Here is a 288,358-nt window from a genome sequence, read left to right on the forward strand (position 1 = left end):
TCTTGTGTAGACGGTGTAACCTGAAAGAGATCAGTGACTGCAAAGTAGTGGTAGGTGAGAGTGTAGCCAAACAGCATAGGATGGTGGTGTGTAGGATGACTCTGGTGGTGAGGAAGATGAAGAGGGCAAAGGCAGAGCAGAAGACAAAATGGTGGAAGCTGAAAAAGGAAGAGTGTTGCAGGACTTTTAGGAAGGAGTTAAGACAGGCTCTGGGTGGTCAGGAGGTGCTTCCAGATGACTGGACAACTACAGCTAATGTGATCAGGGAGACAGGTAGGAGAGTACTTGGTGTGTCATCTGGAAGGAAAGTAGATAAAGAGACTTGGTGGTGGAATGAGGAGGTACAGGAGTGTATACAGAGAAAGAGGTTAGCCAAGAGGAAGTGGGACACTGAGAGGACTGAGGAGAGTAGACAGGAGTACAGGGAGATGCAGCGTAAGGTGAAGGTAGAGGTAGCAAAGGCCAAACAAGAAGCTTATGATGACTTGTATGCTAGGTTGGACAGTAAGGAGGGAGAGACTGATCTATACCGGTTGGCAAGACAGAGAGATAGAGATGGGAAGGACGTGCAGCAGGTTAGGGTGATTAAGGATAGGGATGGACGTCTATTGACAGGTGCCAGTAGTGTGATGGGAAGATGGAAAGAGTACTTTGAAGAGTTGATGAACGTGGAAAATGAGAGGGAACAAAGATTAGAACAGGTGACTGTTGTGGACCAGGATGTAGCAAAGATTAGTCAGGATGAAGTGAGGAGGGCATTGAAGAGGATGAAGAGTGGAAAGGCAGTCGGTCCTGATGATATACCTATAGAGGTATGGAAGTGTCTAGGAGAGGTGGCGGTAGAGTTTCTGACTGGGTTGTTCAACAGGATCTTAGATAATGAGAAGATGCCTGAGGAATGGAGGAGAAGTGTGCTGGTGCCCATTTTTAAGAACAAGGGAGATGTGCAGAGTTGTGGCAACTACAGAGGAATAAAGCTGATGAGCCATACAATGAAGTTATGGGAGAGAGTAGTGGAAGCTAGACTAAGGGCAGAAGTGAACATTTGTGAGCAGCAGTATGGTTTCATGCCAAAAAAGAGTACTACAGATGCAGTATTTGCTTTGAGGATGTTGATAGAGAAGTACAGAGAAGGCCAGAGGGAGCTGCATTGTGTTTTTGTAGATCTGGAGAAAGCTTATGACAGGGTGCCCAGAGAGGAACTGTGGTATTGTATGAGGAAGTCTGGAGTGGCAGAGAAGTATGTTAGAATGGTGCAGGACATGTATGAAGACTGTAAGACAGTGGTGAGGTGTGCTGTAGGTGTGACAGAGGAGTTCAAGGTGGAGGTGGGACTGCATCAGGGATCAGCTCTGAGCCCCTTCTTGTTTGCCATGGTGATGGACAGGCTGACAGACGAGGTTAGACAGGAATCGCCATGGACTATGATGTTTGCAGATGACATTGTGATCTGTAGTGAGAGCAGGGAACAGGTGGAGGAGAAGCTAGAGAGGTGGAGGTTTGTCCTGGAAAGGAGAGGAATGAAGGTTAGCCGCAGTAAGACAGAGTACATGTGTGTGAATGAGAGGGAGCCAAGTGGAATAGTGAGGTTAGAGGGAGAAGAGATCAAGAAGGTGGAGGATTTTAAGTACTTAGGCTCAACAGTCCAGAGCAATGGAGAGTGTGGAAAAGAGGTGAAGAAGCGTGTCCAGGCAGGATGGAACGGGTGGAGGAAAGTGTCAGGTGTGATGTGTGATAGAAGAGTTTCAGCTAAAATGAAGGGAAAGGTGTACAAAACTGTGGTGAGACCAGCGATGTTGTTTGGTCTAGAGACAGTGTCACTGAAGAAAAGACAGGAGACAGAGCTAGAGGTAGCAGAGATGAAGATGCTGAGGTTCTCTCTGGGAGTGACCAGGAAGGATAGGATCAGGAATGAGTACATCAGAGGGACAGCACATGTTAGAGGTTTTGGAGATAAAGTCAGAGAGGCCAGACTGAGATGGTTTGGACATGTCCAGAGGAGAGATAGTGAATATATTGGTAGAAGGATGCTGAGTTTTGAACTGCCAGGCAGGAGGCCTAGAGGAAGACCAAAGAGGAGGTTTATGGATGTAATGAGGGAAGACATGAAGGTAGTTGGTGTGAGAGAAGAGGATTCAAAGGACAGAGCTAGATGGAGGAAATTGATTCGCTGTGGCGACCCCTGAAGGGAAAAGCCGAAAGGAAAAGAAGAAGAAGAAGAACAGAGTAAATACGAGATAACTTAACAGAAGAAGTTAAGAGGCCATGCTATGAAGCTCATGTCATTGACACAACTTTCTAAGTTTCCAAAATTGCTCTTTCATGTTCCTGTATGTACATTTTTGACCCAGCAGATTTGGTCACATTTTCAGTTTACCCATAATAAAATCGTAAAAGAACCAAACTTAATGAATGTTTTTTGTGACAAAGAAGGATCTTTTCCAATGACTATATCAGATAAAAATCAGAGTTGTAGAAATAACTGGAAACTCAAGACAGCCATGACATTATATTCCTTACAAGTGTACTGTATGTAAACTTTTGACCAACACAGTATATACTGTGTGTGTGTGTGTGTGTGTGTGTGTGTGTGTGTGTGTGTGTGTGTGTGTGTGTGTGTGTGTGTGTGTGTGTGTGTGTGTGTGTGTGTGTGTGTGTGTGTGTGTGTGTGTGTGTGTGTGTATATATACTGTACATATATACAGTACAAAAAACAAGGATCTCACACAGAATAAGTGCTAACAAACTAACACCTAAAAAAGGACATGACAACAAACGAAAACACACAATTCACACGTCTTTCGCTGTTGAATTTTACTTATTTGTTCTATGATTGTTACATCTTTACCAGGGAAGAATATTTACGAGGTAGTCTCCATCTGTCTAGGTATCACCACGGTTCTCACCATGACAACGCTCAGCACCATTTCTAGAAAATCCCTTCCTAAGGTTTCCTATGTCACCGCCATGGACCTATTTGTCTCTGTCTGCTTCATATTCACCTTCGCTGCACTCATGGAGTATGGCACTCTGCACTACTTCACCAGCAACAGGCAGAGCAAAAAAGCGAAAGCCAACAACAATGCACAGGTACCAACTTAATAATTTGAAAAAAAGTAACTTTCCTTTAAGCTCTTTTAATGGTGATTGTGACTGACATACCCGTGTGTTGTCCTTTATTTTATGGTAGAAAGCGTCCTGCATGATGGTGAATATTCGACCTGGAACATCACTGCTACAGGTGAACAACATTGTGCCCTATCATGAAGATAGTGACTATTCTTATGAGTGCTTGGATGGAAAAGACTGTACAAGCTTCTTCTGCTGCTTTGATGACTGTCGCTCAGGTGCCTGGCGTGAAAATAGGATGCATGTCCGGGTTTCCAAGATTGATTCTTACTCCCGAATATTTTTCCCCACTGCTTTTGGTCTTTTCAATCTGGTTTATTGGATAGGTTATCTCTACCTGTAACACCAGTAACCTAAAAATAGCTGACTTAAGTGTGATATCTGCAACAATTTCACAAAAGTGAAACTGCTCTTGTAGCAAAAATAGCTACGTAGCATATGGCAAAAAAAAATACAGAAGTCAAAAGAGAATATGTTAATGGCCATTCTTTGTTTATTCAATTCAAGTTTTAAGACTACACACAAAACAATGTCCTCATATCTTGTCCAAGATCTTTTCCCACAACAAATCACCTCTTCAACTACTGGCCAGTACAGGAACATTCACGGTTGCCTCATCTGTTCTCTAATGTAATTTGAGCTGCTTTATCCACGGTTTCATTTTGAGATTGATTGCATTGCTTCCTGGTGACCTCCCTCTGTGGGCTTTCCAGGCACTTCCAACTGGGAGAGGACCCTGGGTCAGATGTACAACTGGCTGCATCTACACTGTATATAGAAGTTTTGCTGGATCTCCAGATCTTGCAGTCAGACCTGAAAATACCCCACTTGGGCTGCTACCGAGATGGATGGGTGGATGGATGGGTAGATGGATGTATGGACAGATGTATGTATGTATGGATGTATGTATGTATGGATGGATGGATGGATGCCTATAGTTGGTAGTGGATTAATTCCTTTTTTATGAGCTAAATACTGGTGGTATTCAAATATTTTTTGTGTCCAGGCAGCTGGTGCCCAGAGTTTGTGCCTGCCCTGTGTTTGGAGAACATCCATAGAGAGAATTCTCAAAGGCATTTTAATGAAAATAATACAGCTGAACACCAAACATACTCATTTCCTCTTGAAAGGGCAGTGGTTTAGTTTGGGTCCTGTTCAACATTGACTACATAAGTACGGTCCAGTGCGCATGTTCCTTTCATTGCACCTATCTCTTCTTTTTGCTTTTTGTTAGCATAAACAAACACACACAAACATTCAAAGCCATTTCAGTGATGTTTTAATCCACCAAATTGTTGCTCAACTCTGATAAAATGACAATATTGGCAGAATACCATCTCTAGATAACTAATGTTAGCATTGTAAAAGTGAAAGTAAAAATTAATTTACAAATGTTGAAATTGGACAACGTTGTGATACACTGTCAATGCATTCAGGGTGCACCCTGGATGCATTACCCGTAGCCAGCTGGGATAGGCTCCAGCAACACTGTGAATGGCAAAGCGGAAAAGTGGCTGAAGACCAGAAGACTCTAATTGATCAGGAAATTGGATGGATAGAATTAGAATCAGGAAATAGTTTAGTGCCAGGTACAGTAAAGTTTACCACACAAGGAACTTGACGGGTGTCGGGTGCATTAAAAGGTGACAAGAAGCAATAAGGAATAAAAATATTTAAAAATATATAAAAAATATAAAAAAACCAAAAATTACAATTTACATTTAAGGTGAGGTATATGGTTGGAATATAAAAGGAACAAGTGCAACGAGTAAACGGATGAAAAGAGCAAATGGATGAAAACTAGACCTCTTTGATTGAACGAATCTTCAGAAGGATTAGAACAGTGGTCAGCAGCAATCCACGGCTCTCTCATCCTTATTCTATGGATCTGTGTGCCTTGAGATTTTTTTTTGCTTGCTACATGGGTAATTTAAGTTCAGCTCTTTTGAAAGAGGCCTTCACCTTAGTGTGTATTTTTATTTTTATTTTAGGAGTTCAACATGTTCAAAATGTGTTCATAACAAAATAAAATCAGATTTTTTTTGTAGCCCTTTATTCTTGTTGCCAGCTAGGCTCCAGCATAACCAATGACCCGCAAGGTGGAAAAGTGGATGAAGACAAGACAAGTGAAGATGAGACCGGTGTCTCATATTATTAACTATTAGTCAGTATAATCCTACCATGGACTGTATTGTTTATAGAGTCCATGGCAACACCCGAGTATTGCCATTAGGCAACACCCGAATATTGCCATTAGTGAGGAGCAGCGTCTCAGATGTTAATAAATTAATTTCTAGTCACTTTCGAACAGTAAGACACCATGAATATTTCTAGTAGTTTCTTAAACACTATTATGCAACTCTGTTAATCACATGTTATGTGATAATAAAGCAATACAACTGATGTGTTGTTTGGGCAATAATGCTTACACAAAATAAATGTGGTTAAATTCAAGCAGGAATTTCAAGTTGCCTGATCAGAACTGTGCATTTCCTTCTTGAACCAGTTTGACATCCACTCATGTTTCATCTTACATTAACAAAATCAAGTTAGCCCCATCCATTCTGTGTACATACAAGGAGGAATACAAATAATATTGTTGACTGATACAAGTAATGATGTACCTGCTATTGTCTTTCCTATAGTAGATGAGAAGGACACAATATAGCACATATCAGTACCAAAGCTAAACGATCCTTCACACCTTACAAAAACCAAATGCCCATAAAAATGATCCAATAAATAAGACTTATCCAGACATATCTCCAAAACTATATTTCCAGCCTTATTGTGTCTAAACAAAGGTTAACCCATTTAAAAAGATACTAGTACAGTACCTTCATCCAGGATATATGGATAATTCTGGATCTAGATTCTGATCCTGAGTCTAGAAAATTCAAACCAAAATGTAACAGAATTTTTCCCTGGCCCATGCTTTCCACTTCATCGCAGTTGCACAAAATGTATAGATAGTAACTCTTTGATTCATCTTGCTGAAAGACAAAACACACCAACCAACAAATCAGCAACAATCGCTACTGAAAATGTCATCTCCATCGTGGAGGTGATAAAAAAGCCATACAGTTCATTATGTGATAAGAATTCTAGTGAAATTCATTTGTTTCTTTTTTCACTTGGTATCTGCTACATTCTTTAAAGGAACTCAAGTGAACCAAATTTTCAGAACCGCTGATTTGGTTCTCTGTGAATCAGGGATGGAATTGTTTGGTTAAAGTTGTAAAACATATGCTACCTGTAAATGTTTTATACAGTTTAATCCAAACATCTGTTTTACTATAATAAGTTTACCGTCCATCACCAGATACAAGTTAAAGATGAATCCATGATGTTACAAGACTGTTTATGGTTGTTCTGGTTCTGTTGTTGTCATGAAAGAGGACATGAAAGTAGTTGGTGTGAGAGAAGAGGCAGCAGAAGACATGGTTAGATGGAGGAAACTGATTCGCTGTGGCAACCCCTGAAGGGAAAAGCCGAAAGAAAAGAAGAAGTTCTGGTTTTGTTGTTATCTTGGCCTCTTTGCTCAGTCAAATGTAAACCCTTTTTAATAAGATATAGTACTCTGCAAAAATCAACCAACCAAATAAAAGAAAAATGCTTAAAATATCTAGGATATCAAGTACTGAAAAATTATTTGGTGTCTCTTCTTCCATAGTTGAATAATTTCATATTGTTGGATTTAAACAGAAATCAAGGGAATTTTCAGATTATCTAGATTAAAAAGGACAAAACTGGCTTTGTGTTAGATGTCTGTTCTTTTACAGGTCAATGTGCATTAGGGCTGACAGCCGAGCATGTGACAGATTAGTTCCATACTAGGTTTTCATTATGTTCAGATGTGGGAATCTACTCTCACATGCTGTAGTGCTCAAAGACAGTGTAAGTGACAATTTATCTACCTTGTTGCAGAAATACAGTAAGTAAGTATCCTCTGACTTTAACGGGTAAATGTGCAATAGATGTTACAAGTGCAGAGCACAACAACGTGGCGGTCATCACAACAACCAAAGTCCATCTGGTTGAATTTAGTCTCGGAACAGGCTAGGGAAGAGGTGTACACAAGTGCAGTCCAAAAATCAAATAGTAAGCATGCATGGTCACATGTTCACTGGATAGCAGGTCGCTAGTGGGACCATTTAAAGGTTGTTTGTAGCTGTGACCAATGCAGTCTGTGAGGGAACTTGTAGGAGATCCAGAGACCTCTGCGTTCAATACGTGTCCTAGGTTGGTGGATGTTTCTGAATTTTCTCTACCAAGTAAATTGTTATTTAAAAAATAGTTAACTGAATAATTGCTAGTTAAGCTTATGGTAATATGTGATTGAACTGAATTCTGAGTCTTTAGCCTGCCAACAGCCTTGAAGAGAAATCTGGGATTGTTCTTATCGGTCTCTATTAATGTCTCACATTAGGCTGCTATAGCAGTGCAGAGGGTCTAGTATGTTGTAAAGCAATCCATCAACAGCAATCGTGTCTCCTCTAATTTGCTTCAGTGCCATTTCCTGTCAAGTCAACATTAAACTGTCCAATGGCCACAAGTTCAGTGGTTAGCTTTGACTTCTGAAACCTAATTGTAGGTTTCAAAATGTTGCCAATGTCAAGCATATAGGACAGAAACCTGATCAATGCAAATATGCTGCGAATTTCTGTTATCACTCATTGCCAGTGGGACTTTAATGGCAGGCAGTAGTCTTGATAGTTTCAACAAGACCCAATTGGACCGAGCTACTGCCGCTCCGTAAATAGAGTACATTTTTATATTTAGCATACTTAAAATTGTTGATTTTCACTGATGGTAGCTTTGAAGTAATAAACAAATGACTACAGTATTTTCTGCACTATAAGGTGCACTGGATTATAAGGTGTATCTTTAATCAATTGTTCATTTTATAATTTATTCCATATATAAAGCGCACCGGATTATAAGGCGCATATAATAATTTTTAAAAAAAACATTTAAAAAAGTAGTGGATGTAGTTGAGCTATACGTCCACTGGCCAGAGCATTCATGACTGTGAGTACCTTTAGTCAGCTGTGAATGGCCCTATTGTTACAGTATTTCAATGAGCCGTTCTGAGCCTCATCAAGGAAACCTGATTACTTGTTCACTTTGCCATCTTAAAAAGAAGTCAATAAGCATATTAAAAAACCTGACATTAAAAACTGGTTAAATTCATTACGAGTCGACCACTCAGTTCCAACAGGGTGGATTATTTCCTGATCTGAAGTTCGAAGCAGGTATTTAAGCTCTGACGTTCGTCTTTGTTTATTAATTAAATATTGTTTCGATCGATCGGTAGTCCAGTCGGAGGTGAGGTGCAGCTATTTGCTGCCTAAACATTTTTTTAACAAGTTTTTAATGTCAGGCTGCTAATTTACTGGAAAATGTGGCACTGCTTTACTCATAGAACTGACTTTAACGTCGGTGTCTCACCGCTGTGAATCTCAAAACGTCGCTGCAGACAGAATACACAAGCCTAAATGCGCCCCTCTGCCGCCCCCCCAGAGCTATCAACTACATTTGCAAATCAATTGCAGCACACCAGGCATCTTTGTCGAGCAGTGACTCTGCTCTTAAAATTTAAAAAAGCCTGGACGTTCAGCTTTTAGGGTCTTTCATTCGCCTTTATGCCAGTTTCTCCGTGTGTTTCCGCAAACTAACAGAATGGACCGTCACTAGAATCCAGATTACAGCACAATGTCATTTTTTAGACCACATAAGTTTAAAGTGGGTTATTTCCGGCGCCACAGTGGTTGGGAAATACTGAGATCAGTCAGTCAGTCAAACTTTATTAATAGAATTGTTGAAAGTTCCTTATGTTTTGCTACTTTATCGTAGCTGGTCACCAGTGGCTCTCAGCTGGTGCTCTGCCATCAAATCAATCAATCAATCAATCAACTTTTATTTATATAGCTTATTCACATCTGAAGACATTTCAAAGCGCTTTACAGATAGAAAGCCAACAATGCCCTCCTGAGACCAACAGGTCAGTGAGAGTCAGTGACACCCCTTGACCGTTGTTGGGGGGCGTAGGCCCGAATACCTTGTGAGGGTGCCCCTGGTGGCGTAGTGAGGCATGACTGATGGCCAGACTGCCAGCTTTTTTTCAGCGAACTTGTTTTTAACCAATACTAATATTAATATTAATCCGTATATACGGTGCATCGGATTATAAAAGCGCACTACGGGATTATGAGAAAATTATTAACTTTTAGGTGTGCCTTATAGTGCGGAAAATACTGTTGTTAAATAGTTCAACAGACTGGACACATTATTTTTAGTATAAAGGTTGTTTAGTTTTGAACTGTGCATGGAGTGGTTGAACTTGTTTCCACTTTGTTTCATGGAATGGCGGATCTGGGCTTGGAAACAGGTTTTGAGCCTTTGTGTGTAGAGTTTACATCTTCACCTTGACATTACATTGGTTCTGTCCAGGAGCTCTCTCACCTTACAAAGAATAGGAAGTTATATAAAATGAATTGATGTAGGTTAAAAAAGGGTGGCACAGTGATGCAGTGGGTAACTCTTTTGCCTCACGGCAAGAAGACTCTAGGTTTTAGTCCTTGAGTTTGTATGTTCTCCAAAGACATGCTTCTTAGATGAATTGTTCACACCAAATTTTCTGTGTGTAAGTAAGTGCATGCTTGGTTGCTTGTCTTTCATGTGGCATACCCCACCATTCCCCTTTAGCCAGCTGCTATTGGCTCATCTACAAGAGAATGGATGGATGGATATTAAAAACAGACAACGCATCAAATATTCCATTCATCCATCCATCCATCCATCCATCCATCATCTACCGCTTATCTGGCGCAGGGTCGCGGGGACAACAGTATCAGCAGGGATGCCCATACTTTCCTCTCCCCAGAAACCTCCTCCAGCTCCTCCGGGGGGACACTGATGCGTTTCCTGGCAAGCGAGAGACATCGTCGCTCTAGCGTGTCCTAGGTTTTCCCCAGGGTCTCTTTCCGGTAGGACATGCCCGGAACACCTCCCCAGGGAGGCATCCAGGAGGCATCCGGAACAGATGCCCGAGCCACCTCAGCTGGCTCTGTTCAAGGCGGAGGAGCAGCGGCTCTACTCCGAGCTTCTCCCTGGTGACTGAGCTCCTCATCCTATCTCTAAAGGTGCGCCCAGCAACTCTACGGAGGAAACTAATTTCAGCCCCTTGTATTTTCGGGATGTTGTCCTTTCGGTCATGACCCAAAGCTCATTACCATACGTGAGAGTAGGAATGTAGATTGACCGGTAAATCGAGAGCTTCGCCTTGCGACTCAGCTCTTTCTTCACCACGACAGACCTATACAGCTACTGCATCACTGCAGAAGCTGCACCGATCCATCTGTCAATCTCACGTTCCATCTTTCCATCACTCGTGAACAAGACCCCAAGATACTTAAACTCCTCTTCTCGGGGTAGGGACTCTCCACCGACCGGGAGAGGGCACACCACCCTTTTCCGGTCGAGAACCATGGCCTCGGATTTAGAGGTGCTGATCCTCATCCCACTCGTGTCACACTCAGCTGCAAACTGTCCCAGTGCATGCTGAAGGTCCAGGTTTGATGAGGCCAACAGGACAACATTGTCTGCACAAAGCAGAGATGAAATCCTTTGGTCCCCAACCCGGACTCCCTCCGGACCCTGGCTGCACCTAGAAATTCTGTCCATAAAGATTATGAACAGAACCGGTGACAGAGGGCAGCCCTGCCAAATTCCAATATGCACCTGGAACAGGTCGGACTTACTGCTGGCAATGCGAACCAAGCTCTGGTTTCGGTCATACTGAGAGACAGCCCTCAGCAAAGGGCCCCGGACCCCATACTCCCGAAGCACTTCCCACAAGATACCATGAGGGACACGATCGAATGCCATCTCAAGATCCACGAAACACATGTGAACTGGTTGGGCAAACTCCCATGAACCCTCGAGCACTCGATGGAGAGTGTAGAGCTGGTCCAGTGTTCCACGACCGGGACGAAAACTGCATTGTTCCTCCTGAATCCGCGGTTCGACTATAGGTCTAATCCTCCTCTCAAGTACTCTGGAATAGACTTTGCCCGGGAGGCTGAGGAGTGTGATCCCCCTATAGTTGGAACACACCCTCCAGCTCCCTTTTTGAAAAGAGGGACCACCGTCCCGTTGAAGACCTCACTGGCAGAGGGTTCTGCCAGACGTTCCCAGCAGACTCTATAGACACGTTTGGGCCTGCCGAGGCTGTTCAGTCCCCTGCTCTGCCAGCAGATCCAACTCACCACCAGGTAGTGATCGGTTGACAGCTCTGCCCCTCTCTTCTCCCGAGTGTCCAGCACATGTGGTCGGAGGTCTGATGATACGACAACAAAGTCGATCATCAACCTCCGGCCTAGGGTGTCCTGGTGCCATGTGCACTTATGTACATCCCTGTGGTCGAACAAGGTGTTTGTTATGGACAAACTGTGACACAGAAGTCCACTAACAGAACACCACTCGTGTTCAGATCGAGGAGGCCGATCATCCCAATCACCCCTTTCAAGGTCTCACTGTCATTGCCCATGTGAGCGTTTCAGTCCAAAAGGAGAAAAATGGCGTTCCCAATTGGAGCACTATTCAGTACTCCTCCCAGGGACTCCAAGAAGGCCGGGTATTCCGCACTGCCATTTGGCCCGTAGGCCGAAACGGCAAGTACCCTCTTGTTCACCGGGGTGGACTCCAATATATGACAGCTGAGCTGTGGGGCCACAAGCAAGCCCACACCATCCCGCCGCCTCTCACCTTGGTCAACACCAGAAAAGTGGAGAGTCCAGCCCCTCTCAAGGGTTTGGGTTCTAGAGTCCAAGCTGTGGGTGGAGGTGAGCCCAACTATATCTAGTCGGTACCTCTTGACATCCCTCACAAGCTCTGGCTCCTTTCCCCCAAGTGAGGTGACATTTCATGTCCCTACAGCTCGACTCTTTGTCTGGGGATTGGGTCGTCGCATACGAGCCCCAACCCCGGACCTGGTTCCAGGGTGGGGCCCCGGTTGCGCCATACAGAGCGACGTCACGGTCCTTGATTTTATACTCATCATAGGGGTTTTTGTGCTGCTCTTCGTCTGGCCCGTCACCCAGGACCTGTTTGCCAAGGGAGACCCTAGCAGGAGCCCCTGACAACATAGCTCCTGGGATCATTCGGGTACTCAAACTCCCCCACCATGACTAGGTGGCAGCTCTCGGAGGAGGCATCAAATATTCAAAAACAAAAAATAAAAAATAGAAAAGACACACTTTAAATTAAAAATGTACATATGATAAAAAAATAACAAATAAAGCAAAAAGAAACAAGTGTTATTCATATATTAAAGCATGACAGAAAAGCATATTAAAATATATATTACCATAGCAGATTAGTGTTCAAAGGAGGACCAGACGCCACTGATGACATTGTCATGATTGTCATCTGTTCAGCTTATTAAATTCAGTTTACGTTGACCCATTATAATACAGATAATTCAGCTACTGTGCTACCATGTGCTATTATAATGAACATTTTCATGTCATTTTACCAGTCTTTTAAACTGGGATTTTTTTTTACAGCTGTTTAAATATCAAGTGTTAAGCCACATTAATTCACACTGTCACACTGTAATTATAAATGACTTGAGTCTTGATGGTTACACAATAAATTGCCTCTTACCAGCTGTGTCTTTTTATAGAATTGAATGCTTTTCTTTCTTCAAGGCACATTATTTAAAGCGACACTAGGTCATCCTTGTGAGAAATATTGCTGACTGTCACATCTTAATCACAGGTCCTTCAGGTCAGTGGATTGGATACCATCCATAATGTCAATATCTGATAGATTGTAAAAGAGGCAATCATTTATCAATTATGTTCTACATTGCATTGAAGTGTAGTTAAAAATCAAGATCACAGAACTACTGCAGACGTTACAGTATAGAAGGCTTGTTAGACTGCACCAAACTGAAAATCTCTTAAATTTGTTTTCATTGCAAATTTAATTCACTACGATTGTTTATGTTTTGTTGGCCAAAAATGTTGCTGTTCCAACATTTTTTTGAATGCATTTGTTTATGTTAGAAATTTAAATTCATCAACATGAAAAATATGACTTGCATCACAAAGACAAATGTCTTCTGTCCATATTTTATGTTCTTATTTTTCAGGTTCACTCCTTGGTGTTTTAATTGTGGATTATAATGTCAGAGATTTTGCAAGTTATTTTTATCACACAGGCATAGGGCCTTCTTTTCCCCAATGTAAACTGCATTTGGCTTTGCTTAAAAACATTGTATTGTGATTATTGTAAAAAAAAATTTTTAAAGTTAATTGACTTTCCTGTTGTCATCATAGCTTTACATTTTTTTCTTTGCACATGCTCACAAACCTCAGAGCCAGTTCTGCATACTGCAGTCAGACAGCATCAAAAGGCATGTTCAATGATGTGAACATGAAAGGACATTGTTCAGTGTACATTTATTAATGATTGGCACAATACTATGTATTACAATCAACTAAAGCCATATGAACATACCATCTGTGTACAGTGTAATTTGTAAATGTTTCTCATATTGTATTGTGATTTCTAACTCAAAATACTATGAGAAAATAAAGCTGGAAGTGCTTGGGAAAAGTCTTAATGGTAGTTTTGCAGTTGAATCCAGAAGCAAACCCTCTCAGACAAAATAAGATCTACAAACTTTGTATTCATGGTCATAAATTGAGTCCACTTTTTCTACAGGAAGAAAGTCACAAGGTACCAGAAAATTCCTCTGCATGACTTTGACACATCCTTTTTCCTTTTGTGATGTCTAATATGTGAACATGTCCCTACAAACAGAATCCTGAATTTGAATTTCTCCAAACACTGGTTTGGAATGTTTGCCTCAGGTAAAGCAGAGAAAATGGTTCCGGGATAAAGTCATACTGTAGCCCATTTCCTGGGATGGTCCAAAATCATTTGACTTAGTGAGAGACCCACCCAATAAAAAGATCGCCTGAGGATAAAGGTACTCAACTTTCATGCAGACACCAGTAAGGGAAGACCACAACAACACAATGATGCTTTTCTTTTAATTTCATGTCAAATTTATTAACTCAAAACTGAGCATTTCTAATACAAAACAAGCTTTTCCTTTATTTATGGATGAACCAGACAAAGATTAAAGATTTGACCAAAAGACGGAATTCAGATTTTGTGAGTTCATTTATATAAATGAATTAAATTTGAATACAACTAAGGTTTAAATGTGTTTCTCACAACACAACTATTGCAAACAAAAGGGGTCATGCATTAAGCTCATGTTTCTCATGTTAGGCTTAATCAGTACTAAAAAGGTTGGTACTGTGGGGAAAAAATGACAGAACTGTATCAGTGATGATTTGTTGCTATGGCTTCAATTTTGCAGGTAAACAATATGTTGGCCGTACCTTTCAAACAAACGCGTAATGTTTGTGGGTCACAAGAACAGTTAACCACTTACTAAAGTAAATATGATAAAAGGAGAAAGCAGGGGTTGTGATGTTGTATCATAGCAAGAGGGTCATTGGTTGAATTCCACCTTGTTCCTTTCTGTGCAGTTTGTATGTTCTTCCCATGTCTGTGTGGGTTTTCTCCAGCTTCCTTCCTTCCTCCAAAGACATGCTTCTCCATGGGTATGAGTTTAAGAATGCATTTTGGTTTCGTCTTTGTGTGGTCCTATGATGAAGTAGTGTCTTCTCCGGGGTGTACCCCGCTTCACAAATAGCTACCTGGCATTGGCTTCAGCATAACCCACAACCTGTTTTGGATAAGCTGCTGAAGTCTGGATGATTACGACCATCTTTTCTTCAACTAGATGAATCAAAAGGGAATCCTTTATGTAGACTCAAAACAGAACGTCACCATGAAAGATGTGCCTTAAAATTGTAATAAGAGGTGAGTCACTGTGTTACGACCCAGCTAGAGGACTGGGGAAATAACTAGTATATAAAAAAGGGGGAACATAAAACATTTATAATTAAATTCTCACTTTCAGTACAAAGGCTTAACTAAGATTGTTCTTTTAATTAACAAAGGAAGGCCAATGGGCGCTATTTAACAAAAACACAAATGCATTAAACTTAGGACTCTTTAAGAGATTCAAAAATGTCAAACTAACAAAATTATACAAAATGGAACACAAAACACAACCAGCTCTTTAACAAGGGTGTACAACAATCCAAAATCCAAACTCAGAATCACAAGGTCACAAATCGTACGGTCACACTTAGAAAAGCTCTCAAAGGCGTGCTGCCTTCAGGGCGACTGTCAGTCGCCCTGCTTGAATGGCATTGCCGAGCTTTTAAGCTGTCTATTCCATATGACAAGGCGGGGTTTGGGCCAATCAAGGGGACTGCACACCAATCAGGAGATGGGCGTGGCCAGGAGTCCGAGACACCACACCTGGCACTGATGACGGAGGGCGGAGCATCCCAGGGCAGGGCCAGCAGCTCAGAGTTTTAGTAGGTACACAACAAATATATTGAATAATAGCACGGGTGCTATGAATCTATCAACAGTAAAAAGGAAAAAAGAAAAAAAGGGGGGGGGCATCTTCAAAAACCTGTTTGATCCTGGCTGCCTTTACAACATAAAAATGTATTACCAACATTTGTGGTTTTGAGGTCTATCTCTTGGCTGTTCTCATGAAAGCCTAGTGCTGACAAACTACAACCTCTTCCTTGTGTCAAAGATATGTCACTACGAAGCACGTTACCTGTGTAATCTATCTGGACTACAAAAAAATTGTACCTCGTATTAACTGGTAAAAGCTGTATAAAAAGCTGGAAGAAATATGAGATGTGTTGATATTGAGTGCGAAGCCAGCTGTCTTTGAAGAAAAATATTTTATGTACACAAATATTCTGGAAAAAAATTTTTTTTTACCAAATGGGTGAAATGAAAGAATAATTCATTTGTGATTGCCTCTTGTTTTTCCTTGCCAGGAGAAACTCAACGGTTTTATAAAAAGGGATTGTAATTGAGGTGCAGTTACAAGGTCTACACGAAACAAAAAATAGGAGGCCACTCACAAGCTATCAAACACGAATAAATCCCTTTCAGTACTAGTGTCACACACTTTATCCATCCTTTGATGCATTAAGTGGATAACAGTTTTTAGTTTGGCCATTGCCTTGTTCCCAACTCAGTGGATGCACTACTATAATACTGCTTTCTTCTGCAGTGATAAACCGTTTTTACATGCTGCACAGTAATGCTGGATCCCCTGTTTTGCACAATTTGCTTCTTGGTACGCATGTTGATCTGTAGTTCTCACCTTTGTTGCATGTATCCATTCTGCCTGGTGTTACTGGCTGAATTCCAAGAAGCACTACAGTATTTCTCAATATCTGGTAATATTTTAATGAGACTTCTGAGACTTCAGTCACGTAATATCACACAATCTCAAAGATTTTGGCCGCAGCTGACAAAAATAGACTTAACTTATTGGAGGTAGACGCTGTCAAAACTGCACACCAAAATATCCAATATGGAACAATATATAAATAGGCTTCTGAATGTTTGTAGTAATGATTGGACACTTGGTCACTAGCTGGATTAAATATGATAGAATCAAAAAGACACATTTACTCTGACTTGTTCACAAAATAAGCACTGCATGACAAAAGAAGTACTGCTCATTTATACAGACAAATTACAAAGGACATGTTTCATAAAATAATCATTTCAATTCATCCAACACATAATATCACTGCAAAGATGAAATGACATTCACAAAACTAAATGCACTCATAGGCTTTCCTTGAATTGGTAGTCAGCCATCTTTTCCATTATTTCAGCTGTAGCACCACCTGCAAGACATATAGTCAAGTTAAAATGCAGTACAACTTGTAGTTTTATGAAGGTCTGTGCTATTATTGTTGCACTGAAGGACATAATTTAATTAACGATAGATTTTTTTATCCATTATTTTTATTTGAATCAGGTTTTTAATTTTAATATGCAATATGCAAGAATTTAATAAATAGGTGTGGAAGAAAAATGAGTATATGTTTTTGACAATACTATAAGGCGCACCTAAAAGCCGAAAATTTTCCCATAAACCCACAGTGCGCCTTATAATCCGATGCGCCTTACATATGGATTAATATTCATATTAAAATGGTGAAAAACAAGATCGCTGAAAAAAAGCCGGCAGTCTGGCCAGCAGTCATGCCGCGTTCCCGCCACCAAGAGGCACCCTCACAAGGCACTATGCCCCCTAACAACGAAGTCCCAGCTCTCACTGAACTGCTGTCAGACGGCAGAGCAGCCTGTGGAGAGCACCAGTGCCTGGCTACGATAACATAGCAAAACATAGTGAATTTTAAACAATTCTATTGATTAAGTTTGACTGACTTATCTCGGTATTTCCCAACCACTGTGGCGCCACAAATAACCAACTTTAAAGTTAATTGGTCTAAAAAATGCCATTGCCGAGTGTCAGTCCTGTATTCTGGAATCTAGTGACGGTCCATTCTATTAGTCTGTGGAAACACATGGAGAAACTGGCATAAAGGTGAATGAAAGACCCTCAAAGTTGAACTTCCAGCCTTTTTTGAAATTTCAAGAGCAGAGTCACTGCTAGACAAAGGTACCTGGTGTGCTGCATTGATTTGCAAATGTATTTGATACCTGAAACAACATGTTAGTTTGTGTGTGTGTGGGGGCACATTTTAGGCTTGTGTATTCTGTGTGGCAGCGACGTGCTGTGAGATTGATGGCGGTGAGACACCGACGTTAAAGTCAGTTCGATGAGTAAAAAAGAGCGTCGCATTCGACAGTAAATTTGCAGCCTGACATCAAAAACTGGTTAAAAAAAAACTGTTTAGGACACACAGCAGCAAATAGCTGTACCTCACCTCCGACTGGACTACTGATCGATCGAAACAATATTTAATTAATAAAAGAAGACGAACGTTGGAGCTTAAATATCCGTTTTGAACTTCAGATCAGGAAATAATCCGCCCTGTTCAAACTGAGTGGTCCATGACTTCTGTTAGGATTTGGTGCTATGGAAATAAAATCAAATTTGACTATGTTTTTAGATAATTTTGAACTACAGTATTTTGTAGTACTTTTATCAGTAAATGTCAATAGTTAAGGAAAAAAACCCATGTGGTATTGACTTCTTTATAAGATGGCAAAGTGATCAAGTGATCAGGTTTCGTCGATGAGGCTCAGAATGGCCTCATTGACATAACAATATTGCGGTTCACAGCTGATTAAAGGTACTCACAGTCATGAATGCTCTACCTAGTGGACAAATAGCGCAACTACAGCCATTAGTTTTTTTTAATCAATTTTTTTATTATATGTGCCTTATAATCCGGTGCACCTTATATATGAAATAAATTATTTAAAAAAACATTAAAGGTGCGCTTTATAATTCGGTGTGCCCTATAGTACAGAAAATGCTGTATATGTACAGTGGTACCTCTACTTACAAAATTAATTGGTTCCGGAAGAAATTAAGCAAGTAGAAAATTTCGTAAGTAGAGACGCGTTTTTCATGCAAATGCCCTAATCCGTTAAAAGCCCCCCAAAATTCCAACATGTTTTATAAAGCATAAAAATGCATCAAAACATGTAACAAATACATGGTACGGTTAGATTATTACACAATAAATGAGAGTTGTACACGTAAAAATGATGGTCATTTACCTTTTAACTGCTGTCGTCATTGTTTTTTGCCCTCTTTGGTTCATGCGCTACCACCTCACGATGCTGAACAACAGAGTGAATTCCAGTACTCCTTTTGAAATTCTCCAACCACCCACGCGATGCCTTAAACTCCTTAAACTTCCTTTTGTTTTAATAACGTGGCGATTGCAGATGCATTACGGCCATAATCTTTGGCGAGATCAACCAAACGCATCCCTTTCTCATGCTTTACTATGATCTCTTGCATTGTTTGTACGGACAAAATAACTTTTCTTCATCTTTTCTTTTCCTCTTTTCTCCGTCACTTTCTTGGGGCCCATAGCGAATACTCAAAAAGTTAATACAGTATATTTGCACAAAACTACCAGAACACCTCACGGGTCGAGGACCGGGTGACGAGGACCCTGCATAAACACCAATCTAGCTCCACACAGAGGTCCCTCTTAGCCAATGGGATGACAGGAAGATACTAGGTAATAGTCAATGGCAGAGCAGCTATGAGAATGTTGCGTTCAGGAACCTGTGGGAGCTGCGAGTATCAGCACATACTGAATTTTTACCTTTCGTGAGTCGAAATTTCTTTCGTAACTAGAGGTAATATTTTCCTGCTGAGAAATTTCATAAGTAGAAAATTTCATAAGTAGAGACATTCGTAAGTAGAGGTACCACTGTATTAGTTATCAACAACAACCAACAATTTCATTATTTTGGGTTTCACTGACTTTTTTGGTTAATTTGCTTCTACAGACACATTAACACAGGACACTTATTTAACGTTCCTCCTGTGAGTGAACTGATATCCATGGAAAACCATGGAAATGGTTTTCCATGGAAATGCACAGGACTGTTCATTAAGGTAGTTCTCAAGAGTATGAACAGCTGACTTACAAGCATTCAGAGATGCGAACAAACATGTGCCGCCATATTTGACTACTGTCCTGCAGTTCCTTTTTCTGCCACAACACCCACCGAGCAGCACTGCTGCGTTCACCCATCTCCAACGGTTGTCTCCCTCTTTTGTTGTTGTCTTTGTCAGCATCTCTGAGCGTTAGGGTTTATACCTTGGATACTTTTGTTTATCACGGATAATAAGTGCTGTTGATGACAGTGGCTGTGGTATGTTGGCAAAAAGCATAACGGACATGATGGTAGTGGTAGCAGTAAAGAAACGCGATCATCTCTGTGATGCTTACCAACAAGAACTCGTCCCTCCTCCACCTCTGCTCTAAAGATAAGCTACACTACTGTACTGCAGCATAGGTATATCTCACCCTAAGTTGTTGTTAAGGTTATAGAAAAACACAGGAATTGTTTTGGAATAGTAAAAAAACTCATTTATTTTTAATTTACCAAAAAGTACATACAGTGGTACCTCTACTTACAAATGTCTCTACTTATGAAATTTTCTACTTATGAAATTTCTCAGCAGGAAAATATTGCCTCTAGTTACGAAAGAAATTTCGACTTACGAAAGGTAAAAATACAGTAGCTGTGGGAGCTGCTGATACTCGCAGCTCCCACAGGTTCCTGAACGCAACATTCTCATAATGCTCTGCCATTGGCTAGTATTTTCCTGTTATCCCATTGGCTAAGAGGGACCTCTGTGTGGAGCTAGATTGGTGTTTATGCAGGGTCCTCGTCATTCTGCCCTCAACCCGTGAGGTTTTCTGATAGTTTTGCCTTACAATAGTAACTTTTTGAGTATTCGCTATGGACCCTAAGAAAGTGACGGAGAAAAGAGAAAAAGACGAAGAAAAGAGGTTTTTTTGTCCGTATAAACAAAGCATGAGATCATAGAAAAGCATGACAAAGGGATACGTTTGGTTGAGCTCGCCAAAGGATATGGTCGTAATACATCTACAATCGCCACGTTATTAAAACAAAAGGAAGTTTAAGGAGTTTAAGGCATTATGTGGGTGGTTGGAGAAGTACAAAAGGAGGTCTGGAATTCACTCTGTTGTTCAGCATGGTGAAGCAGGAGCGCATGAACCAAAGAGGTCAAAACACAATGAGGACAGCAGTTAAAAGGTAAATGACGATCATTTTTATTTTTTTTATTTTTTTTTACGTATGCACAACTCTCTTTTTGTGTAATAATCTAATCATAACATGTATTTGTTTTGATGCATTTTTATGCTTTATAAAACATGTTGGAATTTTTGGGGGCTTGGAACGGATTAGGGCATTTGCATGGAAAACATGTCTCTACTTATGAAATTTTCTACTTACGTAATTTCTTCCGGAACCAATTAATTTTGTAAGTAGAGGTACCACTGTACAGTTTGGTTTTTACACTGCGGCCGTAGATGGCTGTGAATCATTAACATCAGATTCTGACAGTCATATTTGTATTTTCCTATTATAAGGTTATTTCTCATACAAATTATTGTGATTTATTTTCAGTCTGTGTTTTGTTCCAGAGTCCAGAAACAGTCATTCTTATACTCAGAGCTTTTCCAACATGCTGAAAGACGATGCATGCATTGTGAAGAATGCTGCAACTACTATTGCTGTTTCCTTCTGTTTCAACACTTTGAAGTACGAATTGGTGTTTGACAAATGACATGTAAAAAACATTAAATAAAATGTTTTGACCTTTAACAGGCAGCAAAGCATACATATGTAAGGCTTATTGTAAAAATTAATTTACCACTGCAATTTTTTCATAAGATTAATTATATGGTTTAAACAAGTTTGGCGGGCCGGATTACAAAGCCCTAGCGCCATAGTTTGTCCACGCCCAGTCTAGTCAATTGAATTTAGGTTCATTATATTACTCTTAAAACATGGATTTTCTAAAATAACATTTTCCTGTTTGTGGATTGTATATGCGAGGTTTCCTGTCTGTATAACTTTTCTTATTTTATGAAAAGAGAGTGAACTGGGACCAGACCAGAAACTTAATGGAACCACAATTTTTTTCCCTCCCTCCAGACAAAATGAACCAAACCAGAGGTGTGAAAGCACCCTAAGACAAATTCTAACACACACATAATTAGTAGTTCAGTATGTCAGCTTGTAATTTAGTAAACTGAACTGACTGTCTACCTTGTTGGCAGCCTCAAGTGAACTGATGAGGGTGTTCAACTCCTCTCTGTCCATCTCTAGCGTGACAGAGCGCAGGATTCCGTTCTCTCTCACATCCAGACACAGACTGAGCAGAGGAGTATGGAGAGATGAGATCTTATCGCTGGACAGAGCAAGCTAGAAGGACAGGATGGAAACAGCAACTATAAATAACACTCCATGGTGACAAAACGCCCTAAATGTAACAAATTCACTCATGACTCATCCTCTATACTTTCACCAGGTACGGTGAAAATATAGTAGTGTTTGTGTAGATTTCCGTTCATCTATAATTGATTTGCTGTCTCTGCATCATTCTAAACATGGACTTTCAGCATTTTGTTAATCATCTCATTCTTTTTCTATTTCAATTCAAGACAGCGTTACAGACTTCCTAACCTTGCCTGGACTTGTATTTAAGGTTCATACTCAATCTTCATGGATTACCATGATCTGAGGGAATCTATACAAGCATACCAATTAGATATTATGAAGTCTGTATGCTGTTTATTTGAGATTACAGTATTTTCTGCACTATAAGGCGCCCTGGACTACAAAGCACACCTTCAATGAATGGCCTATTTTAAAACTTTTTTCCATATATAAGGGGCACTGGGTTATAAGGCACTCTGGATTATAAAACACATCTGATTATAAGGTGCACCTTCAATGAATAGCATATTTTAAAACTGTTGTCACCAGAATAGGGCGCAAAGCATCATAGGCGCATAGAATAGAAACTACTGTAGTGGCTGTGGTTGCGTTATGCATCCACTAGATTTGGCTGCGCTAAAGGGATTGCATTCAAGACTCTGCAGCCTTTTCTCAAATTTCAAGAGCCAAGTCACTGCCAGCCAAAGGTGCCTGGCATGCTACAATTGATTCGCAAATGTAGGTGACATCTGAAACAGCAGGAAACTGGGGGGAGAGGGGGCGAAGCTTAGACTTCTGTATTCTGTTTGGGCTGCTGACCAATTAGGCAACAGCCCGGGGGCTGAGGTCACAGCTGAGAACTCATCTTCAATGAATGGCCTATTTCAAAACTTTTTTTCATACAGTGTATATAAGGCGCACTGGATTATAAGGTGCACTGTCAGTTTTTGAGAAAATTAAAGGCTTTCGGGTGCACCTTATTGTGTGGAGAATGCTGTACATTGAACATAACATTCAGGTGCAACAATCTTTGGTGCATTCCATTTTTGTTTTTCTAAAATGAGCAGACGTATAAAATGATAATCATTGCATATTTTAGTCCAATACTTTTCACCAAAAGAATAAATGAAGTTACCTTAAGCTGCCAGTCGAGGTCTTGCAGAGCAGCTGAGGAGATGAGGTTAGTTCTTTGTAACAGACCGCAGCGTATCTCCTCTTGTCGGGCTCTAAGCACACTCAGTACAGCCTCAGCATGGTCGCTGCCCAAATCTGACAATCCAACCTGCACCTAACAAACAAAGGAGGAGACCAAAGAACTGGTTTGAATTTAGAGCAACAACTAACTGCTGCTGGCACCTCAGCCAAGCATCCAGCTCTGTTATAACTTTGTGTTACGACCCTTGGCTTGGGGTGGTAAAGGGAACACAACATAAAACCAGATTGAAGATGTTCTACAGCTATTAATTAATACAATGCAGTTTAATTGACAAATAAACGAAACAAGGTGTAAAAACCAAACTAAGACGGACCGATGGGTGCTGCTCAAAACAAAGAAAAAATCTAACACAAGGAGACTCACTATGGAGCTAATACTTTAAGGAATACACAAATGAACAAGGTAGACAAACTCAAACTCCAAACCATTACTCGGTCGATTTACTAAAAGAAAACAAGAATAAATACAAGGGGGATCCAGTTCCCCTAAGCCTAGTGTGTTCTAACATAAATTACCTACTTGTAACCGTAGCATTGTCAAAGTTTAAAAACGTATCCCTGGCCCGTCTCTTCATATAAACCCTAATCAACTAAGTGCCTCAGTAACACACGATTGAAGAAGTCACACAAAACCATGAGGCACGTGGCAAGCTCTGTCTCTAGAGTGGTAGCTGCCACGACTGTCACGCTCGTGGGGCTTTTAAAGCTGAGGCTCTGGCTGCATTCCAATGATTGGTCTCGTCCAGCATCCGTCCACCAATCAGCAGGTGGAACTCTGCAGGAGCGAGAAGCCGAGATCCACGCCCCTTTCAGTTGGAGCCACTCATAAGCTGGGGTGACACACTGCACTTTACATACTTCAAACATGTACAGAGATTTAAACAATGAGGGCACAGCAGGGGCCGTAACACTTTAGTTTAAAGTTCAACACCATCTCCTTCAACATAGGCTTTGTGTTTTATGAACAGATGTTATCCTGATGGATGTCAGGAAACAGTTCAACTCAAGAGCATCTTGACCTAGTGCTACAACATCCCTTTGTGTCTCACCTCCTCATCGGAGCTGTTCTTCTCCACTGCCAAGCGGAACAGGGCTGTCAGGGAGGTCAGCACCTCCTGCCACTCCTCAAGGCTCCAGGTGGCGCTATAGTACCCCCTGGCAGGAGGGTCCCGTCCACAGAGTCCATCCACCACCCTGTGACACAGCTACAAGCCATACAACACAAAGAATTGGCACCTGTTTTTTATTATCATTACTACTCTATGACATTTGCCCAGGGACATTATTCCAAAACAATAGATTTACTGGCAAGGCAAATTATCTTTAGAACCTGTTTGAAATATCCTATAGCTTTAAAGCTGTTTGTCAATTAACTAGCATAATTTTTAAACCTAAGCTGTAATTCGTCATGCCAATATTAATATTTCATATATTTTAATTTGTGTGAAGAAACTCTATGAACCACATCTGTCATGGCTCTCAAAGTAGCATAGATAACTAGACGAAAGACAAACAAGAACCAATGTGTCACAGACTGCAACATCCCGCGACACTCCTGAATTCAAATTTTTCCCTGCCCTTCTTGCATAGGTCAAAGATCAAAGTTAGTGCTCTGACCTACTTTCATAGATCAAAGCACTAGCTCTGATCTATGTTCTTACAATGGCCTTCTCCCCGGTCATTCTATCTTATCCAGTTCCTGAGATAGATAGATAGATAGATAGATAGATAGATAGATAGATAGATAGATAGATAGATAGATAGATAGATAGATAGATAGATAGATAGATAGATAGATAGATAGATAGATAGATAGATAGATAGATAGATAGATAGATAGATAGATCCTAACGGACAGACACACTAACGGACTGACACACACTGTCAATTACAATACATCACCGCTTTGAAGCTGGATGTAATAAATGAAAACAAAACTGACAAATGGAATAGAGTTTCTGCTGCATGATGGTATTTTAAGTCCTCATCTCATTAAGTACTTTTAATTACAACAGAAACAGGCATATCTTCAGTTCACAATATTGGTGTTATATGAGACTTCACAAGGTTCTTGAAATAAATCTATTGAACCCACACATCATTTGGAGGTCGGTTTAAGCATTTCCAAAATGGTCATTTTAAGACCATTTAGGTGTTTAGAGCACGAAGTTATCTGGACAAATCTGTAAACGAAAGCACTGAAGATAAATCATAGAATAAGTACCAGAGGAATCTTATTTTTCTGTGTGTCTCTTTAAAACGTACCAATGTGTGTCATCCTTTTCGATGTCGCCCTACCTCCCTTTTTTTGTCTGCATGTTTTCTCATTGTTTAACCCCATAAATGGGGGTCAATTTTTTATGAAATCAATGCTTGTTGTAGTCTTGCAGCATAATCTTTGCAATCATAATCTAATGTGTGCATGTGACTATCACCAGTCCTCTCTGGGATCTAAATTGCAGCCTTTATTAGAATTTCCTATTGTGAACCAGAGAGGGAAATGCATCACCTCTGTTAGTTAAGGGGGAAGCAAAAGGAGACAGGGAGAAAAAACACAAACAAAGTAGTGGATAGACAGGCAGTGTTGATGGAGTGAAAGAGGTTTGAGCTGTTTAATTATATCTAACAACTGATACCTTAATACCAATTTTCTAAAACACCAGATTAGTGGAGGTCCTGAAAGTATAGATAGGCCACCAGAGGAACAGTGCAGAAGGAAGATAGAGGGCATGATATTGTGATGTCCGAAGAGACTCATCACATTCTGACGGGACCAAACGGTTCTCAATTGGACTCGACAGAAGCTGGTAAGCCCTGAACGAACATGCATGTGTGATTGAATCTAACGCCCAGAGAGGCTACTAGAACCCAGCATGGCCACTCTAGCCGAGTACCCCCCAACCAGCAGCATCCAGGGGCGCCGAGAACCGCGTAGACCCAGAGACCAACAGGAGGCAGCGGCTGCCACCACCAGGGCGCCCAGGACAGGCCCAAGGGGCACAGGGTAAGGAGACCCACCCACTCATGGGTGTCCTCATCACAGTCTCTAATCCATCCATCGTGGCTGTCCTCTCCACTGTCTCTAATCCGTCCATCATTGCTGTCCTCACCACTTTCTTATAATCTTTGCCCTTCATTCTAGCAGAAACTCTTCTGTCCCATCAGACTCTTTCTTCCACCTGTTCCAGTCTGCTAGGATCTGTTTTTTCAACTCCTTACCACACTCACTGTTGCTCTAGACAGGGGTTGGGAACCTTTTTGAATCAGAGAGCCATGAAAGCAAAATATTTGGAAATGTATTTCAATGCGAGCCATACAAGTATCTATCTATCTAGTTTAAGCTTAATTCAACTTTATGGGAGTATAATAAGCCTCTGAATTTATTAGTTTAAGTAATGTTGTTATAATACTCACCGTTAATGTGATTTCTGGTGCTGCATGGATTTGCCGATGGCTTTGTAGTCTGGTTGGTACTTGGTGAGTTTAAGCTTCATGCAAGCATTGAGGCTTTCATCCGTTAAACGTGATCGTAGGTCGGACTTAATGTTTTCAAGATGTGAGAATGACTGCTCACATGCATACCTAGATCCAAAAATGGTCAACACAGCAATGCTCACACGCTGCAGTGTGTGGTATGTGACAGGAAGTGCGTTCCACGTTTTGATTATCAGCTGGTCTTCGGGATGAAGTTTTTTAATTTCTGTCCACATGTTCTTGCTCGCTAACTCTGCTTTCTGTCGTGTGATTTTTTCCAAATCTTCATTCAGTGACTTGAACTTATTCACCCACATGTCTGATGCCTTCAGGTCAGCCACTTCCAATTCAAAATCTCTGACGGAGACACCAGGAATGTAACTCAGGTCGGCTGTGTTCAGAGAACACTCGTTTGGATGGGTGATGAACTTAAAAAGACGAGTGTGCTCATGAAATTCTCCAAAGTGTGCTTTGAATGACTTTAGCAGACTGGATGTGAAGCTAGCTAGCTGGTGGAAATCCAAGTTTTGAGTGGGCTCACTCACTGCGTATTCTATAAATAGTCTCAGTTTTTCAAAATGTAGTAAACGACCTGTTTCAAGATCCATGTTTAAGAGCTCCAGCTTGTTTTCAAAAGCAAACACGGCTTGTTGAAATGATAACACTGTATTTCCAATGCCTTGCATTTTCACGTTGAACTGGTTCAAATGTTCAGTCATATCCACCAGATAGTAAAACTTAAGGAGCCACTCCGTTTCGGCTAGCTCAGGATGCTCAATGCCTTTCATTTCAAGGAAAGTCCGAGTTTCGTTCAGGCAAGCCCCAAAACAGCTAAGAACCTTCCCTCGTGACAGCCAATGCACATTGCTGCGCAAAAACAGACTGTGATAGTTATGTCCAACTTCATCCAGCAGTGTTTTGAACTGGTGTTCATTGAAGGTTTGGGCAGCAATAAAGTTGATCACACGAATGACCAGTGACATTACTTTGCCAAGCTCCCCATCACACATCTGTGCATTAAGTGCCTCCTGGTGTAGAATGCAATGGAAACTTAGGATGGGTCTATTTTCATGTTCATGGAGAAGCGCCACAAATCCTTTGTTTTCCCCCATCATAGAAGGAACACCATCAGAACACACTGAGAGAAGTTTACCTATTGGCAGATTTTTTTTTTGAACAAACTCCATGAAAGACTTGAATAAATCCTCGCCTCTTGCGGACACTTGTATTGGCAGAAGAGCAAGACTTTCTTCGTGCAGTGTGTCACCAGCAGCATATCTTGCAATCACACTAATTTGCGACAAATGGCCTAAGTCTGCTGACTCAACCAAAGCCAGGGAAAAGAACGGTGCTGCATTTATGTCCTTCATTTGCATTTCTTCCACTTGGTTTGCCATCATGATGATACGATCACGAACAGTTCTTGCCGACAGAGGCATGTCTTGTATCCGTTTGATTATCTTGTCTTTGTTCGGAAGATCATCAAAAAGTTCACTGGCTACATCCAGCATGAACATTTTAGCATACTCACCGTCTGTGAATGGTTTTCCGTTTCTCACTATTGCTAAAGATCCAGCAAAGCTAGCGGAATTACAGTCTCCTGGCCGGTTATGTACACGGAGTTGCTGCTGGCTAGCTTCCACTTTGCTGCGTAGCTCTTGGCACGCTTTCTTTCTCCTTTCTCCTGCAGGGTATTTCAATGCAAAGGCATTATGACGCGTGTCAAAGTGCCGCTTTACATTCGACCGTTTCATCGATGCAATTTTGTCATGGCATATTAGACACACGGCAGAACCCGTTCGCTCCACAAAGGCAAATTCTTCGGTCCATTCTTCCTGAAAGGAACGATATTCCAAATGTCTTTTTCTCTTCGACATCTTCTTCGTTGAAGGGCAGACTGATTCAAAAGGGGGCCTTTACCTGTTTACGCAGCAGCGGGCAAAGTAGGCTATTATCATGCAATTATAATAATGGACAATCGCTCCTGCAGCCAACTGAAGCCCTGCACAGGAGGGGAGTAGCTAAAAAAATGTTGTATAGATTAAAACAAGCAAGAATGTTTTATATTTTATCTGCGAGCAAGACGCAATCTTCCTGGCGAGCCACGTGTTCTCGATCCCTGATCGAGACCGACCCAAATTATCTAAGTCCACCTCCTTTCGTTTTTCTCCCTGTAGCTTCACTCTTCCTGCTCCACTCCTCTCATTTATACTCAAAATATTTTGTCTTACTTTAGCTAATCTTACTTCTTCTCTACTCGAACGCGTGTCGCCACCTTTCTAAATCTTCCTCCACCATTAAAAATAAATGATAGATAGATAGATAGATAGATACTTTATTAATCGTGGACTGCGACTCAACCACAATCAGTACCGCTGAATATCTGAACAATGAAACACTTCGCAGAGCTTCCAGCGAGAACTCCAACCCACGTCCACCTGCTGTCTCTACTCCACGTTCGGAAAACTGAACCAGTGTGGCTGGAAGTGAATTCAGAGGTCGGTACTTACTTTTCGGCAGTCTAAAACGGAAAGTCTGCTAAGCAACGCCGCCATCTTTCCCACTGGTCCCGCCCACTGGTCAGCTGATGTGAGTCACGTGGGCGACGTCACTGCGTTCACGTGACCGGAGAAACGCTATAGTCCCCGCTGCTCGGAGGAACGCAATGGGAGAACCGGCCCTTCATGTTATTCGGCGATAGTGAAACTTGATGCTGTGAACAGACCGTGACAGCCGTAACCTGGTCGTTATTATGGAGACTCACACGCAACACTGCTGAACTACTTCAGGTTCCACGCACACGCCTGACCTTGATGGTTACCAGGGAAACACGCCGAATGCAATATTAATATTTAATCATCTTTATTTTATGTCAGCTGTCATTAAACTATTCATATAGTACTGGTCACATAAAGAAAGATGTAAGATTTAAATCCACTCAATGGGCGCTGAGAGGCGTCACTCTTCGAAAAAACAACAAAAGAAGACGGAAGGTCTCGGCTGGGGAGCTGGTCCCTGCGTCAGTCATCCTGCTCTGCGTTCTGCGCGGACGTGTGAACACCTCGTTGTCCAAACGGGGATGTGATCGAACGGAGTTTGCTGAACGGATCGGACAGGTACGTGGATCCGTCACGGCGATGACCGCAGGTTTGCTCATTCATTTTTTGCGATTGAACATCACGGAGAGAGATCCACAGCACACCATGGGCCTGTGTCAGGTGACAGTACTGCACGCTATGTGTGATCGAAGCTTTCACTGTGTATTGATCCGATGGAGGTTTTAAAACATCATCCTTGTAGAATCCGTCAGAAGAAGCTGATGATCATCTGTCACCGTGACGTTGGCTTCAGGTCTCACGTCACGGAGTCAATCTTACATTTATCAATACGATAAGTTGGACAAACAGGTGGGGTTGGCCGAAACGCTGCAGTTCTACAACAGGTTATAAATCCAGTTGAGGGAAAGTGGATTGCATCAAATTCTGTTTTGATGCCATATTAAATGTAAACTGGTGTGTGTTTTAATCCCAGATTAGAGGACATATGATGTGATGTCAAGCATGTGGTTGAAACTGACGGGTGGAGCGGCATTCATCTATATATTGCATATTTATCGACAACAAAGGCAAAAATAAACTTGCAGGAAACCTTAAGTGTAGAGGTTCTGTAGTCATAGTGAGGTAAAGTGTTGTTATTTAGCAATTTTTTTTTAAATATATACAGGAACATTATGTTAATAAATAAAACCTGATATATAGATAGATCTTGAGAACAGATAGCACTGGCTACTTATCTATGATCTAGAAAACCTTGTGTGTTTCCTGCAACTATTCCTCTAAAAGACTTCTTTTGTTGTGCTTTAACACTGTAGGACTATTAATTTTGAAAAGATGCAATAAGTATTGTGGTACAAAGAGAAAACCTCACTACAATTCTACTTGTACAATGCCTCAAAACGAGGCATTGTACAAGTAGAATTGTAGTGAGTATCATATTAATATGCGGCATATTTTAAGGCAGGTCAGAGCATTACAGCAAATGTCAGCTCAAATACTTTTTAACAAACACAGAACACACCTGCATTTGAGTGTACTGAAAAAAAAATTCTACCTTAGATTTTTACATTAGAACATGAAACAAAACAGATCCAAACCTATTACCCAACCAATTTGATTTTTGTTTTTGTCTTCTTAGATTCCTTCTGCATTCTTAGTTATTGTATATATATATATATATATATATATATATATATATATATATATATATATATATACACACACACACACACACTGTACTAACAATACACCGCCTTTTGTTCACATACATGATGCTTAACAAATAAAGATTGGATTGGATTGGAAACATTCACATGGTGGCTGTTAGACTTCAGAGATTGATTGATAAACATATTGACAGCTTTCTCCAAATTCAGATTTTATTGCACTAAAAACCAGCCTATGGATGACGTAATGCTTTAATACTACGATGCAAGTGTCATCTATCCATTTCCCAAAGGTTATGACAATGTCAATATTGATATTTATGAACATCAATATTCAACATCAACATGTGAACATTAGTTTTCAAAGAATCTGTTGTTCTGGATGATGAAGGGATAGGACAGTCCTTTATTAGTCCCACAGTGGGGAAATTCTAAGTATTTACAGTAAATTACAAGTAAGGTACAATTAAAAGCAAGTTGCAGTAATATTTCAGTAAAATCATATTACTAGAAATATGGTGTATTATTTAGAAGCGGTTTCATGACACTGAATAACAAAACTTTGAGCTGGACCTTGGTATAGATGTTTAAGTACAAAAACTGAACTTTGATAATGTAATTACACCCGTGCAAGAAATTTTGCTTTTATAATCTCATAGACATTTCAGAGTATTCCAAATTGATACTGAAATATTCCCTGAGCTGTAAGATATTTTTGAATAGGTAACCTGTGGATTTTAGATGTTAGGGTTTGTGGGGTTAAAAATGCGTCTGGACCTGGTGTGTTTCATATTTCATATTTTTCAAGCTCTTCCAGATCTTTCTTCAAAACAGAGAGCTCACATACTTTGTCTGTGTTGAATGCACATGAAAAAGGTGTTGTGATCTCACAACAGAGAATTACAGTACATGCTGTGTAATGCCAGTGGAAAATTTGCTGTAGATTTGCTGTGGTTTTAAGGACAGATTCTGAAACGTGAACCAAACATCCTCCAATCATATTCCTCATCAATTCTGTACTGCTGAATTCTTTAAATATTTCTTCATTGAAAGATGAAGCAGCGTCCCACTTGGAAAACGAAGCCCCAGACATTCTGCACATATATCTCAGTGGTAAACAGGTAACACAACAACTTAATTTCAGTGTTTAGACCAGTTTATGTTTGTGAATCTTTTTTCCCACACTGAAACAAGTCAAGCTTGTGTGTTTGCTCATACACGAAAGTGGCTTTGAGCAGCAACAACTAAGCAGAAGGCAAGGCCATAAGGGTTCTGCAGAAAGAAGGACTGCCAGTTGTCCCACTGAGTGAATTAGGTATTAAAAAAGCATTGTTGAAGTATGGACATCATTTTGTTGTGTAGTGCTTTATTCTGGACAGACTAGCAACTTCTACTCTACTTTCACTTCCCTATCTCAAGAACAGCAGGAGAGTTTGGACTTCGTCAGGTTCACTTCATTTGTCTGTTACATATACAGTATTCTCAGCAAAATCAGTTTTCAGAAGGAATTTTCAGGTACGACTCCTGTAGGTTCAACTGTACAAATGCAGTGTTCATGTGATGCTGTGCAGAGATAAAGCAGGTTTACTTTCCTTCATGCCAGCAGCATAGCAGTTTAGTTCTCTGCTGCTGTTTGTGTTTATCCTTCTAAATCGTCAGTCTGGATGATGATTCAGGTCCAACATTTAACATAAACAATGTAAACACCACTGCAAACTTTTCAGTTTTTGAAGTTCAAACATACAGATGTAATACACTTTTGCACTACCAAAAAGAGAGAGAATATGTTTGCTACAGTTTATAGTGGTAAACAGCAGGTTGATGTAGAGTGCTTGAATCAGAATAGTTCTACATACATTTGAAAGTTGCTGTGTTTGCATTCATTCAATTTCTTGAAGATGAGATGATCAGAATCAGCTAGTCTTCAGCCGTTTATCCAAACCGGGGTCACAAGATACTACCTATCCCAGCTGACATTTGGAGGAAGGAAGGGTACACCCTGGATAAGTCACTGGTTTATTGCAGTGACGCACATAGATAGACAAACACTACTCTTGTACAGAGCTGCCACAGCTGGCTGCCACAGCTGGTTTTGAAAAAGTTCCCCAACTCCTGTTATTTTTGCTCAAAGCCTTGTATTCCATATGTCCTGTGCTGTTCTCAGAGGAAGTAATTGATAGCTTTTATCAATGTTGAGTAATAATCTCTCTTATGTGCTTAGAATAATCATTAGCCGGTTAGGCATGTCTCAGATCATTATGAAAAGAGTCAATATAGTTGTTGAGGGAGTAGGGACTAGAGAGGCAAACAATCTATGGTTTTAGTTGAATTTCAAATGTTGAGTGGGTGTTCACTACTGTAAATGTAATCCTTGAAGAGTGAAAGTTAACTGGACTTCAGTGTAGGGTTGAGACTGAACAAACCAACATACTGTAAGAGTAGTTCTTGTGTTGATTGTTATGCTTTCAAACAGTATTTCAGCATGACAGCAAGCCTTGAAGATTACATCTTGAGAAACTCTTTGAGACTGGATGAGAGGAGCTGAGGTGATGTGTGACTCATGACAGTTGTGTCTTCCAGTAACACCCTTTGCCTGGCACTGCATGCAAATTGCAAGGTCAAATGCATACATTGGGTCTTGTGTTTTACTCCACTTTGTGTCCTGCGCCATCGTGGTAGTGTCCTGAATGGTTCCCTGTTGGCTCCCTTGTGTCTTCACCTAATTCATCGCGTTGGACATAGGGACCGTGTTGTGTTGTGTTTCCATTGCTTCAGATATGAGTTTAATATTTAGAATTTGGTTCATGTTGTTAACTTTTTGGAGAAGGTCATCATAATGCTCTAAAGATGGGAAGGAACACAGCAACACATTTCTATTAGAATTCAAGACTGATGTAAATTTGATGGTCCTTTAAGCTGACACTACCAGAGAACTGGCCATATTTTATCCTGATTGTCAACCCTCCCAACAGAGTAGAAAACTAGTTTGCTGTTTTGTCTTTGCTGATGTTTAGCACAGATTATCAGGTAGTGTAAGGTATTTACAGATTGAAATCAACTGAACCTGTTTGAAAAGCTTGAACATGTTTCACCATCTTCAGTTATGTTTACTTAAGCTAAAAGTAAGAAATAATTTCTTGATAGATCGCGCTGCAAGGGGGCATTGCCAATGTTCAGCACTGACAATGAGCTAATATAATGTATCACTAAAATACCCACAGGCTTCATTGGAGAGGAGAAAGCTCTTTTCACTCAGACATTCTTATCCATACTGTTACTTTCTCCGTAGTATTAGAATGGCCTTACCATCATGTCTTCAGTGTGTTCAAATATAACACTGGAGCAGAATGCAGAAGTGCCCCAAAGCCACACTGAAAACACTTTCCGAATAGGCAGATCCTAGCTGACAGAAAACAAGACAGAATGATCCAGGTTCAACATGTGGGAAAGTGACAACTATTCGATACAAGACATAAGGCTCTCTCTACCTCACACTGATGTTGTATCATGGATACAACATCAGCTGAGACAGGACCTCATTCTTGTTTGTGGAGTAAAGATGTAGCTCATGTGTTCTCGTAACTTCTGGATTTCTTTTCAACTTATATATAATTCATTATACACAGGTAAAGTCTGCATTTTTTTTGTTTGATAAAAATGTTTTTGTCATAATTTATGGACTTTGGTACTCTTTTACAAGACTGGAATGGATTAAAATGATTTTAGTTATTTTAAATGGTTAAAGGTTGTTTGACTTACGATTCAGTCACAGAACAGATTAAACTTGTACCTCGAGGTTCTTCTGAATGTCCTGTGATGTTTCAGTGGAGAAAGTAGTGCAGTGACTTCAACTTTTGTCAATGTTCAGTGATTATCTCAGTTATGTGTTGAAAGTAATGATTAGAAGGTTAGGCATGTCACAGGACGTTGTGAAAAAATTCATTGCTGTTGTCCAAGGAGGGGTTTTCTCTCTTTAGAGTGAGGACTTTTTTCAGTAACAACTGCTATTCAAAAATTCTCCCTCTCTCCCCAGGGATGACCATGTTGTGATCCTTCACAGCTTGTCTGGGGTCCCTCTGTGTAGATGGAGAGGCTCCACTGGGTGCAGCACCGCTGCCAGCAGCTGCTGGACGGAGACTCGAGGAGAGGCTGGTACTCTGCCCCCGATGGCTTCCCAAACAAAAGCCCGTTTGAGGCTCACAACTCCCCACAGAAAGCCCCTGGGAAGCAGAGAATGGTTTTGGCTCACCACGGTCCTCACCAAGAGGAGTATGAGGCCATCTCCAAAACCTTTAAAGACAATGCGATCCGCACCACCAAGTACAGCTTGTTGACTTTCATCCCCATGAACTTGTTCCAGCAGTTCCACAGGTTGGGTTTCTAATTGATGAAGTAGCACAAAAGAATGAGTATTTTAAAGAAAGTCATTTTAAAGTCATTTGCTTTGTTGACTTTACAGTACACTTTGGTATTTTACTCCTCTCTATGATCTTGATGCATTGACTTACATTCAGACTTGCACACTTTCATTTTTGCTGCAGCTGAGCACATTTTCCAGTACTACTCATCAATGACAGCTTTTCATTAATATTTTGTCACATGACCTGACCACTTGTCCAGGCCGTGCACCTTATAGGGGGTGTATTATAAATGCTTTTTAACATGTTTATTGGCCTTTTTGTAATCTGTCGTCATTACAATGTACAGTATAGGTATGTATCTCATCCTCTATGCTATCAAATATGGTATAGAACAAAATAAATGTGTTTTATGTGGCAAAAAGTGAAATGAGTTTTTCTATACTATTGAAGGTTCTTAGTGACATTCTTTTATGGAAAGAGCTACATAACCACAAGTCAGGCACATATTGACAGTCTGGTTGCACTGAGTTGTGTTTCTACAAGCTCTTGGTATGTTTGGAGTTCCTAAATAGTAATTTTTTTGTTTTGGGTCTTACTTTGCAGGGCTGCCAACCTTTACTTCCTGTTCCTGGCATTACTAAACTGGGTGCCAGTTGTTGGAGCTTTTCAGAAGGAAATTACCATGATACCATTGCTCGTGGTTCTCACTGTTATTGCTGTCAAGGATGCCCTAGAAGACTACAGACGCTACTTGTTTGACAAGAAGGTCAACAACAATACGGTCCAAGTGTTTTGTGGGTGAGTGAACCCGTATTAACTTACGATATCCTGATCCTGCATTTAGGAAAGCCAACATTAGGTACAAATCTCAGGCCACAGGGATTTTGCTGATGAGGTTAGTAATGGATGGTAAGAAACTTGTTTTGTTGCATGAAGTTTTTCGCGGTCGTGGCCTATAGCCGTCTGTGAGAGAAAAGAATCTTAGAGGGTCCTGGAAGTCTGAGATCTCCATGGGTTGTCATATTGCAGGAATGGATCAGTGGGCAGACAACGACACCACCACTTTTCTCTCCAGTTGACCTACAGTGTATCTCTCATTTTTGAGTGCCCTTCACTTTCTGACATGCAGGTCATTACACAGTTACAGGGGTTTTATCGAAATGGGACACCAATCATCACATCATCAGTAGATCATTTACATTAGAAAAACTAATTAACATAAACATGTAAACACTGCCAAACAAATCCAAAAGTTAGGTCACTTCCCTCCACAAAAGTTTGGATGCGGATTTATTTTCTGCTCCAAATCAGACGAGATGTTTTTCAAATGTCCTTTTAAAGCATTAAAGTATTGCCCTACACGACTGTCTGTGGCTGCTAGAATTACTAACTAGTGACAAATCTGAGTTAATTTGTACGACAGAACAAAATAATAATGTATTTTATTGTCCAAATTGCAAGGTTAGGATAAATAAAAGTAAATATGGATCTCTCTGAAGTGTGCAGTAGAACAATCTGGTTACATACTTAACTTACATCTACATTAATCAGATTTTCATATGAATGTTTGATATTTTTCAGGGTTATTGGCAAAGATATAAATGTAAACATAGTATACACTTCTTTTACAAAGATGGAAGACACCTGTTATTTACAATGCCTCTGTTTGCAAAGCAATCTGGGTTTTTCACTGTCCTCTATATCTGCATTCACATCTTAAAACATTGTTTGAAAAGCCATCTGAAGGGCTAAATGACCACTGCAACCCAATCACCTAAAGAAACAGAGAAATGGACATACAGCCAAACCTCAGTTTTCGAACGCTTCTGTTCTCAACCAAATCGGTTTTCGACCAGAAAATCCGAGAATTTTACCTCTCTGAACTTGACCAAAAATTCGGCTCTCGACCAAGCCGAAAGAAGCCGAGCGTACCTGAACGTGACTCACTCGGGAGCCGAGCGAACTCGAATGCCCAGGATGCTTCCTCCGTAGCGCATTCGTGTTCAAAGTTCAACAGATATCTTTTATTAAAATAAACAGTGTCTATTTCTACCCTTTTTTATTTATGGTAAACATTATACAGTGCAGTTTATGGTGTAAACCGAAAGAAGCCGAGCGTACCTGAACGCGACTCACTTGGGAGCCGAGCGAACTGCCCAGCATGCTTCCTCCGTAGCGCATTTGTGTTCAAAGTTCGATAGGATATCTTTTATTAAAATAAATCACAGTCCATTTCTACCCCTTTTCATTTATGGTGAACAGTATACAGTGCAGTTTATTGTGTAAAATAGTTTAAAAAAAACAACTTAGAAAAAGTTGTTTTTTAGACTTGGAACGTATTGAAATTATTTACATTAATTATAATGGGAAAAATAGTTTCGGATTTCGAACAATTTGCTTTTTGAACAGCCTTCTGGAATGGATTATGTTCGAAAACCGAGGGTTGACTGTACTACCCTACACAGGAGCGTGAAAAACGTAGGGAGGAAAAGGGAAACATTTTGTAATATTGCTTTTAAAGTTGAAGTGGTTTCTGACACTTTAACCAAATAATAAAGGAAATATGATTTAGGAGGAGTAAAATTATTTCATCGGGAACTTCATGATACTTTTGTGCATAAATACTGACACTAACAAGCAGAAAGTAATTAATAAACTAATCTCACAGAAACGCACAACTTCATCAGACTGAAAGTCTACAGATTCTTGTGATTTCTAAGGCACTTTTTACTCAAGACTATTACAAAGTATTGATAGAAATGGATAAAATGTTCCAGCAGGTCCATTGAACACAAAGGGTTAACATAATACCTTCTGTCAGGTACTTAATCACATGCACTGTCTCCCCTTTGCATTGAGTTGAGAAGTTGCCCCAAACCTCTCTCAAACTGGGTTAACTTGAGGCGAAGTTCAGGGCTGTGTTTGAGTATTTGAGTATCTGCATCGTTCTGAAAGACTGAAAATGTAAATCAATAACAGCATTATTCTGCTCCTTCGTCCGATAGCGGAGGTAGCTGTAAAACTTGAACCTTGAGTTTGCATACACCACAGGATCCCTTCAGACGAGGACTCATTTTTCCTGCTCCCACCTTGCCTCTTATTTCTATGGCTCTAGTTGACGTAGAGAGGGAGAGTTTCCATTTCACAACGGTAACTTAAAATGTAAGGGATGTATGCAGAGGAAAATTAATAGCTGGAAAACATTTGCTGGTAGGTAAAACCAACCATGAAGAGCTTTGAATGTGCCTTTCGTTTTCATACTAACTGCGAGCTACGGCTGAAGAAGAGGACTGTGGTACCTTCCTCCACATTTGACGAAGACTTGAGGCAACTCCTTCACTTATATAAAGACAACAGCATTCAGACAACAAAGTACTCTGTCCTTTCCTTCCTGCCAAAGAATCTTTTTGAACAACTTCATCGTTTTGCCAATGTCTACTTCATCTTCCTTGCCTCTCTCAATTTTGTCCCTGTGGTGGAGGCCTTCCAGCCAGAGATTTCTGTGATTCCCATCACACTGGTGCTGACATTGACTGCCATAAAGGATATTTGGGAAGACTACCGCAGGTATAAGTCAGATCAGTTGACAAACAGTCGTCTGTGCCATGTTTACAGAAGGTAGGTTAAATCATTTATTTTTAATGTCATTCTGCTACATGTGACAAGTAACACCTGGAATTTAGGTTGGCATATGACCTCAAGCACATGACTAATAGTGTACAGTTGAGTGTGCTCTTGTTTGAGTTTCTCTAGCTTGAAGTGGTCAGTCAGTCATCTTCAGATTACCACCGCTACATCTGCCGCAGCGGGTCACGGGTCAGTCAGTCACTGCGCCTTTTTCAGTGGATTGTCTGCCATGTCTTGTGTTATAATCAAAGAGAAGATGATGTAGTTACAAGTCACATTTTTGAAGGAAACTGGAAAGTTCTTTCCATAGTACATTAATATGTTTTATTTTGTCTTATTTCTCCCCCAAAATGCTTGCTCAGTATATCTGGTTAAATGTTTAAAATCCTGCAAAAATGTCATAGACTAAAACTTTTGAACTCATTTTAATTGAAGTATCCATGTCATCATGCAAATTTTGTTCAGTCGTGGGTACAGGGGTAATAAAGGGTAATAAGCATGTAAAAGTAAACACGAACTTTGAACTTCATGTTTCATCCATCAGGAACTGTATGATAAAACATAAAAACCAAGCAAATAAGCTCAACATTTCAGATAATCAGAACACCAAAAAGAAGCTTGCATGCTATTAATGTCAGGTTCAAACAACAGTTAATATTTGTCATCTAGATAAATTATGTAATTTTACAATAGTTAGAAGAAAGTGCTTCTTCCACCTTTCACTGATCTTGTCACCCTTTTCATCGTCATCATCCTCAAAATTGACAAAGGATAACTGCATGAAGGTATTATGGATACCTTATATTTTAAGGAAATACTGTACAGATATTTCCCTCAAAATATTTTGAGGTAATTAGATAGGCAGTAAGTTATTTTAGAAGACGTTTCTCTGCAGTTACAGCAATTCTGGACTGCTGTATTTCGTCACTGCCTGGAAATGCTGTTGAACTGGACTGTGTAATAATTAACCACTGATTGCATCAATATTTCTGGCAAAGAATCTTAAAGGAACAGTTACTTTAAAAAATAAAATTCTCTCTATTTACCCCTTGCACATGAAGTTCTTGTTTGAGGCTTCAGAGAATAACAATTGTGACCCTCTCCCTTAACTAAAGGTGATGGGAATGTGTTGACAACCGACGAATACAACGAAAAACTAATGCAAAAGACCATACAGCAATGATATGAATGTTTCCAGGAACCGAAGAGTGAGCAAAATTCTCCTGAACATCTGTAGTCCAGTTATTGATAGGGAGCTGCCTGCCGCAGACACAGCAGTTGTTAAATGTATGTTGCATATGTAGCAAGGTTATAATCGGTCTCAATGTCAGCACAGCCACTCAAGTTCATCTTTTAACTACTACTACAATATGCTTCTCATGTTCTATTTGCATTATTTATGATAACATGTAACTGTTGAATCATAAAACACCATCTGGACCAGAATCATCATTTTCCCACCAGTTTCTTCATTCATGTCATAATGTCATACAGGATATCTTTTACACAGCTGCCAGTTACAAACACATTTAGGCAACATGATTTTTGTCAACATCAGCATTTGTGTCAAGACACCATCCATAGTCGTTGTTCACGAAATATCATCCAACCGGTTTTGACATTAGAAAATATTCTCACGACACAAGATTTGGACACATTCAGGGTTCAGGACACACAACAACAGTTAGTTCATTCCATCAATGATAACAAATTTCCCTTTTTCTTCCCTTCATTCTCTTTCAAGGTTTGACACTACTGTATAATTATTTATAAGTTGTTTTTTTAATCATATGGGTATATTTGATGTCTTCAGTAGTCCCTATTAAAGGCTTCATGTCAAGCATTTATCAGCATCTGTCATAGTGAAACGAATATGGTCGCTTTGTGTTTGGGTCCAATTGTCACACCTCACCTGTAGAGATGGAAGACTCTAGGTACCACATATCTAGAATAATTAACTGCAGAGCCTAATTCACTGGTTCTGTATGTGTGTGTAGGTTCTCAGGTGTCCAGGGCATTGCTATCCAAAGCTGTTTAAGTCAATCCACTGGACGTTAAGAAAGTTCTTGAAGACGTTTCGTTTCTCTTCCAAGAGACTTCTTCAGTTCTGTACTGGTTCTGTACTGTTTTTACTACTTCCACTTCTGGCTCTCAACAGGAGCGGACGTCTATCTTCTGTCTCCTGTTGTCCCTATCTCTCTAACTCATACCTACACTGACTCTCACTGATTGTCTGCAAAATGACGAGGGAAAGCGGAAAATTGGAGGAGGATGGGAACAAAAATATGAAGGAAACTCTAGACCAGATGGTCTCTTCTATGAAAGAGTTAAAGAGTGAGTTAAAGAGCAACTTTGATAAGTTAAGGAGTGACTTTGATATAGAGTTGGAAGAAAAGCTAAAACCGGTGCTAGACGCCATGGAAGACAAGAAGGAGAAATGAAAAAAATGCAGAAAGACATACAGGAGATGAAAAAGACCGACGAATTGTTGTCTTAGAACAGGGACAACATGAATGGATGATTTGGAACAAAGCATTCGTATAAATGATGTGATCATCACTGGCATCAAAATCAAGCTGGGAATTACGCACATGCTGTGGCCAGGGGAGATGAAACTCAGCATTGCGCTGACATCGAATGTCCGGAACAACAAGTGAGTTCTCAACTGAGGGATCTGGAGATAACTATAGTGTAATGGTTATTTCTTGGGCCTATTGATAACCATTGGTGGCCGAGCAAAAATGTCTGACTCTCTAGCAGTCCAAAATGAAGTTCCACAAAGGTTTGTAGCAAAAAGTAAACCAAGATTTATTACAAACCAAAATTAATACAAAAGCTCAGAAGATCAAATGTTAAATTCAAATAAGGATTGCACTGATAAAGTTAGATTTTACAAAGGAGGAGCAGTCTAATCTAAAGCTTGAAGGTTATGCATTGAGTGTCAAAGACTGGGTCTTCCTGCACCGGCCACGCCCTCCAGGTAGTATGACTGGATCTTTATGCTCCAGTCCGGCCACTAGATGGTGGTGAATCTGGGATATGGCTCAAACAGAACATATATGAGTTAATGCAAACAAACATTCATTTTGGCTCCTACACATCTGGCCCCTAAATGTTTTAGGCTTAAAACAATTATTCAACAAAATAATGGAGCCAATAAATGATATTACAAAGATTTTTTTTTCGTTTTTCAGTGTTCATCCAAAAGCAGGCAGAGCTTAGTGATAGGCCGCTCTAAGATGCCTGTCTTCGTCTTGAGTCAAACAGATTGTACTAACCCTCTTGAGTCAGGTTTCGTCTCCAGGACTCTTGCCAGAGGCCACGATGATCGTGGGGAGGCAGGCTCAACTATCATCACGATGTCTCCGACCTTGAAGTTCTCTTGAACCTTTTGTCTTTCTTGCATCAGTGCTAAATATTTTTGTGTCCATCTTCTCCAGAACGCATTAGCCAGGTACTGTATTTGTTTCCACCGGCACCTGGTGTAGGAGTCAGCCTGGGAAAATTCACCCGGAGGGAGAACTGGTTGGGAGTTAAGTAGCAGGATGTGGTTTGGGCTCAGAGGTTCTAAATCTGAAGGGTCAGAGGATGTTGTAGTGATTGGGCGGTTGTTAAGGATTGCCTCAACCTCACAGAAAAGTGTCTGAAGACCTTCCATCATCGACTGTTTGTTGGTGTAAAAGATGGTTCAGAGTCCATCTTACCGACCTAATAAGTCTCTCCCACACTCCACCATGGTGAGATGCTCCTGGTGGATTGAAACTCCATCCTATCCCTTTCTCAAGCATGGCATTTTGGATTTTATTGCTGTTGAAAGTAGCCAAAGCTCTTCTCAGCTCTTTTTCGGCACTCACCATCTTATTGCCATTGTCAGACCAGATGTGCTTTACCTGGCCTCGTCTGCACACAAATCTCCTGATAGTCTGGATACAGGAGTCCGTGTCAAGTGAGCAGGCCATTTCGAGATGAACGGCTCTGCAGGACATACATGTAAAGATCACACCGTATCTTTTAACTAGACTTCTCCCTCTTTTTGTTTCCATTGGTCTAAAATAGTCCATGCCAACGTTGGTGAATGGTGGGAGATCTGGCTGTGTTCTTTGTTGTGGTAAATCAGACATCTTTTGCTCTTTCAAGCGCCTGCAGGTCACACATTTTGAAATGATTTTTCTTGCTGCACTATTGGCACTGACGATCCAGTACTTTTTTCTCAACTGAGCAAGGATGTAATTCCTGCCACAGGGCCCATACCCTTCATGGATGTGATGGAGCAACATATTAGAGATATGAGACCGTTCAGGAAGGATGATTGGATACTTCATGGTCTCAGACATGTCTGACCTTGATAGTCGGCCTCCCTCTCTCAACAGTCCATCCTTCAGTACTGGATCTAGCCTGTAGATGGTGCTCTTTCTCAGAACTCTAGGTGGTGTCTTTTCTAGGTTTTGTAACTCACCTGGGAAAGCCTATTTTTGAGTAAAGGCTACCAAAACTTTTTCAGCCCTGTCCAAGTCTTTCAGGGATACATACTGACCACCGAGCGTTGACCTGAAAGCTTGTCGTTTCTGATGATGAGAACGTGTGTTGACACTGGGGCTTGGCTCTTTCCTTTTAGCACACAAAGCAAAAAGGGTGTCTCCAAGCTTTTGGTACCACACAACAGCTTTCACTAACTTGGTCCACTCTGAGAAGGAGAGAAGCATGATAGTCGGATTCGAAACATCTTGGGTTACCACATTGCATACAACAGGATAACCTTTGACCTCTGGGTCATCATGGGGTAGAGACTTCTGAATGATGGTTTCCACTGGCCAGGTGTATTTTGGCTTCCAAAGAAATTCAGGCCTATGGATCCATCTCCTTTTTTCAAGAAATTTACACATACTCAGCCCTCTAGAGGCGTCGTCTGCTGGGTTGTGCTTACTGGCAACGTATCTCCACTGTTGGATATCTGTGTTCTCTCTTATCACAGAAACTCTGTTTGCTACAAAGGTGTGGTACCTGGCACTGTCATTGTGAATGCATTTTACAACTGCCTGGCTATCAGTCCTAAACATAGGTTGCTGCAGTTCTAGCCTCAGCATTTTGTCTACTCTAAGAAACAATACTGAAGCTGCCAGTTCCAGTCTGGGAATGGTCATGTCCTTCAAGGGGGCTGCTCTTGCCTTTCCTAACATGAAAGATACATGTATCTCTCCTCTGTCATTGATCATTCTAAGGTAGCTTACTGCTCCAAACCCTGTCTCGCTGGCATCAGCAAAATGATGAAACTGAAAGGATTGTGGCTTTCCAAAGTTACTGGGTTTGATACAGCGGGCAACACTAAAGTCTGTCAATTTGGGAAAATCTTGAACCTAATTCATCCACTGCCTAGACTGATCTATGGGTATTGGTTCATCCCATCCATGGCCTTGCCTACAGAGCTGTTGTAACAGTTGTTTGGCTGGGAGAGGGACAGGCGCTAGAATGCCAAGTGGATCATACACAGAGCTCACCATTGACAGAATACCTCTCCGTGTGTGTGACCTTTCAGTGACCTTGATGTCAAACCTGAAGGTGTCATCCCCCACACTCCACTGAAGTCCTAGTGCACGGTCAGTGGGAAGTTTGTCTTTGTCCAGATCTAATGATTTGTTCTTGATGATGTTCTTCCCTTGGTCCTCCTCCTTTATGGTAGAAAGCACAGCTCTACTACTACTCACCCACTTGGTGAGTTGGAATCCTCCTTTACTGCACAGCTCCACTAAGTCTGCTCTCCCAGCTGCACTGCTTCCTGTACTGTGGGCAGATAGGTTAGACAATCATCCACATAGAAATTCCCCCGTATGGTGTTGGTTACCTGAGCTCTGATGTGGGAATTGTCGTGAGCAGTCCTTCGCAGGGCAAAATTAGCACAACTCGGGGAGGAGATGGCTCCAAACAAGTGCATCAGCATGCGGTGGTCTACTGGATGCTGCTCAATGTCTCCACCTGACCACCACAAAAAGTGCAGGAAGTCTATATCCGACTTTGAGACTTTCACTTGGTGAAACATGGATTTTATGTCAGCCATTAGTGCAACAGGCTCCAGTCTAAACCTGAGCAAGACCCGTATTAGTGAGTTGGTAAGGTCTGGGCCTTGCAAAAGTTCAGAGTTGAGGGATGTGCCCTGAAACACCGCACCACAGTCAAACACCACCCTTAGTGTGTTCTTTTTGGGGTGATGGACTGCATGGTGTGGGATATACCAGGTTCTTCCATCAGTTCATTTTTCCTCTTCCTGGGGGACCGCCTCAGCATGTCCATTGGCTAAAACATCACTGACAAAGGCAGTGTACTCTCTGTGGAAAGAGACATCTTTCTTTAGTCTTTTCTTGAGGCTCATGAGACATTGCATGGCTATGTGGCGGTTGCTGGGTAGTTGTAAATCATCTTTCCTGAAGGGCAAGTTTAGAGTGTAGTGTCCGTCTACTAGTGTGACTGACTCGGTAGCAGTTTTGAGGAACTTCTTATCCTCCTGTGACATTTCACGCTTTTCTTCGGATGCCTTTTCATTAAAGTCGTGATTGTACTGAGTAATCAACTGCTGTTCTAGGTTTGCTACAGAGATTCTGTTTACTGTGGTAGACCGAGAGACAGTGTCGGTACTAGACTCACCACCTCTTAAGGGACCATTGACTACCCACCCCACTAGGGTCTTCACTGCATAGGGTCCTTCACCCTGACTATTTATGGTTTCCCGGGGTTCAATAACCTTTGCGGCGTTTGCTCCTATCAGTAGCTCAATGTTGCCGTCTATCTCAGGCATGTCAACATTTTGCAGATATGGCCATCTAATGAGATCCTGCTTTGTGAGAATGTGATCAGTAATGACTGGCATCTCTTTTTGCGTAAACACGTCCGGTAACTGCAGAAAACTGTTTCCCTTCATTACAGACACTTCTACTCCTGAGACCACATACGTTGGTACTGACTTCTTCTGGCTCATAGTTTGCAGCTAGATGTTGGTTCTTTTGCCTTTGACGTTTAACTGAGACATGAGGCGTTCTGTACAGAAAGTAGCTGAGCTACCGGGGTCAATAAAAGCATAGACAGGGACGATCTTATCTCCTTTTCTAGCTTTAACTTTCACAGGCACTACTGAGAGGACATTACCGGCCCCAATGTGCCCATATGCTTTGAGGTGCATCTCTGCTGTGTCACTCTTCTCCTTCTGCTCAAACTGCCTTATGTGAAGAACACTGGGATGCTGTTTGGAGCAAACTGTACAGCTGAGTCTGTCTACAGTGTTTGCTGAGGTGACCAGCTTGCTGTAAACAACCAAAACAAATTCCCTTTTCCTTTAGGAAATCTATTTTGTCTTTGTGTCTTTTCTTTCTGAATAGATTACACTGATCCAAAGTGTGCTTGCTGTTGCATAGGCAGCAAAGTTGCTGTGTGTAATTGTTCTCAGGTTGCTGTAGCTGAGTTGGAGTAGTGGTGACACAGGTTGCAAAGTTGCTGCTGCCACTGGATCTGGGCTTGGCTCTAGTGGGGATAATTTATTTTGCTCTGGGAGCTCTATCCTGAATGTCTCCATATACTGGGTCAGAAACTACTGTCACTTGCCTCTCCAGAAATGCTACAAGATCTATGAATTGAGGTCTGATATTTTGCCTCTCCTGCAACTCACACACACTGGCCCTCCATCTTTCTCTGAGCTTATAGGGAAGCTTCATGACGAAGAGTTTCATGTTTGATGACATGTTGATTTCATGAGAGTATCTCATGTCCTCCATTACATTACTGCAAATCCTCAAAAATATTGTAAAGGCTTGTAATGCTTTTGAGTCCTCTGCTTTCACTGAAGGCCATTCTAGTGCTTTCCTCATGTAAGCTGAGCTGATTTTGAACTCATCTCCATACTGCTCCTGCAACAAAGATCTTGCTCTTTCATAACCTTTATCTGGGTTCAACTCCTAACAAGATCTCTGGGGAGGCCAGTAGTATACTGATCAAGGAAGTACAGCCTATCTGCACTACTATCAGTCTTGCGTTCAACTATGTGTTCAAAAGCTCTGATGAATGGCCTAAAGAGCAAAACATCACCATTGAATATTGGGACTTGTCTTTGAGGGAGATTGTGTTGTTTCATTAGAGTGGTTGTCCAATCAGTTTGACGTTGCAGGATGTCCACTAAACCTTCATGACTCAGACTGTTCTGTGATGTCACTACTGGTTGGTCAGAGGCTGATGCTTGAAGTGGAACAGCACTAGGGTTGAGAGGACTGGATGTCTGAGCTGAGCTGGTTCAGCTTTCTACACTCACTCTCTGCATAGGGATAAGTTGAAAGTGAACACCTTCCTTCTGGCAAACATGTGGAGTTTGCAACATTGAAGGGCCTTTGCTAATCCCGTCTTCACTTGGTAGGGTTTCAGCTGGGGGCTTACCTGGTTCTGGCTGCTGATCAGTAATGGACCCAGCTGTTAATTTGATCACCACAGACCCTTGTCTCTCAGCGGCCCTGAGAACTGCCAGCTTGGATGCTGAGGCCGCTAGCTGCATTTCCAGTTCCAAGGCTTCACGTTTCTCCTGCAGTGCTTGTATTTCTTTATTTATGTCACGTTTCTCCTGCAGTGCTTGTATTTCTTTATTCATTTCATGCTGTACTTTCATATGCTGCCACCTTGGTCATGATGGCTGCTCTTTCCGCTTCTGCCAACACCCTTGTGGATGTAACAGAGCTTACTTTGGACTTACGACTAGAAACTTGTGACACGCTGTTTTCAGGGCAAACCTCAGGCTCGGATTCCTCATCACACTTGAGTTCCTCAGCAGCTGTCTCAGGAGCAACTTCCTTCTGAGTTTCAGATTGGGAGGCCCCACGTAGCCACTCATGCACAAAAGAAAGAAAACAGTTAATATCAGCCCATTTGGGTTCGGCCCATTCAAAATCATCCTTAATTGCTTCCTCTTCTGTCAAAACTTAATGATAGGCTTCATGTATAGTTTTAAAGTCATCAAACAGTTGTTTAAACTTAAGAAGATTTTCTTTGACTTCTTGCACACATGTTGCATCCTCCATGAGTTCTACCATTATATTCTTCCTTCTAGTTATATGTGCCAATTTTCCTTGTCTGGAAAGTCTGAGTTTAGTTGCACGTGCAGTACGTTCCCTCTCTTCCATTTCTGTGTTTTTGTATGAGACCATGCTTTCCCCCTCTTCACTGCTCTTTGTTTCATCTGACATACTTGTATTTTAACTGTTACTGTATTGATTATCCAAACAATCCACTCCTATAGTAGACTCTTGATATTTCAACAGATCCACAGTATAATCCACTCCAATAGCATATTTCCTTAATTCCTTTCCAATATCAAAGCATGCTTTTGAAATTCATAGAGGGAGTACATCACCCCAAACATTGCAGCCATGTGCTGATCCATCCATCCAGCTCTTCATATCCAGTCCAGTGTTGGGTCCTTGAGTTCTTTACTTCCTTGTGGAATGGAGTCCTTTCTTTGTTTGTTGAAAGCAGTTCTTCTTTTCTTGATGGCAAAAGTCTTTGACTTGTGTAATGGTTATTTCTTGGGCCTATTGATAACCATTGGTGGCCGAGCAAAAATGTCTGACTCTCTAGCAGTCCAAAATGATCCAAGTTCCACAAAGTTTTGTAGCAAAAAATAAACCAAGATTTATTACAAACTAAAATTAATACAAAAGCCCAGAAGATCAAATGTTAAATTCAAATAAGGATTTTTACTGATCAAGTTAAATTTTACAAAGGAGGAGCAGTCTAATCTAAAGCTTGGAGGTTATGCATTGAGTGTCAAAGACTGTGTCTTCCTGCTCCGGCCATGCCCTCCAGGTAGGATGACTGGACCTTTATGCTCCAGTCCGGCCACTAGATGGTGGTGAATCTGGGATATGGCTCAAACAGAACATATATGAGTTAATGCAAACAAACATTCATTTTGGCTCCTACATATAGATCCGGACCAGATTGAGATATGTTATCCATTACCATCTGGAGGTAGAAGACCACCTGCAGTGCTTATAAAATCCCAGAATCGTAGACACAAAATTGCTCATCTGAAACAAGACTTCAAACTGAAAGGAAAAAAATGTCTTCATTAATGAGAATATCACTAAAAAGAATGCTGATATCGCTAAAAAAGCTCGACAACTGAAGAAGAATGGGCTGATCGACAACACCTAGACAAACAAATGCAGGATCTTCATCAAAACAAAGGGGCTCTCTCCAGACCAGATGAAAACAATGGTGATCAGGACTGCAGAAGAGTTGGTGAAATACAAGCAATAAAGACAAACAAGAGTTGTTACTTCACCAAAGATCAGTATAACAGAGTCACTTCAATAGTGGGAGCTCTACACCAATTTTGGACACAACAAGTATTAAATGGAACAGTTGAAAAAACCAATATTGTCAATGTCAGAAACATGGATTAATGGCAAAAACATCCATCCATCCATTCTCTTCCGCTTATCCGGGGTCGGGTCGCGGGGGCAGCAGCTTAAGCAGGGAAGCCCAGACTTCCCTCTCCCTAGTCACTTCGTCCAGCTCCTCCGGGAGAATCCCAAGGCGTTCCCAGGCCAGCCGGGAGACATAGTCTCTCCAGCGTGTCCTGGGTCGTTCCCGGGGCCTCCTCCCGGTAGGACGTGCCCGGAACACCTCACCATGGAGGCGTCCAGGAGGCATCCTAACCAGATGCCCGAGCCACCTCATCTGGCTCCTCTCGATGCGGAGGAGCAGCGGCTCGACTCTGAGTCCCTCCCAGATGACCGAACTCCTCACCCCATCTCTAAGGGAGAGCGCGGACACCCTGCGGAGGAAATCCATTTCGGCCGCTTGTATCCGGGATCTCGTTCTTTCGGTCACGACCCATAGCTCGTGACCATAGGTGAGGGCAGGAACGTAGATCGACCGGTAAATCGAGAGCTTTGCCTTTCGGCTCAGCTCCTTCTTCACCACGACGGACCGATACAGAGTCCGCATCACTGCAGACGCTGCACCGATCCGCCTGTCGATCTCCCATTCCATTGTACCCTCACTCATGAATGAGACCCCAAGATACTTGAACTCCTCCACTTGGGGCAGGATCTCATCCCCAACCTGGAGAGGGCACTCCACCCTTTTCCGACTGAGAACCATGGTCTCAGATTTGGAGGTGCTGATTCTCATCCCAACCGCTTCACACTCGGCTGCGAACCGTTCCAGTGAGAGTTGGAGATCACGGCTTGATGAAGCCAATAGCACCACGTCGTCTGCAAAAAGCAGAGACGCGATACTGAGGCCACAAAACCGGACACCCTCAACGCCATGGCTGCGCCTAGAAATTCTGTCCATAAAAGTTATGAACAGAATTGGTGACAAAGGGCAGCCTTGGAGGAGTCCAACCCTCACTGGAAACGAATCCGACTTACTGCCGGCAATGCGGACCAAACTCTGACATTGGTCGTACAGGGACCGAACAGCCCTTATCAAGGGGTCCGGTACCCCATACTCCCGAAGCACCCCCCACAGAACCCCCCGAGGAACACGGTCGAACGCCTTCTCCAAGTCCACAAAACACATGTAGACTGGTTGGGCGAACTCCCATGCCCCCTCAAGGACCCTGCGGAGGGTGTAGAGCTGGTCCACTGTTCCACGGCCAGGACGAAAACCACACTGCTCCTCCTGAATCCGAGATTCGACTTCCCGACGGACCCTCCTCTCCAGAACCCTTGAATTGACCTTACCAGGGAGGCTGAGGAGTGTGATGCCCCTGTAGTTGGAGCACACCCTCCTGTCCCCCTTCTTAAAAAGGGGGACCACCACCCCAGTCTGCCAATCCAGAGGCACTGTCCCCGAAGTCCACGCGATGTTGCAGAGGCATGTCAACCAGGACAGCCCCACAACATCCAGAGCCTTTAGGAACTCCGGGCGGATCTCATCCACCCCCGGGGCCCTGCCACCGAGGAGCTTTTTAACTACCTCGGTGACCTCAACCCCAGAGATAGGAGAGCCCGCCTCAGAGAACCCAGACTCTGCTTCCTCATGGGAAGGCTTGTCTGCGGGATTGAGGAGGTCTTCGAAGTATTCTCCCCACCGAGTCACAACGTCCCGAGTTGAGGTCAGCAGTTCCCCATCCCCACTATATACAGTGTGGATGCTGCGCTGCTTCCCCCTCCTGAGACGCCTGATGGTGGACCAGAATTTCTTCGAAGCCATCTTGAAGTCGTCCTCCAAGGCCTCACCGAACTCCTCCCACGCCTGGGTTTTTGCCTCAGCAACCACCAAAGCCGCATTCCGCTTGGCCAGCCGGTACCTATCAGCTGCTTCAGGAGTCCCATAGGGCAAAAAGGTGTGATAGGACTCCTTCTTCAGCTTGACGGCATCCCTTACCGCTGATGTCCACCAACGGGTTCTGGGGTTGCCGCCACGACAGGCACCGACCACCTTACGGCCGCAGCTGGGGTTGGCCGCCTCGTCAATGGAGGCGCGGAACATGGTCCACTCAGACTCAATGTCCCCCGCCTCCCCCGGAACGTGAGTGAAGTTCTGCCGGAGGTGGGAGTTGAAACTCCTTCTGAAAGGGAATTCCGCCAGGTGTTCCCAGCAGACCCTCACAATACGTTTGGTTCTGCCAGGTCGGACCGGCATCTTCCCCCACCATCGGAGCCAACACACCACCAGGTGGTGATCGGTTGACAGCTCCGCCCCTCTCTTCACCCGAGTGTCCAAGACATGTGGCCGCAAGTCCGATGACACGACCACAAAGTCGATCATCGAACTGCGGCCTAGGGTGTCCTGGTGCCAAGTGCACATATCGACACCCTTATGTCTGAACATGGTGTTCGTTATGGACAGTCCATGACAAGCACAGAAGTCCAATAACTGAACACCACTCGGGTTCTGATCGGGGGGGGCGTTCCTCCCAATCACACCCTTCCAGGTCTCACTGTCATTGCCCACGTGAGCATTGAAGTCCCCCAGCAGAACAATCGAGTCCCCAGTAGGAGCGCTCTCCAGCACCCCCTCCAAGGACTCCAAAAAGGGTGGGTACTCTGAACTGCTGTTTGGTGCATACGCACAAACAACAGTCAGGACCCGGCCCCCCACCCGAAGGCGAAGGGAGGCTACCCTCTCGTCCACTGGGGTGAACCCCAATGTATAGGCGCCAAGCCGAGGGGCTATAAGTATACCCACACCTGCTCGGCGTCTCTCACCATGGACAACTCCAGAGAGAGTCCAACCCCTCTGGAGAGGACTGGTATCAGAGCCCAAGCCGTGTGTGGAGGTGAGCCCGACTATATCTAATCGGAACTTCTCAACTTCACACATCAGCTCAGGCTCCTTCCCTGCCAGAGGGGTGACATTCCACGTCCCAAGAGCCAGCTTCTGTAGCCGGGGATCGGATCGCCAAGGTCCCTGCCTTTGGCCACCGCCCAGCTCACAATGCACCCGACCCCTATGGCCCCTCCCACAGGTGGTGAGCCCATGGGAAGAGGGACCCACGTTGTCCTTTTGGGCTGCGCCCGACCGGGCCCCATGGGTGCAGGCCCGGCCACCAGGCGATCACCTTTGAGCCCCACCTCCAGGCCTGGCTCCAGAGGGGAGCCCCGGTGACCCGCATCCGGGCAAGGGAAAACGTGTTTCAATGTTTTTCAGCATCATATGGGGTCTTTGAGCAGTACTTTGTCTGGTCCCTCACCAAGGACCTGTTTGCCATGGGTGACCCTACCAGGGGCAGAAAGCCCCAGACAACTTAGCTCCTAGGATCATTGGGACACACAAACCGCTCCACCACGATAAGGTGACCACTCAAGGAAGGGATGGCAAAAACAAAAAAATGAATTTCTGATAACATGGGATAACAATAAGTTTGAGACCTTAAAGAGCATGTTGATATACTTGTAAAAACACCATCTGCTGAAAGAGGTGAATATGATCATTATATTCTTGCTGAGAACACTGGCAAGGTCAACTTCTTATTTTGACCATCTAAGATGTTAACAAACCTTGCTGTTTCTCGGAAGAATGTAAACATGATTATGCTCTAGGTTAAAAGGCTAATATCTGGAAGTGGATAAGAGTGAACATTTGTCAAAATACAATGAATGAAATGGTTGAAAACATGTAATATCTGAGTTTGTTGATTACATATTCTGATGAGAGAGATGTTTGTTGTTTCCTCAGGACGGGAATTTCAAAAGCCTTATCCGTCAAGCTTCTATCCGTCAGCCCTTTTTTTTTTGGATGTTGTTGATGTTGTAAATGTTGATGAAGGTGTGTAGTCTGTTACATTAACATGTCCGAAAAAACTAAACTAAACTAAACTAAAACTATTACCACATGTTTGTCAGTGGTTCTCTGCTCTCTGCCTTCTGCTTTATCTTTTCACAAATATATTTAACGTTTCACATATTTTATGTCTTTCCATGTTGTCCCATAGCAATCAAAAAGCCTACGTTGAGCAGCGCTGGAAAGACGTGCGAGTTGGAGACTTTGTCCGTCTGTCCTGCAATGAAATCATCCCAGCTGACATGCTGTTGCTGCATTCTTCTGACCCTCATGGGGTTTGTTATATTGAGACCGCTAACCTGGATGGAGAGACCAACCTGAAACAGAGACAGGTGGTTTTAGATCTACCAATGCAGGTAATAATAGTAATAGATAAGTAGATTGCCATGTTCAATATGAAAACAAACCTGAATCTGTTTGCCCTTCTATAGAATTCATGAACATTGGCTTGTGTCTCTCTGTATATGAAGGCTGCATTCAGTGAAGGAGTGCAACCTAATGTCAAGTGGTATTGTCCAATAAACTGTCTTCAATCAAATGTCTTTAACCCATTTTAAACATGTCCAGTTGATTCTGTTTTGCTCTTCATTATTATCCAATACTTTTACCTGGTCAAATATTTGCTTAAACTTTTGTGTTGTTTTGCCTCAAATGAATTTATCCTGAGAAGAGACTGCACCAACAGGGAAAGAGAAATGCTGGATAGAAGTTTGGATAACTCTTCACTGGAAGAGTTGCAAACAGTCAATGTCCATGCTTCATTAAGCAATGCAGTGTCTGATGTCAACGGAAAGTTGCCTACGTGGTATCAGCTTCTAAAACGACCACAGTGGTGCAGGATGTTCCATGTTTTAAGATATTAAATTTAGGACTTCAACAGAATTGCCATGAAGAATGCATCTTCATAACAACTGGGACAAAATGAGCAGTTCTTAATTCTTTCATCGATATGAATGAATTCTTAAAAATAACCGTGTTGTGGTAACTGTGCACTTTTGTATGAATATCTTAAGGTCTCAATTAAATGTGTGTGTGTGTGTGTGTGTGTGTGTGTGTGTGTGTGTGTGTGTGTGTGTGTGTGTGTGTGTGTGTGTGTGTGTGTGTGTGTACTTGTCTTCCAGGGAGGGGATATGACTCTTGAGAGCTTCCATAGTCGTATTGAGTGTGAGAACCCCAACAATGACTTGAACAGGTTCAGAGGGTACATGTGAGTTCCGTTCCATCTAAACACATCAGTCTATGCATAGTTGTGCTACCATAAGGTCACCCCATGGAATCAGTGTCACCGTCTTTGTGTCACACTCGCATATATAGGAGCAAGTTTGGCTAGGAAATTATGATTAACAATTATCAAAATAATAATGAATCTTAGTTTAATGTGATTAATATTAATATAAATTTAATTGACTACACCACTTGGTTAGGCAGTACAGCAAATTTTATTCCAAACAAAACAATGATTAAAAGTTAATAAAATAAATTGTTACATAATAAGCAAGACACCATTATTATTAAAATTCATTTCAATTTTTGAGGCACCTTCCTGGAAACCAGGAACAAAACCAAATACCTTATTTCCCATAAGTTTTTAGGAGTTTTTAGTCTAATTAATCTAAAACACAACATTTAAATTAGTTAATACATAACCTGTTCACTTTAGGCTGTCATTTTTGGACAGTAACAATCAGTAAAACATATGCGACATGCATATATTTCAACACCGCATGTGCTCATGTTATTGTACCGTTTTTGTGATGTGAAAGGATTTTATTAAATATTGTAACTCAAATATCAGATATAATATTAAATATTTGTTAAATATAGTCACAAAAATAATTGTAACGCCTCAAACAATTAGATTATCTTTTTTAATCAACAACTAATTACATATTCAAAAGAATAGACATCTCTCTTTCTGTCTCTCTTTCTCTAAAAAAATGATTTTTTTTAAATATCCTGCAGCTCTACAGTACTTCGTAATGGTGACAGAATTACACTTATTACTGTAATTTTACTGGCCTTTTTTTCTACGAAGATGGCAAGGTTGGGTTTTTTTTCATGTCTCATTTTATTTTTTTTAATGTTGTTGTGGTGTGAAAAAAAAATATTGACACAGCTCAGCTCTTGGCTCCCATAAAACATTGCAGTAACGCCTACTATAACTTACCTCTACTCAGATGTAGTTTGTTATCTTCTGAATAGTCATTCAAAGCTTGACCACTTTGATCATACATGTGAATGTCGGTTGACAGGGAGCATCCTAATGGTGTCCGTGTGGGGCTGCATAACAGGAACCTCCTGCTGAGGAGCTGCACCATCCGCAACACTGAGACTGTAGTGGGCATCGTCGTTTATGCAGGTAAGAGCAGAGATTTTTTTTCTCCAAATGATTTGACTGAAAAATGTTTATTGGAACCTCAGGAGATTTTGTAGAAAGATGGTCGCCAATTACATCTAATCTGATGTAAATCACAATGAAAACATTTCTTTGACCTTTTCATCTTGAACTGCAGATTACTAACTTTAATAATTAATAATCTGTAATTACTAAAAATCCATTACACACAAGGTTCCAGCAGTCATTCAATTTCATGGTACAAATTTAATGGATGATAATGATGGAAAGTGATTCCTTGTGATAGAAGAGTTTCAGCTAAAATGAAAGGAAAGGTGTACAAAACTGTGGTGAGACCAGCGATGTTGTTTGGTCTAGAGACAGTGTCACTGAAGAAAAGACAGGAGACAGAGCTGGAGGTAGCAGAGATGAAGATGCTGAGGTTCTCTCTGGGAGTGACCAGGAAGGATAGGATCAGGAATGAGTACATCAGAGGGACAGCACATGTTAGAGGTTTTGGAGATAAAGTCAGAGAGGCCAGACTGAGATGGTTTGGACATGTCCAGAGGAGAGATAGTGAATATATTGGTAGAAGGATGCTGAGTTTTGAACTGCCAGGCAGGAGGCCTAGAGGAAGACCAAAGAGGAGGTTTATGGATGTAATGAGGGAGGACATGAAGGTAGTTGGTGTGAGAGAAGAGGATTCAAAGGACAGGGCTAGATGGAGGAAATTGATTCGCTGTGGCGACCCCTGAAGGGAAAGGCCGAAAGGAAAAGAAGAAGAAGATAATGATGGAAAGTGAAGCCTCCATAGACTTTAGGTTCAGTCTGTCTGCAAATTTTAGAGGGTTCAAATTGTCAGGGAGGCCCCACCTAATGTGGCTCAAGTCACTCAAAGCTTTTCAGTACTCTTGGTATCAATCTTACAGGGCAGTTGTGATTTTTACAAGCCGGGTTCAGCCTATTAATGCAGACTTTGTAGTGTAAGTTTGAGACAGATCAGCACTTTGGCTTGGCTGAGGGACATGCAAAAAATGTCCATGAAGGCAACCTTCAATTGAGTTCAGTTCAATTCAATTCAATTCAATACAATTTAGTTCAATTAATTACAATTCAGGTCAGCTCAGTTTAATTCAATTCAGTTCATTTCAATATTCCATTCAAATCAATTTTCAATTAAATCCCGTTATATTTGAATCATAACAGAAAGGTATCTCAAAGTACTTTCCAGCTAGAGCAGGACAAAACATGCTGCTATAGAAGCTGACTTGTCCCATATGAGAAAACACTCTGGCAATGGAGGCAAGACAAAACTTCCTTTTAACAGGCTGACACCTTAAGCAGAATCCAAGGCTCATTTTAGGCAGACAAATGTCTTGACCATGCGGGGAGAGAAAGAGAGAGAGAGTCAGAGTCAATCAGTGGCAGAGAGAAAAAGAAATAGACAGAGAAATTACAAAAAAACAAAAACAGATAGAAAGACAGAGACGGACTGAAAGAACAGCCAAGAGCCAAATCAACTGGACTTGTAGAAAGTTCCTTGACAATGTTTCAGAAATGAAGGCGCTTCTTCAGAACTGAAGAATAAGAAACTCCAATGAGACTAGTGAGAGCTGCAGGACAGGAGATAGTAAAACTGCAGATGAAGTAAAACTGTCTCCTGTTGTCGCTATCTCTCTAACTCATACCCACACTGACTCTCACTTATTCTCTGCAAAATGCCGAAAGGAAAAGGAAAATCGGAGGATACTAAAGACCAGACGGTCTCTATGAAAGAATTAAAGAGTGAGTTACAGAGCAACTTTGATAAGTTAAGGAGTGACTTTGATAAGTTAAGGAGTGACTTTGATAAAAAGTTGGAAGAAAAGCTAAAACCGGTGCTAGACGCCTTGGAAGAAATGAACGTCAAAATGAAGAAAGTGCAGAAAGACATGGAGGAAAAAGACCAAAGAACTGTTGTCTTGGGACAGGGACAACAAAGAATGGAGGATTTGGAACAAAGCATTCGTATAAATGATGTGATAATCACTAGAATCCAAATCAAGCCGAGTAATTACAAAAATGCTGTGGATAGCGCTGACATCGAATCTCTGGAGCAACAAGTGAGTTCTCAAGTGAGGGATCTGGAGATAACTATGGATCCGGACCAGATTGAGACTGATGAAATTCAACAATCGTAAACACAAAATTGCTCTTCTGAAACAAGGCTTCAAACTGAAAGGAAAAAATGTCTACATTAATGAGAATATCACTAAAAAGAATGCTGATATCGCTAAAAAAGCTCAACAACTGAAGAAGAATGGTTTGATCGACAACACCTGGACAAACAACTGCAGGATCTTCATCAAAACAAAAGGGCTTTCTCCAGACCAGATGAAAACAGTGGTGATCAGGAGTGTAGAGGAGTTGGTGAATTACGAACAATAAAGACGGACAAGAATTGTTACTACACCAAAGATCTGTACAACAGAGTCACTTCAATATTGGGATCTCTACAATTTTGGAAACATCAAGTATTACATGGAACAGTTGAAAAAAAAAAATCAACATCATCAACGTCAGAAACATGGACTAATGAACAAAATAAAACAAAAAAATTCATGTATCTGTGATAACATGGGATAACATTAACTTGGAGACTTTAAAGAGCATGTTGATATCTTTTGACAATATAATAGCATGTAAAACTGTTAAAGTGTCTGCAACAAACTGGTTAATTATTGTATAAACACTGTTTGCTGAAAGAAGTGAATATTATCATTATATTCTTGTGGAGAACACTGGCAAGGCCAACTTCTTGATTTGACTATCCATGATGTTAACAAACCTTGTGTTCCTAGGAAGAATATAAACATGGTTATACCCAAGGGTAAAAGGCTAATATCTGGAAGTGGATAAGGGTATGAACGTCTGTCAAAATTCAATGTATGAGCTAGTTGTAAACTTTTAATGTCTGAGTTTGCTGATTACACATTCTGATGAGAGAGATATTTGTTGATTCTGGGTGACGGGAATTTCACAAGCCTATTGGCTTTTATCCGTCTGCCCTTTTTTTCCAGATGTTGATGTTGTGAATGTGATGAAGGTGTGAAGTCTGCTATATTAACATGTCCGAAAAAAATAAACAAAATAAATAAGTGCTATGATGCTGTTGATTGGCCTCTCTTTGGTGTTTGAACAAGGAATGACCTCATCACTGTGGTCACTCTGTACAAGTATTTAAATAAGTGGTCCATTTGCTCGTGTCACAAACCACCACCTTATGCAATTGGTGTTATCATTCACATTTAGATTGAAACGTGTTGCATTACTCGTTACATTAACAGGCACATAAAGAGCCATTGTGGTGTTTCATTTCATAGACTTCCGTGTCGAGAAAAATAATATATGTCCTTTGTGTCTGTTCTTAGAACGATTTGTGTGACAAAAGGAGTCAGGTGAGCAGACTGAGTACTGGCCGACCTGATCTGTCTGTATGAAGTGTTTCAATATATCAGTACTGTATTATGTTAGCAGCCGGAGTGGCCCCTTTAAGAAGGTAGTCATGTGATCGAGGCAAGCATCTTGACAAGCACGGCGAGTGATTCACAGACAGATGTGGAGGAGAGAATCCCCTCATTTTAAAAGAAAACATTCGTTCAGAATCAGATTAGAAATAAAACAGAAATAATGTGAGTTCTGTAATCTTTCTGTGTGACCTGGTACCGATTGACATACGCACTTGAACCGGTCCATGACCCGGAGGTTGAGGATCACTGTTCTAGACTGCTGTGGTAATTTTTTTTTAACTTAAACCAAGATGTAAGGAGGAGCGCAAATGCAGAACACATTGAATCCTACTTTTTCCACCTCCCAGCCTGCCTCTGTTTTCATGCATCATTTCTGATGTAATAACATTGGTGTTAGTAGTGGGTCTGTGGATGTAAAGGGTGTCTGTGGTCTTCTCTTCTCTTGCTGTATAACCTAGGTCATGAGACTAAAGCCATGATGAACAACAGTGGGCCAAGGTATAAGCGTAGCCAGCTAGAGAAGCACTTGAACACGGACGTCCTGTGGTGTGTGCTTCTCCTCATCGTCATGTGTCTGACTACCTCTATAGGTGACCGATAACGCACACACTTCTCACAAACAGCTGTGAATATCAATGTCATTCTTAAAAGTTTAGACCGATATTTTCATCAAAACCAACTTGACCATGCAAAGAAAAGGAAAGAGGATAAAGGATAAATCCACGTCCAGCGGAAATCTAAATGTGCTGTCACTGATGTGATGCTCTGGTGTTTCTAAGGTCATGGTCTCTGGCTGAGGAACCTCAAAGACCCTCTCTTTGAGACTGATGGGGAACTGTCTCCTGCCCTAGCTGCTTTCTATGTCTTCTGGACTATGATCATTGTGTTGCAGGTATAGTGTTAACCTGGTCTGACCAGAACCCCCAGCTCAATTGACAATTGGTTACAGATAGGTCACTTTTAATAAGTACCAGAACCAGTTTCAATATAGTAAAACTATTAAATATCTGTATTGATAAAGGAAACTCCTCATATTTATATTTTTAAGTGAATAATATACATGTAGTCCACGTATTTATTAATTTCCAGTCACAATGATCTGGTTCACCATTGTAATGAATCTCACAGCAAGTTAATGACTGACAGACTGAAACAGCTAATGACGAAGAAAACCTGATCAGATTTACTCAGTGGTTTTCTCCTTGATTGTAGTGTTTTCATTTTTTTTATCAGGATGGCATAATTGAGTAACTGGACTTCAGTGTATAATTCAACACATACTACATGTATGTTACATATTAGAAGATCTGCATAAAACATGACATGGAACTGAGTTAGTCATGAAGTGTTATCATTGGTTCATATTCAATTTTCCATTTCAATAAATGCAATGAATTTCATAATGACCACATTCCTACCCAACAGGTGCTGATCCCTATATCTCTGTACGTGTCCATTGAGATTGTGAAACTGGGTCAGATCTACTTCATCCACAACGACTTGTCCCTGTATAACGAGCAGCTGGACTCCAGAATCCAGTGCCGGGCCTTGAACATCACTGAAGACCTGGGTCAGATACAGTTCTTGTTCTCTGATAAGACAGGAACCCTGACAGAAAACAAAATGGTGTTCCGACGCTGTAGCATCTTTGGAATTGAATATCCTCATGACGAAAACGGTAAGAACTCCCAGCTGACTGATTGATGTCATTTTACTTGACTGGAGACATGTTGGGGCATTGAGAAGTCTCCTTCAGATGGACTGTGCTTCTGTGGCATCTAGAATAGTCTCATATGATCAACACGATCTAGCATTGACCCAGTGACCCTCAAAGTCATACAGTGGTGGCAGAGGCTGTCATGTGTAAGCATCCCATCAGTCGTTAGCATTCACATGAATATTCAGTCACTAATGGATCAGCCGCTGGGCTTGTAGACGTGGCTACATTAGCACATGTCCCATATCAAAGGGATTAGATGGTTTCAAAGTCTTATTTGGACATTTTTTTTCTGCACGGACTTGTTTTCTGATCTTAACTGCACTAGTGCCTTTGACATGATGTTGACATTAATCCTGGGGGCAGGAAATGGGGACAGAGAGTCAGGGGAAGACATTCAGGGGGCAGGGGCAAAAAGGAAAATACAGATTACACACAACACACAACTTCACACCACCCTGCAATTTAATACAGTACTGCAGTTTGCATGAAAATTGATAAATATCTTTAAAAAAATATTGTTTTGTGAGCAAAGGATAGTTTAGATTCTGACCTGTTACAGATGTTAGAGTGTGTGTGTGTGTGTGTGTGTGTGTGTGTGTGTGTGTGTGCGTGCGTGCGTGCGTGCGTGCGTGTGTGTGTCAGCTCACAGACTGAAGGTGTATGAGGAGGAGCGGACTGAGGCAACCAGTCACTCTGTGACTCTGAGGTCGGGCTGCAGCCGTAAATCTCTGAGCTGTCGCTCTCTGAGCTGCAACCGCAGCTCAGTGTCACTGAACACACTCACTGCTGAGTCAGAGGAGGAGGAGGGTCGGCTGTCCAGTCACATCCAGCCCAGAACCAGCGCCTTCAGCAGCCGTGTGGTAGGGTGCACACATATATGCACTCACACACGTGCGATATGCTTACCAAATAACCTCAGAGAGTAACCGTCAAACAATTTACAGTAAATTCTGGACTATTAGCTGCTACTTATTTTTGCAGTTTCAACCCTGCAAATTTAACGATGATGCAGCTAATCTATAGCAATTGATCTGGCTGTTGAAGGAGAAAACAGAGCTGCCATAAGGTTGCCATCAATGAATTGATTGTGAGACATTGGAGACAGCAGCGTTGAAATACTACCGTGGTACAGACACTGTTTGGGGAAAAGCAGTAATGAAAAATTTTAAAATGTTTTCTGCATAAATGTCTTACGTTACAACATCTGTACACCTGCAGCTTATAGACAGGTGTGGCCGATATACTGTAAGAACAAAGTTATTTTCCTTTCAAATTTAGTTCGTGCGGCTTCTATTGAGGTGCGCTTAATAGTCTGGAAATCACGGTAAATTGAAAGCTACAAAATCAAATACAGACAGATACTAAAATACACATATTTAAAACTACATACAGTATAGTAATCCCTTGTTACTTATGGTTAATGCGTTCCAGGACCACCTGTGAAAAACAAAATTCTGCGATATATCGACAAACTATTTATTATTTACGGGTATTTAAACGTTTATGAACCCCCCCCATACGGATATTAAACCACCTTATATCCGTATTACCTTTTCCCACACTCTTATATACTGTTTAAAAAAATTTGTATTAAAGAAAAATTGCAGGAGTAGAAACGTAGTACACACACTGATGCTGTCAGCCAATAGCATGCGTGCACGGTATCACGTCACTACCTACCAAACATACGCGATGTAGTGAAGCAGCACATCTTGATTAAACGAGAGATTACTGTATACAATAATTCCGTGACTAACGAAGGATTACTGTATACAGTAATCCCGTGATTAACGAGGGATTACTGTATACAGTAATCCCTTGTTACTCGCAGTTAATGCGTTCCAGGACCACCCTGTGAAAACTAAATACTAAATTCTGCGATATAGCGACAAACTATTCATTTTATTATTCACGGTAATTTAAACGTTTATGAACCCGTCCCATAGGGGAAGGGTTAGGGCCGGCAGTGGCTCAGTGGTAGAGCAGGCTGTAGAGTGGGCCATCCAATGCTCCAAGATTGGCAGTGCGATTCCCGCTTCTTCCCATTGTGTGAGCTAACAGTGGGAAGTGTCAGCTCACCTCCGGACAACTGCCGAATTGCCCTGGAGTGAGGTGCCCTTGAGCAAGGCGCCGCCCCACTTACAAGCTGCTCATTTGGGGTGCATCAAAAAAGGAGCTACCCGCCACTCTACCTCCCAGTGCATGCCTACAGGCCCCCTTGTGTGTGGTTGTGTACTTTTCAAGGGCCTGTACACACAAACAAATATATATATATATATATATATATATATATATATATATATATACACACACTAGCGGGAACCTATGGAAATTCCACGATAAAACAATAATATCAGACTTCATACCAAACATATGAAAACAAATGTGTTGGTATTATAAACCAAGCAAACCCAACGTAGTCAAAAATCAACGTGGTGATGTAACGACTTTGTGTTGGCAAATCATGAATTGCGCTTGGCGGGCATTGCGAAGCCATAGATGAATGTTATCAGGCTAACTGGAGAAAGAAAGCTAACTAATCGTGCGATTGGGAAAGGAGCTAACATTTAAAGGAAAAGGCACCTGTTAAAAGAGCAAGTGGAAGACATTTTAGAGAAGTGATAGTTCTTTTAGCTGTCTAGATGAACAGAACTGTATGTATTTACTTAAAGACTGTGTTTGTCAGATGCCCAGGAGCATTTTTGACACTACATCGATTGCCCCATTCCAAACAGAAACCATAGCTGGACAGACTGTGCTAGCCAGCTAGTTTCAGATAGTTTCACTCAGAAATCGTTGCCGTTTTCTATGTCGTTCCTGCTGTTTGGACTTTCTGCTCAAAAACATGAAAATTGTTGGAACAGTTATGACACTCTAAAATTATGTTAACTGGGAAGTCTATGCTTAGTTAGTGATGGGCAGATGAAGCCCCATGAAGCATTGAACCTTTTCATCCTTATCGGTTCACTGCGGTCCGAAGCTTCATGAGGCTTCATTTGCTCTAGTAGAACATGTACCGGATGCTGAAATATCAGTTGGCATGAGTTTGAAGTGTGCGGCATTTTGCAGCAAGCCTGTGAATAAAAATGTCAGCATTTTAGTGATGGCAGTACACTGTTTTTTGTGTGTGTGTGTGTGTGTGTGTGTGTGTGTGTGTGTGTGTGTGTGTGTGTGTGTGTGTGTGTCTGTGTGTGTGTGTGTGTGTGTGTGTGTGTGTGTGTGTGTGTGTGTGTGTGTGTGTGTGTGCCAGCTCACAGACTGAAGGTGTATGAGGAGGAACGGAAGGCAACCAGTCACTGAAGGCAACCAGCCCATCCAGATTGATATCGGATGTCTCATTTGTAGTCTGAACAGCCCTATACCACATGATATCTGATCTTTGCGGGACGGATTGAAACCACTTTCAGGAGGTAGTTTCGTGTCGGGTATAGACAGATGTGTTTCAGTCTGAACAGCTCCGAACACTCAGATCGGATACGGCGGATTGTGACGTCATATCCCAAATGCGAGAGCAAGGCGCCAGAAAGGAGAGCGTTGCGCATTACAGTGTTGTAAAAAATGGAAGAAGAAGTTGACAGTGTCTGGTGTGTGTGAGATTTTCTCCACCGCAACCAGACAGTGATTCCGCCAATACATTAAAACTTCATGCTAGTCATCGTTGTTGTTGCCGCAGTTGCAATTACATGACGTCAGACATTGCGCACACTGAAAGACGCCTCCGCCCTGACGTTGTTGTTACGCATACCTGTCAGATGGGCCAATAATGCGGCTCAGTCTGAACAGCCAGAATGCATCTGGACACTTGTAAAACAGTCAGTCCTAAAAATCAGATATGGAAGGAAATCTGATATGCCTGCAGTCTGAACGCAGCCTAATATTGAACAACCTAATACCACACTCTTATAGACTTTTGTGTTTCACGGAAGTGCCCTGCCATGTACTGAAGCTTGTTCGCATCTTGAAGTGCGAACAAGCGAGTGATTACTGTGAATTAAATTACAATGAAATGTCACAACACTGCTAGTTCTGCTTTATACATACAATTACAGTATTCCACTGTCCTGATATCCTATGGAGCACCTTTGGGATGCAGTGAAACGATCGTGTGAATGTAACATTATTTTTACATTAGTTTAAGACAGGAAGACAGATGATAGCAAGAGGTAATTTCACATCTTTTCTCCAACGGTTTTGGGAACATCAACGCAACCAACCGTATACTCTTGCTTCTCTGTGTTCAGGCAAAGGAGGTGACACCCGATCCTGAGCTGGTGAAGAAGTTAAGCTGGCTTTGCTCTCCTGTGCTGCCTCCAAGTGACGTCTCCTCTGGGTGTCCATCCAGCCTGGAGCTCACCTACATCACTGACTTCTTCTTTGCTCTGGCTATCTGCAACAGTGTGGTGGTCTCATCGCCGAGCCAACCTCGACATGTGGTGAGGAGATTACAGAGACTCAGACATGGAGCAGAATCACTACAGCGTGGACAAACTTCAGCGAGAAGATGTACCTATGTTAGCATTTAAACAATAGAAAATAATATAGTTAAGAATCAATACTTTAAATGCATGTTTTATGTTAATCCCATATTATATCATTTATTTATTAACAATTTATAAACTTGAATGCAGTCTGAACTCCTTAGTAATTATTAGGTCAAAAAACACTGCAGGAGATGAGGCAAGCTACCTTCGTTAGTGCTCCTAAAACTCCCTTATCCAGCTTTACTTTAATTGTTTACGTTTTATTATATGTCTAGTACTTCTTGTCACTCATATTTAAGACAACTATACAGTATATTTCTCCCCATGAAATCCCACTAAAGTTTCCAAAATGGATCTTTGAAAACATGCTGAAATGAATCTCTTCCCTTTAGGTGCCTCAAACAAAAACACCTCTGAAGCTGATGCTTCAGCGCTTGAGCTTCTCTCCATTCTCAGCCCTCTCCCCTCCTCAAATCAAAGGCAGCCCCCGGAGCTTTGCCATCAGGCTGTTTTCCAGAGGGAAGACTGGCTCCTTTGCAGTATCCCCACCCCCCAACAGCACCACAAACAGTTCAGAGGCATGTCAAGACAGCAACCTGGACACCTCCAGCCTCAAACAGGAACTGGACTTGTCTATCGGAGAAGATGGAGGAGATGCTAGAATGATGAATGATGTCAGTGAGATGGATGATGACATGAAGGACTTAAAGACAAACACTGATGAAACTAGACAAGATATGGAGGACTTAACTGGAGCAGATTGTGAGAATGATGTTGATGATGAACTGCTGTATGAAGCAGAGAGTCCAGATGAGGCGGCGCTGGTTCATGCAGCCCACGCTTATCGCTGCACCCTGAGGGGACGGTCTGGAGAGAGCCTGGTGGTGGATCTTCCAGGAATCGGCTCTCTAGCTGTACAGCTGCTCCACGTACTTCCCTTTGACTCCAACAGGAAGAGGATGTCAGTGGTGGTCCGTCACCCGCTCTCAAGGCAAGTGGTGGTTTACACCAAGGGAGCTGATTCTGTCATCATGGACCTGAGTGAGACACCAAAAGGTAATTAATAGGTGAAACATACTCTAGGGTGCACAACCTGACTGCAGACTTGTGTCTCTTATAACTAAGGTTTTAAACAGCAATCAGAAGATTGTGTGTATGACTTGTCAGTTGGTTCGTGTTCAGAGCAAACTGAGGAGATCTACAGTCACATCAGAGAACAAACCCAAAGGCATTTAGACAGCTATGCCAGAGACGGACTTCGCACTCTCTGCATTGCTAAGAAGGTAACTAGCTTTGTACGTTATCATCACCATGTTCATGTGCATGTTTTATTCGTACTTACCCCTCAGATGGAGATATATACCCCCTATACCAACCACACATGTACATCAATAACTCATTTGGCTCTAGAGGAATAGACAGTGCAAGAAAGAAAACATTAAGTACTTGTCCACCCATAAACCTTTCAACTTACCTTTTATTATGTTCATTACAATTTGATTAATTGGTTTGTAATGTTTGTTGTTTTTTTGACATGATTCCAGTGTTGAAACAGAAAATATCTCAAATAAAATGGGTTGCAGCTGATCCACGGTAATTTTTACATATGCATGGCGTCCCTAAGGAAAAACTACTGATTTAGATGATGCATTGACCTTAACGAAAAATAACAACAGCAACAATAATGGTAATAGTCATATCAATTTAGTTAGGAGCTGTTGTGATACAAGCATAACCTTTGTTAACAGAATGAGCTCAACCTTTTGCAGAAGATGTATTATTATCATTATCACTATTAATAAAACAATATTTTCTTGTTATTATTCTTTATCTTATCATTATTATTATTATTATTATTATTATTATTATTATTACTACTACTACTACTACTACTACTATTATTTTTGTTTATTATTATTATTATTATTATTATTATTATTAATAATAATTATTATAATAATAACAGTAATAATAATAATAATAATAATAACATTGCTGTTGCACTTCTTATGTTGTTGTTGTTGTTGATTGGCCCTGAGTGAGGCGACCCATCAGTGTTAGTGCAGCCCAATAATGTGAGTGGTGGTTGTGGAGCAGGTTCTGGAGGAGGAGGAGTATGAGGTGTGGCTGAAGAGGCAGCTGCTGGCTGAGAGCAGCATTGAGAACAGAGAGGAACTGCTGCTGGACTCGGCGCTGAGGCTGGAGACCAACCTCACTCTCCTGGGTACGACAGCCAGCACATGGACCACTCACACATCAGGTGGGAATGGGGGTTCTCACTAAGTGCTTTGGTTGTTCAGGTACCACAGGGATTTTAGACAGACTGCAGGAGGAGGTCCCAGAAACCATTGAAGCATTGCAGAGGGCTGGGATTAAAGTCTGGGTCCTCACTGGAGACAAGAAGGAGACGGCCATCAACATCGCCTATGCCTGCAAACTGCTGCGTCCCAGTGACGAGCTACTGATGGCTAGCTGTGGGAGTAAGGTCAGTGGTTAATGCGTAGCAGCTTGCTTTTCTAGAACCCAGGCAATTGATAATCATTCTGAAGATGCCAGACACCAAGTTTTAAGTTGCTCACTGGGTGGACTGAAGATCCAGTAGCTAACCCATCAGGCCGGCTATCTTCATGATTTTAACATTTTAAAACATAGCTAAACTATGGGGGTGCAGTAGCGCAGTCCACAGGGACTTGGCTTGGAACCAGAGGGTGATGGACCACAAAGTATGGAGTGCGATCTGCTGCTGCCAGGGCGCTGCTACATGGCTGACCTTCACTGCAACATCTCTCTTCCATAATTACATGCTATGTGTGTGTGCGTGTTCGTGTGTGTGAGCACACTCTGGCCTCTGTGTGTTAAATATATACAGTGAAAAAAGAAGTAGCCCACTGAGGGATCAATAAGGTAACTGTCTTTTTCCTTAATCCATGTAAATACAATATACGTGCAGTTTATACATATAATATAAATAATGGCTGATGTTAGTGAAATGAAATGCAAAGTTGCATTATGATCTATTTATAACACATCAATAAATTGACTGCATTCCCTGACATAATTGCACAACTTGCAAGAGGGGGGGGTGCAGAAAAAAACTTATGGAAAACAAAGAATGTTAAGGTGAAGCTGCACAATGAGGAAGAGTTGAAGTGTATGCAGTGGAGGTTCAGAACAAGTGTAATGTAATTTTTAATGATAACAAAAGCAGTGAATAACGTGCTTTATGAAGTTGTTAGGGTAGCAAACTAAATGACGGTTTTTCATTTCATCAGGATATGTGTGCATCTTTACTCAAGGACCTGAAAGTGAAAGTACAGCGTGTTGAAGACAGTTTGGTTGAGGAGACTGCAGCAGGGCATCACGGGGAATCTTCTTCAGCATTCATTTTAGTCATCAATGGATCCACACTGGACTGGGCCCTTCAGAAGGACCTCAAGAGTGACTTCCTGGAGTTGAGCTGTAAATGCAAGGCAGTCATCTGCTGCAGATCCACTCCCCTGCAGAAGAGCCAAGTAGTTCGGTTGATCCGTGATGAGCTTGGCGTCATGACCCTGGCTGTGGGTAAGAACCCAGAGTTCCTCATGTGTTCATTGTTAGGAAGTAATAAAACCATTTAAAGAGTAAATGATTCAAAGCGCATGATCTGTGGCACAATGTGTGAGTGTGTGTGTGTGTGTGTGTGTGTGTGTGTGTGTGTGTGTGTGTGTGTGTGTGTGTGTGTGTGTGTGTGTGTGTGTGTGTGTGTGTGTGTGTGTGTGTGTGTGTCTTAACATGCAGCGTCCCCTTCCAGAAATATTCACAACATTTTCTGATCGGTGGAGCAAGAAGAAGAGAAAGAGGTTGATTTCTTTCTCATATCTGAGGCATCAGTCTTCAGGCCAGGCCAGGCAGTGACATTTGGCACTAAGATATTAATTATAGGCTGAAGTCATTAGTTTGTGTAAATGTCATTTTTGTTTGACAAATTACGAGTGAGAAATAAAACATCTTCAGATTCCTGAGCGTATAAATAATGCTGTGACCTGTTGTGAAACAAATTATTGTTTGTAGGTCAATAACAAAACTGTACAAACGACGAGCCCTTTTACACGTCAGTAGTCTATGACTTGATTCTTTGTCTTTGCGCCTCTGAATCTGTCTGTGATTTGGTCTGATCTGAGCCAGGGTTCTGACTGAGTGCTTATTGTTTACTCCGTTTTGTTGTTGTTCTTGTGTCTTTTGATTTCCAGCATTTGTGGTACTTTTCTTGATGATACACTCGTCACTTTGTCGTCCCTAAATGAATACTAATTCAGTAGTGGAATTCTGTGGTAACAACCACCAGCTTTTCACCTATAATATCTTAAATTCTTTCTCAGTAGGACCTTTCAGAATAATTAAATTATTTATTCTTTATTAGCATAACCTCACTGAAATTTAATCCATATGTTTAAATAGCCTTTACTAATGAACCGGCACACAGAGTGACAGACATTCGCTGTAAGATCTGGTCAAAGGGAGGCAGGCCATGAATGTTATTCTTGAATTGATTAATATCTGACAATATGTGGAATATAAAACGTTTGGCCTGTTGTTGACCTGACATGGGACTGTTTGCACTGTGGGACTCCAGCAGTAGGGGATACACTGCATCTGTGATGAGAACATTCATTGCTCACTGGACCACTGGCTCTACCTGTAGAGGCAAATAATGACACACCACAAGACACATGCTACAGTAGGGCCGCAACATTAATACTGCTTTGTACTGAGGAGAAAATACAGTCCTTAATTTCCAAAAAACTGAACCTAAAATCTAAACTTGAGCTTCATCATCGGATACATATTAAGGCTAGATGGTGAGCGTATTCGGAAATTGCTTTTGAAGCAGCACCAGAAGATGTTTCTTGGCGCTTTTCTTTTGCACTGCATGAAGCAGGGACTTGTAGCCAGTTACATTTCAATGACAGGCGACAAACATATTTTTAACTGTGTCTCACTTCCATACAGACCATCTAATATTTGGAAATTTCCCTTTTTTTAACTTAATGCTGTTTTCCAAGAGGTGGGCAGTGCACTGAGTATGTCCTATGAAATCCCACATCACCAAACTGTCACACAGTCTGGGGATGTAACTGTAATGCTAATGTTGACTTAAACTCTTTATGAGTAAAACGGGACTGACCTCACCTCCCATCACACCATTTTTTTTAAATCTTATACACTGTTATAATCCCCAAACAGAACATCAAGAATGCACACTATAGTTTTTTGTTAGTCAATCACACGCATGCATGTTAGTGTGTACAGGCACCTATCATTCACACAACTACACACAAGTGGGCCTGTAAGCATGCAATGGGAGGTGGAGTGGCGGGGAGCCCCTTTGTGGCTCGCCCAAATGAGCAGCTTGTGAGGGGGACAGTGCCTTGCTCAAGGGCGCCTCGGCAATACTCCAGAGGTGAGCTGACAGCTCCCACTGTCAGCTCACACTCTGGGTGTTTTTGGGCGGGATCAGGAATCAAACTGCCGATCCTGGAACATTGGACAACCCACTCTGCTGCCCACTGTACCACTGAGCCACTACTGCCCCTTCTACCACTTAGCCACTGCCCCCCTATAAAGTACAACTTAGAAGATGAAGAAGCTCCTTGACTTCACTGTCCTGCTCCATTCAAATCACATCTTATATAATGAATTCAGTCTCTTAACTGTTAGACACAGAAATGTGACTCATGTATTCATATTGATTACGATGTGCGCTCCTGGTAGAAGGGGATGCAGCAGTCGTAGTTGCAACAGTAAGCTTTTGTAGGGCAGCGTGAGGGAGCCACATCTGTAAAATCGTCTGAGATAAAAATAGGATATGTTTAAAATTTTTCCACATCTCAAATCACAGAAGGCATTGATATTTCTCTCTGTTCATTGAGGTGATGGAGCCAACGATGTGAGCATGATCCAGGTGGCTGACGTGGGTATCGGGATATCTGGGCAGGAGGGCATGCAGGTGAATGACTGTACCCAACAACATGACATTTGCTGGTAGAAAGAAGCTTTTTTGTCTTATTATTAAATAACTGGTGTGAGGACCTATAAGGTGCAAATTGAAAAGAGGACATGCTGGGTTCATATCAGGATCAATGTGTATTTGCTTCCAGCAGGAGCACACTGGGGTAGCTTGCTAGGTTTTAGCGCTGACTGCATGTGACTCGGTCTCCAAAGATTTCCCAGGATGCTGATATTTTTTCTTGTGATCCTCAGGCTGTTATGTCCAGTGACTTCGCCATCTCCAGGTTCAAACACCTCAGTAAACTGCTTCTGGTCCATGGACACTGGTGTTACTCTCGCCTTGCAAACATGATCTTCTACTTTATTTACAAGAATGTGGTGAGAGTTTTTTACTGTTCTCACGCAAGGTACAGAGTGTAAGATTGCTAACATGTGTAGTTACAGTTGTGGTTTTGGTGCTCAAATTTGCACAAAACGCCTCCAAATTCTTCGTTCAATTGCTAAACCAGAAACAAGCACTGTTATTAAAAAAAACAACACAAGTAGTAAAGATGGGGGAGAATGTTCACTGCTCTGTCTCTGTATGCAGATGTACGTCAACCTCCTGTTCTGGTATCAGTTTTTCTGTGGTTTCTCTGGAAGTGTCATGATCAACTCGTGGGTGCTGATCCTCTTCAACTTGGTCTTCACTTCCATTCCTCCTCTCATCTACGGCATACTGGACCAAGACATCCCTGCAGAGACGCTGGTGGCGCTGCCAGAACTCTACCAAACCTCCAAGGTGACTGAACTCAAGAAACTGACTGCTGCCTCTATTTGATTTAATAGTTCAATATTGAACACTTAATTACTACATGTGCAAAAAAACATAATTTTTGGCAAACTGCTGTTTTTTTGTTTTTTGTTTTATATTGGGCTTAACCGCACAGGAATAATTATGAAATGAATAATAAATATTATTGCTCTTGAGCGTGTGTGTGTGTGTGTGTGTGTGTGTGTGTGTGTGTGTCCGCCCGAGGCTATCCCCAGCATCACAGCGAACACATAACCAGGTGCACATTAATTACTAATTCAGAACAATTGTCTGTTATTTGGTGAATGAAAGCAGCTTTAGCTCTTCTAAGTGATTGGAGAACTGCGTGTATCCACACACACACATACACACATACCGGTAAAATTCCATGCTTCATCAGTTTGCGTTAAATTATCTCCCATGTTATTCATGATCTGTCATTGTTCATGACGATTTTCGGAAAACACAGTTTTAACTATCACAATACATCGCTGCTTTGGAGTGGGATGTAATTATTGTCAGGTTCAAGCAACCAAAAAACATTGAAAAACTCACACAAAAAGGAAAAGACAACAGTTGTACATTTTACTCACGAGGAGAACAGGTAGAGGAGGGCTCAGGTACAAATCTCCCCCTCGTTCTGAGCATCTCATCTGAAAACCTCTGCTTTTATTTCATTTGGTCAGTCCCTGTTCACAATGTGTCCTAAAGGGTAGGGGACAAAAATATCAGCAATGCACCATGTATGGTATACTGTCACAAGAGTAAAACCCTTCTCTTTATATGGTATTGTCTTATTTTCAGCAGGTCAAGGTTTACATCTTAAACTAGTTGTCAGCTGCTACCTCAGCTGTGATCTTTTTGACCCCTACCTAAACATAACTCAGGGCATAGCAAGACACTCACACACAAAACCTTAATTGGTTCAAAAATGAAAACGAGTAAATATGGGATAACATATATACATTAATCTAACAATTATCTCACCGGCCGGTCTTATCATGTTTACACAATGAGCCATGAGTCTTTGTTCAGCAAAGACTGAGAAAGCAGGTCCACGCTTAGCGCCAAAAAATCAACCGTTATATCATGACAAACTACAGTGCTAAACACAAGAACAATCAGAGTGAAATACATAGCCACGAAGTAATTGAAAGTTAAAAAAGTTCCAGACAATGCCGATCAATCGATCTGTAATGCAGGAGTGTTCGAGTAGCGCAAGTAAACAAATGCACGTGAACTCATGGGGGACGGCAGTGTTGATTAGGCAGCTCAGAGGGGGGAGGAAGATAGGGAAGGTTCAGAGGGTGGAGGGGTGGAGATAGGGAGCTGAGAGCTACACCCCATTAAAACAGACCTTTTGAGAGCTAAAGAGGATTTATCAATATTTAATCAAAGATATTGAGGACCTCGGATCACTTTGGGGCAAGACATTTCAAATACAGTGTAGCTGGACATTTGGCAGCTGAATGAAATCAATTTAAAAAAGCATAATATGGGAACTTTCAATGCTTTCTGTTGAAGTTAACCTAAGTGTGTCTGGCACTGCATGCTGCTACATTTTGCATTAGCATTTATAAATAGTATGTAAAATATGTGCCGAACTACGGCCCCGTCCACACGATGACAGGATTTTTTTTAAAACGCAACTTTTTAAAAACGCATCAAAAACGATTTGCGTCCACACGACAGCGTTTTCAAAAAAATCTCCGTCCACACGTAAACATAGCAGTGCGTTTTTGAAGACGGCTATAAGCATGCCAAACCATGTGGTGGCAGTATTGAGTCAAATGTTATCCAATAGGAATCCTTCGTGTTTTGTTGTCACAACACATGGGCCCATAAATATGATGTCACAGAGGTTTTCGTCGCAGGCAAGACGTCAGTGTTTTTATAAAGTTGCGGACACATTGTCCACACGAGAACGCAGACCCAGCGTTTTTTTAAAAATCCACCTAGGCCAGCTTTTTCAAAAAGTTGCGTTTTCGTTCCGGATATCTGCGTTGGCGTGTGGACGGAAGGCGTAAACGCAACAAAAAAGTTGCGTTTTCAAAAAGTTCCGGCATCGTGTGGACGGGGCCTAAAACTGCTGTTGCAACGCTGACTTGTGCACTAATGATTGAATTGGTTGTGATCTGGTAGACATGATTTTATCCCCACATATGGAAGAAAAAAATGAAGCCATTTAGGATGTCAGTGTCTGACTGCAGTACTGACTGGTGATACTGTGCTGAAAGTTCTAAAGGATAAAACTTGTTTCTCTACAGACACGTCTTCCCTACATGTTCTGGATCACAATCCTGGATGCTTTTTACCAAAGTCTTGTCTGCTTCTTTGTGCCTTACTTTGTAAGTACACTGGATCTAATCATTTTGATTGTCAGCTGTTTTCTGGCTAAAATTCCTAACCAACTCTGCTATCACTGCTGTTTCTCAAGACCATGTGTGACAAGAATATTAAGTTCACATTTCATAGTTATAGAAGCTGCTTAAACAAACCCCATCCCAATAAGTGTTCTGATGTTTGTGTCAGGCTCTGACAGGGTCAGACGTTGGGGAACTGTCGTTTGGTTGTCCGATCAACGCCTCAGCTCTCATCATCATCCTGCTGCACCAAGTTATTGAGAGCCACACTCTGGTCAGAAGAGAACCAACATTTAGATTGTGTACCTCCACTTGTGTTGTGGAGTGTTTAATCCCCTGTGTTGTTTTACAGACGTGGATTCATGTGCTGGTGATGGTTCTCAGTGGAGCGCTGTACTTTGGCTTTGTGCTGCTCTTCAGTTTGTATTGTGTGACTTGTAGCCCCCCCACCAACCCTCTGGGAGTGGAAACCTTACTGATGTCCCAGCCTCTCTTCTACATCATTTGCACTCTGACTACTGTGATGGCTCTGTTACCAAGGTGCATATAAATCTATTATGTGAATTTGCATCAGAGTTGTGTACAGTATTTTCCGCACTACAGGTAGTCATCGACTTACGACCGCGATTGGGCCCGACAGATCGGTCGTAACTCGACTTGGTCGTAAATCGACTCTTTAGTAAAAATTCAATCCAGCAGCGCTGGTTCTTGGCTGGGGGTCGTCCGGATCGTCAGCTGGGGCAGCGTGTGGGTTGGTGGGAGCGGGAGACGATCTTTTCATAATCATTGTGAGCTTTGTCTGAATTGTTCGTTTCTTTTTCTCCTCATACATTTCACGATATGGACGGAAAGCGTCGTTTGCCATCCGTTCAATCCTTGCAAATGTTTCTATGTTCTATGTCCATTTCTTCAAAGTGTGCACGGAGTTTATTTAACAGGGAAAAGCCTTCTGACAAACCTTTGGTGGTGAACATTTTTTCTGTTTCCTCCTCTTATTTCTCTGCTTCTCTTCTCTCTTCTTCTTCCACTCTTTCTTCTTCCAGCGCGATCAGTTCTTCATACAGCGCGATCATTCGTAAGTTCTCCAAGGAGAGGTTTTTTGCCAGTTTCACTATTTTCTCCCGAATCTGATCAAGTTCTTCGTCACTTTCAAATCCAGCAGAAGAGTTCACGTAACGCTTGACAGTTTTTCCATACGCCATTCATACATTTCTCCGTCACAGCCTCCTAAGCAGCCCAGCCCATCAGTAGTGGGCTGGGCTATTGATCTCACAGTGTGACTGAACAGCGTGTGTGCGCCGTGGTGACTGAAGAGAGCGCGGGAGCCTCAGAGCGTGAGTACTGTGGCTGGAGGGAATGCCCGCGTTACCCGGACATTGTGGTCGTAAAGTCGGTCGGTCGTAAGTTGCATAGGTCGTAAGTCGACGACTACCTGTATAAGGCACACTGGACTATAAGGCGCACCCTTAACAGCAGGTATAACAGCCCCACCTACTATCCAATCAGCTCTCTTGGAAAATGGGCTGTCCGTTTTATGAGAACCTGTGGATCTTGGTGCACAGCTTGTGCGAAGAGTGCTCAGGCGCGAGAGAATATTTAGAGATCGCTGTAATCCGTTCAAATTGCCTGAACTGTACGAAAGGTACAGGTTTTGGGGAGAGGGGTTACATTACATCTGTCAGCTGCTGGAGCCTTACATCAGTAATGTAACGCACCGCAACCACGCGCTGACAGTCCCACAGACAGTGTGCATTGCACTGAGGTTCTTTGCCACAGTTAATATATTTCTTAGTGATGTTCGTAATTATTATGATGTCCTTAAATCCCTCGTTGGATGGGTTACAAGCAAGCCACAGATAAAATGCCATTAATCAATTATTTGTTTAAAATCATGGGTTGATTCATTCATTCATAGGTACTTTTATGTATTCTGTTGGTGATGCCGAAAACACAGTATGTAGAGCTATTCATAAAGTCGCGGGGGCTACAATCACATGCCATAACGAAAAATGTCATACACACATACATTTATGGAACACACAAATGTTACTGTAGTCAGATATACAAGTGCAGTCATAGTGGGGAAGTAATATTATAATGGAATAACTTCCGCATTGACACAGTCAGCGATTTTTTGCCAGCGGTCCTTGCGCCGTTTGGCAGCTGCAACTGTGTTGCTTTTTGCCTGGATTATTGATTTGTATTGCTCGTATTTATTATTTATTATTGTTTGCTCCTCTGTTGTGAAATATGCGGCTCGGGCCGGTTTGTTGCGTGTTTGCGATTGGTCGCATGCAGCAACCTCCGCTCTATGGTACCGAAAATCCGGAGGGCGGATGTCTCGGTAAGTGAAGCCGTGATAAGTAAGAGGAAGCCCGGCTAAGTTAATCAAGCTTTATGGTACAGGCCTCTGATCACTTAATCACTTTGCCATCTTAGAAAGAAGTCAACACGCATATAAAAAAAACTGACATTAAAAACTGGTTGAATTCATTACGAGTGCAGTCAGTGCGAACAGAGCGGATTTTTTCCTGATCTGAAGTTCGAAGCAGATATTTAAGCTCCGATGTTCATCTTTGTTTATTAATTAAATATTGTTTCGATCGATCGGTAGTCCAGTCGGAGGTGAGGTGCAGCTGTGTGTCCTAAACAATTTTTTAACTAGTTTTTAATGTCAGGCTGCTAATTTACTGGCAAATATGACGCTGTTTTACTCCTAGAACTGACTTTAACGTCGGTGTCTCACCGCTGTGAATCTCACCGCACATCGCTGCAGACAGAATACACAAGCCTGAATGCACTCAACACCCGCCCAGAGCTATCAACTACATTTGTAAATCAATTGCAGCACACCTGACACCTTTGTCTAGCAGTGACTGCTCTTGAAATTTCAGAAAAGACTGGAAGTTCAGCTTTGAGGGTCTTTCATTCACCTTTATGCCAGTTTCTCCATGTGTTTCCACAGACTAATAGAATGGACCATCACTAGATTCCAGATGACAGCACAATGGCATTTTTAAGACCAATTAATTTTAAAGGGGGTTATTTCCGATGCCAAATAGTAAGGAAATACTGAGATCAGTCAGTCCGTCAGTCAGTCAAACTTTATTAATAGAATTGTTGAAAGTTCCTTGTGTTTTGCTACGTAATCACCGGTGCTCCTACAGTCTGCTCTACCGTCTGAGAGCAGAGGCCTGTACCATAAAGCTTGATGAACCTAGCCAGGCTTCTCTTACTTATCTGGCTTCACTTACCGAGACATCCGCCCTCTGGATTTTCGGTACCATAAAGCCGGCTATCAACTCACCAATTCAATTCAGGCATGTGCACTCTAGATCTGTGCACACTCACATAAAAAGGGCGGAGGTTGCTGCATGGGACCAATCGCAAACATGCAATAAACTGGCCCGAGCCGCATATTTCATAACGGGGGAGCAAACAATAATAAATAATAAATACGAGCAATACAATAATGTATTGCAACACAGTTGCAGCTGCCAAACGGCACAAGAATCGCTGGTACAAAATCGCCGACTGTGTCAATGTGGAATTAGTTCCATTACAATATTACTTCCTCACTATGACTGCACTTCTATATCTGACTACAGTAACATTGGTGTGTTCCATAAATGTATGTGTGTATGACATTTTTCGTTATGGCATGTGATTGTAGCCCCCTCGACTTTATGAATAGCTCTACATAGTGTGTTCCATTGAGGTTTTCGGCATCGCCAACAGAATACATAAAAGTACCTATGAATGAATGAATCAATCCATGATTTTAAACAAACAGCCCATTTTCCAAGAGAGCTGATTGGATAGTAGGTGGGGCTGTTATACCCGCTGAGCTCTGATTGGTCAGTAGGTGGGGCTGTTATACCTGTTGAGCTCTTATCCTGAACTTATCCTACTCCGGAGCAGGTTAGGTGTTCATCATAGGTTACCGCGACAACGTAACCACCTTTATGGTACCGAAAAGCCAGGATTAAACCTGAAGTTATCTTGCTAAGCCGTAATCCAGCTATATGGTACAGGCCTCAGCTCAGTTGGAGCCGGGACTTCGGTGATGCCACTTGACTACCGTTGTTAGGGGGCGTAGGCCCCAGTGCCTTGTGAGGGTGCACCTCTGGTGGCGGAGTGCGGCATGACTGGCGGCCAGACTGCCGGGTTTTTTTCAGCGATCATGTTTTTAACCAATATTAATATGAATATTAATCCACATATAAGACGCACAGGATTATAAGGCGCACTACGGGTTTATAAGAAAATTTTATGCTTTTAGGTGCGCCTTATAGTGCGGAAAATACGGTAATCTGACTGAGAATGATGGGATTTAGCATGAAGAAAATAATAAAACCAAACTTAGAGGAATAGAAGAACAAAAAAAATCAGTATCTACGTACTCCCACATTTATGTATATTTTTTCTGAATACTGATGTTTGGAAAACTGAATTAACATTTGTGGGTCAAATATTTCCAATGAACTCGGGTCACATTTGAATTCTATTTGCAGGAAATGGACATCAGCTTAAAATACTGACTCCCCTCTAATTTAATAAAACAAAAACCGAACATGAGTGAATCAAATCCTTTATATTGTTTTTTCACTCTAAACGACGCTGGCGTAATTTTGCCCCAAACAGGTCAGTATTTAACAGGAAGGAAGTGCCCTAATGCACAGATAAAAGACGAAGGGTTAAAAGAGTTCTGTTCTGAGGGAGCAATGGAACAACCAGCGTCAGTGTAAACCACAACCTACTGTAAGAAAAGGTTTTGTCTGCTAAGATGCAAAATGAAGCCAAGGACAAGTCTTACTCAGTGGACAGAACCGTGTTGTTGTGTGGCAGTCTAACCCCGCTGATGCTGTTTCTCATTACCACCTCGGGTCTAGGTGGTAAAGAGTCTAGGCGACTAGGATTCAACCTGAGAGTGAGTTGGTATTTCTTTTTTGTATAGTCATAAGTCAAATCAATGCCTGAAGGAGTACAGCTACAGGTGGTCGTCTGATTTACAGAGAAAACTTCTTTTCATCATACTGAGGAGGTGCAGATGCTTTTCTCTTTGATAGCTGAGGTTCATAAGAATACTGTTAATCCCAAATGGGAAAATTGTTTTACTTAAACACATGCACATTGCCACACACTTATATTAGGCCTAATACACTCACAATAATGGTCTATACACAAAGGAGAGAATATGAATTAATGACGTAAAGGGCCGCCAGCATGTAGCAGAGCCCTGGGAGCAATGTTTAATGGTGCGGTGCGTTGCTCATGGCAATGCCTAGAGGGCGGAAAGGCACCTGTCCAATCACGAGACTTGAACTAGCCATCTTTCGATCCCTAAGCCTGATCCCTGTGAACAACGGCCCCCTTCGGTTTAAGACTATGCCATCATCCTCCTACTGAGTATGTTCTATCTCCTTATGGAAACAACCTGCAGATAGTATCTAATACTAAGTGGAGATTAGTCAAATAGAGGCAGCATAGTAACAGCTATAGTGCCAGTGGTAATGCTGAGGGGGTTAAGCGGCTCCAATTTATTTTGATTTACAACTTAATTGCCTTCCTTAACTTCTCAGACTTCTTACTTTTCTTGATTTTATTTGTCACATATCCATGATAAGCAAATATCAGTTGATTTAAATACTTCAGCTGATGTTACAGTCACATTTTAGTTATTATGCTAAATATTTAAGGCCAGACTGAAGGGTTCAAAGGTCTGCAGCCGAATAAGACTATACAGCCACAAAGCTTGAACCTCTTTCTCTGTCCCCTCTGTGCCCTGCAGACTGCTGGTTCGAGCTGTGTACAACACCATACGTGTCCCTACTGCCCTGACTTCAGCTCAGACAGGCAACGTTGATTCAGAGAAGTACTGCAGGAGGATGCTCCGCTGGAACCTGAGTCACTCCAGAGCCAGCAGGCTCCCAGTGTGCGCCGACAACCCTGGCCTGGAGCACAGCACAGCCTCGGTCGTGTCGTGACCTTTGACCCATGTGGGACACTGGCACAATTCTAACTCTTTGGGCTCTATACACCACGACAGTGGATGTGAAATAAAAGGAACAAGATTCAGATTACAGTCAATTACAGGCCAAAGTCTGGAACATTTAGAAATGAGCAGGTGCTGGGTTTCCTCCCTGGGGGGTGATCGGCCGGACCTCGACTGCAACCAAAATTGAGACTTGACAGCAACAGGTTCCAATTGCAATTGTCACACCTGAAATCAACTCCAGATATTTACCTAGTTACAGTGGTATGAAAAAGTTTGGGCACCCCTGATAGTTTTCCAGATTTTCCTTTAAAAAGCACTGCTTGTTTGGATCAACAATTCCAGTTAAATGTATCATATAGCAGATGAACACAGTGGTGTTTGAGAAGTGGAATGAAGTTTAGAGGATTTACAAAAAGTGTGCAATAATTATTGAAACAAAACTAGGCAAGTGCATAAATTTGGGCACCCCAAGACAAAAATTACATCAATATATACTAGAGCCTGTTTTTGCAGAAATAACAGCCTAAGTTTTAGATGAAGGTATTTTTGACTATTGGTCTTCACAACACTTCTCCAGTTCAATTGGTTTGATGGTTGCCAGCATGATCAGCCAGCTTTAAATCACACCAAAGATTTTTGACAATATTCAGGTCTGGGAGTGAGATGGCTATTCCAGAACATTGTACTTATTCCTTTGCATGAATGCCTTAGTAGAATTTGAACAGCGTTTACGATCGCTGTCCTGTTGATGTATCCAACCCCGGTGTAACTTCAACTTTGTCTCCGATTCTTAAACATTGTTTGCAATATTTTCTGCTGAAACAGACTGGAATCCATGCAACCTTCAACGTTAAAAGGATTGCCAGTACCTGCACTGGACACAAAGTCCCACAGCATGACGGAACAACCACCAAATTTTACTGTGGGCAGCGACTTTGTTTTGGAACACTGTTTTCTTAATCTACCGCCCCTTGTTATGTCCAAATAATTGTAGTTCAGTCAGTCCAGAGCATCTCATTCCAAAATGAAGCTGGCTTGTCAAAATGTGCTTTAGCATACCTCAAGTGACTCTGTTTGTGGCATGTGCACAGACAGCTTCTTCTGCATAGCTCATCCATAGAGCATCCATTTGTGAAAAGTGTGCTGTTCTCACCATCCGTCGCCTCTACTTATCTGACATTTTTCTTGGCTTGCCACTCCAGGCTCTAACTAGAACTATGCCTGTGGTCTTCCATTTCGTCACTACTTTCCTTGCAGTGGAAACTGACAGTTGAAATCTTTGGGATAGCTTTTTGCATCCTACCTCTAAACCATGATGTTGAACAATCTTTGTTTTCAGGTCATTTGATAGTTGTTTTGAGACTCCAATGTTGCCACTCTTCATAGAAAATACAAAGAGGACAACAATTTAGAATTGGTCACCGTAAATACCCTTTCTCGTGATTGGCTTCATCTTCGTATGTAGGTCAAGGGTTGATGAGCTTACTAAACAAATTTTGTTTTCCAATAATTAGTGTTAGTTATTCAAATCAGTAAAACAACAAGGGTGCCCAAATTTATGTTTCTGCCTGATTTTGTTTCAATAGTCATTGCACACTTTCTCTAAATCCTATAAACTTCATTTCCCTTCTCAAACACCACTGTGTTTGTCTGCTATATGATATATTTAACTGAAATTGTCCATCCAAACAAGCAGTGATTTATAAAGGAAAATCTGGAAAATTATCAGGAGTGCCCAAACTTTTTGTAGCCACTGTAACTGGTCATGAAATAATGAGGGAATAGCCAACACCTGTCCATGAAATAGGGTCTGAGTTGATCGTCTCATGACTTTTGGTTCCCTTAAAAAGTAGGAGGCATATATCTAGAAACTGATGTCATTCATAATCCGATCACCTGATTTGGATATACTGTAAGTACCCTCAAATTAAAGGTAAGAATCTGCTGTCAAAGCACATCTTGTTTGTCCCATTTCAAATTTATTGTGGTTTTGTATAGAGCAAAAAAAGAGAATTGTGTCAATTTCCCAATGTTTATGGACCTGACTGTACATATTATCACAGACAGAGGCATAAGGTGTGGAAGAGAAAAGCTCTTAAAGAACATTTTTGGACAGTAGTGTTTTGGTCACAACAAGCCTTCTCATTCTCATCTGAATGTTCACTCGCCATATGTTTAGGCTCTGCTGCAAGGCTGATTGTTACAGTGTGTTACTTGTCAACAGCAAAGAACTCTTGGAGAGACTAACTTGCTAAAAGCCACGTTTAAACCGGACATGTTCTCTTTACTTAATGAGTCATAATGGTGCGTTTCTGTTGATATCACATTTTTGGGAGAAAAGACTGAAATATGATCATGTGTCATTTTGAAAATCAGGTAATCTTCAGCTTGTTTTATCTGGGTCCTGTATTTAAAAGGTTTCAGTCCCACTTGTGCAGCACCCTCGTGTTAGTATACTCACACGTAACACACTGTATGTGAATACAGTATACTTGCATAGAGTTTGAATCCAAAAGGGTAGTGTTGTCTCAAATGAGATACTACCATGGACACAATATTTATTGTGAATATTCCACCGCATTCAGTAATATCTGTTGCTTTCTCACTGGCTGCAAAATGAATAGTTTAAAATCTCTTCAGGCTCAACCTGTCCTTTAAAGATGCTTTTTTTTTTCTCTCTTTGCCTTTTTATTTAATTTTATTCATTTAGTTTATTTTTTTCGGACATGTTAATATAACAGACTTCTTTTCCTACATCACATTTACAACATCAACAGCTTCTTCTTTCCCTTTTGGCTTTTCCCTTCAGGGCTGCATCCTCTTCTCTCACACCAACTACCTTCATGTCCTCTTTTACTACATCCATAAACCTCCTCTTTCGTCTTCCTCTAGGCCTCCTGCCTGGCAGTTAAAAACTCAGGTTCAAAAGGCAATTCAAAACTTTACATGAATTTTGTAATAATGTGAATTCCGAACATGAGATATCATCAAATGTGCTGCTTAAGTCGATAGAAGGAAAACTGCTGTATGGTTGTAACCAGTGTTGCTGTTCTAAGATCGTAAACTTCTGTAGGAAAAATACAGCATCAGAATGAAATAATGCAGCCTGATGGTCCTTCTGCCATGGATGAGTGTGTTCATGTGTCAGAATATTGGTTTCATCTACTCATTAAGTCCTGGCTGGTGATTTCTCTTGACATGAAGACAACTTTGACATTTCTTATTTTTGACATTGACTGAAATGAATAAACACACAGCTGTTGTTTTTCCATTCTTTTTATAATACTAACACAAAGTCTTTTTTTATTTTGAAAATTTTGGCTTACAGATCATGAGAATTCAAAATCTGGTGTCTTAAAAGATTAGACAATTTCATAGGATCAGTCAATAACAGGATTCATAATACAGGAAAGTCAGACGTCTGAAAAGTGTGTTCATTCATGTACTCGGTACTTGGTAGAATTACTGCATCAATGCAGCATGGTGCATCCTATGGTGCTGATGAGTTGTTCTGGAACCCCAGGTAGCTTTAATAGCAGCCTTCATCTCATCCGTATGGTATGGTCCTGTGTTTCTCTTGAAAATAACAGATTCCCCAAAGCACGGTACCGGTACGTGGGTCAATCAGTACCGAGCCACACAGAATATATATTTTATTTATTATCTGAACAATGTTCTAGTTTTAAAATGACCAGATTGTCTCCTCCACATGTCTATTAATCACTCTTGATGTTTGTCAAGATGCTTGCCTAGATCACATGACTTATTTCTTAAAGAGGCCGCTCCAGCCTCTAACAAAGAATACATTACCGCTAAATTGAAACTTCCAAGCTATGAAAACCAGCAAAAAACAAATGTGTTTGGAAAGTTTCTTTGCTCAGAGTAAAAGAGCCAATGGAGGACTAGGAAGAAGAACCTACAACTTCAAAGAAATAAAGCTACAAAATAGCTGTTTTTATACTGGTCTTATCATATTATTTTATGTATTTATCTGCATCTTAAAAGCCAGTCTGTGGAAAATATTGTCTGACGTTAAACCGGCCTGTTGAGCAAAACAGGCTGGGGACTACTGATCATTAGCACTTGTCAAAGTCACAGCCCGTGGTCCAAATGTAGTCTGCCACATTATTGTTTTGTTGCTCCAGAGAGCTTAAATTTTCAAATTTAAATTGTTTATGATTGAATTAAAATAAGTCTATGCTGTATTGAAGCATGCATTGAGCATAAACTACATCTCCCAGAATGCATGTGATTATGGTACAAGCAATGTGCCACTAGAGTGCAGTAGAGAGGCCCCAAAATGTATTGGAAAGAGAACAGTGATGCCAATGGAAGGCAGTGTCAAGAAAGATGGGAACACAAAGATTCAAGCAGGAAAGCCAATATGTCTTATGTGTTATGAGGTGGTGATGGTCAGCAAAGAACACTATTAATGTTTGCATTTTGACACCAAAACAGAGCTAAGTATGCCAAATTTAGCCTCCAAGAAAAAAACAACTTGTCAAAGAATGAAAAGGCAGACAGCAATCGCAGCAGGGTATGTTCAAAAGATGTAGGGCCAAAAACAATGTCAAGATTAAAGCCGGCGTTATTATGGCTGAAGAAATTGAACTTCCAAATTGTTTTGGAGGTTGTATTTTTGAAGCAGTGAGTGCTGAGGGGGTGTGAGCCAATGTGCCCTGACCAGGTATAGTCTTTAAAAAATGTCAGATTGTCAAGAAACACCATGGCAGACTGAGTTAAGAAACTAGCAGGAAATCAGTCAATACAGCTTACCAGACAGACATACACTTGTTTGACTTTTTCGTGATTTGTCGATCAAAGTACAGACAACACGGATACAGTGCAGCTATCCATTTTTAGTAGAAGTATGAAATCAGACCTCGTAGTCTCTGAAGAGCTCTCAGATAGAAGTTGCCATGTATGGAACCACATGGGAAATTTTTGAAGCAGCAGCAAAGTCTGCAAGTAAAAATGAATTACCTTGGAAACGTTGGTGGGACGAACCATTGTGTGGAAGCAAAGCAGGTTTGGTTGCACTAGTGAAGGAAAAAATGCAAAGAATTAACTGTCAAATACCTCTGAAAACTAATCAATGCAGTATCCATCAAGAAACTCTCAGTGGATGGTATATATAATATATACAGTATATTCATATTTTATTGGGAAATTATATATATATATATATATATATATATATATATATATATATATATATATATATATATATATATATATATATATATATATATATATATAAGCTTCCCAATTATTTTACAAGAATTTCATACTTGTAAGTCATGTAGATCAGGAGCTAATTTGTTGATTGACATGCACTTGATCCCCTGCTGTGACACCATGAGTGACCTGAGCTGAACTTACAAGTTTCAAACATTCAGCCTCCGTAGCAGCCTAAATAGTTCATATCTTAACAAGGATTGGAGACACTTCTAAGTGGTACATGAGTTGATTGACACCTCTAGTTAACTATGAATGTCAAAATTATTTCTTATCATGCCTTATGAACAGTCAGAATTGATTAAGTTGTGACAAAACAAGTTGCTGTTGAAATCATTGCAGTGCCATGCTTTTCGCCATCACTGCAGATGGGCGGGAGCTGTAAGTAGTTTCCTGTTGGGCTTGTGGGCTGACACCTTTCACTTCTGCTCTTCGAACGGTCGCCTCGCCGTCAGTGTCCAGGTTTGATCTGTGTCTTAGGCCAGCTCTGGAGATGAGTCTATGCAGTGACGTGTCTGTGGAAGACGTGAGTGATGAGCTGGAGATTTTAGGGTAAGATTAGTCTTTTTATTAATGAATCAATACTTCTATGACAGACTCTTTTCTGACTTCATTTGTTCATATAGAAAACAGTAGAAGGAGTGACTTTTGACTGTCAACTGACACCAATACCTCCAGTCTAAACAACAAATATGATTAAAAAGTTTATTTTCCAATGGCCGAGGAATGTTTAATTATTTATCAAAAATATTTGAAGAACTTGCACAATTTTTTAAAATCAATTGAGGAAAATAGTATGATTTCAAATGTAATTTACTTCAAATTATATTTTGATTAGACTTATATTTATCTATACGGCATCCCAGAATGTGTAAGGTATATTACATTCTGACCGACAGTGCAATCCAGTGCCTATTTGAATTTTATATAAAGAACATAGTCGTGAAATCATTTTGTCAAAATGACTATAAAGAAGTGATAAATGCAGATATTATATGTAAAATATTGTTTTGTAATACTTTAAACCCAAAATTCTGGAATGCAGCTACACATATTTATTCCAGATGATATATATATATGTGTGTGTGTGTGTGTGTGTGTGTGTGTGTGTGTGTGTGTGTGTGTGTGTGTGTGTGTGTGTGTGTGTGTGTGTGTGTGTGTGTGTGTGTGTGTGTGTGTGTGTGTGTGTGTTGTTTTTTTGGTTCTGGGGAGTTGGCTTTCATTTCATGTCTAAGTTTGTTAAAGTTATACATAATATCACTTAGTGATATGTCTTATTTAATTTCAGGCTACCAGTCTATCCAAATTATGTCTAACACTGCTTTTTTTACAACTATAATACAGTATCATTTCAGAATTGCGAATAGAAGTAGGATATCTATTTTTTTAGAATGTCATGAATTCTGCCAAGAAAGGATAGAGGAATGTTGCCCGACCGTGATAAAGTTTATTTGGGTTCTTTATGAAAGGATTAATATTTTTAACTTATAGTTGACTAATTTAGGGGTTCATTTTAATTCCTTTACATGTAAGTCTAGCAAGACTCCAGAGAAAAGCTTAAATATATGCAGGTTCCAGTTCCAGTCAGAATTGGCTTGAAAACTTTGTATAGTTCTGTTGTCAAAAGAATATTATTGGAATGTAATACGTTTTTTGTTTTTGTATTTTGCATGCCAACTGTAGCTAAAGACTCTATATCCACTGGAAACAAGAGAAGAGTGGGCTTCATTGTGCCATTCCACTAACTAAATACACGGCCATTTGTCACCGCCAAGGCTTATGGATCGTTTCCTATTTCTTGTGGTTAGGTGGTACCACTATGACTTGTCTCGCCATGCTGCAGAGGCCCTTCTCCTGTCCAATGGGACAGATGGAAGCTACCTCCTTAGAAACAGCAATGAAGGACCAGGCTGTTTCGCCCTGTCAGTCAGGTCAGTTTGTGTTGTGACAATAACGTATTATGATGATACACTCTATTAACTGAGCTGTATACCCTACATCATTTACCAAGAATCCATGTAAATCCACATAAAATATGAAAATAATCTGGTGTTTTGTATATATAGAGAATTATTTAGGACTGTTAATATGAATGAATTAATGTACATGATTACATTCATTTTTTCTGCCGCTGTATACGCCGTAGTGGGTCATGGGGAGCTGGAGCCTATCTCAGCTGGCATAGGGGACACTCCGGGCACGACGCCAGTGCTCCGAGGAGCCACACACAAAGACAGACAACCATGCACACACACACTCACTCCTACGAGCAATTTGGGACTGGCCAATCAACCTGAAGCGCATGCTTTTGGAGGTGGGAGGAAGCCGGAGAACCCGGAGAGAGCCCACACAGACACAGGGAGAACATGCAAACTCTGCACAGAGTGGGACTTAAACCCAGAACCGTCGTGTTGTGTGGCGACAGCACTACCCACTGCGCCACCATGCCGCCCTACATAATTACAGTAATATGTAAATTAAGCCCACTTTCTTTTTTTATTTCAATTTAATGTCACAAAAATATGGCCTTTATTTCCTTTGTGCACTCCGTAGTGAAAGATTGAGGCCACCCAAACCAATCACTGACCAGCAAGGCTTAACCTAACCAATCATAATCCACAAATGCAGAAATTACTATCCAATCAGAGACCAAGTACAATGGGCTATAACGCCTGTAGTGCTGAATGGATGAATGAAAGTTTAGCTTAAAATACTTCCAAAAGAGATGTGCATATCATTACTGTGTAGAGCTTGGTTTTTCTAATGAGAAGCACAAGTCAGAAACACACCATGTTCAAGAGGGTAGTACGATCTCATTTTTATCTATGTCAAAAAAAGCAGGAACTACATAATTCATCAGAATCTATTTTTGTATAAAACGCCACACACACACACACACACACACACACACACACACACACACACACGCAGACACACACATGACTTACAGAATGTTAAGGTTGCAGGTCTCCGAGCAGCTATACTGAGAAGGAAACAAGGTACAGTACATTTAGGTTGTGTATGCAGGAGATAGTTATGTTAGTTGTGTTGTAATTCTAATAATGAGGCAAGGAATCAGGTTGTCTGCTTAATTTCAACAGCAGTTACACACATACTGAACCACAAGGAAAACTGCATACACGCCAGTTAACCCCGTACAGAACAGAGATGACCATCTGTCCAGCTGCTGTAGAGAGAATGGGGAAAATCGTCAAGTGATTCAAAAGTGAAACGTGTCCATTCAAAATGAAGGACACCAATGCTGCTCAGGTGATACGTAGCACTTTAGCCACTGCTGAGAAAGAAAAAAAAAGCATTCTGCCAATGGAGATTGGACAGACATTCAAATATTACCAGAGTTTATCACTAGCTATCATTTGTTGATGACAGGTGGTGATTTGATAAGTGGATAATTGGGTACTTTAACTTACCATAGTGGGAAAGCGCTTGTGACATAAAAAATATTGATGGATGGTCAATATTGTTGTCCTAACATAGGCTTAGCTTCTTTTAGCCTACTGAATTACGTGTTGACTGATTGGCTATCTTCTCTCATTTACACAATATCTGAAATTGATTCACTTGACGTCCATTCCTGACTAAATTTTCATTTCTTCTGGCATTTTAAAAGGAACTGCAGCATTTACTATGGATACTTAACATAAGAAATGATGTTATTACTAGACAAAGACAAAGAGCTTTATTTGTCATTATACAGGGATGGTACAATGAAATTGAAAGGCCAGATGGAAATTGGCCTAGAGCCGCTGCACCCTGGGTGCGCCGACACTACGGGCCAACATGACCTAATATTCCTTAGATGCATGTTTTTCCTGATGTTTTTCCTAATGTATGCAAATATGAGAAAAAATTAAAGGTCCCCGGTCTGTCTCTACTTGGATATACTTTGTAGTCACCAGATTGCACTTGGTCCATGTTTTGGTGTTTTTTTATGTATGGATGTCACAAGCCTCAGTAACAACTGAGCACAACTGACACTATCAGCTCACTGAGATTTACTGTATTTTTGGGAACAATTTAAGTGAACAACATTAACTGCAATATTTATCATTTAACACACAGGGCAAAGGACTCTGTCAAACATTTTCATGTGACAAGAAAAGACAACAGCTATGTGTTTGGGTTCAACAAGTTTTCAACTCTTCAGGACTTCATCAACCACTTTGCTAACCAGCCTCTGGTGGGCAGTGACACAGGTATAAAGGATATTACATCTTCACTAACGAGCATAATGTCATCAGCTTAAAAAGGAAAACAACGTATGGTTGGTTTCACAGCAAAGGTGCCTCAGGTTACTTTCATAACACAAACTGTAAAGGCGTTTGTGTTTGCTAGATTATTTCTCTGTTGTAATAATGCTTCTTAGAGATAAATCTTATATAGTAGGAAAGCCTGTTTATTACCCTTTCAAATGGTGCCACACATGTAAGGAACATGAAGATCTAAATTAAGGTCCCCATACAGATTTTCTCTGGCCAGACAATCTAGAACAGACTGCACACAGTCAGTCTTCTCTCTCATAGGGCTGCCAGGAGGCCTACCATGGCTGTCCTTCACCCTCAACTCAGTCTGCACTGGTATCGACAGTCTGTCCTAGAACCTGAACACGGAGAGCAGGGGTGTTAAAGTCAAATACACGGAGGGCCAAAAAAGCAAATTTGCTACAAGCCGATGGCCAGACTGGTTCAATGTTTATCAAAGCATATTGAAATGAACATAGCCTATTGAACCAAGACTTAACACAGTTTATATTATTTAATGATTAAACAAATAAAGCAATATTTTCTTACGGCTTCAAGGGGAAGCCTTTTCAACAGGCAAACAGCAAAAGTAAATGTTCTTTAAAAACAAAATATTAAAAAATATACAAACACAAAAAATTTAAAAAATGTTCTATTGGTGAAATTAAAAAAAATCAAATCAGTTGCATCAGCAGAAGACACAAAGGTGAGCTGACAGCGGGAGGTGTCAGCTCACCTCCCGAGCACTGCCAAGGCGCCTTGGAGCAAGGCACCCTTGAGCAAGGCGCTGTCCCCCCTACAAGCTGGTCATTAGGGCGCACCAAGAAGGAGCTGCCCGCCACTCTACAGCCCACTGCATGCTTACAGGCCCCTTGTGTGGGTGCGTATTACAGTACCAGTACACAACATATACTGTATATGCATGTGTGATTGACTAACAGTACTAACTAGAGTGTGCTATTACTTTCCCTTCAGGGATTATTGCAGTATATAAAATAAAATAAACAAAATGTTTCACTACGTAATGAAACAATTGTCTGATCTCCACTTTGCCGTACTAAACAGGAACTCTCCTGGTGCTGAGGAGTCCTTACCCGTGGCGCGTTGAAGAGCCGTCCATCTATGAGTCAGTACGAGTTCACACGGCCATGCAGACAGGCCGCACAGAGAACGATCTGGTTGCCACTGCACAATCGGTATGACTATAACTGTCCTGAAATTATAATATATGTATGTATGTATGACTATGACTGCACTGAAATTATAGAACTTTGAGGAAAAAATATCAAATATCATATAAAATTCATACTTAAAAGAAAACAAGGTGTTATTATTTTAATTTTATTATTATTTTTGAATAAATGTTCTACAAATGCTACCATTTGAAAAATCCAATCATTGCCTAGTATTACAATATTGGATAATCCAGAATCAGTTTGGGGTTTTTTTTTAGCAGTGGGTACATCTCTGTCCTATGATTAAATCAATATAAAACTTGTATGTTCTCATCTGACACTGGCTGAAAAGCAGGAACAGCCTTGCTAATTTCACAGCCAGTGACCCCAGTTTACAAGTATACAGTGGTATGTTCACAATCTTTGCTTACCACTTCAACACTATGATCCCATGTGTCAATGGTCATAATATTGCATTCAGTGGGTGCATCTGCAGTCGTCTAAAAATAAGAATGTGTACTCGGGGATATAGCTACACTAATTTACACTATTTATTTATTATTATTATTTATTTACACTAATAATATATTTACACTAATGTAGCCGCAAGAAGACACAAGCCAGTGTCTTAATGTGCTGGTCCCAAGACCAAATAAATACAGAGGGTTGTGTCAGGAAGGGCATCTGACATAAAACTTTGCCAAATCAAACATGCATTCAAACCTATGACTTCCATACCGAATCAGTTGAGGCCCGGGTTAACAACAACCGCCATCGGTGGTGTTGATCGACAGGATGCCGGTGGAAATTGGACTACTGTTGGTCGATGAAGGAGGAGAGGAGGAAAGTGTGTCCGTAGGAAGAGAAAGAAGAGGAACTCCAAGAATATAGGACTGAGAGTAGGGACGTTGAATGTTGGAACTATGACAGGAAAAGGTAGAGAGTTGGTTGACATGATGCAGAGAAGGAAGGTAGACATACTGTGTGTCCAGGAGACCAGGTGGAAAGGTAGCAAGGCTAGAAGTTTAGGAGCAGGTTTCAAGTTGTTCTATCATGGTGAAGATAGGAATAGAAATAGAGTAGGAGTTATCTTGAAGGAGTTTGTTAGGAATGTCCTGGAGGTAAAAAGAGTGTCAGATAGAGTGATGAGTCTGAAGCTAGAAATCGAAGGTGTGATGTTCAATGTTGTTAGTGGGTATGCTCCACAGGTAGGATGTCAGCTGGAGGAGAAGGAGAAATTCTGGATGGATTTTGATGAAGTGATGCAGAGCATACCTAGAAGTGAGAAAGTTGTCATTGGTACAAACTTCAATGGATATGTTGGTGCAGGAAACAGAGGTGATGAGGAGGTGATGGGCAGGTTTGGTATCCAGGAGAGGAATGCAGAAGGACAGGTGGTGGTTGACTTTGCAAAAAGTATGAAAATGACTGTAGTGAATACTTTCTTCCAGAAGAGGCAGGAACATAGGGTGACCTATAAGAGTGGAGGTAGGAGCACACAGGTAGACTACACCTTGTGTAGAAGGTGTAACCTGAAGGAGATCAGTGATTGCAAAGTAGTGGTAGGCGAGAGTGTAGCCAAACAGCATAGAATGGTGGTGTGTAGGATGACTCTGGTAGTGAGAAAGATGAAGCGGACAAAAACAGAGCAGGGGACAAAATGGTGGAAGCTGAAAAAGGAAGAGTTTTGCATGACTTTTCGGAGGGGTTAAGACAGGCTCTGGGTGGTCAGGATGTGTTTCCAGATGACTGGACAATTACAGCGAATGGAAGCAGGAAGACAGGTAGGAGAGTACTCATTGTGTCATCTGGAAGGAAAGTACATAAGGAGACTTGGTGGTGGAATGAGGAAGTACAGGAGTGTATACAGAGAAAGAGGTTAGCTAAGAAGAAGTGGGACACTGAGAGAACTGAGGAGAGTAGACAGGCGTACAGGGAGATGCAGCGTAAAGTGAAGGTAGAGGTAGCAAAGGCCAAACAAGGGGCTTATGATGACTTGTATGCTAGGTTGGACAGTAAGGAGGAAGAGACTGATATACAGTATACAGGTTGGCAAGACAGAGAGATAGAGATGGGAAGGACGTGCAGCAGGTTAGGGTGATTAAGGATAGGGATGGAAGTCTATTTGACAGGTGCCAGTAATGTGTTGGGAAGATGGGAAGAATACTTGGAACGTGGAAAATGAGCGAGAACAAAGACTAGAAGAGGTGGCTGTTGTGGACCAGGAAGTACCAAAGATTAGTCAGGATGAAGTGAGGAGGGCATTGGAGAGGATGAAGAGTGGAAAGGTAGTCGGTCCTGATGATATACCTGTAGAGGTTTGGAAGTGTCTAGGACAGGTGGCAGTAGAGTTTCTGACTGGGTTGTTCAACAGGATCTTAGATAGTGAGAAGATGCCTGAGGAATGGAGGAGAAGTGTGCTGGTGCCCATTTTTAAGAACAAGGGAGATGTGCAGAGTTGTGGCAACTACAGAGGATTAAGCTGATGAGCCATACAATGAAGTTATGGGAAAGAGTAGTGGAAGTTAAACTAAGGGCAGAAGTGAACATTTATGAGCAGCAGTATGGTCTTATGCCAAAAAAGAGTACTACAGATGCAGTATTTGCTTTGAGGATGTTGATAGAGAAGTAAAGAGAAGGCCAAACGAAGCTGCATTGTGTTTTTGTAGATCTGGAGAAAGCTTGTGACAGGGTGCCCAGAGAGGAACTGTGGTATTGTATGAAGAAGTCTGGAGTGGCAGAGAAGTATATTAGAGCGGTGCAGGACATGTATAAGGACTCTAAGACAGTCGTGAGGTGTGCTGTAGGTGTGACAGAGGAGTTCAAGGTGGAGGTGGGTCTTTATCAGGGTTCAGCTTTGAGCCCCTGTCGGTGATGGACAGGCTGACAGACGAGGTTAGACAGGAATATCCATGGACTATGATGTTTGCAGATGACATTGTGATCTGCGGTGAGAGCAAGGAATAGGTGAAGAAGTTAGAGAGGTGGGGGTTTGTCTTGGAAAGGAGAGGAATGAAGGTTAGCCGCAGTAAGACAGAGTACATGTGTGTGAATGAGAGGGACCGAAGTGGAAGAGTGAGGTTACAGGGAAAAGAGATCAAGAAGGTGGATGATTTTAAGTGCTTAGAATCAACAGTCCAGAGCAATGGAGACTGTGGAAAAGAGGTGAAGAAGTGTGTACAGGCAGGATGGAACGGTTGGAGAAAAGTTTCAGGTGTGATGTGTGACAGAAGAGTTTCATCTAAATTGAAAGGAAAGGTGTACAAAACTGTGGTGAGACCAGCGATGTTGTTTGGTCTACGGGCAGTGTCACTGAAGAAAAGACAGAAGACAAAGCTGGAGGTAGCAGAGATGAAATTCTGAGGTTCTCTTCGGGAATGACCAAGATGGATAGGATAAGGAATGAGTACATCAGAGGGACAGCATATGTTAGAGGTTTTGGAGATAAAGTCAGAAAGGCCAGATGGAGATGGTTTCAACGTGTCCAGAGGAGAGATAGTGACTATATTGGTAGAAGGATGCTGAGTTTTAAACTGCCAGGCAGGAGGCCTAGAGAAAGACCAAAGAGGTTTATGGATGTGGTGAAAGAGGACATGAAGGTAGTTAGTGTGAATGAAGAAAATGCAGAAGACAGGGCTGTGGTGACCCCTGAATGGAAAAGCCCGAAGATGACTCTGGAATATATTTACCTTTATCAAAATATATATTTTATATTTCCACAAACTGGAAAATAAACACAAATCTCACAAATAAATAAACAAACAAATAAAGAAATAAAATAAAAATAAATAGATAAATCCTGAATAAAATCTAATATACTTGTTACTTGTAACTCTTTATGAATAAGTTAACCTCAGACAGACAGATAGACAGACAGACAGACAGACAGACAGACAGACAGACAGACAGACAGACAGACAGACAGACAGACAGACAGACAGACAGACAGACAGACAGACAGACAGACAGACACCAGGAAAAAACAAAACAGAACATGCCACAAGACATACACTACACTAACAGACACATGTAGCATTAACAGTGCATATACTAAAAAAATAAAAATAAAAATATAAACAGTATAAAATTAAAATATAAACAGTATAAAATAAAATAAAATTAAATACATTTAACCACGTGATGACCTCACCACCACCCTACCCCCCGCTCTCCCTGAGTGAGTCATTGTACCCCCTGATGGCATGGGGCACGAAGGAGGACCTCAGCCTCTCTGTGGAGGTGCTGTGTGACAGCAGTCTGTCGCTGAAGGTGCTCCTCTGCCGGGAGAAGGTGGTGTGCAGGGGGTGGCTGGTGTTGTTCATGATGGCCCTGAATTTAGACATGGTCCTGCTTCCCAGAACTGTCTCCACAGAGTCCAGGCTCAGCCCGACCACTGAGCCCGCTCTGTGGACGAGTCTGTTAAGACGGTCCATATCTCTTTTCCTGGCCCCACCACCCCAACACACAATGGCGTATGACAGCACATTGGAGACTACGGACTGAAAGGGAGTTTAGGACAGATGTTGAAGGAGGCCAGCCTCCTCAGGAAGTACATCCTGCTCTGCCCCTTCTTGTACACACAGTCCGATAAACGATAAAGTGTTTCATTTCAGTATTGATCACACAGTTAAAGAGTTCTGGTAATTCTCATTTCAGGCATTTTCGGGGACTTCTTTACTTAGTTTATTAAGGACAAATTAGCTTAAAACAAGTAAAATACTCTAACTCAAAAGCTGCCTCTAAGAAGAATGTATTAAAAAGAAAAAAAATGTTGATATGACCTCTATTTAGAGAAATCATTTCTTTTCAGCTGGGAACAAAGGAAGGCTATCTGGTGAAACAAGGAGGAATTGTGAAGGTCAGAGCTGGTCCCATTTCTCTAACAAATCAGTTAGGATGGGTTTTTTTCCAGTTGTGACTGCAGTTTAATTTTCCTGTAAAGCTAAATCTACTGTTAGTGGAGTACTTAAGTCTCTCATTTCAAAATGTCAATATTTAAAAACACATCCACTGCAGAACTGGAAGCAGAGGTGGTTCACGCTCAACAGATATGAACTGAAATACTTCAAAGACAAAATGGTAAGTCGCTCCTCAATTTCAATGCTAACTTCCCTTTATTTAATGAAACTGTGAGTGGAAAGCATAGCAGTTGATTAAGAAGCTGAATTTGTTCATCATCTGCTATATTAAAGTCTGTGATGCCTCTTTTGCAGGGCGACGAGCCCATTCGAACTCTGGATCTGAGAAGCTGCTCAGCAGTCCAGTTTGACTACTCCCAGGACAGAGTCAACTGTTTCTGGTAGGTGGAGGTTACATAGTCAGCAGTTTGCACCATAAGGGATTTCAGATGGGTGTAAAAAGAAAAAGTCAGTCATTGATAGGTTCTGACAAAAATACTTTTCTGATCTTTAGATTTTTACTTTTCTAATCTGTATTTTTGACAAATTATGTTTACCACAAATGATACAAAATGTATCTTTTGCTCCTTACAAATTATTAATTTGCTAATTTTTATTTGTGTATCCATTTCTGTAATTTGATGTTCAATTTGGCCATCAATGAGTGTAAAATTAATTTCAAGAGTATATTAGAACATATACTTTAAAGTATTTTCTATTACCGTTTTTAAATGTAGGTACATGAGTTTTTTCTGTTATATAACAAGAATTTTATCATGTTAATTTTCTTGTATTTTTGAAAATGTTGAACTACATCCCAAGGGTGTCTCATACACCACGGTATATAGGGGAGAGCAGGGTAATTAGAGTCCTCTGTTTCTAGTTATTCATAGATAAAATTGGTCATGTGGCATTGTTAATTCATTTTATGTTAACTTTGATAGTGGATGGACTATCAAATAAATTGGAAACATATTGAATATTTTTTTTTTTAAATGGAAATGAAAGTAAATATTTACTTATTCTTGGGGTCAGTTTCAGTTCTGACAGAAAGTCTCATGTGCTCACACTTTTGAGGGCAATTGAGGATGCACCAGCGCCGACGCTAGCATCAGGGGTTGCCTCCGATACTGGGCTTGTGTACTTGTACCCATAAAAGTACGCCAGTACTACTGCATACAGTACCACCTTACCACACATTTATGTCATATCAGTTCAGCGGGTAGCTGGGGGAGGTGTAATGCCAGCAGTGTGTCTATATTATAAGACAACCTACAGTTAGTTAAGCAGAGCTGAACATTGTTCATGCTATTTTTCAGTGTTGAGAGGAGGGGTGAAAAGTAACTCCTTTAACATCAACATATTGCAGAGTTCAATGTGTTTGCTAATGCTAGCAGCAGAAAGCAGCAGCAACCAAAGAAAACCACCTATACTCTTTTGTACCTTGTAATACTGACAGGATTATCATAATAATTCATATTTATGCTTTTATTGGTTTTCTGTTGCTATTTTGCAGAGCTGTGTTGTATAATTGATTTTTCACAGTGAGACAGACAGTAAGGAAAATCTGACGGAAATGGTATTTGTTTTCAAAATCATTTTTGAAACTGTCATGCTATTATGAAGCACTGGTTTGTACAGGTATGTATGCATAAAATGCAAATATGAAAAAAAAATGCACTCTGATAATAACCACATTGCCAAAGTGAACCTAAATATTGCAGCCCTTTGAGATTTTGAAGGTAATCCACCCTTTTGAACAAGCTTTGACAGCAGATGAAACATGTTCTGAATGTTATTCAGCCATTGGTGGCATATCATCACATAATCTCCTGTTGCATACGTAAGTCACCCAAAAAAGAACAGCGAAATGTGGGAACAAGTGGATATCATGTTGAAACTGATCAATCCTTGATAGTGTGAATGAAAACATTCATGATGTAAGTAAGGAATCATGTGTTTACAAGTAAACAAAATATAATCTAAGCAACTACACACAGAAAGTATTAAATTATATTCTGTAGTGAAGAGATATGATTATGAAATGTAGAAATAAATATAAATAACATCACCTATCTAAGGAATAGGCAGTCCAAACTCATTTTATAGTTGCCCATGTACATCCCCATGGCAGGAAACTCTGATATGTGTTGATTTGAATGGGGAAGTGTGAGCAGTAAACAACGGATGGAAATGGTGCACAGAAGGGGAAGTTAACTGAGACAGAGGCAGCTGAACCGAAAGGGCAGCCTGCATGCCACTGTTTTCAACCTATATGTCACAGTATGCAGCCTGACCGTCACAGTATTCAGCCTGTATGTCACAGTATTCAGCCTGTATGTCACTGTATTCAGCCTTTATGTCACTGGATTCAGCAGTATTCAGTGCTTAAAGTCAAAGAGGAGCTGACACCTCCCAGCTCAGCTCACACTTCAAGGTGGCCAGGCGGGAGCGGGAATCAAACTGCCAATCTTGTGTTCATTGGACGACCCGCTCTACCATTGAACCACTGCAATCAAACAATAACAACAGGTTTGCTAGCAGGTTGAGATAGTAACAGACCTGTCCAACACCTTGTTACAAAATAAAACTACAACTGAACCATGGGGACGCTTTATGTATCAAGAGAAATAATATGTACATTTTTTAGAGACAACAACAAACACAAAGAACACCTTCAAATACCTGTAGGTTGTGGCAGTTCAGTTGTGTTTCTGTCCACAGAGGATCAAAATGAAACTCACACCGTTGACTCTCTTTTTTGTCTGACAAGACTCATCAGACATGTTCATGTGTGGGAGCCCTTCCTTCAAACACAGAGCACCATCATTCTGTTAAGGATGCCATTACTTCACAAATATCCCACTTTTTCATAGCAATTAGTTGTAAGCTGATAAATGAATCAGTGTTTCATATTTATTTATATATTTATATTTAACATGTAACTAATTTCAAGTGATAGCATTTGTCACCCATTTCTTGTTGTACAGCTGGTCAACAGTTACCCTTGTGTCTCTTTTACACGGACGGCGTCAGCCTGTCTCGTTTTTCTTTACGCAGCAGCTGTGATATTCTAGCTAGTCACCATAGTGATGCCCCTTAAACATACCATAACTTCATTTACAAAGTGACACATATCACCTCCTCATTGACCATAGCATAATGTTCCATGCTATCTTAATAAAATACTACTACAAACTATTATGTACAGTATGTAATACAATCTAGAACAACTGCTTTTAGTATATGCATGTGGACATTTAAAAAGTTGGGCCTGGTTTTTTCTTCACGCTAATGCACAGCTGAGATGATTCTCTGACCAATCAGTAGTGGACAATGTCTCCACAACTCCATTTGGCTTGCATTGACCAGCTTGGAACCAGGTCAGAGGTGAAGAAAAATGAAATGAAATGAAATGAGCTTTATTAATCCCCCACAGAGGAAATTATTTGTCCACGCTAGCACACATCAGCTGTTGTTAATCACATACAATATAAATGTTGATACAGGCCTGTAATGCACACACACACACACACACACACACACACACACACACACACACACACACACACACACACACACACACACACAAAAGGGGCCTGTGGACAGAAAAAGGAGGGGGGAAGTAGAGTTCCTTCATGGTGCACCTAAATCAGCAACTTGTAAGGAGATGGTGTCTTGTTTAAGGGCACATCGGCAGTGCTCAGGAGGTGAACTGGTACCTCCAATTGCCTGTTCACACTCCAAATGTTTTATTCCACACTGGTTTTAAACTGGCCACCCTCCGGTCCCCAGCTCAAGACTTAGTGGACTGAGTTTCTGACGCCCCAAACAAAACCAGGTACCACCTTAGCGAGGGTGAAATGAAAATGTTTGGTGGAGCTCTCTGCCTCAGTGAAGAATGTTTGCATCATTCCTGGGCATGAAAGGAGTTACAGAATTTAAGTGGCCCATGTTAAAAAAAAAGATGCTATGAGGTTTTTATATGCACACAAATGAGATTAGATAATATACCATGCTTCCTCTCTCACACAATCTCCAATCACCATGTGTCCACAGCCTGGTGTTTCCTGAGAGAACATTTTATCTTTGTGCAAAGACGGGTGTAGAAGCCGATGAGTGGATCAAGATCCTGAGGTGGAAAATGGTAAGTTTGTTGAAACTGATAGCCTGGCAGGAAGTGAGATTATTTTTATTTTTGTTCAGTCTATCACTTCTGAAAGGCCTCCACTTTTCACGTCCGTGTCATCTAGCAAACATTCTTTTTCACCAAACATTATTAATAGTGAATGTCACTGACATTACCTGTGCATGACTTAATAATTTGACAAATGCATATTTTCATTTTAAGACACAGTTAAAAAAAAATCTTTTTTCATGGAGGTGGAGCTTTGGGTCAGGTGTTCAGCCAGTCGACATACACTTGCATCACTGGCAGCTGTTTTGAAGTAACTTCCTTTAAGGAATAACTTCCTTAAAACCGGCCACTGTGAACTGAAATTTGTCCTAGTTCTTAAACTGCACATGCAATAAAAAGAAACAAAGCCTTAGAAATCTGAAAAGGTTATTTTGGTCTGAAAATGTGAGAACAGCTGTAATACAAAAAAATAACCACATATTCACATTTTTAGGCTTAATTGTAATGCAGGCAGTGACCTGAAATAACCAAATCTCCTGTGCTTTTGAGGAGCTAACGTTTCTTCTTTCTAACTGTTTGATGGCAAAGATTTGGGTATTGAACATCTCTCCATCTTTGGTGAGTGATTGAGCCTCTCTCCAGGGTTCCTAATTAATGTGATAAGTGAATGCCTTACCTGTAGAATGTTCCAGTTAGGAGTAAGTTATTCCACAATACTTCTGGTGTTTTGTTACCACATGCCTCAGCGTTTTAGTTGTTTTGCACAATACAACTTCAGATTTATTGTGGGTATATTTCCTCGAATCTCTGAGCAGCACTCATCTTTTTGTTGCTGCGTATTAACTCTTCCTTACACCATCCTGTGACCGCATTACATTTCAAAATGAAAGGTTTTTTTTTTTCAGTGCAGTCAATGTTGTGCTCATTTATCACAATGTAACCTAATTTTTAACAACACTCCTTGTTTCCAGACACAGATAAAAAAGGGTCGATGACTGCTGTTAGTAAAGACTCTGGAGATGGAAAGCATCCTCATAGATGTCAGCTGGATGAACAACAAAGACAGCGGGACTGCTCAAATACGAGAAGGAAACTCAAGACTAAAAAGGGACAGAATTGTCTTACCCTACCATAACACCAGTCACATCAACAATGTCAATAATGTTGCTGTGAAACCTTGAGTCCAAGGCCTTCATGAGGATGTTACTGTATGAACACCCCACACCTTGACAGCAGCACTGTCCATTGCTACACTGTAAAATCATTCAGGAGCGGGTGTATGAATGTGACAGTCTGACCTGTCCCAAACATGAAATCTGATGAAGTGTCCGCCGGATGTGTTGGAACAAATCCAATTTTTAAAAAATCCATTACTGTGCACCAAAGGAAATGTGTGTCAACACTCCAAAGCCCCCCGTGGAGGACTTCTCATCACACTTGATGGGTGGTGGGGGATGTCTTGGGATGAGGGAGACAGAGACGATACTAGAAAGGCATTTCAGCAGTGTGTTCATTTAGTAGGACGATGTTTCATTCCCAGAGGCCCCTCTCAACACTTAAAATTAATTTTAATGACAAAGCAGTTCTTTCCATGTTTGACATGATTTAAGTTATTCGAAAGGCATTGTCAGAGTTCCTGACATCAAAACCAGCAACATATTAGACATCCCTAATTTACAGCAAACATTGTAGTTTGCTGTAAATTAGGATCTAAATAAACCGTACTGTGTTCATAGTAATTAAGGAAAGCATTTGGTTTCCTCATGTGACTGAAACATTTCGCAGGCTTGGATCCTGGAACTGTTTTCTAGTGTTACTGATTGAAAATTAGGATAAAAAGATCAGTAGTTTTTGAAATGTGGTGCAGTGGTGGGGTCAGATTGTTGGCCTTTGTGAGGAATACATAATCTACATTGTGAATGTAACACCCCCCCACCCCCACCCACACAAAACCTTGCAGCACAGGATGAGTTTTGGAAATGCTTGGTGCCAACATGACAGTATCTCCCAGGAACAAAGGACAAGGGATGAGAAACTGGACTTGACCAGAAGACTACAATGTACACATTTATTTTCCATGAACCCTTCACAGCGAAAAAAGCAGGGTGCTGACACATTTATTCACATTTCATGACATCTCATTGGAGATATAAAAGCAACAAAGAGAAGCTAAATTGCACAGGAAAAGATCCCCCAGAACAGAGGGTGTACAGTTTTGATCAATCAGGTTGGTTATAGGTTTTGAGGTGTTATCCAGATGAGTGATCCCTCTGCGTTGTGCTGTCTGGTGGAGCTCATGCCACCTCCACCACCTGCCTTAGCTCCTCTATTAGAGTAGCCAGCTCCTTCTCAAGACTCATGATCAGACCTGAGGAAACACAGTGGACCATCCTGACGTCAGCCATATAGAGACGATACTGTGTTTTCACAGGACAAAGACTCTTAAATATCACAGTATTATTGTATTTTAATATTTACTATCACCCACAAAGCATGGAAACCTGATTTACTGTTTATTTTTTTGAGTAAAATGAGTAAGTGTCCCTTTCGAAAATAAAGCAGTACATCTGTGTGCTTGCGCGCAGGCCGGCCTGTGTGTAATATATCAAGTATATCAAAATGAATTTATCCACTGGGGATTAATAAAGTATCTTAAATCTTTACTTAAAAATCTTAATGTGGAAAAGGGAAGACTATTTAAAACCAAATAGTTGCTTTAGCTGATGCTAGTTTTAATAAATCAAAAATACTGTATACAAAAATTTGGATGTGTGTTATGTGAACATCATTCTGACAAGAACAGATGTCAGACATCCAGAGGCATACCCTATACAGATGCACTTAAAAAAAACAATGGGTCATGGTCTAAAGAGCATTGCCCAAGTGCATTTGTTCCAGCAGTTCATTTTTTTATTCCTCCCGCATTCAAAAAGTCTAACATTGTTGTTTCAACATCTGAACTTATAGTAACCGTCCCAGTTCAGCTCTGCCCATGTGTAGTCCTCCACACTTGTCTGTGAATCACAACATTGCTGATAATATTGATATGGAAAAAGTCTATGGTAAAATTTTGATGCCAATGTTTTCACTTTTACTGCAAATGAATATCGTCTCCAAATATCGCTTGTCAGCCTTCCTAAAAACAAACAGTCGTATTGACCCTGAAAAAAAGGGCCGACCTTCAGTAAAAAACATTAACCTCCCTGAAACTACAGCACACGGCCAACAAAATGACACTAGTGAAGTTTTTGTCATCTCCTTGTGACCAATTTGCTCGTGTTTCCCATTCATCCAACTGGACTGAGGTTTTTCAAGCTCTGGTTTTCAGTGATGAAGGCTCTTACCTGTGTTGGCGCTGCTGCCGGCAATAAAGCTGATGACCAGTGGTAACCGATTGAACTGAACAATCTGTTCAACACAGAGACACATGGGGGGGTGGGCGGGTCAGTAAGAATGGTTCAGCACCAAGTATGCAAACCATCATTTGTAAACTTCCAGTTTCAGCTTAGAAAAAGCTCCTATCAAGGTTCCAACTAATCCACCTCTGCTTCTGATGCTGCTCGTCCAGCTGCTTTTCCTTGATCTGACTGTTCTTTTGTAATGGACTGTTTCCTCTGGTAAAACCTCACAAACTTACATTAGGATTACAGATTGAATCATTAGCTTGTGATTCGGCTGTTTTACTTCTTTGTCCTTTTCTAAATTTTTCAAACTTGGTTTTCTAACTGTTCTGATAAGCGCTCTTTGAATGAATAAATATAGCATTATACAGCAGGATATCAGAGGAATCTATCTATAGTGGGAATGACTGCTGGATCTCTGATTACTGACCTGGTAGGTGTTGTAGTAGCAGATGATGCTCTTGTTTTTGGACAAGCCTAGCTTGCTGCCCTGATCTGTGGCCAGAGCGAATGTGGACAAGAAGCCAGGTCTCAGTGCATGGACAGGTGCATTATCATTGGCCACTGCAGGGTCAGAGAAGCTATGTTAACAACTGTCAAGAACGGCTTGCAACCTGTTTCAGTGTGCTTTAAGAAAGTTACGTGACCAATACAGGAACTTTATGTCAAACTGACACTGACGTGCCAAACTATGTAAGGAAGTGGATCCAGCGTCATCTGTACTGTGTGAGTGGGCGTTTTGTACAGCTGGAGAAAAAAGCGTAACAGACTCAATTTTAAAATGCTAGAAACACTTATGTTTTTGAATAAAAATTTGTAAAACAAAAATCTCGGTCCACAATCTTCCTCATTCACAAGACCCAGCAGGTGTCAGTGTGCAAGGACACAGCATCCATTCACCATCAACACACTATCAATACAGTTTAGCAGCCTGTCGGAGTGCCTCATGATGCCCTATCTACCCATCACTACTAAAAACTCTTGCAAGTAAACATAATGACATTATACTAATCCTACTTAAAATGCGGACAAAAATGATTAAAATTACAATCTGTAAATTAATTCTCTCAACTGATGCTGTTACCATCACTAGTCAGCCTCAGAAATACTATGTTTTAATATGTTTTTTAATAAACTGGGGAAACATCCAAGCACAGGTAGACCAAGACAACCATAGTATGACAGCAAAACAGTACAATATTTTGGAGTAACAACAAACAACAGAAGGATGTTTAAATAGCTGGTTACCTTTAACAACTGGGACACCATCCCTGTCTGTCACCACTATAGCATGAAGACCTTCAACACTGTGGGAGAACAAAGCAGATTCGTACAAATGATGCAAAACCATTCACTGTGTTGTCTGAGCTGTGGATTCACTGTTCTACAAACCTCTGCAGTTGTTTGTACAAGTATTTCTTCAGATCCTGCAGAGAAAATTTTTTTTCAGTCAATTAACAGGATAAAGAAGCTTCTACAAGAATGGCGATGAAAATTTTACTGACAAAAGAGATAGCAATAGGGAAATATACTGAAGTATTTCAGGTGCAGACTAAGTGTCACATCTAACCCAGAGTCCAAAAATGCTGTCACGCTGATAAAAAAAGACGAGTTTGGCATTCATTGAAAACAGTACACAGCATGTGTCTGTATGTATGTATGTATATATAGAAATAGAAAGCCTTTTATTGTCGCTATACATAGTATAATGCTATATATATATATATATATATATATATATATATATACACACACACACACACATATCCCCACTATATATTTAAATAAGCTTGCTTGAAAACCTCACAATGTCACGCTTTTTACCTCCACCCACTACCTGTCAATCATGGCGCCCAACCAATCACGGCACATCTGCCAGAGGGAATCACGTGAACAATATTGCGTAAGGCATCGGGCTGCGAGGTTCTTTGTTGCAATTGCGCCTTTCGTCCACACGACAACGCAGATATCCAGGACAAATACAATGGTCAAAGTGAAGTTTTTTGAAAATGCCGGATATGCATTGTCCTGTGGACGCTGTAACCGGAACTTTTTCTTTCCGGGGGACATCTCTGCGACGAGAACTGCTGTGACATTAGTGTGTGTGACCCATGTCTACATGTACACACAGAATGGACGGAGTTAAAACCGGCTATTTTCTGACGTACAACAGCTCCACGTGGAAGACACATTCAAACACATGCTTGACAGTTGGATATTTGTTCTTCTGTTTCTTTCTTTATGAGTCATAAAGTTTATATATTTATTTATTCATTCATTCATTCACATTCCTCATTCACACCAGTTTTGGACTTCCCATTTAACATAATTTTAGAGTGTCATAACTGTTTCAACAATTTTCATGTTTTTGAGCAGAGAGTCCAAACAGCAGGAACAACACAGAAAACGGCAACAAATTCTAAGTGGAACTAGTTGGCTAGCACGAACAGTCTGTCAAGCTATGGTTTCCATTTGGGATGGGATAATCAATGTAGTATCCAAAATGCTCCTCAGGCATCGGTCTTTACATTTGTTTTCATATGTTTAGCATGAAGTCTGATAGTATTGTTTTATCGTGGAATTCCCACGGGTTCCCACACATACAAGCACTAGCGGAAACCCCACCAGATTATATACATATATATATATACATATATATATATGTGTATATATACATGTATATATATATATATATATATATATATATATATACACACATATACACACACACACACACACACACATATATGTCTGTCTCGTAAGTCTTTTAAATTTTGTCTAGTCAAATTCACAAGACCTACACACAATTTTCAGTTTATAAATACTACTTTAACTCTGAATTATAAATTATATCATGTTTCATGCACTTATATACGTAACTCTCTATCACCTTTAAAATATTGTATAATGTTTTTCTGTTTGCTAGAGCAGGTCAGGCTCTAAACAAAAAATAAACAAACACAGGTCGTACTCACATCAGCCATGGCAGCTAATGTTTTATCTCTTTATCCCCACCTTTCCGTTACTGTGAATAGAAAACAGCTTCCAGTAAATGTCCTCGATCATAAACAGGAACACAGAATGCCACTTTAAGCAAACCTTGGGTGTTGACATCAATAGCATGCTAACATGTTAGCTAATAATAAAAGCAGCTTGCGATACTCAGCTGTTACTCCCTACACAAAATAAAATGTATCTACGTTTATTTACGCAAGCTAAAATTTACCTAGAATTCATGCCAACATCACACAAACGGATGTCTTACATGTCAGATAACGTCGGACAGCTTCACTTCAAACTGAGGAAGAACAACAATCACATGACAAACGTTTTACTTCCGGCTCTTGAAGGCGTGATGACGACAGGCACTACTGCGCAGCGCCTCCGCAGGGCGTTCCTTCTTGATTGTTCGAACGCGTTTTTATGCCACCAGCCGCTGAGTTGAAATTATTCTCAGTTCCGACCAAAATCCATTTAATATTAATAGTGTATATATCAATCATTTATGTCTGTGTATCATTTGGTAATTCAATTGCAACCTCAGAATTGGATATAAAAATAACCAGGAGTGGTCATTTGATTTTTTATATTAAAATACAAGGACCAAAATTGTTTTTGTTCTTGAAAAACAGAAAAAACAAACATCAATTAACAAACACAAAAAAATATAATTTTTATCGGTTTTCTGAAAACTACGGCAGCGTAGAGCTGCCAGACCAAGAAAATAAAAACCGGGACGTATCACGTTATTTCGTGATACGTATCACGTTATTTCGTGATACGTATCACGTTATTTCGTGTTCGTGATACTATCACGAAATAACGTGATACGACTTTTTCTAAGTGGTTTCATTTACTGTCTGCTGGCCATCAGTAAATCATGGCTCCTTTACATGATGCCATTGAATTATATTTCATGCTTGGCTTGAGACATGGTGAGATTTTACAGTTATTGGGCTCCGTGGATGAAATTTATATAAGACGACATTTGAAAAAGATGGGGGTATACCGGAGGAAAAACGAGTCGGACCCTCTTGAGGTAGTGTCGTTCCTCATTGATGAGCTGGAGGGACACAGCCGGCTGCATGGATACAAGCTCCATCATCTCAACATAACATTCATTCATTCATTCATCTTCTAAACCGCTTAATCCGCAAACGCAGGTCGCGGGGTCAAAATAACATCTTATCACGAAATAACGTGATACTATCACGAAATAACGAGATACGTATCACGAAATAACGTGATACGTCCCGGTATTTATTTTCTTGGTCTGGCAGCTCTACGCTTCCGTAAAAAACAGATAAAGTAATGTATGAAATAACACAATAACATCTCCTTGTGTGTCTTCAGAGTAATTTTAGACAAGGCATGGGCAACCTACTGGCCACAGGCCAAGTACAACCAGTTAGGGTTTGTAATCCAGCCCGTAAAACTTGTTTAAACTATACAATTAATTTCATGAAATGCAGTTGTAAAATTACCATAAGCCTTCCGTAAGTATGTTTTGCTTTCTGTTAAAGGCCAAAAATGTTTTTTTAATGGTTTTTACACGTCATTTCCATTAGTACAATAAACTTCCATTTGCTCTTCAACTGGCCCACCTGGCAAGTGGCAGAGAAGTATGTTGGAGCGGTGCAGGACATGTATGAGGACTGTAAGACAGTGGTGAGGTGTGCTGTAGGTGTGACAGAGGACTTCAAGTTGGAGGTGGGACTGCATCAGAGATCAGCTCTGAGCCCCTTCTTGTTCGCTATGGTGATGGACAGGCTGACAGATGAGGTCAGACAGGAATCGCCATGGACTATGATGTTTGCAGATGACATTGTAATCTGCAGTGAGAGCAGGGAACAGGTACAGGAGAAGCTAGAGAGGTGGAGGTTTGTCCTGGAAAGGAGAGAAATGAAGGTTAGCCGCAGTAAGACAAAATACATGTGTGTGAATGAGAGGGACCCAAGTGGAAGAGTGGGGTTACAGGGAGAAGAGATCAAGAAGGTTGATGATTTTAAGTACTTAGGGTCAACAGTCCAGAGCAATGGAGAGTGTGGAAAAGAGGTGAAAAACTGTGTACAGGCAGGATGGAACGGGTGGAGAAAAGTGTCAGGTGTGATGTGTGATAGAAGAGTTTCAGCTAATATGAAAGGAAAGGTGTACAAAACTGTGGTGAGACCAGCAATGTTGTTTGGTCTAGAGACAGTGTCACTGAGGAAAAGACAGGAGGCAGAGTTGCAGGTAGCAGAGATGAAGATGCTGAGGTTCTCTCTAGGAGTGACCAGGAAGGATAGGATCAGGAATGAGTACATCAGAGGGACAGCACATGTTAGAGGTTTTGGAGACAAAGTCAGAGAGGCCAGACTGAGATGGTTTGGACATGTCCAGAGGAGAGATAGTGAATATATTGGTAGAAGGATGCTGAGTTTTGAACTGCCAGGCAGGAGGCCTAGAGGAAGACCAAAGAGGAGGTTTATGGATGTAATGAGGGAGGACATGAAGGTAGTTGGTGTGAGAGAAGAGGATGCAAAGGACAGGGTTAGATGGAGGCAATTGATTCGCTGTGGCGACCCCTGAAGGGAAAAGCCGAAAGGAAAACAAGAAGAAGAATGATAAAAGTGATATCCCTCAGGGTTAGGGTTAATTAACCATGCAAATATGATGATTCATGCAACAGTTAAATTATTTTGCTTGACATTTTAAGTCTAGACAGAGACACTGCATATTTCGTTAGCTGAGACTGAAACAAGGCGCACTCATGGGTTGTCATATGTTTGAGGCCAAGTGTAAATATAGCCAACTATTAATGGAACATACTGTGCTTCACAAGTTCTCTGCCCAGACAACACTGAACAACTTCGTGAAGTGGATGAGGCTTTTTCCACATTTGGCTGAACACTACAAACTCAAACAGGTAAATTTATAGAGGAACAAAGAAGAGAAAATGTTAGTGAATGGCTTGAATGCCATCTGCTCATAATTATCAAAGATTCTTGATATTGTTTTCACAAAGCTGAAAGCAGTCATCATTAGAATCAAAAAAGATATGCACTGTAATATTTATCAGTCTCGGTCACAGAGCGGTGGGCCTGAGGGGGATGTTCGTAAACATGTGGGAAAAGAACATTCACATGTCTAGTAGAAATTATATTTTTCATTAAAAGAATTTTGATTTGGTAATCACATGTCACAAATGAAGTTAACAAGTTGATCTTTTATGAAAATGAAATAAGATCTTTTAATGAATAGTTGTTTACCGTTTAAAGCTAAAGACTAATTTAATCTTGACTCGTACTTTTGTTTAGCATGGGGGATTTCCAGCAACTTCACCAGGACTTCTACCACACCCAATATTACATAGATGACCAGGGTCAACATTTGCCCAACTACAACCTCTATGATTCAACAAGCCCTGTCTGTCATGATGAGTAGGTATCCAGGGTTTCATCAGATAGATATGATTTCTGAATTTCATTTTTTATTGTCTCCTTCAAGTTACAGTAGCATGTGATCATCTACTACGTACTATATGTCAGTAGGATGGTTTTAACGTCTTTCCTTACACCTCTCTGCACCCATCCACCTTTTCACTGTGACTGTCAAAAAGAATTATTGGACATGTTGGAATGCATCATATGAAATGTGCCTGGTTTTGGGATTATCTTTTGCGCCAAATTCCAAGAAAGTTTTGAAACTTTGTGATAGAAAACTATTATCACAGATGGAAAGAAATTGTCTTACCTTGAAAGTACACAGACCTGCATCATTATCACATTAATACAATCCTATTTCAAGGATAATTTCTTTATTCTCCGCAACTGTTTTGTTTTCAGTGGAGCACAGGCTTTCATGCCTGAGTTTTTCGATCCTTCCATGGAGCAGCAGTATGCCGAGCAGTTCTACCAACCTGAAATGCCTTCTGAGACTATGGACGGAATAGGAACGGGGACTCCTGCAGAAGAACCTCCCCTTTTGGAGGGTAAAAAGATTGTTTGTTCCGATTCGACTGGATTATTGACAGATTTATATTTTTGTTATTTCAGAAAACTAGTCCAGACAAAAGCACTGTTCAAATTCCCCAAGCAAAAAGTAGGGGAATGAAACTAGCCACTGAAAACAACCTTTTGGTGTCTTCTTTAAATTCAAGCAAAATACCTCAAACGACCAGACTTCATGTGATGCCAAAAATTTAACAGATTTCTTCTTTTCTCTCTTTTCTTGAATAGAACTTGGCATCAATTTCAATCACATCTGCCAGAAAGCACTGACTGTGTTGAATCCTTTTAAGCCTGCGGATGGAAACATAATGAATGAGACAGATCTGACGGGTCCAATCCTGTTCTGCATTGCACTAGGGGTCGCATTAATGATGGTGGGTAACCAGCATGGTGTTGTCTGTCCCATTCATTGCAGTACAACATAGAGATAATTAAAAGTAATTTCTTGTTTTTATTTCTCATTTATTTAGGCTGGAAAAGCTCATTTTGGTTATGTGTATGGGACCAGTGCTATGTCCTGCACTGGCATGTACATCCTGTTGAGTCTGATGAGTTCCCTGACAGTGTCTTTTGGATGTGTGGTCAGTGTCCTGGGCTACTGCCTTCTGCCTATGGTGGGCATCTCTGCATTAGCCGTCTTCTACTCTCTGCAGTAAGTTTATTCAGTAATTGTGTTTGTGAATTTGTGGTAAAACTCAAATGTTATGTGGGACTTTGCGATTGAAACTTTGACTATATTGTTTTAGAAACTTTTACAAACTTCATTTGAGTTCTAGATGTACAGTTAATGTGTTATTTCATCTGAATTCTATTGTTAATGTCAAGATGGACTTATGATTTACCATTCGTAACATCAAATAATTAATATAGTCTTCATTTTTTTCCAGAGGGGTCCTGGGTACAGTTCTGGCCTCATTAGGGATCTTTTGGTGTAGCTTTTCTGCTTCAAAGATCTTCATCTCCACCCTAGCTATGGAGGGCCAGCAGCTACTGGTGGCTTATCCATGTGCCTTGCTCTATGGAGTTTTTGCTTTGCTCACTGTATTTTAACTGTCCCCTGATTAGACAGTGGGGAATTGTTTTTCAAGAAAACTGATTTACTCTCTTTTGTTTTGCCTCCCTCACAAACTTCAAACATAATCAGTCTACCCATTCAGGTATTGTCTGGTTTAGACTGAATCTGCTGGATGATCGCATTTTACTGGATGTCAGAAATTTAATTCACAGGAGTGTCTAATGGTTCATACACAGAAAGCCAAAATATATTTATAAGTTTATTATAAATTCATGATACTGTATATGGATTCTGTAACCTGTTAAAAATTGTAAAATTACAATTTGGGCTAATCACATTAATTTCTAGACCCAGGGATAAATCCCACTGAGGTCATTGTCAAGTATAAATGATTTCATCAGATCAGCTAAGCGTAAGTATCAACTTTCATAATATTCTCATTCTACTCAATTACGTTATGAACAAGATCTGAAATGCTGTTTAGGATCAAATACATTAGAATGTGAGAAAAAAAATTGGATTCTGGATACACAGATGAAGCTGCAGGAGTTTACTGCCCCGACATCTCAGCCACAATCTGTTGGTATTTTTCACAGATGGAGGGAGCCAAGACACTTCACTCAACTAAAAGTCCTAAATCCACAATATGAAGTACATTGCAAGTAAACAAGTTTACAAACAAAACTCAAAGTGGAAGCAAAGACATTTTTATTGTCATACACTGGAATGAGTGAGTACTGTTTCATGCAGATTAACATTGATTTGCACTGTATTAGCATGTAATAGTATTGTTATAAGGGTAGAATCCTACAACTGATTACAAGATATAACTGCATGGGTAAATACATTTAAAAAAATTACTGAAATACTGAGAGCAATGTTCCAGCTTTGAAGGAAAAGCAACAATAACAGGGTATTTTCTTATTTGATAAAGCAAACCGCAGGAGAAAGATGACACATCTCTGTCTCATCCACACAGCAGAACCCCAGTTAAGGTTCTAGGTCCTGGTTCATGTCAGATGCTAGTTTCAGGTTGTTCTCTGAATTACCAACTGGAAACAAACAAGGAAAAGATTAGGATTGGGTCATTTAAAGAATTACTACGTTAAGATTGTGTCTCACATCATTCTGAATTGTTTAAATTAAATCATAAATAGATTCTACACATTTGTATCTGATTATATGCAAACATTTGCTAGTTTTATTTGTTGACCACTGTATAAAAATATTGTGATTATAATCACTCATTGGCTGCCAACGCTTTGTAGCAATCAATTTCCTTAACCTTCTCCAATGTTCTAGACATTTATTGTTTTTTTTCTGTTCTCGATTAATCCCAAAATGCTTTCCTCAGAGCGACATAATGTTCGCTCACGGGTGAGCTCTATCATACCCAAACAATGTTGCATTGTAAGATACCACGACTTACAGACGTCTTGAAGACCAGACATCGCCCAGCCATCGGCGGTTCGCTCCTGCCAAGGCCTCCTCTGAGTGTGAGCGCCTCGGCAGTGGCTGGGAGCTCACCTCCCAACCACTGCCGAGGCGCCCTTGAGCAAGGTGCCGTCCCCCCCACAAGCTGCTCATTTGGGGCACGATCCCTCACGCGACCCTTCACTCTGCCTCCCCTACCTATAAACACCGTATTGGCCTGATTATAAGACAGTGTTTTTCGCACTGAAATAAGACTGAAAAAGTGGGGGTCGTCTTATATCTGGGGTCTAGACTTTATACCCATTCACAACGCTAGATGGCGCCAGATATCTTTAAAGCAACTGCTGAACTTCATTCCCCAGGCCAAAGCGAACCCCTGTCACGAAGAAGAAAAATAGTGGTAGCACAAAGAAGAAAAACAAAAAATAGCGATAAGAAAGAAAAGAGAAGAATATAAGAGGAGCGATAACAGAAAATGGAAACGTAGCGACAATCTGGAGAAAAGTGGGTCGAACATCGGCCAGGTTAACCGGCAGCTGTGATAGACAGTTTTTGCAAAATTGAATGAGGCAAAGTAACATGCTTTTTCTCTCAACTATATTGTTATCATTTGTTTCAAATGTACTGTAATTATTTTCTGTATAAAAATTAAATTTGGTGTTTAAAAAGTGTTTTTTCAAACTTGAGTCTTGAAAAAGAGGGGGTCGTCTTATAATCAGGGTCGTCTTATATTCGGACCAATACGGTAAGCTCTATACAGATAAAGGTTGATTATCATCATGCCTCCGAAACAGATACAAAAATTGTAGAAAAAGCAAGTGACAATGAGTGCTATCTTGCAAGAAAAATAATCAAAAGTTAATGAAGTAAAAAAGAGATATTTCTGAAATTTGTTTGGAGAAGTCTCTGTCAGCTTGGTGCAGTGTCCAAAGGAGAATACAGTATATGAATTAAAGTCAAAGAAAACTATTGCTTAGCATTTTATTTTACATTTACAGTACAGTATTTTCTGCACTATAAGGCGCACTGGACTATAGGGCGCACCCTTAATAATTTGTTTGTTTTATAATTTATTCTATATACAAAGCGCACCGGATTATAAAGCGCAATAAATATAATGCATTTGATAAACTGCAGCGACTGTAGTTGCACAATCCGTCCACTAGATAGAGCCGCGCTGCTCAGACAGTCATGATTGAATTCATGACTTCCTGACTACCTTTGAATGGCCCCTACTTTTATGTCAATAAGCCATTCTGAGCCTCATCAAGGCAAAGTGATCAAGTGATCACTTTGCAAGTGACACAAACTAAATATAGTTATGTTAGAAGCCTATGGCAAACTTTTTTGAGTTCAAAATCAAATTCAATGAGCATTTTTTTGGGGTTTTTATGTACAATAAAATACAATTTGTTCCATTTTCGATTTGATTGCGTGTCTATTTGGGCCCAAAAAATGCCTTTGAAGAGTGACACAAACTATAAAATTATGTTAGAAGCCTATGGTTCAAAGAGTTCAAAATGAATTTGATCAGCATGTTTGTGGTTTTTATGTGCAATTACATAACATTTTTCCATTTCCGAATTTGACTGTGTGTGTGTATTTTGCCCCAATATGTCAATATAGTAAGTTATATGGAAATAAAAACTCTCTTCATATAGCTGAAGTTGTGCTGAAGATAAACATGGGGGCAGCAGTGGCTCAGCGGTATAGCAGATGTCTTGAAGACGGATCGCCCAGCCATCGGTGGATTGATTCCCGCTCCCGCCATGTCATCCCTTGGAGTGTGAGCTGACAGTGGGAGGTTTCCGCTCACCTCCCAGCCACTGCCAGGCGCCCTTGAGCAAGGCGCCGTCCCCACCACAAGCTGCTCATTTGGGGCGCGACCTCCGAGCGCGACCCGTCACTCTTCCTCCCCTGGACTAACTGCATGATTACAGGCCCCTAGTGTGCTGTGTTTCAGGGGCCTTGTTCACAACACTGTGTGTGATGTGCTAAAAACTAACACAAATGCATGTACTGAGAGTGTAAAGAAAATTTCCCCTCTGGGGATCAATAAAATTTGAATTATTATTATTATACCAAGCATGGGTATGTTAAATCATTTTAATGTGGTAATAGAGACAAATATCAAAAGTACCAAAAAACGGCCAAAATAGGTCAGGGCTGTAAGGGTTAACGTCGGTGTCTCACAGCCGTGTATCTCACAGCACGTCGCTGCAGACAGAATACAAAAGCCTCAATGCGCCCCTCCGCCGCCCCCCCAGAGCTATCAACTACATTTGCAAATCTATGCAGCACAACAGAAACGCAGTGACTCTGCTCTTGAAATTTCAGAAAAGGCTGGACGTTCAGCTTTGAGGGTCTTTCATTCACCTTTATGCCAGTTTCTCCGTGTGTTTCCACACATTAAATTCCAGATGACAGCACAATGGCATTTTTAAGACCAATTAAGTTTAAAGTGGATTATTTCCAGTGCCACTGTAGTTGGAAAATACTGAGGTCAGTCAGTTAGTCATACTTCATTAATAGAGTTGTTAAAAGTTCCTTATGTTTTGCTACGCAATCACCAGTGCTCCCACAGGCTGGTCTGCCGTCTAAGAGCAGGTTCAGTCAGAGTGGGCGTGGGCCCGAGTGCCTTGTGAGGGAGCTCCTCTGGTGGCGGAGTGCGGCATGACTGGCGGCTGGACTGCCGGCTTTTTTTCAGCGATCATGTTTTTAACCAGTATTAATATGAATATTAATCCATATACAAGTTGCACCGGACTATAAGGCCCACTACAGGTTTATAAGAAAATTTTAGGTGTGCCTTATAGTCCGGAAAATACTGTACTTATATTTCTATTAGACCTGTGGTCCTGTTTTACGTTATTGTGTTTACGCACTTTTTGTTTTACTAATTTGCATGGTTCTTGCATTTTTGGCATTGAGGACAGTGATATCCTCTTGGTTGGGCAGTTTTGTCCCTTAAGTATCTACAATGTGTTGTTTGTATTGTCTTGTATGTTTTAAAACGTTAATGCTGATTAAGTGCACCTTGCCCAAGACAAATTTCCCCGTGTGGGATAATAAAGTATATCCTATCTTATTGATTGAAAAGAAAAAGAAAAAAAACAACTATCATATCTTTATTTCTAAAACTTTTTTGAAATGACTGCCAGGCTTTAAGATTTTGATAAAACTAATATATAATTTCACTCTTTTTTTCTTTTTACTTAAAGTTATGTTATTAATAAAAACATTAAATTTAACAGTTTTAGTTCTCATATTGTACTATTGGCAAAACTCAATCCTTGCGTACGGTTCTACCATATATTCTGTTATTATGTTTGGGATACATAAAAGTCATGTTGGGATGCACAATTTTTTCTTGAAGAGCATCCCAGGTATGCACTACTTTCTTGAGGTAAAATGAACTCTGTTCAATGTCAACAAATCTATTATTAGTAGTAGTGAAGAACATCCGGTTTTTACCTTGGCTCCCTCCAGTTCATGAGGAGCTTTCTGAAGTGCATTGTTCAACCCTTCCTCTGTTGTGAATCCAATAAAGCAGAAGCCTTTGTGGAAGCCTGTTTCTTTATCCTGGTGTAACACAAAGAACTTCATTACTGTATGGACTAAACAACCAATCATTGGGTAGCCCAGAAAACAGGTGTTTTCTGTTTACGATCATTTAATCTTTGTAATAGAGTGACAACTTACGAATGGCAGATTACACTTGTTGACTGGTCCAAACTGTCAAAAGTACTCCTTCAGCTCTCCTGAAGACCAAACAGGAAACCTTTTAGACGTTACATTTTGAAGTTCAGTGTAACCCACACTGAGCTCCTCACTCCTACCTGAACACGTGACCCTGGACCCCTGCTTCAATTAGTGCCAATAAACTCCGACTTAACATCTGATGACTGCTTTGTGTTTTCCCCGTTTATGATGATTTACGCTGTGCATAACAACTCTCTTAGATCAAGCAATAAACATTTTAAAAGCTGAGCTGGACCTTTTCGCGTGTGTGAACTGGTGGCCACACCGGGTGACATTTGAGTCTACAAAGCTTTAATTACGAGCACATAACTGTATCATTGTGTAGAAATCATGAGACAAAATGTTAAACTAACTGTTCGCAACAGTCCATGGTATCCTCGAAACGAAAAGCTCCAGCCCTTTTCTCCCTAATGCCGCCATGATTCACCCAACGTCTTCGCCGCTGACCTATAACGGAACTGACGTCAGAAGAGAGGAAACGCTATATGGAAGAATTACAGCTAAACTAATCTTCACGTCAATTGTTTAAACTTACAATACCTTAATTTATTTTCATTAAGTAGATTATGATTTTTCTACGATTATAAAGAAATAACTAATAACAATAATTCTAATAAAAATAACGGGTTGAACTCGAGTTGAAAGGTCGATGACGTCATAGCCAGAATGGCAGCCTCCTTAGCGGAGAGTGGGGAAGATGCCTTCAGAAAAATATTCAAGTTTTACAAAAGAAGAAACCCCCCGCCAGATTTTAGCAATGTCCTCGACTTCTCTAATGGTCTACCGAGTGGAAAGGTGAGAGAAATACAAAGAATAATAATACAAGGAACACGTGGGGAGAATGAATGGTAACGAAATCGGAAATCACATACAAACAACCACAAACACAAGACACCTAGATGATTTTGCCAGTGATGGAAAAATACACAATTTATCAAATGATCATGATCTGTGAGTTTGTTATGCGTACAGCGTCCGACATGTCAGCAGCTTTTATTATTAAAATGATGTAGTTAATGATCAATGCAGTTAGCATCCAGCAGCAATGACTTGACATCTGACACGGCTCTGGATATGATGCTCAGTGTTTTCTTACTCGAACCCCTCCAGCCAAGCTGAGAGCAGAGAAGGAAGCAATGCAGCGAGACGATGACATAGCCGAGCTGACAGAGTCACCGAACCTAAGGCCACTGTGTGTGTCTCCATTCATGGACGCACTTCAAGCATTAAAAACAATTTTATTTGTTGAACAAAGTACGTCAGACGGGTGCATCAGTTAACAACCTTCATGCAGCATGTTTTTGTGAATTATTTTTCTTTTGATATAGACTGTATAAATGGATAAATACAGAGGGTTGTGTCAGAAAGGGCATCCGATGTAGAACTTTTGCCAAATCAAACATGAATGAAATGAAATCTATGACTTGTATATCGGATTGGTCGAAGCCCAGGTTAACAATGACCGCCATCAGTGCTGTTCACCTACAGGGCATCGGTGGAAATTGGAATACTGATCGTCAAAAAAGGAGAGGAGGAAAGAGTGTTCGTAGGAAGAGAGAGAAAAGGATTGCCAAGGGTATAGGACTGAGAGTAGGGACGTTGAATGTTGGAACTATGACAGGAAAAGGTAGGGAGTTGGTTGACATGATGCAGAGGATGGGGGTAGACATACTTGTGTTTCCAGGCGACCAGGTGGAAAGGTAGTACGGTTAGAAGTTTAGGAGCAGAGTTCAAGTTGTTCTATCATGGTGTAGATAGGAAAAGAAATAGAGTAAGAGTTATCTTGAAGGAGGAGTTTGTTAGGAATGTCCTGGAGTTAAAAAGAGCAGGGCTTTGAACCAGAATGTTTTGCCAATCAGTTCGTTCTGAACAGAAATGGAATTACAAATTTTTTCAGTTTTGCGTTCCACCCATAAACTGACGTTCCTGAATTGGTTAGAACAAAAAATAAAGTTCCTGAACCGGTTAATAAAGTTCCTTGTAAATATACATATATAGGTGCCGTATTTTGTGCACCATAAGACGCGCTTAAAAGCCTTAAAATTTCTCAAAAATCAATGCTCCGCCTTTTAACATTAAGTGTCTTATGTGTACACTGAGTTCCAAAATCTGTAAAAATGTGTGATTTTAGTCAGCAATCCGCCAGCTCGGCCATTGTCCGCCGACATAGGACGTATTACGTCACTACGTACGCCGGCAGCAATGGACCAATTAGAGAACATGACGCGAGGCTATGTCCGGCACACCTCCGGTAGGTACCGGTATAGGGTATATCCCGATACTGTACCACAGGTATGCTGTTAACCACGTTTGTTTGGCTAAAGACCCCCGAAAATGACGTCAGCGAAGAGACAAGCTCATGACACAACATGTAAACTCCAGGCTATCAGTTCCGGTTGTTCCGGTTCACGTAAAGAGACTGGGGGGCTTTTTCCATGCTTCGCTATCTCTCTTGATCTGTGACTCCTTGCACGCCCACACCACCGCTTCTGTCAAAAACCACGTCAAGCGGCTGAATTCGGAGCTTGTCTTCATCCTGGAGGATTAACGAAAGAGCTCCAACCGCTGGACATCGGTGTAAACAGAGCCTTTAAAGTTAAGCTGCGTGCGTCGTGGAGCGATGGATGAGAGACGTGAACGCACGTTCACCAGGACTGGAGGCAGGGCCGAGCGAGTTACACCCCCACAATATGTGGTGGATTGTGGATCCTGGACTAACGTGTCTGCTTCGACTTTTGTCCCATGTTTCGCCAAAGCAGGCATCATTACCGGACAGACAACCGGAAAAGCGATAGTGAAATTGCCGAGCTATACAGACCAAAGATGAGGACTTCGAAGGATTTAGCACAGATTTATCAAAAAAGAAAGAAATAATAACATATTTTTAAAAAAATGTCGGTGTATTTTTTTAAATTTAAATACGTAGTACAACACAGTTCAATCACAGTCAGCTTTTTGTTTCCATTAGCTAGCACGTACTGAACAATAATGTGCGCCGTGTGTCCGGTGAAAGTACAGAAATAAACTCCGTTATTTAGACTGCGCCTCTTTATACAATGAGCCAAATGGTGCGCAAAATACGGTAACTTAAGGACTTTTAAATTGGCAACTAAAGCAATTAGTTTATATAATGTAGACTATAATTATAGATATATCCCTACCCTACAGTAAAAACTACCACTGCACTACACCACTGCTTTATAACAGTTATATCACTGTAGTTAAGGCTTATGCCTCCTACTTAGACACTACGTGAAATAAGACAAGAATAATTTCCACCATGTCATTTATTGCTGAACAACAGATCTTCATTGTACTTCTCCCAAAGCTCAGTATTGCTACAAAACACTGGCAGTACGGGAACACACTGCACTGAAAATGACTGCAGCCAGTGAGTTAATGTCTAAATCATACATTTTTAAGATTGCCATACTGCAGTGTTTACCTGTTATGAATAAATTGTGACTGGGAGACTGCCCTTTTCCTAACTGCTGCTGATAGCCGCTACTTCTCTCCGCTCTCATCCCACGTCCAATAAAGGACAGGAAGTGAAACATGAGGTCAAATATTTTTTTCAAGAACGAAAAAAAAACCTGGTATTAACCGGTTTACAATAATTTTCTGTTCCGATTCTATTCCAGAACATTAAAAAATATAAAGTTTTCGGTTTCATTTTCATTCCTGCCAAAATATCAAAAGTTTACGGTTTTCATTTTCTTTCCATGACCCGGTTCAAAGCCCTGAAAAAGAGTGTCAGATAGAGTGATGAGTCTGAAGCTAAAAATCGAAGATGTTCGAAGATGTTCAATGTTGTTAGTGTGTATGCTCCACAGGTAGGATGTGAGCTGTAGGAGAAGGAGAAATTCTGGTTGGACTTTGATGCAGTGATGCAGAGCATACCTAGAAGTGAGAGAGTTGTCATTAGTGCAGACTTCAATGTTAGTGCAAGAAACAGAGGTGATGAGGAGGTGATGGGCAGGTTTGGCATTCAGGAGATGAATGCAGAAGGACAGATGGTGGTTGACTTTGCAAAAAGGATGGAAATGGTTATAATACTTTCTTCCAGAAGATACAGGAACATAGGTTGACCGATGAGAGTGGAGGTAGGGGCACACAGGTAGACTACATCTTTTATATTTGGTGTAATCTGAAGGATATCAGTGATCGCAAAGTAGGGGTAGGCAAGTCCAGCCCAACAGCATAGGATGGTTGTGTGTAGGATGACTCTAGTGGTGAGGAAGATTAAGAGGGCAAAAGCAGAGCAGAGGACAAAATGGTGGAAACCCCTTCTTGTTCGCTATGGTGATAGACAGGCTGACAGACGAGGTTGACAGGAATCTCCATGGACTATGATGTTTATGGATTTTAAATACTTAGTGTCAACAGTGGAAAAGAGGTGAAGAAACGTGTACAAGCAGGATGGAATGGGTGTAGAAAAGTGTCAGGTGTGATACAAGAGTTTCAGCTAAAATGAAAGGAAAGGTGTACTGTGGTGAAACCAGCGATGTTCTTTGGCCTAAAGACAGTGTCACTGAGGAAATGCAGGAGACAGAGTTGCAGGTAGCAGAGATGAAGATGTGGAAGTTCTCTTCGGGAGTGACCAGGATGAATAGGATCAGGAATGAGTACATCAGAGGGATAGCACATGTTAGAGGTTTTGGAGATTAAGTCAGAGAGCCCAGACTGAGATGCAGAGGAGAGATAGTGAATATATTGGTAGAAGGATGCTGAGTTTTAAACTGCCAGGCAGGAGGCCTGGAGGAAGACCAAAGAGGAGGTTTATGGATGTAGTGAAAGAGGACATGAAGGTAGATGGTGTGAGAGAAGAGGATGCAGAAGATAGGGTCAAATGGAGGCAACTGATTTGCTGTGGCGACCCCTGAAGGTAAAAGCCGAAAGGAGAAGAAAATTTTTCTTTTGCTATAGATTAAAGAGATTCCAATGCTGGGCTTGATGGAGAAAACGATGTGCATAGACTGAATATTTATATCAAGGCTTTTAACAGAACTAACTTTCTCTCTCTCTCTCTCTCTCTGTGTGTGTTTGTGTGCCGATAGATGGTTCCAATGAAACTGGACTTTGCTGCAGTTAATGATGCACAGGCTGCGACGGTTGGGCTACAGCCCGTGAGAGACTGGAGAGCCTTTGGGCTGCAGGGCTACCCAGGTACATGAGACGCCGAAAGGACTTTATATGGAGAGAAAAACCTGACGTGACCATAATACAAATAGATGACAAAAGAAATGAACACATTATTGAGTGTCATGGAGATGCTTTTCCATCAGGCCAAAGAATATAATAATGAGCATTTTCAGTGAGTTTTCAGCACAGGCAGTTCATTTCTCCTATTTCTCTAAGTTTTTCTTTTTGGTTGTCATTTCAGTAAACCTTATTTATGTCGCTATAGATTATTTCTATTTCCCTATCACAGAGTTCTAGTGAGGCGATCTCTTTACTAATTGATCAATTGAATGAGTGATTGCTGCTGTTTAGGATTCATCTTCATCTCCAACCCATTCGTGCTGGGCTCCCAAGCGTTTTGGGTCAGACAATGCCTGAAGACCTACCCCCAAAAGCCAAATGTCTGCAACCTGGACATGCACATGTCTCCATATGACACTCAGGACATCTGGGGCAAGAGCGCACATGACCTCAGGTATGCTAGTCATTACAATGACCGACTCCTAAGCTGTGGTTTCATGCTTAAAGCATTTTAGTGAAGCTGGAATAATGGTTATCAGAGAGCATACCTGTGTTAAGCATGCAATTATGCCTGTGATTAGCACGAAGGAAGATCACCCTCCACAAGTGCATATTTTGCAGGATATTGTCTGGATCACCACAGTTGTACTCAAAGGAATGAAAAGTACAGTTCCTCCAACCTATATGCAAAAATCAAACAAAACAAAACACGTGAATCACAGGGATTAATGGACAAATTGTGTTTCACATAAAAAGAGTTTCCAACAGACTCAACAGCTCACAAATAAATGAGCAGATTTTTTTAATGGGAATTGTCATGGACAACAGATGAAGTTTTTTTAACCTGGTCTTTGCTTCAGATGGTATCAACTAAGTAAGCGGCCCTTCAGATGATCTTTGACTGAGGTTTGAATGGTCAAAATTAAGATGTGTCCCATTGTGATCCAATTTCTTTGAATGTGTACTCATAGCACTTCTGAACGGTGCAACAAGCTTTAAACAGATTTTAATACACAAATACTGTAATTTGCACATTACAAAGAAGTTATGAGGCTATATTCAAAGGGAACTCATTACTCGTGAGACTATCAGACTTTTTTACTGTGTATGAATCCTTTTCAAGTTACTAAATTTAGCTTCTTTAACTGTAGCTTCTGTAGCAGACATTAATCTGCTGCTCATTGTGCATTGTGGGTAATTTATCATTACATTTTATCAATAAAGAAGAATGTCTCTAATAAGAAATTTTTTTTTGTTCTACTATGATATTCCTTCAACCTGTCCATGGTAAATGTTAGAACAATTTCATACAAACTGACAGTCTATTGATTTTCAACAGATTGTCTCTGTGAAAATGATAAGAATTTGATCCCTTCACAGGTTACCGTCGTCTGGAAAAAGACGACCCAGCACTCTCCTAGAGCGGCTGCGCTGGGTCACGCTGGGCTACCATTATAACTGGGACACCAAGGCAAGCATCATACCTGACCATGTTACAGAACAATGGAAGCTCACATTGTGTAAGAAGGAGATTCAGACATGTGATCTTCTGAGGATGTGAATCCTCTAACCTAAGATTAAATGCTCTAATGTCAAACTATAAAGTGATCGCACCTCCCTACATTCAGACGTCTCAGCTAAGGGATTACCCGCCACCTGGAAGATAATTGATGGTTGGCTGTGAAGCTCTGGATATATTTTGTGGACTCAGATGCTTCATCAAACTTTCCATTGCAAAAGGGTTGACTAGAAAAAAACAAACACTGAAAGTCAGACTGTTGGTATGACAAATGATCGAATGATGGCTCAGTGGAACCAACAACCCTGGAGTGGGAGAACATTTTACAGGGAGGCCAGCTATAGAGCAGATTTAATAGATAGATATATACTTTATTAATCCCAGAGGAAATTGCACATATCCACTGCTCAGGCATCACATAACGAATAAATACTGGATAAACACCAGGAGAAAAAGAAATACTGACATCACAGGACATACCACAAGACATGCACTACACTAAACAGCCACCTCCCCCCCCGCTCCTGCTGAGAGTCATTGTACCTCCTGATGGCACTGGGCACGAAGGAGGACGTCAGGAGGCGGTGTGTGACAGCAGTCTGCCGCTGAAGGTGCTTCTCTGCTGGGAGAAAGTGGTGTGCAGGGGGTGGCTGGTGTTATTCATGATAGCCTTAACTTTAGACATGGTCCTTGTTGCATGTGTAGGTGCCGTAATGATGAGTCAGACCAGGCTGTGTTTAATTCAATGTATTAGAAGAAGCCGGTTAGGAACAGCAACAACACAAGCATGGCCAAACTTGGCCACAGGGTGGGGCCGTAGCCTAACTAGTACATCCTGTAACATCTCCCTTTAGTAAAGTGTCCATGCAATTCAATACTGCAACTCAACTTCCCCATTGACCAGAACAATTATTACTCATCACCAAAATCCAAAATTCAACAAATCAATGTCATTATTGCAATAGTGCACAGTGAACAACTCGGCAATAGCAAACAAAATATCGACCTTTTTTTTTTTTCCACAAACTTTACTGTCCTAGTGTATGAGTGCGCATAGTCCATCCATGTGTGTGTGTATGTGTGTGTGCGTACGTGTGCGCGTGTGTGTCTCAGTTCTCTTGGCCTAGAGGTAAAGTCTGTCTGGAGGCTTCAGCCTCCCGCTCCGGGAGAAGGCCCAGGCCTGTAACTCACGGCTCGGTGTGTTCCCCGTCTGCGAGGAAGAAGAAAGCAGCGACCTTGGTGCTGACGACCTCTCTAGTGCTCACCCTGCTCGCCGGCTGTTCCGTGGACACGTACATCTGAACTGATGGCTGGTGGGCGACTGCTTCTGCTGGCCGGAGATTGATCCTATTGCGCTGGTACGTTATCCCCTCCACGTCGACCAGATAGGACCGGAGGCCCAGCTGCTGCAGACACACTCCTCTCCTCCATCAGCCCGTCCTGTTTCCTGGAAGCGGCTTCATCCGTATGGGCTGGCCGACATTCAGCTCCAGCAGATCCCTGGCAGACCTGTCATACGTCAGCTTCGCTGCTTGATGTTTCACCCTCAAGCTTGTCTGTAATCCCTGTGATGACCCAAGGCGTCATTAGCTGGTCAGCCATAGGGAGAAGGGTTCGCAGTCTACGTGACATGAGGCGCTGTGCTGGGCTGCTCTGCATGCCCTCAGTGGGCGCATTCCTCCAGTGCAAAATGGCTTTCCAAGGGTCCTCCTTGGCACGGTCTGCACTCCTGCAGAGACTCTTCACAATCTTTACAGCCGACTCCGTCTTGCCATTGGCCTTCGGATGCCTTGGGGAGGACATGACATGCTCGAAACCCCACTCCCTTGAAAATGCTCGGAACTCATCACCGGAAAACTGTCCGGCACCATCGGAAATAGCCCTGTCAGGGACCCCATGACGGGCAAACTGCGCCTTGCACCGGCGAATGGTGGTGTCCACTGACAGGTCAGGGAGACGATCGATCTCCCAGAAGTCCGAGTAGTAGTCGACGATGAGCAGGAAGTCCTGCGCCGCATAACTGTAGAGGTCCATGCTAACCAGCTGCCATGGGCGGGTGGGGAGTGAGTGTGACATCATGGTCTCTTTCTGCTGCTCGTGTGCGTATTCATTGCACACAGAGTACTGCTGCACAGTCTTTGACCTCTGCCTGCATACCTGGCCAGTATAGAGTGTCGCGGGCCCCACGTGGTTGTAGTGGATTCGACGCAGCATTTCAGGACGCATAGCTCTGGGGATGATTATTCGCTGGCTCCTGAAGAGCACTCCATCTTGTACACTTATCTCATCCCTGATGCCCCAGTAGTCCCTAATGGCCACAGGGGTCTCCTCTTTGTGTTCAGGCCATCCCTCCAGCATGACTGACTTGAGCGTCTGGAGACACACATCCTCCTCTGCGTGCTTCCGGATCTGTGCCAGACGTTGACTGCTGACGTTCACCGCTCTGATCTTGTCGGGGTCAGCCTTGAGGCCCTCTGCCGATAGTATGTGGCCATGGAAGCGGACCTCCTTCGCTCTAAATTGCAGCTTTTTAAGGCCCAGCCTCAGCTTCACTTCTCTGCACCGATCCATCAGAACGATGAGGTTTGTGTCATGGTCACGGTTGGCCTCATCCTCCGTGTCCCCACAGCCAACTATGAGGATGTCATCGGCTATGGGCTCAATCCCCTTCAGGCCCGCCAGCAGTTCATGTTACTTTCTTTGGTACAGATCCAGAGCAACCGACACGCCAAATGGGAGCTTCAGCCAACGTCTTCTACCCCATGGTGTCCAGAATGTTGTCATCAGGCTGCTCTACTCATCCAAGCGGCATTGCAGAAACGCATCACGTGCGTCCACCAGGGTGAATATGCGCGCTTTGGGTAGCTTGTACAGGATGTCATCCAAGGTGGGCATAATGTAATGGGACCGTTTCAGAGCTCGGTTGAGAGGCTTCGGGTCGATGCAGAGTCTCAATTTGTCTGGTGTTTTTACTATCACTAGATTGCTGATCCAGTCCGAGGGACGAGTCACTGTAGTTAAGTGCCTTTCCTGTTCATAGCGATCAAGCTGTGCTTTAACGGCTGCCTTGAGGGCCACGGGAACATTCCTGGGAGCACACTGCACGGGCGCCACAGTGCTGTCCAGCTCAAAGTGAACGTCACTGGGCAGGGACTCAACGGGACTGGTGAACACATCGTAGTAAGTGCTGACAAGACGCTCCCTGGTCAGGTCTCCCCCCCTGCAGTGATCCACCTTGTGCAAGTCCTTGGGAATGGTGAAGCATATGAGACCAAGTCTCTCACATGTCTCTCCCGAAAGCAGGGGTCTTTGGTCAGTGTGCACAATTTCAAAGTCCAGCCTGTGCGTCTGGCCCCTAATAACACATTGCGTGCTGTATACACCCAATGATCTCATCCACTCACTGTTGTAGAGTTTCATTCTGGTGAGACTCTTCTGAAGGGGCGTTGTAGGAGCTAGTCTCATCTTGTCTTTGATGCTCATTACATTGCAGGTGGCTCCGGAGTCAAGCAGGCACCTCTTTATTCCTTTTTACAGTGTAAGGTTGACAAACCATTTCTTCCCTTGAGTGTTTACAGACCCCACGCTCTCCGCTGCATACACGTTTCTCTCATCTTGGTCGCTGCCCACTTGTTCCTCAGGCAGTGGGCCGTCCACCGTGTTCAACTGTGGAGAGTTTCGCGAAATGATTAGCAGTGCCACATGAGCGGCATGATTTGCCAAATGCAGGGCATAGGTCTCGCCCCCGTTTGTGCTATGTGCCACAGTACTTGTGCTCACCGGTGTCTCTCATGCCCTGCTGCTGTGCAGATGCGTTGGTGGGCTCGGATGGCCTGCTGGCAGATCTCCGTCCATAGCGCTGTCCTTGTGTGGCATTAATACTGTCCCCCAGCCCGGAGCTGCCCAGCGACATGGCTTTTAAGTTGCTGTCCATGACCTCGGATGCACAGCAGATCCTGATAGCCTCATTCAATTTAAGGTCCCTTTCCCTCAGTAAGCGACGTCTCGCACCCTCATCAGTTATCCCGAGAACAAGTTTGTCCCTTATGAGTTCATCCTTCATAGCTCCATATTCACAAGAGGCAGCGTTTTCTCTCAGCCTTGGTAACAAATGAGTCAATAAGCTCTTCATTCTCTTGTTTAAGTTTTCCAAAAACATATCTCTCGAAAATCACATTCTTCACAGGTGCAAAGTCTGTCTCCAGTGCTTATCTGTATAGCACCGACATCTTTCTGCTGGTCCGCCGTGAGCCCCAGGTTATGTGTGTAGACATGACGGCACTTGTTGCCCATCAGCCTCCTTAGTGCTGCAGCCTGCACCGGCTTGTTTTTCTCACTGAGCCCGTTCGCCAGTAGATAATCTTCAAATTCTGCCCGAAAGCTCACGCAGTTGCTGTGAACGTCCCCCGTCATCTTCATGGGCTCCGGTGCTGGTATGTTGGATGGCATCCTTTCAGCGCAACGCTAATGCTAACAGGCTAACTAAATTTATAATCCTCACCAAAACAAATAAACGTACGCCGTTTTAGCGTCGGACGGTGCCAAGTTAACTTCTTTGGGTTCAGCATAGGCTTCTGACACCATGTTGCATGTGTAGGTGCTGTAATGATGAGTCAGACCAGGCTGTGTTTAATTCAATGTATTAGAAGAAGCCGGTTAGGAACAGCAATAACACAAGCATGGCCAAACTTCAATGTGTATCCCAGAGTCCAGCAAGTACTTCCGTTGGCCACAGGGTGGGGCCGTAGCCTAACTAGTCCATCCTGTAACAGTCCTGCTCTCCAGACTTGTCTCCACAGAGTCCAGGCTCAGACCGACCACTGAGCCCGCTCTGTGGATGAGTCTATTAAGACGGTCCATATCTCTTTTCCTGGCCCCGCCACCCCAACACACAATGGCGTATGACAGCACACAGACTACGGACTGATAGAATATGGGAAGGAGCTTAGGACAGATGTTGAAGGAGGCCAGCCTCCTCAGGAAGTACATCCTGCTCTGCCCCTTCTTGTACACACAGTCTGAGTTGAGTGACCAGCCCAGTCTGCTGTGTAGCTGCAGTCCCAGGTACTTATAGTTTCCTACAACCTCCACCTCACTGCCATCGATGATCACTGGCTGTGAAGAGGGAGGTGCCCGCCGGAAATCCAGCACCATCTCCTTCGTCTTGGAGACGTTGAGCTGGAGCTGGTTCTGTTGGCACCATTCCACGAAGTCAGACACCAATACCCTGTATATCACCCTGTATATCACCAATACCCTGTATATCACCAATACCCCCTCATCACCCTCCCGGATACATGCCACAATCGCAGTGTCATCGGAGTACTTATGTATGTGGCATGTATCTGAGTTGTGCTTGAAGTCAGATGTGTAGAGGGTGAAGAGAATGGGGGAGAGCACGGTCTCCTGTGGGACAAACAGTCCCCCATACGGATGTACTGGGGTCTGTCTGTTAGGTAGTCTGTGATCCAGCTCGCGAGGTAGGGGTCCACAGCCATGGAGGTCAGTTTATCCTGCAGGAGCCGGGGCTGGATGGTGTTGAAGGCGCTCGAAAAGTCAAAGAAGAGCACCTGCTGGAGTATTTGTACTAATGCAAATAACGTATGAAAAACATGATACAGTGTGCCCTCGGGCATTCGCACATCAATGCTCTAGACTTCACCTCAACGCGGTTTATTGGTAGGCAGTCACGTGATACCGTATGCGCATTCTATTGGCTGACGGCATCCAGAAGTGCGCTCTATTCTGAGAGTCTCTGACTGACTGTATGTGAGACACAAAAGTGCTTTAAACAGTTTATAAGAGTGTGGGAAAAGGTAATACAGATAGAAGGTGGTTTAGTATTGGTATTGGGAGGGTTCAGAAACGTATGAAATTACCATAAATAATAAGATAAATTGTTTGTCACTCTATCGCTGACATTGTTAATCGCGTGTGGTTCCTTTAACACATTATCTGCGAGGAACAAGGGTACACTGGTATACAGTAAATGGTCTTGGCCTTGAACAGGCAGCAAAGCATACATATGCAAGATTTTGTAAAAACTGTCTTACAACTGCATTTATTTAATTAAATTATATAGCTCAAACAAATTAGGTGGCCCGGATTACAAACCTGGGCTGTAGTTTTCCCATGCCTGCAATAAGATCTCTAATGGCACAAGCATGCTTACCTACTTAAACAAAGGGAGGTGAGACCCTGGAAAAAACTTTAAAAATGGGGAGAAGGCCTCAAAGAAGAAAAGGAATCCAAAAACAGGGTACGGGTAACTCCAATCGTAATTAACTCAAAATTTTGACAAAACATGACTAAGGTTGACGCTTGTGGAGTTACAAGTGCTGCTCCGCTCCTCTTCAGGCTTTATATTTGTTCATCATCCGAGCCAACTGTCATGGATGCTGCATTCCTGCATCCACACTCAAGCAAAGGCCATCAGCGACACAGATTAGAGACTATGCTTTTACTTTGAAAGACACGAAAGTGTTGATATCTGTTGGTATTTTTTTCTTTTTCGAAGGGATATAAACATGTGAGCAATTGACTAATCACATCAAATAATTTCCTGCCCCAAATAGGACTGTTGTTGATTCCTTCACAGACTTACTCTGCTGACCATCACACGCCGTTCCCAGCTGACCTTCACCAGCTGTCCCTCCATGTAACGGCCGCCTGTGGATTCCGAGGCTTCAGTGCAGAAGCTGGCATCCTCAACTACTACAGACCGGATTCATCTCTGGGAATCCATGTGGATAAATCTGAACTGGATCACAGCCGTCCACTACTGTCATTCAGGTGATAGAGGAATGGAGTGGTACTTCAACATGAAATATTACACCCCTCCCCATGCGCATAGAGTATTTAGTTGGTGTCATATAACCAATTTTGAGTTCTCAAAGCCCCACTTGGAAAGGCTGTGATATTTTCCCCAAATCAAGATGATCCATAAACCTGAGCGGTTTAATGTAGGAACTCTTTTTTTCTACTTAACTGCACCTGCTGGACAAAATTCTAAAATGTGGCAGCTCTCATTATTTGTATGTTTTAAATATGGAATGCACCAGAAAATCAGTCATCCAAAACGGCAATCTCCAACCTTTTTTGCACCACAGATTGATTTCATCCAAGACAACATTTTCACAGACCGGCCTTCATTTGCTCAATAATCGTTAATGACGCCAGGATAGCTGTATTCTACTAATAAATCATCCACAGTGGTTTTATGTAAAATGCAGACATCAATAGACAATACACAACCTTTTTTTCATAGATTGATAATCAACATCTCTGTAAACGAAATAATTGTAAGAAGTAATTAGATTAAAAACTCGATTCAAGTGACTCCACTGATGTTTATTTTGAAATACAGTGACTCACAATCAGTGCATTCAACATAGGGGAAATACTGATAATTTCTCATAAAAAGGCGAATAAGTCAATCAAATAATAATAATTACAATAATGAGAATTAGTGGTTGGGGACCACTAATTTAGGGGGTAATGGGAGACAATGACACCTCAAGTGTGTTCCGGACGTCTGGTTTACTGTGCAGTTTGGTTTTCTTTACGGTCACTGCAGAAAAACCCGCTTCACAAAGACAGGAGGTTGAAAATGGAAGTGGCGTTTTCGATACTTATTGGGCGATATCTGCCTTGACTTTAATCAAGAACACTGGCGCAGTTGTGGGTGCTTAATTTAGACATAACGGCTGGTAACCTGTCATGTGACCGAGGCTTGTAAAGCGGGACAGACGCATGCATTCGTCTGCCTCATTCCGCACAAAAGTCACTTTTCAAAGTAAAACATCTTTTGACGGATAATTAATAAAAAAAACAAAGTCAAACGTTCCGTTTCGCCTAGTACCTAATGCCCACATCCCGGTACTGGGTCGCAACCTGGTGGTTGTGGACCACTGACATAGATGTAACAGAATAGGGTAATTTAAAAAAAAAAAAACATCTTTCAAACAACAAAATAAATAACACTGAAGTAATGTAAGTTATTTATTCTTTCTGTGCGGCCCAATACCAAATAACCCACGCACCGGTACTGGTCCGTGGCCCAGGGATTGGGGATCCCTGATCCAAAACATCTGCTTTTCCTGTCTGTCTGAGTTCAGCTCTAGAGTGACAAACATTACCCTCAGCAGGTTGGATTAGGATGAGGGCTGAATCAAGCTATAAGTGAATGACATTAAAATCATCCCATCAGTGTCTTCAAAACAATAACCAAAGGGGTGATTATTTTAGTACCACTAAACAAGGTTGCGCAGTCTATAGCGCTGAGACTCAGCAATTAAACTGAACAAAACATTTAACTTTCTGTTAAATGTAAATTTCTGAAAACAATTGTAATTTATGGTGATGTATAAACTAGGACACCCCCACCTGTATTTATACTTGCCCAGCTGACTGTCAGACTAAGTTCACCAACAGCCGACTGCAAGGTACTGATAGAACTTTCCAGAAACCGTTAAACATCCACATAGCCCCCCCCCCCCCCAGCAGGCTCTTGCTGCTGTTGATGTCAAAATGACGCCCAAAAAATCAGAGACTGAACACGTTGTGCTATCATGGGTGGTGTGTAAAGGTTAGGGTAGCACTGTTGCCTGAACAATGTTTTTTTTTGTTTGACCTCTCTGTCGTATCTTTTAGTTTTGGACAGTCAGCCATCTTTCTCCTTGGAGGCATCTGTAGACAGGACCCCCCCACAGCTATGTATATGCACAGCGGGGATATGATGGTGATGTCAGGGCAGAGCCGCCTCCTTTACCACGCTGTCCCACGCATCCTTCCAGCACCGCAGGGTCACACGTCTTCAGACATGGACAGCTGCAGCCTGGCCTTGTCTCGACGTGATAGCTCCGTGGTGGAGCCGGTGTCCCAGGACGACTGGGAGGTGTGCTTCAGGTACATCCAGAGCTCCAGAGTGAATGTGACTGTCAGACAGGTGCTGGGACCTGGCCAAACATTTCCACCTTCCTCTCATCAAAGGACTGGTGCTGACCGGTCAGGGGGGTACCGTGACGAAGCAGAAGATGGAGAGATTGGGAAAAGGAAGAGAAGTGGTAGTGACCCTGATTCTGTAGAGACGCAATGAAGCAGACCAGCTGCTGCAACTCTGAGACCAGAGTCCTGCTTTGGAATACAGTTGTATTGCTTATCACATTTTTAAAAAGCCAAAGCTAGAGTTGTGCTCTTCCATTCATCACATTGATCATTCTTAAGGCTCTACTGTAATAACAGGAGAAATAATAAAGAGGCCATTTACTGAAAGAGACCATAGAGGAAGTTTATGTGAGTGAAAGAGGACATGGAGGTGGTTGGTGTGAGAGAAGAAGATGCAGAAGAGAGGGTAAGATGGAGGCAACTGATTCGCTATTGGCGACCCGTGAAGGGAAAGCCGAAAGGAAAAGAAGAAAATGATTTACTGACAGAGGTGCTAATTTAATTTTTATTGTTCAGTGTTTTATTTTGTATTAAGTGTATTTTTTGGACATGTTAATATAACAGACTTCACACCTTCATCACATTTACAACATCAACAACAACATCCGAAAAAATATACTGAAGGGTAGAAACCAATAGGCTAGTGAAACTCCCGTCCCCCAGAATCAACAAACATCTCTTGTTCAGTGTAACAAGTAAGCGAGAGGATGTTTTTTATTTTTGTTGGAAAGACATTAATAGGTGTATTTTTTGTAATATGGGACTTATAAAATAGCTAGTACTATAAAGCAGAGGTCAACAACTGGTCTGTGGGTCAAATGGTACCAGGCCACCCAGAGAATCCAGAATGTACATTGTTTCTGTTTTATTTATTTAATTCAAAAAACTTAATTTTTCTCCAAGGGGCAATTGAAGTTATATAAAGCAGCAGTATTGGTGCAAAAGAAAACATGTTATCAGTGCTCTACGCGCTGGCCGGTCAACCACAAGAGCAGTGACTCTGATCTGATTCTGAACGCTGGAAAATTACCAGATTCTCTCCTCCACATCTATGAATCCAGTGTGAGGTTGTCTGGTCCTAGAAATGTGGCAATTGTAGAGAAATTTTCATATTCGTTTTTGAAAGTGTGACCTCATGTGAAAAAGGTCACAGGGAATCGTTTTTCATACTGATTTGAGCCACCGTCATAATCAATCCTACGTTAGATACCAGTAAATTAAAAGTTGCTCACATTGATATTTCATCACTAGTACATTTCTGCTCTTGGGTTGGTTTGTTAGCAAGATTATACAAAACACAACTGTAGGCACTGATTGATAGATGGACTGTAGGACTGACATTAAACGTTAAGGATCTGGAATTATTCCACATGACTGCTGTTGACATGATTCCATATTAAGTTGAAATCAAGTTGAAAACTGATGTCCACGAAGTCATAAATAATTTATTCATAAAAGGAAAAACCTGTCCAAAGGCATTCACTCTTTTGAAACTGAATCCAAGAATACCACCAGACCACCAGTGTTGATATCTGGTTGCAGTTGGACTTGACACAATCTCCACTCATCAGCTATCCATCCATCATTTGATTAGTACATCACAAATTACTGGACCCGACAAAACAAAACAAAATATGCATAACCAATATCACCAGTGTCAGAAGCTATTTTCTTAATAATTTTTTGGAGATCAGTTTCTGACCTCACAAGATTTTTGGTCCCTTCTAATTTTGTGAAGCCACATTGGAGGCTTGATCTATTAATTTAGGTTCCACCACAGCATCCCAGTTGGGTTCCAGTCCTGACATTAACCCCCTTCTAAACTGACTTTATTCTCTTTTACACTGTAGCTGACTGAACGTAATCCTTCATTGGTTTGGTCTGAAATACTTGGGGCTGGGGACCGGAAGGTCGCCAGTTCAAGGCTCATGTGAACCAAAATCTTTGGAGAGTGAACTGGCAGTGGAGAGGTGCCAGTTCACATCCTGAGCACTACCAAGAAGCCCTTGAGAAGAAACCGTGCCCAGCAGGAACCATGAAAAAGCTGCCCGTCACAATACCTCTCACTAGAGATCTGCATGTTTACAGGCCCCTTGTGTGTGTTTCAGGGCCTGTACATATACACACGTGTGGAATATATATACTGTAGACTGTGAGTGGAAAAAATAATTTCCCTTCTTTTGTCTTGAGTGCTTTACAAACTGTATATCATGAAACTTTTTTTCCTTACAGAAGTTGAATACTGTTGGTATGGATGAGAGAAGGTGTAGTAGAATTTTGAAAAATAAAGGCATGTAGATAAATTACACACATTGCATATATAGCAGAAATTATTACCCATGGGAATACATATATATCATTAAAAGTAAAATATAACAGGTGCAAAACTGCATTATAGGGCGGCAGTGGCTCAGTGGTAAAGCGGGCGGTAGAGCGGGTCGTCCTATGATTTAAGATCGGCGGTTCGATTCCCGCTCCCGCCCCCCAAAGAAATACCCGGAGGTGAGCCGACAGTGGGAGGTGTCAGCTCACCTCCAGAGCACTGCCGAGGCACCCTTGAGCAAGGTGCCGCCCCCTTTACAAATTGCTCATTTGAGGCGCACCAAGAAGGAGCTGCCTGCCACTCTACCTCCCCTGCATGCCTACAGGCCCCCCTCTGTGTGTGTGTGATACAGGAGCCTGTACTCACAAATATACTGTATATGTATGCATGCGTTTGAATCAGTAGCTAGAGTGTGCGTTCTTAATTTCACTTCGGGGATCAAACCAGTGTATAAAATTAAATAAAAATAAAAATCATTGAATTACCTCATTAGGTGTCAGGTTCTTCCATGAAAAGTACTGAAGTAGCAGTTTAATGGTTCTATCTGAAGACATAGACTGAATCCATGCATTACAGTCAATGTAACACAAGTGACTAAATGTTTGTGATGCATGTGCTTATTCTGAATCAAATTATTCTGCTAGATCAGTCAATATTGATTGAAATTAATTTCTGCTATTTCATCACCACTACACTTTTGCTTTCAATCTAATTCAAAAGGCTTCTGCTCGTAAACAGAAGCCCCAGTGGCAGGTCTAGATGCAGAGTGTCCTGTGAGGTAGATGGTAAGAGGAAATTAATGAACTCAGGTTCTCACAGCTCCACTAATCCATTCAACCACCATTCTGGCAACGTCCCGTCCTGCATCCAGGATGAAGGCGTGGCGGAACCCTTGCTCACACAGCCTGAAATCTCCCTGTGGGAGGTCTTGTTTGATGTCATGATAATACTGAATAGGGCACCAGTGGTCTGTTGCACCGTAATAAAATAGAAGCTGAAAATAAAAAGCAAAACATTCAATAATGGTTTGAAGAAATGCATTGTATTATGTTTTGTAATTTATTTGATGAAAGATAAGACTCTTCTCACCTTTTCAAGATTTTTCTGAATGGTTCTGTTGTCTCTTTCTAGAACTTTCCTCATTTCTTGACCCCCCATATACATCGCATTGGCTATGAAAAAAACCCCCGAAAATTACTACGTTTTTTAGACATCCAAGAAAGACTAAATGACACACTAATTTGAAAGTGAAGTGAATTTACATCTAATGATCACATCCATGTCATTGTCTTTTGATTGGTCTATCACACACACTGACATGTGTTTCTAATCCTATAAATGGGTACTGACAAATGGTTATCATTTCACCACTGATTAGTATCTGAAAACAAAATGGAGAGTGAAAATGCATCATAATTGATAACTGTTCAGCTAAAACAGATACTGTTAGGAGTCATTTGTTTCCTAGGTAACATTCCAGTTTAGTCCAATAACATCCAACATGTTTTACTCCCGGCAATGAGCTGAGTTTACAGACTTTTTTTTTTTGCAAGGGTTCCTCAGACCATGCAGTGATGTCACAAAATATCTTGTCTGTCTGTAATGTAGCAATGTCATCACAGAATTTTGTCTATTTTTAATGCAGTGTCAAATGATCACGTAAATCCTGTATTGGTTTTCAGCCTTGTTATTCTGCACGGAGATGTCTTCAGATTTTATTAATCTTGTAGTGATATTATGACTTTACATCACATGTGTCAAACTCAAGGTCCGGGGGGCAAATGTGATTCGCCCCATCATTTTATGTGGTCCGCGAGAGCATAAACAGTCATTGTGTCTAAAAATAAACAGTATTTTCCGCACTATAAGGTGCACCTAAAAGCCTATGATTTTCTCATAAACCATGCGCTTTATAATCCGATGAGCCTTACATATGGATTAATATTAATAATATTAATATTGGTTGAAAAGAAGATTGCTGAAAAAAAGCTGGCAGTGTGGCCCACAGTCATGCCGCTTTGCGCCACCAGGGGGTACCCTCAGAAGCTACTGTGGCCAGAGTACGCCTACCTAACAACGGTTGGCGTGAACACCGGTGACTGGCTATGATAATCTAGCAAAACAGGGAATTTTCAACAATTCTGTTAATTAAGTTTGACTGACTGACTTATCTCAGTATTTCCCAAGTACTGTGGCGCCGGAAACAACCTACTTTAAACTTAATTGATCTAAAAAATGCCATTGTCGAGTGTCAGTGCTGTAGTCTGGTATTTAGTGACAGTCTATTCTATTAGTCTATGGAAACGGAGAAAATGGCATAAAGGTGAATGAAAGACTCTCAAAGCTGAACTTCCAGCCTTTTCTGAAATTTCAAGAGCAGAGTCACTGCTAGACAAAGGTACCTGGTGTGCTGCATTGATTTGCAAATGTAGTTGATACCTGAAACAACACGTTAGTTTGTGTGTGTGTGTGTGTGTGTGTGTGTGTGCGTGGGGGGGGGCATTTTAGGCTTGTGTATTCTCTCTGGCAGCGACGTGCTGTGAGATTCACGGCGGTGAGACACCGACGTTCAAGTCAGTTCTATGAGTAAAACAGAGCGTCACATTTGCCAGTGCGCCCTATACATGAAATAAACTGTAAAATGAAAAATTCATTAAAAGTGCGCCTAATAATTAGTCCAGTGCACCTTATGGTACAGAAAATACTGTAGGTTAAGAGTGTGCTTTGACCAAAAACTACATTTCCCACAATACAGTAATCAAGCCCATTATTGAAGCCCACAAAATGATTTATGTTATAGCAGAGCAATAAGCAAGCATATTTTTTCTGTGTAACAATAATGTTGGTAACTTGAATTCATTATAAATTCAGTTATTTAACATCAAGTAGTTTTTTTACATTACATTATTTCACATTACAATACAGCTCCATTTATTAGTAGTTACATCTGGCCCTTTGAGGACAGACATTATGCTGATGTGGCCCGCAATGAAAATGAATTTGACACCCCTGATCTACATGATGAATCTCAAGTCTTTCCACCTGTATGTTGACAAACATTTTTAAATTGTGAAATTTGTTCCTGGCACAGTCCAGCATCTTGGTAAAACCAAAATCAAGTTCTCTTGGGTGCTATTTTTATACGCTATCAACCTGTTGTGGTAAAGTTAACTGCTGGATATTCCATCAGACTATTTCTTTTTATGTATCATAATTTTTCCAATCTTCTGTTGCCAGGGTTCAAACTTCTTAAAAAAAGAATTCTTATTTTATGTTGAATTTGCACTATTTTCAGTAATGTGTGGGCTTTCAATAGTTTGTAATTCATTCCAGGCAATTTGTGTTTCTATTTGACACAGTGTCCCAACTTCCTTTTAGAAATGGGATTATATACAATGTGGATGTTGAAATGTTTGCAGGCATTGTTTACCTGGAGTGCAAACTCTCTGAAAACAGCTTTTCAATTTTTAATGTAACATTATATTGGCCGTATTGAAGTTCCCTTCTCCTGAAAGCCAACATAAAAATCACAAGATGATGGCTTAACTAACCTGCGACATCTCCACCGAGCAGGTCTAATGTAGGCTGGATTACAGTTTGGTCCAGAGACCGGATGCCACTGAACACACATTTGATCAGGCCAGCTTTGAATCCCTCAGGCAGCAACGAGAGTAGGAACACAGGCAGGTATGCCAAGTACCGCATGTGGCACAGCAGCGGCGTCAGCAGCTTCCCCTGAGGAGTCTGAGCCATACGCTCAATGGTGGGAAACAGCATGATGGCCTTCAACACCTAATAAAACACAAAGGTGACAAATTCTAGTGTGTCTTGACTTAACTGGACATGAATTGTAAATAAGAATAAAAATATGAAGTCTGTTCTAGCCAAAAGTTTTTTAAAAAATTGCTGATTTTTATTCATATGTTCCTCTAAAACTGTGGTTACCAAAATTTTTCCCCAACCCCAAAAATAATACTCACACACACAACCATGCACGCACGCACACTTCCCTCAAAGACAGATATTGTGGGCAACCTTGAGTTCCGGCCTCCTCTTCATCAGTTCCAGGATGATATAGCAACCAATGGAGTGTCCGACCAGGACTAGCATGGTCTCACTGGGGACATGGTTCCTGAGGAAGGCCAGCTTGTGTTCAATCTGCCCATTTAGGCCAAACACGTCACACTGTGCTGATGATGACACATCTGTAGAAAAATAATGTGGGTTAAAAATGACAAGGAAATCACCCAACCTTGGCTGCAGTACCTTTAACACTTGCACTGCTATCTTAAAATCTGGATGAATTTGTTTCATGTCTGTGTTTTATTGCTCATCTCCAATTTAAAAGTTTGTTATAAGTCATACATGTTAATCCACACCTCTGTGAAGTGAAAAATGGAAGACCAAGTGAATAGTTTGAAATGTGATACAGATATAATTTAGATACATTCCATAAACATGAGATTTTCAAGTAAAACTAAGGTCCACAGCGACCCCTAAATGTTTTGCTGTAGAGACTATTAGAATTTAAAACACTCAAATGTGGATGAGAAATAACAAATTTTATAAGCAAATAATTTACACAAATATTTTTAGAAGGAGGAAAAGAATCTGACCACTAGGGTAGAGCCGAGTCCCTGTTTCAGACAAGTACCAGTACGCATAAAGCATTTTTGAAAAGTACAAGCATGGTACGAGTAAATTTCGTCAAAACTCGTGCTTGTGCTGAAAGAAAATCCTCATAACCCGCGGTCCCATACCTTTTTTGCAACAAGGACCGGTTTCACCTAAGACAATATTTTCACAGACCGGCTTTCATTTGCTCGATAATTGTTAATTACGCCAGACAGCTGAAGTCTAATAATAAATCATCCGCAGTGGTTTTATGTAAAATGCAGATATCAAAAGACAATAAACAACCTTTTATTCATAAATTGATAATCAAAATCTCTGTAAACAAAATAATTGTAAGAAATAATTACTAGCGGGAACCCGTGGAAATTCCAAGATAAAACAATAATAAGACTACATACCAAACATATGCAAACAAATGTATTGGTATTATAAACCAAGCACACCCATCAGTTATCCCACAAGCAGACAGCGCATCCCGGTCTGACCCAGAACTGGCGTCAGCATCTTAGGCGAGGAACATGAATGAACGAATAAAATAAATGTATTAACTTTATGACTCATAAAGAAACAGATTAACAAATATCCGACTATTGAGCATGTTTATCAACGAGTCTTCGATGTGGAGCTGTTACACATCAGAAAATAGCTGGTTTTAACTCCGTCCATTCTGTGTATATGTAGAACTGGGTCACACACACTAACGTTACAGCGGTTTTCGTGGCAGAGACGTCCCCCGGATAGAAAAAAATTCGGTTACAGTGGTTACACGACAATGCATATCGGCATTTTCAAAAAACTTAACTGTGGCCGGCGTTTGTGTCCTGGATATCTGCCTCGTTGTGTGGACCAAAGGCATATTCGCAACAAAAAGTCTCACTGGCTGATGCCTTACACCATTCTGTTTGCGTAATTCCTTCAAGGCAGATGCGCCGTGATTGGTTGGGCAGGTAGTGGGTGGAGTTAAAACTTGACATGGTGAGGTTTTCAAATGAGCTTCTTCAAATATATAGGTGGGGAGATATTAAACACTCAAGTGAGTTCAATGTAGGAGAAATATTGATCATTTCCAATAAAAGGGTGAACAAGTCAACCAAATAATAATAATTACAATAATGAGAATTAGTGGCTGGGGACTGCTGATCTAAGGATAACGGGAGACAGTGACACCTGAAGTGTGTTCTGGAGGTCCAGTCTACTTCGCAGTTTGGTTTTCTTTACGGTCATTGCAGAAAATCCCGCTTCACAAAGACAGGAGGTTGGAAATGGAAGCAAGGGTGATATCAGTATAATCTGCTTTACCTTTAATCCAGAACACTGGTGCAGTTGTGGATGCTTAATTTATGGGTAACGGTTGGTAACCTGGCATGTGACTGAGACCTGTCAAGCTGGGCAGACGCATGCATTTGTCTGTGCATTATTCCACACAGATGCTACTTTTCAAAGTAAAACATCTTTAGATGCATACTTCGCATAGTCTTCCCATACGTCCATATGGGGGACTGCTTGTCTTCTATGGTGACCAGCAGCACGGGGGCGCCACAGGGGACCGTTCTATCCCCCATTCTCTTCACCCTCTACACATCAGACTTCAAGCACAACTCGGATACATGCCACATACAGAAGTACTCCGATGACACCGCGATAGTGGCATGTATCCGGGAGGGTGATGAGGGGGGGTACAGGGCATTGGTGGCTGACTTCGTGGAGTGGTGCCAACAGAACCAGCTCCAGCTCAACGTCTCCAAGACAAAGGAGATGGTGCTGGATTTCCGGCGGGCACCTCCCTCTCCACAGCCGGTGATCATCAATGGCAGTGAGGTGGAGGTGGTAGAAAACTATAAGTACCTGGGACTGCAGCTAGACAGCAGACTGGACTGGTCACTCAACTCCAACTGTGTGTACAAGAAGGGGCAAAGCAGGATGTACTTCCTAAGGAGGCTGGCCTCTTTCAACATCTGTCCTAAGCTCCTTTTCATGTTCTATCAGTCCGTAGTCTCCAGTGTGCTGTCATACGCCATTGTGTGTTGGGGTGGGGGGGCCAGGAAAAGAGATATGGACCGTCTGAACAGACTCATCCGCAGAGCGGGCTCAGTGGTCGGGCTGAGCCTGGACTCTGTGGATATGCTTCTGGAGAGCAGGACCATGTCTAAAATTAAGGCCATCATGAACAACACCAGGCACCCCCTACACACCACCTTCTCCCAGCAGAGAAGCACCTTCAGCGGCAGACTGCTGTCACACAGCGCCTCCACAGAGAGGCTGAGGTCCTCCTTCGTGCCCCGTGCCATCAGGGGGTACAATGACTCTCTCAGGAGGAGCGGGGGGGAGGTGGCGAGGTCAGCACGGGGTTGAAAATAGATTTAATTTAATTTAATTTAAATTTAATTTTATACTGTTGTATATATATAATTTATTTATTTATTTTTTATACTGTTTTATATTTTAATTCAATTTTATACTGTTTAGATTTTATTTTATACTGTTTATATTTTAATACTGTAATATTTTAATTTTTTTACTGTTTATATTTTAGTTATAGTTTAGTATATAAGTCCTGTTAATGCTGCATGTGCCTGTCTGTTAGTGTAATGTATGTCTTGTGGTATGTCCTGTGATGTCAGTGTTTCCTTTCTCCTGGTGTTTATCCAGTATTATTTGTTAAGTAATGCCTGAGCAGTGGATATATGCAATTTCCTCCGGGATTAATAAAGTATCTATCTATCTATCTATCTATCTATCTACTTAGTAGTTCATAATTTCCAATTGCATGTGATATATTCATTAATGCACTTCATGTTCTGAGTTCATAAGAAGCTTTTTCTGTAAATAGTTCTTACTTTTGTGATCAAAAACATTGTAATTTAAAGGTTCATGAACCCTTCCCATACTGATATCAAACTACCTCCTATCTGTTTTACCATTTCCCACACTCTTATCGACTGTTAAAAGTCCCTTTGTCTCACAAAAGTCCGAGACTGATGGAACAGAGCGCACTCCCGAATGCCGTCAGCCAATACATTGCACGTACGGTATCACGTGACTATATACTAAAAATCCGTGATGAGGTGAAGTAACAATTGTGATGCACGAATGCGCGAGGGCGCACTGTATATCTCCCACTAATATATTTGAATAAACTCACTTGAAAACTTCACGCTGTCATGCTTCCGGCGTCAACCTGGAAGTTCGGGCCGCTAGCTGAGTTAGCTCTGGTCTTCACAATTGTCAACGTCTCTGACTTATGGAGCTGTTTTGGCTTCATCAAACAAAGTGGTTTATATTCTTTGATTGTGAAGGACCTCATGTTGTCATGTGTGGAACTCTGATGCTTTATTCACCAAGACCGAACTCATGAAGCCACCGTATACCCGGACGGCTGGACTGGACAGCTGGGTTAACGCCGAAGTGGCCTTTGTCTTTGTGTCCGTACGTCCCACACACACGGAGCCGTTAAGGCTTCGTTGGAAACGGCGGTTTGTTTTCTTGTGACGGCCAAGAAAAAAAAGAAAACAAATGCAGACTGATATTATTGTTTTATCATGGAATTTCCATGGGTTCCCACTAATATATACATGTACTGATAGTGGTGTACTCGCTCATCCCTACTGACTAACTTGTATCTTTTTCTTACTGAACATATTTTTTCCAAACATTATGAGCTGCAACTGTCCTCTATAAAACTGATTCAACATCATGAATAAGATGACAGGCTATCAGAGGGATACGGGTCTTTATCGCCAGCATACTGGGTGCCAAAACATCAGTAGAGATCGTACTGACTCCAGTGAAATACAACAAGAAACTCAACGGATAAAAATGGTCTGCAATGTTTTTATTCTAAAACGCTGATTTTGACAGATTTGTTTTACTGAAGGTGAATTAACTCTGTTGGTAACGTGACGTGATCCCAGCAGCCTCTCTGCTGTATCTTGTTTTGTGGTGGAATGTTTAATATAATAAAATACACACACAGCAAATGCAAATGTGTTAGAGAAGTTGACAGAGTCGTATAGACTATGCAACCTTGATGTTAGGTAGAGTGTTTGCTCTTCATGGACTCAGATGAGTATTGGCAGTAGACTTAAAATCACCATACTTGCATAATGTGTTTTGCAAAGATGACATATTGATGTCAGTTCGACATGGGGTTGGTTTGACATGTGGTCAGTTTCCGGTGAATCCAGTAACTGCCCACCACGTACACACACACACGGCAGAGCTTGGCTATAAGAATTTGACAGACTTCAGTTGGGTGCCAGCTCGACTCCCGGGATGTCGTTATCAGAGATCTCGTTAGATAAGTATCTGTTGACATTGTTTGTATGCATCATCGATGACACGGTTGAACTTCTCTCATCCTATGTATAATTTGAATTGACAAATATTTTATACTTATGTACTTCATCCTGTCTTAAGAAAACCTCTCTCCACAAGAGTTTCTCTCTTAAAAGGTCATTAATATGCATTACATTTAGAAATAAGGGTGTTCCTGCCACAGACTGTCTAATTGTAGCACTGTTTTCACATTCAGTGGAGATCAGGTTTATTGTATGTGGATTGGATTTCATGAAACCTGTTGCTTTGTTCAGGGAGAGGGGTCCAACCACAAATTCTGCACAGCCCTAGCCTGAGCTGCTTATTACTTTCTTCTTTTAGCTAGCATAATTATACATACCATCTCTTCCTATGCCCTTAGGTCAGATGGGAAGCTGTAAAGAACCTGAGAACAATCCATACCTTCCACCATATCCATGGAGCATGGTGGCACACAGTGGCCAGCGTGGCTGACAGCCCAAACTGGGTGGCGGTAACCAAACATACTGTGAATGGTCTGCATGAAGGTTCTGTAGAAGCCCACGACACCAGGGTTCCCTGTAGGGAAGACGGCAGAGTTTTCAAAATACATCCCTATTTTGCAGAAGACTCAATTTTGTGTCACTTAAGTGTTCTATGGAACTAATTTATGTTTTTATATGGATGAAGCTCAAAATGTAGCACTTCATCATAGAATGGCTTGTATGACTTGAGCTTGCAACTACTACAGTTGTCACGGAGCCCACAAGTTCATTCATGAACAAATGTGTGGAGTTTTCATGTTCTGTCTGGGTTCTCTGCAGATTCTCTGTCTTCCTCCTACTACACAGAACATACAGTTATGCTCATAATAGTAGTAATGTGTTTAAAAAGGTGAGGAAACCTCAAATTTTTATTTTTATTTTTTTAAATTTTATATACTGATTATAATCCCCGCAGGGAAATATGTGGCACACTGTGATTAGTTTGAATCATGCAGAGGGCGGCAGTGGCTCAGTGGTAAAGCAGGCAGTAGAGCAGGTCGTCCTATGATTTAAGATCGGCGGTTCGATTCCCGCTTCCGCCCCCCCAAAAATACCTGGAGGTGAGCTGACAGTGGGAGGTGTCAGCTCATCTCCGGAGCACTGCCGAGGAACCCTTGAGCAAGGTGCCGCCCCCTTTACAAATTGCTCATTTGAGGCGCACCAAGAAGGAGCTGCCTGCCACTCTACCTCCCCTGCATGCCTGCAGGCCCCCTTGTGTGTGTGTGTGTGTGTGTGTGATACAGGGGCCTGTACTCACAAACATATATGTATGCATGCGTTTGTAATCAGTAGCTAGAGTGTGCGTTCTTAATTTCCCTTCGGGGATCAAACCAGTATATAAAATTTTTAAAAAATTAAAAATTAAAAAAATATATATTTGTGTACATGCCCTGAACACACAAACACACACATGGGGCCTGTACACATGCAGGGGAGGTGGAGTGGCGGGCAGCTCCTTTGTGGTGCACCCAAATGAGCAACTTGTGAGGGGGACGGCACCTTGCACAAAGGCAGTGCTCCGAAGGGGAGCTGACACCTCCCACTGTCAGCTCATCTCCGGGTGTTGTTTTGGGCGGGGGCGGGAATTGAACCGCCGATATTTGAAACATTGGACGACCCGTTCTATCGCGCGGTCTACCACTGAGCCCCTGCTGCCCAAATTAGTTGTATTTTAATACACACAAATAAATTTTGGAAACTGCACAGTCTCTTTCAAAGCAAGAAAATAGGAAAATGCAATTGAATTTGATAATATTGTACAGAAAGTCAAGAAATACAGGATAAAATGAATTGTTTAACACATTGTTCAGAAGAAAGGTGTTATGTGATTAACTGACTTAAGCCCTTTGCTCCTCTAGGGTGCATATGCTGTTGACAAACGCTCTCCATTTTACTCAGGTTTGTAGCTGTTCTTTGTCTCCCCAGTTGAGTCCACTCTCTGCTATTTCTGTTTCAAAGCTTCTTCTCCAACTGTTCCTGGGGCAACCTCGTTTCCTTTTCCCTTGGGGTTTCCATTCCAGGGCTTGTCGGGCAATTTTTGTTGCGGGTTTTCTGAGGGTATGGCCGATCCAACTCCACTTTTTATTCCGGATTTGTATGCCAATTGGATCCTGGTTTGTTCTTTTCCACAGGTACACATTGGTTTTGTTGTCTTTCGACCAGATGTGAAGGATTCTTCTTAGGCAGGTGTTGATAAAAGTCTGCAGCCTTTGTGTTTTGAGTTTAGTAGCCCTCCATGACTCTGATCAATACAGCATCACCTATTTGACATTGGAGTTAAAGATGCGCAATCTGGCGTTGATGGAGATGTTCTTTAAGCTCCAGATCTTTCTGAGCATGTTAAACACCACTCTAGCCTTGTTAATTCTGCTTCTTATGTCAGCATCGGTACTTCTGGTTGTGTCCACACTGCCTAGGTAGGCAAAAGCTTATACCTCTTCTAGGGCAGTGTTGTTAATACAGATACTGTGGTTGGTTTTGTTGTGGATCTTGATCACCTGCGACTTTGCTGTGTTGGGAGTGAGACGAAGTTTTTTTTGATTAAGAAGTTCATAAAAGACGGGAAAACTGATAAAGAAGTGCAGTAATTGAAAGACTGTTCAGCTAATGAAAATTTTTAAAATGGCAGCCAAAACCAGAAAGGTGAGGAAGAAAAAGAAAAACGACTACTCAAATGGATCGGAAAATAAGCAAAAGGTTCAGCCAATGACCAGAGGCCTGTACCATAAAACTGGATTATGGCTTAGCGAGATAACTTCAAGCTTAACCCTGGCTTTTCAGTACCATAAAGGTGTCGCAGTAACCTATGCTGAACACCTAACCTGCTCCGGAGCAGGATAAGTTCAGGATAAGAGCTCAGCAGGTATAACAGCCCCACTTACTGACCAATCAGAGCTCAGCAGGTATAACAGCCCCACCTACTGACCAATCAGTTCTCTTGGAAAATGGGCTGTCCGTTTTATGAGAACCCGGTGAATCTTGGTGCAGAAGCTTTTGCGAAGAGTGCTCAGGCGCGGGAGAATATTTAGAGATCGCTGTAATCCGTTCGAATTGCCTGAACAATCACTATACGAAAGGTACAGGTTTTGGGAAGAGGGGTTACATTACATCTGTCAGCCGCTGGAGCCTTACATCAGTAATGTAACGCACCGCAACCACGCGCTGACAGTCCCACAGACAGTGTGCATTGCACTGAGGTTTTTTGCCACAGTTAATATATTTCTTAGTGATGTTTGTAATTATTATGATGTCCTTAAATCCCTCGTTGGATGGGTTACAAGCAAGCCACAGATAAAATGCCATTAATCAATTATTTGTTTAAGTAAATCATGGATTGATTGATTGATTCATAGGTACTTTTATGTATTCTGTTGGCGATGCCGAAATCCTCGGGAAGAACACAGTATATAGAGCTAATAATAAAGTTGCGGGGGCTACAATCACATGCCATAACGAAAAATGTCATACACACATACATTTATGGAACACACAAATTTTACTGTAGTCAGATATACAAGTGCAGTCATAGTGGGGAAGTAATATTATGATGGCACTAGCTTCCGCATTGACACAGTTGGCGATTTTTTGCCAGCGATCCTTCCGACGTTTGGCAGCTGCAACAGTGTTGTTTTTTGCCTGGATTATTGATTTGTTTTGCTCGTATTTATTCATTATTAATGTCTGCTCCTCCGTTGTGAAATATGCGGCTCGGGCTGGTTTGTTGCATGTTTGCGATTGGTCGCATGCAGCAACCTCCGCCCTTTTTATGTGAGCGCACACAGATCTAGACTGGACAAGCCTGAATTGAATTAGTGAGTTGATAGCCAGCTTTATGGTACCGAAAATCCGGAGGGCGATGTCTCGGTAAGTGAAGCCAGATAAGTAAGAGGAATCCCGGCTAGGTTAATCAAGCTTTATGGTACAGGCCTCTGATCCAGTGTGCACGAGTGTTTGGGTTCAAACTCACCTGGGATGATAAGAAAAAGCTTTTTGTGTCGTGAGTGTAACTGACGAGAACCAAATTTCAAAACCTCTGTGATGGCTCCACAACAGTAGATAAAATCTGTCTGTGGCTCATCGCTGCTGTCGATCATCATGTTGTCCATCTCAGGAGCTCTGAGGAACAGAGGAAAAAAGTAGAAACAACAACTGTACTTTTATCAATCATACAGTGTTCTCAAGGGCGGCACGGTGGCGCAGTGGTTAGTGCTGCCGCCCAGGTCCGCCTAACATGGCGGACCTGGGTTCGAGTCCCACTCTGTGCGGAGTTCGCATGCTCTCCCCGTGTCTGCGGGGGTTCTCTCCGGGTTCTCCGGCTTCCTCCCACCTCCAAAAGCATGCGCTTCAGGTTGATTGGCCGTTCCAAATTGCCCGTAGGAATGAGTGTGTGTGTGCATGGTTGTATGTCTTTGTGTGTGGCTCCGCGATGCACTGGCGTCGTGGCCGGAGTGTCCCCCGCCTCACGCCCTATGCCGCCAAGATGGGCTCCGGCTCCCCGTGACCCGCTGCGGCGGATACAGCGGTGGTAATCTGAAGGTGACTGACTGACTGACTGACTGTGTTCTCATTTGCGTGCATCCTTGCGTCTCTGACGCATAATTTTTGACAGGGATGCACGGATCGTCAGACAGTGTGTGTCCCAGGGACGCAAGCTTTAAATCCTTACAATAAAAATAAAATTGATGCTATCTTTTTCCACGATATAATATTGGGGAAAAATGCACTTCCATTCAACAAAAAATATTCACAATTTATCCACTTATGTCTCGCGGGAGACTCACCTGCGGGATTCAGCCCTGTTAAAATCGACTTGCATCGAGAGTAACGACAACACGACGTCTGCTCCTTTTGCACGCAGCAGTGAGAGAGCGACAAGTTAATCTTACATTATCACCTTGCCTCTGAAAAAAATACAAAACTAGAAAAACAAAATGACAATAAGTGCTTTTTTGGATAAAAATCAATCAAAAATTTATGAAGACAAAGAGACAGATATTTCTGTGGACAGCAAGAATGAAGAGGCAGAAGGAGACAAGCAAAAACCAGCTAATCCGAGCATTTATACACCAATGGACACAATTGTTTCCATGGGTGAGGCACGTTGATAGCTATGGAGAAAACTACATGTATTGTGAGGTATGCACACAGAAAAATTCAGTCAATGGTATGCACAAATCTGCAAAAAGTCTAAATTTCATGAGGTCCACCTTAACTCGCCACGCTGAACTGAACTCACACATGTTGGCCATGGATATTCCCTCACTGACTGAAAGAGATGCATTGTAAGATCCATTGCCAAGGAGGATAAAGCAATCTTAGTTCTTATAAAGGTTGTGAAATGGATGGCTGCTGAAGATTTTTTTTTAATTTTCTAAATTTTAATATACTGTTTTGATCCCCGAAGGGAAATTAAGAATGCACGCTCTAGCTAATGATTCAAATGCATGTATATATATATTAGTGTGTACAGGCCCCTGTAGCACACACAAACATACACAAGGGGGCCTGTAGGCATGCAAGGGAGGTAGAGTGGCAGGCAGCTCCATCTTGGTGCGCCTTGAAGGTGAGCTGACACCTCCCACTGTCAGCACACCTCCGGGTATTTTTTTTTTGGGCGGTAGCGGGAATCACACCGCCGATCTTGAAATCATAGGACGACCCGCTCTACCGCCCGCTTATAGATATACCCTTCTACAAGTTTAAAAGTACTATTGAACTTATGCATGACATTGATGTACCTGATGTGGATCTCCTTAGACAACAAAACATCTATTATGACTCGTACTTCACAGAAAGCCAACTTTTGGATAGTTTTAATATAAAAAATTCAGGCATCTCCGGTATTAAGCATCCTTGCAGACGAATCAACAGACGTAAAAAATGTAAAGAGCTTTTACCGTATATTTTGGCATTACTTTTGGGATGCATAAACGTCATGCTGGGATGCACAAATTTTTGTTGTAGTGCATCCCAGTGATTGACTAATTTCTTGAGGTAAAATGAACTCTGATCATACAATCATATAGTTCTGCTGAAAAGCTGCTTATCTCAGAGGTGCCTCTAATAGCTGATTGCTTTTGTCAGTAAAGTCCAAAGGTTTTACACTTCAACTGTTTTCAGCACCTGTTTAAATTCAAGAATGTTAAAAGTTTGCAACAAAAAATCCAACCAGAAATATACACATCTAATAAAGAATGCGTACAGATGACAGATTAATAAAAGCTGACTTTAAATTTAATTGAAGCAATTTTTTTCTTCCCCTCTCGTTAATGTACATAACATTGATTGCTTGCTATGCCATTTTCGTGGACAGCATTTATGAAACATACGTCTGTATCAACATAAAAAATTGAGCATTGTGGAGGTATCACTATTGTTTGTAAATAATAAAAACAACAATAACAGTCATAAATAATTACGAGTAAAATGAAGGCATACGCAAAGTGATTTACCTTGATCCCAATTGTGGGTCGTCTCTATTAGGAATCCACAGTATTTTGTGTTTTACCTCTTTATATCGGATAACAAACGCGAGCGAATCTGTTGCCAGTATCTGTACTTCCTGCTTCTCAGACTAGCAAATTCTGATTCGTCAGTTCAGAGCCCCGCCCCTTAAACAGACCGACACATACTCTTCTTTGCCTTTTGGCTTTTCCCTTCTGGGGTCGCCACAGCGAATCAGCTGCCTCCATCTAACCCTGTCTTCTGCATCCTCTTCTCTCACACCAACTGCTCTCATGTCCACTTAAGAGCATATCAGATGAGAAGGTTAGTCACAATGAAGAGAGCCAGAGAAATAAACTAACTGATCTGTAAAACCTGAAGAAACTCTTGGCTAAAAACAAAACATATATGAAAGAGTATGAAACCACTAACATGTGCATTGCTTAATTTTGATGTGGAAATTACTGTAACACACATTAAAAAGTGAAATTTTGATGTAAATATATGGTGAAACACAACGGTATTTGGCTTCGGCTTTATTAGGTGTGTGTTTTTTTGTGTACTCACTGTGATGTGTGCAGTGCGACGGAGAAATTAATTTCCCTGACGGAACCTCCTTAAGGGATCAATAAAGTCCTACTCTACTCTCTCTACTCTATTAAAGGTCCCATGTTATTTATATTAATTTCACACATCTGCCAGACATCTAACTACACTGTATTTAAAATGTGCTGCCCCTAACTGATCTTTTGTTCTCAAGTTGAACTGTCTGAAAGTTGCTGAAATTAGCTCTAATGAGAACAGGCTGTTATTTTGGGTTGGCCATTAAATGTTAATGACCTCCCTCTGAGGGTTGGTCCCAAATTGACCATAGGAGTGCCTGTGTGCGTGCATGCTTGTCTGTGTCTCTAGGTGGCTCCTTGGAAGTGATGTGAGGTCAGGGGAGGCAGGGGAGGCAGTGCAGTGCTGAGGCGCCCTTGTGTAAGGTGCCATCCCCCTTTACAGGTTGCTCATTTGGGGCACACCATGTAGGAGTTGCCCACCACTCTACCTTCCACTGCATGCTTACAGGCCCCCTTGTGTGTGAGTATATGTTACAGGGGCCTGTAACATACAATACTTTAGTTAGTACAATACTACAATATCTTGCATTTTTTAAATTATGCAAAATGCCTTAACACATTTTGTAAGATGATCAAATTTCTCCCTAAAATAATTCTGTATAAAGAAATATTGGTATGGTTTCACAAACACAAAAATTAGTATTCTCTATTATTTAGCCGAAAACCATTTAATTTACTTAAAAACTATTGCCTTATCATTATTATAATATTATAAATCATAAAATTAAATTTCATGTACAAATTATTTGTATACTTTCAGATAAATTAAAACCCTTGTGACATTTTGAAAGTGTCAAACTGTTTTGTTTTTTTATTCTCACACATATAATTTCAGTCTTCCAGAATGAAAGTGAACCCACACTCAGTGAACAGACGGCTTTGGCCATTCATTAAACAACTTCCAGAGAAAAGGCAGAGGAATTTCAATGTTCATGTTTGTGTTGGTCACATTAATGTATGGTGCTGTGCTTTGAGAAGTCCTTCGCATTACATTAATGGCTTCATTAAGTCCTCCACAGAGATGTGACTGAAAAATACTAATTACATCCTTAACGTTGTTATTTACATGCTGAATATTTAAAACATTATAGATTTTTTGAAAATTCAGTTTGATAAGGTCTTGATACTCAGTCACACGTTTCTTTGCCTCATCAATATGTTGTCTTGAATAATTTAAAATCTCTGCATGTATGACATCAACTTGTGAAATTGATTTCCCATTTTCATGGTGTAGGTAGGTGATGAAAGTCTCCCATTTTTCATCAACCATCTGGATGAGTTCATTAAATGTTTTGTGGAACAAATCAAAACTCTCTTGCAATGATTTTCTTAGCTGATCATACAAAAATCTCATAAAAGATTGCAGTTTATCCATGAACTCATTTCCTTTAACAACAACATTAAATACAGGTAGGGTGAACTCAATTTCCCTAATGTAGATGGAAATATTCTCTATGACCATAGGAAAAATCTGGGGTGCGCTACCAGTTGTTTTTGATACAGCCTGGTGATCCCGCTGTGTTACTTCCAGACTCATAAATTTCCATTCAGAGCCAGGCACTGTAAACTTGGTGTCAACCAAAAACTGTGTGACTACATCAAAAAAGGTATAAATCATGTTTTCAGCTGCTCTCAAGACCTCTGTAGTCTTATCAGCTAACCTATTTATGTGGTGCGTTCTCAAGGACATCAAGTTATCAGAGCTTTTCTTGTACATTTCTTTTCCTTGATCACCAAGGTGTTGGATTGAATTCTGAAGTTTGTTGAAAGACATTGGAAAGTCATGATAAGCTTTCTTTATGGCAGTGGAGGCTGTATTTTTCAGCTTCATGGCACCACGGTTGAGTTCAAATCCAAAATGGGCAGTGTGGTACTTGTCGATGAATTTAAGTACAGCATCAGTCATAGTGGGAATGCTGCCCTTGGTCCCCTCAATCACATCATGGAGAAAGTCCTGATTCCATGATGTCTCTAATACCAGCTTTCGAGAGTTCTTCACTGTGACTTTGACAGTGAAAACATCCTTTTCCTTGTCAGGGCTGGACTGAAAATATGGGAAGACATTTGAAAGGACAACAATAAAAATAGTGCGAGCTTGCATGTAAAGTGTAAAGTTTGGCTTGGCAAATATACACAAACAGTTTAAGGGTGTTTGTGTAAGGGTGTTTACCGGGTAGTGGAAGAACAGTTTTCCGTACAAGTCTGACATAGACCTTTGATGCAGATGCAAACCAAGACAACCAGATGATGGGGAGGACATGGAGGCAGTGGTGCCGTCTTTGCGGGAAGCAAAGCGGAACACTGCATCAAAAACTGTTCGACTGCTGACATCAACATAAAGGTTGTGATGAGACTCTCTTTGAATGAGAAAAGGAGTTGTCAGTAGAGAACGTCATTGGTGGACCCATAAGTAAGACTGGCAAAATGCAGAAAACGTTTTGAAATCCTAACAAAAACAACTTACGCTGAACCAGTCAAAAGGAATTGGTGCTTCATCTTGCAAAAAAAACTTGTGGCATACAAATAAATAACATCTCGTTTAACTGCATTATTTAGATACAGTATACTGTAGGAAGTCATGATTGATGTATTCGATTCGCATATGGACTATGTCATGGACTATGATGTTTGCAGATGACATTGTGATCTGTATTGAGAGCAGGGAACAGGTGGAGGAGAAGCTAGAGAGGTGGAGGTTTGTCCTGGAAAGGAAAGGAATGAAGGTTAGCCACAGTAAGACAGGAAAAGAGTACACGTGTGTGAATGAGAGGGACCCAAGTGGAAGAGTGAGGTTACAGGGAGAGGAGATCAAGAAGGTGGAGTATTTTAAGTACTTAGGGTCAACAGTCCAGAGCAATGGAGAGTGTGAAAAAGAGGTGAAGAAACGTGTACAGGCTGGATGGAACGGGTGGAGAAAGGTGTGAGAAAAGTGTAATCCAGCCCGTCAAACTTGTTTAAACTATACAATTAATTTCATGAAATGCAGTTGTAAAATTACCATAAGCTTTCCACATGTATGTTTTGCTTTCTGTTAAAGGCCAAAAATGTTTGTTTAATGGTTTTTACACGTCATTTCCATTAGTACAATAAACTTCCATTTGCTCTTCAACTGGCCCACCTGTCAAATTTTTTAAAAATCCGTGTGGCCCACTAGTCATCAGGTTTGATGTGTGATAGAAGAGTTTCAGCTAAAATGAAAGGAAAGCTGTAGAAAACTGTGGTGAGACCAGCGATGTTGTTTGGTCTAGAGACAGTGTCACTGAGGAAAAGACAGGAGACTGAGCTTGAGATAGCAGAGATGAAGATGCTGAGGTTCTCTTTGGGAGTGACTAGGATGGATAGGATCAGGAATGAGTACATCAGATGGACAGCACATGTTAGAGGTTTTGAAGATAAAGTCAGAGAGCCCAGACTGAGATGGTTTGGACATATCAAGAGGAGAGGTAGTGAATATATTGGTAGAAGGATGCTAAGTTTTGAATTGCCAGGCAGGAGGCCTTATACATGTCCTGCAATGCTCTAACATACTTCTCTGCCACTCCAGACTTCCTCATACAATACCACAGTTCCTCTTTGGGCTCCCTGTCACAAGCTTTCTCCAGATCTACAAAAATACAATGCAGCTCCCTCTGGCCTTCTCTGTACTTCTCTATCAACATCGTCAAAGCAAATGCTGCAATTGCAGTACTCTTTTTTGGCATGAAACCATATTGCTGCTCACAAATTCTCACTTCTGCTCTTAGTCTTCAACTACTCTTTCCCATAACTTCATTGCATGGCTCATTAGCTTTATCCCTCTGTAGTTGCCACAACTCTGCACATCTCCCTTGTTCTATCTATCTATCTTAAAAATGGGCACCAGCACAATTCTCCCCCTTTCCTCAGGCATCTTCTCACTATCTAAGATCCTGTTGAACAACCCAGTCAAAAACTCTACTGCCACCTCTCCAAGACACTTCCATACCTCCACAGGTGTATCATCAGGACCACTCTTTCCACTTTCCACTCTTTATCCTCTTCAATGCCTTCCTCACTTCATCCTGACTAATCTTTGCAACTTCCTGGTCCACAACAGCCACCTCTTCTAGTCTATGTTCTCTCTCATTTTCCTCGTTCATCAACTCTTCAAAGTACTCTTTCCATCTTCCCATCACACTACTGGCACCTGTCAATAGACTACCATCCCTATCCTTGATCACCCTAACCTGCTGCACGTCCTTCCCATCTCTGTATCTCTGTCTTGCCAACCAGTATAGATCAGTTTCTCCCTCCTTACTGTCCAACCTGGCATACAAGTCCTCATAAGCCCCCCAATTTGGCCTTTGCTACCTCTACTTTTATCTTACGTTGAATCTCTTTGTACCCTTGTCCACTCTCCTCAGTCGTCTCAGTGTCCCGCTTCTTCTTAGCTAACCTCTTTCTCTGTATAAACTCTGTGTACACTCTGTATACACTTCTGTAGCTCCTCATTCCACCACTAAGTCTCCTTATCTACTTTCCTTCCAGATGATGGATAAATTTGCATTTTATCATATCTTGTCTTATTGTACCTAGGACTCTCAGGTTTCATGGTTGAATAGTTTTTAGCTTATCTAAGCTATGCAAGACGTTGAATTAAACATCTTTTAATTTCCAATACAATCCACTAAGAATTCCACATAGACAAGAAACATTCCATACATTATCAACACATCTACATTATGCTAAAGACAAAATGAAATCAAGACGTATTAGAGCCCATGTTCAATAGTAAGACATCAAATGTTGTTATAATTTCAAACATGCATCGGCCAATTTAACAGTTCAAAATTACTTGATTAGAATTAGAAAAATAGAGAATGACTTTTTATTTACTATTCCATAATATTGACAGTGTGTGTGTGTGTGTGTGTGTGTGCGTGTGTGTGTGTGTGTGCGTGCGTGTGTGTGTGCGTGCGTGTGTGTGTGTGTGTGTGTGTGTGTGTGTTTACCATGACTTTTCAGTATTTAATTTGATTAGAGGAAATGTTATCAACTGTAGCTCATAAGAGATTGTGACACTGCATTTCCAAGCTATATACAAGTTGTAGAAAGAAAAAAAAAAAAAGAAAAAAAAATCCATACTTACCTTAAGTTTTGTGACAAAACCTGCTGCCAAACCAGATTTATGTCAGTGTGGTTCAAGTTGCACTTCCCATTTAGATTGAACACTCCATTATCAAATCCAAGGGTTGCACTGGCTTGGGAACATATGAAAAATAATTAAGATCTAATACTTACCATTAACATGCCCTATTAGATACAATGTATTTAAGTCTTACCAGAGAGGACATATTCCAAAAATAGCATTGTCGAAGTACAGAATGAATCCAGCGATGTTACAAGTGATGAGTCCTTTTTCTCCAGGCTGGCAGTTGTTGACACCTTATAAATAGGTGAGGAAACCTTCAAAGTCGCACTGAGAGCTCCAAAATTTGACGTAAAAACACTGAATGGTGCTGTATCTTCATTACCAACCATACTGTTCCTGTATCCAATACTGGAGGAGATGTTAAGGAATTGTAAGTCATTCGTATTTGTAACCTGATCAAATTTGAATACTTCCCACAGTGTCTTTTGATATACAGGTAGCTTTATTGACTTTAATAAAGCTAGATGGCCTCCCAGTGATACAGTGAAATCCATGTGTGCCTCAGATTCATCACTGGATACAAGTAAATCATGTGCATTAGTTAGATATGCTAGTTGCTCTTTGCCAATCCAGGTGAATGACTGCTTCACGGAACTGATGGATATGGTGATGCGTTCACTGAATCCAGTATGACCCAAATTACTTGGCTGGTTTGCGTCGATGTTCAGTGAGGTCATCAGGGTTGTTAAAGGAACCCCATATAGTTGTCCTTTGCTGATGTGCTTTTCATTAGTACTGATATATCCTAAATTTGCATTGTTATTGATTTTTAAATCAACTGTAGCAAAAATATGCAGCGGGGAGACCTCAAGAGTCAAGTTCTCATTCATGTCAAACTGGAAAATGTGTTTGTCAATGTTGGTGTTCAAGGCTGTCCTTATAGCTCCAGCCAGTCCCTTAGCACTGAGATAAAAAGCGGCTTCATTGTCTAGATGACTGGCAAAGTTGCTACTGTTCTTGAAGGTTATGTCTGACATTCCTTGTGTCAAAGTTTTCAGAAATACGTATGAAGAAAATGCTTCCAGTGCCCAGTTCATATCAAAATTGCCTTTGCCTACAGACTCAATCAAAGGAAAGTAAAACATGTATGTTATGCTTTCCTTGAAAGCAGCATTTGGCTTGGTCAGTGTATGTCCAGTGAGTTCTTGATTTATTCCTAGATTGAGGTATGGTAGATAGATTTTTGCATTGTTAGCTATTGACGCCCCCATGCCCTTTTCAATGACATTAACAGCACAGTCGTGGTGTGCTTCAATGTTGTTGTGCTCCACATACACAGCAGTGGCCAGCTTTATTCCTCTCTTTTTTGTCAAACTGCTGGTGCCATCAATTTTTACATTCAACATATCAAACACAGATGTAGAAGATGTGCTAAATCGAGCTACAATGTCAGACTGGTTGTAAAAACTGCCATTAAAACTTAGTGTGATCACAGTAGACTTGAAGGAGAACTCACAAGTCATGTTACCAATAGCTGGGATTACAAGGTGGTTCTGAATGGCTGGTAGAATGAAAGCAGGCAACTTTATATCTCTTAAAATTTCCGGAATATGCAGGACATGTAACTCCAAAGATGGCAACAGAAGTGTGTAGGATGGCACAGAGAAACCCAGTGCTGGAACTCTGAATCTGGAAGATGAAACCTCAATACTCAACAGTGGTATTTTGTAATCAGGGACAAAGAATATTCTGGGAGGCTGAGAAGAACTATGAATTTTTTGCGTGAAATATTCTGACTTTGCTTGAAAATATGAATCATTCAGAAGTGAAACTACTTTGTCTCTATATTTTTCAAATTGAGCTTGGATGATATTGGCATTGTCTTTGACTGCATTGTAGAATGGCTCAAGTTGTAATTCAAAGTTGTGAACATCACGGTTCTTAAAATATTGAAGCCTCAGGCTCATGTTAAATGACTGTTGTGGAATGCCAAGAAATTTTTCGAATTGAGTGTGCTCCCATAAAGAGAAGTCTCTAATGTCAGGGGTATTAATTTCAAGATAAGGGACCGTAATGTGTGGAATGGACAGAGGCACAGTCAGAAAGTCAAGATTAGCCTCTCCATCAGCTGATAAGGAGAAGAATATACCCATTTCATTGTTCTCCACTGCAAGGTTGTGATTGTACTTGTAATGGTTAAATCTTGCCAAATTAATCAAATTAATACCCTGAGTTTTCAAATTTAACTTTAAACCAAGATCATGCTGCAGATCTACCTTACCAGTGAGTTTCAGAGGGAAGAAAATTTTTGACTTTAATTTATTCTTAATATCAAGCACAATTTCAAATGGTTGGACCATGAATTCTATTGAGTTGGTCATGGATCCAATCAGATTTCCATTGAACTCAGCATCATGAGTGGCTAGCAGTGCAACTTTCAAGTCCCCAATATGACCCTTTCCATTCAAAACCAAAGCACTCTTCTTGACAGAGAAACTTTCAGTTTCACACCTTCCATCAACAGTGAAATGGCTGAAGTTGACTGATTCAACAGTCAACCTTTGTTTTGATTTCAAGGCCTTACAGTCTGTTTCTTCAATGAAAGCTAATTTGGCTGTACCAAAATTGATATTGAATACCACACTGCTTTTATGTGTACCTTCATCAGTGTAGTCTAAAAAGGATAGGTTTCCAAAACCTGTGGTTTCACCAGTCACACTAATTGTGCCAGATTCCATTTTGGCTATGGCATTGTGTTTCACTGACAAATGACTTAAAGTTTCAAATGACGGGTTTTCCAAAATGTGGTGGTAGATTGTGTCTGTGACTGCAGACATTCCGCTTTTCAACGTGAGTTCCATATTGTTAATAAAATCTGCCTTATATATCTCGGTTTTGGCCTTAGTAGCAGTCTTAACAAAAGCCACAGCAGAACTTCCACTGAGTGTCAAGGATCCTTTATGATCAATGGAGAAAGCCGTATGCACAGCTTTCATTTCTTCTCTAAAAAGCATCTTATGCATTCTGGGTTTTTCCACCTGAGCAGCAGCCTCAAATGTATATTCTAGGACCTCAATGGGGGATTTGGCATGAGAGGAAAAAGTTGCTGTGAACTGTGGGTATTTTGGCATGGATGTTGAATTCTCAATTTTGCCTGTAGTTACAAGACTGTAAAGTGGGGAAGTCACTCTAAATTCTCCATTGAGTTTTCCAAAAACTGGTATACAAATGTTACCGGTAACCACTGGAAACTTGATCTCTAGGGTTGGAAGCAAAGTGATTTCAAAGGCTGTGAGATTTAATTTGGGAATGTTGAGGACTGGAAATGTTATTTCTGAAAGTGTTATTTCAGGGAATGTGAGATCAGGTAGTTTAGATAAGTAGAGAACTTTTAAATCACCAAAGATTACATTAGGGTTTGGCATTTCGAGGTTAAATTCTCTGATATGATCTATGATTGTGATCATTTTTGATTTGATCTTATCAAAATCTATGGTAAATGCAGGAATTGTGTAGGAACCAAGAATGTTGAACTCAGGGACTGAAATTTTATTTGGGATTCTGATTCTGTTGCAGTTTGTCTAGTCTCATAGTAAAAGCTGGAATAATAAGATCAGTGAGTGGTACAACAAAAGCAGGAACTTCAATCTCAGCTCTTTTTAGAGTGGCAAAAACTCCACCTACAGCTTTATTTATATTACTTAAGATATCTCTATCCTTGGTCAGTTTTCTGATGTTCCCTATCAGTTGGCCAAACTGTTCAGATATGTAGGCAACCATATTTCCATAGGATTCACTTGCCATTTTTAGGTAAATATATATTTCTTCTCTGATGTCCATGCTTATGATTCTTTGTCTCATATCCTCAAGCATATCCTTCAATGTCATCTTAATATCATTATAAAAGGTAGTGTCAGCCACCTTCTTCAGTTTTTCTAAGGCATCAGCCACCTTTGTGCTTTTGAGTTTGTCCAAATATGTGAAAACAGTTTTTTGTATCTTTCTGAAAAATTGTCTAACCACTTCAATTTTTTGAACAATTTCATACATTTTGATCTGGTTGTTCATAGAGTGTGTTAGTTCAGCTATCCTTTTATTAGTTTCAACAATGAAAAAACTATAGTTGAATTCCTTCAGTAACTTAGGGACTGAAGAAAAATGTTTATCAATATAAATAATACTTTTGTTAAAGTCCATTGTTCTGAGTTCATTTGTCACACTATACATAAATTGCTCAAATTTTTGGTGAATAATTTCAAAAGGGATAGTTTTTATGGTATCTACTAATGACTGCACAGTCTTATTAATTTTGAACTCCTTGATAAGAATGACTACTTGATCCATTAATTCTTTGAATCTCTGATCAAGATTGTATTTTAAAAGTAGACCCCTGACATAAATGTACACTGTATTGAGTTTGTTGGGGATTTCATATTCATCAATCCAACTGACAATAACATCATTCATAGATTCAATCACCTTTGATATCCCTGAAGATGGGATTTTCTCTAACAACTGTTCAGCATACTGTGCAAAATCAAATGAGAGAAGGTAATCCTTCACATCTTGGAGGAACATGCTAATGTCAAACTTCTCAATGGTCTGTTGAATTTCAAAAATGTTGTCTTTAATCTTGTCCAGAATTAAATATTTGGTATCAAACTTTTTCAGCCATGCAACAGTAATATGTGAAAACTTCTGTAAATCAATCTGTTTGATGAAGCGCTCAGTTGTTTCAAGGGCTTTGATTAGTGTTTGTTTGATTTCATTCTTCTCATCATAGGCCAGAAGGTGATTTTCAATCTCTGACAGTATATTTGTTATGCTGTGAGCGAGTTGTCCATTACTAACATAGTTTTTGAATGTAAGGACAAAGTCTCTAGCTTTCTCAGCAATTCCAACTGCAAAATTTTCTAATATCTTTTTTAGGCTGTCCATTGCAACCTCTAAATCATCCTTTGTTACAGAAAAAACATCAATCAAATAATCAAGTTTTGCTTTTAATTGATTGATGTTGCTCTCAAAGTCGATTTTTTGCATGAAGTCATTGACTTGAATTGGTAGCTGCTCTAATTTTGCTCTAAAGTATATAATTATCTGAGTAATATTAGAAGTGTGTATTACACTTTGAAGTGATTCTAGGGCTTGCACAAATGTGTTCTTGAACTCTTCAAAAGGAGCAGGAAAGTTGTCAATGAGTGAAATCTCAATAATATCACAGTCACTGTTCTTGTCATAGTTGAGTTCTCCAGTCACATTGAAGTGTTGCATTTCTGGGAGTAATCTCTTGTTTCTGCTGAATTTACTGAAAATGTCTGTTGACGATACTCCTGAGAACTCCAATCCAATCCTTTCAGGATTATTGTAAACTACAATACTTTGATTATAAGCGTGTTTGTTCAACTTAGATTTTACATTCCATTCCAAAAATTGGTTTGTTGGTGTTAAGAAACCATCAAATGTGTTTACTACGTTAGTGGCGGACTCCCCACTCACAAACATATGTGTGGTTAACACTCTGCTGTCATGTGAGACTGCCAGAGCTTGAGGCTCAGCTGTAACCAACAATTTGCTGTATAGCTGGCCAGTGTGCTTCCCATCTAGATTCATTTCTCCATCACTACTGACAAATGCATCAATTATGAGAATGAATGGCATGGCAATGGTGCGAACTGTGCTGTTAAAATGTAGAGGCTCAGAATTTACTTGGATTTCACAATCTGACTTTGAGGAAAGTCCAGCAAACTCAAGTGCACAGTTGTGACTCAGTTGTGCACCTATTACATTTCCAAATGTGCTGTATCTCATTGTACCAGCCATATTGACATATTCGATTTCATATATATATTTAATGTTGTGTTTCTGTCTGTAATTTCCCTTCATACCTCCACTCAGGTCTACCTTAAATGGCTGAAGTTTAACGTGGCCTTCAGCGTTCAAACCAACATCATGGAACTTGAGGTCATTGGTCACAACAAATGCCATTACAAATGGCCTTAAATCTGCCTTGGTGTCTTGCTTGTAATAAATATCTTTACAGAAGAAATTATTAGAGATTGAGCGGAGGGTTAGGGTCCACAAAGTGATGGCAAACATGTGGCGATTCTCTGTATGCATCTGCCTTAGGGAGCCCATAATATTGCTAGTCAAGGTCAGGCCTCTTCGGTTGAATACAATATTAACAGTGTTTCTTATGGCTGCATCATACATATTGCCCTCAAGGACCCCTTGCAAAGAGGCTTTGGCATCTGACATTGTTCCTTCAATATTCATCTCTCCTTTGCTTTCATCAGCCATAATTTTGGTTTTTGAAGATAGGGTTGCGCCATTGCTGTCTATGGCGCCATTGATGATATTCTCTGCTGTGACAGGACTGAACTGAAAACTGTTAGTTCCGTTCATGATCAGGCCATTTTCGGTAACTATAACTGAAGCTACGTGCAATCCACGACCTATTTCAAATGTGAATGATCCTTCGGAGTTTAATTCAAGCCCAGGTGAATCCAGCAGTGTTGTTGTAAGGGAGTACGCTGTAATGATGTGATCATCTGTCTGTGACTCAAATCTAAAGATTGCCATATTAAGGCTGGACACACCAAGCTCAAACTTGTTAGTAAATTTTTTCCCCATGCCGGTGGCAGAACAATTGCACTTAAAAATCAGTAGGCTATCTTTATATTTGAGTTCTGCTACATGGCTGAGAATGTCATTTATGGTATAGGTTTTGGACTCAATGTTTAATTCAGAGTTTGCGTAGTCACCAGTGATTCTATTGTGAACTTGGACGAATGGTGTGTTAAAATGTAGAGTGGACCGTCCTCTTCCTTCTCTATCCAGAGGATGCAAGATGTAGTTTTGTGTGTATGAAGTAATGGTGTAGAAGGAACCTATTTGAAGCCATCCATCCATGGTGCCATTTCCTGAGACTTCATCTGAATTGAGAGTGGAAACTGACTGAGCTGAATAGTGGAGAAAGGCTTTCAGGCCTATTGGACTTGAGGCTTCAATTTTAAAATTTGAACATTCATACTGCTTTTCTGCTATTCTTATTATGTCTGAGATATTGAAGTTTGTTTCAATGAGAATATGGCTGAAGGAATTATTCAGAACGTATTTGAGGTTATCATCAGGTCCTCCTGACATCATGCCCATTCCTTGAAGTAAAGAAAGAATTATATCAGTATCAAAATTTGTACTAGCACTGGGAAAGTTGTAGACTATGCAGTGATGTACATATGTCTTAGGAGGAAATTAGTCACAACAGCATATTAAAAGATGTTAATACAAAAACATTCTTAAGTTCTAATTTATCAAGATATGGCATGCTCAACATCACAAAGAAATTTTTTGTTATCACCAAGACAATAGTGATGATAATCATTATACTGTATCCCTTTGTCTTATTGAATGAAATAGAAACTCCCATACTAGTATTAATAAAGAACAAAAAAATCATCAAATATAAGACATGCTTACCTTCAAGCTTGTACGACAGAAGGTTGAAGGGTGATTGAGCCCTCGCCTTAAATTGTACAACGTAGTTTGGAACATCAACAGTGTTGTTACCTCCAGAGATGGAGCCTTCCCAGCTGTAGAGGTTGCTATTAATCTTGGTGAATGCTTCAAGCAGACCAAGAAGGGGCACAGTGAAATCCAAAGAAGGTGGTATGGTGAAGGATGGCAACTGATAGTTACTGGCAGGGAAATATATTCCCATGTGTCTTAAATCTATGACAGGAGTATACAAAGTACTTGGTATGTTCAGCTCTTGTGAGGTTTTTCCTCCAAGTGGAAGAAGAAAAGAAATCTTAATTTTGTCCTTGTTGAATTGGTACTGGAGCAGGCTGTCACTGTTAAAAATATGAAACACATCTTTTTAATTTTGATGTATTTTTTTTAACTTATAAGTATATAAACAGACTGCACATATACAGTAATCCCCGCATATTTGCGCTTCAAGATGCACAGCTTCACCTCATTGCGGATTTTTAGTAGATAGTCATGTGATTACGTATGCGCATTTTATTGGGTGACAACATCCGGATGTGTGCTGCGTTCCGAGACTCATGGAAAGTAGCGCACTTAAGAAACATTGAAAAGTGCTTTAAACAGTCTATAAAAGTGTGGGAAAAGGCAATATAGATAGAAGGTAGTTTAAAATCAGTATGGGGAGTGTTCATAAACATTTTAATTACCGGAAATAAAAAAATAAATAGCTTGTCAGAATTTATTGCGGAATTTCGTTATTCGCGGATGGTCTTGGAATACATTAACCGCGAGTAACGAGGCATCACTGTATAGGAAATTTAATGAACAGTCGTATAACTGAAGTGATGAATTGCTCATACCCAATAATTTTTGAAGCATCATATTTTTAGAGATGTCTGTGTAGGTTAACACTTACAAATGCAGAAACAGTTTCTCAGGAAGGACGGGCAAAGTGAGATCAGAGATGCTCCTCTTATTTCTCAAGTTTATGAGATAACGAATACGTGCTGTCAACTTTTCCAGCCATATATTACCTGCCTTCAGGTGACATGAAGATAAATTTCATTGCATTTTTCAGAAAAAGCAGGCATTCATCTACTAGAACAGTGAACTACTCTGATTTTTTTTTTATTTACCAAAATGGAATGATAGAGTATGATACTTGGTAAATTTAATTGGCTTATAAATTTACCTATAACCAAAACCATAGATCTATATGTCATTAAAATTTGGTGGGATCCGGACCATATTTTCTTGAATTGTATGTCATAGGCTGTAACACAAGTGGAAAAATGTTGTATAAATCCTTATGTGGCATAAGTGGCAACAACATGATGCCTAATCAATTATGCTAGGCTGAAACCCTGTAGTTGATTAGTTTGAGCAAAATTTCAGCATATTAGAACTGTGCAATCCCCTCATCATGTCTACATAGGCTAGAGATAGCAGCCTACCATAGCTGTTACTAGCACAACACACCTGAATCTCTGGTGTTGTTGCCATTGGCAGTCATGTAATTAGAAGGAAGTTGATTCAGGTTTCAATATATTTGGTTCTGTCCTTATCCATTTCTCCTTAGTGTATTGTCAAAAAACAACAATTAAAGCAACAAATGAAAAAGATCCAACTATCTTGTTAAAAATGGCTGCAAGATAGAACAATTCACCACTATTACAAGTTAGTAGGTCTGTGTTACATTAGCCACTGTCACTTTTTTGAAATTTTACTTTTTTTTGGTCATATATTATGACAAATACAATAAAGTTTAGTGTAAATCTTGAATGTACCTCAATTACTTTTGAAACTATGTGGCGATATTTCATGTCGGTCATTTCCACTCTTTGGTCCAGGATGTGGTCTATGAGCTGTTGTAGCTGTTTGCGATGATTATCTAACGTTGGGATGAGTTTCTGAATCTCGGAATTCATGTCAAATTTCAGTTCCAGTTCAAACTTGTCGTCATCTGGAAAGGGAAAATCCAAATGCATCCATAAATATAAAAAATTAATGAATTTTCTTCATCTGTCATCTGTGTTTAACATGTGAATGATGGATGACATTTACCATATTTTAGAGAAGCTTTCTGCTGGTAGAGTGTCTCTGGTAGCTTGATGAATGTTTCTAAATTCATGAGTACACCTTCATCCTCATTCAGAGCTGCCTTTAAAGAAGCATCCATTTCCAGGGAGGGAATAGCCATCTGGAGTTGTAGCACGGCATCTTTCATTATGTGAAATCTGTATTTAAAGTAACATGTATACTGGTGACACTATCAATTATTTGCATTTCCCAGGATATTTCTTGACAAAAATGGACTGGCTTCCAGTCCATAGCGCTGTATCAGGAAATTCAGTGCTATCTATCATTGAAAAAGACTAAAGGTTTAAGTATAGGACAATGTACCGTGTGTTTCCAACAAGAGTAAACTGATGGATGTTATTGTTGGTGACATCAACAGTGATACCATGCATCATTTTTCCTTTGACTTTACTGTCAGTTAGAGATAGCTTCATGCGTGCTTCCACATTGTAGTCAGGTATGACAACATCAGTGGTGAGAATCTTCTTATTGCGATCAAATGTCATGGATGCAGTGGCCTCTGTCGTATCATCACCTAGAATCAGCAGAAATTGAATTCATTAATCACTGACCATTGATTTTCTTCAGGAGAAGTTTTAACTGGTGGCTTGAAGGTAGATTAGTACAGGCCCATGTTATTTTCGATATGGACCTTATCGTGTTAGTCATTTGTTCTTTCTGGGCAATTGAAAAACTTACCAACCAAAATGTGATTACAAAAAAACAGTGGCATGCTATGTTTGTCACTTCTGCGACTTCAGTAGTGCTGCATCTCAACCAATCCACTCCTCAATAACTATTTCATGGCTATAAAAACCACCTTATAATGCTGCAATGCAGTATAAAGAGCTTTTGCATCACAGATAGATAATTTGTATAACCAGAATAAATACCGTTACTGAAGAAACAAATCTGAGGTGCGCAAGTCTGCTTCTACTGCCACTACAGTGGTGACACATGATTTCTTTAAGCTTTGAGGCCCTTTAAATCACTACTAAAGTGAACTGATGTGTCTATGAATAAAGCCAGAGGTGCTTTCTCCTTAACTTTAGCCTGCACCCTAGTTAATCCAGGAGACACTGTGCCACTACTTTACAGAGACATAAAAAAAATCAGATAACACCTGCAATGACAGGAACAACCTTCCACAGTTAACGTTTTCAAATCTGACCAATCGCTCCTTGACACAGTTGCTTAACATAGGACCAGTGCAAGCTTCACTGCATTAATCGTCTCAGTCTTCTTATCCACTGTAACAAAGACAAGCGGTGTTTTTCAAATTTCCCTTCTTTTCTCTTCTCACAACCCTTTGGCCATAGCGGTGATTAGGCCATTTTGTATTATGCCTGGCATCCCACTAAACACTTGATTAGCGAACATGTAGCAATGTAAATCCGTGTTGCTTTCAGCAATGATAGAAAGAATCTCCAATTTTCTCTCTTTTTGATCCACCCCATTTTGTCTGTCCTTGAAAGTTGCTCCTTGCCCCCCCAAAATCAGTCTTTGTAAGATTTTCTTATTTTTCTTCACATTTTCATTGTGGAGCTCCAATTCCCTTTGCACTTGCTTGTTCTGCAGTAGATTCCCTCTGGTTTTCATAAAGGTGTTGGAAAGCACCGTTGTATAAGTGTCCAGTAGTGCTACCATGTCTTGGTTGGGGAAGTCAAATTAAAACTAACACTATAGTGATCAATGGAAAATAACAAGCACTCCAAGCAGCAAGTTGAGATTCCTCGGAGCCTGTGAGCCACAGTTCATAGTTAGTGGACTGAAAATTGCTTTGCACTTTCTTAATAATACAGTACAGCTTTTTTTTTAAATGCCTGTCTTGTTTTAACAATAATCCTCTAACTAAACCCTTTTCTTCCTCTCTTTCAGCCATTGTGCATTGCCAAAACAGCTAATTAAAGGGACAGTAAAGTTACTTTTAAGTGACATATACAGTATGTTATTCATCATTATGAAAAATAGAAGAACAAATCAATTTTATATGTGTAGCATCATCCCCTTGGTCAGAAAGCTCAAAATCTGCACCGCAGCAGCATCTGCATTCAGTGGTCATATGGACATCATACGTCATTGGCGACCAACTTAGCTTGGTAGCCATAGAAGAAAATGTAATTCATGACGCAATTAACTCTATAAATATAATGGTTACCTGCGAGGTGAACGGTTGTGTCAATAGAACATCAAGCTGAGGCGTTCAACAAAAAGTGACCATTTTCCAGTTTCTATTACTTTTCAAGACCTTCTTTGATATACTTATAACACCTTTTTAACACCTCTGCTAACTATGGCCTCTCATCTGTCTTCTCCCCTGTCTTTTCCTTCGCCAAATAATTCATGCTTAGTTATGCCTCGACCTCCATCAATGAATCAGGGATTTGTTTAAAGTGAAGTTTTATCTTAGCAATGGAGATGAATCTTAGTGTATAGGGATAGTTCTTTAGCTAGCAGTCCTAAGGTATGTTTTTAACTGGAGCGGTGCATCCTAGCTTAGCACCGCAGCTAGTATTTTCTGCTAGCACTAGCTGTAGCTCTTCCCCCTAAGCAGCCTCTGAGCAGCTGGGGAAACAGAGCAGTTGGGTGACGGTTAGAGGGAAACATAAGCAGAAAAGCTTGCTGGACACCTCCAACATCATACACCTCCAGCTTCCTCCTCCGAAAGTATTTCAAATAAGTTTGCTTCCCTCAGGCTGCACAAAAAGAAAAAATAATTTACATTATTTCCGTTTATTTATTTCGGAGTCTGAAGGATGTTTTATTTTGAAAAGTGACGTCTGTGCGGAATGACCTTCAGAAGAATGCGTATGTCTGTCCTGCTTGACAGGTCTCATTCAGGTTACCTGCCGCTACCCCTAAATTAAGCGCCCACAACTGCGCCAGTGTTCTGGATTAAAGTCAAGGCAGATAATCCTGAGATCGCCCAAAAAGTATGGAAAACCACGCTTCACTTTCCAACCTCCTGTCTTTGTGGAGCGGGATTTTCTGCAGTGACTGTAAAGAAAACCAAACTACGGAGTAGACTAGACATCTGGAACACTCTTCAGGTGTCATTCTCTCCCGTTATCCTTAGATCAGCAGTACCCAACCACTAATTCTCATTATTGTAATTATTATTATTTGATTGACTTGTTCACCGTTGTATAGGAAATGATCAGTATTTCTACTACGTGAATGCACTGATTGTAAGTCACTATAGGCATTTCTAAATAAACCTCATTAGTGCAGTCACTTCGATCGAGTTTTTGATATAATTATTTCTTACAATTATTTCGTTTACAGAAATGTTGATTAGCAATTTATGAAAAAAAGGTTGTTTATTGTCTGTTGACGTCTGCATTTTACATAAAACCACAGTGGATGATTTATTATTAGACTATAGATGTCCTGGCGTCATTAATGATTATTGAGCAAATGAAGACCGGTCCGTGGAAATATTGTCTTAGATGAAACCTGAGACCGCTGGTATAAATGATGCATGCCTGAGAAAGTCTGAGGTCCTCGAGGCCAATGTAGGGTCAGTGTGCACTTATGCAAGGACTAAATCAGACAAAGTAGTTTTCTCTGGACTCCTCCCAAATTTAATCAAAGATCAGATGTTTAGCTGCATGTCATCCTTTAATTACTGGCTGTCAAGGTGGTATGGCAATTGTGCAGTAGGCTTCATAGACAATTGGAAATCTTTGTGGAGAAAGTCTTGTCTTATTAGGAGGGCATTCATCCCACCAGGGATGATGCAGCCCTCTTGTCTGGAACCATAGCTAAATGTTTATTAGGGATGAGCGAGTACACCACTGTCTGTATCTGTTCAACCAACTAGATTATCTGTATCCGTATCTGTACTCGGAATGGGCGGGGTTTCAACCGGAAGTGGGTGTGGTTTGACCGGCAATGGGTGGGGCTTAAATCACTACATTATTTTAAGTCTAAAATTGATATGGATTGATCACAAGTTGCTATATTTATTATTTATTTTAAAACTATTCACAGAACAGCCTCGGAATTGAGATTCAAATCAATGTTTTTGATTACAAAAGTAAGAGAACTATTTACAGAACAAGTTTTTATAGAACTGAGGCAGAACATGAATATTCTTAAATCTATGAATGAATATTTACCGAAGAGCCTCAGAATTGAGATTCAACGCGTTTGATCACAATAGTAAAGGAACTATATATAGAACGAGTAAGCACAAAGTGCATTAATGAAGTGCATGCAATAGGAAATCATCAATTACGAAGTATGCATGAATAAGAATTGCCATACTTAACAAAACTTTTAATTTTTTTTCTTCTTTTTCAGTTTAATTTTTTTCTATAATCAAACTGGTTTTTTTAATTATTTATTTTTAGCACCTAATGTTCTTGCCAATTTTTTTTCACATTTTTAGACAAAGTTGATTGCTGTGTGTGTGTGTGTGTGTGTTTGTTTGTGTGTGTGTGTGTCTGTGTGTGCGCGTGCGCGGTATGTCTCGGTGTAGAAAGTATAGAATTATTAATTTGAACAGAGTTTAGAACAAACAGGTAAAAAAAAAAGACGAGTGGAGGCGGTGGTTAAATGCAAGTGTACGTGCAACAAAAAAACAACAACAAGAAAGTTCACCAGGTAACCAAACACCAATTGCCATACCACCTTGACAGAGGCAAGCTGAAGAAAACCTAAGAAGAAAGATGTGAGCTACGGTGAAGCCACCAACAGAGAGATCAGTAAATGTCTGCATGTGCTGGAGAGTGGGACAGGGACAAACTCCGCTCTAGCTGCAATCTGTAGGGTGGGGGGGAAAGTATGTGTGATTAGCCAATCACAGAGCATGAAAACAGTGAGGATGATTTTCCTTCAGTCCGATTACGAGTATTAACGGGTTTTACTAGTATCGTACTCGTACTCGTCAAAAATGTGTTATCCGTACCGGATACTTGTATGAAACGAGTATCTGGCTCAACCCTAATGTTTATCTCCCAAATCCAAAAATGCTGGAGTGGAGATCAGGCAATATAGTTGCCGTCTTACACGCTTCTCTGAGTTTCCCTTACCGCAGTCCCCGGCCGTAGCTAACTGTAGTTTAAGTGATGCACAGCCCATAAAGACTTAATCCAGGCTGTCTTAATGTGTCTGTTTCTCGGACCTACAGAAATGACACGTAGGAATCCCTCATTACTTGCTGTTAATTCATTTCAAAAAACGAAATTCCACAATATAGTGACGAAGTATTTATTATTTACAGTGATTTAAACGTTTATGAGCCATCCGCATACTAATATTAAACCACCTTACATCTGTATTACCTTTTCCCACACATAGCCTGTTTAAAAACTATTGAATTAAAGAAAAGTTGCAGGAGGAAATTGCAGTGTGTACCCAGACAAAGTCAAGATAGGAGAATTAAATATGTTTTTTTAAACATTAGATCTTTTTCATCCAAGGCTCTTTTACTTAATGATCTAATAACTGAGCACAGCCTGGACCCTTTCGGACTAACAGAAACCTGGCTATTTAAGGATGAGTAAGTCTTAGGTCCAGTCCACACGATGACAGATTTTTTTAAAAACGCAACTTTTTAAAAACACATCGAAAACGATTCGCGTCCACACGACAGCGTTTAAAAAAAACCAACCCGTCCACACGTAAACGCAGCAGTGCGTATTCGAAGACGGCTATAGGTATGCAAAACCATATGGTGGCAGTATTGAGTCACATTTTATCCAATAGGAATCCTCCGTGTTTTGTTGTCACAACACACGGACCAATAAATATGACGTCACAGCAGTTTTCGTCACAGGCAAGACGTCAGCGTCTTTGAAAAGTTGCGGATACGTCGTCCACACGACAACGCAGACCCAGCGTTTTTTTAAAAATCCACCTCGGCCAGCGTTTTTAAAAAGTTGCGTTTTCGTTCCGAATATCTGCGTTGTCGTGTGGATGGAAGGCGTAAACACAAGAGAAAAGTTGCGTTCCGTCATCGTGTGGACGGGGCCTTAATGAAACCTCTCCTCCCAGCCATTTATTTGCTACGTTCCTCAAAAAAATTAATTGACTTCATTCAATTTGTAATTGTATATTGTCATCCTCGACCGTATTCTTCTTTTCTGGTGGAATTTTCTGAATTTTTATCTAATTGGGCTGTTACCAAAGATAAGGTAAGAGTAATAGGAGATTTCAATGTTCATTTTGATATTGTGGATGATACTTTCTGTGTTGGTTTTAAATCTATATTAGACTCTAAGATTCTCACAGGTAGTAGATGGTCCTACCCATAACCCTAACCCTAACCCTAGCCCTAGATCTTGTTCTCACCTACAATGTAGATATGGAGCACCTAGCCATTCTCCCTCAAAACAAGATCTTGTCAAATCACTCCCTAGTTATCTTTGACTTTGCCCTTACCTGGAGTTAATCCACCAGATAAAACTTTCTAGATCAATTTCTGATGCTTTTATAGCTGCATTTAAAGAAAGAATTTCCTCAGCCATAGAGCCGGTGTGTTCAACTGACCCCTACTTTAGCACTAGCCTAAAATTGAATATCTCACAAACAGTATGAGACACATACTAAAAAAAACTTTAGATGACATAGCTCCATTAAAAATGAAGATTAAAAAACAGGAAAGGTCAGCCCCACAGTTTAACTTGTTAGTCCGCAAGCTCAAACAACTGCAGACTGGAGAGAATTTGCCGATCAACAAAAACTGACGTAGCCTATGCAACTTGAAAAGATAGCTTTATAACATATAATAAAAAGGCTCTCTATAGAAGTAGAAATGTCTTCTACTCTATATTAATAGAGGAAAATAAAGACTTTTCAGCACTGTAAACAGGCTGAGTAAGAAGCACAACAGTATTGAGCCCACCATTCTTTTGAATCTGAACAACGATGACTTTCTTAGGTTCTTTCAAAATGAAATAACAAGACTTAAAGATGAGATGTGTCACATACTGCCATACGTGAATCCTACAGCAGAGGAATCTGTTCAATGTAGCAATATTCTGGAGGACTTTCGGCAAATGGAACTCTCCGACTTAAATTCCCTAATTTCCTCTGCTAAACCAACCACCAGTCTGCTGAACAAAATTCCGACTATGCTTCTACCAAAACAAAATAATCTAAATGAGACATTTAATGTATGCATTTGATTGATAATGTGTTGCAATGAGAGAAATATTGTTGACTCTGGGGACAGGAATTTTACAAGCCAAATGACTTCTACACGTCACCCCTTTTTTTTCCTTATTTGGATGTTGTTGATGTTGCAAAAGTGATGAAAGTGAAGTCTGCTGTAAAAACGTTTCCGGAAAGAAAAATATAAACTGAATAAATAAATAAAATAAATAAATAGATAAAATTAACCAGTCCTTAAAAATAGGTTATGTGCCTCAATCTTTTTAAGTGGTCAAGCCCCTCCTAGATGTTAGCCTCCTCTCAAACTATAAGCTGATCTCCAACCTGTCATTCCTACCTAAGATTCTAGAGAATGAAGTGGTCAAAACACTAAATTACTATTTATTGGAAAATCTTCATTAGAGGACTTTCAGTCAGCTTTTGGAATAAATTATTCTTCTTTTCTTTTGGCTTTCCCTTCAGGGGTCGCCACAGCAAATCGATTGCCTCCATCTAACGCTGTCTTCTGCATCCTCTTCTCTCACACCAACTACCTTCATGTCCTCTTTCACTACATCCATAAACCTCCTCTTAGGTCTTCCTCTAGGACTCCTGCCTGGCAGTTCAAAATTCAGCATCCCTACCAATATATTCACTATCTCTCCTCTTGGTATGCAGTACTCTTTTTTGGCATGAAACCATACTGTTGCTCAGGGCTCGAAATTGCCACCATTTTGGTCGTATATGCGCCAAATTTTTATCAGTGCGACTATTAAATATATTTGGGAGTACCGGTGTGACTAGGGAAAAAAATCTGGTGCGCCTTTTTTTCCTCTTCTCTCTCGCTCTTTCTCTTTCTCTTTCTCCATAGAGCAGGGATCACCAAATGGCGGACCACGGACCCGTGACCACTCCATGATAAATTCACAAGAGTAGATTTTCTTGGCGCATTTTTACTTGCAGTTCACGACTACAGGCGGCGGGCGCTGCTCCTCCAGTTAATACGGTAATAGCGCCACTCAGTTCAGCCAATCAGATTGTATGTCTACCCTGCGCTGTCAGCATACCAGGAAGTTTACCGCTACAGCGGAGCACAGAAGAAAGGAGACAGCATAGCTCCAAACGAAGGGAGGTTAACGAGGAAAACCGCTGGTTAAGAATGAGTGGATGAAATTTATGTTTATTCCTCCATCAGGCAGTTCAAAACCATTTTACCTCATATGGTCTGAACATGTAGCATGAATTAAAAGTGGTAACATGAAGCTCCGCTATGAAACAAAGCACAGAGCTTTTGCGCAGAATTATCCCCAGAAGTCCGAGCTGAGGGCAGAATGACCGAGAAAAATGCAAACGATGTTTACTAAAGGCATGGTGGATTTTGGGGCAACATAAAACATCTTTTAGTGATGGGACAGTTGTGAATAAGTGCTTAAAAGCTGTTGTTGACATTTTGTTTTGGGGAAAACAGAAAGATGAGATGTGTGGAAAAAGTCCCAATGTCAGTTTCAACAGCAACCAGAAAATCACAAATATTAACAGCTTGATGCAGCTATTCAGAGAGCACCATATCTGTGGCCATTGATGAGTTGTAGCTTGTGTGTGTGTCAGGTTCCTTCACAAAGATAAGGAGCTCTTTGCTGAGGGTAACACCACTATGAAATACACACAAGGGGAGAGGACATACATACAGCATATGCTGATCAAGTCCAGTGGTCTCTTTCACCAACATTACAGAGACCACCACAAGGTGGAAAAAAACAAAAAAAAGTTAATTCAAGGCCTGCTGCTGCTCACAAATGCTCACTTCTGCCCTTAGTCTAGCTTCAACTACTCTTTCCCATAACTTCATTGTATGGCTCATCAGCTTTATTCCTCTGTAGTTGCCACAACTCTGCACATCTTCCTTGTTCTTAAAAATGGGCACCAGCACACTTTTCCTCCATTCCTCAGGCATCTTCTCACTAAGATCCTGTTGAACAACCCAGTCAAGAAACTCTACTGCCACCTCTCCTAGACACTTTCATACCTCCACAGGTATATCATCAGGACCGACTGCCTTTCCACCCTTAATCCTCTTCAATGGCCTCCTCACTTTATCCTGACTAATCTTTGTTACTTCCTGGTCCACAATAGCCACCTCTTCTAGTCTATGTTCTCTCTCATTTTCCTCGTTCATCAACTCTTCAAAGTACTCTTTCCATCTTCCCATCACACTACCTGCACCTGTCAATAGACTTCCATCCCTATCCTTAATCACCCTAACCTGCTGCACGTCCTTCCCATCTCTGTCTCTCTGTCTTGCCAACCTGTATAAATCAGTTTCTCCCTCCTTACTGTCTAACCTAACATACACGTCATCAAAAGCCCCTTGTTTGGCCTTTGCCACCTCTAACTTCCACTTATGCTGCATCTCCCTGCACTCCTGTCTACTCTACTCTCCTCAGTCCACTCAGTATCTTCTTAGCTAACCTTTCTCTGTATATACTCCTGTACCTCCTCATTCCACCACCAAGTCTCCTTATCTACTTTCCTTCCAGATGACACACCGAGTACTCTCCTACCTGTCTCTCTGATCACATTAGCTGTAGTTGTCCAGTCATCTGGAAGCACTTTCTGATCACCAAGAACCTATCTGAACTCCTTCCTAAAAGTCACACAACACTCTTCCTTTTTTTTTTAGCTTCAACCATTTTGTCCTCTGTTCTGCTTTTTCCCCTCTTCATCTTCCTCACCAGCAGAGTCATACTACACACCACCATCCTATGCTGTTTGGCTACACCCTCGCCTACCACTACTTTACAGTAGCTGATCTCCTTCAGATTACATTGTCTACACAAGATGTAGTCTACTTGTGTGCTCCTACCTCCACTCTGATAGGTCACCCTATGTTCCTGCCTCTTCTGGAAGAAAGTATTCACTATAGCCATTTCCATCCGTTTTGCAAAGTCAACTACCATTTGTCCTTCTGCATTCCTCTCCTGGATACCAAACCTGCCTATCACCTCCTCATCACCTCTGTTTCCTGAAACAACATGTCCATTGAAGTCTGCACCAATGACAACTCTGTCACTTCTAGGTATGCTCTGCATCAATTCATCAAAGTCCAACCAGAATTGCTCCTTCTCTTCCAGCTCACATCCTACCTGTGGAGCACACCGACTAATAACATTGAACATCACACCTTCGATTTCTAGCTTCAGACTCCTCACTCTATCTGACACTCGTTTTACCTCCAGGACATTCCTAACAAACTCCTCCTTCAATATAACTCCATTTCTCTTCCTATCTACACCATGATAGAACAAGTTGAACCCTGCTCCTAAACATCTAGCCTTGCTACCTTTCCACCTGGTCTCTTGTACACACAGTATGACTACCTTCCTCCTCTGCATCATGTCAACCAACTCTTTACATTTTCTTGTCATAGTTCCAACATTCAATGTCCCTACTCTCAGTCCTATACTCTTGGCGTTCCTCTTCTTTGCAATGAGAGAAATATTGTTGATTCTGGGGACAAGAATTTTAAAAGCCAAATGACTTCTACATGTCACCCCTTTATTTTCTTATTTGGATGTTGTTGATGTTGCAAAAGTGATGAAAGTGAAGTAGGCTGTAGTAACATTTCCGGAAAGAAAAACATAAACTGATTAAATACATAAAATAAACAAATAGATAAAATTAACCAGTCCTTAAAAATAGGTTATGTGCCTCAATCTTTTTAAGTGGTCAAGCCCCTCCTAGATGTTAGCCTCCTGTCAAACTATAAGCTGATCTCCAACCTGTCATTCCTACCTAAGATTCTAGAGAATGAAGTGGTCAAAACACTAAATTTTTTAGTCCTATACTCTTGGCATTCCTCTTCTTTCTCTTCCTACGAACACACTTTCCTCCTCTCCTTCTTCGACCAACAGTTGTCCAATTTCCACTGGCACGCTGTAGGTGAACAGCATCGATGGCAGTCATTGTTAACCTTGGCCTCGACCGATCCGGTATGGAAGTCATAGGTTTGATTCACATGTTTGGTTTGGCAAAAGTTTTACGTCGGATGCCCTTCGTGACACAACCCTCTGTATTTATTCGGGCTTGAGACTGGCATAATAACACACTGGCTTGTGCCCTCTTGTGGCTACAGGTTTTAGAATAAATAACAGTACGGAAACTGCACTGTTAAGAGTTACAAATGACCTTTTAATAACGTCAGATGAAGGTCTTCCATCCGTTTTAGTTTTATGTAGATCATAACATTCTTCTCAGGAGATTAGATGATGAGGTGGCCATTAAAAACTCAGTATTAAACTGAGTCAGGTCATATCTATCTGAACGATATAGTCAGATAAATAAAATCTGACCAATTAGTTAAATAAGAGACTTGTCTCAGGGATATTAACTCTTGGATGCTCCACAACTTCTCAATACTAAACACTAACAAAACGGAAATTATTATTGGGCCTAAACAGATGATTTTGTAATGCTGTAATTCACTGAGACAATATTGCTTTATACTCTACCAATGATGTCAGGAACTTGGGAGTGATTTTGATCAGGATCTGTCCTTTGACTCTCATATTAAGTCTGTATCTCGGACAGCCTTCTTTCATGTATGAAACATTGTTAAAATCAGAAATTTCTTATCCTTTGAAGACACAGAAAAAAATCATTCATGCCTTTGTTACTTCTATATTAGACTACTGCAATTCCTTAGTATCATCTTACATTCGGGGTCTAGACATTATACCCATTCACAATGCTAGATGGCGCCAGATATCTTTAAAGCGAATGCTGAGCTTAACTCCCCAGGCCAAAGCGAACCCCTGTCAGGAGAGAAGAAAAATAAAAATAGTGGTAGCACGAAGAAGAAAAATAAAAAATAGCGGTAAGAAAGAAAAGAGAAGAAAATAAGAGAAGAGATAACAGAAAATGGAGAAACGTTGAGACAATCTGGAGAAAAGTGGGTCGAAGATCGGCCATGTTAACCGGCAGCTGAGGAGAAGTTATGATGGAAACTTCAAGACGATGGTGATAAATGAGACAGAGTCTTCAAACAATTGCAAAGCGCTGTGAAATATGGTGTCACAGGGTGTAATGTACAGAGATGGAGAGCTCAAAAAGATCGCCTAAAAAATGCTCACAGTCAGAGAAAAGCTTTCCGTGGTCCTCAGAGGGTGTGCGCCTACTTGGACGAGAAACGAAAGGATGGGATGCCCATCAGCAGAACTGTCATTCAGGTCAAGGCCGTGGAAATAGCCAAAGAGCTAAACATACCCACCACTGACTTCAAAGCAAGCCTCGGCTGGTGTAAAAGAATGATACGGCGTGAAGAGATTTAGACATAATACACGTGTTATTTGCTAATGCTATTTGCTATTTTTGCTAGCTTCACAGTAGTCAACTTTAATCACACACTCATTTAATCTTTGCAGACAGTTGAACCCTATCCCAGTGCACACAGAGCTCACAGAACTCATCTAATCTTTTCTCACCCTTGAAGTCTGTACACATTTGAACAATCACACCCCCCCACACACACACACACAAACCTCCACACCCCCACACATCCAAGGAAACAGTTCCATTTATGGAAGTCTTCACAGTTATGGGGTGATCAGGATGTAGGCAGGATTGTTTACAGGATGATACCGGAGACGGAAACTACGTCGAGAAGATGCGGCTGGAAACCTGTCACGGATTGGTCCAGAATACACCACATCCCCTCATGCATATTCTTAAACTGAATTGTTTAAATCTGACCGGGCCAAGATAGAATTTGCTCTTCTTCAGCTGCGTCTGATGTAAGACCTGTGTAGTACCGGCAGTCAGGGACTGTGGAGAGCACGGATATTTGTATTAGACTTGTTGTCAGGAATAAACTTTTTAAACTTATGACGATCGGCTAAGTCTCCTGCTTTACCTCAATAAGAACCCACAGAATAAAGAAGCTGTGAAAAGACTTTGCTTCAGGCGCAACAGACCAAGACTGCGACGCAGAACAAGTCTAGCCCAGCGCCTGCCCTCTGACTTTGGAGAGAAGCTGTTGTCTTTTCAGCGCTGTGTAATCAACTTAAGGAAAAAGCACTCTTACCCACTGGATCAGATTGGCAAAGCTGATCAGACACCTGTGTTTTTTGACATGCCAACACCTGTCACTGTACACAAAAAAGTGAGAAATCTGTTATTACAAAATCCACTGGAAATGAGAAGAGCCGCGTTACCGTCATGTTAGCCTGCCTCGAAGACGGAACCAAAGTCCCTCCGTATGTGGTGTTCAAAAAGTCTTTTTTCAAACTTGAGTCTTGAAAAGGAGGGCGTCGTCTTATAATCAGGGTCGTCTTATATTCGGGCCAATATGGTATATGGGATAATTACACCCCCAGTTGGGTTCACAGGAAACTCATCCTCAGTATCTCATGATGAAATCTTGATAAATAATACTGAAAATGTTGGCTCGTCACGTTGTCGCTTGATTTATCGGCATTGATATGGATTCACCCCGATGTCTACGATTGCGTCACTTCCGCTGTCATGGTGTGCTCCATAACTTACGATGAATTTTGTTTTTCTGAGTACCCAATGCTCATAAAAAAAATTAAAAATGCCACCCAGCCTTTTTTTATTTCTGTACTTCAAATGCAGACCTGGTTCATTTTGACTTCACTGTCCCTTTAAAGAGAGTTGCATTAAGTACTTTAGGAGCTTGTGTTATTTGTCTTTCTTTGCTTTTTCTTGATACTAATACATTGATGCTTCACATGCTTGCAAGATACTGCCACTTTCTACTGTATGTGCTTCTGCTCGACTGGTGGGGAACAAGTATAGAAGACAGGAATTTCGAAGGCCTAAAAATCCCGCCCCCACTTCAGCAGCTAGAGCTCAACTTTCAGTTCTATCCGGCCTATCTGCCACGCTCTGTTTCTTTCTCTCTTTTCCTTGCCCTGTCACTATCCCCATTGTCTTTCCTTTCCCACCCAACTGCTCAAGGTGGATGACTGCCCTCCAGAGTCTGGGTCATGCCCGGAGTGTTTTCCTCAGTGAGGGAGTTTTTCCCCGCCACTGCCACTTACCTTTGCCCTGGAAGGTTCTGTTGGGTTCCTGTGTTTGTTATATATACCTTGTGTGGTACCTTCACAAGTCATCCACCCATCCGTCCATTTTCGTCCGCTTTATCCGCCGCAGCGGGTCACGGGAAGATGGAGCCTATCCCAGTTGGAATAGGGCGTGAGGCGGGGGACACTCCAGGCACGACGCCAGTGCACCGTGGAGCCACACACAAAGACAGACAACCACATATACAAACACTCACTACTACGGTCAATTTGGGACCAGCCAATCAACCTGAAGTGCATGTTTTTGGAGGTGGGAGGAAGCCGGAGAACCTGGAGAGAACCCACGCAGACATGGGGAGAACATGCGAACTCCGCACAGAGCGGGACTCAAACCCGTACCCGCTGTGTTGTGTGGCAACAGTGCTACCCAATGTGCCACCGTGCCACCCCTGCACAAGCCATCTTTGCAAAACTACCCTAGTGCGTTTCATTTTATACGAATACTGTATGGATCATCTCTCCTCTCTTGATCTCTCCACACACACACACACACACACACACACACACACACACACACACACACACACACACACACACACACACACACACACACACACACACACACACACACACACACACACACACACACACTACCTTCTGCCTTCAGTGTCAGCTTCACAGAATCCACTTTACAATGACTCCTTTTGCTGTCTTTGAATGTTTCAGCTGTGATGGTGGCAGTGTACTCAGCCACATCCCCAGTAGGTTGAATTTCAACTGCAAACCTACAAAAATTAAATAGTTCACTAAATGCTAAATTTATTTTTTGTTAGTTATTATGTAAAAACAATGTTTCACATAACATTAAAAGAGGCACTACTCACATTAAAAAATGTTGTCAAAACTCCATAAAAACACTTTATATTAGATTTGCTCATGGGATAGTCTCTTACCTGGTTTCTCCAGGTAGGGGATAATATGGGGCATGGGTGAAGGAAGTAACATTGGAATAGTGCATTATTGTGCACAATGTCAAGCCTTTGAATAGAGGCTGGCAGTCATTTGAGTCAGACTGGTTCTTCACCCTGGATGGCACAATTTCAGTTTTACCAGAGGAGGCTGATAGTAGTGTATTACTGCATTTCAAAACAAGAAAGGGTTAAAAAGGGGTGAAAGAGGTCACAAGTAAGCAGAGTTACAAAGAATGTTTAATCGCTACATATGCCACTGACCTTACACTGAATAACTGAGTGTTGGACTTAGGAGCAAGGATGGACAGTCTTATTTGGGGTGCGCTCACAGTGACCTTAGCGTTGAAAGAACTCTCATGGTGTATGTTAGTGTGCATTGCAAGCCAAGTGTCCACATGTTCAGGAATGTACACACCCATTTGGGTAATGAATTCCAGTCCAACTGAAGGCATGAATGACATACTCGTCTGCAAAAAAGGATGAAACACAATAAATGTAATTGATTCTAATTTTACAGGTAGAGTAAGATGAAGGGAAACTGAATTACCTCAGGACGCGAGGGAGTCAGGCCACCTTTAGCACCAGTTGCAAACACTCCAGCCAGAGAAAATTTCAGAGGAAGGCCAGAGACAGTGGGTAGAGAAAAGACATTCTCCATGAAGATATAATGAGCAAAGACTTCATTGTCAGTATTAGATGTCAATGCAAGAAAGGCCTGTTGAAGAGGAAACAAGTATGTTATCTGGGCTGGGGGATGCTGCACTGTGGTTGTCATGGGGACTATAAAAAACTTGACCGGAATTAGGGTTGAGCTGGGTACTCCTGTCAGATGAGTATCCAGTACGGATAACGTATTACTGATGAGTACGAGCATGATACAAGTAAAACTCGTCAGTGCTCATGGTCGGGCTGAAGGAAAATTTTCATAACTGTCTGTCTTCACGCTCTGTGATTGGCCAGTCACACACAGCGCCCGCCCCTCCCTACAGAGACAAATCACTGCAGCCAGAGCTGTCAACTCGCTGCCCAACTCTCGCACAGCGAACATTGACTGATTGCGTGATCAGATCACATAATGTTTTTAAACCATTCGTAACAAATAAAGTCTGTCACGTGGATTGTTGTGCGCATGTTTACGTGACAGTATAGCTGTGAAACTGTCTTTCGGTTTTATTTGGAGCTGATTGACCGCGGAACACTGGAGAGATGATTGTTTACATTTGATCTAAGACAAGCGGTTCAAATGGCTTCTTATAATCAGATGGCAGGCGGCGTGATTCTGTCCGTGTAGTTGCCATTATACAAGCGGGGATGCATGTATTCACGTGATTCGAACATGCATCGCGAGTTGTGCATTTATTCATGTGACGCAAACGTCTATGTGACGCAAACGACTGTGCACATGATTCACACATTTGTATGCGCAAATTGTGTGCATAGTCTTATTTTGAAAAACTCATTTGAAGAGTGGTACAAGTGACACAAACTATATTTAGCAATGTTAGAAGCCTATGGCAAACTTTTTTGAGTTAAAAATTAAATTGATGAGCATGTTTTTGGTTTTTATGTGCAATATAATATAATTTGTTCAATTTCCGAATTTGACTGTGTGTCCATTTTGGCCCAAAAAACTCCTTTGAAGAGTGGCAAAAGTGACACAAATTGTATATAATTATGTTAAAAGACTATGGCAACCGTTTTTGAGCTGAAGATCAATTAGATGAGCATGTTTTTGGTTTTTATGTGCAATAAAATACAATTTTTCCTTTTCCAAATTTGACCGTGTGTCTATTTTGCACCAATATGTCAATATAATAAGTTATAGGGAAATAAAAACTATCTGTTCATATAGCTGAAGTTGTGCTGTAGATAAACATACCATGCATGGGTATGTTAAATCATTTTTAATGTGATATAAAGAGACAAATATCAAAAGTACAAAAAAAACGCCAAAACAGGTCAGGGCTGTAAGGGTTTAAAACAAAGAAGATGTGCAGAGTTGTGGCAACTACAGAGGAATATAGCTGATGAGCCAATGAACTTATGGGAAAGAGAAGTTGAAGCTAATCTAAGGGCAGAAGTGAGCATTTGTTCGCAGCAGTATGGTTTCCTGCCAAAAAAGTGTACTACAAATGCAGTATTTTCTTTGAGGATGTTGGTAGAGAATGACAGAGAAGGCCAGAGGGAGCGGCATTGTGTTTTTGTAGATCTGGAGAAAGCTTGACCCTAAGTCCTTGAAATCTTCCACCTTAGTGATCTCTTCTCCCTGTAACCTCACTCTTCCACTTGGGTCCCTCTCATTCACACACATGTACTCTATCGTACTGTGGCTAACCTTCATTCCTCTCCTATCCAGGACAATCCTCCACCTCTCTCGCATCTCCTCCACTTGTTTCCTACTCTCACTACAAATCACAATGTCATCTGCAAACATCATAGTCCATCAGAATTCCTTTCTAACTTTGTCTGTGTCTTGTTTGTGTGTCTAACCTCATCTCGTCCCGTCTAACCTCGTCTGCCTAAACTCGTCTCGTTTATCTAACCTTGTCTGGTCTGGAGGCGCCCAACTTCATGCAGTATGACTTAGCATACCAATTACTACATCTGATCAAGTGGATCCATCCACATGATGTTCCTGGCTTGAACTAGAACATCAATCTCTCTGATCTTCCCTTTATAACCCCAACCCTTAAACAGCATTGCTTCAAGAATCGTTTGATTGCCTCCACCTTGTCTGCTTGGTAGAAAACCGTTGATCGTAAAAGATCTCAGTTACAACCTGGTATCTTCTTCTTTTCTTTTCGGCTTTCCCTTCAGGGGTCGCCACAGCGAATCAGTTGCCTCCATCTAACCCTGTCTTCTGAATCCTCTTCTCTCACACCAACTACCTTCATGTCCTCTTTGACTGCATCCATAAACTTCCTCTTTGGTCTTCTGCTAGGCCTCCTGCCTGGCAGTTCAAAACTCAGCATCCTTCTACCAGTATATTCACTATCTCTCCTCTGGACATGTCCAAAACATCTCAGTCTGGCCTCTCTGATTTTATCTTCAAAACTTCTAACATGTGCTGTCCCTCTGATATACTCATTCCTGATCCTATCCATCCTAGTCACTCCCAAAGAGAACCTCAGCATCTTCATCTCTGTTACCTCCAGCTCTGTCTCCTGTTATTTCCTCAGTGACACTGTATCGAGACTAAAGAACATCGCTGGCATCACCAGAGTTTTGTTCAAATGAAAGGAAATTTCATTTTAGCTGAAACTTTTCTATTACGCATCACACCTGAAACTTTTCTCCATCCGGCCTGTACATGCTTCTTCACCTCTTTTCCACACTCTCCATTGCTCTGGACTGTTGACCCTAAGTACTTAAAATCCTCCACCTTCTTGATCTCTTCTCCCTGTGTCACTGGTTCGTAAATGCAGCAGGGAAAAAATTGATGGCGCAGCCGCAAAAGATCCGTTTTTGTGGGGTTTTTAGTTTCACCAATAACAACCAGTGAAAAAATATTTACAGTGAAGATAAAAATTTCCAAAACCAAAAACCCAGCGCAACAAAAAGAAGTATATACAGAGAAAACTTTCACTACTCATTGACACCATGCACAATGCTCCACTCTAGCTCCAAAACTCCAACTCTTCCCATAAAGCAGAAATGCTTCTCTTATATAACCCCATGCCCCTCCTCTGGCAAACCAACAATAATTAAGTTGAGTTTTTTTTCAATATCTGTTATAATATACCAGAACCAGACAAAATAACTACTAACCTGCTTTACAAATAAACCAGAACAGAATAAAACATAAATGCCCATCATATGGCTGTTTAAACATTGATCAAAACTCCGCAAAATACAAAACAATTCAGTAATACACAAAATGGTTTAGTCCAGGTACCGGGTTGGCCTGACAGCGCGCCACTTTGCGATATCTAAGCCACACCCAGGTAGTGGCTCGGTTTGGCCCCTGAACAGGATACAGACCAATGCAGCATCCGCAGGTGAGCATCTCTCAAGAAGTTCTGTGTGAATGTGGGGAAAACGCGAAGGCGCCGAGTGTACACCCTCGAACGCACTACCGCGACAGTGTGTGGATGCGGACATGAGAATGTGAACCTGCCAGAGAATATGCATGAAACAGTCTGAGCGGGACTGCGCTCCTGTGGTTCTGCCAGGAAACAATGAAACCGCTGCTGCGGCCGCTCTCCTGGGCGAGGGAGAGGCGCGCGGAATGGAGATGGACGGAGCGGTCTCTACCGTCACACCCTGTAACCTCACTCTTCCACTTGGGTCCCTCTCATTCACACGCATGTACTTTGTCTTACTGTGGCTAAACTCCATTCCTCTCCTTTCCAGGACAAACCTCCACTTCTCTAGCTTCTCCTCCATCTGTTCCCTGCTCCCACTATAGATTACAATGTCATCTGCAAACATCATAGTCCACGGGGACTCCTGTCTAATCTCGTCTGTCAGCCTGTCCATCACCATGGCAAACAAGAAGGGGTTCAAAGCTGATTCCTGATGCAGTCCCACCTCCACCTTGAACTCCTCTGTCACACCTATAGCACACTTCACCACTGTCCTACAGTTCTCATACATGTCCCACACCACTCTAATATACTTCTCTGCCACTCCAGACTTCCTCATACAATATCACAGTTCCTCTCTGGGCACCCTGTCATAAGCTTTCTCCAGATCCTGGTCCACAACAAAATTCCAGTTTTTGTTCTTTCTTATTTTCCTCGTTCATCAACTCTTCAAAGTACTCTTTGAAAAGTTGATGAACCTGTCAATATACTTCCATCCCTATCCTTCATCACGTCATTCCCATCTCTGTCTCTCTGTCTTGCCAACCTGTATAGATCAGTCTCTTCCTCCTTACTGTCCAACCTAACATACAAGTCATCATAAGCCCCTTGTTTGGCCTTTGCTACCTGTACTTTCACCTTACGCTGCAACTCCCTGTACGCCTGTGTACTCTCTTCAGTCCTCTCAGTGTCCCACTTCTTCTTAGCTAACCTCTTTCTCTGTATACACTCTTGTACCTCCTCATTCCACCACAAAGTCTCCTTATCTACGTTCCTCGCAGATGACACACCAAGTACTCTCCTACGTGTCTCCCTGATCACATTAGGTGTAGCTGTCCAGTCATCTGGAAGCACCTCCTAACCACTCAGGGCCTGTCTTATCACCTTCTTAAAAGTCATGCAACAGTCTTCCTTTTTCAGCTTTCACCATTTGTTCTCTGCTCTGACTTTGCTCTCTTCATCTTACTCACCACCAGAGTCATCCTACACACCACTATCCTATGCTGTTTGGCTACACTCACAGTCACTGATATCCTTCAGATTATACCATCTACACAAGATGTAGTCTGCCTATGTGCTCCTACCTTCACTCTTATGGGTCACCTTATGTTTCTGCCTATTGTGGAAGAAAGTATTCACTATAGCCATTTCCATCCTTTTTGCAAAGTCAACTAGCCGCAAGAGGACACAAGCCGGTGTCTTATTGTGCCGGTCCCAAGCCCGGATAAATACAGAGGGTTGCGTCAGGAAGGGCATCCGGCGTAAAACTTTTGCAAAATCAAAGATGCGAATAAAACCTATGACTTCCATACCGGATCGGTCGAGGCCCGCGTTAACAACGACCGCCATCGGCGCTGTTGACCTACAGGGCGCCGGTGGAAATTGGATTACTGTTGGTCGAAGAAGGAGAGGTGGAAAGTGTGTTTGCTCGAAGAAAGAGAAGAGGAACACCAAGAGTATAGGACTAAGAGTAGGGACGTTGAATGTTGGAACTATGACAGGAAAAGGTAGAGAGTTGGTTGACATGATGCAGAGGAGGAAGGTAGACATACTGTGTGTACAGGAGACCAGGTGGAAAGGCAGCAAGGCTAGAAGTTTAGGAGCAGGGTTCAAGTTGTTCTCTCATGGCATAGATGGGAAGAGAAATGGAATAGGAGTTATCTTGAAAGAGGAGTTTGTTAGGAATTTCCTGGAGGTAAAAAGAGTGTCGGATACAGTGATGAGTCTGAAGCTAGAAATAGAAGGTGTGATGTTCAATGTCGTTAGTGGGTATGCTCCACAAGTAGGATGTGAGCTGGAGGAGAAGGAGAAATTCTGGTCGGACTTTGATGAAGTGATGCAGAGCATACCTAGAAGTGAGAGAGTTGTCATTGGAGCAGACTTCAATGGCCATGTTGGTGCAGGAAACAGAGGTGATGAGGTGAGAGGAACGCAGAAGGACAGATGGTGGTTGACTTTGCAAAAAGGATGGAAATGGCTGTGGTGAATACTTTCTTCCAGAAGAGGCAGGAACATAGAGTGACCTATAAGAGTGGCAGTAGGAGCACACAGGTAGACTACATCTTGTGTAGACGGTGTAACCTGAAAGAGATCAGTGACTGCAAAGTAGTGGTAGGTGAGAGTGTAGCCAGACAGCATAGGATGGTGGTGTGTAGGATGACTCTGGTGGTGAGGAAGATCAAGAGGGCAAAGGCAGAGCAGAAGACGAAATGGTGGAAGCTGAAAAAGGAAGAGTGTTGCATGACTTTAAGGAAGGCGTTAAGACAGGCTCTAGGTGGTCAGGAGGTGCTTCCAGATGACTGGACAACTACAGCTAATGTGATCAGGGAGACAGGTAAGAGAGTACTTGGTGTGTCATCTGGAAGGAAAGTAGATAAGGAGACTTGGTGGTGGAATGAGGAGGTACAGGAGTGTATACAGAGAAAGAGGTTAGCCAAGAGGAAGTGGGACACTGAGAGGACTGAGCAGAGTAGACAGGAGTAAAGGGAGATGCAGCGTAAGGTGAAGGTAGAGGTAGCAAAGGCCAAACAAGAAGCTTATGATGACTTGTATGCTAGGTTGGACAGTAAGGAGGGAGAGACTGATCTATACCAATTGGCAAGACAGAGAGATAGAGATGGGAAGGACGTGCAGCAGGTTAGGGTGATTAAGGATAGGGATGGTAGTCTATTGACTGGTGCCAGTAGTGTGATGGGAAGATGGAAAGAGTACTTTGAAGAGTTGATGAACGTGGAAAATGAGAGAGAACAAAGACTAGAAGAGGTGACTGTTGTGGACCAGGATGTAGCAAAGATTAGTCAGAGTGAAGTGTGGAGGGCATTGAAGAGGATGAAGAGTGGAAAGGCAGTCGGCCCTGATGATGTACCTGTAGAGGTATGGAAGTGTCTAGGAGAGGTGGCAGTAGAGTTTCTGACTGGGTTGTTCAACAGGATCTTAGATAGTGAGAAGATGCCTGAGGAATGGAGGAGAAGTGTGCTGGTGCCCATTTTTAAGAACAAGGGAGATGTGCAGAGCTGTGGCAACTACAGAGGAATAAAGCTGATGAGCCATACAATGAAGTTATGGGAGAGAGTAGTGGAAGCTAGACTAAGGGCAGAAGTGAACATTTGTGAGCAGCAGTATGGTTTCATGCCAAAAAAGAGTACTACAGAAGCAGTATTTGCTTTGAGGATGTTGATAGAGAAGTACAGAGAAGGCCAGAGGGAGCTGCATTGTGTTTTTGTAGATCTGGAGAAAGCTTATGACAGGGTGCCCAGAGAGGAACTGTGGTATTGTATGAGGAAGTCTGGAGTGGCAGAGAAGTATGTTAGAGCAGTGCAGGACATGTATGAGGACTGTAAGACAGTGGTGAGGTGTGCTGCAGGTGTGACAGAGGAGTTCAAGGTGGAGGTGGGACTACATCAGGGATCAGCTCTGAGCCTTTTCTTGTTCGCTATGGTGATGGACAGGCTGACAGACGAGGTTAGACAGGAATCTCCATGGACTAGGATGTTTGCAGATGACATTGTGATCTGTAGTGAGAGCAAGGAACAGGTGGAGGAGAAGCTAGAGAGATGGAGGTTTGTCCTGGAAAGGAGAGGAATGAAGGTTAGCCGTAATAAGACAGAGTACATGTGTGTGAATGAGAGGGACCCAAGTGGAAGAGTGAGGTTACAGGGAGAAGAGATCAAGAAGGTGGAGGATTTTAAGTACTTAGGCTCAACAGTCCAGAGCAATGGAGAGTTTTGAAAAGAAGTGAAGAAGCGTGTCCCGGCAGGATGGAACGGGTGGAGGAAAGTGTCAGGTGTGATGTGTGATAGAAGAGTTTCAGCTAAAATGAAAGGAAAGGTGTACAAAACTGTGGTTAGACCAGCGATGTTGTTTGGTCTAGAGACAGTGTCACTGAAGAAAAGACAGGAGACAGAGCTAGAGGTAGCAGAGACGAAGATGCTGAGGTTCTCTCTGGGAGTGACCAGGAAGGATAGGATCAGGAATGAGTACATCAGAGGGACAGCACATGTTAGAGGTTTTGGAGATAAAGTCAGAGAGGCCAGACATGTTTTGGACATGTCCAGAGGAGAGATAGTGAATATATTGGTAGAAGGATGCTGAGTTTTGAACTGCCAGGCAGGAGGCCTAGAAGAAGACCAAAGAGGAGGTTTATGGATGTAATGAGGGAAGACATGAAGGTAGTTGGTGTGAGAGAAGAGGATTCAAAGGACAGGGCTAGATGGAGGAAATTGATTCGCTGTGGCGACCCCTGAAGGGAAAAGCTGAAAGGAAAAGAAGAACTACCGTTTGTCTTTCCGCATTCCTCTCCTGGATACCAGACCTGCCTATCACCCCCTCACCCCCTTTATTTCCTGAACCAACATGTCCATTAAAGTCTGCACCAATGATAACTCTCTCACTTCCAGGTATGATCTGCATCAATTCATCAAAGCCCAACCAGAATTTGTCCTTCTCCACCAGCTCACATCCTACGCACATAGACGCATGCACGGCCAACATCAACAACAGATGGCTGAAGGTGGCTCCAGTCCTCGACCCGCGTTTCAAGGACTTGAAGAGCATACACAGGAAAGAAAAGGATGAGGTATGTGTGTGTTGAAATGAGTACATCAGTTTGTCAAGGCATTCATATATATTAGAATGATGGATAAATTGGTTCTGTCGATTAAATTTGTTTAATGAAGAAAAAGAAGCAGAAAATTTGACAAAGATGCATGTTGTCACTATGTTGGTCAGTCAGTCATTTTCTAACCCGCTTAATCCGCTAATGCAGGTTGCAGGGGAGCCGGTGCCTATCCCGGCAGTCTCAGGGCATGAGGCGGGGGACACTCTGGGCACAATGCCAGTGTACCGCGGAGCCACATAGAGACAAACAATCATTCACACACACACTCACTCCTACGGTCAATTTGGGACCGGCCAATCAACCTGAAGTGCATGCATTTGGAGGTGGGAGGAAACTGTAGAACCCGGAGAGAACCCATGCAGACACGGGGAGAGCATGCGAAGTCCGCACAGAGTGGGACTCAAACCCAGGTCCGCCGTGTTGTGAGACGGCAGCGCTAACCACTGCGCCACCGTGTCGCCCTAGTCACTATGTGTCAGCCTTATATTGTTGTAGGACATATAACAATGTATGGACATTGCTGGCAGCTTTTTCGAAAACTTAAAGTGCAAAATATTTTTCAGTATTTCTTGCAAACTACATGACAGGAAACTACATCTAACCTTTGCCGGCAGGATTCTTTTGAACACATGATAGTAGGTGAACAAGGTCCAAGTGAGCTTTCTTATGTCGCTGGTCTTCATATATCCCATCTCATTTCCAAAAAGACGAAGATAAGCAGTGACTTCAGGTGCAGGATAGACAGATAAGTGATTTATGATTCTCTGGAAATGGTTCCTAATATCTTCCAGAAGATCCTGTGGAATCTGAAGAGACATTTCAAGTCTATATATTGATTTGTATGAAAACTTCATACAAACTAAAATGTAGTTTTGCAGTTTGGAGAGACAGGGGTTAATTCATCAGATACTCAAAAAAACATTGTATATGATGGGTCCACATTGGATTTCACCTGTGTTTTCACTTTGTTTCTGTTGGTTGGCTTTCTGTCAAAAATCCCTCTGAGCATCTGGAGTTTGTCTCTTACCCAATACGTTAATTTGGAGATGGAATCGGGGAAGAAACCCTTTTCTCCAAAAAGTTCATCAAACATTGGTTCAAATCCTGTTCCCTCAATACCAACCTTAAAGGGGTACATTTCCAATGTTGACATAAGACATATAAATGTTTACCTCGCATGTTTTAGACATAACAAAAATGCAATTGCTCATACCTCGAAGATGTCATAGTTGCTGTCAAGAGCTCTTAGTGTGGTCTCCAGCATCAGTTCCTTTGGTAAAGTTACTGTGGAGTCAAATACGATGTTGCTTTGTATCGAGCCCAAAGAAGAGTCTATTTTGTAGTTTTTTGACATGCCAAGTGCTTTTTTAGTAGATGACAGGTGTTCATTTGTGACCAACTTGATGTGCTCCCTGAATCTTCAGTTTGAAGGACAAACAATAGTTTTAGTCTGGTATTATGAAAAAAACCAAAACATTTTTTCTCTCTTAAAATGAGTTTTGCATCTGTCATGTCTGAAACAATGTTTTCTTAACTCATACAGAGGTCATTGAAAGGAAATACAGGACAGAGGTAATTTTATACACAATCCAATACACTTAATTGATTCTAGGTCCTTTGACGATCAAAATCAACCTTGTATTGTTATCATTTTATTAACAAATTGCTACAGCTAACATGTTAGCAAGAAGTCATCAAGTTCATGGAAGATCTCTGTGTTAAATAAAGTAAAAAACACTTGTTCGAAAAGCTTGAAGATTTTTATCCTCTTATCCTTGAGGCTTCTTCAGTTCTTAACGGTTGGTGGGGTGTTCCAGAAATTTTACCTATTCAGAATTATGCAGGTTCTGAAGTAAAAATGAGAGTCATATAAACCCATTCATACAGGTTTCGGCTATTTACAGCAGACCTCCTCTCCAAGTGCGGTAGATTGGAATTAACCATCATCTGACTGACTTTCAAGTGATTCCAGTTTCCATGGTCTGGGAGTTTTAAACCCAGAGCGGATCTTTATTAGCAACACATTGTACATGTTCTGCAGAGATAGTATCACTAACATTAATCTGCCAGCAAAAACTTTGCTGCTAGCAATTTTATATTTTTGAAAGTATTTGACAGCTTTTTCTGTCTGCTAGATGGGATGTACATGAGTGGCATACAATGCTATAATTGTAAGTTGTATAATTCTATAATTCATGATTTTATTTTGTCACAAAAGCTGACAACAATCAACATATAAACAATCTCTATTCTGGTCATTTAAATTTAAATGCCTCAAACTTACTGTAAATTACTCATTCATATGTTGGAAAAAGGCAAAATAATGTTTCTGGCTACTTACTGACGCAGTTGTGGCTCTGTGGATTTGTGGATGTTATTCAGGTGTGATGCCACAAAAGACCGGAGCTCCTCGTTCCCCATGCTGTTAAAATTATCAACAACGTTTCTGACCAGGTCTTGGTCTGGGTTCTTCATTAGTACCAGGTAGGCTGCTACGCGTTTTTCAACAGGGCTCTGATCATCCTTGTACACTTTCAGGAGAACATTTCTGATCTGCATTTGAATAAAATGATTAATTATTGCATTAAATAGTTGCTAAAATTATTGAACTATACATGAACTCCAGAGGATTCCAAATAGATATGATGAGGCAAACTCTATTTAGTTTCAGTGGTTAATTTCAAGTCATGCAGTGCTCTTTTTTTGCTTATATTTGAATTTGTGTGAAGCAATTATACCTCATCATTGATATCCATTAACCTCAGTGCCTGTATTGCTGCCTTTTGGTTTAATAATGGAAGGTCTGTTTTTTGAGCACAATACAATATCATAGAAATCAGGCTGGAGCTGGCAGCTTGTAAGGCCTTACCCATGACACCAACAACCTGGAGTTTAGAAAAAAAGTGTTATTTGAGGCATTGCATCCTCGTGTCACATTTATTTACAAACGCTGACTCATGTAAGTCATGTGAAAAAGGTAGAACACCCAATTAATGATCAGCTCTATATTAAGAAATGTTGGCATTTCAATGTCCAATCTGCTTTCAGGAATGTGATTTAATTAAAATTGGATATGAAGATATGAACAAAAATGCGTATTTTAATGGAGGAAAAATTTGGGACACCACACCCCATAATAACTAGTGATGCCCCCTTTTGTTGAAATTACTTCAATAAGATGTTTCTTGTAGCCATCTACCATATCTATGACATCTCTGAAGAAACTCCACCCTACACTTCAACGCAGAATTGGTTCAGCTGTAAGATGTCTAAGGGGTTTCCTACATGTTGAGCTCGTTTCAAGTTTCCTCACAGCATCCCAATGAGATTAAGATCTGGGCTTCAACTTGGCCATTCCAGGATTCTCCACTTCTTAGTTTTTTTTAGTTTTTAGTCAGTCGTGGAATTGCTGGTGTGCTTTGGATCATTGTCATGTTGCAGGGTCCAGTTCGCCTACACTTTTTAATGGCCAGGTCCTGCTGTAGCAAAGCGTTCCCAAACACAACGTCCATGATTTACAGTTGGTATGAGGTTCTTTTCTTGGAATGCTGTATATGGTTTACACTAAACATGTCTTCTGTTCTGGTGTCCAAATGATTCAATTTATGACTTATCTGTCCAAAGAACATTATTCCAGAAGTAATTGTCTTTGTATACATTTTCTCTGGCAAACTTTGGTTTGGGCTTCTTTTATTCCGAGAGACCAAACGTTTCCTCCTTGCACACCTTACATGAAAGTCAAACTTGTGTCGGATTCCCGTGGTCCGAAACCAGTTCTAAGTCAGCTGCAAGGCACCAGCCAACTGGCCTGCACGAACGGGGCTCCCACTAGCGGGCGTCATAGCTGGGGAGATCCATGAGAAGAGCCCTGTGCGTGTCCAGAGTTGCCGCTGCCAGGACCGCCATATTAGGTCCCCCCCGACTGACCTGCCTTCCATGGCTTTAGGGCGCTGCGCCTCGCGCAGGCTGGCTGCCCACAGCCTCTACAGTAGACCATGACTCTGTTAGTAGACTCATGCTGTTTCACATTGATAGCCTCCTGTAGGTCCCTTGATGACATTTTAGGATTTTTGAAGACTTCTTTTAGCTTCTTGCGGTCTGCTCTCGGGGTGAACTTGCTCTGACGGCCAGACCTGGATATGGTGGCAGTTGATTTAAATGTTCTCGGCTTGGTAAGAACTTTCCAGATGGTGGAATGGCTGATATGCAATCTTAAAAATCCCTTACCAGACTCATAAGTCTGATTGTTGAAAGTCCAAGTACTTCTGGCTTTCAACGAGAGTAGACATCTTTTCTTCTGTCTCTTGTTGTTGCTATCTCTCGCTATCTCTCTCGAATTCATACTCGGATTAAATCTCACTGACTCTCACTTATTCTCTGCAAAATGACGAAATTAAGAGGGAAATTGGAGGAGTATGAGAATAAAAACATGAAAGAAGTCCTAGAGCGGGTGGTCTCTTCTTTGGAGAGACTTCAATAAGTTTAGCAGTGACTTTGACAAGAATTTGGAAGAAAAGCTGAAACCAGTACTAAACTGCATGGAACAAACAAAGGATGACGTGGAGAAAATGCAGAAAGACGCAGATGAAAAATAACAAAGAATGGTTGTCCTAGAGCAAGGACAACAAAGGAAGAAAGAATTCGAACAAAGCATTCAAATAAATTATGTGATCAACACTGACATCAAACTTAAGCCGAGGAATTATGCACATGCTGTGGCCAGGGAAGAGGAATATGAACACGGCACTGGCAATGAGCCAGTGGAACAACAGGTGATTTCTCAACTGAGGGATCTGGAGATTAATATTGATCAAGATCATATCGAGACATGTCATCCACTACCATCTGGAGGTAGGAGACCATCTGCAGTGCAGATAACAACCTGCAAGTACAAAATTGATCTTCTGAAATAAGGCCCTAAACTGAAAGGACAAGACGTCTACATCAATGAGAATCTCACCAAAGAGAATGCTGATATCGCTAAAATGCTCATTGGCTGAAGAAGAGTGGGCTGACGGACAACACCTGGACAAACAACTGCAAGATCTTCATCAAAACAAAGGGGCTTTAGCCGGAGCAGATAAAAACAATGGTGATAAAAAATGTAGAAAAATAAGGGAAATTTGACCAATAAAGTATGACCAAAAATAAAAACTCTAACTTCAACACAGCAGAGAATAGCCATCTCTGCACAGTCTAAAGAAATGAAAGATCTAATACAGTGAAATCCTGATCAAGATAGTTTGAAATTGAAAACTAATCACTTTGTGGATTGTGCCATCTGACCCTAATGGAATTATTGACCCGGACAACAATTTCTACAATAACACAATGAGAAGCAACGGATATCACACCCAGGAGCAATACAACAAAAAAAATTAAACTGGATGGTAATAATTCTGTAATAATTCTGCTCTGCTCTGCTACTGTGACACCTAAATTTCCCAGTTTGGGATAAATAAAGTATATCTATCTATCTATCTATCTATCTATCTATCTATCTATCTATCTATCTATCTATCTATCTAAACTTTCACTAATTCACTTCAACATTAGGATTTGATACATTAAGAATATCATACATCAGTTTGAAAATCCATTTAAAATCATTGCTGTTACAAAAACTTGGATTAATGAAGGCAAAGGCATGGATTTCTATTTGGAGGGATACAACAGGATTTGTGTGAACAGGAAAATTAAAGGGGGTGTGGGGGATTGCCCTGTTTATTGAAAACAACATCAAGTTTGAGACTCTAAAAAAGTATGTCAATATCTGTGGACAATAAAAGCAAACCTTTGTTTTCAAACGCTTTAGACATCGAACAAATCGGAATTCGACCAAAAATTCAGATTTTTTTGTCTTACAAGTCGAAATGTGAAAACAAACACCTTTTTGGGGTGACCGTGGCTCAGTGGTATAGCGGGTCATCCATAGCAGTTCGATTCCCGCTCCCGCCGAGTCATTTGTCATTGTGTCCTTGGGCAACACACTTTACCCTCCTTGCCTCCAGTTGGGCACTCGCTGGTGTGTGAATGTATGTGATTGTTCCGCTGGTGGTCGGAGGGGACTTAGGCGCAGATTGGCAGCCATGCCCCCGTCAGTCTGCCCCAGGGCAGCTGTGGCTACACACGTAGTCTACCATCACCAAGTATGAATGAGGAGTGAATGAATAATGGATCCAATGTAAAGCATCTTTGAGTGTCCAGAAAAGCGCTATATAAATCTAATCCATTATTATTATTATTATTATTATTATTATTAACAATTAAATTTTTTCAATTTAATTTTTAAAAAATCCATCATTTTTATTATTATTATCATTATTTCTGGCCGCCAAGCGCAAAACAAGGCGAGAAAAGTCGAGAGAAAATATGACGGTAATGAGCTTTTTATTTTAGTTGACTATATTCAATAATTTTTCACTTAATTTGCGTTCCATTGCCTATGGTACGAGTTACGGTACCATAAACTTCTGTCCAAAAGACGACGGTAATTCGTACCTTAGGCTAACCTGATTACGTCACTTTTTTTTTTCTTTCTTTCTGTTACAATACCAGATTTGCTCCTACGAAACCTGCGTAGCGAATGATAAGCGAAACAAATTAAGTTTTTTTCCTCTTTATTGAACCGGAGCCCGCTACGCTCACCCGAACACACAATTAAACACTGGCACATTACGCATGTCGCACTCAACAGAAGAAGAGCATTATATTTACATGCAACCACTTCCGGAGTCCCAAACACGAAGTCCCAAAATAAAAGCGTCATAGGATCGTACTTAACACTTTATCGTGTTCGCTTCTTTCTTTTACATTTCTTTGCTATGTTTCATTACTATACAATTTAATATATAAATGACATCATGAAATAACATATTGTAAGCGGATACAGCATACCTGATTATGTTGATGTTTTTTCTTTCTTTCTTTCTCGTGTTTGCTTCTTTCTTTTACATTTCTTTGATATGTTTCATTACTATACAATTTGATATTTAAATGACATTATGAAATAAAATATTATGTTGAAAAAAGGTAGTTTTCTAGTGTCTTGGAATGGATTAAGACCATTTACATTATTTGTAATGGGAAAAATGTATTTAGAATTTGAACAAATCAGTATTCGAACAGCCTTCCGGAATGAATTGTGGTCGGAAACCGAGTTTGCCTGTATAATAGAATGTGTACTTTTGGAAGTGTTTGTTTAAAATAAAAAAATATCGTTGTTAGCTGTGTCTACAGAGCACCTCATTCTAAAATAGAAGAATTCAGAGAATGTGTGGGAAATTGACTCTCGAAAATAAATCACAAACATGTGTTTTATGTGGTGATATCAACATTGATCTGTTAAACCCCAACAAAAATGCACAAACTGAAAGCTTCATTAATACTATGTACACATTTGGTTTACAGCTATCAATCACTAGACCAAGTAGAATCACTACTCATAGTGCTACTTTGATTGATAATATCTTCACCAATTTTATGCTCAGAGATTATGAGCGGACTGCTGATCAATGACATGAGTGATCACCTCCCAATATTTACCAACTATAACTAGAAGCAAATATATACATATTATAGTCCTATAGTCCCTATATTTCATATAGTCCTATAGTCCTATTAAAAATAAATAAATAAATAAATAAATATTTCAGTACCACCACATTTATCAAAAATTGTAGAGAAGCTGTTCAATAACAGACTGGATAAATTCATAACAATCTCCTTGACTGTAGCCAGTACGGCTTCAAGAAGGATCATTCCACTGCATAAGCGCTAACAGAAACAATAGAAGTCATTACTGATGCAACAGATCAAAGGATGTATTCCATTGGAATCTTTCTTGACCTTTAAAAAAAGCTTTTGACACATTTGATCATAAAATTGTAATTGAGAAACTGGAACGACTTGGATTTAGGGGTACAGTATTAGAATGGATAAAGAGATATTAACCAAGAGATCACAATATGTCACACTGGGAGGGAGGATATCAAAAACATTAGACATTGTGTGTGGGGTACCACAGGGGTCAGTGTTGGGTCCAAAATTGTTAATACAATTTCCTTCGGGATTAATAAAGTATCTATCTATCTATCTATCAACAATTTATGTAAGGTGTTGAATGTCCAATGGTACTTTTCGCGGATGATGCAACCATCCTTTGCAAAGGAAATGACATATATAAATTAGCCCAGACAGTAAATGAGGAATTAGCCAAGCTGCAATTATGGTTTGATATGAACAAATTATCCCTGAACCTAACAAAAACTAAATATATGTTATTTGTGAAAAAAGCTGTAAACAAAACATTAATATTAAGGTGAATGAGGTAAATAATGAACTGGTTGCTGAATACAAAATTCTAGGAGCGATCATTGATGAGATGCAAATTTGGAAACCTCATGTAAGACAATTGCAAAAGAAGTTAGCCAAAAGTGTGTCCGTACTTAGGAAAACTCAAAAACTAAATCAGAAGGCGCTTTAAATAATTGATTGTGCATTGGTTCGGCCCTATCTGAACTACTGTACTGAGGTATGAGGAAACACATATAAAAGTGGCTTACAACCTTTATTTTTGACCCAGAAAACAGCCATAAGAAATCAACAACGAACATTATAGGGCTCACACAAATCAATTATTCATTAAATCTAAACTATTGAAAATACATGACATCATAAGCTATAAACTGCTCAACTCATGTATAAAGTAGCCAAATTATTTACCACACAATATACTAGCGCAAATTCAGAATTACAAATCCAGCTATTAACTGAGAGGAAACACAGCATTTTGACAGAAGAAAGCAACAACTACACTACTAATACTGGTGCCAAACTCTGGAACAAACTGGACAACGAAGTTAGGAGTCTAGGAACTCTATCTGCCTTTAAAAAATTTAAAAACTTGAATTTGCAACGTTATAGTTCTGACACAAATGATAGTTAAAGTCTTACAATGTTATGTCTTATCAAACTACATGTGTCATGCCTGTGAAAAAATATTACTGTGACCTTAGTGCAGCAACCTAGACGCTGAATGATAGTCAGGTTAGTGGTCAATACATGCAAGTTGTTATGACTACTATGACTGGGAAAAGGGAAGGCCAGAAACATCATTAGGAATGGACTACAAAAAGATCATTAACACAATTGGACTCACTTTAAGAACTGAGCATGACGTGTGAAAACACGCACATCTATTGGACTGAATGGACGATTCAAAACAACAATGTACCAAAATAAAATGATTTAAATTTGACATGCAATGTATGAATTTGGTTGATAATGTGTTGCAAAGAAAGATGTTGTTAATTTTTGGAACGGGAATTTTACAAGCCAATGACTTCTACCCGTCTACCCTTTTTTTTTTTTTTTCAGATGTTGTTGTTGATGTTCCAAAACTGATGAAAGTGAAGTTTGCTGTCATAACATGTCTGGAAAGAAAAAAAAAACTGAAAAAAATAAATAAAAAAAATCAATCAATAAACAAATAAATAAATAAAGCAGTCACAGTCTTCTCTCTGAGTGCATCAGAAAGCTCTTTAGAACTCAACATGGTTCTTACTGTCACTTCAACAGTCAAGGGCACACCATACTAAAAGGTCTAAGGTTTAAATAGGGCATGCCTTCTCTGGAATGCTGCTTAATGATAATGTTCTGATCATGTGCACCTGATGTGATACACTTGTGTCAAAGTCTAACCATTTTAAGTGGGAAAATATGCGAGGTGTCCTAACTTTTTCCTCCATTAGGAACATGAACAACATCAACATTTTGTTGATATCTTTTTCTTGCTGTGTAAAACAATGTTAATGTTTGTTGTTTAATTTAAATTAAATCACTTTTTTTCCCAGAAATGATAAAAACAAGATTGCACATTGATATGAATATTTCTAAATAAAGTTGATTATATTATAGGGCATCCTAACATGACAGTATGAGTAATTAAGATTCTTGCTTATCAATACCCTCAGCACAAGGAAGGACACATCTTCAGAATCAGGGGGAGCATCAGAATCATGATCCAAGATTTGTCCTGAGCAGTCATTTAAGAGTGTTTCCATGAAATCTGACACATCCTTGACAACTAAAGTAACCTCTCCTTTGTGGAACCTATGGAGCAGACAGAAAAAAATGAGACGCCTTAGGAATAAATATAACACAATAAATAAATGTGTTCATATGTAATGTTTGCCTTCTCCTACTGGTCATCTGTAGCATTTACAAAGTTGTAAAAAAGAAGACAGTAAAGTTTCTTTGCCTACTTCTTGACTGTGTTGGCCAAAGCATACATGACTGCCTTGCTCTGTTTGAACTGAGCCATGCTGAGCATATCTCGGACATGTGCAGCATTAGGTTTATCCTGTAGACTCAACACATAGACAAGAGTGTCCACCTCTAGAGACACCCCAGCAAAGGTTCTGACAGACTGGAGGATAGCGCTAGTGCACTCTGGGGTTCCACATTGGAGCAGGGCCTGCCAAGTGAGCCAGCCCGACATAGCCAACATTTCAGTAACCGTCTTGCTTAGGGTGTCATTCCTTAGGGCACGTAGATTGGACACGAGTTTATAGAAAAGGCTGGTTCTCTTCCGACCCTGGTCTGTGCCTGCCAAAGCCATGAGGCCCTGAAAGGTACTCAGAGCAGTGTCCTTTGATTGGATGGGTGCTTTATTGTCAGAGTCTTCAAAGTGGAGTGGCTTGCTCTGGCCATGGTTTACATCTGTTTAGAAACATATTTGATAAGTACGTGAAAATGTGAAAACTATAGTTTTCGTAGACACTGCTCACCAAATACTCTGTTGTTAGTCCTTTTGGAGCTTCGAAAAATCAGATCCTGTTTCACTTTGGATGATATTCCAATGTCCCTACAAGGCAGATTAGAAAGTGATGCAAAATGCAAGTATTCACAAACTATAATCATCAGTACAAAGTCACATGATGACTTACCCATAGGAGAAGGGCAAGTAGATATGTTTTTCTTTACATGTGGCTGTTGTGATGTGCTTCCCCCTGTTATCCAACTGGTAGTTACATTCTTGAGTGCTGGTGATCATCTTAGACATGAGGTGATGCTGCAATAAAATTCCATAATGCTTTTGCAATGTATGTCAATATTTCTGTGGGGTACTTTAAAGTGCCTGGGAATTTTTGACAAGATGACATGTAATGTAATTTTATTGGATTTTTGCAAACTATCAGGAATTACGACAAAAATAGGGAACCACTTTTATGCAATGTAAATCTCTTTATGTTTAAAGGGATCCTATTGTGAAAAAACATATTTTTTTCAGGTCTCTACATATACATAATGATCCTCCGTAACCCTACAAACTCCTACTGAATCAAAACGACTTGATTCATAACAGTGCCAGGGTGATTGAGAGAGTGATTAACAGAGTGATTAACTCCACCTCGGGCATGACCACACTCTGAGAATATCCTGAGTTGACGTATCTGAGCCATATTCGATTGATTGACACATCCTCTGCCCGGACAAGGGTGTGGTCATCCCAGAGGTGGAGTTCATCTTCAGGCAAAGGTAGCAGTGTGTTGGAATGACCTGGCTCAGAGCTACGCACTGAAAGTTCCTCACAAGCTGTTGAGGTCAGGTAGCATTTCGCTAACTAGTGTGTGTGTGTGCGTGTGTGTGTGTTCATTTTACTATGTTAGCTGAGCTCCCCGATCTGGTTAGCGAGCCATCTCTCATTGCCCGTTACGTTTGTCAGGAAACACAGCTTTAATTACCTCCTTACCGTAGTCACCCGTTGTCGTCTCCATTGATTTTTGTCCAATTTGCAAACACTGTAGGATTTTCTCCACAAATCCTCTGCGATGTTTACCAGCCAGTCTCAGTTTGATAGAGCCACGACTCATGTGGCCATGAATCATGTTCAGCCGACTGACAAAGCAGATTCATGCTTACTGCATAAAAATGAACAGTTACATTTTGAAAAACAACAGTGAAAAACAAGAGAAAGGTAAGAGCGAAATACAGAGTGAATCAGTAACGAAGTTACTGAAAGTTAAGTAAGACTATGGTAAGTATGAGCAGACGGTAGCATGCCCTGTCCACATTTCACATGCAAACAAGGGGGCGGTCAGCCTGGTGTTAATAGAGAGTGTCCGGACCGGAAGTAATTTCATCAATATTCTATCAAAGATATTTAGGACCTCGGATCAGTTTGGGCCAAGACATTTCAAATCCAGTCTAGTTGGACATCTGACAGCTGAATGACATTAATTAAAGAAAGCAAAATATGGGACCTGTGACAATTTTGCAGTTAATACAGGTGGAACTGGTTGTTTTCCATTTCCCAAAATTTTAACATGCAACAGTGTATACATTATTAAAGTATGACAACATTTAAAACAACAGATATTAAAGGCCCCATATTATACTCTTCTTAATACTGCACAGCTGCTACATATCTAACTACACTTCCTTATGAAATGACTTGCCCCAAACTGATCTGGTGTCCTGAATTTTAGCTGTTAGAAGATGCTGAAATTAGCTCGGTAATAAAACAAGTTCCTGTCTGCTTCTTGCTTACTTTTCTCTTATTTTGTTTCTTATTTTCATTATATAACTGTTAATAAATCTATGGTAATCATAGAGGTACTTTCACTCGGTCAGCGGAATGTAACAACTCCGTGGCCGCATTGTGTACCCACAGAATCAGTTGACCAAACTGAAGTTGATTGGCATTTTTTCTAGACTGACAAACATTGTAGAAGATTTGTGGAGAAAACCACAGCGCTTGAAAATGGGAAAGAAATTAGTGGAGGAGACAACGGATGAATATGGAGAGAACGAAATAAAAGCGATGTCTCCCGATAGTCAACATGAATGAGGACAGATTGCTGGCTAAAAAAATGGAAGAGCTAACTTAACAGTACACAGTCTGATGTGCTTCAGTAAAACGTGGTTATGATCTCAGATAATTATGTTTCCATTGAGGGCTTCCAGCCTGTTTGTGCCAGAGTTGTAAGACAAAATGAGGAATTTTTTTTGTTTTTACCTTGTTTACTGGCACACTCTAATAATAATTCATAATCAAACACATGAATACATATTAGTGTGTACAGGCCCCTGTAGCACACACGCACACACAAGGGGGGCTGTAGGCATGCAGTGGGAGGTAGAGTGGTGGGCAGCTCCTTCCTGGTACGCCCCAAATGAGCAACTTGTAAAGGGGGATGGCGCCTTGCTCAATGGTGCCTCGGCAGTGCTCCGGAGGTGAGCTGACACCTCCTATTGTCAGCTCAATAAAGTATAATCAATACAGCAGCACATCCAACTTATTCCACTCTCTGCAGAAACCTATGCCAATCAGCAATGCTCCATACGCGCATCTAACAATAAGCAACTCTTAATATGAAAAACATGGCATATGTGGCAGATGGGAGTGCTCTTGCAGATGGGCTTGGGATGTCTCAATCACTCCCATTGTTACTTCACAACGGGCGCTGATTTTAACAGGGTCATTTGTAGACTCTTGGTTGTGTTTCTGGACATTACAGTCGATACAGGACCCATTTTTTTCCAGATTCTAGGAGTTGGTAGGGTTGGTAGGGTTAGGGAGGACTGCGAGGTGTATGCAGTGGATCTGAAAAAAATATGTTTTTCATAATAGAAACCTCTTTAATAATAATCAGTATTATATTAATCAAACATAACACAATTTTATTTTCTGCATGAGTCAAACAAATAATTATAGTATTCAATGTGTCATAATAAAACATAAAAAAACATAAAATCCCAACTTACAGTTTTAAATTTAATTAGGTTAGTTCCTGTTTTTGTAGTTTTTTTCAACCTGCTATCAAAACCATAGCAAACACATAAACAAAACCCAGGTTAAATCATTTCTTTAATAAGGTAATAAAGGTTAATAAAGTTTATTGAGTCAAGAGTTGAAAATCCAATTTTCATTTAGTTCCCTGGTGATCTTTAAATCTTAGGTTCAATATCATTCATCTGTAGCTTTTTCTGTTATACTTTATGTTTCCTATCTGTTTCAGAATCCGACTCAACCTTCCTGACCTCAGTTAGCTCATTCCAATCACCTGTGTTGCTGTAGCCAACTGTAATCCATCTCTCAGTCAGTCTTCACCCTAAATATATTCTGTCCACCCATCAGTTCTCTGCTTACCAAAGTTCTTTACTACTTTCCATTCCTGTTCTCTGTGTGATTACCATGTACTGATTCCCGGATTCTTCGTGTATTTTTCTCTTTTAGGTATGTTTACCTATAAAGATTGATTACCTTGTTTGTGAACTCTTTTTGGAATAAACTACAGCTTTGGACTTCCCTCAACTATTGTGCTTTTGGGTTCTCCTTGTCTGTCCCATGAAAATGTCTCTCTTGTTCTAGTCTAAAGAATATGATCATGTATAGATCTTATGTGATTTATTCTCCATTTACACAAAGGAAATCAAAGATAATGTTTGGCCAAAAAGTATCAAATATGAAAATAAAATCTATGACTTCCATACCGGATTGGTCGAGGCCCGGGTTAACAATGTCCGCCATCGGTGCTGTTGACCTACAGGGTGCCGGTGGAAATTGGACTACTGCTGGTTGAAGAAGGAGAGGAAGAAAGTGTGTTCGTAGGAAGAGAGAGAAGAGGAATGCCAAGAGTATAGGACTGAGAGAAGAGATGTTGAATATTGGAACTATAACATGAAACGGCAGAGAGTTGGTTGGCATGATGTAGAGGAGGAAGGTAGACATACTGTGTGTACAAGAGACCAAGTGGAAAGGTAGCAAGGCTAGAAGTTTCAGAGCAGGGTTCAAGTTGTTTTATCATGGTGTACATAGGAAGATAAATGGAATAGGAGTTATCTCGAAGGGGGAGATTGTTAGGAATGTCCTGGAGGGAAAAAGAGTATCAGATAGAGTGATGAGTCTGAAGTTAAAAATCAAAGATGTGATGTTCAATGTTGTTAGTGGGTATGCTCCACAGGTAGGATGGTGGAGGAGAAGGATAAGTTCTGGTTGGACTTTGATGAAGTGATGCAGAGCATACCTAGAAATGAGAGACTTGTCATTGGTGCAGACTTCAATGGACATGTTGGTGCAGGAAACAGAGGTGATGAGGAGGTAATTGGCAGGTTTGTTATCCAGGAGTGGAATGCAGAATAACAGATGGTGGTTGAATTTGCAAAAAGGATGAAAACGGCTATAATGAATACTTTCTTCCAGAAGAGGCAGCAACAAAGGGTGACCTATGAGAGTGGAGGTAAGAGCACACAGGTAGACTACATCTTGTGTAGACAGTGTAACCTGAAGGATATCAGTGACTGCAAAGTAGTGGTAGGCAAGAGTGTAGCCAAACAGCACAGGATGGTGGTGTGTAGGATGACTCCTGTGGTGAAGAAGATGAAGAGGGCAAAGGCAGAGTAGAGGACAAAATGGTGGACAGAAGACAGGCTTTGGATGGCCCGTTAGGTGATGACTGGACAACTACAGATAATGTGATCAGGAAGACAGGTAGGAGAGTACTTGGTGTGTCATCTGGAAGGAAAGTAGATAAGAAGACTTGGTGGTGGAATGAGGAGGTGCAGGAGTGTATACAGAGAAAGAGGTTAGCTAAGAAGAAGGGGGACACTGAGAGGACTGAGGAGAGTAGACAGGGGTAAAGGGAGATGCAGCGTAAGGTGCAAGTAGAGGTAGCAAAGGACAAACAAGGGGCTTTTGATGACTTGTATGGTAGTCTGGACAGTAAGGGGGGAGAGATTGATCTATACAGGTCGGCAAGACAGAGAGACAGAGATGGGAAGGACGTGCAGTTGGTTAGGGTGATTAAGGATAGGGATGGAGGTGTATTTGACAGGTGCCAGTAGTGTGATGGGAAGATGGAAAGAGTATTTTAAAAAGTTGATGAACAAGGAAAATGAGAGAGAACAAAGACTAGAAGAGGTGACTGTTGTGGACCAGGAAGTAGCAAAGATTAGTCAGCATGAAGTGAGGAGGGCATTGAAGAGGGTGAAGTGTGGAAAGGCAGTCGGTCCTGATGATATACCTGTGGAGGTATGGAAGTGTCTAGGAGAGGTGGCAGTAGAGTTTCTGACTGGGTGGTTCAACAGGATCTTAGATTGTGAGAAGATGCCTGAGGAATGGAGGAGAAGTGTGCTGGTGCCCATTTTTAATATCAAAGGTGATGTGCAGAGTTGTGGCAACTACAGAGGAATAAAGCTGATGAGCCATATAATGAAGTTATGGGAAAGAGTAGTTGTAGCTAGACTAAGGGCAGAAGTGAGCATTTGTGATTAGCAGTATGGTTTCATACCAAAAAAGAATACTACAGATGCAGTATTTGCTTTGAGGATGTTTAAAGAGAAGTACAGAGATGACCAGAAGGAGCTGCATTGTGTTTTTGTAGATCTGGAGAAAGTTTAGAAGAGGGTGCCCGAAGAGGAACTGTGGCGTTCTATGAGGAAGTCTGGAGTGGCAGATAGGTATGTTAGAGCAGTGCAGGGCATGTACAGTATGACGACTATAAGACAATGGTGAGGTGTGCTGTAGGTGTGACAGAGGAGTTCCAGGTGGAGGTTGGACTGCATCAGGGATCAGCTCTGAGCCCCTTCTTGTGTACTATGGTGATGGATAGGCTGACAGATGAGGTTAGACAGGAATCTCCAAGGACTATGATGTTTGCAGATGCATTGTGATTTGTAGTGAGAACAGGGAACAGGTGGAGGAGAAGCTAGAGAGTTGGAGGTTTGTCCTGGAAAGGAGAGGAATGAAATTTGGCCTTAGCATGGCAGAGTACATGTGTGTGAATGAGAGGGATCCAAGTGAAGAGTGAGGTTTCAGGGAGGAGAGATCAAGAAGGTGAAGGATTTTATGTACTTAGGGTCAACGGTCCAGAGCAATGGAGAGTTTGGAAAAAAGGGTAGACACTGAGAAGACTGACACAGGATGGAACAGGTGGAGAAAAGTGTCAGGTGTGATGCGTGATAGAAGAGTTTCAGCTAAAATGAAAGGCTTACAAAACTGTGGTGAGACCAACGATGTTGCTTGGTCTAGAGACAGGAAATGACAGGAGACAGAGCTGGAGGTAGCAGAGATGAAGATGCTGAGGATGGATAGGATCAGGAATGAGTACATCAGAGGGACAGCACATATTAGAGGTTTTGGAGATACAATCAGAGAGGCCAGCCTGAGATGGTTTGTACATGTACAGAGTAGAGAGTGAATATATTGGTAGAAAGATGCTGAGTTTTGAACTGGCAGGCTGGAGACCTAGAGAAAGACCAAGGAGGGGAAGTGTATGGATGTACCGAAAGAGGACATGAAGGTAGTTGGTGCTAGAGAAGAGGATGCAGAAGACAGGGTTAGATGGAGGCAACTGATTTGCTGTGGCGACCCCTGAAGGAAAAAGCCGAAAGGAGAATAATCACCTGCACTGCTGCAGCCATCTGTAATCCATCTCCTAATCAGTGTCCACCCCACATTTATTCTGATCACTCGCAAGTTCCCAGCATGCCAATGTTCTATACTACTTTCCATTCCTTTTAGAATTCTTATTAAAGCAAGTCTTTCTGTTAGTAGCAGGAATAGTAGTTTGCTGAAACCATTACAGCAAAGGTAATTATATCAAACACAATATCCAGTCTGATGCTCCAGATATAGATATGGAATAAAATCTCACCAGTTTTTGCATCAAGGCAATGGGGCTGTTGGGTAGTTCCCTGCTATAGAACTGGTCACACTGGGACAAATCTCTTAACAGTCTCACATCTGCACCTGTGTATTTATTGACGACCTCCATGGACCATGTTTCACACTGACCAAGGACTGTGCTCTGAAAAAGAACAGCTGTATTAATGAAAAGATAAAAAAGATAAAGCAAGAGATAAATAGACTTTTAGTTTACCACACATGAGACATCCGTTCTACTCAGTATCTGTTCTGGAATATGTCCAATTAATGTTTGTTGGTTTGGGGAGCATGACTGTTCAGTAGGGTTGAGCTGAGTACTCGTTTCAGATGAGTAACCGGTACGGATAACGCATTTTTGACGAGCACGAGCATGCTACAAGTAAAACTTGTCAATACTCATGTTCGTTCATTCATTCATTCATTTTCCTGACTGCTTCATCCGCGTGCGTGGGTCACAGGGAGATGGAGCCTATCCCAGCTGGAATAGCTAAAGGAAAATCCTCAGAACTGACTGGGCCCATTTTACGAAGGCAGGGTGAACATACCCTGAGGTAAACCTGTGGTTCTGGGTTGATTTACCCTGAACTTGGAAAACCAGGGATTTCGGTTGCACAAAGGCATTTCAGGGTTAGTTTTTGTAACCCAGAGTAAGCTGACCTGCAGATTAATAGGCGCGAAAACTCGAAAAAAATCATAAATGGAGCCCCGATTCGACGAATCGCCACGACGACGGACGAGACGCACTCTGCAACACTTTATGGCAGTCGGAGTGCAGATTGTAATTTATGCACATGAAGACTTTGAGGACATTTTCAGAAGAAAGAGGAACAGCAGTGCAGCTTCAAAGAAGAGAGAGATGGTGTGGAAGTGAATTGCTGCTTAAGTCAATGTGTAAGTTTAAACGTAGTCCGTTGCACTCACAGTAAAATTACGTAGGTCAACGGCTTCAATAACAGTTCTCTTCCCATTGCTTCACATTATGATGGAATACATAACCATAAAGACACTCAACGGGAGCAGACGTCTTTCTTCTGTCTCCTTTTGTCGCTATCTCTTAAACTCATATCCAGACTGCTTCTCACTTATTCTCTTCAAAATGAAGAAAGGAAAAGGAAAATTGGAGGATACTAAAGACCAGACGGTCTCTATGAAAGAATTAAAGAGTGAGTTCAAGAGTAGCTTTGATAAGTTAGGGAGTGACTTTGATAAAAAAGTTGGAAGAAAAGCTAAAACCTGCTGCTAGACCCCATGGAATAAATGAAGGTCGAAAAGAAGAAAATGCACAAAGACATGGATGAAAAAGTCCGAAGAATTGTTGTCCTGGAACAGGGACAACAACGAATGGATGATTTGGAACAAAGCAGTCGTATAAATGATGTGATCATCACTGGAATTAAATTAAGCTGAGGAATTACAGAAATGCTGTGGCCAGCGCTGACATCGAATCTCTGGAGCAACAAGTGAGTTCTCAACTGAGGGATCTGGAGATAACTATAGATCCAGACCAGACTGAGACGTTATCATCTGGAGGTAGGAGACCACCTGCAGTGCTGATGAAATTCAACAATCGTAAACACAAAATTGCCTTTTTGAAACAAGACTTCAAACTGAAAGGAAACAATGTCTACATTAATGAGAATCTTACTAAAAAGAATGCTGATATCACTAAAAAAGCTTGACAACTGAAAAAAAATGGGCTGATCAACCCTGGACAAACAACTGCAGGATCTTCATCAAAACAAAGGGGCTTTCTCCAGACCAGATGACAACAGTGTTGATCAGGAGTGCAGAGGAATTGGTGAAATATGAGCAATAAAGACGGACAAGAATTGTTACGACACCAAAGTTCAGTACAACAGTCAGTTCAATACTGGGAGCTCTACAATTTTGGACACCTCAAGTGTTACGTCGAACAGTTGAAAAATCAACATCATCAATGTCAGAAACATTTATTATTGAAAAAACAAACAAAACATGGATTTATGATAACATTAAATTTGAGACTTTAAAGAACATATAATACCATGTGAAACTGTTAGAGTGTCTGCAACAAACTGGTTAATTCTTGTATAAACACTGTCTGCAGAAATAGGTTAATATGATCATTATATTCTTGTGGAGAACACTGGCAAGGTCAACTTCTTGTTTTGACTATCCATGATGTTAACAAACCTTGTGTTCCTAGGAAGGATGTAAACATGGTTATACTCTAGGGTAAAAGGCTAATATCTGGAAGTAGATAAGGGTATGACTGTCTGTCAAAATTCAATGTATGAACTGGTTGAAAACGTTTAATGTCTGAGTTTGTTGATTACATATTCTAATAAGAGAGATGTTTGTTGATTCTGGGGGACGGGAATTTCACAAGCCTATTGGCTTCTACCCGTCAGCCCTATTTTTCGGATGTTGTTGATGTTGTAAATGTGACAAAGGTGTGAAGTCTGTTATATTAACATGTCCAGAAAAAAAACAACCTTAATAATATATATATATATATATATATAAAATTTATTTATTTATTTTTTATACTGTTTTTATATTTTAATTCAATTTTATACTGTTTAGATTTTATTTTATACTGTTTATATTTTAATACTGTAATATTTTTAAATTTTATACTGTTTATATTTTTAGTTATAGTTTAGTATATAAGTCCTGTTAGTGCTGCATGTGCCTGTCTCTTAGTGTAATGTATGTCTTGTGGTATGTCCTGTGATGTCAGTGTTTCCTTTTCTCCTGGTGTTTATCCAGTATTATTTGTTAAGTAATGCCTGAGCAGTGGATATATGCTATTTCCTCCGGGATTAATAAAGTATCTATCTATCTAATAATAATAATAATGATGGAATACAGAGTGTGACATTTATCCTCGACTGAAGTATTAACAAATTCTCATCCTTTTTTAACAGAGCATGAATGGACAGTAGCAGAAGGGTCCCAACTGCACAGATTATCACAGTGAAATAGACGCTCAGTGACCACCAGTGGTTCATTCCGTGGAATCCATATGCAACTATGTCCTCCTCATGTATTCCCATCTATCTGCTGAAGTTTATAGAATTCACTTTCTAAAAAATACAGAAAATAGAAATAGTTTACTAGAACCTCCAGACTTGGAGGGCAGATCTGGACATAGAAATACTGGAGCACAAGTTAGAGGTGGGTAATGGGAAATGGTTAACAATTGTAACGACACAAAAACTAACTTTGTATTTTTCAGAAATAAAGATGACCAAAGGAAATTCGTATTGTATGTTTTTATTGCACGCTGTGATGGTGGTGATGGTGACTCTGAAATGATTCTGGCAGATGTTGTCTGTCACTTGTATTCCATCCTAGATAGCAGGAATCATCCTGAGGTGATGTAGGCTCTCTCCTGTGATGTATAGTGGATTCATTAGACTGGATTAAACACTGAAGACAAGTGAATTATTGTGCAAATATTTAGGTTACTGACCACATTCGTCTTTTGCTCAGGTAAGACTCATCATATATCCATGAGTCAGGAACAGACCCAGACCTCCACATCGGAAATGTAGCCTGCAGCATCACACATGATCTGGACAGATGTTTGTTTGTCTATGATGCTAGTTAGTATACAGGTAGGTGGAAATTCCTGCTTGGCATTGCTGCTTGACACACCTCCTCCGGTGTACACGGGACAACTGCGGGATCGCTGCAGAGTCATCAGTTAAAGACCACTATTCATTGAAGTTTTGCCCCTTTAACCCTGGAACGTCTCCTGGTGGCGGGGCAGTGGCAGTGATTGATTGATCTAATGTCTTGCAGCTGTTATTGGGGTTAGCTGTTCTTTCCCCAGCTCGGGTCCCTCCTCCTCAGCCAGAGTCAAAAGCTGCTCTTTTCCGCCTCTTCAGAAAGGTCTCTTGTCGCCTTCCTCAATTTGCCTCCCGTCACACCCATTTTCCGTGGGGAATTGGAGCTGTGTTGAGTTCAACTCTCATATTCCATTCCTGACCGGGGGAAAAAGGCCTTGGTGTTTCTCTTGGCCTGATGTACCTTAATCCTCCACCTTCTCTGACAAAGTTGGTGTGGCTCTCTGAAGTCTTTAACATGTTGAAACAATGTTCAGTCTACATGAACCTTGATAGGAACCATCACGCGGTGCGGATCTGGACCGCGGTGCGCCATTTGGTGACCCCTGCACTAAAGTGACACGCTGCCCCACTCTCGTGCACACACAGACATTGACTGATCTCCCTGCGTGGCTTCACCGTAGCTCATTTTGCTCTCCTTCAGTTTTCTTCTGCTTGTCTCTTTTTCGGTCTATTGAAGGTTACTTGCTGAACTTGTTTCTTGTTTTGTTTTGTTGCGCATACACGGTACATTTGACCAGTCAGAGCTGAAAACTGCCTGTTCATGTTGCATGGCCTCCACTCCGGTAGTTTTTTTTTCTCTGTTGGCTCTTAGTTTGACATTTTCTCACTTCAGTTGGAATTAATAATTTTTATACTGTATAGATATTTTAACTGTTACATAACGCACACACACATACTTGCTCACTCTCTCACCCTTTCACACAGTCACTCAGTCACACACACATGCACAAACACACACACACACACACACACACACACACACACACACACACACACACACACACACACACACACACACACACCTTAATAAACTAACTTTGTGTGAAAAAAATGGCAAGAACATTAGGTGTTAAAAATAAATAAATAACTGAAAAAAACAGTTTGATCATAAATTAAAAAATAAATAAATAGAAATTTGTGTTTTGTATGACAATTCTTGTTCATGCATATTTTGTAGTTCATAATTTCCTATTGCATGCATTGTATTATTTAATGCACTTAAAAAAAACACGAAAGAATTTTCATGTTCTGAGTTCATAAAAAAATTGTTCAGTAAATAGTTCTCTTGCTTTTGTTATCTAAAACATTGATTTGCATCTCAATTTTGACGCTGTTTGGTAAATAGCTTTAAAATAAACAATACATATAGCAACTTCTGATTACAGGTAAGATCAGGCCTAAAAAATCCAGCCCAACCCAACCCAAGCCAGTAGGTATTAAACCCCAACTTGGCCCGAGCCCAACCAATTAATTGATTTGCAGGCCCGAGCCCATAACATACCTGAAATTTTATATTTTATTTGTGAGGACGCAGGAGGAGGGAATGGAGGGACTGCATCAGTCAGACCCAGACAGGGCACTGCTCAGAAGAAGGGACTTATTTTTATGATTACATTTGTGATGAGGCCCGTGCATAATGATAATGAATTAAAGCCTGTCTTTTTTAATGAAATCTGCCAGTTAAATAAGACTGTACAATGAAACAATAAAAATTTATCTTTTACGACTTGTATGCTAGGTTAGTTAGATAGACAGACAGACAGACAGATAGATACTTTAATAATCCCGGAGGAAATTGCACAGGATGGACAGTAAGGATGGAGAGACGGATCTATACCAGTTGGCCAGACAGAGAGACAGAGATGGGAAGGACGTGCAGTTGGTTAGGGTGATTAAGGATAGGGATGGAAGTCTATTGACAGGGGCCAGCAGTGTGATGGGAAGATGGAAAGAGTACTTTGAAGAGTTGATGAACGTGGAAAATGAGAGAGAACAAAGACTAGAAGAGGTGACTGTTGTGGACCAGGAAGTAGCAAAGATTAGTCAGCATGAAGTGAGGAGGGCATTGAAGAGGATGAAGAGTGGAAAGGCAGTTGGTCCTGATGATATACCTGTAGAGGTTTGGATGTGTCTAGGAGAGGTGGCAGTAAAGTTTTTGACTGGGTTGTTCAACAGGATCTTAGATAGTGAGAAGATGCCTGAGGAATGGAGAAGTGTGCTGGTGCCCATTTTTAAGAACAAGGGAGATGTGCAGAGTTATGGCAACTGCAGAGGAATAAGGCTGATGAGCCATATAATGACGTTATGGGAAAGAGTAGTTGAAGCTAGACTAAGGGCAGAAGTCAGCATTTGTGATTAGCAGAGCAATGGAGAGTGTGGAAAAGAGGTGAAGAAGCGTGAACAGGCAGGTTGGTACGGGTGGAGAAAAGTGTCAGGTGTGATGTGTGATAGAAGAATTTCAGGTAAAATGAAAGGAAAGGTGTACAAAACTGTGGTGAGACCAGCGATGTTGTTTGGTCTAGAGACAGTGTCACTGAGGAAAAGACAGGAGACAGAGCTGGAGGTAGCAGAGATGAAGATGCTGAGGTTCTCTTTAGGAGTGACTAAAGGAATGAGTACATCAGAGGGACAGCACATGTTAGAGGTTTGGAGATAAAGTCAGAGAGGCCAGAATGAGATGGTTTGGACATGTCCAGAGAAGAGATAGTTATTATATTGGTACAAGGATGCTGAGTTTTGAACTGCCAGGCAGAAGCCCTAGAGAAGGACCAAATAGGAGGTTTATGAATGTCGTGAGAGAGGACATGAAGATACAGGTAGTCGTCGACTTACGACCTATGCAACTTACGACCGACCGACTTTACGACCACAATGTCCGGGTAACGCAGGCATTCCCTCCAGCGACAGTACTCACGCTCTGAGACTCCCGCGCTCTCTTCAGTCACCACGGCGCACACACGCTGTTCAGTCACACTGTGAGATCAATAGCCCAGCCCACTACTGATGGGCTGGGCTGCTTAGGAGGCTGTGACGGAGAAATGTATGAATGGCGTTTGGAAAAACTGTCAAGCGTTACGTGAACTCTTCTGCTGGATTTGAAAGTGACGAAGAACTTGATCAGATTCGGGAGAAAATAGTTAAACTGGCAAAAAACCTCTCCTTGGACCACTTAAGAATGATCGCGCTTTATGAAGAACTGATCGTGCTGGAAGAAGAAAGAGTGGAAGAAGAAGAGAGAGAGAAGCAGAGAGAAGCAGAGAAAGAAGAGGAGGAAACAGAAAAAATGTTCACCACCAAAGGCTTGTCAGAAGGCTTTTCCCTGTTAAATAAACTCCGTGCACACTTTGAAGAAATGGACATAGAACATAGAAACATTTGCAAGGATTTAACGGATGGCAAATGACGCTTTCCGTCCATATCGTGAAATTCATGAGGAGAAAAAGAAACGAACAATTCAGACAAAGCTCACAATGATTATGAAAAGATCGTCTCCCGCTCCCACCAACCCACACGCTGCCCAGCTGACGATCCGGACGACCCACAGCCAAGAACCAGCGCTGCTGGATTTAATTTTTACTTAAGAGTCGATTTACGACCAAGTCGAGTTACGACCGATCTGTCGGTCCCAATCGCGGTCGTAAGTCGACGACTGCCTGTAGTTGGTGTGAGAGAAGAGGATGCAGAAGACAGGGTTAGAGGCAACTGATTCGATGTGGCGAACCCTGAAGGGAAAAGCCGAAAGGAAAAGAAGAAGAAAAATCTTTTCTATTTGTTTGTCTGTTTAATTTCCATACATCGTTTGGGATACAAAATATATGAATATATATTTATTAAAAAAGCCGAGTCCAACTAGATCCGAACGTAATTATGGACATTTTGAGCCCTGGCCCAAAATTCGGACTGGGTTGGGTTTGGACTCGGGCTTGGGCTTAAGGCTTACCTCTACTTCTGACCAATCCATATCAACTTCAGATTTAAAATAATGCACCGATTTAAGCCCCACCCATTTCTGGTAAACCACACCCACTTCCGGTTCAAGCCCCGCCCATTCAGAGTACAGATAAAGATAATTTAGATGGTTGAACAGATACAGATACAGATAGTGGTGTACTCGCTCATCCATACTGTTCAGTAATTATTATTTAGTAATTATTATTTCCTGTCAAGAGATTTGTATTGTTCTAGTTTTGAAGTTTTAAGTTGACCCTGCATCAGTCAAAAACTGTATGAGTGTACACCACGGCAGTTTGCTCTGTCCGTCTGGCTGATGTCAGGCACATATTTCCATTCCAGTTCTACCAGGTAGTATCATATTCTTAGTCAAGAACTTAACAGCACTCAATAGTTTCAGCTATAACATTCATACCAAGCCCTATATATACAGTATATAAAATTTAAAAAAAATCCATACACACTAAACATAACTTCTGTGTCTCATCTGCACCAGGAAGCACCTTGTTTTATATCAGTTCAGTTTTAAATTGTTTTTATTTTCATTTTTTAAATTTATGTAAAGTAATATATAAATTTGAGTAAAATATTCTCTTGCCAATCCAATTAATATTTGGAAATACCATTTTTGGGTGTGAGAATATACAATACTTACTGTGAGGCTGATCTGCTCATCCTCCATGATGGGTACCATGAAAGCTGAAATGATACCTCTCTTAATATTAAGGACGTTGATTGGTTCGTCTGTCTCAGGGAATAGGAGGACATTGGTGATATCCTCCACAATGAACTTAAGAGGGTTTCTGAAGAAAGAAAATACAGATAAGACCCTGTTGGCATAACAACAGTTTTCTAAATTGAGAATTGACTGTATTTAGACACATAAAAGTTATCTGTTCACTTTATTTTAGAACTTGTTAAAATGAGACAAATTTTTATTTTTTTTGTTCAAGTCATGTCAACCTTTGTACTAACTTTTCCATGGTTGCCCGGAAGGCTTCAGAGCTTTGGGTCTGTTCAAAGACTGGAAGTCCCTGGGTATTAATGACCAACACCTTACTAAGTCTACAGTGCCTGGTCTGCATGATGAATCTGCACATCTGAGGGACTTCAATCTCTACCTAGAGATTTGTGACCACAGACAGAGTCAGAGTGTGTGTGTGTGTGTGTGTGGTTAAATAAAAACATTCTGTTTTCAAGTGAAGAGGTATTTTGGGACACCGGCAAAATTGTACCTGACAAGATACTTTCGGACCATTCCTCAGGTCGGAAGTGCCAACATCAGTATTTGTGCTCTCTGTGGTGTACTGGTAAATATATTTCCTGTGGGTCTTGAATCTGGTTGCCACTGAAATGACATAGGCTGCGTTCAGACTGCAGGCAAATCGGATTCCAATCAGATTCACTTTCATGTCCGATTTTTTACCCTAGCAGCAATGTCGAAGCGGAGGTGTCGTCCAGAGCATGTAGTAATTAATTGCGACAATGGCAACAACAAGGACAAACATGGAGATTGGTTACCTTAGTGCAGTGGTTCTTAACCTTGTTGGAGGTACGGAACCCTGTCAGTTTCATATGCTCACTCACCGAACCCTTCTTTAGTAAAAAACATTTTTTTAAATTTAAGATGTATACTCGACAAAAATATAAACGCAACACTTTTGTTTTTGCTCCCATTTTTCTTGAGATGGACTTAAAGATCTATAATTCATTCCAGATACTCAATATTACCATTTCTCTCAAACATTGTTCACAAATCTGTCTATGTGTGATAGTGAGCACTGGCCTTTTATTGTGGGCAGAATAAGGTACACCTGTGCACTAATTGTGATGTCAGATCAGCATCTTGATGTGGCACACCTGTGAGGTGGGATGGATTATCTCAGATCGAAACCAGGTATGTCGTGCATATATGGTACATTTTACAATAAAGCTGACTTTGACTTTGATTTTTAAGAACCACTGCCTTAGTGCATTGGTGTTATCACTGTCTAGTGATAACGCCAATACACTACTCTATAAAGGGTGATACATATCTATTTTAACAATATATCAAAGCCCCATTCTGCTGTCTTCATAACAGCTTTAGCATAAAAGATATACAACATTGTTTTCATAGCAATTAATGTACACACAGTATTTGAATCAACATCCTAGTTTTCAGCAAAATTACTGAGACATACAGTAAGAGATATAAAGATTAATGATGAGTAAATTATACATTTTAATAAATTATTGCATATTACAGGTTCAATAGCCAATAACATTCTTTAAAGTGTAAAACCCTTTAGAAAGGGAGCAATGTCCTAACCCTAACCCTCATTCACATGTAACTTTGTTAAATCTTGATACTCAATCTATTCCTCCTACATTGTAAGCTCACCTCATGGTTCAACATCACGACTTTGTGTCCAAAGGTCTGTGTCCAAAGACAGCTAAACATTCCAAACAGTGAACAGCAGCTACTGAATTGATTCATGGACAACACAGTTCAGCTGTCAGTTGCTATTTCCAGAAAAAGTTCAAAGCAATAGTTTAGCCTTGCTAATAGTGATCCATCAGCAGATCAATGTTTCTGTTTGCAACAATATTGGCCCATCTATGTATCGTATGTACATATAAACTCAGGTACAGGCACACAGAGTTTATAGGACCATGTCCACAGTTTCAAGACTGGTATTTCCTAGCCATTGAAAGCACATTATATACAGTAAATTTATATTTTGTGCCTTGCTGATTAAATAGTGCATGTTTAAAGTGAGTGTAAACATAGAAACTTACGCAGACATCTCGGGGTTTGTTGATTGTTGTTACTGCTTTCCTCTGGAAAATAAGAATGAACAATCAAAAAGTACAGACAGTCCTCAACAGATGAACACAATTGGTTCTGACAGGATGTTTGTAAACGGAATTGTTTGTAAGTTGTTATTTATTAAAGTTCAATCTATAATCACCATTTGAGCCAATCTATCTAACTATCTATCTATAGATACTCTAAATATGAAAATACTACACATAGACACCACAAAAATTACAGGACATGAATACAAAACATAATAAAATAAAATACTGTTGTACCATAATGTTACCTTTACATGTCTACCTCTGCTACCTCTACCTCTGCTGAATGAATTTTTATCCACGGGGTTAGAGCCGAATCCAAGCATTAATCCACTGTGGTATTCCACCACACTGATATGAATGACGCGCTGATGTTCTTCCTGGTCATCAAAAGTCTGACACGACACTTAATGTTTGATTACTATGTTTTATTTGTGCAAAGTATCTATCCATCCATCCATCCATCCATCCATCCATCCATCTATTTACATTAAGTTTCTCAGTTAACTTGACCAATAGTTAATATCTAACAACAAACATTCATAGTTCAGCATTCAGCAGTCAGAAACTGTTTCCGAGCAAAAACCTAAACCAGCCAACATTGGTTCCTACATCATTTGTCTCCTACAAGTGAACAACCCCATCAATAATTAAAATAAAAAATGTAATAAGAGGCAGATATTGACAGTTTTCTTACAGGTAGTCTATGGTCTAAATTGCTGCTCTAACTTTCAGCCTGACCTGACGTTGGTGAATGTCTTCATGTACATAAATACATTCTGGGTTTGTTTCTTTCTCAGAAGTTCACAAAGATACGGATAAAAGGAGGAAATGCTGCAGATGACGCCAACAGGAAATAAGAAACAACCACTTGAATTCTGACATCAAAGTAAGCAGTTCACTTAGTCTGAGATTTTCAGAGTCATTTTGACATGAACTGTGAAACTTTAATCTATGGGTTGCTAATCTTGCACTGTGTAGACTAGAGGAGTGTGATGACAAACTGCACGACGTCACATGGAAGTGGAAGTGAGATTCAACATGGTGGCCCCCAGCTGCTAGATTAACAGTATTCAAAATAGCCGTTTATATATTCACTATATAAAGTGAATTTCAGCTTTCACATAGTAAGAGTTAACTCTGAGTAAAATCTGTACGTAGAATTACCCACAGTGGATAACTTGAAGAAGTTTATCGACGATTATTTTTGCATTGCACCATGGACAGCCCAAGCGTCTCTACCTCCCGGGAGAATCCCAACTAGAGAAAAAAAGAAAGATTCCTTCGGAGGCACCCAGGACCTGGATTCAATAACCAAAAAGCTTGACGTCCTTGGGATTTTCCTCTAGGAAATCATAGAAATCAGAGCCAGCCTGGAGTTTACTCACCAGCAGATTGAGCAAATCTATGACTTCCATTCCGGATCGGTCGATGCCCGGGTTAAGAATGACCACCATCGGTGCTGTTCACCAACAGGGTGGAAATTGGACTACTGTTGGTCAAAGAGGGACATAGAGAAAGTCTGTTCGTAGGAAGAGAGAGAAGAGGAATGCCAAGAGTATAGGACTGAGAGTAGGGACGTTGAATGTTGGAACTATGACAGGAAATGGTAGAGAGTTGGTTGACATGATGCAGAGGAGACAGGTAAACGTACTGTGTGTCCAGGATACCAGGTGGAAATTTAACAAGGTTAGAAGTTTATCATCTTGAAGGGGGAGTTTGTTAGGAATGTCCTGGAGGTAAAAAGAGTGTCAGATAGAGTGATGAGTCTGATGTTAGAAATTCAAGGAAAAAATGTTAGTGGGTATGCTCCATAGATAGGTTGTGAGCTAGAGGAGAAGGAGAAATTCTGGTTGGACTTTGAAGTGATGCAGAGCATTATTAATTTTTTTAAAAATGTGTTTATTTTTAATATACTTTAGTAATCCCCGAAGGGAAATTAAGAGCACACTCTAGTTAGTCCAATCAAATCGCATGCATATGTTAGTTTTGTACAGGACCTGAACAAACATGCACACACACATGGGGCCTGTACGCATGCAGAGGAGGTAGAGTGGCGGGCAACTCCTTTGTGGTGCGCCCCAAATGAGCAACCTAGAAGTGAGAGAGTTGTGATTGGTGCAGACTTCAATTGACATGTTGGTGCAGTAAACAGAGGTGGTGAGGTGGTGATGGGCACGTTTGGTATCCAGGACTGAAATGCAGAAGAACAGATGGTAGCTGACTTTGCAAAAAGGATGGAAATGGCTATAGTGAATATTTTCTTCCAGAAGAGGCAGTGGTCAGGATGTGCTTTCAGATGACTGGACAACTACAGCTAATGCAAGTAGGAAGACAGGTAGGAGAGTACTTGGTGTGTCATATGGAAGGAACGTAGATAAGGAGACTTGGTGGTGGAATGAGGAGGTACAGGAGTGTATACAGAGAAAGAGGTTTGCTAAGAAGAAGTGGAACACTGAGAGGACTGAGGAGAGTACACAGGAGTACAGGGTGTGTAAGGTGAAAGTAGAGGTAGCAAAGGCCAAACAAGGGGCTTATGATGACTTGTATGCTAGGTTGGAGAGTAAGGAGGAAGAGACTGATCTATACAGGTTGGCAAGACAGAGAAACAGAGATGGGAAGGTCGTGCAGTAGGTTAGGGTCATTAAGGATAGGGATGTCTATTGACAAGTGCCAGAATACTTTGAGGAGTTGATGAATGAGAAAAATGTGTCATGATTCTGTTCATTTGATATCTTTCCAGTCTGTGATTGTGTGAAGCTCATTATCTCTTGACAGGTCAAGCTGTGGCAGAGGGTGTGGCTGGCTCCTAGCGGCTGATGAGCCACACCAGATCCCACTCTGCTCATCAGCCTCATCTTAAAAGGCCTGGTTTTTCCCTAGGAGGGTGCCAGATTATTCCATCCTGTTCTGTGATGCCAGTGTCGAGTGTTTCTCTCAGTTACCAGTTCTTTTCTATGTTTTTTGGAGTTAAGTAATTTTTGCTCAGCTGCTTTTTGTTATCTAGCTAACTTGCATTTTAGTTTAGCCTGAGCAATAAAACTGTTGAATTTTACTCGTCTGTCAGTCTCTGCTCCTTGGGGTCCAGACTTGAACTACCCTTAACAGAATAATCTGGTCGCCATGGATCCCGCAGAGACTGATGGTATCTGGCAGGCTTTGGCCTGTCAAGGGGCCCATGTTGGAGTCCACGAGAGAGCACTTCAGGAGATCATGGATTCGCTCAGCAAGCTCAGCTCCAGCGTTACTCGGATCGACAGCCGCCTGGATCAGCTTTCCACTCAGTTTCCTACGCCTGCCACTCCAGTCGACATTCCAGCACCTGTTCTTCCTGCCACCGAACCCAGCCAGCACAGGGAACCCTTCATTCCCACTCCGGTCAGGTACTCAGGAGTGCTAGGGTCGTGCAGGGAGTTTCTTCACCAATGCTCACTTGTTTTTGATCAGCAGCCGTCAACTTATGATTCAGACAAGTTGAGAGGGATGACACACCCTACCACACACTAGCCGGGTGCGGCGGGGATTCTGTGCGGGCTGTGGGTTCAGTCTCCATGTCGCTGTTTGCGGTGGGGGGTCTGCTGGGTGCTGCAGGGGCTATCACGCTGCTGGCTGGTGTGGCTGGCTGGAGGTCGGGCTCTGTTGGTGGTTGGTTAATATTGATGCTTGTGACTGCAAAACAAAAATGTACTAGTGGTGAGGTGTGGCTATTACCATGTGTGGCTGGCCATCACAGAAGAGTTAAAGGACAAATTAGCTGCTAGAGATGACACTGCTTCTCTAGATGAGTTAATTTCCTTAGCTATTCGTCTAGATAACCGACTTCGTGAGAGACGCAAGGAAAGGACAGTCAGGGAGAGTGTTCCTATCCCCCTCTCACCGCCCAGGCCATTTCGACAGCAACAACCAAATCCCCAGCCACCTCCCTCTGAATTTTCTTCACTACTGGTTTAGGCTAATCCCAACCGCGAGGAACCCATGCAGTTGGGGAGGATGAGACCTACACCTGAAGAGCGCCAATGTCGCTTAGAACTGAGGCTCTGCATCTACTGTGGCCAGGCGGGTCACAGGAGAGCGCAGTGCTCGGTCCTGCCAAAAAGAGCAGGCTCATCGGTGTCAGGAGGGGCACTGGTGAGCCATATGTCTGCTGAGTCGCCCTCCTCTAAGCGCATTGTCCTTAAAGGTACTGTATCCTGGCAACAAGTTTCTTTCCCTTTACGAGTTTTGGTAGATTGTGGTTCTGATGAGAGTTTTATTGACAATGAGTTTGTCACTAGTGCCAACTTACTCACTGAGCCCCTTATTGAACCCAAAGATGTGTTTGCTCTCGATGGTGGGTCTCTAGCTCAAATTACTCATCGTAGAGCCCCTTTGTCCTTATTGCTTTCTGGAAACCATCGCGAGCTAATTTCCCTGTATATTATTTCTGCCCCCAGTTCCCCATTAGTGTTAGGTCTCTCCTGGCTAAAGCTCCACAACCCACATATAGACTGATCTTCCTCTGCAATCACCAACTGGAGTTTGTTCTGCCACTCACATTGTGTGCATTCTGCCACCCACACCTACTGCACCTCCGCCAGTAGATCTAACCTACCGGCCTGGGTCTCGGAAGAACAAGCGCCATGCTCTTTCGCGTCAGTTTGTACCTTCAGTGGAGGATTATTCAGAAGACACTTTCCTGCCCTCTTCCTGTGTGGTGGGAGCAGCCATGTGGGACATTGAGAGGCTTGTTCAGGAGGCTCAAGTTGGTAACCTGTCACCTGAGGGTTGTCCACCAGGCCAGCTGTTTGTGCCCCCACCTGTTCAAACTCCTGTGCTCCAGTGGGGGCGTGATTCTAAGTTGATCTGACATCCAGGTTTTCATCGGACTCTGGCCCTCTTTTAACAGCGTTTCTGGTGGCTTTCTATGAGTGCAGATGCTAAAGAGTATGTCGCCGCTTGCCCTGTCTGTGCCCACAACAAGCTGTCTCACCGTGCCCCTGCTGGCCTTCTTCGCCCCCTGCCTATTCCTCATCGACCGTGGTTGCACATAGTGTTTTTATTCGAGTATCAGCCAATACTGTGTTTTTACATTACGTAAGTAGAAATTTCTTTTGTAAGTAGAGGTAATATTTTCCTGGTGAGAAAGTTCATAAGTAGAACATTTCGTAAGAAGAGAGACATTCTTAAGTAGAGGTATCACTGTAAATCCAAATGAAAAATTATGGTCTGAACTGCAAAATACAAAACTAAATCTTGACAATATCCTGTAAAAAAAACCCCCAGAATTCTTATAACAACAACTGAGATAAAACGATTTTGAATATAACAATAAATCAGGCAAATTTTTTGCGAACCAATTCCAACACAATAGATAAAAATCTTTCACAACAACATTCCGGGATCCCTCTGGTAAGTATTGCCAATCACCTCTAGAAATTAATTAACTCTTCTATAGATATTACCATTGTCATGTGGTGACACAGAGAACTGCAGTGTCACTCATCAGTTGTGACACTGCTTTACAGCAAGACTAAGTGTGTGAGGGAGATGTCCGCGTGCATAATTGATGTACCTGCCCGCACTTGTTCATGTTCTGTCGACAGCCGATAATAAAGGCCTGTTCTGAAACGTATAGTTTCCACTCGTCATTCTACAACCATAACTTATATTCAACTACTGTGAAGCCAAACAAAGAAGATATTCACAATTTCCTCACCAATTTAAACCTAAAATCTGAAGACAGAGACATCGTAGATGCTCCGCTGACTATCAATGAATTACAGAGTGCGCTAGATAGTGTAGCAGCAGGCAAGGCACCAGGTCCAGATGGTTTCCCTGCTGAATACCTCAAGCATTTCTGGTCATCGTTAGCCCCTCTCTTTTTTTCAGACTAGTAAGAAGTTTAAAAATATGGTTATATAAGTGGTCACATGAATACAGCCGCATAAAGTTGATGAACCAGATAAAGATCCCACACATCCTTCTACCTATCGACCGCTTTCACTAATCAACACTGACATTAAAATAATACCTAAAGCACTTCCCTACTGATCGGAGAAAATTATTCCATTAATTATTCACAGTGATCAAACAGGATTTATTAAGGGTTAACACTCTTTGAGTTGTGTCAGAAGACCACATATCTGATTAGCTTGACGCAGCGCTGCAAAAGGAAAGCAATTGTTATGTTACTTGACGCTGACAAAACCCTCGACAAAGTTAATTGGACCTTTCTTTTTTCACTGCTTCATGAATTTGGCTTTGGGGAGTCGTTTATCCAGTGGGTGTCAACCCTGTATAACTCACCTAAGGCCACAGTCATCACTAATGGGATAATTTCCCCAAATTTCACTTTAGAAAGGGGAACCACACAGGGATGCCCTCTGTCTCCCCTATTGTTTGCAATATTTTTTGAACCACTGACAGTAGCAATACGTCAAAACCCAAATATTAAAGGTATCTGCTCCCAGGTGTCAGAACACAAAATTAACTTATATGGGGATGACATTTTACTTCATCTAGAAAACCCCAAAACATCAGTAAAGGAAGTATGTTAACTAATTACAACCTTCTCGTGTTTCAGATTATTCCATTAAGTGGTCAAAGTCAATCATACTTCCATTAACAGATAACTTGTGGAATTCTGTAGTCCAAAACTCACTTTATTATTTTCCCATGGGTAATATTAGATATCTGAGTATAAATATTTCTAATAAATTATCAGAACTAGTCCACTTGAACTTCACCCCACTTTTGGAGAAAGTCTCTGGTGATCTAAGGTTTTGGAATAACCTTCTCATCTCCCTCCTGGGACAAATAGCTCCTGTTAAAAAATGAAAAAATTTACTCAAATCAACTACCTTTTTACCATGATCCCATTAGACTGACATCAAAGTGATTCCAATCCGTAGACTCTGCCATTGGTAAATTCTATTTAAAATATGAAATGGCAAAAATTAGCCTGACAACTCTTCAAAAAAGTAAATCTGAAGGTGGTCTGGAGGCACCCAACTTCATGCAGTATTACGTTGCGAACCAATTACAATATCTGATGAAATGGATCCATCCACATGAGGATTATAACTCCTGGCTGGAACTAGAACAGAGAGACTGTAATCACATCAATCCCTCAGATGTTCCCATTATAACCTCGACCCTTAAACAGCAACCGTGCTTCAAGAATCCTTTGATTGTCTCCACCCTGTCTGCTTGGTGGAAAACTCTTGATATTACAGGGTTTCAATTACAACCGGGTATACTCTCCCCAAAGTGGCACAACCCAGACTTTGTTAACAACTAAAAACCTCTCTATTTTAGAACATGGGCAGAGAAAGGGGTCACCCACCTCCATCACCTTTTCCAGAATAATAAACTAATGACATATACAAACCTGTCAGAAACATTTGAAATAAGAAATGGAAATTTTCTCCACTATCTGCAGATAAAGAAGACAATCATGAAAAGTATTCCGAAGCTTCAGCCAACCTCATCTCCACCTGATTTACAGCTACCTGAATTCATCAAATGCATTATAAAGTCGTTCTCAAAACTTAAGAAAAATCTCTCAAACATATATAGGTTACTCTTAAAAACTGGCTCGATACGTCTACCAACCGCAAAATGGAACAAAGATATAACCATATCTTTAGACTATAACTCTTGGACCCAGATTTGTGGAAATACATTTAACATGACAAGGAATACTAACTTACAACTAATTCAACATAAGGTACTTCATAGAGCACATGTAATACAGAATAAATTATATAAAATGGGTTTTTCCAAATCAGATACAGTGCCTTGTGAAAGTATTGCCCCCCCACCCCCACCCCACCCCACACCCAAGACCTTTTTGACATTTTGCCTCATTTCAGGCTTCAAACTTAAAGATAACAAACTGAAAATATTTTTGGAGAATCAAGAACATGTGAGACACAATCATCAAGCGGAACCAAATTTATTCAACATTTTGTATTATGTTTACAAATAAAAAACTGAAAAGTATGCTGTGCAAATGTGAGACCAAATAACACACAGATGCACTCTGTCATTATTAGTCATTTAGGTCAACATTGGATCATTCAGAATTCATCAGGGAACTTCTGGAGTCGTTTAGCTGAGCCGAGAGAACAGGGGGCCAATATTTTTGCACATCCTACTTTTTAGTAGCCAATGTACCCAATGTACACAGAACACACTCGACACTTACTTTCATGCCCTTTGGCATGAAAGTACCCGTTTTGGGTATCAATTACCGAGAAACTGTGTTCTATATTGGACTGCAGGTTCCACAATCTCCAAACATCTGCTAAATTGGCAATTTAACAGAAATGACCTTACCTCATGCTCAGTTACATCCCACACTTGCAGCTCTTGCCATTGTCTAAAAACTATTTTGGTCAATTGGAAAGATAAAAGATGATAGATATATGTATGTCATTAATCCCAAGGGAATTCAGTGTAACATCTGCTCACAGAAAAATACTTAAATACACATAGCAGTAGGTGACACAGAGAAAAGACGTTACATTAATACATAAGTTACTCATAACATAGCAAGGAAGCACAAGAACATAACATAGCAAGGAAGTATAAGAACTTAACATAGCAAGAAAGCATAAGGACATAAGAAGAAACATAAGAAGAAGCATAAGAATAAGTGGATGAACCGAACTATGGACGGACACCAAAGACCTCTACAGTGCATCCCTGCCTTCCCCCCTCCTGTCTATGACCTCTTAGCTGACCTTGATGACACCGATGATGCTGGTACTTCACCACCTCTCCTTCTGAAAGAGTGGTTTACCCTGATGGCACTTTGCACAAAAGAGGTTGTCAGTCTCTCAGTGAGGAGCTTGTTGACAGCAGTCTGCCACTGAAGGAGCTCCTGTGCTGGGTAAAGGTGGTGTGCAGGGGGTTGATGGTGTTACCCAGGATTGATCTGAACTTTGACATAGTCTTCCTCTCTAGAACAGTCTCAACAGAGTCAAGGTCCTGTCCGATCACAGAACCAGCCCTCCAGATGAGCCTGTCTAGGCACTCAGTGTCCCGTTTCCTGGTGCCACTGCCCCAGCACACAATGGCATAGGACACTGGACATTATGGACTGGGAGAATAACTGAATCAGTTCAGAGCTGATGTGGAAGTAGGCCTGCCTCCTCAGGAAGTACATCCTACTCTGACCCTTTTTATACACACAGTCCAGGTTGTATGACCAGTCCAGGTTGCTGTCCAGCTGCAGCCCCAGGTACTTGTAAGTCCCCACAACTTCCACCTCCTTGCCCCCTGTGACCACTGGCTGTGGGGAGGAGGGTGCCTGCCTGCCGGAAATCCAGGACCATCTCCTTGGTTTTGGAGATGTTCAACTGAAGCTCATTCTGCTGACACCACTCCATAAAGTCCGTCACCACCCTCCTGCACTCCCCTTCATCACCCTCCCTGATATATGCCACAATTGCGGTGTCATTTGAGAACTTCTGCATGTGGCATGTATCCGACTTGTGCTGGAAGTCCAACGTCTAGACGGTGAAGTGAAGGGGGGAGGGCCCCTGTGCTCCTGGTAACCATTGATGATAAACAGTCCCCCATCCGGACGTACTGGGGTCTGTCCGTCAGATAGTCTGTGATCCAGCTCACAAGGTAGGGGTCCACACCCATGAAAGCCCGTTTCTCCTGCGGGAGCCAGGCCTGGATGGTATTGAAGGGGCTTGAGTAGTCGAAGGATAACACCCTTACTGCACAGCCCCAATATCCAAGTAGGAGAGGGCCTGTTGGAGGAGGTACTGGACGCCCAAACTCAAGGCCGGTAGGCAAACTGGAGAGTGTCCATCGCACCCTGCACCTGAGGACGCATGAGTTCCAAGACCAGTTGCTCTAGGGTCTTCATCACATGTGAGATGAGAGGGACTGGTCGATAGTCTTTGAGGAGTCTCTGCTTGTGTTGAGGTGGGGAAAAGTTCTGATTTTGGCCCAAGGGAGATGGGTTGAGTTCATCAACTTGCTCCACGTACCCCTCCACTGTGCTGCACCCCTTGGCGTAGCCAGTGATTGCCCTCATGCCACTCCAGAACTCACAATACTGATTGCGCCCCAGCTGGTTCTCCAGTTCCCTCCTATAGTTTAGCTTCCCTCATCAGAGTCTCACTGCCTGATGGGCCTTCCTCATCTCCTCCTCATTCCCACTCCTGAACGCCCGCTTCTTCTTGTTCAGGACAGCCTTCACCTCCTGGGTTACTCAGGGTTTATTGTTGGGGCAACACTTGACTGTCATGACAGGGACCATTGTGTCCAAACAGAATTTCATGTAGTCTGTTAAACAATGACCTGCCCCGTCGACGTCCTCCCCAAGTGAGCCCACGATGACATCCCAGTTAGTGGTCTGAAAGCAGTCCTCAGCGTCTCCTCAGCTTCGGGGAACCATCTCCTGACCTACCGGGTTGTTGCTGGCAACCATTTCACCAGCGGGATGTAAGTGGTCCGTAGGTACACTTGTTTATGGTCTGATTTACCTGTGGGGGGCGGGGGTGGTGGTGTATGCCTCCTTGGCATTTGTGTAGAATAGATTAATGGTGTTGTCCTTCCGTGTGGGGCAGTCTACACACTGGGTCATTGTGGGAGAGATGAGTCCAGGGTGACGTGGTTAAAATCGCCTGGGATGATGACAAGTGCCTCCGGGTGCCGGGTCCGATGAACAGAGGTGGTCGCACAGATTATCTCTCATATCGTCTCTGGGTCTGCACGTGGAGGGACATAGACAGCGAGGACAATGACGTGTGAAAATGCACGCGCCAGGTAGTAGGGCCTGATAATAACAGCTGTTAGCTCCATATCGTGGTTGCACAGCGTTGATTTCAAGGACACATGTCCCGGGTGGCACCATCGCTCGTTTGTGTAGGTAATAAGTCCACCTCCTTTCTTCTTACCGGCGACGTTCTTCTCCCATTCTGCTCGTACGGAGGAGAAGCTGGTCAGTCTGACGTTAGCATCAGGTACGAAGTCCGTCAGCCACATCTCACAGAACACAAGCAAGCTGGTCTCCATGTAGTGCTGCTAAGTCCTACACAATGCCGTCAGTTTGTCTGCCTTGTTGGGCATCGAGTTTACATTCCCCATGATGACTGAGGGAGCCGAGGGACTGACTCGCCGGTGGCTAGTAGCTCTAGCCATTAGCCTAGCCTGCTGTTATTTACCTCCTTGGCTCCTTCTGTACCTCCACTGGCTCTTGGTGGGGATGAGATGGCGAACCCCAGGTTGTCCTCTAACCTTCAGGGATAGCATTTCCTCTTTGGCGTACATAAACACAGTACTGTCCATCGTGAAATAAAGGTATAAAGAGGTAGACAAGATAAGATTAAAAAAAAAAGATAAAATAAGGACACTCAAGGGAGCAGGCAAAAATCTGCAGCCAGCTTGCACAAGCACAGAAGAAAAAGCCCTAAACATCACCAATTGGCTGAATCTTCTCATTGATCACATTTCATTTGAGAAAATATCTGCCACCAAAAAAAAACAAACAATTGGCATCATTTACAGATGGATTTTCTCCATTTATTAGATCTGCGCTCTGTGATTTGACGATATTGATTGGTTGACATGCCCAAGGGTGTGGCAATCCCTGAAAGGGGAGTTCGTTCAGGCTTCAGTAGCATATTGCAGTAATGTCCCAGCTCAGAGCTCCACACTGACAAGCTGTTGGACTCAGTTAGCATTTGGCTAACTAGTTAGAGGTCCACTTCAGTCAATTGTGTGAGCATGTGTGCGCGCGAGTGTGGTTCGTGATCAGGCTACGGTAGCGGTGTGTGGTAACGACCTGAATCAGAGCTACACACTAACAAGCTGTTGGACTCAGTTAACATTTGGCTAACTAGTTAGAGGTCCACTTCAGTCGTGTGTGAGCGTGTGTGCGCGCGTGTGTTGTTCATGATCAGGCTACAGTAGCGGTGTGTGGTAACGATCTGGATCAGAGCTACAGGTTGACAAGCTGTTACACTCAGTTAGCATTTGGCTAACTAGTTAGCAGTCGGTGTGTGTGTGTGTCCTCCCGAAGCTCTCCCCAGCATCACAGCGAACACATAACCAGCTACACATTAATTACTAATTCAGAACAATTGTCTGTTTTTTGGTGAATGAAAGCAGCTTTAGCTCTTGTAAGTGATCAGAGAGCTGTGTGTATTCATGCACACACACACACACGCACACGCACGCACACACACACACACGCTAGCACATGAGAATACAAAATGTTTTTTGGGCAGCAGTGGCTTAGTGGTAAAGCGGGTGGTAGAGCGGGTCGTCCAATGTTCTGAGATCGGCAGTTCGATTCCCACTCCTGCCCAAAACAACACACCAGGAGGTGAGCTGACAGTGGGAGGTGTCAGCTCAGCTCCGGAGCACTGCCGAGGTGCCCTTGAGCAAGGCGCCGTCCCCCCTCACAAGCTGCTCATTTGGGCGCACCACAAAGGAGCTGCCCGCCACTCTACCTCCCCTGCATGCTCACAGGCCCCCTTGTGTGTGGTTGTGTGTATTACAGGGGCCTGTACACACTAATATGTATGCCTAACAATGCCTAACAATTGACTAACAAAAACTAGAGTGTGGGTTCTTAATTACCCTTCAGGGATTATAACAGTCAGTCAGTCAGTCATTTTCATATTACCACCGCTATATCCGCCGCAGCGGGTCACGGGGAGCTGGAGCCTATCCCAGTGGCATAGGGCGTGAGGCGGGGGACACTCTGGGCAAGACGCCAGTGCACCGCGGGGATTATAACAGTGTATAAAATTTAAAAAAACAACAACAAATCATTAGTTTGCGTTTGCTTAGCTCCCTTGTTCTCCACGAGCTCTCATTGTAAATAAAACAATTTTCAGAAAACACTGTATCTCACCAGCCAGTCTGATCATGTTTACACAAAGAGCCACGAGTCTTTGCTCAGCAAAGACTGAGGAAGCAGGTCAACGCTTAGCGCTGAAAAATCAACAGTTATATTATGAAAAACAATAATGCAAAACACGAGATTAGAGCGAAATATGCAGCAGTGAAGTTAGTGAAAGTTAAAAAGTTGCAGACAATGGCGATCAATCCGTAATGCAGAGTGTTAAACAAAAGAACGTGAACACGTAAGGGAGCGCAGTGTTGATTGGTCAGCTCAGAGGGGGAGGAGATAGGGAAGGCTCAGAAGGGAGAGGGGGGAGGAGAGACGGAGCTGAGAGCTGCGCTCCATTAAAACCGACCTACACAGAGCTGAAGAAAATTTGTCAATATTCAATAAAAGATATTGAGGACCACGGATCACTTTGAGGCAAGACATTTGAAATTCAGTGTAGTTGGACATCTGGCAGCTGAATGACATGAATTTAAAAAAAGCATAATATGGGACCTGGAGCTGGCGTTCGAGACTGGCTGCTTGGTCTTGTTTTGTGGCTCAGCCCGGATGGGGTTATTGGGGTTCTGGGCTTGGTTAGGGGTGTGTGGTGGTTATTGATAGTTGTCTGCAGCTGCCGGTTGGTGGTCGCCGGTTGTTGGTCGTGGCCATTGACTTGCCCCGTGGCAGTAGTGACTGTGGTGCGGTGTTGTGTGCAATGTGTGGGCTGCATGGCCTGGCCCAGGGGTCGGGCTGCAGGGGGCTAGCTCGGGAGCATGGGGGAGATCCGGTGGTGCGGAGTCGTCCTTGCATTTGGGGGCAGGATGGTTGCTGGATGGATCTTGTCTCCTGATTGGCTTTGGGTGCTGCGCTGCTCATCTGCTGGCATGTCAGGCTTGGCGGGGCTGGTCGGCTCGGTGACGAATGTTTGTCCTCCGCCATTGACCGAGGGTTGGTGGATGGTGTCCAGTAGTCTGTTTATTTTGTTGTGCGATAGGGTATGGGCTGAAGTCAGCATCGCTGTCTCGTTGAGCCTGGGGTATGGGCAAGGCTCGGCTGGGGGCTCCTGTGGGCTGTTTGGCTTTAGTGAACCTCTGATGGGGCCTGGTGTGGGCTGGCTGAGGTGGCCGGTGGTGTGCTGGGGCTCACTTCCGTGGATGGCTTACGGCCCACTGGTGATCTCTGGGCTTGACCTGGGCACCGTGCTGGTGGCAGCCGCTGCCTCCTCTGGTCTGTGGGTCTACGTGGTTCTCGGCTCCACCAGTGGCTTTTCAGGTGAATATGAGGACTCTCTTCAGACATCGCACCTATCTCAGGTCCTCTATCTTCCTCCTGCACTGTTTTACTCTGGTGGCCTACTCTATACTGTCAGGAACTCAACTAATGTAGTGTCCTACAACGTTGGTATTAAGGTATCAGTTGTGAGAAATGATGAAACAGCTCAAATCTCTTCCACTCTAACAGCACTGCCTGTCTATCCACTACACTGTTTGTGTTTTCTGTCTCTGTCTGGTTTACTTACTAACACACAAAGGTGCAGTACTTCCCTCTCTGGCTCACAATAGAACATTCCAATAAAAATTGAAAACATGGTCACATGCACACATCAAAATATACATCCATCCATTTTCTGTTGGTGTATCCGCCGTAGTGGGTCACGGGGAGCTGGAGCCTATCCCAGCTGGCATAGGGCGTGACGCGGGGGACACTCCAGGCACAACGCCAGTACACCGCGGAGCCACACACAAGGACAGACGACCATGTACACACACACTCACTCCTATGGTCAATTTGGGACCGGCCAACCTGAAGAAAATGCAAACTCCGCACAGAGCGGGACTTTAACCTGTACTCGCCGTATTGTGAGGCGACAGCACTACCCACTGTGCAACTGTGCGACCCCACATCAAAATATATAAAAGTTTTTGCGACAAGACTAAAACGAGCATTGATCCCATTAGAAGTTGAGCCCCTTTTATGTGGTTAAACTATGAGAGTACATGCACACAAAAAAAAGTTAATGTTACACTGCGCAGCGGGGGGCTTGGCAGAAAAGGGAACTACAGTAGTTGGATATGGTGCATAGTTGTTCATATCTACAAATGTTCATAGGTCAAATGTTCGTATCTTGAGGACTACCTGTTATGCAATTTATAGTGACTACTGATATATAGGTTATATTTACCATATAATCCATATTAGATATGCAAAAAATCACAAGCTTTCTCAATTATACATTTTTACTAATTATTACATGTAATTCTAAAAGAGAACGAAATCATTCAATTTGTTTTTAACTTAGATCCCATATTCTACTTTTCCCTTACTGATTTAAAACCAATGGGCACATCCTTCCATTAACTTTAGGACGAGCTAAACTTTAAACTGTATCACCATTTCTAATTATAAACTCAGTGTGTGTATGTCATATTTTGAATGTCAAAATATGCAAGAAAATAGAGACTGGAATTTGTTGCTGGTGTAATTAAAACATTATTGATCGCTCTGAAATACAATCCTACATGGAGCCAAAATGCAAATTTCAATGATGACTAAATTCTTTTTTCAGTTTTCATCATTCTGACTTGGGACACACCTCCTCTTTGTCAACGGGTCACACTTCTTTGCTAATAAGAATGCCCTAATCAAATAATTACATTTCTTAAAAGATTTTGCACAAATCCCATTGCCTAAAATCCTAAAGAACTCATACTTACGTGCCAATGTGTAGCTGGTCAGCAGCAGTACCAGACAAAGTTTGCTGGAACCCATCATGGGCTCAAGAAATGTGTGATCTGTGTTCTAAGGGTTCCTTAACAATTAGAACAGAAGCTCTAACTAAAACTTTTATAGAGTGTCTCTTCCCTCCTTAACCAAGCGCTGCTGAGTACCTGGGGTACACAGGCAAAGCAAAGTTCCAAAGTTCAAAGCCTCACAACCACAGAATGCTATTGGACCAATAGCAGTTTCTAAATGGGGATCTAGTCATTTCATTTCAACTGTAGTTTTTTTGTCCTGTATAGAGCCCATATTTCCTTGACTTTGAGTGATTAGACTACTGTTACCACAACAAATAATTGATCGCAACACTATTTTTGTTCAACGACAGCATTATACTCATATATAGAATGTTCTCATATATAGAACACACACAAAGGTCAGTGCAAACAGTCAAAACAAAATCAATAACAAAACCTGGTCTGATTTCTTTTCAGGATGTAGTTTTGTTGCACTGTCAGCTCTATTTTATTATAATTGATTAGATTTTCACTGACATTCATTCATTTTGTTCATAGCGTGTACAGGTAGTCCTTATCCCAAGAACACATTTGGTCCTGAGAGGTTGTTCATAAGCTGAATTGTTTGTAAGTTGGTATTTATTATATTTCGATTTATAATTGCTAATTGAGGCCGTTTAAATGTTATTACGACTCTAAATACAGAAGTGCTATTCCCTAACAGTGCTTTGATGTTTCCTAAACTGCATATACTTTCTGAATAAAACCAAATATAATTTAATGTGTTAATCCTTGTTTGATATATCGTAGCCTTATACTGTAGGAAATTGCTTTATGATCATTGATCCTTGCAGGGTTCAATAAACCAATAAGAGACATAGATTTCATGTCTGTATATGCAATATAATTATATACATACATTATATGTGTGTGTGCGTGATTAATAAGAGAATTAGGGCCACTGGAAAAAAACAAGGTCTATATTGTGAAATAAAAGTCAGAATCTGAGACAACTTCATAGCTGCACCACCAGCTTCATTCTCATGTCTGGCCCGGTAACTTCCCATCGTTGACGACGTGTTGTTACTGTATGTCAGGTGCTAGGAACAAAGCAAACACTTCACCTGCAAATTTCTTTTCTACTGTGTGAGCAACAGAGCTTGAAAATAACTTTATTAAAAATTTATATCCACTTTGTCCGATGGCCCCAGTTCAAAACGTTTACAGACTTGAGATCTCTGTCTGGTTGGTTCCATTGCAAAGCAACTGGAAAGCAAACTATCAGCAATTCAAACGCTAAACTAATCAAGCCAAAAGGTAATGACATGATAGGCAGTGCACCACGGTGTTTCATCCATTTTAACACATCTGGGACTGGCCGATGTTTCAAATCCCTGCCCATTGATCTGAAACAGTAAACTGGTTCACCTGGTGAATGAACCACTTAAATATTTCACCTGGTGAATGAACCACTTAATAATTATAATAACAATAATGATAATAATGGATTAGATTTATATAGCACTTTTAGGAGCACACAGGTAGACTACATCTTGTGTGGATAATGTAATCTGAAGGAGATTAGTGACTGCAAAGTAGTGGTAGGCAAGAGTGTAGCCAAACAGCATAGAATGGTGGTGTGTAGGATGACTCTGATGGTGAGGAAGATGAAGAGGACAAAGAGAGCAGAGGACGAAATGGTGGAAGCTGAAAAAGGAAGAGTGTTGCATGACTTTTAGGAAGGAGTTGAGACAGGCCCTGAGTGGTTAGGAGGTGCTTCTATATGACTGGACAACTACTGTACAGCTAATGTGATTAGGGATACAGGTAGGAGAGTACTTGGTGTGTCATCTGGAAGGAAAGTAGATAAGGACACTTGGCAGTGGAATGAGGAGGTACAGGAGTGTATACAGAGAAAGAGGTTAACTAAGAAGAAGTGGGACACAGAGGGGACTGAGGAGAGTACACAGGAGTACAGGGAGATTCCATGAAGGTGAAGGTAGAGGTGGCAAAAGCCAAGCAAGGGGCTTATGATGACTTGTATGCTAGGTTAGACAGCAAGGAGGGAGAAACTGATTTATACAGTTTGGCAAGACAGAGAGACAGAGATGGGAAGGACGTGCAGCAGGTTAGGGCGATTAAGGTTAAGGATGGAAGATTATTGACAGATGCCAGTAGTGTGATGGGAAGATGGAAACACAGGTAGTCGTCGACTTACGACCGCGATTGGGACCGACAGATCGGTCGTAACTCGACTTGGTCGTAAATCGACTCTTAAGTAAAAATTAAATCCAGCAGCGCTGGTGCTTGGCTGGGGGTCGTCCGGATCGTCAGCTGGGGCAGCGTGTGGGTTGGTGGGAGCGGGAGACGATCTTTTCATAATCATTGTGAGCTTTGTCTGAATTGTTCGTTTCTTTTTCTCCTCATAAATTTCACGATATGGACGGAAAGCGTCGTTTGCCATCCGTTCAATCCTTGCAAATGTTTCTATGTTCTATGTCCATTTCTTCAAAGTGTGCACGGAGTTTATTTAACAGGGAAAAGCCTTCTGACAAGCCTTTGGTGGTGAACATTTTTTCTGTTTCCTCCTCTTCTTTCCTGCTTCTCTTCTCTCTTCTTCTTCCACTTTTTCTTCTTCCAGCGCGATCAGTTCTTCATACAGCGCGATCATTCGTGAGTTCTCCAAGGAGAGGTTTTTTGCTGGTTTCACTATTTTTTCTCGAATCTGATCAAGTTCTTCGTCACTTTCAAATCCAGCAGAAGAGTTCACATAACGCTTGACAGTTTTTCATACATTTCTCCGTCACAGCCTCCTAAGCAGCCCAGCCCATCAGTAGTGGGCTGGGCTATTGATCTCACGGTGTGACTGAACAGCGTGTGTGCGCCGTGGGGACTGAAGAGAGCGCGGGAGTCTCAGAGCGTGAGTACTGTGGCTGGAGGGAATGCCCGCATTACATTGTGGTCGTAAAGTCGATCGGTCGTAAGTTGCATAGGTCGTAAGTCGACGACTACCTGTAGTACTTTGAAGAGTTGATAAACGAGGATAGTGAGAGAGAACAAACACTAGAAGAGGTGACAGTCGTGGACCAGGAAGTAGCAAAGATTAGTCACGATGAAGTGAGGAGGACATTGAAGAGGATGAAGAGTGGAAAGGCAGTTGGTCCTGATGATATACCTGTAGAGGTATGGAAGTGTCTAGGAGAGGTGGCAGTAGAGTTTCTGACTGGGTTGTTCAACAGGATCTTAGATGGTGAGAAGATGCCTGAGGCATGGAGGAGAAGTGTGCTGGTGCCCATTTTTAAGAACAAGGGAGATGTGCAGAGTTGTGGCAACTACAGAGGAATAAAGCAGATGAACCATACCGTGAAGCTATGGGAAGGAGTAGTTGAAGCTAGACTAAGGGCAGAAGTGAGCATTTATGAGCAGCAGTATGGTTTCATACCAAAAAGGAGTACTACAGATGCAGTATTTGCTTTGAGGACGTTGATAGAGAAGTACAAAGAAGGCCAGATGGAGCTGCATTGTCTTTTTGTAGATCTGGAGAAAGCTTATGACAGGGCGCCCAGTGAGGAACTGTGGTATTGTATGAGGAAGTCTGGAGTGGCATAGAAGTATGTTAGAGCGGTGCAGGACATGTATGAGGACTGTAAGACAGTGGTGAGGTGTGCTGTAGGTGTGAGGGAGGAGTTTCAGGTGGAGGTGGGACTGCATCAGGGATCAGCTCTGAGCCTGTTCTCCTGTATACAGTATTTGTGCTACTAACATGTATATATGTATATGCATGTACAAAAAGGAGTGTAAAAGATCATTTCCCCGTTTGTGTGGACAATAAAGTGTGTTTAATCTTTAATCTTAATATTAATCTTGCTATGGTGATGGACAGGCTGGTAGACGAGGTTAGACAGTAATCTCCATGGTCCATGATGTTTGCAGAGTGAGGTCGAGTGAGGCTACAAGGAGAAGAGATCAAAAAGGTGGTGGATTTTGAGCAATGGAAAATTTGGAAAAGAGGTGAAGAAGCATATACAGGCAGGATGGAACAGGTGGAGAAAAGTTCCAGGTGTGATGTGTGATAGAAGAGTTTCAACAAAAATGAAAGGAAAGGTGTAGAAAACTGTGGTGAGACCAGCGATATTGCTTGGTCTAGAGGCAGTGTCACTGAAGAAAAGACAGGAGACAGAACTGGAGGTAGCAGAGATGAAGATGCTGAGGTTCTCTTTTGGAAGTGACCAGGTTCAATAGGATCAGCAGCTAAGCTAAATAGCTAAATTTCATTCAGATAATGTAGGCAAATGTTTGGGTTTTTTGTATGAACAGAAGTTATTTTTATCGTGAGGTGGTAATAAAAGTGTAGTAATGTGCATGTTCCTTATTGCAGTGCAACAATATGTAAATACTTTTTTTTTCTGGAAATATTCTAAACTTTTCTCTAGTAGCTATGAAAACCTAGGATAGAACCAACCATGAGCCAAAAACTGAAATTTGAAATGAACCCTGGATTAGGTGAACCATTACAGCCCTAATAATAATTTGAAGTTATCCAACCTGTTTGGTAAGAATGATTGGTAACAGTAATCCAGCATGATTTATGTTTTGCAACCTGTGTATCATAATGTTACAGAGCTAATAATGTTACGGATCCACATGCAGTGAGCACCACTACTGAAGACAACAAGTAAAGCACAGAGGTGAAGGGGATTTTCAGGTGAAAATATTTGTTCATTTGACTACCCAGTCTGTGGCACTGAAATTTGATTTGGGATTCAGTTTGTATCCAAGTTACCTCAAGGAAACTAAATTTGCCTTGCTACTCACACTTAAAGCTATACATAAAGCTATATATAAAGCTATATCTTTGCCAGTAAATCATGCATTTGGTTGAGCGTGCGTGTGTGTGCCTGTCATTTCACAAACTACAATGTCTATCAGGCTAAAATTTTATGTGCACACTCATAACCGTATGTCAACAAAACCATCTTTGGTTTAATCGTTTCAAAGCCTTTACAAGTGTTAAAATAATTGAAATAAATGAAAAAAAGTGCTACTTCCCCAGTGTTGTACGAGCTACCTGTAAAGTGTAAAGAGCTAAACTACCACCTGGAAGAGGTCTGCACTCTACTGAGTGCACATTTCTTGTTTTTGTGGGGGTTTTTTATGATGTGCAACATTAATAACTTTTTTCTTTTCTCTCTTTCATTTTTGCTTTGTAGGCCAGAAACGTATCACTGCAAGCAGTGTGCCCATGAGAGTAAAACTATAATAGGTTTTACTAATCAAAATCTGTCGAGGTTAACTGTAGGACCCAAATGCGCAGACGTCAGGTAAAAGGGAAAAATAGATTTATTTAACAATAAATGTGAAGCGATGATGAACCAGATGATCAGGCTGAGCAGGTAAATCGGCAGGAGAGGAGAAAACAAGCAGGCGGCTGGAAATGGTTGTAGTCCAACAGGCAACAGACCAGAACTGGAACACGGAGAGAACAGAGTTATCAAAAAGTCAAGGTGCAAGTTCAAGTGAGCCAAGGTGTGGATACTGACAAGCAGTACAAACGAACTGGCAATGAATGGTGGAAAACTGGTCCTCATGAAGGTCTGGAGATTGGTCACAGGTGTGGTGCTCTGCTGCCAGCAACAGCCACACCCAGGTAGGTGGAAACTATGAGGGACTGAGAAGAGGGAGAGAGAAAGAAGCAACTGCAAATCCTGACAAAATCTAAAAGAGTTGCTTAATCATCTGAAAGGCCATGTAACAGAGGGCAGGAAAATAACATGTCCCATAAGGGCTTGTGAGAAAACATTTGAAGTAAAATCCACATTTGCATCACATATTTCAAGAACACACAAAAAAAGTTCGGCAGGAGAAATACGTGAGGTGACGTTTCAACACCCAGCCCAAGAAGCACAGTTTGAAACCCTGTCCCAGCTTGTGAGTCAGCCCTCCACCTCTTTCACCAAGTATGATGAAAAGTCAGACACAGAGCTTGATGATATTGTAGATGATGACCTTGTGGTGGAAAGTTTTTAATACAATAAAATAATACAATAAAATAATATCATTTCATAGAACTAAAAATCTGGATTGCTGTGTGTGTCAAATTATTCAGCACTCATGAAGGTGGCCCCAGGATGTCTCAAGGTCATGAAGACGCTGCATGAAAATAATTACCGTTAGACCATATTTGGAAATGCTTGCATGACTGTCGGTATCCTTGGAAGAAGTTAGACACTGACAGAAGCAGCTAGTCAGGTCATTTCATACACTGTACTTGAAATTAGAATGTATGTTTCTGCACAGGGTCATCCAAAGAATGTCTGCAGCAGATACTGTATGTCCTCACAGGGTTCGCGTGACTGATTATATTATGTCATCAAATAGTTTAAAAAAAAAATTATTTATTCAGTTTATTTTCTTCTTTCCAGACATGTTATTACAACAGATTTTACTGTTCGAAAAGAAAAAAAAGGGTTGACGGGTAGAAGCCATTGGCTTGTAAGGTTCCTGTCCCCTAAATCAATAACATCTCTCTCATTACAGCACATTGTCAACCAATATATACTTTGCACGTCACAAATCAATTTCAATTATTTTATTCTGGTACATTGTTGTTTTGATCTGTCCATTTAGTCCAACAGGCATGCATCTTTGCACACCTCTTTATCGGTTGGTGAGAAGAGTCCGAATTTTATGAATGTTCATTTTGTTATTCTTTTCAAGGGTTGTTTCTGGTCACATTTATTATTAATCGCTTTGGAAAGACTTGCTTTGTGTGGCTGAGTTGATGTTGCTTTCTGTGCCTTCCACACTCCTAATCACTGGCATCAGCATCACGGTTTCTGGCCTTCACATCCAAACGTTTTCCCCATTTCTCCAGCTTTTGGGTGATATCCTCCTTGAGCCGAGCATTGGACTCCTCATGCCGGTCACTCATCCTGGCTATGGCTTTATTCAGCATGATGGCCATGTAGCAGCAAGAGGACACAAGCCAGTGTCTTATTGTGCCGGTCCCAAGCCCGGATAAATACAGAGGGTTGCGTCAGGAAGGGCATCCAGCGTAAAACTTTTGCCAAATCAAAGATGCAAATCCAACCTGTGACTTCCATACTGGATCAGTCAAGGCCCGGGTTAACAACGACCGCCATCGGCGCTGTTGACCTACAGGGCGCCGGTGGAAATTGGATTACTGTTGGTCGAAGAAGGAGAGGAGGAAAGTGCATTCGCACGAAGAAAGAGAAGAGGAGCGCCAAGAGTACAGGACTGAGAGTAGGGACGTTGAATGTTGGAACTATGACAGGAAAAGGTAGAGAGTTGGTTGACATGATGCAGAGGAGGAAGAGTTTGCAGAGTTTGTTAGGAATGTCCTGGAGGTAAAAAGAGTGTCGGATAGAGTGATGAGTCTGAAGCTAGAAATAGAAGGTGTGATGTTCAATGTTGTTAGTGGGTATGCTCCACAGGTAGGAAGTGAGCTGGAGGAGAAGGAGAAATTCTGGTCGGATTTTGATGAAGTGATACAGAGCATGCCTAGAAGTGAGAGAGTTGTCATTGGAGCAGACTTCAATGGACATGTTGCTGCAGGAATCAGAGGTGATGAAGAGGTGATGGGAAGGTTTGTGTTTTGTGAAAAACTTGAATAAATAGGTTCGTAGGAGGTGGGTACACAGAAAACTCACTCACACAATGAATCAAACCACTCCTATAGGGCTATAATAAATGTGTGATTTATTACACGCAGAGAATAGAGATATTAAGAAACAATACGTACAAACAACAAACAAACAATAAGTCAAAAGACCTCTATGATGCTAGACCAAATGTGTCGTTTAGTCCCCGCAGCGCATAGCAATGCAAACAAACAATTCTATGATGCTAGAATAAACTTGTAGTTTAATTCCCCACAGAGCACAGAAACAATTCTATGATGCTAGAATAAACTTGTAGTTTAATTCCCCACAGAGCACAGAAACAAACAAATAGTTGGTTGAGCTAAGGCAATATATGGTGGCATTCCAAATATGCTTGGCCTCTTACCTTGACACCGGGAAGGAGAGCCTACAACCCAGGCAGAGTAGCTTCAACCAGGCTGGGCGTCCGTATGTAACCCGCAGCTGACTCTCTCTATCTTCCTATCTTTCTCTCTATTACCTTCTTTCTCACTTCTTCTTGAGTCTTACTCCCTTTCGCTCTTCTACTCTCTACCTTGAGTCTGAAACTCCTCACCTTTTATACCTTTTAAGAAGAAAGGCCTGCATGCGAGCAGGAATGGCCAGTTCCAGCTCTCAGGCAGCCCTCCTTTTGGTGGTACCCCCCGCTGAGGAATAAACATCACCACCCTCGAGAATGCAGTGTAGGAAGCTTTCACGCACTCGTAAACCATCTGTATCAGGAGACCTTACACCTTTGGAATGCACCAAACCTATCACACCAAAACTAAGAAAACTAAGAGATCTTTATTACACATCGGAATGTAATTTAAAGGCTTTCATGCACCCATAAAACATCTTACACCTTGACTGAAAACAGGTCTCCATCTCCTCTCCATCGGTTCTCCTTTGGTTCTCCATCTGGTTGGATGGGCTGTGACCTGCTGTGACCTCTTTGTCCAAACAAACTAAGATGTGACTTAGCCCAGCAGTTGCATGGAGAGGTTTTGAAGCAAGTTCTCAGTAATGACATGATAAGAGTCAAATCAGGACACACACAATACAAATTTCCATTACACTCCACCCCTTGGCCTGATTTTGACTCTTCATTCATAGTACAATCAGAACATCTCTTAGAAAAACTACACCCCTTGGCCTGTCATCTTAATGTGGTGAGCTATAACTACTTAAGTGTAGATAAGAAACAATAAGTGTTGTGTTACCTATGTGTGTAACGACCAATTGAAGACGTGGCCCCACTGGGTCACCTCAGTGTGATGATCCTATATGTATCCTATATGTTCACTGACTAAAGCTGGCCCCCCTTTCCAGCAGAGGAATGGATGATGCCAGCGGTGTTTCCCACGTTGGAGTCGGGCGCCAATAGGGCCTCCCGCTCTGCCTTCTGAAATGACGGGGGCATTTCCAGTCTGCCCTCTGCCCGTTCGATGCTTCTCTATTTCACCGTTGGGGACTCACACCAAAACAGCCGACGTCCTCAACAACTCAACACACGATGTCCTCAGTTGAGGCCGTTGCCTTAGCCGAGGAACTCTCTGGGGTTGCAAGAGCTGCAACCTCTGTTTCCAGATCAGGGTCTGGAGTGGCACCTTCACTAGCTGGTGGAGGAAGAGCAGATCCTGAGTCGGATCTGGCTGGTCTGGTAGATGAGATGTGGAACCACGTGTCCCCCTTTCCTAGCAACCGGACTGCAGTTCCAGTTCGCTCAGTGACTTGGTCGGGACCTGTCCACCTGCAATTTGATTTTTCATTTTATACTCATCTGGAACTCCACATGGGATGCCAATAGCATCTGTGTAGACTGGGCTGTCCTCCGGTTTCATGGTGTATGAGTTCCGTTGTGACCATGTCGTCACTTCAGCCTCGAACATTTAAATCTGTAAGTGAGAAATAAGAGACACAATTGCACATCTCTCTGCCCCATTTGGGGCAAAGAATCTTTTTTTGTCTTGGTCCTACATATCAAGCAGTAAATCATTCAAGTCGGGGTAAAGGTGCGCTTTACGCTCGCCCTTATTTTTCCCCTTCTTCCGTTTAGGAGCTGTGGCTTTAGCGATTCTCACTAACCTGTGATTTGAATCTGACTCCTCCCTTGAATCTGAATACTCTGACTCCTCCTTTGAATCTGAATCCTCTGACTCCTCCCTTGAATCTGAACTCTCTGACTCCTCCCTTTTCATGCCGGAATGACGGGACCGGTTCCGGTCCTCCATGGGAGGAGAGGAGGGAGTTACCGTGGTTAACTCCTTTAGGGTTTTCCAAAGCTGCCCGAACTGATTTATTTCTGTCATGCAATGTACTTGTAACCCTCTTTTAGCATAGCGTTTCCTCAACTCATTTGTAGGGAGTCCATCTATCTCAGATGCAGGGACTCCCGATCTTATCAACGCCTTCCACAGATCCCGCCTAGAGGGGCCGGACATGGGGGCTCTCAGAGCACGCACAGACAGCTCCCGCTCGGGGACGCGCCGTCTGTCTTCTCGGTATCGAACAGGAGCCTGGTCCCAGTCTCCTAAAGACCCAAGTTCCGCCATCATTTTCTGAATCTCACCCATGGGGCGCTCGGGTGATCCCAACATGAGGGACAAAACCAAAGACTTGTATGGGGGGGGTGAGGTCTTTATCATCATGTCCCTCACCGTTTTGGGGACAGCTAAAGCAGTCACGTCATCCACCGGTCCCACCATTAATGCCTCCCGCACACAGAGCCTCACCAAACGCTGCATTCCTTCGCGAATGGTCTGCCACCTACGGTCTAGCGGAGGCCAGTCCGAGGGCAGGGGGTGCTGTTCGCGAATAGCCTCAGCGTATAGAGCGAGGACCGTTGTCATCTCGACTCCGCGATCGCGGACGAGATGACGATATGCAGCATTTACCGCAGGGTCTCGTGACAACCCCGCAAATCTCATCCCGTCCCCCTCGTCTATTTCCGCTTGCGACCCTCCTTCATCCAACAAGCGCACTAGCCACAAGTCTAGCGGCTCGTCCGGCTTCTGCCGGAAACGAGACGTTAAATGTACCACCTCCTCGGAGGTGTAATCCTCCAAGGTTCGCGAAATTTCGGGGTCTGGCTGCGGCTGGGGTTCATCAACCATGATAGCCTGACCATGCTCATCTACCATTAGCCTGCCCGCCCCGTCTATCGCCTGCCGACGCACCGGAGGAATCATCCGCTGCATCCGCCTCCGTCGGACCACCGGGTTCGCACGGAGCGGCGGATGTTCGGGGGCTGGATCGATCCACTCCCCGTCATCAGAATCATCCCAGACATTTCCGTCCCAGGTCTCCGGATCCCAGGTGACCGGATCACCATCTATCACCCGAGACACGAACGACCGTATCTGGGTGGTCTCAGCACGCCGTGGCGCCTTACGCCGTCGTTGGCGATTTACTTTGGACACATGCGTGACCGCACGGTCCGTCAGCTTTGCCAATTTGTCGTATTTGCATTGCAAAGCAGTCAATTGCTGGCGCAACTGAGCACTCACATCATTCTGCTGCTGCAAAACAGTTAATTGCTGGCGCAACTGAGCGTTCTCATCACTCTGCTGCTGCAAAGCAGTCAATTGCTGGCGCAACTGAGCGTTCTCATCACTCTGCTGCCGCCAAGCCTCGGCGCAGATCCACATGCGCCGCTGAACTCCCCCCAGGGGAGTTGTGGATGAAACCGGGACGCCCTGTAGTACGCTAACTACAGACGCCACCGAACCATCCTTCACCAAGTCAGCCCATGGCTCGGGCCGACCACCACCATCTCGCAAACACAACGCCAATTCTTTCCAATGCGCATCTTCCCAGCCGGGAACAAGAATCTCTCTCTGTCTCCCTGCCTCTGGAGCCTCCTTGGAGCGCTTCCAAAACTTTTTAAACATGGTTTTCTGTGTATATCCTCCAACCTTCAAAAGTCCAATTTTACGATTAAAATTGATTATAAGGATCCTGTTCGTGACGCCAATTGTTTTGTGAAAAACTTGAATAAATAGGTTCGTAGGAGGTGGGTACACAGAAAACTCACTCACACAATGAATCAAACCACTCCTATAGGGCTATAATAAATGTGTGATTTATTACACGCAGAGAATAGAGATATTAAGAAACAATACGTACAAACAACAAACAAACAATAAGTCAAAAGACCTCTATGATGCTAGACCAAATGTGTCGTTTAGTCCCCGCAGCGCATAGCAATGCAAACAAACAATTCTATGATGCTAGAATAAACTTGTAGTTTAATTCCCCACAGAGCACAGAAACAATTCTATGATGCTAGAATAAACTTGTAGTTTAATTCCCCACAGAGCACAGAAACAAACAAATAGTTGGTTGAGCTAAGGCAATATATGGTGGCATTCCAAATATGCTTGGCCTCTTACCTTGACACCGGGAAGGAGAGCCTACAACCCAGGCAGAGTAGCTTCAACCAGGCTGGGCGTCCGTATGTAACCCGCAGCTGACTCTCTCTATCTTCCTATCTTTCTCTCTATTACCTTCTTTCTCACTTCTTCTTGAGTCTTACTCCCTTTCGCTCTTCTACTCTCTACCTTGAGTCTGAAACTCCTCACCTTTTATACCTTTTAAGAAGAAAGGCCTGCATGCGAGCAGGAATGGCCAGTTCCAGCTCTCAGGCAGCCCTCCTTTTGGTGGTACCCCCCGCTGAGGAATAAACATCACCACCCTCGAGAATGCAGTGTAGGAAGCTTTCACGCACTCGTAAACCATCTGTATCAGGAGACCTTACACCTTTGGAATGCACCAAACCTATCACACCAAAACTAAGAAAACTAAGAGATCTTTATTACACATCGGAATGTAATTTAAAGGCTTTCATGCACCCATAAAACATCTTACACCTTGACTGAAAACAGGTCTCCATCTCCTCTCCATCGGTTCTCCTTTGGTTCTCCATCTGGTTGGATGGGCTGTGACCTGCTGTGACCTCTTTGTCCAAACAAACTAAGATGTGACTTAGCCCAGCAGTTGCATGGAGAGGTTTTGAAGCAAGTTCTCAGTAATGACATGATAAGAGTCAAATCAGGACACACACAATACAAATTTCCATTACAGTTTGGTATCCAGGAGAGGAACGCAGAAGGACAGATGGTAGTTGACTTTGCAAAAAGGATGGAAATGGCTATAGTGGATACTTTCTTCCAGAAGAGGCAGGAACATAGAGTGACCTATAAGAGTGGTGGTAGGAGCACACAGGTAGACTACATCTTGTGTAGACGGGGTAACCTGAAGGAGATCAGTGACTGCAAAGTAGTGGTAGGTGAGAGTGCAGCCAAACAGCATAGGATGGTGGTGTGTAGGATGACTCTGGTGGTGAGGAAGATGAAGAGGGCAATGGCAGAGCAGAAGACGAAATGGTGGAAGCTAAAAAAGGAAGGGTGTTTGATGACTTTTAGGAAGGAGTTGAGACAGGCTCTGGGTGGCAAGGTTGTGCTCCCAGATGACTGGAGAACTACAGCTAATGTGATCAGGGAGACAGGTAAGAGAGTACATGGTGTGTCATCTGGAAGAAAAGTAGATAAGGAGACTTGGTGGTGGAATGAGGAGGTACAGGAGTGTATACAGAGAAAGAGGTTAGCTAAGAGGAAGTGGGACACTGAGAGGACTGAGGAGAGTAGACAGGAGTACAGGGAGATGCAGCGTAAGGTGAAGGTAGAGGTAGCAAAGGCCAAACAAGAAGCTTATGATGACTTGTATGCTAGGTTGGACAGTGAGGAGGGAGAGACTGATCTATACCGGTTGGCAAGACAGAGAGATAGAGATGTGAAGGACGTACAGCAGGTTAGGGTGATTAAGGATAGGGATAGAAGTCTATTGACAGGTGCCAGTAGTGTGATGGGAAGATGGAAAGAGTACTTTGAAGAGTTGATGAACAAGGAAAATGAGAGAGAACATAGACTAGAAGAGGTAACTGTTGTGGACCAGGATGTAGCAAAGATTAGTCAGGATGAAGTGAGGAGGGCAGTCGGCCCTGATGATATACCTGTAGAGGTATGGAAGTGTCTAGGAGAGGTGGCAGTAGAGTTTCTGACTGGGTTGTTCAACAGGATCTTAGATGGTGAGAATATGCCTGAGGCATGGAGGAGAAGTGTGCTGGTGCCCATTTTTAAGAACAAGGGAGATGTGCAGAGTTGTGGCAACTACAGAGGAATAAAGCTGATGAGCCATACAATGAAGTTATGGGAGAGAGTAGTGGAAGCTAGACTAAGGGCAGAAGTGAACATTTGTGAGCAGCGGTATGGTTTCATGCCAAAAAAGAGTACTACAGATGCAGTATTTGCTTTGAGGATGTTGATAGAGAAGTACAGAGAAGTCCGGAGGGGGCTGCATTGTGTTTTTGTAGATCTTGAGAAAGCTTATGACAGGGTACACAGAGAGGAACTGTGTTATTGTATGAGGAAGTCCAGAGTGGCAGAGAAGTATGTTAGAGCGGTGCAGGACATGTATGAGGACTGTAAGACAGTGGTGAGGTGTGCTGTAGGTGTGACAGAGGAGTTCAAGTTGGAGGTGGGACTGCATCAGAGATCAGCTCTGAGCCCCTTCTTGTTCGCTATGGTGATGGACAGGCTGACAGACGAGGTCAGACAGGAATCGCCATGGACTATGATGTTTGCAGATGACATTGTAATCTGTAGTGAGAGCAGGGAACAGGTAGAGGAGAAGCTAGAGAGGTGGAGGTTTGTCCTGGAAAGGAGAGAAATGAAGGTTAGCCGCAGTAAGACAGAATACATGTGTGTGAATGAGAGGGACCCAAGTGGAAGAGTGGGGTTACAGGGAGAAGAGATCAAGAAGGTGGAGGATTTTAAGTACTTAGGGTCAACAGTCCAGAGCAATGGAGAGTGTGGAAAAGAGGTGAAGAACTGTGTACAGGCAGGATGGAACAGGTGGAGAAAAGTGTCAGGTGTGATGTGTGATAGAAGAGTTTCAGCTAAAATGAAAGGAAAGGTGTACAAAACTGTGGTGAGACCAGCGATGTTGTTTGGTCTAGAGACAGTGTCACTGAAGAAAAGACAGGAGACAGAGCTGGAGGTAGCAGAGATGAAGATGCTGAGGTTCTCTCTGGGAGAGACCAGGAAGGATAGGATCAGGAATGAGTACGTCAGAGGGACAGCACATGTTAGAGGTTTTGGAGATAAAGTCAGAGAGGCCAGACTGAGATGGTTTGGACATGTCCAGAGGAGAGATAGTGAATATATTGGTAGAAGGATGCTGAGTTTTGAACTGCCAGGCAGGAGGCCTAGAGGAAGACCAAAGAGGAGGTTTATGGATGTAATGAGGGAAGACATGAAGGTAGTTGGTGTGAGAGAAGAGGATTCAAAGGACAGGGCTAGATGGAGGCAATTGATTCGCTGTGGCGACCCCTGAAGGGAAAAGCCGAAAGGAAAAGAAGAAGAAGAAGAATAAGATGGCCACAGCCTCCATATACACCCTGGCCGTTGCCTCTGCTGCTCGGTCGGTATCCTCTTGTACTTTCTTCTGTTGTAATCCCATTTTTCTCAGCTTGCGGTGCAGCATGAAAACACCAAAACCCAGTGCTGTTATCCCGATTGTTATGGTGGTGAAGATGTACACATCCTCGACGTCCTCCACATCCAGTGGGGCCAGACACATAGGGTGTATTTCACGAAGGCAGGGTTAACCTACCCTGAGGTAAACCTGTGGTTCTGGGTTGCTTTACCCTGAACTTTGAAAAACCAGGGATTTCGGTTTCACAAACGCGGTTCAGGGTTAGTTTTTCTAACCCAGAGTAAATTGACCCGCAGTTTAACAGACACGACAACTTGAAAAAAAGCCATCATCAATGGAGCCCCGATTCATCGATTCACCATGACGACGGACGAGACGCGCACCGCAACGCTTTACAGAAGTCGGAGTACAGATTTTAATTTATGAATAGAAAGACTTTGAGGAAATGTTCAAAAGAAACAGAACAGTGTTGCAGCTGCAAAGAAGAGCGACATGTCGTGGGAGTGATTTGCTGCTCAAGTCGATGCGTAAGTTCTAAGTCCGTTGCACTCACGGTAAAAATACGGAAGTAAACCGCTTCAATAATAGTTTATTAATTTATTTTATTTAGGTGTGATCCAGTGGGGGGAGAAGCGCACGTCAGCAGCTGAGAATGAAGGATAAAAACATCATTCACACAGGTCAGACTTCATCATCTCGTTATGGATCCTCCTCATCCTCATTATGTTTGATATTGTACAGTAAATATTAAGTGGACGTTTGACTGTTCGGTTGTTTTATCCCCAACATAACGCTCTTTTCACGCACATAAATGCGCTGTCATCTATATCTCCATCCGACAGAACCAGGAAATGAAGCCGCGCGAGCGGCGGTGAAAGGGGGCGGAGTCAGAGGAAACCCTGGGTTTGTGGAATGAAACATGCTCCCGACCAGGTTAAGTTCAGAGAGTCTGTTACTGCGGTAACAAACCCAGAGGTTCAGTTCACCTCGCGTCATGAAACAGGTCAGGGTTAGTGCTCCAACCCTGGGTTAACTTACCTCCCTTTTTGAAAATGAAAGCCTTGGTTTTCCCTGGTTCAGGGTTAACTCACCCTGGTTGTCCACTAAACCTGCTTTTTGAACGGCCCCACATCACGAAGCAGGGGTAATGACCCCCGAGTACAACCTGTGGTTCTGGGTTGCTTTACCCTCAACTTGGAAACCCAGGGTTTTCGGTTTTACAAGTGCTTCTCGGGGTTAGTTTTTGTAACCCAGGGTAAGTTGACCCGCAGTTTAACAGGCGCGACGCCACTTTAAAAAGCCATCATCAATGGAGCCCAGATTCGACGAGTCACCATGATGACGGACGAGACGCGCTCCGCGTTACTTTACGCAGTTGAAGTGCAGATTGTAGTCTACGTGTATGAAGACTTAGAGGACATGTTATGAAAAGATGAACAGCGTTGCAGCTGTGAAGAAGAGAGAGATGACTTTAAACTGCTGCTCAAGTCGATGCGTACGTCTAAACGTAGTCCGTGGGACTCACGGTACAATTACGGAGGTAAACGGCTTGAATAATAGTTTATTAAATTATGTATTAGATGCAATCCAGCGGAGGAGAAGCGCACATGTCAACAGCTGAGAACGCAGTTTAAAAACATTGTTCACACAGGTCAGACTTCTGCATCACCTCGTTAGGGATCCTCCTCTTCCTCATTATAACATAATGACATTGTACAGTAAATAATAAGTGGACTTCAGGCTTTTCAGTTGTTTTATCGCCAACAGAATGCTCCTGTCACACACATAAATGTGCTCTCATCTATAGGCATTCCATGTTTAATTCTCTGTGTATTTTAGTCAAATAATACATAATTGATAAAAAGAAAAAGAAAAAGAAATTAACAGGAAATTGAAGAAAAGAAAGGTGGTCAAATATTTTCTGTTACCAATTGTTCCTATTGCTTAACATTGTGGTGCAATTCAGAGTGACATTTAGCCTCCACTGAAGGATCAACATTTTCTCATCTTTTTTTAACAGAGCAAGCTGGACAGTCGGTCACATCCAATGTACAGATAGACGCTCAGTGAACACCAGCGGTTCTTTCTGTGGCATTCATATGCAACTGTATGTTTTGATGTCCTCCTCATGTATTTCCAGCTATTTGTTACAGAAGTTTATCCAATTCGCTTTCTATGAAATACAGACAACAGATAAAAAATGGTTTCTTTGGACCTCCAGATTAGGAGGGCAGATTTGAACATACAAATACAATGTTAGAGGTGGGTGTTGTTCGCAAGTGAATCATGTTGAATATTAGAATGTTCACCACTAAAATGATCTAAGAAATAACTTTGTATTTATAAGTAATAAAGATGACCAACTGAAATGTATATTGTATGTTTTTATTGCCCGCTGTGGTGATGGTGAGTTACACACACTCTGAAATGATTCTGGCAGATGGAGTCACTGCTCTGTCACCCTGGAGAGCTGGCAGGTGGACGGGGTCATCATCGGGGTGTTCAGTTTGTGGGGTAGGGTGCTGTTCTTCTCTGATAGCGGCAATACTACTATGAAGAACAGAACTGCATCACAGGTCCTCTCAGGAATCACCCTGAGGTGTCATGGACACTGGAAACGGCCTTTCAGCAGAACTATGGTCAATTCCAACCGGGCTCTTGTCCTGCGGTGAACCCATGTGAAGTTCTATTGGGGACCTGGGTTAGTAAGGGGTCAGCAGCCTCGGTTGGGCATCTGTAACCCCTGTCCCCCAGAAAACAACCATCAGACTCCTGTGATGGAAAGTAGATTCATTAGAGTGGATTAAACGATGGAGACAAGTGAATTATTGTGCTAATCTTTAGTTACTGCATTAGTCTGTTGCTCAGGTGAGACTCATCATACACCTGTGAATCAGGAACCGATCAGGACCGCTCCGTCTCCACATCAGTATGCTATGCTTGCTCTGGAGGGTTCTGTTGGGTGTCTGTTAAAGCTCTTTGAAATGTCTGCTGAAGTGATTAGGCGCTATTTAAATAAAGGTGGAAAATGTGGTTTGCAGCATCACATATGATCCGGACAGATGTTAGTTTATTTATGATGCAGTCTTTAAGGTGTAGAAACAGTAGTCAATGTACTTGTACCTGCATATATTTGCTGTGAATGGACATCCTCTTCACATCATCACCTTTATTATGTGAGGGAGCCTTGATGGGAATTTGGGTACCATCTATGGCAGCAAATTACATTGGGACATCCGAAAGAAATTAATGTCTGGGATTGCAGCACAATATCATTAAGAGAACATACTTTCAAATTAATCAGATTTGTACATCATTCACCTGCAATCCTGTGGAACTCCTCCTTGATGATCCTGACGGTTTTCTCTCCAGGGAAATAGAAGAACTGGGGTAAAAGTTTAAAGGCGAGGCGCACTGAGCATCTCCCACATTATAGGAAAATTACCGTTTGCTAATAAAAAATGAAAAACTGAACGGAGCGCTACACGCAGCGCTAATGCAGATGTGAAGATGGATGTGAGTGTGTGTATGTGTGTGTGTGTGTGTGTGTGTGTGTGTGTTTGTGTGTGTGTGTGTGTGTATCAATCAGCATGATCAGTATGATCGGTACCGATCATACTGATCGGTACTGATCATAAATAGAACTGTCTGGATATGACGGGATATCTGAACACGATACAAACATATTTAATTCTCTGTGAATGAATGCGGTAAGTCCATCAAGGGGCTCCACGTCAAACGGACATGACATGTTCGCCTCTAAAAGACCTCTAAAATACGGAGTTATTTATTAAACCTTACTTCGGTCAGACTCTCCGTCCGACAGAACCAGGAAATGAAGCCGCGCGAGCGGCGGTGAAAGGGGGCAGAGTCAAAAGAAACCCTGGGTTTGTGGAATAAAACCTGCTCCCGACCAGGTTATGTTCAGAGAGTCTGTTACTGAGGTAACGAACCCAGAGGTTCACTTTACCTCGCTACATGAAACAAGCCAGGGTTACTGCTCTAACTGTGGGTTAAGTTACCCCCCTTTGTGAAACCGAGAACCGTGATTTCAGGGTTAACTTACTCTGGGTTCCCACTGCACCTGCTTTGTGACACGGCCCCTCCTCCAGACCAGGCTAGCTTAAGAGTCTGTTACTGTGCTAACAAACCAAGAGGTTTCACGTTCTGACACAGGCTAGGTTTACTCCTCTGACTCTGGGTTAAGTTACCTCCCTTTGTGACACCGCAAGCCCTGGTTTTCCCTGATTTCAGGGTTAACTTACCCAGGTTTTCCACCAAACCGGCTTTGTGAAACGGACCCACAGTTTTGAAAGTATCCCAGCTGTCCAGCATGTAGCCAGTGTGGTGGAAAGTTTTTAATACAATAAAATAATATAGTAAAACAATATCATCTAAGTGAACCAAAGATCTGGATTGTTGTGTGTGTCATATTATTCAGCTCTTGTGAAGGTGGCCCCAGGATGTCTCGAGGTCATGAAGACGCTGCATGAAAATAATTCCTGTTAGACCATATTTTGAAATGCTTGCATGACTGTGGGTATCCTTGAAGAAGTTAGACACTGACAGAAGCAGCTAGCCAGATCATTTCAGACACTGTACCTGAAATTAGAATGTATGTTTCTGCACAGGGTCATCCAGAGAATGTCTGCAGCAGATCCTCACAGGGTTCACGTGACTGATTATGTTATGTCATCAAATAGTTTTGTGAAACTGTCGACTTGATATTTTTGGTAACGTCTGGAGGTCATGACGTATCAACTGAGAGCCCATAAAGAACTGGTTGAAAGCAGATGGGCCGAGGTTAATACCTCCCCCTAGTCACACCTTTAGGGTATAAAAAGAGATGTGATTCATTATTTTAGTTGGTATTTGAAGTTTTCATCTACCTAGAGTACTCTGCAACAACACACCGGAGGACTTTTTCATCATCCCCAGAGCTCTCATCATGCTTAGATAAGTATTTGTTGAACTTGTCTGTTTGTTGAACCTGTCTGTCTGTCAATATCATCGATGATGTTATTGGACTCATACTCAACCTATTGATGATATTATTGTACTGCTACTCAACCTAAACATGATTTGAATTGACAAATAAATATCTTGTATTTTACACTGTCTCCTGTCCTTAAGAAAAACGAAATCCCCACCACACCAGCCAAAAAACTCCCATCTAGACAATGGTGCTCACCAGTTCCAACAGGTCTGGTGGAAAAAATTCTGTCGATCGCATTAAGTGACTAGCTCAGCAGATTCATTTTGATTAGCAGACTTCATTTGATGATATGGAATAGAGTCTTTTGTGTGTAACACAGTGTCTTATGTAGTCTCCCAGCCACACAGTGTCCTTGTTTACTTAGCATTCCTTTCCTTTCCACTTTCATAGCAGTCATAACATCTTGCAAGTGCCCAATTTCTGCATAGAGGTTGCAGTGACATTTGATTCACAGGATTAACAACATGAAGTTTAGTTTGCCCTAACAGTGCAGTCATTTACGTCAGCAATATAACCTTGCAAAATCATGTTTTTAACTGCTTTTTTAAAGGCAATTAGAGTTCCCATACTCCTAATTTCATTATCCAGTTTATTCCAAAGTTTGACACCAGTGAACGATAATGAAAATATTTTTAGTGTTGTTCATGCTTTTTTCTGTATAAATGCTGTGTTTTCTCTTAGTTGGTAATTGGATTCATTACTCTGTATTTGTGATTTTGTATTTTGAGGTAAATTGTTATTGGCTGCTTTATACATAAGTTGTACAGTTTTATAGCTTATGGTATCATGTATTTTCAGTAGTTTAGATTTAATAAATAAGTGGTTTGTGTGAGCTCTATAATGTTCATTGTGAATAATTCTCAAGGTTCTTTTCTGGGTCAGAAATAAAGGTCGCAAGCCACTTTTATATGTGTTTCCCCATACTTCAGCACAGTAGTTCAGATACGGCAAGATTAGTGCACAATATATTATATGGAGTGCCTTTTGATTTAGTAATTTTTGAGTTTTCCAGAGTATGGATACACTTCTGGCTAACTTCATTTGCAGTTGTTTTAAATGAGGTTTCCAGGTTAGCATCTCAGCAATAATCACTCCTAGCATTTTAAATTCATTAACCCGTTCAATTTTTACTTCATTCACCTTAATATTAATTTTGTGCTTGCAGCTTTTCTTCCCAAATAACATGTATTTAGTTTTTGTTAGGTTCAAGGATAATTTGTTCATATCAAACCATAATTGCATATTGGCCAGTTCCTCATTGGCTGTTTGGGCTAGTTTATTTATATCATTTCCTTTGCAAAGGATGGTTGTATCATCTGCAAAAAGTATCAATTTAAGTACCTTTGAAACCTTACATGAATCATTTATGTAAAGTATGAATAATTTTGGACTCAACACTGACCCCTGTGGCACATCACACACAATGTCTAATGTTTTTGATGCCCTCCCGCCCAGAGTAACATATTGTGATCTCTTGGATAAATACCTCTTTATCCATTCTAATACTGTACCCCTAAATCCAAGTCGTTCCAGTTTATCAATTAGAATTTTATGATCAATTGTGTCAAAAGCTTTTTTAAGGTCAATAATGATTTCTATGGAGTACATCTTTTGATTCATGGCATCTTTTGATTCAGAGCCCCAGCTCCTGCAGGATAAACTGACCTCCATGGCTGTGGACCCCTACCTCGTGAGCTGGATTACGGACTACCTAACGGACAGACCCCAGTACGTCCGTATGGGGGACTGCTTGTCTTCTATGGTGACCAGCAGCACGGGGGCGCCACAGGGGACCGTTCTATCCCCCATTCTCTTCACCCTCTACACATCAGACTTCAAGCACAACTCGGATACATGCCACATACAGAAGTACTCCGATGACACCGCGATAGTGGCATGTATCCGGGAGGGTGATGAGGGGGGGTACAGGGCATTGGTGGCTGACTTCGTGGAGTGGTGCCAACAGAACCAGCTCCAGCTCAACGTCTCCAAGACAAAGGAGATGGTTCTGGATTTCCGGCGGGCAACTCCCTCTCCACAGCCGGTGATCATCAATGGCAGTGAGGTGGAGGTGGTAGAAAACTATAAGTACCTGGGACTGCAGCTAGACAGCAGACTGGACTGGTCACTCAACTCCAACTGTGTGTAGAAGAAGGGGCAGAGCAGGATGTACTTCCTAAGGAGGCTGGCCTCCTTCAACATCTGTCCTAAGCTCCTTTTCATGTTCTATCAGTCCGTAGTCTCCAGTGTGCTGTCATACGCCATTGTGTGTTGGGGTGGGGGGGCCAGGAAAAGAGATATGGACCGTCTGAACAGACTCATCCGCAGAGCGGGCTCAGTGGTCGGGCTGAGCCTGGACTCTGTGGATATGCTTCTGGAGAGCAGGACCATGTCTAAAATTAAGGCCATCATGAACAACACCAGGCACCCCCTACACACCACCTTCTCCCAGCAGAGAAGCACCTTCAGCGGCAGACTGCTGTCACACAGCGCCTCCACAGAGAGGCTGAGGTCCTCCTTCGTGCCCCGTGCCATCAGGGGGTACAATGACTCTCTCAGGAGGAGCGGGGGGGAGGTGGCGAGGTCAGCACGGGGTTGAAAATGGATTTAATTTAATTTAAATTTAATTTTATACTGTTGTATATATATATATATATAATTTATTTATTTATTTTTTATACTGTTTTTATATTTTAATTCAATTTTATACTGTTTAGATTTTATTTTATACTGTTTATATTTTAATACTGTAATATTTTTAAATTTTATACTGTTTATATTTTTAGTTATAGTTTAGTATATAAGTCCTGTTAGTGCTGCATGTGCCTGTCTGTTAGTGTAATGTATGTCTTGTGGTATGTCCTGTGATGTCAGTGTTTCCTTTTCTCCTGGTGTTTATCCAGTATTATTTGTTAAGTAATGCCTGAGCAGTGGATATATGCAATTTCCTCCGGGATTAATAAAGTATCTATCTATCTATCTATCTATCTATCTATCTATCTGTAATGAGTTCTATATTGTTTCTGTCAGCACTAAGGCAGTGGAATGATCCTTCCTGAAGCCGTACTGACTACAGTCAAGGAGACTGTGCTTTGTTATGAATTTGTCCAGTCTGTTATTAAACAGCTTCTGTAGGATTTTTGACAGCTGTGGTAATATTGAAACAGGTCTGTAGTTTGTAAATTCACAAGCATCCCCATTTTTATATATCTGAACCATTTTTGCAATTTTCATTTTGTCAGGAAACACCCCAGTTTGAAATGACATATTACATATGTGTGTAAATGGTTGCAGAATTCCTTTCAGTATGTCCTTAATTACCTGCATATCAAATCCATTCACATCAGTAGAAGTTTTTGCTACGCACTGGCTGACCAGGTGTCTTATCTCTGTGTCCTTCACTGGCACCAGAAACATTGAGTTTGGGTCCCTTCCTCCAATGTCGTCCAAATAATCCCAGTCCATATCCTCTATTTTTGTATTTTTAATATTAAAGTATTCTGGATAGGATGATTTGGCCTTACTTTGTTTTATAACATTATTGATTATGTCCCATAATTTTTTGGTGTAATTTTTATTTTCTGCAAGCAAGTTACTGTAGTAGTCTTTCTTACATGTTCGTATTATAACATTTAATTTATTTCTATATTTTTTGTATTTAGTTTCTGCTTGTTCTGTTCTTTGTTTCACAAACATTTTGTGTAATGCATTTCCTACAGGCATTTATCAGTGACAACGTCATCCATGATTTCTTAAAACCTTTTTTGTTTAGATAGATTTTCTTCACTGGACAATGCAAATTGTACAATTCTTCTATTTTATCAGTGAGATAGTCATATGCAGTGTTAACATCAACAGCAGCGTAAACATCAGACCAGTTCTGAGCTAATAGATCATTTCTTAATGTGTTCATTCTTTCTTCAGTCTTGACTCCCTTGTAGAATGTTTGGGCCTGTTCTCGACACACAGTTTGTTTCCAGTCATAGTTGGTAAATATTGGGAGATGATCACTTATATCATTGATCAGTAGGCCGCTCATAGTTTCATTAAGAATAACATTAGTGAAAATATTATCTATCAAGGTGGCACTATGTGTATTGATTCTACTTGGTTTAGTGATTAAAGGCCGTAAACCAAATGTAAACCCCCCGTAAACCCCGTAAGGCCGTAAACCCCCCCCTCCTTTGTTTCTCCTGTTCACACAAGTCATGTTGTATCCATCCAAATAGAAATCCATGCCTTTGTTTTCATTAATCCAAGTTTCAGTCACAGCAATTATTTTAAATGGATTATCAAACTGGTTTAGGTAGTCCTTAATATGTCTAAAATTGGTGTATAGACTCCTACTGTTGAAGTGAATTAGTGAAAGCTTTCCATCCGGTTTAAACTTTTTGTTGTATTGCTCCTGGGTGTGATAGCTGTTCTTTCGCATCGTGTCTTTGTAGAAATTGTTATCCAGGTCAATAATTCTATTTGGGTCAGACAGGGTATAATCCACAAAGTGATCGGTTTTCAATTCCAGACTATCTTGTTCAGCAATTTTCTGTATCAGATCTTTGATTTCTTCAGACAGTGCAGAGATGGTTGTTCTCGGCTGTGTTGAAGTTACAGAGGTTTTCTCTTTGGTCATACCTTATTGGTTAAATTTCTCCCAATTCCTCCACATTTTCGATTACCATTGTTTCAATCTGCTCTTGATAAAGCCCTTTTGTTTTGATGAAGATCTTGCAGTTGTTGGTCCAGGTGTTTTCAATCAGCCCATTCTTCTTCAGCTGTCGAGCATGTTTAGCGATATCAGCATTCTTTTTGGTGAGGTTCTCATTGATGTAGACATCTTTTCCTCTCAGTTTAGGGCCTTCTTTCAGAAGAGCAATTTTAAATTTGCGGTTGTAGAACTTTATCAGCACTATAAGTGGTGTCCTACCTCCAGATGGTAGTGGGTGACATGTCTCAATCTGGTCCGGCTCGATGTTAATCTCCAGGTTCCTCAGTTGAGTAATCACCTGTTGTTCCACCGACTCATAATCAGTGCTGTGTTCTGTTTCCACTCCTTTGGTCACGGCATGAGCGTAGTTTCTTGGCTTAAGTTTGATGCCGGTGATGATCACATCATTTATTCGAAAGCTTTGTTCGAATTCATCCATTCTTTGTTGTCCTTGCTCCGCTCCTTTCTGCATTTTTTCCAATTCATCCTCCACTTTTTACATGCGGTTACTTAACGGTATCAGCTTGTCTTCCAACCTTTTATCAAGTTCACTGTTGAACTTATCGAAGTCATTCCTGTGCTGGTCCACAGTGCGGGTTAGCGCACTCACAGTGCTCCATAGCTCCTCCATCCCAGCAACCACCCTTTCAAGGGTCTTATTTTCATGTTTATTCTCAGACTCTTCAGATTTCCCTTTTCCTCTCGGCATTTTGAAGGGATCAGTGAGAGTTAATGAGTGTTTATTTAGTAAGAGTTCGAGAGAGATAGCAAAGTTAGCAACAACCAGAGACAGAAGAAAAGACGTCTGCTCTCATTGAAATACGGAAGCATTGTCGACTTGATATTTTTGGTAATGTCTGGCAGTCATGACTTACCAAATGAAAGCCCGTAAAGAACTAGTTGAAAGCAGATGAGTCGAGGTTCATACCTCCCCCTAGTCACGCCTTTAGAGTATAAATATTGTGTGATTCTTTTCATATTTTGTACATGGAACTCCGCTGCAGCTCTCTGTAAAGTTTTTCCTGTACCCAGAATATTCTGTAGCAACACACTCTGGTCATCGTCTCCAGAGCTCTCATCATAATTAGATAAGTATTTGTAGAACTTGTCTGTCTGTCAATATCATCGATGATATTATTGGACTCATACTCAACCTATTGATGATATTTTTGTACTGCTACTCAACCTATGCATGATTTGAATTGACAAATTAAATATCTTGTGTTTAATACACTGCGTTGAGAGAATTCTTGAGAGAATTATTATTATTATTATTATTATTGAGACTATTATTGAGGAAGTCCAGGACATCCATAATTCTGCTCAGTTGCATATCTTTTCCAAACCCAAAGAGAAATTGTCTGCGCTTGGGGTGCCTGACATGGATATCACAAATGTAATTGAAGAGCTAAAAAAACATGACATATTAAAAAAAGGCAACAACATTTTGCGTACAGATCAGCGTCGCAAGTCAGTGTTCAAAAACAACTTCAACTATGTTGAACCTCTGCCTTTGTATTTAGGTACAAATTACTCAGGGAAAGAATGCTTTGCACAGTATGTGCCAATAAAAGAAACTATTACTGTATTGGCCCGAATACAAGACGATCCCGATTATAAGACGACCCCCTCTTTTTCAAGGCTCAAGTTTGAAAAAAAATTTTGAACACCAAATTTAATTTTTATAGAGAAAATAATTACAGTACATCTGGAAGAAATGATTATAACAATATATTTGAGAGAAAAACTGTAGTGCAATAAAATAATGCAACTGGTTTAAACATAAGAGTAGCCAAGATCTGTCATGTCAGAACATTACTCCTAGCAAACATCCTCTGCCTCGCTGTGCTCGGTGTCACTGTCCTCACTCCCATTCTCTGGCTCCGCTGGCTCCTCCCATAGCACATCATCCTCACTGCCGTCCAGAGCATTTGATATGCTGATTGGCATCCTGTCCTTTTGTTTCGCGTCTATGTACGCGCACTACCTCCAGTCGAGCTCATGGAAGTGGCCGCTATGAGGACCACGGAAAGCTTTTCTCTGACTGTGAGCATGTTTTAGACGATCTTTTTGAGCTCTCCATCTCCGTACATTGCTCTCTGTGACACCATATTTCACAGCAGCTTTGCAATTGTTTGAGGACTCTACCTCATTTATGACCATCATCTTGAAGTTTGCATCGTAACTTCTCAGCTGCTGGTTAACATGGCCGATCTTTCACCCACTTTTCTCCAGATTGTCGCTACGTTTCTACATTTCCTGTTATCTCTTCTCTTATTTTTTTGTCTTTTCTTTCTTACTGCGATTTTTATTTTTCTTCTTCATGACGGACCCGAATGTAAGACAACCCCCACTTTTTCAGTCTTATTTCAATACAAAAAACACTGCCTTATATTCGGGCCAATACGGTAATTCTCTCTTCGAATCTGAGCCTTTCAGAAGACAATGTGAAAAGTCCCATTCACGCCTCTCCTCCCGTGATGTGTTGGAAGATGTATGGGATGGACAGAATATGACTGATAATATCTTGCATAAAACAGAAACCTCATCTTTAGCCTTGATTCCCTGTCGAGATTCTTTTGAGGTAGTCAATCCATTAGGATCAGGTCGAAAAAAACATACGGTACTGGCAGTTTATCTGACGCTTAGTGATGTTTTGCACTACAACAGATCAAACATCGATCATATGCAGCTTGTTCTTCTCTGCCGAGAACAAGACTTCAACTCTTTCGGACAGGAAATGATCTTCACTCCGCTGATAAAAGATCTGAAGCAGCTGGAGGACAGTGGCATTGTTTTGAGTGATGGTCAAGTCATCAAAAGCTCTGTATGTGCTATAACTGGAAATAATGTCGGCTCTCACAGTATTGGTGGCTTTGTGGAAAACTTCAGCAAGAGTACCCATTTCTGTAGGTTTTGTGATATAGACTGAGGACTATTTCAGTTGAGTCCACTGTCCACTGGGTCAAATAGAACAAAACAGTCATATCAGCAGCATGTACATGAACTAAGAGTAGGCAATACAGATACAGTGTGTGGCATAAAATCTGACTCTGTGTTCAACCAGCTTTGTTACTTTCGTGTTTGCCAGCCTGGTCTTCCACCATGTCACGGGCATGAACTTTTTGAGGACGTCGTTTCTGTTGACATGGCGTTGTGTATCAACCACTTGGTAAAACCAGGAAATACAGTTCTCCTATTTGGATTTGAACTGAAGAATAAGTCGGTTTACATATCTTGGAAATGAAGCAGATGACAAACCTCCTGAGTTCAGCCCAGGTAGTGAGAAGTTGAATGGTCATGCTGTACAGAATTGGTGTCTGTTGAGAGTACTGCCTCTGTTAATTGGGGACAAGATCAAGAATCCTTCTGAAAATGGTGTCTGGAAGTTGATTTTGAGAAATAGTTGCTTATGTATGTGCACCAGCAATTACTGCAGATCAGATTGCCTACTTAAATGTTCTTATTGAGGAGTACATTCAGTCCAAAGTGGAGCTGTTTCCATTCCATCTTGTTAAACCTAAGCACCATTATCTCTGTCACTACCCTGAGTTTATTCTTCAGTTTGGACCTCTCATCCGTCTTTGGACGTTGAGATTCGAAAGTAAGTTAGTCCAAATGCTAATATCTTTAAATAATGTAGCCGGGAAACTTGCTACAGGGTACAATCTGGATGGTACATCAGTAATCATAATCCATCACTCTCTACCAGATGTATACTGACATGGCAGCACTGGGGGAGGCCATAAAACAAGCTGTGTTGCGGTACCCAGCTTACCAGAAGATAAAATAAAGTCCCTCCTGAACAAGTTTGAAAGCATTGGTGTGGAATCCAAAACTGATCTGCAGTTCAACAAAGAGGAGGATCTTACTGGTAACATCACACCTATCCAGTGTCGGAGGCTTCTCAGTGCATGGCAAACCGAAGGTATTTACAATTACAATTTCACATTTGGCAAACATTTTTATCCAAAGCAACTTACACATGTCTTCCCTGACATGGTGCGAATAACCTCGGGAATCGAACTGGGGCTATCCGCACCATGGGCGCCCATACAGACCACTACATGCAGATATTTCTTATAAAAACACATAAGAAAAGATTGTTTTATAAAGTTCAAGACTATGTACTGTGATACACACACACACACACACACACACACACACACACACACACACACACACACACACACACACACACACACACACACACACATATTCCAATTCAGTTTGTTTGGCATCCTAAACATACACAGTGTGACATAATAACAAAACACCTCATTTAACTAAAAACAGCAAATGCTACACCATTATCATTTAGACTAAGTGGTTCAATTTGGTAGGGTAATGAATGCACAGCAAAAAAAAAAAAAGACTGACAGTTTTGCATTTTGTTTGTATATATTAAGTAATGCTATATCTCTTTTATTTCCTCTTGTAGACCAACCAAGACTTTTGACACTGACTGCCTTCGAACCCTCTGACTTAATCTTAAGTACCAGCACACAGGATCCTTTTTCTTCTCAATCCCACTCTACCTCTCCAAGTGAGTTGAGCTATGATAGCTCCAGAATAACAGTAAATTTAAGTGCCTGGCCAGAAAAACTCCAGTGTTCCTTGGAACACAATGCCTACTGGTATCAGAACTGCCATCATGCAGGAGACACGTCCCTCTGCTAAAGACCGCAGGGAAATGGTAAGAATAATTGTTAATAAAATGAGACTGACTGAATTAAATCCATAAAAGTCTCAGTGCCTGCAGTAGCCAGAATGATTGTAAAGCAGCATCCCAAAACCTTTGCCGATGTCATGAAAGATGACACTGTAATTGGCAGCGGCTTTGGATCCCTTGTGACTCAGTAAAAAAACACTAGTAGAACATGTGAATCGTGGAAGCATTCTCTCTAGACGAAGGAAGTCGAGAAAGGTCTCAAAATCACCTGATATGGCTAGAGGACCAGCAGACCAATATGGCTGCGTGAGATGGCAGCCTGACTGTCCCGCGGACGAAGCTGAGGAAAGTCTCAAAGATAAACAGAGAGAAATGAAAGACCTCTACGGCACTGAGGGGCCATCTGGTGCAGAGAGAAGACATTTGACTCAGTTGATGAAAGCAACCTACTACTTACAAAGAAAGGCTATCAATGCCTGCCCACCCCTTTCGATCACTGAGCTGAAGAATGAGTGGCCATATCTTTTCACACCAAAAGAGCTGTACAGCCATTTCCAATTGCTCACTGGCATTGACATACTGAATAAAATAGAGCATGCCATAGGAGACAAAGGGAAACTGATCCTCAAGTATTTTGAGCAGAAGCCAGCAGGGCCTAATGCAGATGAGAGGGAGAGCATCCCGGTCAAGTACAAAAATGAAGACAAGAGTGATCCATGCCCATGTGTGATCCTCCTGCTTATGGCGCACTTCAGAGAGAACCCTGATTGACTCATTTTGCAGGCAGATGTAAGTGTAAAATGTTCTTTGTTCTTTATTCAAGTAGAAGTACAGATACCTGTACTTGTAAACTTTGAAGCTCTATAGGCTCTGGAATGGACTCTTAAGCATTCATTCATCTTCCAACCCGCTTAATCCGCTAACGCAGGTCGCGGAGTAGCCAGTGCCTATCCTGGCAGTCACAGGGCGTGAGGCGGGGGACACTCCGGGCACGACGCCAGTGTACTGCGGGGACTCTTAAGTATAAAACTAAAAAGTCTCTGAAAGAAACTTCTACAACCCTTTTTTCAAAACCTGCTCCTTCTGTTAATCATAGAGGTACGCTAATAAGTTGTATTGTATTGTTATTGTATTGGTATGATGATATACTCAGCAGTGAAACTGAGAGCAGTTGACGTCAGTTTTATTTTTGTGTTTTTTGGTGTTGGCAAAAAACGTCGAAAGAACGCTGCTCCTTCCTGACTTTCCAAGACTACTTGTGTTAGGTATGTTGTACAGTATTTTTTATGCCTCCTTTCTGGTGACAGTCATGGCTGGCTGTCATATCTCCAGAACTCTTGGAGGGAATTTCTTCAAATTTGGCGCAAGTATCCATTCAAACTAATGTATTAATTTATTTAGATTTTGGCGGTCAGAGGTCAAGGTTACTGTGACCTATGTGAGGTTTTTGGTCAAGAATCCATACATTAAATGTGACAAATGTCTAATAGGACAAAATGAAGGGACATTTTTAATCCAAAAAGCCAAAGGTCCGCTTACTGTGACAGAAACACTTTTCTGTCTGGTGTTGAACACCATAACTCAGGAGCAGAAGGGCAGGTTAGGCCCATGTTTCAGATTTGGTCATAAACTGAATTAGTAACACCAGTACTGGGTGCCCAACTTGAAGCTGTGCTGATTGTATAGATCTTCTGTGTTGCTGGGTGGAAGATGTGTGTGTGTGTGAAATATCCACGTTGTAGTAGCAACATCCCTATCTGAAACATGGCCTGCTGTCATGGAGGCGACTGTGTTTTATCAGTCAGCTTTATTGGCCAAGCATATCAATACATACAAGGAATTTAAATGTCGTAAAGCATTGCAAAGATGAAGACCATAGTAGGATACATTAATGTAAGAGTTTAATGTGGATATGCTTGTGTGGAAAGCAACGGGGAAAAAAACTATAAACCATATGTTTGTTTATATTTAGGTGAAGTGCTCACAACCACACAGTGGATGCTGAGCGTCGAGGATCAGGTGGTTGTGCCTCCACACCCCAACTTGATGGCAGGACTGGTGACGCTGTTTTCAATTTACTACAACTTGAATCTGGTGTACGAGGAGAGATTAGCATGCACACTGGAATTCATTCAAAGGTAACTCGGTGTTTGTCGTAAACTATCATGACTACTGGACAAGACATTATTTTGATATTCCAGCACTGACAGTCAATGGACCCCTCTCAAGCCAGGGACATGCGCAGTGGTGTAGTATGCACCAGTTTATGGAGCATACCCTCTTTTTATACCAGTTAACACTTTACCACCTATCAGCCAAAAAGCCATTGAAATCATACCTGCTTTCTCCTTAGTGATCTAATCAATAGTATACCCACCAAATCAGACACCACTACACCACTGGACATGCTGGAAAAGTATGAAACAAATGTTCAACATGTCTAAGTCCAGTTTTGTCAAGATTACCAAGATTTTTTAGTTAACATTTCTTTCAGTTATTGGTAATTAGTGTTGCATATTGCAATAACTACCGTATTGGCCAGAATATAAGACGGTGTTTTTTGCATTGAAATAAGACTGAAAAAGTGAGGGTCGTCTTACATTCAGGGTCTAGACATTATACCCATTCACAACGCTAAAGTGCGCCAGATATCTTTAAAGTGAATGCTGAACTTAATTCCCCAGGCCAAAACGAACCCCTGTCGGGAAGAAGAAAAATAAAAATAGCGGTAAGAAAGAAAAGAGAAGCAAATAAGAGAAGATATAACAGAAAATGGAGAAATGTAGCGACAATCAGGAGAAAATATTTCTTTCAAGACGACAGTTAGTTAGACTTCACTTTGATGGTTAATGTAGTTATTGCAATTTTGTTTTTTATCACAGTAGATTGGTTTATTTACATTTCAAAAACCAGAAGCCATTCATTTACAAATGTGATTGCACTTTAGTTTACATATTTAAATGTTCAGATATTAAGATGTGATAGACAGTTTTTGCATGATTTAAATGAGACAAAATTACATGCTTTTTCTCTCTCGAATATATTGTTATAATCATTTATTTCAGATGTACTGTAATTATTTTCTGTATAAAAATTAAATTTGGTGTTCAAAAAGTCTTTTTTCAAACCTGAGTCTTGAAAAAGAGGGAGTCATCTTATAATCAGGGTCGTCTTATATTCGGGCAAATATGGTAGTCTTTTTGATAAGAGCTTTTTTTTTAATCCATCAACTGTAATAAGAGCCAACTCCCTGTCTTCACCCAGTCATAATAATGTAAAGTTATTGAGTTGTTAACAAACAGTCTTGTGGTAAGATATACAAACTACCTTTTTAACAGTTATGTCTCTACATCGTTTAGTCATTGCATGGCCGAGCTATTTACTATTTCATCTTGCCTGAGTGCCTGGACTGCACAAATGAAAAGATAATGAAAAAAAATAAACAGCATATTTTTCAGTCAGTCCTCATGTCTTCTCTCTGCTTCGGCGGCTCACGCACTTTGAATGGCTTTCTCCTTAGTCCAAAGAATAAGGATTGTTCTCTCACATTAAGTGAAAACATTGTTGCTTTTTTTTCTGTGAATTGTTCTTCATGTTCCATGCACTTTTTGCATATCATCCATCATTCATTGACTGTGTAGCTTGCTTGACCAATGATGGACAGTCATGTGAATTGAATGGAGCCTATGCAGGCACTGATTTTAGGAGCTGTTAAGATAAATAAGTTACCTCAGGTTCTTTAGGCTTAACATGTATTGTATAAATGCATTTAGTTCTAATAAAAGTTGTGTTTTGTAGCAGGTCTGATGCAGTTTTATTTTTTGTTTCATTCACGTTTCACAATCTGCATAATTTGCAAAGCAGCTAATGTAAAAACTAGGGCTGTCACTTTAAAGCGTTAATTAGATTAATTAATTACGCTGCAAATTAACGCGCTATAAAAATTATCGCAATTAATCGCAAGTGGCAAGTCAATGCGCAAGCATTTTAAATTTGGCCCATTGAGAAACCCGTAGGCTGCAGTGACGTCACTTCCTACCCGCTAGTCAAAAGCAGAGTGACTGACAACAGAGATAGAAAGCGACACAGGAGAGCGAGGCCAGCCCATTCGGACCCTTAGGCGGAAAGTTTATTTATAAAAAAAACAAAGACGGGACTATCAACAAAAAACGCAGTGATTCTGCGATGCCAATCTGCGCTGCAGATGCCTCCATCAGTCTGCCCCAGGGCAGCTGTGGCTACACACGTAGCTTACCATCACCAAATATGAATGAGGAGTGAATGAATAATGGATCCGATGTAAACTGTCTTTGAGTTTCCAGAAAAGTGCTATATAAATATAATCCATTATTATTATTACTATTATTATTATTTGTACCTTTTGTAAAAGAGAATTTTCATATCACCGAAGCAGCTCCAGCCTAACGTATCATTTAAATGCAAAACATGTCAAGGACACACAGTTGAACGTTAGCTTACCCTTTTTAAAGGAAAAGCCTGTTGGCATCTTGCTATTTAGTTGCCTTATTTAGAGGCATGTTATAATATTCATTTTGAATTCAAATTCTTTATTTGTGGACCTTTAGCAGGTATGAGATTAATATGCGATTAATTAGATTAATTACAAATCCTGTAATTAATTAGATTATTTTTTTAATCGCCTGACAGCACTAGTAAAAAACAAAATTAACTGTAAAAACATTTTACGACAACATATTGTATTGTTAATTATTTACAGGTATTTACTGGCAACTCTAGTTGCTAGGTAACTAATTTAGACGAATACAAGAAAACATTGTAAACCAAATGACATTGAATTGCTGTTTACTAAAAAACAAAACAGTAAATTACTGTAATTTATATACAGCAAAAACCTGTAAAAGATTTACAGTAATATGTTGTAAAAGGTTTTACAGTAATAAACTGCCATTTTACAGTACTTTACTGGCAACTTTTTTGTCATGTATTTTCTGTGAATTCTAGTCAATTACTTACAGTTCTGTTTCAGGTGTGAATTTACCACTTGAGTGTTTCAAACGTCATCAGTCACCTGGTTTTTCCATGGTTGAAGCAGACTCTGAAGCAGTGGTTAAAAAAAACAAACCCTACTGAGTCTGGGGCGTGGTTCAGAGAGCCATGTCAAAGCGGATGCCACTAAAAGTAACAGACGGTGCTGTTGCAGAGGTTGTCCCTGCAGGAGCCCAATGTTTTATGACTAATGCCATGGTGCTTTTTGTTTTGAATTTTATTTGTCAACTAAATTTATGTTAACTATTGGAGCCACCTGCTGTACATCACCCTGTTTTGATGTCATGGCTGGCTCATCTCCCCACCTACATATTGGATAAGTTTGCTTGAAAAATTCTCATGCTATCACCAACTCCACCCACTACCAGTCACGGCGCCCAACGAATCATGGCACATCTGCCAGAAGAAGTCACGTGAACAATATGGCGTAAGGCATCTGATATCTTAGGAAAATAAATAACTGTACATGGACTTAACATAATTTTAGAGTGTCATAACTGTTCCAACAATTTTCATGTTTTTGAGCAGAGTCCAAACAGAAGGAACAACACAAAAAACGACAACAAATTCTGAGTGAAATTATCTGGCTAGTACGGACAGTCTGTCCAGCTATGGTTTCCGTTTGGAATGGGACAATTGATGTAGTATCCAAAATTATCCTTTGGCATCTGACAAAAATGGTCTTTAAGTAACTACATACAGTTCTATTCATGCAGTCAGCTAACAGAACTATCACTTCTCTAAATTTGTTTTCCACTTGGTCTTTTCACAGGTGCCTTTTCCTTTAACATTATCTCCTTTCCCAGTATTTTCCGCACTATAAGGCGCACCTGATTATAAGGCGCACACAATAAAAAATAAATAAAATGTATTTGATAAACTGCAGCGACTGTAGTTGCGCAATCTGTCCACTAGATAGAGCCGCGCTGCTCAGGCAGTCATGATTGCATTCATGACTGCCTAGTACCTTTGAATGGATCCTATTGTTATGTGAATAAGCCATTCAGATTCCAGATGACAGCACAAAGGCATTTATAAGACCAATTAAGTTTAAAGTGGGTTATTTCCGGCACCACAGTAGCTGGGAAATACTGAGATCAGTCAGTCAGTCAAACTTCATTAATAGAGTTGTTAAAGAAAATTTTAGGCTTTTAGGTGCACCTTATAGTCCGGAAAATACTGTAGTCAGTTTTCCTTCTCCAATTTGCCTGCTAACATTCATTTATGGCTTTGCAATGCCCACCCAGCGCAATCCATGATTTGTCAAAACAAAGTCATTACGTCACCACGTTGTTTTTGACTGCGTTGAGTGCGCTGGTTTATAATACCAATACATTTGTTTTCATATGTTTGTTATGAAGTCTCATATTATTGTTTTATCGTGGAATTTCCACGGGTTCCCATTAGTAACATTATATTGTCATGAGCCAGCCATAACAATAAAATGAGAAAAATGATCAAGTGGCAAAGAAGTCAGGAAACAGCTCAATGTCTTGTTTTCCACCATCTAAAGAATTATTTCTGTATCAACACTGTTTTGTTGCCTTAGTACGGTTTCTATTCCTAACCCTTACCAGTTTCTGGTGAAAAGTGGAAGTCCAGTCTCTCACACAATTAAATAAGTAATCAGATACATTACAGACCGTGTATTTTTAGCATTTCATATTTTGAATTAGATACATGTAAAAGACTTTCTAGGAGGAGGGCTTAGAAAAAATGCTTCTAAGGAAAGTACTGTGAAGAAATATGAAAGAACTTTTGACAGTAGTTCAAGAAGACTTGAAGCCACTCCAGTTTGCCTGCCGGTCTGGTTGATGGTTGATGCCATTAACATTTCATTACATTTGAGTCTGTTACATGCATTTGCTACATGCAAATGACTAATGCAACTACTGTTTATTGAGTAGTGGTTGTATTTAATTTTATACAGCTTATACACTCACCGTCCACTTTATTAGGTACACCATGCTATTAACGGGTTGGACCCCCAATTTGCCTTCAGAACTGCCTCAATTCTTCGTGGCATAGATTCAACAAGGTGCTGGAAGCATTCCTTAGAGAGTTTGGTCCATATTGACATGATGGCATCACACAGTTGGCGCAGATTTGTCGGCTGCACATCCATGATGCAAAACTCCAGTTCCACCACATCCCAAAGACGCTCTATTGGATTGAGATCTGGTGACTGTGGAGGCCATTTGAGTACAGTGAACTCATTGTCATTTTCAAGAAACCAGTCTGAGATGATTCCAGCTTTATGACATGGCGCATTATCCTGCTGAAAGTAGCCATCAGAAGTTGGGTACATTGTGGTCATAAAGGGATGACATGGTCAGCAACAATACTCAGGTAGGCTGTGGCGTTGCAACGATGCTCAATTGGTACCAAGGGGCCCAAAGAGTGCCAAGAAAATATTCCCCACACCATTACACCACCATCACCAGCCTGAACCGTTGATACAAGGCAGGATGGATCCATGCTTTCATGTTGTTGACGCCAAAATCTGACCCTACCATCCGAATGTCGCAGCAGAAATAGAGACTCATCAGACCAGGCAACATTTTTCCAATCTTTTATTGTCCAATTTCGATGAGCTTTGCAAATTGTAGCCTCAGTTTCCTGTTCTTAGCTGAAAGGAGTGGCACCCGGCGTGGTCTTCTGCTGCTGTAGCCCATCTGCCTCAAAGTTCGACGTACTGTGTGTTCAGAGATGCTCTTCTGCCTACCTTGGTTGTAACGGGTGGTTATTTGAGTCACTGTTGCCTTTCTATCAGCTCGAACCAGGAGCTGATAGAAGGAGCAGTTGGACAGATGTACCTAATAAAGTGGCCGGTGAGTGTATTTTAGCGCTGAGATTGAAGACCAGTCACAACATTGATCATGCTCTATCATGTTGGCTGTTTGATTTTTTTTAACTGACAGTGTGCAGCATGTGAAGAGTGCCAGCGGTGTTTGATCTTTCACTGGACCACCCCAGGGCTGCGTTATATTACTGTTCTTACTTGTTTTATACACTACTGCTTGACATAGTCAGCTTCCAGCCAGGGAATGTGCCATACCACCTTGTCACGTGAATTCAGAACATCCGCAGGAAAGAAATAGAAAAAAGAGGGGAAACAAAACTAGCACAAACAAAACAGGATCCTAAAACCAGACTTTGTGGAGTTATTCAGATGGGGTCAAGAAATACTTCATTAGAATGTGATAAACACAATGATTTAACCATACTCTTTGCCTTTAAGCTAACGTGTGGTAGATGTTTTTATCGTCCAAGTCTTTAGTGGTCTCAAGTAAAACAAACGTATACTCACATACATAGTATTTTCAAATAAATTGACTCACCTGTTACTGTGAGGAATAGTACAACATTTAACGTTATTTAACATGAGTTTTCAGGGCTTTAGAATGTTATGGTTAGTGGTTTGAAATATGTAAAAAAAAATATGTGAAGAGTAACTAGGTGATAACTGACTTCCAGGTTGCTACTCGTGTGGTTGACCGGCGGTGCGTAGAGTAGTGATAACTGAGACACCCAACTATTATTTAACATGACGGTGATGACTTGGCAGTTTAATTAAAATTTTCTGAACCTTTTTTTTTGTTCCTTTTTGATAAGGATTTAAATTTCCTTCTCAAAAACTCAATATATGTAACCAATTACCATCCGGCTTCAACGACTACCGCCCAGTTGCACTCACTCCCATCCTCATGAAGTGCTTCGAGCAGCTAGTCATGCACCACATCAAATCTGCCCTCCCTTCAACCCTGGACCCTTTTCAGTTTGCTTACTGGTACGACCGCTCGACCGATGACGCCATCTCCACTGCCTTACACTCAACGTTCACCCACCTGGAGCACAAAGACTCATACGCCAGAATGCTGTTCAACGACTTTAGCTCAGCATCCAACACAATCATCCCCCAGCAGCTCATTCATAAACTGGACCAGCTTGGACTAAACACCTCCATATGCAACTGGCTGCTGGACTTCCTGACAGGGACACCACAGGCAGTTTGAGTTGGTAACAACCCATCCAGCACCATCACGCTGAACACGGAAGCCCCCCAAGGATGTGTACTGAGCCCCCTCCTTTTCACTCTGCTGACCAATGACTGCACACCAACTTCCAGCTCCAACCTCTTTATAAAGTTTGCAGACTGTGGTGGGTCTCATCAACAACAACGATGAGACAGCCTACAGAAATGAGGTGAGCCGCCTGGCTATGTGGTGCAAGGACAACAATCTCCATCTGAATGTGGGAAAGTTGCTGCGTTAGCTGATAAGTCAGCTAAATGAGAGAAGACTATGAAAAAAGCCTGGATCATCACTATTGGGTGCATATAGATTAACGATTGTGTACAATTTATTAGACTGCCTGAATATTAATGAAAGATTGTTGCCTGAATAATAATGTATCTGCCCTCAGGGTCTGTAACTGTGCTGTTTACAGTGAAAGTTACTCTCTTATGGATCAGAATGGTGACTCCTCTTTGTCTGTTGTTACAAGATGAGAAGATGATATTATAATTTTTTTTGTCTGTGAGCGTATGCCATGTACATTCCATCTGAGTCATCAGAAGAGCCATGAGGTGGTGGAGGGTTCACAGAACTGCTGGCCATTGATATACAATTCATCCATGACCAACGCAGTCTGTTTACCTGTTTGTCTGTGCTCCATCATGATGGAAGGAAGTACTTTACACCTCTCATTTATCTCCTTGGAGAACTGGTCGTTCATCCTGAATGTCATGCCTTTGAGCTCCCGACCTTTACTTCTAATGAGCACTTTCTGCCGAAAGTGCTTGAATATTGCAGTGATAGGCCGGTGGCGATCTGTGTGTGTGTGTATGTGTTTCTGGGTGTGTGTGACTGATGGGGAATGACATAAGTGAGACAATTGCAGATAAAAAAAGGGGGGGGGGGCGAGTAGAGAGTTTGTGTGTGTTTGATAAGATCAGACCATACGTGTATGGGAAGATCAGCGTGAGTGTGAATATGTGTGACTGATCATCTTCTTCTTTTACTTTCAGCTTTTCCCTTCAGGGGTCACCACAGCGAATTGATTGCCTCCATCTAACCGTCTTCTGCATCCTCTTCTCTCACACCAACTGCCTTCACGTCCTCTTTCACCACATCCATAAACCTCCTCTTTGGTCTTCCTCTAGGCCTCCCGCCTGGAGGTTCAAAACTCAGCATCCATCTACCAATATATTCACTATCTCTCCTCTGGACATATCCAAACCATGTCAGTCTTGCCTCTCTGACTTTATCTCCAAAACCTCTAACATGTACTGTCCCTCTAATGTACTCATACCTGATCCTATCGAACCTGGTCACTTCCAAAGAGAACCTCAGCATCTTCATCTCTGCTACGTCCAGCTCTGTCTCCTGTCTTATCCTCAGTGACACTGTTTCTAGACCAAACAACATCACTGGTCTCACCACGGTTTTGTACACCTTTCCTTTCATTTTAGCTGAAACTCTTCTATCACACATCACACCTGACACTTTTCTCCACCCATACCATCCTGCCATGTACACGCTTCTTCACCTCTTTTCCACACTCTCCATTGCTCTGGACTGTTGACCCTAAGTACTTAAAATCCTCCACCTTCTTGATCTCTTCTCCTGTAACCTCGCTCTTCTACTTGGGTCCCTCTCCTCCACCTGTTCCCTGCTCTCACTGCAGATCACAATGGCATCTGCAAACATCATAGTCCATGGAGATTCCTGTCTAACCTCATCTGTCAGCCTGTCCATCACCATAGCGAACAAGAAGGGGCTCAGAGCTGATCCCTGATGCAGTCCCACCTCCGCCTTGAACTCCTCTGTCACACCTACAGCACACCTCACCACTGTCTTACAGTCCTCATACATGTCCTGCACCGCCCTAACATACTTCTCTGCCACTCCAGACTTCCTCATACAATACCACAGTTCCTCTCTGGGCACCCTGTCGTAAGCTTTCTCCATATCTACAAAAACACAATGCAGCTCCCTCTGGCCTTCTCTGTACTTCTCTATCAACATCCTCAAAGCAAATACTGCATCTGTAGTACTCTTTTTTGGCATGAAACCATACTGCTGCTCACAAATGTTCACTTCTGCCCTAAGTCTAGCTTCCACTACTCTCTCCCATAACTTCATTGTATGGCTCATCAGCTTTATTCCTCTGTAGTTGCCACAACTCTGCACATCTTCCTTGTTCTTAAAAATGGGCACCAGCACACTTCTCCTCCATTCCTCAGGCATCTTCTCACTAAGATCCTGTTGAACAACCCAGTCAGAAACTCTACTGCCACCTCTCCTAGACACTTCCATACCTCTACAGGTACATCATCAGGGCCGACTGCCTTTCCACTCTTCATCCTCTTCAGTGCCCTCCTCACTTCATCCTGACTAATCTTTGCTACATCCTGGTCCACAACAGTCACCTCTTCAGTCTTTGTTCTCTCTCATTTTCCACGTTCATCAACTCTTCAAAGTACTCTTTCCATCTTCCCATCACACTACTGGCACCTGTCAATAGACTTCCATCCCTATCTTTAATCACCCTAACCTGCTGCACGTCCTTCCCATCTCTGTCTCTCTGTCTTGCCAACCGGTATAGATCAGTCTCTCCCTCCTTACTGTCCAACCTAGCATACAAGTCATCATAAGCTTCTTGTTTGGCCTTTGCTACCTCTACTTTCACCTTACGTTGCATCTCCCTGTACTCCTGTCTACTCTCCTCAGTCCTGTCAGTGTCCAACTTCTTCTTAGCTAACCTCTTTCTCTGTATACACTCCTGTACCTCCTCATTCCACCACCAAGTCTCCTTATCTACTTTCCTTCCAGATGACACACCAAGTACTCTCTTACCTGTCTCCCTGATCACATTAGCCGTAGTTGTCCAGTCATCTGGAAGCACCTCCTGACCACCCAGAGCCTGTCTTAACTCCCTCCTGAAAGTCATGCAACACTCTTCCTTTTTCAGCTTCCACCATTTCGTCTTCTGCTCTGCCTTTGCCCTCTTGATCTTCCTCACCACCAGAGTCATCCTACACACCACCATCCTATGCTGTTTGGCTACACTCTCACCTACCACTACTTTGCAGTCACTGATCTCTTTCAGGTTACACCGTCTACACAAGATGTAGTCTACCTGTGTGCTCCTACCTCCACTCTTATAGGTCACTCTATGTTCCTGCCTCTTCTGGAAGAAAGTATTCACTACAGCCATTTCGATCCTTTTTGCAAAGTCAACCACCATCTGTCCTTCTGCGTTCCTCTCCTGGATACCAAACCTGCCCATCACATCCTCATCACCTCTGTTTCCTGCACCAACATGTCCATTGAAGTCTGCTCCAATGACAACTCTCTCACTTCTAGGCATGCTCTGCATCACTTCATCAAAGTCCGACCAGAATTTCTCCTTCTCCTCCAGCTCACATCCTACCTGTGGAGCATACCCGCTAACAACATTGAACATTACACCTTCTATTTCTAGCTTCAGACTCATCACTCTATCCGACACTCTTTTTACCTCCAGGACATTCCTAACAAACTCCTCCTTCAAGATAACTCCTACTCCATTTCTCTGTTATCAGGGTTGCCTCGGTCTAGAACTAGGGGCCTTCAGATGGTTCAGAACACAGCAGCAAGAATATTAACTAAAACTAGGAAATTTGACCACATCACCCCAGTTTTGGCTGCATTACACTGGCTCCCGATTCATGTTAGATCCGATTTTAAGGTACTCTTATTAACATACAAAAGCCTTAATGGGCTTGCTCCAACCTATCTGTCTGATCTTGTTAAACCTTACACGCCGACTAGGGCTCTCCGCTCTCAGAATACAGGTCTCTTGTGTGTTCCTAGATTTAAAAAGAAGTCAGCTGGCCAGAGGGCCTTCTCCTATCGTGCCCCTTTCTTGTGGAATAACCTCCCTATAAATATTAGACAGTCTGAATCTGTAAATGTCTTTAAATCTAGACTCAAAACATATCTGTTCGACCTAACATATAAGTAATATCGGGGATGGCGGTCTCAATGTTTAGGTTTAGCCTAGTCCTGCCGACGAGTCATAGGATTTCTTAGTTAGGCCCCTGCCTCCCATTAATCCTCTGCTATTCTGTTCCCTCTAGCACCACTCTCGCCCCTGCTATCTCTGCTATCTCTGTCTCTCTCCCTTCTTCTGCTGTTCTCTCTCACAGGCCTCTGTGTGGTGGATCATCGGCAATCGACTACCTCTGTCTGCTTCCATGGCTGGCGATAGCACAAGCTGTACAGTGGTCCTGTTTCACCATCCACTAGGGGAGTGCTGGTTCTGCCTCATTTGGTTCTGCTGTGGTTTTGGGGTTTTGCCAGAGTAACCTTGACTTTAACTTTTTTGAGCTGAATGACTTAGGCACTGTCTGGTCTGTCCTCAGAGTGGTGGATCCTCGGCAATCGGTGACCTCTGTGTGCTTCATCGGCTGGTGGTGACTCGCTCTACTGGATGGATCGGCATGCCTTTGTTATACATTTATTGTTACTGTTATTGTTACTGTTATTATTATTGTGTTGTTAATCTGTACATGCGGTATCTATTGCTTCGTCTGTCCACTCCTGGAAGAGGGGTCCCTCCTCTTCAGTCTTCCTGAGGTTTCTCCCATCCATTTTTTCCCCTGTTAAAAGGGTTTTGGGGGAAGTTGTTCCTTATCCGATGCGAGGGTCGCACTGCTTGCAGTGCACAAAGGTCAGAGGGATATCGTCCATGTGCAGATTGTAAAGCCCTTTGAGACATTGTTTGTGAATCTGGGCTTTATAAAAATAAATAAACTTGAAACTTGAAACTATCTTCCCATCTATACCATGATAGAACAACTTGAACCCTGCTCCTAAACTTCTAGCCTTGCTACCTTTCCACCTGGTCTCCTGTACACACAGTATGTCTACCTTCCTCCTCTGCATCATATCAACCAACTCTCTACCTTTTCCTGTCATAGTTCCAACATTCAACGTCCCTACTCTTAGTCCTATACTCTTGGTGTTCCTCTTCTTTCTTCGAGCGAACGCACTTTCCTCCTCTCCTTCTTCGACCAACAGTAATCCAATTTCCACCGGCGCCCTGTAGGTCAACAGCGCCGATGGCGGTCGTTGTTAACCCGGGCCTCGACCGATCCGGTATGGAAGTCATAGGTTTTATTCGCATCTTTGATTTGGCAAACGTTTTACGCCGGATGCCCTTCCTGACACAACCCTCTGTATTTATCCGGGCTTGGGACCGGCACAATAAGACACTGGCTTGTGTCCTCTTGCGGCTACATTTTGGCCTCACACTCTACTTCTCTGTTTATCTGAAAAGGAACTTGTGTATGTGTGTGTGTGTGTGTGTGTGTGTGTGTGTCTGTGCGGTTGACAAGGATGGACAGAAGTGAGACAAATGTGGATGATTCAGGCTGTGTGTGTGTTAGTGATGAGTGATAAACCGTCATATTTTTATGTGTAATACTTTGGTGTAGTGGTATCGAGTGTGTAAAAGGTTAAATAGATTTTTGAGTTGTTGGTTACTAAACTTTAGATTCTTGCATGATAACTGTGGTGTGAATGAGCAGCGCTGCTATTTTTTATTTTTTTGTTAGAGAAGGCCAATGTTTGCCTTTCTCTCTTTGTTTGAGTTTGATTGTGTTAGACACCATTAAAGATTTATCCGAAAGCCCCAATAATTGATATTAACTGTTATCTAATATTTTCATTTGTTGCACAATTTATTTTTAAATTTTTTTTTACTGAATATTCAGAGTAAGTGTGGAATTAATATCTCTATTAGTGGGTAAGGCGTAGATGTTTGGGGTTGGAGGCTATCCAGCTTAAGAATACTGTTTTGGGTTCATGTTGGAGGTTATCCAGTTTACAAACACTATCTTGTGAAAAGCATTAATGTGGAGTTAAAAGTCATTTTTGTCAGAAAATTGGGTTGTTTGATAAGTGTGTCACTTCATAGATGCTCACTGAGACAATTCTGACTGAGCTTGACACAAATTAGCATAAACTAGCATATATTAGCATAGACTAGCATACATTATCGTGTTAGCATGTTAGCTTAGCATAAAATAGCACATTTAAATTAATATTCTTTAATAAAGTAGCTTTGGATAGCATAATACATAAGCTTATTATGCATTACTTAGCTTATCATTGTTAATTGTGAACGATTGGTTGTTTTGGTGTCACACCCCCTGTCCTGTGATTGGTGTTTTGACGGGGGGGGGGGGGGGCTCCCGCAGCAGCCGGAGCCCATGGACAAGGACTACTAGACGAAACACAAGGGATGGTAAACATCTGTATACACTCTTTAATCCTGTAGGGGAAGTGACGTGTGCGTAGTCCCTGAGTTGATGGGGGGAGAGAGAGGTAGGTAGTCAGGTGCTGGGGGGAGGGAAGGGCAGTGTAAGGGTAGAGTTCAAGGCTATGGCAGGGGGCAGAGCAGGGAGGGAGTTGAGCCTCCTGACCGTCTGGTGAAAGAAACTGTCCTTGAGCCTGCTGGTTCTGGCCCACAGACTCTGCAGTCTCCTACCTGATGGCAGCAGGCTGAAAAGGCTGTGAGAGGGGTGGGTGGGATCAACTGCAATGCTGATCCCATTGCATGATCCCATTTGTATGACACAAAAATGTGTGATACTCCACAATTTTGTTTTAAAGTGAAGGGTGTTTTATTTGGAGACGGCGTTTAAGCTTACTTGGGACCATAGCACTGTTGGAGAGCTTTACACCACTTACCAAGCACAATGGAGTCGGTGCCGTTGTATCTCCGGTAAAAGTAAATCCAAATGAAAGATAGCTTTCGTTGTATTGCCTCGTGCCAGAAACTTTGCTGGACGTCTTTGATTTCTTTTGACCTCCACTCATACTAGGGTCTTCATCTAGGTCTGGATTTTGTCCAGGGTCCAGTTCAGAGTCAGCATTTTTTCTCTTCAAATGCTGACTTTTACCATCGTCCTGGTATCCACCTGTCGCTGTATCCATGCGTCACTAATTCGCTTGTCTCCAAGCACAAGGCAATTAGCTACCTGCTGCTGCTGCTGCCGCTTACTGGTATGGAAGAGTACATGATTACTCTGCCAGGCGCTAGACTGCACAGGCACATATATTGGATAATTTCCTTCGGCAGACCTGACAATATCTCGCGGCGCACAGTGGTTGAAAAACACTGCTCTAGATGACTGATGACCCACCAGGAACCATTGTCATGGCAACCATACTGCTCTCATTAGGGAAACAAGCAGGGCTTGAAATTGCGACCATTTTGGTCGCATTTGTGCCCAAATTTTTATCAGTGCGACTATTAAATATATTTGGAAGCGCCAGTGCGACTAGGGGAAAAAATCTGGTGTGCCTTTTTTTTCCTCATCTCTCTCGCTCTTCCTTTCCATAGAGCAGGGGTCAAGAAATGATGGACTGCGATCCGGATCCAGACCGCTTGATGTTTCTGTGACCACTCCATGATAAATTTACGAGAGTAGATTTTCTTGGCGCATTTTTACTTGCAGTTTGCGGCTACAGACAGCGGGCGGTGCTCCTCCAGTTAATGCGGTAATAGCACCACTAAGTTCAGCCAACCCTGCACTGTCAGCGCACCAGGAAGTGAGACAGCTTGCTATCGCTGTGAGTTTACCGCCACAGCGGAGCAAAGAAGGGAGACAGCATAGCTCCAAACGAAGGGAGGTTAATGAGGAACACCGCTGGTTAACAATGAGTGGACGAAATTTATGTTTATTCCTCAGTCAGGCAGTTCAAAACCATTTTACCTCATATGGTTTGAACACATAGCATGAATTAAAAGTGGTAAAATGAAGCGCCACTATGATACAAAGCACAGATCTTTTGCGCAGAATTATTCCCTGAAGTCCGAGCTGAGGACAAAATGACCGAGAAAAATAAAAAACGAATGTTCACTCAAGGCATGGTGGAGTTTGGGGCAACATAAAACATCCTTTAGTGATGGGGACAGTTGTGAATAAGTGCTTAAAAGCTGTTGTTGACAATTTGTTTGGGGGAAAACAGAAAGATGAGATGTGTGAAAAAACTCCCAATGTCAGCTTCAACAGCAACCGGAAAAACAGAAACAGCTTGAAGGAGCTATTCAGAGAGCACCATGCCTACCTGTGGCCATTGATGAGTTGTAGTTTTTGTGTATGTGTGTCAGGTTCCTTCACAAAGATAAGGAGCTCTTTGCTGAGTGTAACACCACTATGAAACACAAACAAGGAAAGGACATACTGTACATGCACAGCAAGATGCTGATCAAGTCCAGTGGTCTCTTTCACCAACATTACAGAGACCACCACAAGGTGACCACCACAAAGTGTGCACAGGCACACCTTGTGTACAAGTAAACTACTGGCAGGCCACATGCCCCTTTCTCTCATGAAGAAAGTCCTGTTCGCATTTTTCCCCTGAAAGAACCGGTTTTTATTCATGCTTTCTGAACATGTTAATGTTTTTTTACTTGAAGTGTAGGCCTTCAGTTCTTTAGGGTGGTATGTATTTAATTTACAAGAAAAAGGATTATTCAGCTCTTTTTGCACTTTATTTTTTAATTCTGAGGTTTGTGTGTTCTTCAATCTAACATAAAGGCTTAAAATTTATTTGTCTGGGTCTACTTTTATTTATGGTGAGGTAAAAGAGCTGTCATTTAAACATATCCTGCATTGAAAAATGATAATAAATGATGTGAATATAGTGGCCGGCTATAAGCAACAAACTGGACTTGGGTTCGAACCTTTTACTTAGAGGAAATTTTTTACTTAGAGGAATACCCCTGGTGTAGAGGGTCCTCCTGAGAAGAACTTTGTTGCTGGGCCTTCAGTGAAAAGGTGGATGAGAGAGGGACTGAGAGCCAGGAGACCCAACTAATGTTACAAACATGTTGACAAAAATGTTGACGGTTCTGTGAATAAAATACATGCCATGTGACATATATTGTCTGTATGCCTTGCTTTTGGGTAGGTGCTCCTAAAGTCTTTGCTGGTGCTACTAACTTCTAAATTTGGGAGCACCAGTGCTACCAAGAAAAAAGTTAATTTCAAGGCCTGGAAACAAGTGACGATCATGATGTCGCGCCCGGCAGGGGGTGGACCCAAAAGTAGGACAAGCTATAGTCACTATAATCACTATGGAGAAGCTATTGTCCATGATTTAATCAGAAACTTAGAACTCCAAATACAGGCAAGAATCCAAAACAAAACGTAAGCAGAAACACACACTGAAAAAAATGGCTGAACCAAGTTAATTACTTTAATTGGTAACACAAATTAATTATGTTTATCCAAATACATTTAACAAGTTGGATAAATGCAATTGCTTAAGTCATATAGACTTAATATTTTGATTTCTTTCAAATCAACAATTAACATTAATTTAACTTGAAATTAAAGTAACCTTATTTTATTCATCCAAAAGTAAAATAATGCCCTTTTACAACTTAATAATCTGCTTTCAATTAAAGTATTTTTTTAGTTACCAAGTTGTGACATTTTACTTTGTTACAATTAATTAAAGTACTGTTGTAACAATTAAAATTTTAAGTTGGCTAAAAGAAATGACTCCAATCCGAGGCTTTTATTTTTTTTACACTTTATTAAAGAAATGTAAAAAAACCCATAGGGCACTGCTGTTATCACATTCCAATAACAAAAAAAGAAAAAAAATCAGTACTGCTGTACCTGTGGAAGCTAAATAATGCATGCTTAGGTCACATTTTCAAGTTTGGCAGCGAACAACCAAATTGTCCAAAAAACAGGAAAGGCAGGAAGGGGGTCATGGTGACACGGAGTGTTTGCTTAGATTTGGATGTTCGCCTGGAATCAATGTTTTCCTGTTTTCCCGAGAAAAGACAGGCACACCTCTTACATACACAACAATGGGGACCAGACTCAGAAAAGGTTTTATTGCCAAGTACAGTAAAAATTACTGTCGAGGAACTTGACACGGTGTCGGTGCATTGAAAGGTGGAAGAGAATAATAGTGAATGAGGAATAGGAATAGGAATAGAAAAAATATTTACAATTCACATTACGGTGAGTTGAGATACTGTATAAGGATGGTGATTGCAGGCAACGAAAAGAAGTCCAAACAGTAAACTGTCTTTGCAGAGTGGTGAGGGTGGATGGTTACCTGGGGGGGGGGGGCATTGTTCATTAGGCTGACTGCAGTGGGGAAGAAGCTGTTTTTATGGCATGAGGTCCTGGTCCGGATGGACCGTAGCCACTTGCCAGAGAGGAGGGTCTGAAAGAGGTTGTAGCCGGGATGAGAGGGGTCAGCGGCAATCCTAGCTGCACGACTGCGGGTCTTTGTGTAGAACAGTTCCTGGAGATGTGGGAGGCTGCAACCAATCACCTTCTCCGCAGAACGGATGACACACTGCAACTTGGCCTGGTATAAAGCGGGTATAAAAAGGTCATGAGACACGAAGTCCAGTGGCTGTTCCTGATTGATCTGTGCTGATGATCTGAGAATCAATAAAATAATTCCCATTTTGGCTGTAAACCATCGTCTTTGTACATTGGTTTTATTTTGGTATTTTGCTGGATAAAACACTCTCACGACATACCACACTCCAACAAAAATGAGCAAAGAAAACACAATCAGAACTACTGTACACTACAAAAACAAGGAACAAAGAACACATTGTATCGTACAGTTACTGCGAGGTTTGGAGTCTGGCATAAAGATTTTGTACTTTTGGGGGACGTCTTGTGCTGCTCAAGCTGCATGAAGATTTTCTGGAACACTTCAAAAGTGAAATGAAGAGGTTTTGGATATGCGAGGTTGAGTGCATACATCAAACCTAGAGGCAGGGCACAAGCTGAGGCAACTGAAGTCAGTTCTTGCAAGACCTCCACACCCTCAATGACAAGTCTTCAGGTGGCTCCTGCAGTCCTTCTCCCTCTTTCCGAACAATGACCACTGCCATGGTGTGCTGTTCCAGGTCCCCCTGAGCATCATCTGCTCTGAAGTCCTAGATGGCACAAACAAAACATCACTGGCATCAATTTGCAAAGAAATGCAGTAACTATAACCTAGGTTTGGAACAGGGATATCCTTGACCTGAGACCTACTACAAGATAACTCATCCTCATCTTCATCCGCATTATCCGGAGTCAGGTCACCAGGGTAGCAGCTTCAACAAGGGACCCCAAACTTCCCTTTCCCCGGCCAAATCCACCAGCTCTGACTGGGGGATCCCAAGGCATCCCCAGGCCAGTGTTGAGATATAATCTCTCCACCTGCTACTGGGTGTGCCCCGAGGTCTCCTCCCAGCTGGCATGTCCAGCTGGGAGGAGAAATGGACACCTCCCTAGGAAGGCGCCCCGAAGGCCTCTGCACCAGATGCCCAAACCATCTCAACTGACTCCTTTCCAAAGAGAGGACCAGCAGCCCTACTCTGACCCCCTCGCAAATAGCAGCAGTGTTTTTCACCCTATCGCTAAGGGAGACACCAGCTATCCACCTGAGAAAGCCTATTTCCTCCACTTGTATCTGCAATGTCGTTCTTTCGGTCATAATCTATCCTGACCATAGGTGAGGGTAGGAACGTAGATTGAATGGTAGATGAGGAGCTTTGCCTCTCGGCTAAATTCCCTTGGCTTTACAACAGGACAGTAAGCGACTGCAAAACCACTACTGCTGCAACAATTCTCCGTCCAATCTCACCTTCCATTATTCCCTCACTTGTGAACAAGACCCCAAGATACTTAAACTCCTTCACTTTGGGAAGGACCTCATTCCCCACTCGGAGAAGGCAGTCCACCAGGTTCCTGCTAAGGACTATGTCCTCAGATTTGGAGGTGCTGATCCTGTGGAAGCGAAATAATGCATGTGTGGGTCACATTTCAAATCAGAGGAAACACATTTTCAAGTTTGGCAGCGAATAACCAGATTGTCCGAAAAACAGGAAGACAGGAAGCGGGTCAACCTGACATGGGCTGGTTACCTAGATTTGGACAGTTGCCGGGAACAATTGGTTTCCCGTTTTCTCATGAATAGGACACGTACAAAGCTCACGCACACACAAATGGAGGACTGTGACTATAAAAGTGTCAGGAGACATGCATCCAGGGGCTGTTCCCGATTGATCTGTACTGATGATCTGAGTATCAATAAAAGAATTCCCGTTTTGGCTGTAATATCATCCTCATTGTACTTTGGTTTTATTTTGGTATTTTGCTGGACAAAACACTCTCACCACATAACTGGCGTCACGAACAGGATACAGGATCAGGAGGATCTCTGAAAGGAAGGAGAGCGGTCGGTGCGGCTCTGAGGGGCATCATCTCTCCGTGGTGTGACAGGCTAGCTAAAGGTAAGGTCATTTAAATCCCTTACACAAATTTGAATTGGCAAAGTTAAAATATCTAAAGTTTAAGTCACTAAGCATAGTTGGATGCTCCAAATAGTTGTTCAGAGACCTCAGAGACGTGAGAGGTGTTGCAGCAGAGGGTGTGTTTCGCTAAAACTCCAGGTGCACATGGACGGCTGCTGCAAGGAGAGCTTCACTTAGAGAAGTGAAGCGACAATTGGACTGATTGGCATTACGACTAAAAGGGAACAGCCAGAAATTAAGACAGCAGCTGGGGAGAAGTTTGAGGAGCTTAGTGAAGCTCGTATGTCCAAGAGTGGACTTGTGTTGAGAATACGGTTTTGGGAAACCGGGGTCCAAGATTGGACTTGTGTTGAGAATACGGTTTTGGGAAACCGGGGTCCAAGACTGGACTTGTGTTGAGAATACGGTTTTGGGAAACCGGGGTCCAAGAGTGGACTTGTGCTGAGAATACGGTTTTGGGAAACCGGGGTCCAAGAGTGGACTTGTGCTGAGAATACGGTTTTGGGAAACCGGGGTCCAAGAGTGGACTTGTGTTGAGAATACGGTTTTGGGAAACCGGGGTCCAAGAGTGGACTTGTGTTGAGAATACGGTTTTGGGAAACCGGGGTCCAAGTGTGGACTTGCGTTATTACTGGTTTTGGGAAACCAGGGGGTCCAAGTGTGGACTTTGAGCTTTTTCCAGGGTTTTGAGTTGACAACCCTGGGCCCTTCTACTGCTTCCGGCGGTGAAGTAGCTGTTTTGTTTGTCCATTTGTGTGTCTTTGATCGAGCGCCGGCAGTAACTGATAGTGGCATAATTTGACTCTAATATTCAGAAAAGGTGCCAAGAAATAGCATAGTTAAGAGACTGCGCCTATCGTGTCTCTATAATCCAGAAGATAGTTTGAAGAGATAACGATCATATACTAACATAATAATAAATTGTAATAACCGGCCGGTAAAAATAAGAAATTAAAAAAATATATATATATAAGTGCACAATATGTAAAGGTGATATAAAGATAATTTGGGAACCGTAATTTGTGAAATAGCGTAAAAGGCTGCAGCTAAATATAACAATCACTTCATGCGCATGAACTTAAAATTGAATCCAATCTAAATTGAAAACCCCCTCCACTACACACATGTCCCACTGAAATAAAATGGGCGTATGAATGCATAAACTGTATAAGTAATTGATATAAACTTGTGGTGAGTCTTTCAGTGTCTGCATACATCCGTGTATACATTGGGGTGCGTTTCTTAAGCGTCATCTGGCTGAAATAAGGTCACCCAGAGTTAGTGTGTGTTTGATAAGATCCAACCATACGTATGGGAAGATCAGAGTGAATGAGAATTTGTGTGACTGATAAACCCATTGAAAATACAAGCATACAAATCAAATAATCTGAAGATACAAGCTTGGGATAAAAAAAGTTTTCTTTTATGAGTGTTGAAAATTGTTCTGATGTCTTAAGTGATACTGAGTGATTGAGTGAATGAGTGCTGAGCTCTGATGTGAGTGTGTGTGTTGAAAAAAACAAAAAACAAAAAACAAAAAAGTCTGTGGTTGACTGTTCGACTGAGATTGAACCGTATGTGCTGCAGATGGAGTAGTAGAAAGTGTGTTAAAGTGTGTTTAAAGCGTGTGTATTTATTTATTTGTGCATAAGTGAAGGAGAAAGTGCGTAGAGTTGGTTTGTGTGGAGAGATCTGCATGCTAGGAGGGTCAAGAAGAGACTGGAAGTTAAAATCAGGAAGCAGCCTAGAGGGGGAGGGATCAGTAGACACAGACTGGACTTGTCTAAAATATATCTAGGTGCAGAAGCTGCAAAAGAAATCCCCGAACAGGCACTGCTAGCACTGCTAGGAAGGCTAGACACAGCAGGTCAGGCGTACTGGATCGCTACGAGGGGAGGAAAAAGTGCAGGAGGAGAACGATCCTGTAGCTTCTGGATTGATCTGCCCAATAGAGGAATAGACTTGAGAAGGGAGATTAAGCGATACTAATGAGAATAAATCTCTACATGTCCCTGAGTCAGTTCAAATTATGATGGGGAACCAATGGGGGTAATCCTCTCACAGGCCCTGCTAGGAACAATGGGGTAAATAAATGTTGTTATAAATGTTTCACTTTGGCACCATATCACAAAGAGGGTTTACATTAATAGTTATGTTGAACAAGAATTGTTTAGAAAGTTTTGGCCACGTTGATAAGAGAAGGAGAAGAGGTAAAGAGAAAAGAGATGGACTGCTAAGTATGAAGAGAATGTTAATTTCCAAGAGGAGGGATAATGTAATTTCTAAGAGGTTTGCAGTTAAATGAAGTAATGAAGGAAAAAATATGTTTGAAGAGAAGGACAAACAGTTATGTAGGGGAAGCGATAGGATAGGGCTCTGTATCTGTCTTCACTGTCTTCACATCCTGTCTGCAACTTTTTTTCTGATACCTAAAGACACTCAAACTGACTGTTTTTTTCCAAGATGTCCTGTTTCTTCCAGAGTAGCATTCTGGGATACTTTCACAAAGCAAAGGGAATTCAAAGGTGGCAACACCAGGTGCCTATGATGATGTTCACTAAAGACTGGATGTGAGACACGAGTCATGTGTTCATCCAGCAACAAGGCCGTAAATGAAGTAATGAGGAGACAGGGGAGAAAGGCCAGAGCACTGAAGAAAACACACCTATGAACACTTTAGATACAAACACACACAACAACATCATTATGGTAAACATAGATAGACACACAGGTTATGATTATGATTCTAATGACTGAAGAAGTAATGTTGTCAACAGTTCCTGGTTGTTCATTAGATTATAGGTTGACCTTAGGAACACATGGATTCAGCCCATGATGATGTTTATTTAGATCAGAAGCAAATCAGGATGTTTTATCTTTTCATTCAATCACTCATGAACCAAGGTGCCTTTTGTTGAATGGCCTAAACCACCACAGAAAACCACATCTTGTCTGTTAAGAACGTATTGGGGGCTGGAAACCAGTGTCAGAGCTCAGAGCGGTAAAGAATCTGTACGTCATCCAGCCCCAGCTGAACTAAAAGGTGAAAGATTACAGTAGACTCATATTGGTTAACTGATTAATTATTTAATTTGATAAATGCAAACCTTGACTCACACTTCTTCTGGTATTTTTAATGATAAACATTTTACTTTATATATATATGGACAAATGCCACGTTTCTTTTTTCTTGACAATGGTATTTGTCTTTGCTCTTTCCGCTCGTGAAATAATCACTTGGGTATTTTAGCCGAATTATTACTCTAGAGGTGTATACGTTTTGTCTGGACCTCGTACAAACGATCTTGAGTGAAAAATGAACATAAATGATGCGCTTAAGTTTTTGGATCCATGATTTTACAGAGATCTCTCAACCCCAAATGACATCACACGTGGGGAAGACGTTTTGCCATGACTGACTATGACTTGGATGTCTGACTGAAACACTGCTTTACTGACTTAAAGCAGGTTTTAAAAGGTTTATTTTATTTTTTATTTTTTTATTTTTTTTCATTTTTATAACTCTTGACATAATTTACTCTGGATTTTTTTAATGTGTTTATTTAGTGAATGCTGTGTTGTCTAACTGTGACAGTTGGATTTTTGTGCATTCCTGTGTAACATATGATTGTACGTGTTCTTATCAGAGGGAAATTTCCCTTTAAGGTTATTAACATATTTTTCATTCATTCATGCCGTAAAGCAGCTTTTGAGAAAAGACTGAAATAAAAAGATGATACAAGATGATTTGAAATTCACAAGGGATGTGGTCAAAAAGTGTATTTTCTTGAGACTGTAGAAAATAGCAAACCACACCCCCATGTCCTGTCTTGGATTTTTGGCTGCCGGGGAAGGGCCCTCCTGCGACAGCCGGAACCCATGAACAAGGACAATAGTTTTACTGATGATAGGAGAGAATTGTTAATTTGAAAAAATTGGTAATAATCCATTCAGAAACATGTCAACTCAAGCAAGAGAGAGAAAGAGTGGAGCATGAGATGTCGAGACGATGATAAAGTCCAAAAGAAATTCACGAAAACTACAGTTGCACTTAACTAAAGCTCAACCACAAAACTAACAAGACTAACACCAAGACACAAATGATATCTTGCCCCAACCTGGGCAGGGAGATGTGTGCTTGTGTGTCTCATTTCTCCCAATCAGATTTACGTGTTGGAGGCTGAGGTGATGACACGGTCACACCTGAGGTCATACACCACGACACCAGAGGACAGTCCAGTTTACACAGATGCTATTGGCATCCCAACTGGAGTTCCAGATGAGTATATAATGACTGATAAAATTGCAGGTGGTTTTGAGTCAATCTCTGTTTGAATCACCTCCGGAAAAAATAAATAAATGAATAAATAAAAACATTTACAGGATTA

At 41.5% G+C, this 288,358-nt stretch overlaps 11 protein-coding genes and 1 pseudogene across 23 annotated transcripts in view; 6 read left to right on the forward strand and 6 right to left on the reverse strand.

The window, feature by feature from the left end:
- gabrg1 (gamma-aminobutyric acid type A receptor subunit gamma1) overlaps positions 1 to 3,472 on the forward strand; it is an 18,039-nt gene extending 14,567 nt beyond the window's left edge. The window contains exons 8-9 of the mRNA XM_068339306.1: positions 2,888 to 3,090; positions 3,191 to 3,472. Coding sequence (XP_068195407.1) covers positions 2,888 to 3,090; positions 3,191 to 3,472 — 485 coding nt within the window. The remainder of the gene's footprint in view (positions 1 to 2,887; positions 3,091 to 3,190) is intronic.
- Positions 3,473 to 16,768: 13,296 nt separating this feature from the next.
- commd8 (COMM domain containing 8) lies at positions 16,769 to 29,310 on the reverse strand. The gene is made up of 5 exons (XM_068339596.1): positions 29,226 to 29,310; positions 24,291 to 24,446; positions 23,162 to 23,314; positions 21,856 to 22,011; positions 16,769 to 16,955 (listed from the first exon to the last, which is right to left on the reverse strand). The coding sequence occupies exons 1-5, from the start codon at positions 29,268 to 29,270 to the stop codon at positions 16,935 to 16,937; spliced, it is 531 nt and encodes a 176-aa protein (XP_068195697.1). The 5' UTR covers positions 29,271 to 29,310; the 3' UTR covers positions 16,769 to 16,934.
- Positions 29,311 to 29,351: 41 nt separating this feature from the next.
- atp10d (ATPase phospholipid transporting 10D) lies at positions 29,352 to 80,710 on the forward strand. 4 transcript variants are annotated; one of them, XM_068339591.1, is made up of 23 exons: positions 29,352 to 29,831; positions 34,971 to 35,308; positions 35,902 to 36,096; positions 53,342 to 53,546; positions 54,312 to 54,397; positions 55,443 to 55,549; positions 59,493 to 59,624; positions 59,814 to 59,926; positions 60,460 to 60,712; positions 61,397 to 61,614; positions 64,996 to 65,187; positions 65,628 to 66,291; positions 66,403 to 66,518; positions 67,333 to 67,459; positions 67,536 to 67,720; positions 68,508 to 68,796; positions 71,145 to 71,221; positions 71,476 to 71,601; positions 71,813 to 72,004; positions 74,284 to 74,364; positions 74,549 to 74,653; positions 74,732 to 74,919; positions 80,171 to 80,710. In XM_068339591.1, the coding sequence occupies exons 2-23, from the start codon at positions 35,022 to 35,024 to the stop codon at positions 80,364 to 80,366; spliced, it is 4,134 nt and encodes a 1,377-aa protein (XP_068195692.1). In that variant the 5' UTR covers positions 29,352 to 29,831; positions 34,971 to 35,021; the 3' UTR covers positions 80,367 to 80,710. The 4 variants fall into 4 exon arrangements, with proteins under 4 accessions (XP_068195692.1, XP_068195693.1, XP_068195694.1 ...); XM_068339592.1 differs by having other exon boundaries at positions 66,418 to 66,518; XM_068339593.1 differs by lacking the exon at positions 59,493 to 59,624.
- Positions 80,711 to 85,792: 5,082 nt separating this feature from the next.
- dapp1 (dual adaptor of phosphotyrosine and 3-phosphoinositides) lies at positions 85,793 to 101,995 on the forward strand. Of its 2 annotated transcripts, none has more exons than XM_068338115.1 (9): positions 85,793 to 86,167; positions 87,299 to 87,546; positions 89,699 to 89,832; positions 90,943 to 91,073; positions 95,863 to 95,910; positions 96,069 to 96,131; positions 96,266 to 96,351; positions 100,010 to 100,097; positions 101,060 to 101,995. In XM_068338115.1, the coding sequence occupies exons 2-9, from the start codon at positions 87,395 to 87,397 to the stop codon at positions 101,081 to 101,083; spliced, it is 726 nt and encodes a 241-aa protein (XP_068194216.1). In that variant the 5' UTR covers positions 85,793 to 86,167; positions 87,299 to 87,394; the 3' UTR covers positions 101,084 to 101,995. The 2 variants fall into 2 exon arrangements, with proteins under 2 accessions (XP_068194216.1, XP_068194215.1); XM_068338114.1 differs by having other exon boundaries at positions 85,796 to 86,167; positions 87,424 to 87,546.
- A 147-nt stretch (positions 101,996 to 102,142) lies between these two features.
- Positions 102,143 to 106,826, reverse strand: lamtor3 (late endosomal/lysosomal adaptor, MAPK and MTOR activator 3). Of its 2 annotated transcripts, none has more exons than XM_068338116.1 (7): positions 106,755 to 106,826; positions 106,465 to 106,514; positions 104,882 to 104,916; positions 104,738 to 104,796; positions 103,920 to 104,053; positions 103,433 to 103,496; positions 102,143 to 102,456 (listed from the first exon to the last, which is right to left on the reverse strand). In XM_068338116.1, the coding sequence occupies exons 2-7, from the start codon at positions 106,471 to 106,473 to the stop codon at positions 102,383 to 102,385; spliced, it is 375 nt and encodes a 124-aa protein (XP_068194217.1). In that variant the 5' UTR covers positions 106,474 to 106,514; positions 106,755 to 106,826; the 3' UTR covers positions 102,143 to 102,382. The 2 variants fall into 2 exon arrangements, with proteins under 2 accessions (XP_068194217.1, XP_068194218.1); XM_068338117.1 differs by having other exon boundaries at positions 106,716 to 106,798.
- A 2,472-nt stretch (positions 106,827 to 109,298) lies between these two features.
- On the forward strand, positions 109,299 to 116,390 carry LOC137610515 (protein YIPF7-like). Of its 5 annotated transcripts, none has more exons than XR_011038511.1 (7): positions 109,299 to 109,394; positions 109,786 to 109,908; positions 110,314 to 110,459; positions 110,707 to 110,852; positions 110,949 to 111,130; positions 112,090 to 112,223; positions 114,589 to 116,390. XR_011038511.1 is itself a non-coding variant. In XM_068338111.1 (6 exons), the coding sequence occupies exons 2-6, from the start codon at positions 109,787 to 109,789 to the stop codon at positions 111,526 to 111,528; spliced, it is 759 nt and encodes a 252-aa protein (XP_068194212.1). In that variant the 5' UTR covers positions 109,299 to 109,394; position 109,786; the 3' UTR covers positions 111,529 to 112,039. The 5 variants fall into 5 exon arrangements, 3 of the variants coding, with proteins under 3 accessions (XP_068194212.1, XP_068194214.1, XP_068194213.1); XR_011038510.1 differs by lacking the exon at positions 114,589 to 116,390 and adding an exon at positions 111,366 to 111,905 and having other exon boundaries at positions 112,090 to 112,204; XM_068338111.1 differs by lacking the exons at positions 112,090 to 112,223; positions 114,589 to 116,390 and adding an exon at positions 111,366 to 112,039.
- slirp (SRA stem-loop interacting RNA binding protein) lies at positions 112,185 to 117,109 on the reverse strand. The gene is given in 4 exon segments (XM_068338118.1): positions 112,185 to 112,545; positions 116,402 to 116,509; positions 116,630 to 116,688; positions 117,043 to 117,109. Coding segments are annotated over 4 exon segments (258 nt in total). The 3' UTR covers positions 112,185 to 112,521.
- A 243-nt stretch (positions 117,110 to 117,352) lies between these two features.
- Positions 117,353 to 132,687, forward strand: alkbh1 (alkB homolog 1, histone H2A dioxygenase). Its single transcript, XM_068339245.1, has 6 exons — positions 117,353 to 117,484; positions 121,747 to 121,855; positions 122,183 to 122,345; positions 123,272 to 123,362; positions 130,009 to 130,202; positions 132,063 to 132,687. Exons 1-6 carry the CDS (start codon positions 117,356 to 117,358, stop codon positions 132,505 to 132,507), a joined length of 1,131 nt encoding a protein of 376 aa, XP_068195346.1. The 5' UTR covers positions 117,353 to 117,355; the 3' UTR covers positions 132,508 to 132,687.
- A 135-nt stretch (positions 132,688 to 132,822) lies between these two features.
- Positions 132,823 to 150,490, reverse strand: ldah (lipid droplet associated hydrolase). Of its 4 annotated transcripts, none has more exons than XM_068339240.1 (7): positions 150,104 to 150,485; positions 147,619 to 147,767; positions 144,052 to 144,186; positions 138,715 to 138,884; positions 138,231 to 138,471; positions 135,769 to 135,851; positions 132,823 to 135,673 (listed from the first exon to the last, which is right to left on the reverse strand). In XM_068339240.1, exons 2-7 carry the CDS (start codon positions 147,755 to 147,757, stop codon positions 135,485 to 135,487), a joined length of 957 nt encoding a protein of 318 aa, XP_068195341.1. In that variant the 5' UTR covers positions 147,758 to 147,767; positions 150,104 to 150,485; the 3' UTR covers positions 132,823 to 135,484. The 4 variants fall into 4 exon arrangements, with proteins under 4 accessions (XP_068195341.1, XP_068195342.1, XP_068195343.1 ...); XM_068339241.1 differs by lacking the exon at positions 150,104 to 150,485 and adding an exon at positions 145,490 to 146,160 and having other exon boundaries at positions 147,619 to 147,755; XM_068339242.1 differs by lacking the exon at positions 147,619 to 147,767.
- A 768-nt stretch (positions 150,491 to 151,258) lies between these two features.
- LOC137611094 (apolipoprotein B-100-like) lies at positions 151,259 to 153,740 on the reverse strand. The gene is made up of 2 exons (XM_068339102.1): positions 152,889 to 153,740; positions 151,259 to 152,762 (listed from the first exon to the last, which is right to left on the reverse strand). Exons 1-2 carry the CDS (start codon positions 152,976 to 152,978, stop codon positions 151,581 to 151,583), a joined length of 1,272 nt encoding a protein of 423 aa, XP_068195203.1. The 5' UTR covers positions 152,979 to 153,740; the 3' UTR covers positions 151,259 to 151,580.
- Positions 153,741 to 155,583: 1,843 nt separating this feature from the next.
- apoba (apolipoprotein Ba) lies at positions 155,584 to 233,119 on the reverse strand. Its single transcript, XM_068339307.1, is given in 27 exon segments — positions 155,584 to 155,933; positions 156,019 to 159,394; positions 159,396 to 162,982; positions 163,305 to 163,678; positions 164,233 to 164,354; positions 165,104 to 165,279; positions 165,381 to 165,553; positions 165,720 to 165,930; positions 180,188 to 180,318; positions 180,487 to 180,669; positions 180,766 to 180,971; positions 181,052 to 181,219; positions 190,029 to 190,232; positions 190,379 to 190,549; positions 190,640 to 190,844; positions 191,768 to 191,979; positions 192,165 to 192,311; positions 199,395 to 199,539; positions 199,692 to 200,148; positions 200,217 to 200,293; positions 200,376 to 200,500; positions 207,087 to 207,239; positions 215,321 to 215,468; positions 215,641 to 215,786; positions 215,901 to 216,013; positions 217,447 to 217,488; positions 233,065 to 233,119. Coding segments are annotated over 27 exon segments (11,145 nt in total). The 3' UTR covers positions 155,584 to 155,895.
- Positions 233,120 to 254,836: 21,717 nt separating this feature from the next.
- On the forward strand, positions 254,837 to 271,639 carry LOC137611229 (uncharacterized; annotated as a pseudogene).
- The last annotated feature ends 16,719 nt before the right edge of the window (positions 271,640 to 288,358 follow it).

This window comes from Antennarius striatus, chromosome 17 (assembly GCF_040054535.1).
Source record: "Antennarius striatus isolate MH-2024 chromosome 17, ASM4005453v1, whole genome shotgun sequence".
In the NCBI taxonomy this organism is placed as follows: domain Eukaryota; kingdom Metazoa; phylum Chordata; class Actinopteri; order Lophiiformes; family Antennariidae; genus Antennarius; species Antennarius striatus.

Excerpts from the sequence above, each read along its gene's own strand:
- commd8 (XM_068339596.1), bottom strand. The coding sequence starts at position 29,270 with ATGGCGGCGTTGCTTAGCAGACTTTCCGTTTTAGACTGCCGAAAA. Across the intron at positions 23,315-24,290 it reads AGAACAGCTCCGATGAGGAG|GTGCAGGTTGGATTGTCAGA; the intron begins GTGAGACACAAA and ends TTTGTTTGTTAG. Across the intron at positions 16,956-21,855 it reads CACTTGAGGCTGCCAACAAG|GTGGTGCTACAGCTGAAATA; the intron begins GTAGACAGTCAG and ends TATGTCTTGCAG.
- atp10d (XM_068339591.1), top strand. The coding sequence starts at position 35,022 with ATGGAGAGGCTCCACTGGGTGCAGCACCGCTGCCAGCAGCTGCTGGAC. Across the intron at positions 60,713-61,396 it reads ATATCCTCATGACGAAAACG|CTCACAGACTGAAGGTGTAT; the intron begins GTAAGAACTCCC and ends TGTGTGTGTCAG. Across the intron at positions 71,602-71,812 it reads ACTTTATTTACAAGAATGTG|ATGTACGTCAACCTCCTGTT; the intron begins GTGAGAGTTTTT and ends CTCTGTATGCAG.
- dapp1 (XM_068338114.1), top strand. The coding sequence starts at position 86,109 with ATGAGTCTATGCAGTGACGTGTCTGTGGAAGACGTGAGTGATGAGCTG. Across the intron at positions 86,168-87,423 it reads GATGAGCTGGAGATTTTAGG|GTGGTACCACTATGACTTGT; the intron begins GTAAGATTAGTC and ends TCTTGTGGTTAG. Across the intron at positions 96,352-100,009 it reads GACAGAGTCAACTGTTTCTG|CCTGGTGTTTCCTGAGAGAA; the intron begins GTAGGTGGAGGT and ends ATGTGTCCACAG.
- lamtor3 (XM_068338116.1), bottom strand. Across the intron at positions 104,054-104,737 it reads TGGTGTCCCAGTTGTTAAAG|TGGCCAATGATAATGCACCT; the intron begins GTAACCAGCTAT and ends CTGACCCTGCAG. Across the intron at positions 102,457-103,432 it reads CGGCAGCAGCGCCAACACAG|GTCTGATCATGAGTCTTGAG; the intron begins GTAAGAGCCTTC and ends GTGTTTCCTCAG.
- LOC137610515 (XM_068338111.1), top strand. The coding sequence starts at position 109,787 with ATGGGGGATTTCCAGCAACTTCACCAGGACTTCTACCACACCCAATAT. Across the intron at positions 110,460-110,706 it reads AGAACCTCCCCTTTTGGAGG|AACTTGGCATCAATTTCAAT; the intron begins GTAAAAAGATTG and ends TTTCTTGAATAG. Across the intron at positions 110,853-110,948 it reads TAGGGGTCGCATTAATGATG|GCTGGAAAAGCTCATTTTGG; the intron begins GTGGGTAACCAG and ends TCATTTATTTAG.
- alkbh1 (XM_068339245.1), top strand. The coding sequence starts at position 117,356 with ATGGCAGCCTCCTTAGCGGAGAGTGGGGAAGATGCCTTCAGAAAAATA. Across the intron at positions 121,856-122,182 it reads TGGGCTGCAGGGCTACCCAG|GATTCATCTTCATCTCCAAC; the intron begins GTACATGAGACG and ends GCTGCTGTTTAG. Across the intron at positions 122,346-123,271 it reads AAGAGCGCACATGACCTCAG|GTTACCGTCGTCTGGAAAAA; the intron begins GTATGCTAGTCA and ends ATCCCTTCACAG.
- ldah (XM_068339240.1), bottom strand. The coding sequence starts at position 147,757 with ATGGACAACATGATGATCGACAGCAGCGATGAGCCACAGACAGATTTT. Across the intron at positions 138,885-144,051 it reads CTCCATGGATATGGTGGAAG|ATGTGTCATCATCAGCACAG; the intron begins GTATGGATTGTT and ends ATTTTTCTACAG. Across the intron at positions 138,472-138,714 it reads AGAGGAGGCCGGAACTCAAG|GTGTTGAAGGCCATCATGCT; the intron begins GTTGCCCACAAT and ends GTGTTTTATTAG.
- LOC137611094 (XM_068339102.1), bottom strand. The coding sequence starts at position 152,978 with ATGTCCTCCCCATCATCTGGTTGTCTTGGTTTGCATCTGCATCAAAGG. Across the intron at positions 152,763-152,888 it reads AACTGTTCTTCCACTACCCG|TCCAGCCCTGACAAGGAAAA; the intron begins GTAAACACCCTT and ends CCATATTTTCAG.